This window comes from Meriones unguiculatus, chromosome 2 (assembly GCF_030254825.1).
Source record: "Meriones unguiculatus strain TT.TT164.6M chromosome 2, Bangor_MerUng_6.1, whole genome shotgun sequence".
Lineage (NCBI taxonomy): Eukaryota > Metazoa > Chordata > Mammalia > Rodentia > Muridae > Meriones > Meriones unguiculatus.
In genome coordinates, this window is record NC_083350.1 from 144,517,911 (window position 1) to 144,761,703 (window position 243,793).

General features: G+C 42.7%; 5 protein-coding genes across 10 annotated transcripts in view; 1 reads left to right on the plus strand and 4 right to left on the minus strand.

The window, feature by feature from the left end:
- Positions 1-5,703, minus strand: part of Smim43 (small integral membrane protein 43) — a 6,856-nt gene extending 1,153 nt beyond the window's left edge. The window contains exons 1-4 of the mRNA XM_060378229.1: positions 5,043-5,703; positions 4,239-4,354; positions 3,743-3,814; positions 1-319 (exon numbers count right to left, since the gene is read on the minus strand). The exon at positions 1-319 is cut by the window's left edge and continues 37 nt beyond it. Coding sequence (XP_060234212.1) covers positions 5,079-5,270 — 192 coding nt within the window. The 5' untranslated portion in view covers positions 5,271-5,703 and the 3' untranslated portion in view covers positions 1-319; positions 3,743-3,814; positions 4,239-4,354; positions 5,043-5,078. The remainder of the gene's footprint in view (positions 320-3,742; positions 3,815-4,238; positions 4,355-5,042) is intronic.
- Positions 5,704-38,234: 32,531 nt separating this feature from the next.
- Positions 38,235-48,761, plus strand: Exosc9 (exosome component 9). The gene is made up of 12 exons (XM_021655158.2): positions 38,235-38,371; positions 38,617-38,711; positions 39,326-39,445; positions 39,564-39,666; positions 40,153-40,290; positions 41,268-41,350; positions 43,019-43,151; positions 44,219-44,307; positions 45,392-45,538; positions 46,122-46,303; positions 48,242-48,320; positions 48,453-48,761. Exons 1-12 carry the CDS (start codon positions 38,306-38,308, stop codon positions 48,532-48,534), a joined length of 1,317 nt encoding a protein of 438 aa, XP_021510833.1. The 5' UTR covers positions 38,235-38,305; the 3' UTR covers positions 48,535-48,761.
- Ccna2 (cyclin A2) lies at positions 48,589-54,990 on the minus strand. Of its 2 annotated transcripts, none has more exons than XM_021655157.2 (8): positions 54,675-54,990; positions 53,795-54,038; positions 52,051-52,163; positions 51,664-51,887; positions 50,700-50,907; positions 49,938-50,051; positions 49,553-49,686; positions 48,589-49,268 (listed from the first exon to the last, which is right to left on the minus strand). In XM_021655157.2, exons 1-8 carry the CDS (start codon positions 54,858-54,860, stop codon positions 49,220-49,222), a joined length of 1,272 nt encoding a protein of 423 aa, XP_021510832.1. In that variant the 5' UTR covers positions 54,861-54,990; the 3' UTR covers positions 48,589-49,219. The 2 variants fall into 2 exon arrangements, with proteins under 2 accessions (XP_021510832.1, XP_021510831.1); XM_021655156.2 differs by having other exon boundaries at positions 52,051-52,214.
- Positions 54,991-56,238: 1,248 nt separating this feature from the next.
- Positions 56,239-95,484, minus strand: Bbs7 (Bardet-Biedl syndrome 7). Its single transcript, XM_021655154.2, has 20 exons — positions 95,301-95,484; positions 93,698-93,763; positions 90,119-90,181; positions 89,737-89,912; positions 87,143-87,329; positions 85,335-85,407; positions 84,502-84,618; positions 82,900-83,030; positions 79,995-80,079; positions 78,961-79,063; positions 76,621-76,813; positions 74,683-74,757; positions 72,488-72,553; positions 66,309-66,448; positions 62,361-62,525; positions 60,326-60,435; positions 60,117-60,220; positions 59,857-59,980; positions 57,342-57,487; positions 56,239-56,681 (listed from the first exon to the last, which is right to left on the minus strand). Exons 1-19 carry the CDS (start codon positions 95,334-95,336, stop codon positions 57,354-57,356), a joined length of 2,148 nt encoding a protein of 715 aa, XP_021510829.1. The 5' UTR covers positions 95,337-95,484; the 3' UTR covers positions 56,239-56,681; positions 57,342-57,353.
- Positions 95,485-104,597: 9,113 nt separating this feature from the next.
- Trpc3 (transient receptor potential cation channel subfamily C member 3) lies at positions 104,598-241,372 on the minus strand. Of its 5 annotated transcripts, XM_060378231.1 has the most exons (13): positions 241,271-241,372; positions 209,401-209,467; positions 150,176-150,947; positions 142,460-142,648; positions 133,307-133,471; positions 130,506-130,722; positions 129,083-129,316; positions 126,537-126,801; positions 122,912-123,107; positions 119,940-120,149; positions 116,714-116,797; positions 108,815-108,890; positions 104,717-105,514 (listed from the first exon to the last, which is right to left on the minus strand). In XM_060378231.1, exons 1-13 carry the CDS (start codon positions 241,353-241,355, stop codon positions 105,372-105,374), a joined length of 2,703 nt encoding a protein of 900 aa, XP_060234214.1. In that variant the 5' UTR covers positions 241,356-241,372; the 3' UTR covers positions 104,717-105,371. The 5 variants fall into 5 exon arrangements, with proteins under 5 accessions (XP_021510835.1, XP_060234215.1, XP_060234214.1 ...); XM_021655160.2 differs by lacking the exons at positions 209,401-209,467; positions 241,271-241,372 and adding an exon at positions 169,164-169,506 and having other exon boundaries at positions 104,598-105,514; XM_021655161.2 differs by lacking the exons at positions 209,401-209,467; positions 241,271-241,372 and adding an exon at positions 169,164-169,506 and having other exon boundaries at positions 108,815-108,887.
- Positions 241,373-243,793: the final 2,421 nt, after the last annotated feature.

A 243,793-nucleotide genomic window follows, 5' to 3' on the forward strand; every position in this document is an offset into this window, starting at 1 on the left:
GAGAGAGCCAATCCTGACAAACATTTCCTGAGAACTTGGGAGACATCTTCACTCTGATCAGCCACATTTGGGGCTGTGAGGGAACCACAAGCTGTGAGCGGGGGACCACAAGTTTCATCTTTCTTGAACACTCTGATTTCTGCACAGCTGTGCTTTGGAACCAGGGCATAGATTCCTGGTTGTACACCCAAGAGCCAGCACCATTGTCCTTCTCTAGAGAGCTCGGATTTTGGTTGAAGGCATCATCTACATTGCCATGCTCTGTTTTTCCTTCCGGCCTCCTTCTCCTTGTGGGGAGTCATAGAGACCATGTAAGAACCTGGAAAACAAACACCACCTCATATAAAGTGTGAGTCACATGGAAAATAACAAGATCCCTAATTTGTTCAATCCCGTTTAGTAATTTCCTACTTCGCTAAGATAACAATCGCTCTTGATTTTTCAGTGGGAGAGAAAGATTTCTTCCTGTAGTAAAACAATCTTGCCTGAACAACCTGGACCATATAATAAATTCAAGTAGCTCCATGGAGTTAATGCCAGCAGAAGAAAGCTTAAGTGTAGAGATTTTTAACTAGATCTTTGTGACAGGCTAAGAATGGCAGAGCTCATTACAAGAATGGAGGAGTCATTACAAAACGAATCCACTGTTGCAAAAAAACATTGCTGAGGTGGGGTTGATTAGCTTCATCCAGAAGGAGGTTTCATCATTTCTTTCCTAACATAGGCTGCCTTTCTCATTAGCCAGCTTCCCACTTGGTAAAATGCTTATTATTCAGACAACTAGATTAGCATTTAATCTGGGCCCGTATTTGTTTATGTAAACAAAATAACATGTGGATATTTGAAGAATTTGTGTAACCGATTCAAAAAAAAAAAAAAGCAGAGCTCACTCAATTCTTAACTTGCCCTGGTATGGAATTCAGGTACCTGACTGGTCTGTCATTCTTGGAATTTTAATTGTGGATTCAGCTGAAATAGCACAGACTCTCTGCTAAAGTTATTTTGACAGTACAGAGGTCTGCAGATACATCTACATTCTGCATTAGTATAACTAGAATTCTAAAAATCTCTAGATTGTATGATTTAGAGGGGGGGGAACCCATTTTTCACTATCCTTAAATGGCTTAACCATTCACAATGTTCAAAATCCTCATCGTTTATAATTGCATTCTAGTGCGCTTAGTCTGAAACTAGGCAAAATTGGGAACATAGAATGTCACATTAAAAATAGGGTGTTGCGTGTTTCTTGCATACCTTGTTCCAAGTTTCCACCTCTGCAATGAACCAAAAACAAATCCTTTCCTCCCCAGAGGCCTGTGTGGAGCACACTCTGGGCAAATCCCCCTGCCCCCCTCCTCGCCCCCTGCCCCCAAGCTGGGGCTGCACCAGGCCTGAAGCTACACCTTGGCCCTGTAATTGAGATGCAGGCACAGGAACCTACTTTATCAGACATTTGCAAATTTATCTGAGTTTGCAAATTTATAAATTCAACTTAGAATATGTTCTTCTCTAGTCAAAACTGTAGATTCATTGAAACTACAAGTTTGAAAACTAGTGAACAATCAAGATTGTCCTAACATGTGAAGTCATTTTAAACGACTAAAATTGATGCCTAATTGTTAAGTGGCAGCATTTGAAATAAAACACTAATGATGCATTTTGTCATTATGGCACATTGCCTTATAGTACAGGAAATCTGCCTTCTAATGTCTGTAAAGTCTTTTTGTTGAAAATGAAACAATATGAGGCTGGAGAGATGGCTCAGTGATTAAGAGCACTCTCTGCTCTTCCAAAGAACCCGGGTTCAATTTCCAGCACCCTCATGGCAGCTCACAGTATCTGCAATTCCAGTTCCAAGGAATCCAACACCTTCACACTAATGCGCATAAAATAAAATCAAATAAATTTTAAAAAAAGAAAATGAAACAATATTTATAAGAAAATTACATTTATAAATCGAGCAGTTATTTTAAATGTTACTGACTTACTAAATGCTTTAGTGCCTAAACATTCATATTTATCTCATCTTTCAAAATACGGCCAGGTGGGCTGGAGAGGTGACTCAGTGGTTGAGATCACTGGCTGCTCTTCCAGAGGTCCCAAGTTCTATTCCCAGCAACCACATGGTGGCTCACAACCATCTATCATGGGATCTAATAAACTCTTCTGCCAAGCAGACACATATGCCAATTGAGCACTCAGACACAAGATACATAAATATTTTAAAATATGGCCGGACATTGGTACATCCTCATCAGAAGGATGAAGCAGGCAGATGCTGAGGTGTAGGACAGCCTGGACTCCATAGTGAGATCAATCTTATTCATACCTATATTAGCATTGACGGTGCTATCAGGACCAGGGTGTGGTCAACAAATTGAGTGATCAATACGTGGAAGTGATGTTGTGGATGTCAGCTCATTAGATTTAGTTCAAATGAAAGTTTTTTTTGTTTGTTTGTTTGGTTGGTTGGTTGTTTTTTGTTGTTGTTTTTGTTTTGTTTGTTTGTCGTTTTGTTTTTCGAGATAGGTTTTTCTCTGTGTAGCCTTGGTTATCCTGGATTCAGATAGACTCATCTGTAGACCAGGCTGGCCTTGAACTCACAGCGATCCAACCTCCTCTGTCTCCCCAAGTGCCAGGATTACAGGTGTGTGCCCCTGTGCCCAGCTCAAACTTAAGTTTTTTGAGTCAAGCATAGTGGCACACTCATATAATACCAGAAACAGAATGACCACCTTAAGTCCAAGGTCATTCTTGCTCCCAAACAAATTCCAGGCTAGCTCAGACTACATAGCAAGACTCTGTCTCAGGAAAACAAGCGAACAAAAAGTATCTCTACTTTGGGGGATCAACCTTGTGCTGGGTCTTGGAAAATGGTGATTGGATAAAAGAATTAGAAAAGATATTTCTTCGACAGAGGTCAAACTTTCAAAGGCAGAATTTCTAACTGAAGGACAGGGCAGAAGACTCCAGCAACACATTCTGTGAGCAGATGTGGGGAATTCTAATTGCTGTGTTTTAGAAATAAATTCCAGGTAGAAGTCATATGAGAAGAATAAATATCCTTGGGTGGGGCTACATAAATGAAAACTTGGTAATTAACAAATTGGCTAGTATGGTGGTAACAGAATGGCCCTGAGCCCAAGGTGGCATGACAGCCACTCCTTTCTCCGCACCTTGTCTCTAAAACTGCAGAGAGATCATCCGCCTAGTCCTGAGATGTCCAAGTTTTCTCCTCTTTCCAGTCAGAGAAGAGTTAAGGCAGATTACATCCTGGACCCCAGGACCGAGGGACGGCCAAGAAGGTGAAAAGATTACAAAGTCAAGAAGCCAACCTGGTGGTTAAAATAATTTATATTCTGATTGTTTACAAGGCATAAAATGATTATTTTCTGTCCTTATAAACGACTGTAATTGCTCATTAATCACTCCCACGTTTATCCTCCATGCTCAGATAAATCATGTGGGCCTGAAACAAAACATCGCTGCAGAGATATCAGCTAATTAGAGGACCATTGTTCAAATCACAGTGCAGATTCGTGGCTGTTGAGTTTGGAATTCAGACTGGAATCAAAATCAAGCCTTACCATAGCTCTGATAAAGACATGATAAAATTTACTCAAGACATAGTAGCTAAAACAAACCATTGTCTTCATTTAGGATCAGCTTTATTGGATGAAGTAGAATTTGTGGGAAATCAACGTATTGTCTCAGGCCAAAATCATTTCTGATACTTACTCACCTAGATGGGCCTGTTTCTCCTTTTGTTTAAATTACCAGCAGTTCTCCTCTGCGCAGCTTCTGTATTCTCAGCCTACACAAAATTTAATGTTATATGAGTTTTAATGCTCCATAGTCCCCCTCCTTCTGTGTGTGTGTGTGTGTGTGTGTGTGTGTGTGTAAAATTAGTGTTTCCACATCATAGTCTGTCCTAGCCTGAGAAAATTAACCCTAAACCTTCTCTTCTGAAGACCAAGGATATTCGAACCTCTGAACTATTTCCAAAAAAGAAGGTGGATATTAAATTTGCAAGTGCTCGAAGCTTATCTTTCTAATCCTCGCAAACCCCAGTCTTATTGACTTTTGCAAAGGTTCAGAAATCACCCTGGCTTCTTGATTCCTCCTCAGAGCAGGAGGAAGCCTCACCTTCTTGGTACCTGTTTCTTGCATCCCGACCCCTCTCTTTGATGGGCCCTGGATCTTGAGACACTCAGCTCTAGTGAGAGGACCCAACATACCTTCTGCAAAATTTCCACCACCCCAGCTTTACTGGGTTCCCAGGCTGTGGTAGGAGTTTTGGTCCTGGGCTCCACCAGTGAAGGGCGTCAACCTGGGTCCAGATGATGTCGCAGACCTAGAAAAAGCGATCGGATATGATGGACGAAATGATGTCTCAAACCGTCACTGTCTGACCTTTGTACACAGGTGAGTTTTTCCCAAGAGATCAGCCTTCTCCAAGATCTGATATAGTAACCACGAACGGGCCTCTCCCATCACACTTTCTGCTCGTCCGACATTATGCAAAGCAGCCCTTTCACCTGCCCTCCGTGCCATCATCAAAAGGTCATTTTCCAGGGAGTCCTTCTCATATTCGCCCCCTGCTGTCCCAGAGTCTAAGCTCACCTTTGACAACCCACAGGCTAGACTTAGGAAGAGCGATCAAAAGTAGGAGGTAATCCCCCCCCGCAAGAGACCACCAAATCATTTCTCCCGGGCACCACCATTAAAACGCCCCTCAAAGCAAGGCTCACACTCTTTAATATTTAGGCAATTATGTTGGAAGTGGCCGAACTGAGTTGACCGAATGATAGAATTTTCCACTCTTAGATACAAATGAAGTTGGTCTGGGGAGAAGAGTTCGCAGGCGCGCACCCCGTTCTCGCCCCAAAAGCTGACCCCTTGTCCAGAATCAGGCTTGCTCTAGAAGAACTCGGTTCCGGGATAAGACTCCTGTCCCCGCGGTCCCCTGCTCTGGAGCGGGTCCGGAGCCCCGGGAGGAACAAAGAGTGCGTCCCCCTGCCTCCCGCCCTCGAGGGGAGTACCTGGACTCCGGCGGAGTCGAGAGCCTGCCAGCCCGGTCACACTGCGTGCTCGTTATTGAAACCCCAGGGCTCCCGGTGCAGCGACAGGCGCCCAGGCTGCAGCGTCCCGGCCGTATTGGCCACCGAGTTCTTCAGCTGCTTGATGACCACGAAGAGCAGGAGGAACAGGAGGAAGAGCAGGAAGAAGAAGAGCGCCAGATAGAGCAACAGATTCAGCTCCCACTCCATGCTGGGCGCCGCCCGGGCGGGGCGCGCTGCCTTCTGCCTGGAAAGGCTGGGCGCGCTCGCCCCCGGCTCCCCAGCTCCGCGCCGGTCCGCGCGGCCTCCGCGGCTCCCCGGGAGCGCCGGGAACCGGGACCAGATCTGCGAGCGCCGCGGATCTGCTTCTGGGTGGAGACGTCAGCTAGCTTCGGCGGAGCGAACTTCGGCGGGTGGAGACCAAGGGGAACGGCTCAGGGTCCCCCCCCAGAGCTGGCTTTCTGCAGGTGTCTTTAATAAAGACTCCCATTGGGGACAGGCGGTGGCACCTCTGTCCCCTCCCGTCGTAATTAATGTCCTAAGCAATTTGCCCCACGTGCACCTTTTCAGAAGAGACACACGAGAATGAAAGGTGGCTGAAGGTGCCGGTGCCCTCTGAAGGGTTGGGAGATGCTTCTTGGTGTGAGGTGGACTATGGATGAACCCATAGTTCCACCTTGCCTGTTAGAACTCTTTGCTCTGTGCTTAGGTCTCTACAGACCACTAACAGCTAAACGTCATGTTTTTACAACAGCGGTCTGTTGTTGGCTTCAAATTCAACTTTTTAAGACTCTTGTTTATTTGTTTGGTGAAAAACAAAACAAAAAAAAAAAAAACCCTAAGTCTTCAAGGTGCTTTGTGGGACCCCAACAGCTTCGTATTTGAAACTACCCATGCCTCGGAGATGGTAAAGCTCCGACAGGAATGATGGTCTTCGTCAGGGAGTGTGCCAGTCAGTTTTTCTTCCCATGTGACAAAATGCATAAGAGAAATCGGCTCTAAGGAGGACAGAGTTATTTCGGATCGTCATTTCAGGAGTTTGGGTCCTGGACAGCTGGGTCCATTGTTTTTAGGCCTGTGAAAAACGGAAGCACCATTCAAGAACCCTCGGTCTGATTGCTCTGTTCAGACAGCGGAAGTGTCCAGGGACAAAAAACACTCTTCAAAGCCACACCCCATCGGTTTAGTGCCTCCAACCAGGCCCCACTTCCAGAATTTAGCAATGGTTTCATTCATGCATAGATGAAGTCTATGTCCTTATGATTCAGTCACCTCTCAATTGCCGCGACCAGCTGGGGACCACTCCCTCGGCACATGAAACTCTTAAAAGACACCTTCTACCCAAATTAATGCTGTGTAACTAGTCATCCCAAACTTGGTGGCCACACACAGCAAGAAGGTGGGTGAATTCTCCAAGTATCTGTGAGTCAAGAATTTGATAGTACTTTTATTCATGTGTGGTGGCAACACCCTTATTCCCAGCATTTGGGAGCTGAGGCAGGAGGATCATGAGATTAAGTTTAGCTGGGACTGCAAAGCAAATTTTAGGGCAACTAGACTTATACAGTGAAATCCCCTCCTCCCACCCATCCCCGTGTGTGTGTGTGTGTGTGTGTGTGTGTGTGTGTGATACTTAATCTGGGTGATCCGAGCTTGGGGATTCTCAGATTCTTTTGAGGACTGAGCTGCAGCCCAGGTTCCCCAGCCATGATGGATGGATAACTCACAGCGTTGGGAAGCAAAGGTGGTTGTTGGTGGGAGGCCTCAGTCCCTTTAAAACGGGCTTCTCCACAGGTACCAGCATCCACCTCACCAGAACAGGTGAGGCAGCAGATCCGGGCAAGGCCCCAGCCCACTAGCTGCAGTTGTCACAAGCCATCACTCCTGCAAAGTCCTGGTGGTTAACCATCTCAGATTCCTGGGATCCAGGGACATGAATACCAGAGCAAAGCTTCCTGGAGGCCTTTATGTCTGGCTGTCACCAAAGTTTAGCCAGGCCATTTGCTGGACCTCCAACTTTATTTCATTCTTTGTAAGGATAAGGGAGCTCTCAAGACTGAGCTTGGGGGATGAGGCCTGACAAACACATCCCAGTTTATGTAATGGCCTGAGCACAGTATGTGGCTATTACCATGATGTCAAAAGTCATACAGACAGGATAGTATGAGCAAACTGAAGGCCTCGGGATTCACTTCTAGTCTCAGTTCTACCTGGCAATGGTTACAGTTTCCTAGTCCCTCTGTTCCTTTTGCTTACCTTTCCCTTGGATTTGCTGTGAGGGTCAAAATGACTGGGTTGTTAACAGTGTGTGTGTGTGTATATATATATATATGCACAATCAGGTATTAATACTCTGTTTTTGGGTCTCTGATATTACAGGCTACTGTCAGAATTTTACAAGTCTTTGCTTCAAGCATTTCACTGTGTACAAAATCTGTCAATAGATAGATAGATAATTGCAATCCACCACTCTCTCCTCTTCTCACTATCTCTCTGCCTCTGTTTCTCTCTCTCCACACGCACATATACACACATTATATATGTATGTACAATTATATATATACAACATATATACATGTATATATTGATCCACTTCATAGGCAGGGCTATGTTCGAGCTAGCTTCTAGGAATTAATGTTAAATGTTTCAAGAAAATTACTAAAGTACAGCTATTATTAGAAATTACACCGTGTAAATTAATAATGTTGACAGCAAATGACTATACGCTCAAGCCCCATCCTCCCATTGATTTTTGTAAGCATCTCCATTATTAATGAACTTGTGATGTATCTGCTGTACTGTCAGGTGGTTATGCTATGTGCTCCTGCTTCATTCTTCCCAACCACGCTTGCTCGGTGGAAGCATCATCTTAGTTAGGGTTTTTGTCGCTGTGATAAAACACCTTTACCAAAACCAACTTGGGGAACAGAAGGGTTTATTTGGCTGACACTTCCATATCACTCTTCATCACTGAAGGAAATCAGGACAGAAGCTCAAACAGGGCAGGAAGAGAGTTTGACCAAGAAAATGGGACAATGTCTACTGCTGGTGATATCTGACGAACCACTGTCCCAAGGCTACTGAGTAGAATCTGAATTCTCATCCACATTTAGGAGTTCTGACTTTCCAGAATCCCAGAGCCCTGCTGGAAGCACCACATGTTCCTCTGGGTATATTCTTCTGTTTTATGTAATCTTGGCAAGAGAAGAGATCTTCGAGCTAGGTTTCCGTTTCTTCATCCTGTTATGGAAACCCGGGCATCAGATATAGTTCCTACCCAGTTCTGAAACAGTGCAGAGAGAAGGGCATGAAGAGTCATTCCCGAAACATGACTAAATATCCTTTATGCCAGACTCACACTTGGGAAAGGACCGACTGGGGGTAGTGATGGGGGAGGCTCATTGTCTACACTGTGGTGGCCTGAGAGTGAAGACAGTCTTGGGGTCAGGACCTGGTTCTTGCTGGCCACCTCTATAGCAGCCTAGACTCCTGGCCCTTCCCAAGCTGGGACCTCTGCCTTGAAATAATAAAATAAATAACTTTGTAAGCTGCTTCTGGTACTCCAGGAAATCTCACTCCTGGAGCTAGGCAAGATGGCTAGAGACAGGAAAGTTTGCTGACTGACTAGGAAAGCATTGCTTACACACTTCACATGGATAAGCAACATAACCAACAAGGTGTTTGATAGAAAAATCTTCTGCCGGCTAGATAGAACGGCTTGAAGAATGGAAACTGAAACACAAAGAGCTTCTGTGACCTGGTTATCTACTCCCTGTGTTTCCCTGGATGTACTTAATCTCTTTAGGTTGAAGTTGACATTCTTTTTTTTTTTTTTTTCCAAGACAGGGTTTTTCTGTGTAGCCCTGGCTGTCCTGGACTTTGTAGACCAGACTGGCCTCGAACTCACAGATATATGCCTGACTCTGCCTCCCAAGTGCTGGGATTACAGGGGTACACCACCAGGCTCAGCTCTCAAGTTGACCTTCTAATACCTTCTGCATCTGTACTGCATCTGTAGATATATATTGCTTAAATTTTGTTTTATCATTGAATGTCTTATTTTCTTCATCTGTTATAACTGAATGTTTTGATGGGCATACTAGTCTGGGCTGGCATCTATAGTCTCTTAGAGTTTGTTGAACATCTGTCCAGGCCTTTCTGGCTTTTAGAGGCTCCACTGAGAAGTCAGATGTAATTCTAATAGGACTGTCTTTTAATGTTACTTGGTCTTTTCCCCTTGCAGCTTTTAATATTTGTTCTTTGTTCTGTATGTCTAGTATTTTGATCATTATGTGCCAAAAGAACTTTCTCTTTTAGTCCAATCTATTTGGTGCTCTATATGCATCCTGAACCTTTGTAGGCATCTCCTTTTTTAGGTTAGGGACATTTTCCTCCAGGATTTCATTAAAATATTTTCTGTGCCTTTGACCTGTGTTTTTCTTCTTCCTCTATTCCTATCATTCTTAGATTTGGTCTTTTCATAGTGTCCCAGATTCCCTGGACGTTTTATGCCTGGACTTCTTTAGATTTTACCTTTTTTTTTTTTAAGTGAGTTACTCATTTCTTCTACCTTGTCTTCAACATCTGAGATTTTTTTTCTCACCATGTCTTTTAATCTGTTGGTGAGGCTGACCTCTTTTTATTTCAAGTTTTATTTCAGTTTGAATTTTCCTTAGTGATTCTATTTCTACTTTTATGTCTTAAAATGATTTTATTATTTCATTCAATTGTTTGTGTTTTCATAGTCTTCATTAAAGCACTCATATCTTCTTTATTTTGACGCCCTTGTCTTGTGCTTCAGCTAAATTGCATGTCTCAAAACCTATTGTAAAGGGGTTACTGAGTTCTTAAGGAGGCATGTTGCCTTAGCTGTCCACATTTGTGTTTTTGTGCGGGATTTAGGCATCTGGGGTTATGGTGTTTAAGCGTTTCTTGGTGTAAATATCTGGTCTTGTGTTTGTTGAAACCCAGGCAAGCGTGGTGGCTGTGGGGTCCCTGGCAGAGAGTACTTGTTGGGATCAATTAATGAATGATGGGGCACACAGCAGATCTTACATGAAAGAGGTTTATTAGATGGAGATGAAGAAAGAGGAGAGAGGAAGACATGATAGGGGAAGGGGAAGGGAAGAGAGAGGGGAAAGGGAAAGAAGGCCAAGAGAGAGACAAAGTAGTGGGCTGATCCTTTTAAGGAGCAAAGTAACCATGCCTGCCAGGTGTGGCCACCTGGCTGGGGACACATGATGATATCATAGGTTGCTAGGCAACCCAGAAGCAGGTGCCTAAATACTAACAGTACTTATGTGGCTCAGCAAGTGACAAAATGGAATGGAGTTGGGCTAAGAGGAAAGGCTGAGAAGGACAGAAGGAAGGAGCTAGGAGGTATGGGGTTCTAGTAAGAGGCTGAGAGAGTGGAAGTCTAAGGGAGGATGAAGAATAATTCTGGAGAGACTAGAATGGAGGGCAGGAAGGACAGTGAAAGTCACTTACCTGCATTCCAACCCAACGTGGTCCCTGGGGGTCCCTGGTAGAAAGTACTTCTGCCAATCAGCAGTTGGCTCAAAGGAATGGAGGTGGGCTAGAAGGGAAGGCTGAAAGGGGTGTCAGGAACGTGCTAAGGGGACCCTGGGTCTGCATCAAAAGCTGGAGTCTTCAGGGAATAGAAGTAAGGTAGGAGGTGGTCCTGGAAGCAGGTTACAATAGAACAAATAAGAAGTCTGGCAAGACCAGGATGAAAGGGCAGGGTGCCCTCTCCTGGAAATCTTAAAGGTCGAGGTGGATGTGGTGGTGCACTTCTGTGAACCTAAAATTTGAGACGGGGCAGGAGATACAGGAACTCAAAGGCAGTCTAGGTTGCATGAGATCCTGCCTCAGGAAAAAAAAAAAAAAAAAAAAAAAAAAAAAACTTCAAGTCAACCAGTATCAGCCTGAAGAATGTTCTGGAAAGAGACTGAAGGATAAAAGTTTTATGTTGTCATGTTCAGATTCACTTTAACCTTCCTAAACATAACTTCTTAGATTATCCATTATCTCAGCAGCTAAAATGAATTTATAAATATTAATAAGTATCTTTATCCATTCTCTATAGAATTTGCATTTAAACTAACTTTGCTGCCGCAAGAACAGCATTTCATTTATCCCATGCTCCCAGTATATTTTAGCTGTGATAGAATTTTATACCATATAAGACCATCTGAATTTTGGGTTCCATGATACACATGGCTCAAAGGAACAAATCTTTCTCTTGCTTGCATATTAGTGGAAATCCACGGAAAGAAAGCTTGAGCTTTTTACAGGTAGAGAAGCTCACTGAAGATTAAAGCTGCTCACGTCCCTGGGCTAAGAAGAGCCCTTGTGAGGCTCAGGTAGGAATGCTGGGCTCCATGCCACCACCCACAAAGCGGATCATGCACACACTCCCACTTGTTTCCCACTCCATCAGGATTTGGGCATTTTCAAGTCTTTTTTCTCCTCCCCACAGGAATGCTGCTCCAGATTCCACAATTCTGGCCTAGGCATTTGTGGCACTTAGTTAAGAGCTATTTGAGTGCTTGGCTCTTCCCTACCCTCCCTTTGATATCCTTTGTCATAACAGACACCACACAGACATTTACCAAAAGATAAGTAAATAAATAAAATAAAAGGCTAAAAGTAGAGGCGCAAAAGCTTGCTTTCTAATTGTGCATCAGAACTAGAATGGCACCCAGAATAGAATGTGGTCATTTTTTTAGTCCTTGAGCTTAACTGTTGGGGTCCCTACAGGAGGGCGGCAGCTTTGTAGAGGGATAAAGTAGCTTTCAAAGCACTTGGTTGTGTTCTGGGGATGGGACCCATACTCTGACCTGTCCTCAGGCCCCAGGACACACTGTTGTAGGCAGTCATCCCCTAGCTTATCCCCAGTAGTTGTGGTGACTAATAACATCTTGGAAGAATTATAACCATGTTACTCACAGCATTATGGCAAGCGCATCTCCTTGCCTCTGCTTCGTTCACCAATACGGCACCATGCCCATTTCTAAGTGATTCAAACCACAGTCTCTTGAAGCTGTCCTCATTCACTCTCTTTATACACCAGGTTAGGAAAGCTGTGAGAGTATCTTTTGAGTCAGGCCGAAAGGCAGATCATCCTGCTTGAAGGTATTTGTGTAAAGTTTAACCAACAGAGTTGGTCTGGTGGTGCACACCTGTAGTCCCAGCACTCTGGGAGGCAGAGGCAGGAGGAGCTCTGTGATTTCGAGGCAGCCTGGTCTACAGAGTGAGTCCAGGACAGCCAAGGCTACACAGAGAAAAAAAAACCTGTCTCAAAACAAACAAAACCAGTTTAGATACAATTACAGTGTTTTAAAGACAACAAATGATACATTACTGAAGAAAAACATTAAGTGGCCGACTGCACTCATGGCCACGCAGTACTTCTCTAAACTGGAGTCTTTCTGCTAAGTTAGCCAGGAACATCAGAGTCAGTGTGACTGTGGTTTAACCTGAGACTTGGATCAATTCTATCATGGAACAGAAAGAAGAATTGTAGCATTATTGAGCAACAAATCTTTGCTCAACCCAGTTTTAGAAACAGTGGTGAGGCTGCTGATACTGGTAAGGTCTACGAACTTTATAGGAGCTGATAATGTCGGGGGCTCCGCGCATACGTTCACAAGGCCAAGTGCAGCACAGCTAAGAGGGGCTGCCCCAAGAGGGAAGGGAGCTGGAAGGAAAGGGCACTTTGTTTATTACCCCCACCACCACCTCCTTGGTGCATCCCCAGCGGGACAGATCTGGCTACTCTTACAGCTGCAGCCTGAGCCTTCACATCTGGTGCTCCAAGCTGTTGTTCGCACATCCACAGAGAACACTAAGACAGCCAGACTTGGATCCCAGCCCTGGCCCCCAACACTCTAATCTTTTTTTTCTATGCTACCCAGTGCTGTGAATTGCCCTGAGTATTTCAAGTGCTGTTAAATTGGGCATCTATTCCTGCCAGATGGGTGTCCTGGACACTTTTGGTTATCCACCAAGACCCAAAGCTCTCTTTCTTCCTTAATCAGAATTCTGATTTTATTCAGGAATCTCCCTCTTCCCTTATGGCACAGATGAAACTGTTTCAGAGAAGTGGGTCCTGAATGGTCTAAAACTGCACTGGGAGAAAGATGGATTCTTATTTTTGGTCCACAAGAGAGTCTGTGGCCTACATTGATTTAATCTAATGGAAATATATGAGTAAGCCTTCCCAGAAGCAGAGCAACGCTCCTGTAGGCATCAGTTGGCTACAAGGCTGTTGAGTGGGGAGAGATGTAATACAGTGAAGTCTAGATACTACAAAAGCACAGCCCGGCTGTAGGCAAAAAAAGACAGATCAGTACTTACAGAGCCAGCTGCTGTCACTGTGTTGAGAAGGCCACTGTGCCCAGCGCCAGAGGAGTTGACTCTCTCTGCAAGAGCCACGGGCCACGGTTAGAGGCCACTTCCCAAGGCAGCACTGGAAGCCAGGAGGCAGAGAGGGTTCCTCCAGAGTGGGCAGTCCAGGTGTTCTCTCAGAAGGGGAAAGAGAGAGGCCATAGGGAGGCCAAGGGAGTGTCTGCCCTGAAGGTTAATGTCTTCCTGTAATTCACACTTAAGGATTCTCTCCCTCCCTCCTTCTCCTCCCCATTCTCCTCTCTCTTTCCTCCTTCTCTCTGTTTCTCTCTCCTCTCCATCTCTCCCCTCCCTCCTTCTCTTTCTCCTCTCTTTTCTTCCTCCCTGTCCTTTTTGCTACCTCTCTCTTTCCCTCCTCTCTCTCATATATAAGTAAATCAGAACAGCATCCAAGTCTCTCCTGGCAGCCAGCCTGCATCTGCCAGAAACAGTCACAGGGCGATTTCACTTGATAAATCCATGGCAAAGCAAACAGAGCCTGTATCCCTGGTGGCATTGTTGGGCTAGCAATCCTGCCAGTTGTCAAGGTTTGTTTTGTTCTATTTTGAACCAAACCAAACCAAACAAAACAAAAACATTCTGTCACTTTTAAATTTGGTATTTCTGAGAGTGCTTTGCTGATACATTCAAAGCCATCACTTTTCTTATCTGTCAAATGAGGCTAAAATATTTTAAAGCCATCTAGTACTTGGATTGTAACTAAGTGGGATAGTGTGTGAAGTGAGCAAATACACAGACACACACATACACACACAGAGCCCTTTGGTTCTTCTGGAAATCTGGACAAGTATGTTTTTGATTGTCTGTATTTATACACACTTTGGCCATGTGTGCTGCCTTTAGCTTAATTAATATCAACACCTAAACAAGATGTCCAGCATCAGAGGTGTGGTGGACTTTAAACCATTTTCCACTTTCCTGATTTATAAATTCAGCGATGAAGAGACCACCCTATTGTTATCTTTATGGCCCACAAAACATGTAAAAAGAAAATGTTCAGGATACTGATAAACCTAATGGCACTCGACTACCAATCCTCCTTTGTGGGCGTTTCATCCCGTCTGAAATCTATTAGTTGGACTACACAAAACTGTTACAGCAATCACTCAGTAATGAAAAGGAAGTCCTGTGATTCCCAAAAGAAATGCATGATCCTCCTCCCATCTGTGATCTTTATAATCAGCCTCTCTGTGGGTTCGAGGGTTAAGCAGCCGCTCTGAACGTCACTGTACGTTGAGAATCACGTTTCTCCACCCATCCCAGCTGTACTGCAACCACCCCTCATAGCTCAGCACCTGGCACCTCCGTCTCTCACAGATCTCCCTCTATTCTCATGCACTTCTCACCAGGAAGCGTTCCTTGGCGAAGGAATCCAGCCAAATATCAGCTTTGTTGTTTTGCTGATGCCCTGTTTATTTACCCCGTGACTCTCCCTCTGCCCAGTTCCTTCGGAATTTTAGGTGTTATTAAAAAAAAAAAAGTGGATGGAAATTTAATGCTAGGAGCTGACTCTCCAACTTCTGCCTTCACTATTGATTTTTATTTTGCGTTAAATAATAAAGGAACTTTCCTTCTCCCTACTGTTCAGCTTTCAGACTTATTTTCAAAGTCTTGGTGTTTGTGTTTGTATTGCTTGGGTAAAATGAGATTTATGTTCCTACTGTGCAGACAGTTTTTCAAATCACTAGACCACAAGACCTGAGAACTAAGCAGACTTTGAGAACTTGAAAACAGAGGCGTTCAGAAAATGGTGGGCCACAATGATGTTAAAAACTTGTTACATTGGGTTTATGCTAAACACTACTCTTTAAAAACTTGTAACAATGTGTTTATGCTAAATACTCGATAAAGTTCCACTTCTATTAAGGCTGCTTGCAATGGTCACGAAAGACACAGTAAGATTCTCCCTGCTGCAGGTGGCACTCATTTGCTTACTTCTGATCTGGAAAAGTGCTGGTGGCCTGGCCGTTAATTAAAATTCCCGCCTTGCACATTTGTGGTTTGGATCTCAACTCTGACACAACACTTAAGAGGCCAGTGTTCCGGACAGTCTTTGCTGGCACAGGTCCTGAGCTCTGGGCACATTGGTAGCTTCTTCCTGTCTCTGCCCCCTAAATTAGGGGCATACACACAATCATCTCCACATCCTTCTAGTTCCAAGACGCAAATGGCTTACATTCTTTCTGCCAAAACCAGGGGGTGGTGGAAGAGGGAGATTATCCCAGTGAATTGCTCCCCAGCTGCTGTGATGACAGGCAAAGTTTGGAACCCAAAATGCCTTTTTTCCAAGAGCAATTTGCTCTTGGAAGGCCCTCGACCAACAACAGAGACTTCCACTGCCCTGCCCAGCTGGGACATTATTCCCTTTGCTTTTAAGTAGTTACTTATTCAGGGCAACAAGCAGGTTGGCTGTTTTTAACCAGGCACTTCATCGCTGCAAACCACGAAGCATGACTGAACACAACATGGCAGTTCCTGGGAGGAAATTATCAGGGCTTTCTCCTCCTTTAACTCTTTCTTCCCTTACGAAATCTGACCTTTCTTCTTTGCTTCCTTGTTTTGTAGAAAACCTGGGCACCTGCCTGAGCTAGCTGCACGTATATCACATTCTCTTTGAAATCAAATGGACTCTGCTCACAGGAAGTCTCCTAGCTGTTGACACTGACCTCTTCAAATTCCTTGATGGAGCCCACAGCATTTTCTTCTTGAAAGGGTTGTGAGGAAGACAGCAGAGATAATGAGATACTCCATCTGGCCGCTGCAAGCAGTGTTGTTTGCCTATGTTTAGTTGTTTGTTTTGTGGTTGTATGCTGTTTGGTCTTCTACCTTTTCTTTTTCTCCTTTTTTTATTGTTTCATAATTTTAGTCAGTTTCACTCCATCCACTCTCTCTCCCACCAAAACCCTTCTTCCTCCTCCTACTTTCCTGTGTTTTTGTTTTGTTTTGTTTTTTATGTGTGTAACCCACTGAGTTGTTTGTACAAGTGTGGTTATGAGGTTATCTACTGGAGAATAAGCAACTTATCAAAGCTTATATCATCAAAGAATGGCATCCCTTTTCCCAAGATCTATAACTTATAGTCCCTTTGGGGGACCCCTCCCTTGTAGTTGCAGACCTTGGACCTCCCAGCAATTTCTTTGCTATCATCATCAGATCATCTGTCCTTGCTCACAAGGAGTCCACCATCAGGCTTGTTGACCATTGACATTCCCTCAGAGAAAGAGGGGTTAGGAGAGATAGTGGCCCCTTAGCTGAGAGCCAAGCCTCCTCTCAGGCATTTATCTGCAATTCTTCCCTAATTGCACATGACCTCAGGGTCTTGGTAGGTGCTGGAGTACCTACACTAGGGGAGGTTTACAGTAGAGGAGTACCTGTGAGTCTGTGGGGAAGTCATCATCTGTGCTGATAAAGACTTCCCAGGGCAGCTACTTTGGGGACGCCTATGCTCTGGCAGGCAACTCTTTACCCATAATGTAGGTGAGTACACTCCACAAAACACTTGGTTAGCTGGGGCAAACTTTGGTGTAACTGTACTTTGGTTTGTCCTCAGGAACTTATGAAGAAGGAATAAACATAGTTATGTCTCCCCAGGGAAGGAATTCTTACCTCACTCGTCTACAATGAACTGTAGATGGGTATGTTCTTGTCCTGATCTTGTACAGATAACCACAGTTGCAGTGAGTTCACTGCCTGTGGGTTTTAGGCCACATATGAATGTATTGTCTAGGCTTAAGATGAGTGAATCCTGCATTTTTACACCGCAAGGAAAAGGCTTCTGTCAGTCTTTAGCTAATTTTGAGCATAAATTCATATCATTTCATATATTTCTTTAGAAATGGTGAATAATACTTGAAGAACATTTGTTACCAAGAAGTCAGCAATTTCTCATTTGTGTCTTCTTTTATGTCACTTAATAATAACTTCACAGAAGTATTAGAAAGCTGGTATATTTGAAAGTTTTTTCATAAACTTACATTTTTAATAAATTTTGCAAATCACTTTACCATGAAAAAGTAACCTCTGCACTCAGCTTAAACACAAACAGAATATTAATAAAAGAATGATTACTTTGCCTGCCATTCTGTAATACACTATTGATAAATATTTATAAAAATTAGCTCACTCACAATGACAGTATGTCTAAAACTGTCCTTCACATTGATTTTTTTTAATAATATGAAATTAAGTTGTGAGATAAGTTTTGCAATAATGTTGGTTATAATCTCCAGTTATAAAATTTATATGAAAAGCAAACTATTAAGTTTTTAGTGAATTATTAGTACAAATAATCTTTTCTAGAGGCTTTCTAATGGAAATTAAAAATTTGTTTAAACTTATCACTGTATATACAATTTTGGGAACTTAATATTTGTCACCTTAGAATATCAAGCATTTTCAGAAAGCAAATTGTTAAATATTATTATTAAATGTTATATTTAATAATGTAAATACTATTTATATTATTATAGTGTACATATAGTATCTTCGGTGGACAAGGGGAACCCCTGAGAAATTATGCCATGCAACAGATCTGGTATAAAAGAGGTTTATTGGGGGAGGGGACCTGGAGAAGGGATAGAGACAGGCAAGTGGACGTGTGGACAGTCAGACAGACAGGGAACAGAGAGAGAGTCACGAGGGGAGAGAGATGGGCAGAGAGGGGCTGAGCGCAGATAACAGAGAGAGCTGGGGAGGCTGGTCCTCCTTTTTATCCACAGCACATACCTGGCAGTAGCAGCTGATAATGGCAGCAGGCGATGATGTAAGCAGTTGCTAGGTCCCTGAGAGCAGGCCAGTGGAATTGCCTGTACACTAACACATATGTCATCAGGTTCTGCTTCCTATTAGAAAGTGATGTCTGTGTGTCTGAGCCCTGGAAGCCTTGGCTTAATCCCTAATAGGCAGGGGCTCCAACTCTCTTCGCTCACTTGCCCTGTCTGCAAAACAGGTAAGGCACACAACAATCTTTCCTTCTTTTAAGTCACTGGTATGTACCAGTGACAAAAAAAGAAACTTTTATTTTGGCTCATGGCTTTGTTGACAGCTCGCGGTTACTTGGCCCTATTTCTTTGAGGCCTATGGTGTAGCCGTGCAATGAAGTGAGGTGTGCACAATGGAACAGAGTTTTCATACCCCAGCTGGGGTGTAAAACAGAAGGAACCAGGATCCTCAAACCCCTAAACCTCCGCTGACACCTGCCTTCCAATAGTGCCAAGCTGGAGCCAGGGAAAAAGTGTGTTTTTCCCTGAATAATCAGGTGTCTAACAGTGCGCCAGCCCCCAACACTGTAATGATGCTCCCTGTTGATACCAGCCTCATAAGCACTGCCTGCCTCCCCTTTCTAGCACAGTTATCCACCTTCGGCAAGCATGACTGAGCTGCCATATTAAGAGGTCCTTCCTTTCTCAGATTTGCATAAGTAGGGTCATGAGGCTAAACACCCCTTCTGTGGGCTGAGCCTGAGTCCACCAACTGCTGGGCTCTGTAGGCTTAGATTTTTTTTCACCAAAACTACTTTAAAAATTTAGGGTTCTTAAAAGCTTTTACCTCCCTTCCACCCACTAACCAGACATAGGGGAGAAAGAGGTTATTAGGTAATGGGGGTTATAGAACTTTTTAGAAGTAGTTCCTAGGGATGAGTCTACTCTTCATTGTCCAGATATCAGCAGTTCAGTCTAAAGAACAACACCAAGCAGGAACACGAATCAGCACCATTCAGAAGATTAGGACAACCTGCAAGACCCAGCTGGATTTCCCTGAGAAGTTCTCTGGTGTCACCGGCCAGCAGTGACACCTGAATACCACCTGAGAGAGGGCTGGGAAGAGAGATACAGGGCGACACAGAGAAGGACACCAAGTCTACATGCTGATCCAGGTGTCGATTTAATGGACGTCAGGTTTACGCTTAAATAGGCAAAAAAGTACAAGCAGTTTCTCACACAGGCAGTTTTACTTATCCAAAACATATGAGGGCTCATTCAAGGTTACACTGAGCCTGCTGTCTGGTTACTATGGTTGCACAGAGTTTCTCAGGGTCAGAGCAGTCCACTGTAGAACCACCAAGGTCAGTCTATGAGAGACTGGACTTTGAAAATAGCCAAGAGGCCGAATTCCACTGCTCAGATGCCATTAACTCCAAATTTACCATTAACTCCAAAAAGGCTGCCACACTCTGGAACATTTCTCTCAAGTGTTGAAGCACGAAGATCAGCACAGGGATGTCGATCCAAAAAGTGGTATCTCACTGTCTGTGGGCTTCTATAGATCTCTTTTCCTCAGTGTTCGCTCATGGATGTTCTCAACTGGCTGAAGTCATGTCCCTCACGCCCACAGCAAAACATCACGTGCCCTCTCACAAGCCAGCCTCCAGCAAAAACATCACGTGACTCAACTGAGTCTTCAAAGAAACCAGAAACTTCCACTTCCGGGCTCCAGCGCTACCTCTTAGATCTGAGACTTCCTGGAAGGGTTGTATGATGCTTCCCATGTTACTCGCGCCATCTAGCAGTCATCACGGTTGTCCATCACGATTATAGTTTGTGCTGTTTTAATCAAGTGTGGGTCACTAGCGCTTTTCCTAGGAGGTCAGTACAACAGAAATTGTTTTGCAGCCGTGTCCACAGGATATGATCATCATGAACTATGATAAAATTAACTAAAGATGTTTTCAATGTAGGCATGTCACATTAGGATGAAACACTAAGGGAAAATGGGAAGAATAACGGTAGTTGGAACAGAAGAAGAAATAGAAGCTTATTATAGTTTTGAAGAAATAATTATGGGCTTCAAACAGTGTGATAGTGAAGTCTTCACTGAGAAGGGACAAAATCACCTTTTAAAATATACAACTGATTGCAGTGGTATTTTATAATATACCTATGTTATAACACACCTATAACATCAGCACTTGGGAGACTAAGGCAGGACGACTGCACATTTGAGGCTATATGGAAGACTGTCTCCACAGCCTACTCTATTCAGCGCTCTCCCCATCTCTCAGCCAGCATGGAGTCCTTGGCAGGATGAGAGTAAATTTGTCAGTGTGGCCTGCTCCTGTCTTCCTGCTCTGGTACACTGGCACTTAGTTAGCTGAGAATGGGGGGAGGGGTCCTCTAAACTTTTTCACCTTGATGACCACACCATTCCCACCTCCTCCAGGCAGTAGCCCAGAAGCTCTGGCCTAAGCAACTCTGTCTGGCTGAGGAAGCTCTTCAGAGCTACGTCAGCATCCTGGCATCTGCTGGCAGCGTTGTGTCCCGGAGTCCTGCTTTAAAGTCGAAGCTCTTCCTGTATTTGAGGAAGTTGTCCCACTAGTGTCAGGAGCAGATTGGCCATGCCCTTCCTTCCTCTCCCCAAAGGCCTGGAGTCAGAGAAAGCTCATCTTGGCTTCTTAGGGAGTTTATCACTGAGTGTTAGTCCTGAAGCCGTTCTCTGCCTCCCCTCTCTAAAGCTCACCCTCTGCAGATTGTGTCCTCCACCCAAAGCTGTCAACGATTGTGTCCTATCTCTGGAGCATCGTCTCTTTGTTTATTTCCCACTCATGTTCAAAGATGGACTAGCGGTGTTCTTTTTGCCTCTCTTCTCCCACCCACCCACACTTGTTCTTTCTTGGAAGCTTAGAAAAATCTTGGCACTCCTCACACAGAGACCAACAAACACTCCTTGCCAAAAGGGTTCTGACACTGAGTTTGCTGCCAATGGCCCTAACTCTCTCCAGCTGTTGCCTGTTTCTTCCTGAGTGGTATGACACCCACAGAGAGAGCGGGGTGAGCCTAACCCCAGGAAGCGGCCCTCTGTGTTTCTGAGCTCTCCAGAGGCTCTTCAGGAGCCAGCAGGCACCACCAAGTGTGAGCACAACCCTGTGCTTACGGGGCTTCAGAGTGGAAGCTGACCAACCGTCAGAGTTTGCTAAGTGCCTTGGGACAAAATCAAGTCTCGTTAGCCCACGCTGTAAGTACAGTCAGAACAGGTGTGGAGAGACTCGGAGACATCTCAGTGAGCAGAGTGCTCCTCTTCCAAGCAAAGGGACTGAGCTCAAGCTTCAGCACTCACTTGAAAAGCTGGCTGCGGTTGAATGATTGTAATTCCAGTGCGGGGCAGTGAAAACAGGCAGATCCTGGAGTCCACCTAGCCTAGTCAGCGAGCCCCAGGCCAGGAAGAGACCTCGCATCAAGGTAGACAGCTCATGAGGAACAATACCCCGGTTGGCCTCTGGTCTCCACACACAGGTGTCCTCATACAGGGACACACATGTGTCCTCCCTCCGCACAAAGAATGTGTGTGCCCAAAAGGAGCAAACACCAAGTAAAGTCACCCATCTGCAGTTCCCAGGGCTGTCGAGTCTCCTGGGATATGAGCCAAATGTCCTCTCCAAGCCTTGCTAGGAAGGTCTTTGCATTGTGTCTTCCTGATTTTTATCTACATTGCAGACAGTATCAAAACCAAACAAACCTCACCACTCTGGTGCATTCACTGGTTGGAATTTTATGTCTGACGTCTCAGTATTTACTGCTATGCATTTAGTTCACACAATGAGAATTCACCAGCATGTATATCTTTCAGGATAAAATCCAGGTCTTTCCATTTAGAACCATTTCAGCAACAAATGCACACTTATACCCTTCTTTGTGGAAAGCAGTTTTGAGTTGCTTTGTGGAAACCTGTTTATCAAAATGTTGGCTAGTATGTTGTGTCCAAGACAATTTGTTGTACAGAGGAGCTTGTGAAACACATTTTGGCTGGTTAGATAGCTATAGTTTGGATTGTGTGAAATTTCTCAGTTCTGAACAATTTTTTTTTTTATTGGTCTGAAGCCACCACTCTGGCTTTCAGTGGCTTAACGAGGAAAAGGGAGCGTGGTAAGGGAGGAACTGAGAATTAAATTATAAAAACTGGTGTCTGAGGATGTTGCCATTCACCGGAGGGGGAACAAAGAATGACATGTTTGTGGGGAAGATATCAAAGTTCATGTGGACAGAGTGACTTAGAAATGTGAATGGGACAGCTGGAAGCATCCAGGGTTCAGCTAAGAGGTCAAGTGTATTGCATGCCAATCACTCTGCAGAGAAGAAAATCCCCAAAGGAAGCAGAAAAGAAATGGCCGAAAAGTTAGGAAAGAAGCAAGAGAAAATACAAATCCCTAGAATCAAGGAGAGGAAGTATCTTCAAAAGCAAACGATACAAGAAAGAAATTAAATAAGCGGCCTGGCTTTCATTAACTTGATGCCAAGGATCAGCCCGAGCTCTAGAGACACTGCAGAGACAGCAGCATGGTGTGTAAGCATTGCCTGGCATTCCCGAGCTGTTCTCTGCATTTCCCCTGGTGCCTCCACCATTTGTAGCTGTTCTGTGACTCAGCTAAGACCTTTCCACACTCTGGAAGCAGAAGAGGGAAGAGAACATGGCGTGGGGTGCAACTCACAGCTCCGTAGCCACAGCTGTGCCCTCCCAGTGGTCCCTGGGTCTGGGTGTTGACTGGAAGCCTTTTAAGCTACAACATCATTTTTAAAACGTTGTCTCTCTGAACTGCTAGCGTGACCTAGCTGACATTATGGAATTTAACCCCTACCTCCTGACAACTGTTTCAGTTAGGAGGAAAAGTTGAGAAAGGACGCCTCCACATTTTAATAGTTTACAACCTTTAATACTAGCCTTCATGTCAGACCATACCATCTAAACACAAACAATAACAACAACAGTGCAATAAAAGGAAATCACAGGTGGCTTACTTCTTTGCTGGCTTTAAGTGATCCCAAATCACTTGTGAAGAAAGCACGTGCTGTTGCAAAGGCTTCCACAAGGATGCCAGCTGACTTATTCCCAAAGTCTGTTACCCTGAGGTGGTCAACTGTGTGAGAGGTCTAGAGGTCAATGGGTCAGGTATGTAACACTTTTATATAAAAAAAACAAAAACAAACAAACAAACAGAAAACAAAACCCTCTTTCCAAACATATGGTTTAGTTAAATAGGATTTACTTACAGTGCAGAAGAATGTCAATTATATGACTCATGTCCTACCTACATTTTCCTGTTGGAAGTTTTCTGCTAACAGATGAGTGATCTAATTTTATGCTGATGAGCCCCACACTTTGATGGAATTATAGTTTCAAATGGACATCAGTTTATTATTGTATATTTAAATGTCTTCAGGACTGTGCGATCATCTTGTTCCTATTAGAAAAAAGTTAGTTGTGAAGAAAATGTCTAGTGACCTCATTACGTATGCATACAAATCATATTTTATCTGAAGGCAAACAGAAGTCCCCAAATACCCAGAAGTGTCAAAACTGTAAACTAAAGGGAAAAAGAACTTTCATTGTTTTCAGAGAATACCCTAAAGCAGGTTCCCAAGAACATGTTCTGCCTGCTCTTAGAACTAGATGAGAATTCAGCATGGGTTCAGTCCAAACAAAATTTACCAGATAAGGTTGGAGGGATGGCTCAGAGGTTAAGAGCACTGACTGCTCTTCCAGAGGACCCAGCTTCAATTCCCAGCAACCACATGGCAGCTCACAACTGTCTGTAACTCCAAGATCTAACACACTTACACAGACATACATGCAGGCAAGACATCAAAGCACATAAAATAAATATAAATTATTTTTTTTAAATTGCCAGATAATCTAATGTCCAAGTAAAACCACATTATTTCACAAAATTAATTTGCAAAGCTGATAAAATACAGGGAATCTAAAAACAGTTATCATGAACAAATAGTTATTTAATAATAATGAAACATGCAGGTATTTTACTTCTTGAGGATATAATCTTGCAAAGTCAAACATTCAGCAAACATTTATTAAGCCCTCCTTTTGTGTCTTATGTTATACCCTGGGATCAGTGTCCTCTTTGTGATACATGCTCATCTGTGAAATAGAAACCCTTATTAGCAGGAGTCATAAGAGAGAGAGAGAGGGAGAAAGAGAGAGAAAAAGAGAGAGAGAGAGCTTCAGAACAGAGACACGAAGCTAGAGAGCATGCATTGAAATCCTGACTGTTACTTAAATAGCTGCCTTACCTTGGGAAAAGCCACTTTGTGTCTGCTCAGCTAACATCGAGAGAAGAGCATTGCCAGAAGGGTGAAGAAAGTTGTTTAAGATGAATAGATGATAGTAGGCCCTAAAAACTCAAAGGTACAAGTCTCAGGGACCCTATGAGAGGCCACAAGCCACTGATGTGCTGTCTCAGCATAATGCTGCTTTGCTTCCTGAGGGATGGTGCTCACATGATCCCACGATATGGCCTTGGCTACTAGCCCACTGACATTCCTGAAAAGTCAGCACTGTCTGATGGTGTCCCACTTCTGCTGAAGTTGCAGCTTCCAAACCCACATCTACTTCTCTCTTGGTAACTTTAGGAAGAAGTAAAATAAAGTCAGTGTTATATCATTAATTTGTATAGCCATTTGATGGATGACATAGGTTCAGCATCTCTATGGGTTAGAAGTAATGGAGTCACCAAGATTGTGTTAAGATCTTTTATAAGAGTCCATAAGCTTTTAAGATCACTCTTCCTGATTCTTATGAGGAAGGCTAATCTTCCTTACCTGTGCATTGGGCCATATTAAAACTTGTTCTGTTTGGCTAAGGCTGAGGATCTGGCTTGCTTCCATGTATGTGGACCTATCTGCATTGCCCACATGGCACGCTGGGGTTGGCTACCCAGAGGCTATTTAAGCTGTGGGCTGGCTTTCCCCAGGGTCAGATGATTGTTCAAGGTTCCTGAATAAACCGCATTGAAAAAAACAAAACAAACAAACAAACAAAAAAAAACCTTGTTATGTTTCTGCACTACTGAGCCCTACTTTTGTGAATTATGTGCCAGGCCAAAGAATTTGAGTTTGAATAACCTGATGATAGCAGGTGAGGTTTTCTGTATCTGCGAGATGGCACAGTAATCAAATGAAAGATGCTTAAATCTTTACAGTAAAAGATAGTGTCTTAGTTAGGGTCACTATTGCTGTAATACCATGTTAATATCGCTTCCTCCCTAACCAAAATTACATTAGGAAGAAAAGATTTATTTGTCTTACACTTTTACATTATAGTCCATCATCGAGAGAAGTCAGGACAGAAACTCCAACAGGACAAGAACCTACATGCAGGAGTTGACGCAGAGAATCCTTGCTCCTCATGGCTTGCTCAGCCTGTTCTCTTACAGAACACAGGATTGACGGCCTAGGGATGGAACCACCCTCAGTGGGCTGGGCTCTCCAATTAAGAAAATGCCCTGTAGGCTTGCCTCCAGCTGGATCTTCTCTAGGCATTCTCTCATTTGAGGCTCCTCTCTGTTGACACTAGCTCTCATCAGGTTGATATAAAACTAGGTGTAGATAACACAGTTGGCAGAAAATGAATTCCTGTTTTAAAGATGGAGCATGGGGTATAGCTATGGATGGAGCTGGCCACACAGGTGGCAACACGCTATATGGTTATGAATACTGGGTTTGCATTTACTAGCTTTTCAAGTGGGAAAATTATTCACACGTCTCTGTTCTGTAAAGCACATGCTTGTAAAATAGGTGACAAATGTTGGTTCGTTATAATCAGTACAGTACTGGAGGAGAGGCTGACCATGAGGAAAGCCTACCGGAGGGATGAAAGAGAATGTATGTTCCAGTTGAGACCTAAAATTCCTCTTAACATTAAGCATTTAAAAAAAAATCATGTAGAAGGATTTTAATCCAGCAACATGGCTACTTTGGCTTGAATACAGACACACCCTTGGCACATACCTTTAATCCCTCTGGTTGGAACACACACACACACACACACACACACACACACACACCATTAGCACACCCTTTATTTCAAAACAATGAAGGTTAAGTTAGTTTGTAGGAGGAAGCACCCATGTTTGAAAGTGAGGTCTAATTGAGGGGCAGACAAAGTGATAAATGAGAGAAAGATTTGACAGAATAGGCTATGCCCAATCCTCACAAAACCACAGCAGAAAGAGAGGCAACTTAAAAGCAGGGAGAAGGGGGGGGGGAAGAGGAGGCAGTTTTACCAGGACAGATATAGAGACAGGTTGCAGAGAGAGAACAAATTAGACACAGGTAAAGACAGACGAACAAGGGAATGAGAAGGAGCCAGAAGATTAGAACAGATTGCTAGAGTTAGTTTGAGGCCACCAGAGCAAAAAGTCAGACACTGAGAGAAGCCAGATTAAAGTCAGCTTGGAGCATTTGAGCCCGAACAGCTGAGTTGAACCAGCCAGCCAGAGTTCACAAAGAGCTAGGAAAGGGTGAGCTTATTCAACAGTAAATCTCTGAGGCTCAAATCATTCTAGGCCTAGATAAAAGTGTATAGAGGCTAGAAGCTTCCAGGACTAAGCCTAGGTTAGCAGTTGGAGGCAGAGAACCTCCAAGACGGAAATTACTCCAGTTGACTAAAAGTTACATTCAACAAAATCACAATGTTAAATATGCTTCAAAATTAAGTTGTTTAACTGAAGGTCACAAAATGTGAATAAAAAGTGAGCTGGAAACATTTTAAGGAATGCATATTTTTTAAAAATAATTACCCCCCCCATACAGAATAGAAACTTTATCTTGCTCTTTATAATTACCCCACATACCTCACAATAGGAATTTTATCCTGCTTTTCTGATTCCATCCAATTCTGGGAATCTGCAAATAGCTAACAGAGCCCACTAGAAAAAAAAGAAATGCTGACATCTTACATCATTTTGTCCAAAACAGACTGGGCACTGAGACCTGCATAAAATGTATCTTTTCTCCAAGAAATTTAGAATAATGGTTTTGATTTATCATAGAGAGGCTAGTTAGAATAAATAGAATAATTTAATAAATGTATTGCATTATCTAAATACTTTATATTATATATTATTTTATGTAATTATATAGTTCCTATAATAAATATTATTTATTATACATATATAACTATATAATGTTATCATATATTATGATAATAATTACCATGATAAATAAAATATCTATTTAGAGTAAATTGAAAATTTAGAATAAGGAAAATCGATTGCAGGGGCTAGGAGACTCAGACTCCTGAGTCCCACTCTCAGAACTTCCAATTCAGTTTTGTTGGAATGGGGCTTACATCTTTACATAGATCACTGCCTATCCTGATGCTGCCAAAGAGATGATAACAGTAGAAAGTGGCAGGAGTTTGTTTTTAAAGATGGATTCTGTTCAGCAGAATCCATAAATTTATAAATAGGAAGATCTTGGAATCAGAAAGCTGGCTAAAAGGAACAAAAATCTTTTCAACAGGTTGAGTATGTTTGAAAGGATTGAGGTGATGGGGATTATGTTAAGGGAGACAAATGAACCAGCAGCCAGTATTTTGTTTTGTTGTTATTTGGATCCTTTGGCTCCATTATGCATGGTGTGGGTACCACAGTCCCCACACATACGAATGACTAGCTTCACTTTTTCATAATCTGCCTGGGCTCCAGCCTTGTAATCTCTGCTCTAAGTATTTCAAACCTCACAAGCTTTAACATTATCAGACAATAGACAATTTCCCTTCTATCCCAAGGAATGAATTGCTGCTAACATATAAAAGATTTCTTCTCACTCAATATTTTCAGCTGTAAAACCTTACATGGCAATAAAAAAATTGTCAGGTAAAAGATTCCTCATAGACACTACAGCTCCCACAAGAATGAGAGTTAGGATGAATATAGTTATGTACTCTTATGAAAAAATTAAACAAAAAATAGTTATCACAATTAATTCAGAAATTAATCTATAAATTTATCATGCTAGTTCAGAGTTTCCAGAGTTAACAAAAAGTTCAGTTACATTTGAATTTCATATAGAGTAAAACATTTTAGCTAAGTGAGGAGGACCCTTCAAGTGGTCATGGCTGGCAGGAAAACAAGATGCAAAGAGGTGAGAGTGAAAACTGGGATGTCATGTGGTTTATCCCCCACAGTAAATCTTAAAAGTTTCCTCATGTGATATAATCCCTGGTGCACAAGGAAGCATAAAAACTCAATTCAGGGCCTATGTCATGTCTTCCAAGAAGAAGGGTTCTAGAGACAGGCCATCTGTACTAGCTTAAGAGCGTAAGACTCTGACCTGGTCTCTGTCATACAGATAGGGTAGACGCCATTTGTCTATCAGCCACTTCTGGTCCTGGCTGTGGGAGCTTGGAGGAGCTATGCAGATAATGTAAGGGCCATGTGGACTATTTGGTATATTTGGTCCTGGTTGGGAATCCCCTGGCTTTAAGGGTTATTTAGATGATTAGCCCTACCTTTGGTCCTGGTTATAGGAAATTAATATGGCCGGGCCCAACAGATACATATTGCAGATAACCAGGCTGTTAATCACCTCCAATTTTTAGCTTTTTGGATGGAAGAAGAGGTTTTACATACATTCCTTTTTGAGGACAATCCTGGTTGCTTCAACATCCTTGGTGTTCCCTGGAGATCTGTGAGCACAAAGACCTTTGTGCTATGCTCCCAAAAGCTAATTATATTCTGTATAATATCTGGGATCAATTGGACATGTATGCTAACAAAATAATGTGCTTCTCTGAAATTCCATTTTATGTACACATCTTTCATGACAACAACCTTTCTGTTTCTTGCTTGCATAGATGAACCATTTATATTAGAAGTTTCCTGCCAGGTTGAAATCCTAACCCCCAAGTAATGGTTTCAGAAAGTGGGTTTGGGAAGATAATTGGGACATGAGGGAAGAGGCTTCCTGAATGGGATTAGTATGCTTTAAGAGACTTTTGAACTCCTGTACCTTGTTACTGTGTGGGGCTGGCTTATAGTTTCAGAGGCTTACCTCATTATCTTCATGGTGGGGAGCATGAGCACCTTCTGCAAGTTGGGAAACAAGTCCTCAGTGGATACCAAGTTGACTTTGCAATGATTGTGAACCTCCCAATGTTGGAGGTTGGCCTAATGTTAATAATTGGCCTCCAAGATCTTGCCCCTGCTCCGAAGAGCACATTCTCATGTAAACCTATCCTTGCTGTGTAAACCTATCTTTGTTGTATAAACCTACTCTTGTTGTATAAACCTATCCTTGTTGTGTAAACCTATCCTTGTTGTATAAACCCATCCTTGCTGTGTAAACCTATCCTTGCTGTGTAAACCTGCCTACGTCATTATACATGATTGGTTGATTAAACGGCCTATACCTGGGCAGGGCAAAATGGGGGAAGCGTGGCTAAAGTTCCCTGGCTTCCTGGACAGGAGAATCACAAGAGAAAGATAGATGGGAAGAGAGGAGGAAGGAGGATGCCATGATTGGTTAGTGTGGAGAAAAAAAAAAACATGTAGGCTGAGAGGAAGGACTCCAATTATGGCGTGAAAAGGCCCAGAGGAAGAATACAAGCAAGTACCATGGGATTATGGATGAAAGGTTGTCCAACTGAGGAAGATTAAGGTGGATGGCACTGGATGGGGGCTGGGAGATGGATGGTGAGGATATTGAGACAGCATAGGTGAAATATCTGCCTGACCCAAGGTAATAAGGCAATTATAAATCTAACAGGTGTCTGTGTCTCCTTATTTGTGTTAGTGGGTTAAGTGATACTGCCACAATAATCTTAGGGCTAATAATAAACATTATATAGCCCAATACCTATTTTATATTTACTACAACATCCCCGCTTTTAAAACTGTGAGAAATAGATTTCTGTTGTTTATTGCCCATGGCATATTGTCATGGCAGTGTAAACTAAGATATCACTGTAACAAGTTACCAAAAACTCAAGGGTTCAAAGCATCATAACAGTTCAGAGTTCTGATGGTAAAAAATCTAAAAGGCATCCATAAGGTAACCTCCTGTTTGGAAGCCATTTTTCCAAAGCAGACAGTGCAGCTTTCTTTTCTGACCTCAGCCCCCATCACCACCATGTCCTTCCCCTAGTCTCTTTTCTTCACCTGCCTTTCTCCATTAATAAGGTCTCTTGTAATTACAAGAGTCATGCTCAGATAATCCAGGGTAGTTCACTCATGTTGAAATTCCAATTAATCACAGCTACAAAACATTTCCCTTATTAAGTGACATGCTCACCGTTTTCAGAGATTGGGGTATGATCTTTAAGAAAGGCCGTTAAATTGCCTACCTTGCAAGTCCCTTGACACTTAGGTGCATTAGTCAGCTAACCCCATGTCTTAGTCTCTGCTCTATTTTTGTCAAGAGACACCAAGGCCAAGGCAACTCTTGTAAAATCATGGATTTATGTGGGTCTTGCTATTAGTTTCAGAGGTTTAATTCTAATCATGATGGTGGGGAGCATGGCAGTATGGTAGCAGGAGGTGAGAGCTTTATAAGCTGATCTGTAGGGGGTGGCCAGACCTACAGCTGGCTTCTGAAACCTCAAAGTCCACCCCCGAGTGACACACACTTCCTCCAACAAGGCCTCATCTACCCAACAAGACCACACCTTCTTGTAATCCTTTCAAACACCTTCACTTGTAAGCCTTCAAAATCTTTCCACTCCCTCATGACTAAGCATTCAAATATATGAGCTTATTGGGGTCTTTTTAATTCAAACTACCACACACCACAATAAAAACTTAAAGGGTGATCATGTTTGTAGAAATTTAATGGTTGAGGACACTAAAGTTTAATAACAGCAACATTTAATAGAAATTATATTATCTTGGGATATCTTGGCTCATACCTACAATCCCAGTATATAGGAGACGGAGGCAGGAAGGTTATCATGAGTTTGTACCTATCCCGAGCTACTGATACTCTGGATGACTCAGATTAGCCTGAGCTGTGATGTGAAACTGTGTCTCAAGACAAAAGTTTATTCTCTTCCCACTACCAAGTCGCCCTGCAGGAAAGAATAGAAAAAGTCCATAAAAGTCCATTTTATTTCAGAAAGAAAGGAGACTCACACAGGCCAGGAAAGAAGTTCAGTGAGTAAAGCTCTTGCTGCAGAAGTGTTAAAGACCCAAGTTTGGATTCCCAGAACCCAAGTAAGGCTGGAAGTTATGGAGATACGGGAGGCAAAAATGAGAGACTGTCTGAACGTTTTGGGTCAGCTGGCCTGGGATATACAGGGACAAATAACAGATTCCATCAAACAAACTGGAAGGCAGGAATGACATGAGTGGTTGTCCTCTGACTTCCATACGTTCAGTGGTGCGCATTTTCCAGACACATATAAAGATTAAGAAAGAGATGGGGAGGGGCATAGGAGAAGAAGAGGGAGGGAGGGTGGGATTGAAAGGGGTTGGGGGAGGAGCTACAGCTGGGATACAAAGTGAATAAATTGTAATTAAGAAAAATTTAAAATGCAAAAAAGAGAGAGAGAGAGAAATTACTTGCTGTGAGAGGACAAATATTTAAATGGCTAGCTTACCCAACAGTGTGTGAAACTGTTCTACAAATGTGACTCTGTCATCAAAGTGCTCGAATGGTCTGTGTCCAGGCTAGCTAATGAACTATGTGGACACAATTCCTGTCCTCTTGGCATAGAAGCCCATCTTGCCTTAGTCTTTGCACAAGCTACTCTGTCTGACACACCTTGTAAAGTGACCACTTTCTAGAATCCTACTAAACAGTCATGTCCTCACACAGCACTGATAAGCGTGTGAAATTATTAATTTGTTTAGGGTTTTATGGTCTCTTGCAAAGAGGCTCTAAATTCTCTGAACTGAGGGATTTTGTTACCCCCTATTCTAGCACAGAATTGTTTTCTTCCCTTTCTCCTTTTTCTTTTTAGGACAGGGTCTCACCCTGTAGTGTTTGGTGGCCTGGAATTCAATACATAGACTAGACTGGCTTTGAAATCCGAAACATCTACTGGCCTCTGCCTTCCCAGCACTGGGGTTAAAGACTTGTTCCATCACACCTTGCTATACTCATTCCTAAGACACGAAAAACTCAATTATTTAGTAAGTAAATAAATTCCGGAAGTTTTTCAAATGGAGACTACAATGTATCACTGGTAGAAAAAAACAGGGAAAAGAAACCTAATGGGGTCAATGTGAGCACAGCCTCCAACTTCTAAAGCAAAAGGAAACATAGTAACATGCGAGCTTTTTCTTGGTGTTTCCGTCCCTACCAGGCATTGTCCTACACTTTCTATACATATAAACCCATCTTTATTCCTCATACATTGCAGCCCTAGGACAAAGCATAGAGTTAGGGTTTTATTGTTGCAATTAAACACCATGACCAAAAACCAGGTTGAGAAAGAAATGGATATTGCTGTTCATCATCAAAGGAATTCAAGGACAGGACCTCAAACAGGGCAGGAACCTGGAGGCAGGAGCTGATGCAGAGGCCATGGAGGGGTGCTGCTTATGGGCTTGCTCCTCATGGCTTGCTCAGCCTCTTTTCTTATAGAACCTAGGACCAATAGCCCAGGGGTGACTACAATAGCCCAGGCCCACAATAGGCTGGGCCTTCCCTCATTAGTAACTAATTAAGAAAATGCCCTATAGCAAGAAATTATAGGGCATTTTCTCAACTGAGGTTCCCTCTTTTGAGATAACTCTATGTTTGTGTGTCAAGTTGACATAGGACTAGGCAGCACAACTGACCCCTTGTCAGCTTGAAACACAAACACATCACTATTAAGCTACACCTTTCCTTTCTTAAAGTCACCATTTTCTAGAATTCTACTGAACAGACATGTCCTCAGACAGCACTGATCAATCAGTGTGTGAAATTATTAGTTTAGGATTTTATTCTCCCTTTCAAAGAGACTCCAAATTCTCAGAAATGAGGGATATTTTTCCACCACCAATTCTAGCACAGATTTTTTTTCCTTCTCTTTCTCCTTTTTCTTTTTAGACAGGGGCTCACAATGCAGTGTTTGGTGGCCTGGAATCTGCCATCGATTCCCCAAGATTGCATACTGAAAAATGTAAGTAGCTTTAAAAGTCCCACAGTCTTTACAAACTCAAACACATTAGAATTTCAGTCTCTTAAAAATATCCGATCTCTCTAGAATTCCAAACGCTCTTTTAAAAGCTTAAGGTCTTTCAGCTGTGGTCTCCTGTAAAAATCAAAATTAAATACCTTCTTCAAGAGGGACAAAGCCTCTGGCACAGTCACAGTCTGAACCAAGCAAAACCAAATTCTAACAATATAAACACTCAATGTTCAATTATCTGGGATTCCCTTGAGATCTTCTTGGCTCCTCTAAAGAGCTTGGGTCACTTATCCGGCTCTGTCCTCTGCAGTACACACAGCCAGCTCCAGCTGGCTCCACTCCACTGCTGCTGTTGTTCTTGGCGGTCATCCCATGGTACTGGCATCTCCAAAAGTGTTGGGGTCCCTTGCTGCAACTGGGCTGCACTTTCACCAACAACCCCTCATAGTCTTTCCTCCTGGTGCCAAGCCTCAATATCTTTGCATGACCCCTCAGTCCTGGTACCCTCTCCTGTCTTTTCACAGCGTCAAGCCTCAGCTGCTCTCCTTGACCCCTTCATGCCTTCAAAATTAGTACCACGTGGGTGACGCTTTCTTTTTTACCAAGTCCGGCTGCCAACATAAGGTACAGCTGTGGCCGCCTTTGGAACATAGCTTCTCTGCGCTCTAGGAAACACTTCCAGAGTTCAGCTCAGTGATGCTGTTCTCTTCTTAATCACTGTTAGTTTCTTAGCTGCAGCTAACCAGCATCAATTGTGCCAGCAACACAAAGGTTTCACTTAAATGGTGCTGACCTCTTGTTAATTGCAGCTGACTTCTCAGCCTTCGTTGACCAGGATAACAGAATGTTAATTTAAAATAGTGACAGCCCTGATAGAGCCTTTAAACTTTCCACGGAAATTTCACAAGCCAAGTCTCCATCCTCTGCACTGCTCTCCACATTCTTATCTTCCACATTACAAAAGAACATCTTACTGAGCTCTCAACACTCAATGACTTTTCTAGCCCAAGGTTCCAAAGTCCTACAATCCTCCAAAATCATGCTCAGGTCTGTCACAGCAATACCCGATGGTGCTAATACCAACTTGACTTAGTGAGGGTTTCTCTTGCTGCAACAAAACACGGTGACCAAAAGGCAGGTTGGGGAAGAAAGGGTTTATTCAGCTTACATTTCCATATAGCAATATCCTCACCAAAGGAAGTCAGAATAGGAACTCAAACAGGGCAGGAACCTGGAAGCAGGAGCTGAGGCAGAGGCCATAGAGAAGCAAGTAAAGAGAAGCAAGCCGCTCTTTACTGGATTGCTTCCTCCCCCCCTCCCCCCCCCCCCCGCCTCCACCGCTTGCTCAGTCTGTTTTCTTATAGAAGCCAGGACCAGCACCCCGGGAGTGGCAACATGCATAATGGGCTGGGCCCTCCCTCGTGAATCATGTAGTAAGAATATGCCTTACTGCTGGATTGTAGAGAAGCGTCTTTCTCAGTTGAGGTCCCCTCCTTTCGGATGACTCTCGTTTGTGTGTCAAGTTGATGTAACACTAGCCAGTACACCAAGTAACTTCTCCAGAATCACAGAAACAGTCAAGGGCAGAGGCTGATGTGAGCCCAGACAATTGAGGGTTCCTACTTTTAACTACTTCATATTGTAACTCCCTAAAAGCGAGTGTTCGAGCTTCACAGCATTACTAAAGTTTCTGCAAGATAGATAAGGGGGTGGGGGGTGCTGCTTCTTCCTGGGGTAGACAGGCGTTGAATTCTCTTAGCACTTCAGAACTCTGAAAGTCTCTGTTAGTGTTCTTATCGTAAGTATTCCTTCTGATTTATTTTTTCTAAGTCAGCAAAGCCAGTGGGGCTGGGCAGCATGGCTGGCTCCCTCTTCAGCAGCTGTTGGGCTCCCCCTGCTGCCTGAGCAAAGGAACTGTCAGTCAGTCAGCTGTGCACAGCAGCACTAGGCTTCTTGACTATCCACTGACACTCTGAGAACATGACACACTGATCCCAGCTGGTTGCCATTCTCCTGGACTCACCCTTGGCTGTTGGGAACAGCTCGAACCAGGTTTTCTGGTATTACAAGCCTTAGTGAACTCTGTATTACGACATCTTAAACTTTTTCGGCTCTTGCAGTCTTTTCACTGGAGAAACTTTCATGTAGCCCTAGGTGTGCGTGTAAAATAGGCATACAAATAAAACATACAACAGATTTTAAAGAAACTTATACTTATTTATTTATTGTCTAGGTTTTTTTGAGATAGGGTGTCTCTGTGTAGTTCTGGCTGTCCTGGACCAGGCTGTATAGACCAGGCTGGCCTCAAACTCACAGATATTTTCTTGCCTCTGCCTCCACAGTGCTGGGATTAAAGGAGTGAACCACCATTACCCAAATATTACTCTCATCTTTTAACTATAAGAAGCAAAAAAACCCCAAGAAATTTAAACAATAGTGGAGGTACTTTTGTATCCCTCTTTCCTTCTTTCTCTCCTATCTAGAGTTAAGGGGAAGATGGGGAAGGGGGAACAGATTTGAAAAAGGGGTTACATAGGGATGGCAGGGTAACAGGTGGATTCTTGTACCTCCTTTTAGACTAGAAAGCAGAAAGTCTCAAATGTTTTACATTGGTGTGGATTATTGTATTTTGATGGAAATTTAAGGTTATTTGGTCCAACTCTTGCTTAATGCATTGTACATATGCAACACATTTAAAATGTAATCAAAGTTCTAGTCTTTTGATAGTTGCTATTGCAAACTATTTAGGATAATTAGACATGCAAGTCAGTAGTTAGTCACCTATGAACAATCTTGCTTGCAGTTTTGTTAAGTACTAGTTCAGTTAATTACAAAATAAGCTTTATTTAGCCTTCTGTATATGCTTTCTAAGCTAAAGAGATAGTAAATAACTAAAAAGAAACAATGCTTGTCTACTACTAGATACATGGTATTAAAATACTTCAGAGATCTATAGAATATGGCAGCACCCCCAACCTGCTTCAAAGAAGATGGTGGGTATCAAAGATCCTACACTTGGGATTTGCTTTAAATGTGCCAAAGCTGGCCACTGAGCAAAAAAATAAAATAAAATAAATAAAAACCTGCCCCTACCTCAATTGCTGATAGCATACTGTCCAAACTGTGGATAAGCAGGACACTGGAAAGTTGACTGACTCACTCTGCAGAGACAAGGTAGGACAGTCCTTCAAAATTCCTGTTTAACAGATAAGTCTGCCAGATATTATGGGACTGTAGATTGGATGCTCCAATGATCCAGAGGAAATCTGTGTGACTTTCCAGGCAGCCATCAGCCTGTGTCATTTCCATAGTTTTAAGCTGTTTGCTCTGTACTTCCTGTTTACTTAGGTAATGTTTATCCTTCTCAAGTCTCTGATGGGGTTTAAGATTAGATAGTTATAGTCTTACAGTTTTCCTTCTAAGGACAAGAAACATGAAAGCTGGGGTTGGAGAGATGGCTTAGCAGTTAAGAGCACTGACTGCTCTTCCAGAGGACCTGGGTTCAATTTCCAGCACCTACATGGCAGCTCACAAGTATCTGTAATTCCTGTTCCAGGGAATCAGACAACCCCACACAGACACATGCACTCAAGACTCCAATGTACAGAAAATAAAAATAATTTTTAAAAGACACAAATGCTTAAGTTTTTGTGATCTAAAAAATGTTTTAGGCTCCAAAAAGATGTTTTTAGGTTGGTAAATGCAAGGAATGGTAAGAAAGTGATTTACGTACAGAACTTTGGACTCACGAGAATAGGACAGATATGGGAGCAATTTCTCCAAGGTTGTCAAATACATATGAACTGAACATTGTAAATAAAATTCTTACTTGATGGTTGTCATAATTGTTCTTACTATATATATTTTGTTAATGTTAGAGAAAAGGCCATTTTTAGACTAACAGAGAAAATGTAGTGAGAGAGACTTGTGATTTCCTAAAAAACAAACAAACAAACAACAACAACAACAACAAAAACGGTTATGTGAATATATTTTTGTTTTGATCCCAGGTGTGGGATATGGGGCTGCTTCAGATGACTCACAGCTCTTGTGCTCATGGAGGGGCATGGTTTTTGTCAGCTGCAGATAGTTTAATTCTGGGAACTCTGGAAAGAGTATAAACGAGAGCGCTGAGAGGGCCTGCGGCAGCTGTTGTCTCCCCACAGCTGTGCTGCGTTTCCCATCGCTCGTTTGCTGGACTGCCGGATATTCTGAAAAAGAAGATTGGACTTGCCCATAGAAACCCCATGTCACTAATAGGCAGGAAGCAGTCTAAAGAGATCCACGTCCCCCCCCCCCCGCCCTTCCCTCTAACCTTCTTTCTTGCCTGCCTAGTGTTGGAGAGTTGGATGTGTTAGGGTAGAGGATTGGAACGGTGGTAGATACAGGAGCCTAAAGAAAATAGCTAAAACAGTATGCCCACACTTAGGTATGAGTTCATGGCTCTGTGTGTTTATGAATATGTTCATGGTATCCTTGCAGGCCAGAAGAGTGAGTAGGACCCAGACGCTGGAGTGCGAGATGGTTGCACAGTGCCCCATGTGGGCACCGGGTTTGGTAACTCAGATCTTCTGGAAGACCAATTGTTAACTCTAAGCCATGTCTCCAGGCCTGGATGCAGGCTCAAGACCACTTAGTGAGATGCCTGGAAGACTCTATCCTGCGCTGTCTTCAGAGCATCTGAAAAAAGGGTTTTTTCTCAAGTGATATTTTCCTATCTTTCTATTTTACGAACTGAGGGGACGACCTGAAACGTCTCAAAAAAGAACGACTATGATCGTTCTGCAGACGATGATCTCTGCGATCCCACCGTGAACTTCTCGAAGACTAGCTCCACAGCTCCTCCGGCGGCGGCAGTTCCGGACCTCTAGCCCCGCCCACACCGCGCCCCCGAGCCTTTGGGCGGGCGCGGGTGACGTCAGTTCTCTGCGCCGGGAAGAAGCCGGCGTGCGAAGTTGTCTCGGTTGTGTTCTGCCTCGGCGTGGCCCAACACTATGAAGGAAACGCCGCTCTCCAACTGCGAGCGCCGCTTCCTGCTCCGCGCCATTGAGGAGAAGAAGGTGCGAGGCCCGCGGCGTGCGCTCGGTGGCTTTGTGTGTAGACTGGGGCTGCCCGCGGGGTGGACGCCGGTGGCCGGTGGATTCATTGTCAGTTCGGCCCGTGGCGTGGACTCGCGTGGTTCTGCCCATTCTCCCAGTCACGGGCCAGTATTTTACACCAGCATTCAGTGGCAGGGGCGTTGGGGCCCAGGATCAGGCAGACACAGTTGCTGCTTGTTAAAAGAATAAATGATGTTTGCTTGCAGCGGCTGGATGGCAGGCAGACCTATGATTACAGGAACATCAAGATCACGTTCGGAACGGATTATGGATGCTGTATTGTAGAACTGGGGAAAACAAGGTAACAGGATTCAAGGATTCAGATAATGCAACAGGAGGTGTGAAAATTACAACACGCTTACTCGGTTGTATACTGAGCAGCTCAAAAGTCCAAACGTGTCTTCTTTTATCTGAGGAGAAATATGTTTAATGATTTAGTGTTGTGGTCACACTGTCACTTTTAACCGTAAGTCCTTTCTGCCGAATGACTATCATTGTACTTCATGACTTATAAATCATGTAGGCACCTAGCATTGATCATACACAGTTTGTTAACTACATGTATCACATTCTAATATGAGTGTAGCTATCTTGTCATTACTGAGCCTGTTTCCCTTTTATTCTCAAGTGATGTATGAAATAAATTTCCTTTCTGTCATCCTTTTAGGTATACCAATATTTTTGTAGATTTCTGCATGAAATCTCCTTACAGTTAAAAAAAAATGTTTATTGTTATTGTGTATCTCCATGATTGTGTGTGTGGATGCAGTTTTGCTGGCCCCAGTCTACTACATTCTGTATGTAATTTCCGTCTCTTAAATCAGTGTGTTATTTAGGATTGATTTTTGTCTTTTTTAGATTTTGATTGAAAAGGAAGTATATTTAGTTGACTGCTTTGTACCTTTATTTTTACAGAGTTCTTGGGCAGGTTTCCTGTGAACTTGTGTCTCCAAAACTCAATAGGGCAACAGAAGGTATTCTGTTTTTTAACCTTGAGCTTTCTCAGATGGCTGCTCCAGCTTTCGAACCTGGCAGGTATCTATCTCACTCTTTTTAAAGCTGCTTTAGCCATAGAAGAACTTACCAACAGTGAACTGTTATTTTACCACTCATAGTTGTAGTTTATGACATTAGTTCATTCTTGTTTCCATAGGCAGTCAGATCTCTTGGTGAAGCTGAATCGACTCTTGGAAAGATGTCTGAGAAATTCAAAGTGTATAGACACCGAATCTCTCTGTGTTGTTGCTGGTGAAAAGGTGGGGAATATGCTGAGAATTTTTAACAGTGAATACCGTTGATTCAAATGTAATTAGGGAGACTGGAGAGATTGCAGAGAATCTGGGTTCACCGCCATCTGTAACTCTAGCTCCAGAGGATCTAACTCGTCTTCTGGGGCACCAAGACATGAGTATGGTGCATACATGCACAAATATGCATACATGTGAAATAAAAATAAACATTTTATAAAACATAGTTAGGTTTCAAATGTTGGAATGATTTCGTTTGTTTACATATTTTTATGTTCCCAAATGACTCACATAGCAAAGTTAACTATTAGTATTTCGGGTGTTTGTTTTTCTTAAAATTAAGTGCATTTTTTTTACTGCACTTAAGAATTAACTGGATGCTTTAACTAAACAAACAAAAAAACAAAACAAAACAAAAAACTTGTATCCAGTATTTATTTCCCTATAGCCACTGGTCATGATCAGGATTTATTTTAATCTTAAATTCACCTTCAGGTTTGGCAGATCCGTGTAGACCTACATTTATTAAATCATGATGGAAATATTATTGATGCTGCCAGCATCGCTGCAGTTGTAGCCTTGTGTCACTTCCGAAGACCTGATGTCTCTGTCCAGGGAGAGGAAGTAACAGTGGTAAGCTTCCAACGTTCAAACGGGAAGTCTCCCTATGAGCGAATGGGTATCCTAAATGAGCAGACAGATAGTTAGCAGTGGAGGCAAGTGGCAGATGCCATTTACATCTATTCTGTTATTTTGTTCATGAGACAAAAATTGCAAATGGTCAAAATTGCACCTGAAATCTCAAGTTCCCTTACAGAAATGTCTGTCAATAATAACATGACCCAGTTGGTTTACTGAAATAGAGCTGTGACTCTTTCTTTGGATTGACTAGTAGAGGAAATGGTTGGTTTCTGTTTAGGGTCATCATGAGAGGCCCGCTCACAGTACCTACACCAGATTTACATACTTCTTCAGCTCTTTGTTCATTAAGCAAAGCAGGTGATACAAGTTCATCAGAAACACCGGGAGGGCTTGTTACCAACATACAGCTAGGCTCTGCTTGTAGAGGAGGGTAGAGGTAGAACCTAAAAACTTATACGTCTAACTCGAAGAGAGTCCGGACAGTTCTGATGCTGATCCAGGGATCACTGTGAGAACCAGTGGTCCATCCTGTCCTCTTTTTTGCCAGGTAGGTCAGTTTTGATTTATATATATTACATGCTAGAATAATGAAAGTATACTGTTTGAGCTGCAAAGAGAACCATGATAATGTTCTTTTGAGGCACTTTGCTAAAGCAGAATATGAAGGCTTGGAGGCAAGAATGGTGCACAGTGCTACAGAGGAAGGAGGGCATAAGGAAGTTTTAGCCTTATCCTGAGAATTTCAAGGACTCCTATGTAACAGCAGTCTATACCTTACGAAGATTAGACCTAAGATTGGTGTTTCCTCATCATAAAAATTAAGTTGGAACACAGTTGTCAGAGTCATACAGGTAACCATGAAAGTCATTATTTATGTACTCACTATTAAACAGTGCATATCTTAGTGTTGGCTCTCAAGGTGATTTTGTTTCGTACTGTTCCTCACTTGGCCTTTTCTTCTGAAACAGTACACCCCTGAGGAGCGTGACCCTGTGCCTCTGAGCATCCACCACATGCCCATTTGTGTCAGCTTTGCTTTCTTCCAGCAAGGGTAAGTGTTAACGTCATGGGCTGAAATGTGAGCATCCCTGGAAACTGGATTCTATTTATTTGAAACAAGAGCTTGGACCTCAGGCCTCTCTGTAGCTGAGCTGACTTTGAACTTCTGATCCTCCAGCCCACAATTCCCAAGTGCTGGGGTTACAGGTGTGTGTTGCCGTGCCTGGTTTATATGGTGCTGGGGATGGACTCAGGGCTTTGTAACAATCTGCCAACTGAGCTGCATCAGCCCCAAGCAGGAACTTTATTGCTCTGTTCAGATACGCAGAGAGCGTCTACTAGTTTCTTTCTGTGTTTGTAAGGATTTATTTTTAATAGAAGTGACAAAATTCAGCTGTTATGAATATACTTCCCATTGTTTTTCTGCTTACAGCATACTTAGAAAGTAAGACTTTGCCAGGAGTGGTGGTGCACACCTTTAATCCTGGCACTTGGGAGGCAGAGGCAGGAGGCTCTCTGAGAGTTCAAATCCAGCCCAATATACAAATCAAGTCCAGGACAGCCAAGGGTACACAGGAAATCCCTGTCTCACAAAAACAAAAAGTAAGGCTTTAATGTGGCATGGTAGCATCTACCATCATTGAGCTAGACAAAGAGAAGGTGGGTTAACAGCTTCTGTTGATTAATAAACATTGGTATATGAAGCGTATTAGACAGATTAGTTCTAGGAGCACTTTCTAGGGAAAATGATGAAACTTGTTTCCTTCAGCTGTCTAGCCTTTTCCTTCACACTTCTTTGCTAAACTCTCACAGTATAAAATGGGGAGGCTTCTATATCCACAGAATGTGCTTCTAAGTGAAGCTTGATTCTTACCCATTCAGTAAAGAAGAGAATTTTGTGCATAAGAACTAGAGAAAAGATTTCAACTTATAGTTGTAGCTGATTGTATATAAGGAAAATGGATTAAATGTTATCTAGTAAAATAAGATGTATACTCCATAAATGTAACTTAAAAATTTCCAATAGTCAAATTAACAGGTGAAAGGAAAAAATAGCAAGTGTGACAATCAGGATGGAGAGGCTGAAACAGGAAGAGCTCAGTGGCTTTCAGGTTAACCTGGGCTCCATAGCAACCTCTATTCAAAACTCAGAAATATAATGGGTCCTGTCTGAAAACAAAATAAAAACAAACAACTTAAAAATTTTTATATTTCACTTTACAGATGTATTTTTTCATCTTATTATATACCAGTGTTTTAACAATTATTCAACAGTTTCCATTTTATTTATTTGCACTGAGTATCTTTACACCCTCAGTAACTCGGTACCCATGTGCCTGCCAGGCAGAGGACACTGCAGAGACGGGCAGCCCTTCTGTGCCATCAGCAGCCGACTCTAGAACTTGGAGGGCAGGGTCTCGGTGACACTTTAAAATGAACCAAATTCATGTTAGCTAAGTCTTTATTAATAAGCCAGAAGTCATTTAATCAAAGAGATGCTGTACGTATTTGGTTATGTGTTATTTCAGCTTCAGTCTGAACTTAACATGGCTTCATTGTAATGGCCAGAGAAACATACATTTCATATGTAAATGAAATTATTTAAAGTGACTCAGATCCTTCAGTGTTGACTTTGAATGTGAACTTACAGCAAAAGCCATTCTCCTAGAAACAGCACTCAGCTTCAGATATGTTCAGGACAATTTATCATTTGTTTCAGAACATATTTATTGGTGGACCCCAATGAGCGAGAAGAACGAGTGATGGATGGCTTGCTGGTGATTGCCATGAATAAGCATCGAGAACTTTGTACTATTCAGTCTAGTGGAGGGATAATGCTGCTCAAAGACCAGGTGAGTGCTCTGACAAGCTTCCCTGTGAGGTCTTTTTCCAGATGTTTTACTGCTATTTTGTTGTTTAAAATTACCTTTTAACCAAAAGCCACAAAGGTACTTTAGATGACTAAGTCTAGTTAGAATCGGGTTTCAGTGTAGTCATTACACTCTGACAGGTGGCCATGAGGTATATCCTTTCTTTGCCCCCACCCCATATCTGTCCTTCTAGGACAAGGGTTCTCAACTTCCCAATGCTTCGACCCTTTAACGCAGTTCCTCATGTTGTGGTGACCCCAACCACAATGAATAACACTATTTCATTGATACTCTAAATTTGCTGCTGTTATAGACTGTAATAAATAGATTTAATATGTAGGATATCTGTTATGTGACCCCTTTGAAAGGGTCATTTGACCCCCAAAGGGATTGTAACTCACAGGTTGAGAACTGCTGTTCTGCGACCTGACAATGAACCTGTGAAGAAAGATTCGTATTGCTTTTTTTTTAAGCATTAAATGTAGAAATTAAGAGAAAAATAAGTTTCACTTTTGGAATTTGGATACACTTGTCAGTGATGCGCACGGAGGCTGCCGCCTCTGTTGTAAGCATCAAGTGGTAGAGAGTGGTTTTAGTTCATTTGAAGCTGAGCTGTGTAGTCTTTGGGTGGATGACTCATCTCTAGGTCTCAGCACCTTCATCTGTACGTTGGAGAATGATTTTATTGCTGGCACTGTAGAAGGGATTGGAGGATAAATAAATAAAGGCAGATTATAGGCGTCTGGGATACAAAGTGCTCAGTGAACATTATCTCCATTATTTTCACCAGCACCATTGGTACTAGTGTTGCAACCACGATTAATTCCTTTTTCTGTGGATTACTGACATAGAAAGGAAGTTTGCATTTCTGAGCACATTTTACCTGGTGTCTCTAGTATTTTCATATTTTGTCTTAATTATATTTACTGTGCCTTGATTTCATATTTGAAAAAGAAGTGCTTAAATTGTAATGGTAGAAAATTCATGTCATGGTTTTGGGATCATTAGAAAAAGCTGTTTGTTGTCTAACAGCCCACATTTACACACAGGTTCTGAGATGCAGTAAAATAGCTGGTGTGAAAGTGGCAGAGATTACAGAGCTGATCCAGAGAGCTTTGGAAAACGACCAGAAGGCCAGGTGAGTTGAAGGTTTTAAAACTATGGGCTCTTTAAAGCCATGTTTTCTAGGAGTTTTCTCACACAAGGGTGGCCGTATGGTTTCGTATTTGAGCTTTAGTTAATCTCAGTTGGGTATGCTAGTATTTAGTTGACTAAAAAGTCACAGAAGTGCTTTCTTTATCGTTAACGTGCTCTTATGAAAGAAGAGTGCAATACCTTACATTAATAGAAAGAGCCAACATGCTGGTTCACGGCTCTACTTCTTGTCACCTTAAGCAACAACGGCCGGCACGTCATTGTCCTTTCTTGTCCTGTGGGAGGCTGGTGCCTTCTTCTACAGCTGACTTGAGGGCTAGAAAATGTCCTTCAAGTAGCCAGTACGCGTGCAGCAGGGCTTCAGAAAAGAATCGTGGTGACGCTGATAACTATGGTAGTGTTCTAGTGTGATTCATGCTGCCATGATAAACTGACCAGAGCAACTTAGGGGAGGAAAGGACTTACTTGGCTTACACTGCCAGATCAGTCTGCCAGTGAGGAATCTGGAGCAGGGCCTCCTTGCTAGTCCATGTAGTGTTACCTCCAACGAGGGAGCTCACTCAGCCAATGACGTAAGCAGACACCAGAGGAATGCTGAGTGCTGGCTCATGCTTAACTACAGTTCTTATACAGCCCAGGACCCACCTGCCCAGGGAATGGTGCCCTCTGAGCCCTCTTTCATAATTAACAGTCAAGATACTCCTCCACAGCTATGCCAGTCTGGTCTGATAGGGCCTCCCTTCTCAAGTGACTCTAGGCTGTGTTAAGTTCACAGTTAAAGCTTAGATCTAGTGAAGTTTTTTTCTTCTTTTTCCTTTTTTGATTTTTCAAAACAGGTTTTCTTTGTGTAGCCTTGATCTTCCTGGACTCACTTTGTAGACTAGGCTGGCCTCAAACTCACAGTGATCCGCCTGCCTTGCCCTCCCTAAGCACTGGGATTAAAGATATGTACCACCATGACCTAAGTCTATTTCTTATCTACCAAAGACAAAATAGTAAAATTTTTTCTCTCTTGTCTTTTCTTACTGGTTATCTCCAAAACAATCACTACCAAAACCTAACTACAGGAAAGAAGGTGGAAAGTTTGGCTTTGCAGAGTCTATAGCAAATCAAAGGATCACAGCATTTAAAATGGAGAAGGCCCCCATCGATACATCCAACATAGAAGAAAAAGCAGACGAAATTATTGCAGAAGCAGAACCTCCTACAGAAGTGTATCTTTATTGGATGGTTTTTACAGTAACAAGATGAATAGCATTTGTTTTTTTTTTGTTTTTGTTTTTTTTTTCTTTATTAAGGATATGTACGTATTGAAATTTGTTTTGGAGGAAATCTTACTATAAGAGAAAAATATGACATTAAGTTGATAATGTAACATCTAGCTTCAGTTGGTTATCTCTGAAAACCATACATTTTCCTATTTTAAGAACCAACTTAGAGCTGGGGGATGTAGCTCATTGGTTCCTGCAGTTTTCTAGCTATGTGGAAGGCCCTGGGTTCTGTTCTAACATTTCCATTCTAAGAAAATGCAAACAAAATTCCGGCATTCATTTCCCTTAAAGAAACGGTACTTCAATATTAATGATGTCACTAAGTTTCTTTATGCAATAATAATCTTGAAGTGATTCATTACCAGATTGCTGTAAAGGTGGTTATTGATGATGATCAGTTATGACACTCAGCAGTCCATAATGAAGTTTTATTTACACTTGGAAGCAGTCTTACAAGAGAACTTGACCAAAAGGTCAACTTTAGTAGTTATTAAATAGCAGGGTTAAGGTTTCTTAACTTGTGAAGTGTTTCCAAACCTGTGCTGTGGACTCCTGGAACTGCCCAGATTGGTGATGGAATAGAAAACTCCTGGGGTGACCTTGAAGAGTCCGAGAAGGAAGAGGAGGAGGAAGGTAGCATTGATGAAGCTGTCATTCTTGATGATACAAAGATGGACACCGAAGAAGTTTCTGATATTGGGAGCCAAGGTAGGTGATGATTTTAGCTTTGAATGTGTATTACAGAGACAGCTACAATTGAGATATCTAGAAACTTGTACGTATGTGAAGAGGTGTCTGTATAGAAATTGTAGATCATACATAGGGATGTTTCCTCCTTTGGAAAACTAAATATTTTGGGATTAAAATTAAATTTTAATTGATTGAGGCTAACAAATATTAATACCAGTTCTAAAAGAATCTTTATTTTTGTGAAGTGGTGGTATGCTTTGGCACGTAAATGATAGTGATACTCTCAAACAATTTTCTAAAAACTCATCGTGGGCCGGAGAGGTGGTTCAGCTGTGGAGACAATGCTCAATCATGATAACCGAAGTTTGGATCCCAGTGCTCCCACTGGTTTGTTCACAGTCCTCTGCAATTCCAGCTCCAAGGGAACTGACACTCTTCTGGACTCTGGGAACCAGCACACATATGTACTTACACAGATGCACACATAAGTTTAGAGCAAACTATGACACAGTACTGCTCAGTAGAATTTTCTGTGGTAAGAAATGTTATTTATGTACCAGGGTAACAGCTACTGCTGTTTATCTATTGTTTGAAACGTGGCTTGTCTTGAGACTGAATTTTAAATAAATATGGTCACATTCATTTTAGGGTACAGAATTGAACATGGGAAGCTTTAAAGGCTCCCAGAAAGGTCTTAACTGTTGTGTTCTAAAAGCTACAGAAAGATTTTTATCAACATTTTACATTTATTTAGTGTATATGTGCACATGTATACCAGAGCATGCATATGGAGGTCAGAGGAACTTGGAGTCCCAGGAGGCTGTGAGCAGCCCAAATGTAGGGGTCAGGAAATGCACCATGGTTCTTTTGAAGCAGTACATGCTCTTTATGTAAATTGAATATGTACTACATGAGTGCCCTTGAAGGCAAGAATCAGGCGTCGTACCTGGAGCTGCAGGTGATTGTGAGTTGCCCTGTGTGGGTGCTGGGACCTGAACACAAGATTCTTTACTAGAGCAATATGTGCTCTGGAAGAGAACAGGGGATGGTGATTCTTTTAAGAACTTTTCAGCCCCTAGTAAAGGGAACAGGGGCTTTCTCTGGCATGAACTCAGTGCCAGGCCACAGAGGAAGACCGTGCAACCAGTCCTGATAGGCTAGGGTCAAAAAGAAGAGGAGGTCCTCCCCTATCAGTGAACTAGGGGAGAAGAGGGAGGGAGATGAGGGAAGGGGCCAGTCGGGATACAAATTGAAATGAGAATAATTAAAAACCATGTACATTCTATCTGCCTTCGTAGAAGGGAATTGTTTCCCTTCTGTTGGTAGTTAATGTGTTTTGACATGGGAACAATATTGGTTTATGGGTAAATGGGTGCATTTTTTTCATATGGAATCCTTTACCATTCATTGTATCCAGTTGGTTTAATCATAAGTAATGAAAGTGGGCCTAAGAGAACTAGGATGGAGATGGTAACTATCTGACTGCATATGTGCCAGTAGGCCAGAAGAGGGCACCAGACCTCATGATGGATAGCTATGAACCACCATGTGGTTGCTGGGAATTGAACTCAGGACCTTTGGAAGAACAGCCATTGTTCTCAACCTCTGAGCCATCTCTCCAGCCCCGGTAGAGCCTTTCTAAATCAAGTGAACAAAGAACTTTGAGATAAAAATACACAACCAGCCAAATTGGCATGGGGTTAATTTGCACACTTTATTTACACACACACACATACACAAACATATATAATTAACGTTTAAGACAAAAATGGGCAAACAGAGCAGTTTTCTACATTTTTTTTTTCATGGTCAACCCTGGTAGTAATAACTAGATCATTCTGATCTACAGAGTCCTCTGGGAAAAAGCTTACAGAAAACATTGCCTCCAGGCAGTGTAGCTTGAACAGTCTTAGCTTGGAAATGAGAGCATTATACTTTTTTGGTATTTTCTTAAAGGTGCCCCTATAGTGCTATCAGATAGTGAAGAAGAAGAAATGATCATTTTGGAACCAGAGAAGAATCCAAAGAAAATAAGGTAATAGATTTCTGTTTCTTTTAAATATATATTAAAAACAGAACCTATAAAATGGGGTACATTTCAGAGTTCCAGTGATCCAGTCCAGGATTCAGTCGGGTACAGTAAGCTGTTATATTACTTATTTCACAGAGCTCAGACCACCAGTGCAAAAGAAAAGGCACCAACTAAAAGTCAAGTGAAGAGGAGGAAAAAGAAGAGAACTGCTAACTAAAATGGCATTTTGTATGTATGTATGTATATATATATATAAAACTTAACAAAAGGGTATTTATTCAATGCTATTTTATTTGAAAATCCATTATAAAAGCCGAACTTTTTGATAAATTGTTCTGTCTTTAACATTATGCTTTGAATAAATTTTCTGGGCAGCTTTTCTGTTACACAAAAGCGTCCCAGCCCATTTGTAAGAGTTGATAAATAAAATACTTCCATAAACTACTGCAACATATGCTTAATGAGCAAGGGGATCTCTGCTATACTGTAAATAGATTTGGTCTAGTTTTATTATTTTAGGACCAAGTCAGCAGTTTGGGTCAGTTGCTTAAAATATTAGAAAGCCTTCACTACCCCACCAAGTTAACTTTTTAAGTGACATTATCATTCTTACTTTTATCTCAAATTAACTTTGACTTGCAAAGATTTCCAAATCAATTTATTCTTATTATCCTGACAGCACCAATGTTAACAAACCAATTAAAATTAGCCAAATATCTAAGATAGATACATGTACAAAAAAATATACAAATTAAAACCATTTAAAAAGCAATGGATACCATAATTTGTTGTGGCTATACCATCTACATTGAGAAATGATTGTGAAATTAAAATCCAAAATAAAAACTGTACAGCGTGAACTGTGAGGACTCCCATTTTAAACAAAGGCAGTCTTTTCACTCTTACACATTTAGTGTCTCTGGCGGGTTGAGAAGAGAAACACCATGATATCTGTTAAGTAGAGATAAAAAAAAAAAAACTTTTTAGTGAACACAGAACAATTTATGTACCCCAAGACTGGAACAATGCTATTTCTATTTGATTAGACTGATGAATTTAGAATCATTTGACACTGAGAACATGTATATACGACCTATTTCCTTACCCAGGAATAATCAGAAAAATCAGGTACAGCAGCTTCCCAACACATGACTTATTATCTGCTATTTACTGAGGCAGCTGTGGTAGATTCCCAGACTCTTTAATAAAGAAAGAATAAAGAATGTGATTCTTACTTTGAATGTTTGTACTTTTCCCTTATTGATTGTTGGGCATGCTGTGGTGCTTTGAGGTAGGTCTGGTGAAGGTCCATGAGACAAGGCTTAAGACTTTCCAGGGTATATCCAGTCTTTTGTACCAATGACTCCGGCTACAAGAAGAGACAAGCAGAGTCTTAATAACAGCACAAGCCCTGACCAATGAGCTCACAGTTGATTTAATGTTGGCACTAAAATCTTTAACATGTTTTATCTCCATCTTTTATTTTGACTGCTTGACTCCTTCCCCTGCTAGCAGCAGGTGAATGGCCCAGATTCTTTAAGCAGAGCTTTCAAATGCAAGTTTATGGCTCAGCTTTCTGCCCAAACCAAACCGGCACCAATACTGTGAAGGCATACGTACCCAGCTTTGTCCTGTGACTGTATAGAGCGCTAAATGAAAGGCAGCGCCAGCAATAAGTGATGGCAAATACTTGAGGTATGGGTCAGCATCTATCAAACTCAATTCTCCCAAAAACTGAAATGAAAAACAAACAAAGCTTTTCTAAGACTCAAATTTAAACTCCCTACCTCCTGGCCTGTTTTTACCATCTTTGATTACTCACTGGTTCTGTATCAGCCCTGGTAAAATTATTCCAGTATTTTTGTTCCATTCTCATCTTCGATTTCTCCGCCCTCATAACTTAAAACACTAGTAGGTGCTCTGTAAACCGCTATTTAATGCTTCTCTGACATGGTCATCCCTGAGAATCCACAGGGAAACTCTCCTCTGGAGAGAGAACTCTGACCCTCCCATGGACACCAGATACTTAAGTCCTTCATGTATATAAGGTATGCCATTTTCATACAAACTAGTGCTATATACCTAGACTGTCACTACATTACTTGTAGTACCCAATAAATAGACACTACGTATATGGCTGCCTTTTATCAAGTACATAGGCAATTACTTCTAATGCCCATTGGTTGATTCCGTAAGCACAGAACCCACAGATACAGAGAGCCAATAGTGTATTACCTATCTTTGGCTAGTTATAGGTTTTCTGTGTATTAAACATTTAACTGTCCAAAAATACTTAATCTCTTAAGCAGTGCTGTCCAATGAAACCAGGGCTTGCCCCTAATTACAACCTTAAAAAAAAAAAATCCCATAAAATGAGCTTACCATTGCTAAGCTTTCAACTTTGCAGTTTGCAGGCTGCTGGTGCAGAAAGTATTGTGTAAGAAACTGATTTACTGTTGGCGCAGCTAAGTCAAAAGCAAGGACTTTCAATACTAGGTGCTCCATTCTCAGAACCTGCTTCTTGGAATAGGTATCGTCTGTAATATACACAAACTCTGCTACTTCTGGGGGGTATATTTCTTCAAACTTTCTATAACAAAAGAAGTAAGTTGTGAGTTTTTTTCAAAATGTTTTGTCTTAACCTAAACTTAGACTGCACAGACTCAAGACTCACTTTCATCAACCACATTTCCATTGACAGTTGAGATGAGCGAGTTATAAGGCCCAAATCAGTGAGGGGTTTCTGATTTGCCTCCTACATACAGCCAAAGGAAAGAACTGATGATGTGTAAGCTTTCCAAAATGGGAACAATAGAGCAGCTGAAAATTTAGATAACCTAAAGTCTCAAGAAAATAAATGTCTTACTTTTAAATGTCATTTTTATGTCCTGATGGAAAAAAGACAGTGTTTATACTCCAGAAAGTACTTTATTGCAGAAGAACACTTTTTGTGATCTAGTCTGCTGAAATGTGACTGGTCTATGTTCATTCAAGGCACATGAAATACAGACTAGAAAGCTTTATGTTCTAGATTAGAAAACAAGTTTCACCCTCTACTCTCAGAAGCAATCCTACAGTCCTTCCTAAAGTTGTGTTAAAATGTTAGAGTTGGGAATCACAATTATTCCCTTCACTATAATATATAATGTGGGTGTTGGAGAGATGACAATGGTTAGACAACTGGCTGGGACCCCGCTTCAATTCCTAGCACCCACATGGTGGCTCTTAAAACTTTTAACACCAAACTCAGGGGACCTGATGCCGTCTTCTGGCCTCAGCAGGCAAAACACCCAATAAAATATAAATGGGGAACAGGGTAATAAGTGATGACTTTAGCTGGACTTACGAAGCTAGCAGCATAGCAGCAGTGCCCACAAGCTGAAGCTTTCCTCTTAACACAGACATGGAGGAGAGGAACCGATCAATGTAGTTCACAGCCAAATGCAAGGTCTCATTCTGTAGTTTATATTCTTCTCCCACTTCAACTAGCCAGTCCACGAGGATGGCCCGCATACTGTTAGTGATGTCGGGCTGTTTCTTCATATAACCCACTTTAGGTTTACATTTAACCTGAAAAAAACTCAGTAGTGTTAAAACTATAACTGAATTACTTTACACAGATGCTATTAATATACACTATAAGAGTAGTATAAGAGTGACTCACTAATAATTAGCAGGCATCAACATTATCCTCTCAATTTCATTTAGCCATTTTTAATGAACAGAGCCTTACCTCCATTTCCCTAAGGTACGTGTGAATATCTTCATGATAGTCAGGTACTTCATTAACACTCACTGGCTTTTCGTCTTCTATGACAATAGACATATCCATAGCATGTGGTGATTCTGTGTATGATATTAAAGCCAAAGTATTTATCTCTTCCAACTCAAAAGATCCTAATGACAAAGCAACAAACAATATTTTATTCTGGTTTTAGTATTTCTGAAGTACCACATTCAGCTTGTGGGCACTTTTAGGATAATCTTATTCTAAGAAATACATATACGCGTGTAGCAATAGACTAAAAGGACTGATAATTGCCTTCAAATATCTTCCACACGAGGAGTAGGCGCCACAGTGGTTCTTATTAGGACAGAGTACTTAACATCAAAGTTTCAAAATAATCTTTTGTCTTAAGATATTGGAGAGCCCACAGGCTGAAAACCAGGGAGTAACTAGAATCAGGTAAATGGCATATTGTTAACAAATGTTAGTAAAGATACCCAGTTTGTTACACCATGTTCAAACAGACTAATTGTGATCTGTAAGTGACTTGGTGTTTGGTCTCATTCTATAGGCAAGGCTGGCCTGAAGTTCATTCTGTAGCCTAGGCTGGCAGTCTCGCCTCAGCCTCCTGAGTGCTATTATGGGCATGAACATCTTTTGAGATAAAGAAAACTTGAGATTAAAACAAAATTAAATGTTGTGCAGTAAGTTACTTCCATATCCTCCTTTCCCCGCATGTAGAACTAAAGGGGTGGGGAGATGGCCTAGTGCAGTGTCTGCTGCACAGGCATGAAGATATGGGTTGTATTCTCAGTACCACGCACAAGCTGCCTGTGGTGGCTGGCATATGTTTCCCTAAGACTAGGGAAGGCAATGAGGTCGAGCACAAGTAGACTGCTGGAACTTGATGGCCACTGAGCCAAATCAGCGAGCTCCAACGAGCGGCCTTTTATCAAGAAATGGAAAGGTGGTTGAAGATATCCCAAAGTCAAGTACACGTCTGGTCTCCACGTCACATGTACCAGCACATACCATAAAAAGAGTGACAGATGCCAACAGCAGAGATGTCTACAGCAGCTACTCTACTTTCTACCGGGGTCAGTGTCTGACCTGCAATCTGATGAGCAGCCCAGTTGATTTAAAGGACTGGCGGATAAAATGCTCAAGTAGCACTCAGGAGTCGTTCGCAGAACAGAAAGCTGTTCTTCAAGTCAAGCAGCTTATAGTCAGATTAAGACACACATTTAAGACCAAATTAAAACTGATTTAATTTTGCAGTTCCCTGCCTGCCTGTTAAGGATTTGAGTCCTTTTGTAGGTCAGGGCTTCTAAGTGTTAGCCATGAGATCTGATAAACTTTCTACCTTTTCTAACACTCTAACTCAGTGTTAGGATCAGGTAAGATAGACTTAAAACCCAATCAAGTAACTAATTTCTTAGTTTGCTAACTGTCCCAGTGTCACAGGCCTGTAATTGAGAATTTGGGAGGCTGAGGCAGGATGATGTGAGTTCAAGTTTAGCCTGAGCTTGAGATCCTCTCTTAAAAATAAAAAGCAAACGCTGAGTTGTGGTGGCATACCCCAGCACCACACACCAGGCAGAGGCAAGCAGATCTGAGTTAGAGGTCAGCCTGGTCTACAGAGTGAGTTCCAGGACAACCAATATACACAGAGAAACCCTGTTTAGGGAAAAAAAAAAAAAAAGAAAGAAAGAAAAAGAAAACATGGTAAAAATAAAAGCAAAAACCTTACCAAAACTACCATCCATTGGATAATCGAGAGGTACCAGTGGTTTTCTTGCTCCAGGTAAAGAGACAGCTGCATTAAAAGCCAGGACATCTTCACACTGTGTTCCTTTATGCTCAGCTGGCGGCTTCTCAGTCTCTTCTGCTTCATCCACATGAATGGTGAAGGCAGGCTGTTTACTGTTTGCTTTCCAGGAAGAAGCAGCAGTGACATGCTCATCGTTTATAGGAAGGTCCTTAAGAGGCGCAACCTAAAGAGGAATTTTTTAATAGAATTTTGCCTTCTTTATTCTATGGGAAAAATAAAGTTTATGAGGCAAAGTTGAAACAAGTAAGTTTGAGGAATCCAAGATAAAGAGTAAACTGATTTGTCACAGCCATTTCTACAAAGGCTATAAGTAAAACTGGAATTACAAACCAATCAAGACTTAAGTTTAGGGGGAAGAACTGATTGACAACTTTAATCCCAGGGTGGAGCAAAAACAGCAAGTCTGGCTAAAATGGCGGAATTTACCAAGCAGAATACTACTTTATACCCTTCCCCGAAGTTATCTGTGAGGCAGATGGTGAGGGGGAAGGGATCTGGATCCTATGGCAATGCCTGGCTTTAAAAGTGGAGGGAAAGGCACACAGCTGGCCGAAGTCGACACGCGGGTGGCATCGCTTGGTACGAACCCGGGCATTTTAGGAAGCCGCCGCCACTAGTGCTGAAGGGCAGCAGACTCGAGCGGGCAGGGCTGGTGGAGGTATTTGGTGCTAGAAACCCCGGGACCGCGCAGACTGCAGCCCCGCTCCCCTAGAAAGCGCAGCATGCTCTCCGGCCCCCTCGGCTGCTACCCCCGGCCCGCTCCCGCCCGGCCCTCGCACCGACCCTCGCGCCCTTTTACCCGCCGAGTCTTGAGTCTCTGCTGCGGCGCGGGGCCCCGCGCGTTCCCGGCCTTGAGCGCTGCCTGCGCCCGCGGCTGCTGGGCTGGCGCCACCTTGTCGGGCTTGACATTCTCCTGGTCTTCCTGCGGCAGCGAGAGCAGGGCCGAGCCCGCCTCGCGACCCGGCTGTCTCAAGCTGCCCGGCATCGCGGGTGCGGTCCGGATCCGGCGGCGGCCGAGCTTGCACTGCGCCCGCAGCTCCCGGGCTGCGCGGGACCGTAGCGGCCGACGCGCGAAGCAGGCGCTGCGGGCGGGAGGAGCGCCGAGCCCAGGTGCCGCGAGCAGCGCGCCGGCCGCCGGCTGTTCGCGCAGTTCAAGTAGCCCGCGACTATTGAAATGGGCCAATGAGGGCGCCCGGGGCCCGCGACGTCACCAGGCGCGCCGGGCGCCGCGAGCGGAGGCCCGACGGGAACCTGGCAGGGCGGGCGCCGGAGGACGCGCCTGCGCAGGGCAGGGCGGGCGGGCGGCAGCCGCCGGCGATTCTCCGCCGCTCCGCGGGTGTGTAACCCCCCCCGGCGCCCAGGATCCCGCCGGGCTAGCTGGGCGGACCCGACAGGCCCTCAAGGCCCCGACCTGTCAGCGTTCCGGTCCGCTAAGGGGACTGACGACCTCCCCAGCCGCGGGGTGGCGCTTGGGAGGGAGAGCGTACCGACTCGGCTCACCAGCTGATCACTTCCGAGGCAGCCCAGCCGAGCACTCCGCCCTCTCGGTGATGCTGCTCGTGCCACACAGGCAACTCTGGTGGGGGTGGTTAGTTTTGCTTCACCTCTGCAGTACACCTTTTTCGTTGTTTGTTTTTGAGGCAGGGTCTCATAAATCCGGATTGTCCTACACCTCACAGACATCCGCCTGCCTCACAGGACTGCTGGGATTGAAGGCTGTGTCACTATGTCTGACATTCCAGCAATCTTTTCCCCCTCTAATAAAGATGTGATCAGTTTAAAATGCCAGCTTGAGCTATTGATGAAAACACGTAACGAAGCAGTGTATTACAAGAAATTCAAATGTCCATTAATTTTGCTAATCCTTGGTCGTGACATCCAAATAGTACAATACGAAGTCCCACTGACCCAAATAGATATTACATTTAGAAATGAAGTGCATGGTGGTGCATGCCTTTAATCCCAGAGTTCCCACCTCCAAGTTCAAGGCACCTAAGATCACACAGCTAGTTTCAAGCCTGTTATGTATGGAGATGCTGTCTCAAAAAAAGGAAAAAAAAAAAAAGTGCTCATCAGAAAAACAGCCCGGCGGTGGTGGCCATGCCTTTAATCCCAGCAATTCGGGAGACAGAGGCAGGTGGATCTCTGTGAATTTGAGGCCACCCTTGTCAATAGAGCTAGTTCCAGGACAGCAAAGGCTACACAGAGAAATCCTGTGGTGAAAAACAAAACAAAACAAAAAAACAGGAAAGAAAAGAAAGCAAGAGAGAGAGAGAGAAGGAAAAACAGGACCTGGTTGTCCCAAGACAACCTACAGAAAATATCAGACAAAAAATAACCTTATTAAAATAAAGACCCAAGTATATGTGCCTTAAATGTTTACATTTAATATTTAAGAACTGCATATAAAATGTAACAAAATGTAATCATTTTCTGAAAAAGTCATAACTACCTTTTGACAACAGAAGACAGCTTATTTTCTATTATCTTTAGAGCATTTTAAAATGTTCAATACAATATTCCCCTGAAATGAATGACTAAAACTTCTGTTTAGTCATTGAAAGTCGTCTTTACCCAGCATATATAATAAAAAAGGGTTTCCTGGGTACTACAGTACAGGAAAATCTTAAGACGCCATCACTCTTCTGGTTACATATAGGGCATCTATCTGGGGTTCCTCTGCTCCAAGCAGGCGCTGCTTACTCCTCTGGCCATAGTCTATAGCACTTAGCCAAGTATTTCATAGATTGCAGGAGGATCATGTCACGAACTAAGAGAGAAACTGGGTGCGAATCCATTCCAAATCCTAATAAATAAATAAATAAATAAATAAATAAATAAATAAATAAATTGGTAGGGTACAGATACGAGCTAGCCCTAGCCTCATAAAATACCAATATGGTGTCTTGATAATACCAGCTTCACTTAAGTGGTTGATGAGCTTGCAGAACAGTGGGGGATCAAGTAATGTAAATATAAAGGTTAAGTTTATTATGGAGCATGAAGTCGGCACACTTTCGTGTATCTTATAAAAGGTTGAATATATTTTATTTTCCAGTTCTCAACTTAGAAATTAAAATACCACTTGCCAAAAGTCATTCCCAGCTCCTACAGTCATTCCACTTATGTTGGTTTGTTTGGACATTTGCTGTAGCCCAGGCTGGCTTGGACTTTACTATGTAGGATGGAAGGTCCTTGCTCTCATAGTAATCCCCCCCCCCTCAGTCTCCTGTGTGCCAAGAATTCAGGCATTGGCCATCACACCTAACTCTACTTGTGTTTTAAAAATAAAATTGTCTGCATTGCTCAACAATTCCAGCAAGTCAGAACACCACTTACAGTTATTGTACCACAGATATTTTATATATTTACCACAGATATTTTATATATTAAGAGTGTGGCTCTCCTTTACCCTTTTTCTTGTTGTTATTGTTAAACAGACTGCAACTGTTAGCTTAGCCCCTACCTTGTTTATCTTTCATGCTGCATCAAAGAAAGAAATCAATGTGTTCTGGTCGTAGCTGTCAAGAATCTCCAATAGAACAGGAACTTTGGTTTTTACGTTAGTGCCTTTGAACTTAAATTTATCTATGAAAAGATCAGTAATCATACCTATAACGAAAAATGATATTTCCTGTCATTGATTAGTTCTTTGAACAATGCAGTTAGTAATCTACCATCACCTGAAATTCCATCATTCAACATATATAAGCCTAGAAAAGACTTGCTTTAAAAAAGGAATGTGGGGACTGGAGAGACGGCTCAGCGGCTAAGAGCACTGGCTGGTCTTCCAGAGGACTAGAATTCAATTCCCAGCACCCATACGGCAGCTCACGATCGCTCCAGGGGATCCGACCCCCTCACACATGCCGGTAAAACACCAATGTACATTAAACAAACAAACAAATAAATAAATAAATGTGTGTGTAGGGAGGACTTGAAGCACTTTCAAGACAGAAATACTTAATAAGCTTCATAGCCACCGTTGCTAACTGCTGATTCTGCCACAGCACCGCCCGCCATTTTGACTTGCTGTTGGGTCACACTGTATCAGTGATTGCTTCCGCAGGGAGCTTCAACTGAACTAACACGCTCCACCTAAGGGTTTACTGGGTGCACAGGTCTGGGGAAAATTAGTTCACCTTTGAGTTTTCCACATGTGAAACAGGGACAATTCAAGTTGTCAATCAATCATACAAGACCCTTGAGAAAAGTGTATTTTAGCAATTAAAAAAAAAAAAAGAAAGAAAGGAAGGAAAATACCATGGGTATTTTTACGATGGGACTGAGTGGCAATATCGGATAACAAAATGGCAATACTTTTACAATAAAATGTACAGGTAAATATTTGCACTAAGTGGAATTAAAAAAAAAAGATTAGAAGTAGGTTGTGGCAGTGCACACAGCGGTGGGTGAGGCAGATCTCTATGAGTTCCAGACCAGCCTGGTCTACAAAGCGAGTCCAGGACAGCCAAGGCTACACAGAGAAACCCTGTCTCCGGGGGAAAGAAAAAACAAAAACAAAAACAAACACTCACTCCTAGCCAGGCATGGTAGCACACACCTTTAATCCCAGCACTCAGGGAGGTAGAAGCAGGTGGACCGATGTGAATTCGAGGCCAGCCCTCTACAAAGTGAATCCAGGACAGCCAAGGCTACACAGAGAAACCCTGTCTCCAGAAATATAAGAACCTCATGTCAATTTAAATCAGGTTTCATTATTAAGTCAATTAGATTAAGACACTGAGCTCGTAAATAATTTACAAAAGTAAAACTTTGGTTTTCAAAGCGGCTTTCTGGATTTTGGGATCACAGATGAGAGGTGGTGGATCTGCAACATCATCACTTGAGGGATATTGTGAAAGAGGTACTGTGCTCACCATGTACTGAGCACTAAGGTATTTGTTTTGTTCACTTGTGACAAAGCCTTAGGTGTATGATAAACTCTTTAGGCAGGTCCGTGGAGCAGTACGGACTGGGCATACCAAGTAATGATGGCACAGGGCAGAAGGCATACAGTTGAGGGACACAAGATCCTAACAATGGCTTTGCACTGACGAGTTATGTGAGGGCAAACTTTAAAGAGCTGTTGCAACAGTGGGCTATCTCAGGGAAGATGGTGTAGTGTGCTACACACAACAGGTCTTACAGAGACTGCTAAAAAACCTTTTTCCCCAATCTCTTCCTTTCTCCCTCCCTCCATCTCTGCCCTCACTTCCCTTGATCTTTTCTTTCTTTCAGTACAATCTGTAACATACCCAACTTCTTACCACCAATGTAAAACAAGTTTTAAACTGCAACCTTAAATGTCACACAAATATCCCAGTTAATTTTGCCTAAATAGATTAAATGCTGAATTTAATTTTTACAATGGCAACAGGACCTGAAAATCCACTGTGAAAAATTCAGTGTGGATGTCTAGTTTGTGTGGGTCTATATACATATGTTCACAGTATAATCCCATTTTCACACTTATTTGCATTTTTTTAAAGATTTTTGTAATTTATTTTGAATGTTCTATCTGTATGTACACCTGCACCTCAGAAGACAACAGTAGAAGGTATAGATGGTTGTGAGCCACCATGTGGTTGCTGGGAACCGAACTCAGAACCTCTGGAAGAGCAGTCAGAGCTCTTAACCACTGAGCCATCTCTCCAGCCCACTTACTTGCATTTTTAAAGTAAAAAAACAAAACAAAACAAAATAAAACAAAACAAAACAAAACAAAAAACAAACCAAAACCAAAACCTTAAGAGGTAAGGCTTTCTTGGCAAAATACAGAAATATTTTGTACAGTAAGATGATTGTCACGGGCTCATGACTGGTGTGATCTCTGCCAAGCTCCTTTCACAACTCTTTGGCAAAAGATTGAGAGAGAGAGAGAGAGAGAGAGAGAGAGGACACCCAAACCAAACAGCAATGACAACACCACCAACTGCTAAAAAGAAGCACCGTATGTTACTCCAGAAAGCCCCACTCACCGTAGAGTCTTTCCAGATGTGCAGGCTGCTTTTTGTATTCTTCTTGTAGGTGGTCTGCCTCTTCCAGAATACAGCGATATTCTGGAATCAGAAAGTTTGTATTTCCCTCATGGACCTGCAATTCCTTATTTAAAAAAAAAAAGAAGAAGAAGAACAAGAAGCACCTTAACAGTCAACTTTTAATCTAGTATTATAAAGTATAACTTTAGCAATGCCAGCGCTAACAGTAATGCTCATGACCCACTGATGCACAGCCTCACCTTTAGGGCATCAATTAACTGCACTTTCTTAGCCAGAAGCAACTGATACTCCAGCTTCGGGTGGATTAGCTTTAAAGTGTGCTTGACTGACACTTCATTTATCTCTAGAAGAAGTTGGTCAGGCACAGTTAGTTAAGGTGCTTTCGTGAAAAACATTGCTTTTATAACTGTAGAAAATTGAAATGAATGAATGTTTTTCCTTTTCTTACCGTATGATATGTTGAGATTAATTTTTCTTTTTGTAGCTTCTTTAGAAAGCACATCTTTTAGGATGGATATTGTAGAAATGTTGTCCGATTTAAAAACTCCTTCTCCTTTTCTACAAAATCAATATAGTTTTAAAGAAAAATTGTAGGAATGAGTGGCCCCATAAATACATAATTTTAGCTAGTGTTTAGTTTTCATTTGATTTTACATGATCTGCATATATCATGAAGGCAAAGCACATGTATTCTGTGCTATTACAGATATACCTCTTAAGATAAGAATTTTTAAGTACTTCATTTACAACCTTTTTCTTTGTGGACATTAATATTGCCAATATCTAACCTCACATATAAAATGTACTTATACTTGCTTATTTATACACACATGCACACTTAAGTATGTTTTTGTTTAATGTAATCACACGAATAAACTGTATTACTGTATGCTTTATTCTTAAAATAAATCTGGTATCCAAACTGAGAAATATTCATCATTTTTCAGGAACAGCATCTATTGCCACTACTTCTAGTCTCAGGACCCTTAATTTTCTTTAGGAATCCCTACTTCCCATGCTAGGAAAAATGAAGCACACTTGTAATCTCAGGAATTAGAACATCCCACCAAGGACAAGGCTATATTAATAAGGTTTAAGCTATATTTCAGATATTTGGGACACAATGCAAATTTCAAATCTGTGAATCATGAGAATTAATTATTTTTCAAAGACATAGAAAACAGTCTCTACAAACTCATAGCAGAAAACCTCCCTAAGTGAGACAAAGAAATGGCTACACAGATACAAAGGCAGTTAGAATGCCAAACAGACAAGGCCAGAAAGAACTTCTCCTTGTCATATCAGTTAAGCCACTAAATATTCAGAACAAAGAAAATTCACTGAAAGAGGCAAGAGACAAAGGCAGACTGATCGATAACTGAAGATTTCTCAAGGGAAACTTTAAAAAGCTAGAAAACTTAGAATTTTCCAGTTTTGAAAAAGAGTAAGTGCTAACCCAGACTATTATTTCCAGCAAAGCTATCAGTCAAAATTGAATGGGCAAGAATTTTTCCCATAATAAAAACAAGTCATGATCATTAAGTCAATTCACAGAAGATCCTGGAAGGATTTCTCCAAATGAAGAGAAAGATAAACACATACATACATGCGCCAGAGCGAAGAAGAAACCACTTCTGAGTAATGATAGTTAAGTAGAAGAGGAAAACACCAAAAATATTACAAAATCAACAAAAGGACAGGGCAGGCAATAATACACACTTTTCAGTTATAAATCTAAATTTCTCTCAACTTCCCATTCACCAGTCACAGACTAGCAGAGGGGACTTAAGTTCAGGAACTGTCTACTGATTGTCTCGAAAGTCCATATGCCACCATCAAAGGCAGAGGCCACCGTAGGGTGAAAGGAAGGTAAAACTTATCCTGAGCAAATGAGGCAATAGGGCAAGCCGATGTCACAGTTCTGAAATCTGGCAAAATAGACTTTAAACCCAAACTAGTCAGAACACATCAGAAAACTAACTTCATATTGATTAAAGGAAGAATCCGTCAAGAGGACAACATATATGAGCTGAATGAACATGGGTGTACTCTGTCTCAGCATACAAATACTAATAGAAGAACACTCACAGGTGGCCCCAACACAGGAAAACCGAAGACTGCAATACCCCATTCCATTGACAGATCATCAGGGCAGAAAAACAGACACATCTTAAATGGCATTATAGATTTAATGGCATAAACAGACATCTTTAGAACATTCCCTCGAAAAACTGTACACAATTATATTTATAATTCAGACATTACTACAGATTTTATATAGACATATTATTGAAAAATATTAATCTTTGCATACTCATTTTTCTAACAATACTTTTACACTCATTAAGTCTATTTGTTTAATAGCTTCTGTTGAACATTATAGATTTTCAGTTACATTATTTTGAAATTATTTCTGTCTTCAAACAAGTTAAAACTTAGGTGTTGTATCTACATTTTGTTAATAAGTAATTAATTTGATTTACCTGTATACACACTCTAGCTGTGTATCCAGAAAGGTGTTCTGGAAGTAAAATGTTGTGCATTCTCCTGCTGGAGGCTTTTCAGGAACTTCGGGCAGGCAGAACACCACCCAGGAGTGGACTTCAGCGAAGCTGAACTGGCCTATTAGAGTCAGCGTGTTCATGGGTCTGCAATCAAGAGGCCAGCATTGGGTGTGCATCCACGAAAATACTGCACACGTAGAGTAAGCAGAATCTCAAACACAGCTAAACACTTTATTCTTCTTACCTGAGTCTCCCAAGTGCTAGAATTACAGGCATGAGCTACCACTCTCGACTTTAATAAACACTTATTAAAAAGTTTTATGGAATTAACCTCACAATCCAACAAATGAACATTTTAGTTTTATAGATAGAAACTTGGATGCTTGTGTATACCTACACTTGCTTGTGCTATGTGTCTTGTAGTTGGGTGATGTACATAGCTTCTCTGTTCATTGGAACATGCTTTGTAGACTAAATTGAGGATACTCAGGTAGATTTGCTTATTTGAAAATTCATCTGGCATCTGTATTACATAGACTATAAAACACACATGAGACACCTCAACTGTAAAGCCTAGCACTGGGCTTAAGGGCGGGCAGGCACAGTTTGAGTCCTTATTTTACTCTTTACTAGCTGTGACCCAGTGACAAGTTAGCAAACAGTACCTTCTACCTTTCATGGATTTAGTGAAACAACTTCTATAAATTATTATAATAAGTCATACCTGGTGGCCACACCTGTAATTCCAGCTATTTGGAAGGCTACAACAGGAGGATTGTAAGTTAAAGACTAGCCCAGGCAACGTACTAAGACCCTGTCTCAAATATAAAAGATACAAAAAAGGCTCAGGAAACAGCTCAATAATAAAAAGATTGTCTGCCGTACAGCAGGCCGTAGGTTTCAAACAAAACAGAAAAAAATGGCCAAAAAAATGAATTCTCTTTAATGTTTCCCATAAATTTTCCTAAGAAAAATATCCTAAGAGAATTTCCCCCTTATATCTTATTCCAATCATACAACCTTTAACGTGCAAGCTGCATGAGAAAGACACAGGCTTTGGGGTCTAAGCACAGCTTGGGTACTTGGATCAAGAAGTGGGCTACTTTTCCAGGCCTCTACTTCCCATTTGCAAAACAGAGACTAGGCCATCTAGATCCTGTCACAGAACAAGGAGGTGCTGATGGGCCCCAACCCTCCCTGAGGATACACAGAAGGTTAACGTTTGATGAGTGAGGTGCCCATGCTCTGCAGACAACCCTCTTGAACTTAACTGGGTCATACACAAAGACATGGAAGTTGAAGGGGGACAGGAGGTGGAGCAACTGGGAAGAGGAGGGGAATTAGCAGGCGAAGGAGAATATGATTAAAATGCATTATGAATATGTATAAGAATTTCCTAATAAACCCATTATGTAAACATAGTATATGCTAATAAAATACTTTTAAAATAATAGAAAATATATAAAAGAACCCCACAAAACATTTGTCACAAAGTATTATGTTACTGTTTGTCTCTTTTCTTTTCTTTCTTTTTTTTTTTTTTTACTTAATCCCACGTTATCTTGTCCCCCAAAATGATCTGCATTAAGGTCCTTACATTAGAAGTATTAGGAGCTATCATAGTTGACTGCCTACCACTATTTTTGAGGTGCAACAGAAGGGAATCTGATCTTGAGGGTAATGCAATGCAGGCTCTTCATAGTGAACCACTGTGCATCCAAATGCTAACCACTATTTGCTCACAGGTACTTAAAGAAACTTCCTACTCAAGTGACCTCACAATGGCAACAGACGACAAAAAAGTATAATTAAACACAGCTTCCAAAATAAGACAAACAATCTTGTATTTATTAGAAATATTAAAGTCAGATCTAATTATTAACCATTTAAGTTATTTTTTAACTTTTAAATGTATATCAGGTATACAATGTAATACTATTCAGCTCTTAAGAAAAATGGAATTGTGAAATTTTGGGGTAAATTGATGGAGCCAGAAACCAATCACCCTGGGTGAGGTGCCCAGAACCAGAAAGACAAATATATGTTTTTTTTCATATGTGGATATTTGCTTTTATGCTTTTGATGTGTGTTTCTTTTAGAATACTCACAGAGGTTAGGTGGTTAGTAAGAAACCAGTGAAGGGGAGGGGAATTTCAAAGGAAGGGGAAATAAATACAGTGTTTTATAGGGATAAGGGGGGTCAGAACAGAAGGACAACATGGGGTGGGGAAGGATGGGTGGCCAGGAAACGTGGAGAGGAATTACACTAAAGTCCTTTTGAAAAAGCCATATGAAACCTCCTACTGTAGAAGCTTCCTAACACACAACCACACACACACACACACACACACACACACACACACCATACATGAGTTTAAATGGGGAAGTAATATTCTAATTGGACATAATAAAGCTACCAAATAAAATCTCCACTACCAGGAATGGCTTTCATCCTTTTGAGTTGTTCGCTTAATGGGATCCTATAGATCACACCCCAAACATAACAGAGTATTGCCAATGCTTTTGGTTATCTTCCAAACTTGATGGTAAGATTCCATTGTTAAAGAGATTACATGTTTATGTCACAAACAAGAAGAATTATAGCTGGCACTCAACTGGCAGCTTGGCCCCTAGTGGTTAGCACTTATAGTGCTAGAAGGTGTTAGATGCTGCTGGTAGAGAAAAAAAATAATCAGTCTCATCCAGCCACAAGCCCCATGTGAGCTATAATCATTACCTGCCTGCAACATACACCCTTTGGTGCAATAGTGGCACAGATATTATGGGAGTAGACAAGCACCTTTTTAAAAAAGGAATTATGGCCCACTCCATGAGGTGTAACCCATATCTGATACTATCAGTGAGGGTTAGAACCTTGGCTAGAATGGTTCATGGGCCCTAGAGGAACCTGCTGTAATTATTCTGCTAAAGAAACATAGCAACAAAACATATTTATTCCCACAGACCAGTGCATTGTTCACTCATCAGAGAAGCTTCTTCTTGCAGCAGATGGTAATTAACACAAAAAACCCACTACTGGTTACTGTGAAGAGAAGAGACTTTGGAATGCTCAGTCCTAAACAGGATATCTATGTCACACGCATCTCCTTAAGGCTCCTTGCTCTTTGTGGAGCAAGGAGCAGAAAGACTGAGAGCCAAAGGTGGTGATGGATAACTTCAAGGAAGCAGCTTTTCCACGCACAACAGGATGCACATATGCACACACAAAGATTGTGTCAGAATGCAGAAGACCTGCACAAGCTCAAGCCAGACAAAACCCTGGCTTAGAGGAGCGGAAGTAGGATGAAGTCTCACCCCTAGGCAAGAAGTTCCTTGAAAATGATAGCTGCCGTGACAGAGAAAAATCAGTCTTCAATGGAATGACCCGGGCAGATCAGCCACACCAGGGTAGGCCCATGCTAAGCCGCAGCCTGCCAAGACAAACCGCACTCCGTGTTCATTTGGCTTTTTGTTGTTTTCCTAAGAGAAAGTGAGTACGTAAAGTTGGGTGGATAGGAAGGTGGGGGAGGAGGAAAATGACCAAAATAGATTGTGTAAAATTCTCAAAGAATAAGTAAGACATCATGTAAAGAGGAAAAATGAAAACAATAAATTTTGTAAAAAGTCTTCCCATAAATAAATCAATAACAGCAGGCACCAGTTGGTGAGACTGCTCAGCAGGTGGAAACACTTTCTGCCAACCCTGCCAGCCTGAGTTTAGGCTCTAAGACTCAACCAATGCAGAGAGTACCAACCGCCTAAAGCTATCACCAGAGCTCCACGTTTGTGCCGTGGCACCTGCGTACCCACATACAGCATGTAGAGACACACATAGAGTTAATAAGATGTGGAAAAGGATAAAAATAAAGCAGGCTTGTCTCAATGACGTAATCTCTTAAGAACACACCATTCTGTCCCATGCCCTACCTGTCGTGGTCGATGAAGTGAGTTCTTTGGTGGAGAGACAGAGGTTTGATGTGGTACTGGCGGACCTGACAAGTTTTTGGTTGAATTCTTGGAGTCACATATGCCTGAAGTGTGCCATACTGGCCTTCAATTGAGCGAATCTCATAACATAGAAGAAAAAAGTAAAAGTCAGCAGAATAAATATATTTTCAAATGCTTACTTAGGTATCAAGTACTTATTTCCAGGCTTTACTGGACTATGCTGAAGGTTGCAAAACATCTATCAAATACTTTCTATCATGAGAAAATAGGAAAAATTTAAATAATTTTGGCAGTCTTTAACAAAATTAATCATCCTCCAAGTTATTGCCATCATATATTTTCAGTCAATTTGTCCCACATTCATCATTCATTCTAAGACAAGATATTCATCCTGAAATAGTGCCCCATGTATCCAAAAGATGAGTGCATGATACACACACACACACACACACACACACACACACACACACACACACACAAAGGTAAAAAAATATCTTGAAATAACTAAAACTAAATTAGAATACTTCATCTTTCTCAGAATTGGGGATTATACAGTGGTATTGTTACAAATCTGTTCACAGAAATAAATGTTTTCCAGGAAGTAAATTAGAGAAGCACATTATAAACCAATTACAGGTGGACTGGAATATTCTTCCAGGACATTTTGAATATGGCTGGTTGAATCTGGAGAGGGTTGAAAACACCAGGAAGGACTTACTAACTTGTACATGTTTAATTTCAGAATAATGTTTGAGGGGCACACCCTCTTTCACCTGAGCTCCGGCTTGCTCTCATACAAAAGTAACTTCTATAACTGAGATCTTAGTTCACACCTTTCCAGTAGATGAAGATTTTTTTTTACCTACATGTTAAATATAAGTCAATGTTTATAGCAAAATTCTTTGCAAATGTGGAAAGGAGAATGGTAAACTATTAACAAAGATACTGAATAAGAATACAGAAAGAGCCAGGCACCTGCCTTTGATCCCAGCACCTGGGAAGCAGAGGCAGGCAGATCTCTGTGAGTTCAAGGCCAGCCTGCTCTATATAGTAAGTTCCAGGATAGCCACGGTTATGTAGAGAGAGCCATCTCAAAATACAAAACAAAACAAAACAAAATTAATATAGAAAGAAAAATAGATATAAAAAATCTCCACCTGGGGTTTATTTTTAAAAGGTAAGCTGGCATTGGAAGCAGAAATCTATAATAAAAAAGCTTTAAAATAAATGCAAGATTCTTATAAAATCATTTTAATAATGGGTAGAGCAATTCACATTCATTATTTACAAAATAATACAACATGGAAACGCTAGTACAAAGGTGCAAGTCCCTTAAAATTCAACTACCCAGTCATCCTGATCACTGTTCATTTGTCTGGCTGTATTCATGTACAAAGTGAAACACCATGAACTCTGCGTGGATGAGTTTCAGTTTCAGCTATGCTAGACATCTTTGCTTCATTTCTAATATTCCACTTTCTCCTTTATCACTGCTCCTCCTATTGTGATTATCTTCTTCCCTTTCTTGATCCACTTATGGTCTCCCTCGTTGTATACTCTCTGGTAGAACCCGGGCATAGTTCTTCCCTTCCCTTTCTCCCTATCATTGTACAAATATGTGGATGTATGTATGTGTGTGTGTGTGTGTGTGTGTGTAAATTTTATGTTTTGCTTCAATCTCCTCCATGCCAAAAGCCACTTTAGTAATTTGAAGAAATGTCCCGTTTTAAAGGTTCTTGCAGGGGGGCCCTTCAGGAAGTGACTGCGGTAGTTTGAATAGAACTGGTCCCCACAGACTCAGGTGTTATGATGCTTGGCCCATAAGGAGTGGCGCTATTCGAAGGTGTGGCCTTGCTGAAACAGTGTGTCACTGTGGGAGGCAGGCTTTGATGTCTCCTATGCTCAGGCTATACCCAGTACAGCACACAGTGCCCTTCTCAAGCCTGAGGATCAAGCTGTAGAACTCTCAGCTCCTTCTCCAGCACCACGTCTGCCTGAGTGCGGCCGTGCAATGGACTGAAGCTCTGAAATTGTAAGCCAGGCCCAGTTAATGTTTTCCTTTAAGAGTTGCTGTTGTCACGGTGTCTCTTCACGGCAATAAAACCCTAACGAAGACAGAATGGACCCTGAGAACCCTGACTAACCAACAGAGTTGATCCCTGGATGGAGTTCTGATCTGACAGCATTGTGGCAAGTGGAGTAAACTTCTGCAGGTGCTGCCTCAGGACAGAAGGCGCCACACTAGGTGAGTGTTGGGGGAAAGCTGTCTCTGAGGCAGTTCTCTGTTGGTCACTGTGCTTCCTGGCCAGTGAGGAAAGCTGCTGGACTCCACCACGACATGCCTTCCTCGACAAGGAAGCCCCTGAAACTGTCAGGCAGAACACACCCTTCCTCTCTGAATTGCTTCTCTCAGATACCTGGTTGTACTAACCAGCAGAGACAGATCAACTAATCCGTTATAACAGCTGCTGACATCCACTGCAGTACCACATGAGTGCTCCCCTGGTGCTCTCTCTGGTTCTAACTTAATCCCTCCACAAACACTGCTTCAATTCACTATATACATCTCTGAGTATACACTACTGTGTCTTTATTGTTATTACATAGATACTCCTATATCCCCATTGCCTGTTTTCCAAAATGGCTGCAACAATTATTTTCCCACTGATTCTAGTCCCTCGATTCATTCTTGTTACCCACTGATACTGTTCCTTGATATTTTTGACAGACTGCTAGATAAATAGAAATTTCTCCTTAAAATTCCTTAATGAGAAAGAATTTTTTGTTAATTATTTTGATTCCTTCTTCTATTCGTGGCCTATATATACCTGTTATTCAGTGGTCTTCATAACAATTCAGAGATTGTCTTTATAGCTTATTAATATCTATTATCTGGAAGACAATTTTCTTATTTTTCAATAACTAGCTACATATTTATTTACTATATATGGTACAGAATAAATGTATACTAGGTCAGACCCAGTGGCTCAGGCCTGTAATCCCATTACTCAGAAATCAAAGCCTAGGCAGAAAGAGCTCAAGTTACAAGCCAGCCTACAGTTCAGAGTACACTCAAGGCTGGCTTGATCAACCTGGTCTCTAAGCAAAAACGGAAACATGGGCTGGAGAGCACTTCCTATACATGTACAAGACCCTGGATTCCATCCCCAGTATTAAAAAAAAAAAATCCATTTAATTGTTTTCTAGATGGAAACAGTTGTGCCAACATCAATTTTAACATGTTAAATCAAAAAATTAAGAAATTAATCAATGAAAGTTTGAAATGGGCTGTATTCTTAGAAACAATTCTGTTGTGCTACATTATTTATTATAGAAATGCACCCATTATTTACACCATGCTCATATATCTTTTACTATATCGAATGGCAAAGTCCTGTCTTCCTTTCTTCCTCTTTTCCTTTCTTCTCCTCCTTCCTTCCCTACATTTTATTTCTCCTTCTCCCTCCCCATTATTTGAGCCAGGATATCACTCTGTAAACCAAGCTGGCCTTGAACTCACCTGGCTTCTTCTTTTTTTTTTTTTTTTTTTTTTTCATAATTTTCCTGGGGCTGTTTTCAGGAATTGTTTTTTCCTTTTGAATTTAATATTATTATGTTCAACTTTTTAAGAGGAAGACTGCTTTTCAAAGTACTGATACAATCTTTTTTGGTGATATATGTTACTGCTTATTTGGGACACTTACAAAATAGGTCTAAATATACTCTTCCAGAAATAACAATCTATTTTTCACTTTTCCCTTCAGAATTTCTAAATGGGTACTTATGCAGACCCAAAGGAAATGTTCGGAGGGAAAAGAAATTCCAGGGAAGCAAGGGATAGGCACGGTGCACAGCGTCTTTGGTCGCATCACTCTGAGCTTCAAAACTGCAGTGCTGGGGGTCATTCAGATGCTAATCCTCACGATCTGGTTAAACCTACCCTTGTTGTGTAAACTTGCCTAACTCATTAGATCTGATTGGCTGATTAAACAGCCTGGGCAGGGTAAAATAGGGTAGGTGTGGCTAAGGTTCCTGGGCAACTAAGGACAAGACAGAGGGACAGGAAGAGGCAAGGAAGGATGATGCACGATGGGTTAGCATGGAGAAGAAACCACAGGGCTGGGAGGAAGGACTCCAATAAGGCCCAGATGAAGAAGACAAGCAAGTGCCATGGGATTTTGTATGGAAGGCAGACCAGATGAGGAGGATTAAGGTGGATAGCACTGGATGGGGGCTGGGAGATGGATGGTGAGGTTATTGAGACAGTATAGGTGAAATATCTGCCTGGCCCAAGGTAAATAATGCAATTATAAACTCTAACAACTGTCTGTGTCTTATTATTTGTGATAGCGGGTTAAATAATACCGCTGTTATAATCTTAGGGTTAATAATAAACATTATATAGCCCAACGCTCATTTTTTATTACTACAACATTTCAGGAATACCAGGGAAAGGATTTTATAGACCTTGATTCAAATCATAGGTAGTGTGACAAAAATTAAAAAAAAAAAAAGTAATTCTCACACTATAAAAAATAATCAAGTGTGTGCTGTCCTCAATATTTAATTGTTAAAATGATTATAACCATTATATTACTCAAGACAATTTAAATGGCTGGAAATATAGTTAGGAGGTGAAGTAGTTGCTTACCATGCACAAATCCCTGTGTTCTAGTCCCAGTACTACAAAACAAAGGCCAAAGCAAAACAAAATATTTAAAGTTTTCTTCAGAATAAAAGGTAGTTGTCACTTTTGTTTGTTTATTTTTGTTGTTTTGTTTTTTTTATACAGGTTCTTTTATGTGGCCCTGACTATTCTGGAACTCACTCTGCAGCATAGATCTCACAGAGACCCTCCTGCTTCTGCCTACCAAGCACTAGGATTAAAGGTGGGTCTCACTATGCCTGGATAAATATAATAATTAAATGACTAAAGTTCAATCAGCAAAATCTAAACAGTAGGAAAATAAAATGACTACACAAGTTCAAAATAAGTTTGTTATATTTAAAGCATGAATGGACAAATATGTAAAAACAAATCCAAAGAATTGAAACATTATATTTGTAATAATAATTATTGTCAAATTTTGACTGAAAATAGTATTATAGTTTCAGTTTTTATAAAGAGCACTCATCTAGCCAGGCAGTGGTGGCGCACACCTTTAATCCCAGCACTGAGGAGGCAAAGGCAGGTGGATTTCTGTTGAGTTCGAGGCCAGCCTAGTCTACAGAGTGAGTTCCAGGACAGCCAAGGCTACACAAAGAAATCCTGTCTCGAAAAACATAAAACAAAACAAATAAGAAAACCAAGAGCACTCATCTTTTAAATATGCTAAAATATTTACAAATAAAACAAATATGTTGTATTTGCCTCAGAATGATTTTAGGTAGCAAGTGCCATAAAACAAGGTTTCTATGGGTTGATCATCAATTTTTACACGTCTGGAATTTCTGTACTAGAAAATCAGCAAAGCCAGGCCTGGTGCCACACATTGGTAATCCCAGCACTTGGGAGACTAATTGCCAAAGTTCAAATTCAGCCTGGCCTACAAAGCGAGACCAAATCTCATCCCCACCACCTCTCTCCCTGCCAAAAGGAAAGAAAACTACAAAAGAAAAATTTCTGTTAGAGGAGCGTCAAGAGCAATAGCCAGAGGTTGGCGACTGAGCCCTGATAGCAGGTGCAGTGGCGGCATGAGCTACACCCCGCTGGTCGTTTGGAGGTGTTACTTCAAAATGATTCATTTCAGGGAATTTCAGTGCAGAGGAATGACATCACAGCTAAGACACAAAGGAAACGCAAGTTCAAGCATTCAGGTCCTGAGGCTGAAGAGGCGGCTGGTGGTAATGAGCGTGCACTGCTCTCCCTAAGGTCCTGGCTTCAGAGCCAGCACCCACATTAGGTGCCTCTGAGCGCTGCAGAACATCTATGATCTCTTCCAGCCTCCATAAGCACTGCATTCACATGTACACAAACATACACACACAAACACAACACACACACACACACACACACACACACACTCCAGTTAAAACCCAAAACTTGTAAAACTTGTTCTTGAGCATGAAGAAAGAAAGAAAGGAAGGAAGGAAGGAAGGAAGGAAGGAAGGAAGGAAGGAAGGAAGGAAGGAAGGAAGGAAACGTCTAACCACTTTACCTTGAGCTCCAGCCTGGTGGTATTTGCCTGGCACCGATAGGTGGCAAGAAGAAAGTTGTCATTGGACTGAAAGAAGGTAAAGTTGAGAAACAACAAAACACCATTAATAATACTATTTGCTATTTACTTGAATAACGATTACTTCTTAAAAAAAGGATTAGGATGGTGAGGAGGGAGCCGTATGTTGAAAGGGATAAATATGTGGTAAATTTGAAAGTGACAAATTTGTCTTTCTGCTTTTCAAATATTTTAAATTCCATAATAAGCATTATTTCTTGAGAAGCCACAGTCCAGGAAACAAGTTTTAAATTAGCATAAAAATAATCTTTTCAAATAATTCCACAGTGATGTAAACAAAACAGGCTAACAGGGTGCCTTGTATCCTCGGTTGGCTCAGCTACGTAACCAAGCATAAAGGAGAACTTCTGAGCCTCCTGTTTCCGGCAGAGTGATGGGGTCACAGGCATGCACAGCCGTGCGGGGATTAGGGAGTGTAGGGCATGGAACCCTCCTGAGGCTTTGTTCATGCTAAGCAAGCACTCTAGCAACTGAGCTATAGCCTAGACCACACATACGTTACCTATCAGAGCAAACTCGGAATAAAATATTTATTATACTTCTTGTGTCACTGGGGAGGGGTGAGACAGAGTGCCTGCCACACAGCCGAGGCTCACCGTGCACCCTGCCCCTTCAAGTGCTGGATTACGGGGTGAGCCACCAGGACCAGTTAATTGGCTTTGCTTTCACATGCGCAGGCTCTTTATGTTTCCTCCCAAACATGTGACAAACATTGTATCGACGACAGGAATGAGTTAAAGTTTTTTTCTCTTAACAAAAAGGAAATGTTTACTGTGAGATTCCATTTAAAATAAGCTCAGCTGCTGGGGTGTGGTAATGCACACCTTTAATCCTAGGACTTGGGGGAGAGACAGATGGACTATGAGTTTGAGACCAGTCAGGGCTACACAGAAGATTTCAGCCCAGCCAGCCTTTCCGTAAGATTCTGCCCCAACAGTAAACAGATAAACAAAATAAGCCCTTCATACCTCATGTAGCTTTCAACTTTTTCTTAGCCTATGTTTTAATTTTTTTTCCCTTGGTGGTTCTGGGGATCATATCCAGGACCTCACACTAATGACACTAAGCAAAAGCTGGGTGCGGTGCCACACACCTGTAAGGGAGGCAGTCGGGCGGATCTATGTGAGTTCGGGGCCAGCCTGGTCTACACAGAGGAACACTGTCTCCAAAAACAAAAATGAAACCAACCAAACCAAAGAATGCTAAGCAAGCATTCTACCACCAAGTTACACCTCTACCACTCCCTTTACACATGTGCACAGGGCTACCTACCCAACCCAGTCACCTGGTCCACCTTCTCCAGTGCATCTATGTTTTCTCCTGTCCCTAAGTTCTTTTCAGGAGTCATGCCTTGCTCTGACACTGCTTTCTGCCGGTATAAACAGGAAGGAGCAGGCTGCCCCAGGACTAGCATCCTCTAATTACAGGTACTTTATAAAGTCAGGGCTCAACAAAAGCCCGCTGACGGCATCTGTGAGCATCTGAAAAGCCTGGAGTGCACCCGAAAGAACAAGGGAAGGAACAGACGTGCTGATGCAGGGAGGCGCAGAACTACAGCATTGTGAGGGAAAGCCTGGAAGGACTTCTTTGGCAGAATGACTGTGCAAGAAAGGAGAGGCACTCCTGCTTAGGGCTAAGTCGGGAGATAGAATTAAGAGCTGAAATAGAGAGAGACTTCAAAACACAACAAACATCTAGACTCACGTCCAGCAGGAAACAGGAACCTTTAAAAGGTTTTGAGACATGACTCAGTAGCATTTGTACTTTACAGAGACCCCTCTGGTAGTGGCGGGCGGAGAGCAGTCTTGAGGTGAGTGGCAAGACTGGAGGCAGGAAGCTGAAGGCGTAAGTTGTGTAGCAGGACATGATAGGGCCTGGAGTGGGTTAGAGGGGAAGGAGGATGAGGGCAGGGATGAGAGCCTCCAGGGGTCTAGGGCAGGGCCTCAGGGTCAGGACATCTGAGGACAGGGAATGAACAGGAGCAGGTTCTAAGAGAAAAGCCAGTGTGGGAAGGATGGAGCGGCAGTTTCAAACCCTGACAGCACTTACAAACTTCACTCAAAACAGTACAACAAAATCCAAAACCTGAAGGTTTTTTGTTTGTTTTTTTAACTCACCTCTGTGTCACAGCTGCTAAAGCTCACAACAGCAGAATTCTTATCCACATCGAGCAGATCTATTGGAACGTCACTCTACAGCAAATATTTAAAAACAAAAAGGTTCAGACGGAAAACCTAAAAGTATGCATAAAATGTTTACTCTAAGGATTCTCTTTAATCCCAGTTTGTTTATGTCTTAAACTTGAGAGTGTAAATACTCTTAATTTGCTTATATTCCTCCTTCCCTGTTTGTTGTTGTTTGAGACAAGTTCTCTGCATGTACCCCCAGCTGATCTTGAACTCTGTATGTAGACCAAGCTTGAGTTCCCAGAGATTTGCCCACCTCTGCTCTCCATTTCTGGGGTTAAAGGCTTGCTTCACTCCAGTGAGCCTGGCCTTAACTGGGATCCTCCTTAGACTTCTGAGTGTTGGGATTATAGGTGTGAACCATCATGTCCAGCTAGTGGTTTATATTTCAAGAAAGTAAATTCAATAAAGAGTACATTTTATCTTATAATCATCCATTCTTTAATATTTAGGTTATCAGAACTCACAGAACACTCTCTTACCTCCTTAAAGAATAATCTTCCTGTTTTGTTTAAATCAGTGAGCTTATTGGGGCTTTAATCATGGGGTCATTCTGGGCAGTTATGTGTGTGGATATATGAATGTGTGTATGTGGACAGATGTGTAGGTGTCTTCCTCAGTCATTTCCTACCTTGATTTTTGTCTCTCACTAAACCAATTAGCTAGACCAGCTGAGCAGAGAGCTCCTGGGGTTTACCTGTCTCTGCCTAGTGTTGGGATTACAGATGCAGACACCTATGGCTCCAAATCCCAGAGTGTGCACGGCAAGCAGTTTAGCAACTGAGCACTCTCCCTAGCTGCGGGCTCATTTTTTAATCAAGCTGAATTTCATCTGTTACAGACTTAAGCATGTGACCTCCTCAGCAGGGCAGTTTCTAAGAGAAAGCTGCTGTCCTGAGGAATGTGAGACTGGAGCCGAGAAAGTGGTTTCGTGTGGCAGCCTGGGAACTAACACAGCTGAAGAAGGTTTCTTCCATCAATTAATAATCCGATCCTTTATTGCATCTTTTAGACAAATACATTTTCTGCTAATTTGATACCCTCCTATCTTTATGGGTTTCTCATCTAATTATTTTCTGTCTATCCTTTTCTTCCATAGCTATATTCCAACTTAAATAAATAAACCAAAAATAGTTGTGAGTTACCCATTATTATCCCTAAATTTCACCCTTTGAGATTATCTTTTTTGTCTACTAGAATCTCCTGGGTTAATAAGTAAGCTTCCATCTTAGTATATGGAGAGTCAGAAAACATTTTAACACAGGCATTGAACATTGGAGCCGTTCCTGCTTTGTTTGTTGGTTGGTTGGTTTGTTTGAGGCAAGGTCTTACTCTATAGTTCAGGGTGGCTCAAACTTCAGCAGCCCTTCTGCCTCATCTTTGTGAGTGCTGCAATCACAGGCTAAGCCATAGCACCTAACAGACACTGGGGTTTTCTAAGCCACATTGCGGCTAAGATTCTGCCAACCGTGGTGGTATATGCCTTTAATCCCAGCACTCTGGAGGCAGAGGCAGCCTAGTCTATAGAGTGAGTTCCAGGACAAAGTCACACAGAGAAACACTGTCTCAAAACAAAACAAAACCAAAGAAACAGAGGTTCTCCCAGAAGGCAGCCAAAGAAGGAAATCCTGTTGTCCTTTCTATTTCTCCTGGAAACAACTTCACACATCTTTTGGCTATAGAATAAATAAAATAACCTACAAGTAAACTGACTACCTAACCAAAGATGCACAAACATTTAAAATTACTAAGATTGAAAATGTTTATAAATAATAAGTGTATGTGACTGTTTTGGAAAACAACAACAACAACAACAACAAAAACAGAACAGATCTAGCCTAGAACTGAGAAAAGAGGCATTCAGCTTACCTGTATTAAGACATTATCTATTGCAGTCCGCACCTCTAAGACGAGGCTGTAGCTGGCGTCGTCTTTATTGAGCGTGAACTTGTCATTTATGCTGAATGAAGGTACTGTTGACTTGGCCTTGCTTGACTGCGAAGCCTGTTGGTAGTTTTCTCTCTCCTGCAGCACTTTAAGCTGCAGATGTTCTAGCTCACTCCTGCAGGGAAACACACACAGTCTTATCACCCACTGACATCTGAGATCCCTACAGGGTGCACAAAAAGAGTGAGAGATTTCCTTTTGAGAAACCGGGATTAGACGCTGAGTCAGAAGAACTTCACACCAACAGGAAAAAGTTTTGCTTCTATCACTGACCAAATGATTCCACATCATTTACCATTGATCCGATATCTGAAACATCTTTCAGCCCAGTAACAGTGTTACTAACAGGGCTCTCTCAAGGCAGGCTGCAAATGACCAGCTCCAACACACCACAGCAGCAGCTGCACACACCACTGAGCAGAAGAGAAAGTAACCCACGAGCTACACAGCAGACGAAATGACAGACACGAAAGCGTGAAGCCAGTAAACATACTCTTTTCTATGGGTCATTAAAGTAGACACACAATGGGGAGGAGGCTACCGAATACTAACATTTTCGAACTGGCAAGGGTGATGAACCAGTGGAACCACTGAAATTCCATCGAATGTGGGGCACCCTATGAGTGCTGACAAGGGTGTTTTGGTTGAAGCGAAAGGTTACACACAAATGAACTAACACTTGGGACAACACGAAGGTTAGCTATCCAAATTTAGGGGACAGGTCTGAGAAGGAGACTGAATGGGATGTATGCAATAAACAAAGAAAAATATTAACTAATCTAAGAAATAGTTACTAATCAATATTACATATTTACTCCAGTGTTCCATGCGCTGAGTGAACAAAAGAATATAATCTGTCACACAGCTTCTGTTCCGGTATGATCAAGATGGGGACGACTACATTTTTTAAAAAAGTTGTTGGGGGCTGGACAGACGGTTCAGCAGTTAAGATCATTGGATGCTCACGATCACTCCAGTTCCAAGAAACCTGACCCTCTGTTCTAGGCAATGTATTGAGGCCCTAACACAGCAGTTGGTCACTAAGTCTACTTGGTACTTTTAAAGTATGTGCGTACACATGTTCACATGCATGTCGGTTCACTGTGTATGGTCCACACGTATGTAAAGGCAAGAAATTGGTGTAGGGCCTTCTATTGAGGCAGGGCTTTTCACTGAACCTGGCTTGGTAAACTGCAGGCAGTCTTGCTAGCTGGCTAGCCAGCCCCAAGAATCACCCATCTCTGCCTCCTGAGTGTTGAGGTTACGGTAGGCTACCACACTTACCCAGCTCTTTGCCTGGGTTCTGGGGATCTGAACTCTAGACTTTATGGTTTCCTGGCAAGTGCTTTCTCTACTGAGCCAACTCCCTATTTCCTATTGCAGAAACTAGGGTACCGTACCTGAATGAATCTGGCACATTAGTTTGTATGATGGTTTCCTGGTGGTCTTTACAAACAAGAGCATGCTGCTAGTACTTGTGGCATCTGTTGCCTTAAAAGTCCTTGTAGCCCTCAACTACCACCAAAAAAGGTGAGCTCTCACTTCCTTAAGAATTTAGCAAAGGCTATAAGGATGCCCAGCCAATAAAAGTTTTAACAACTTCCATTTCCTTATTGTATGTGAGCATGGGGTCAACTTTTCACAGGACATATCAAATTGAGTAGGCTGTGAAAACAGCACAAAAAGTAGTCAGCATTATTCAGGTCCAGCAAGAGAACCTTAAAGCTCAGAAGGGTCGGATCTTACAGAACAATATAGTCAGCATTGGAGTTAATGAAGAACTCTGTTCATTCATTTGTCCTGCTCTGGGAAAACAGAAGCAAAACACTGTAAACCCCCCCCCCCCCCCACACACACACAGCTAAGCAAATAAACAAAATGCAATTCTGGAGCAGTAAGAGAGACTAAGGCACCAGGTGGGTGTGGTATGGCACACCTGGAATCCAGCACCTTGGAGGCAGGAACAAGGGGATCAGGAGTTCAAGGTTATCTCCAGCTACAGAAAGAGTTAGAGAACCGCCCGGGCTGTATAAGAACTTGTCCTCCGGAACAAAAAGAGTAATGTATAGGGAAGGTTGCATATGAACGCATATTTCACTCCAATATTAATCAGCACTTACTGCTAAGTTTCTTAAGTCTATAAGTTTTCATGAGATATACCATTCCTATTAATAAAACAGAGCAAGTGATCCTATGATTCACACAAAGCGGGGGACAAGTACAAACTTTGATGAGATGAAAACAGCAAAGAAAAGCCGTTACCGTAAAGAAGAAATTTTATTCTGCATTTCCTGGTTTAGTTTCAGTTCTTCACCTGGTCCACTTTCCTTATGAGTGGGCTCTGTAGTCAGCCCCGTCACCCAGCCTGGAAAGATGAGTTACAGTCACACATGACTTACTGCTGACGGTAAAAGCAGGACACAGGACTCCTAATTATGCTCCCCTTTGTCCACCACCATCAACCTAGCAGCCCTAAGACTTTTTAGAAAATAGAACAAAAAATTTAAGCTGAAAAACATTCATACCAGGAAGGAGGTACGTAAGCATTTCATGACACTCCTTTTTCCTTGAAGTGCTATAATCTTTCAGTTCTTAAAAACTTCAGTTTTCAAGTATGGTATAAATCAGTACATTCTAGCAAATTTAAAAGTAGCTGACAAATCAGAATTGGCTGTTACTAATAATTATCATGGAAATTTGTACTCATATGAGAATTTTTTTAAACTTTAAAATTAAGTTTTTGATATGCATTAGGCCAAAACATAGTCTTGGTTTTAGTAAATATTTCTCTTTAAACTGAAGAATAGCTTTATTGCAAAGGCACTAGAGATAGGCTAAGCTCTCTTCAAAATATCATTCAAATTTTAGATCTAACACGGGGCCCTACACATTTGAGGCAATGAAACCACTGGGCTATATCCCCAGCCATTTTTCCATTTTTTTAATATTACATTTATTTGTACAGGGAGCAGGAAGTAAGGGGCAAATATGCCAGGGCATACCTGTAAAAGAGCTCAGACAGCATGCAAGAACTGGCTCTCTCCCTCCCCAATATGGGATGTGGGCATGGAAGTTAGTTATCAAGCTTGGCGATCACGTGTATCATATACCGTATCCTCCCCCCTTACACAGACATGCACACATACTCACACACACACACACACACACACACACACAAACATGTGCGTGTGCACATACATGCATATACAAATGTAATAAAATCAGTCAAAAAACCTTTTGTAAACCTAGATTTTGTTTGTTTGAGATTCCTCAACTACCCACTCGCACTCCCTTACCTGAATATGTGGCCAGCACAATTTCATCATAACCATCTTTCCCCACACACCCACCCTGGATCGATGTGATGCTTTCAGACAACATCTAAAAGGAAGGTAAAATCCACTTCATTTCAGAGTCATGCTAAAAGAAGTCAGAAGACATGTCTTCATGACTCCAGCTACTCAACATATATTTTGTGCATATTCTTCATGTACAGACACTGAGATCAGGAGAGCAAAGTCTGAACAAATGATAGAGAATGTCAGCATTTTTAAATATCGGACAGAAGATTAAAAAAAAAAACTAGTGTATTTGTGACAAAAATATTTATATAAAGAAGAGAGGCTTGATAAATTATATAACCAATCAGCTAATTTAGTCTAGTCTGCAAATTTCTTCAGAGGATTGTTTTTTCCCTAATGAAAAAAAAAGCTATGCATTCATTGAATGTTAACTTCTAAAATTTTCATCATAACCTTATGGAAGTTGTAAATAATATTTTAAAATAAAACCATCATGACATTTAAAAATCCCAAATTATTAACTGCAAGCCAAAACTTCCTTTTGCAAGAATGAGGCTGACTTCAGCATAGTCTTTTCGTTTTTATTGACACAAATTTAGAGATCAGTCCCCTAATCATTAGACAAATAGAAGAAACAGCTCGGGAGATAGGACCATTTAGTGGCAGACATGAGTGAGCAAGCAAGCAAATACTATGTTAATTTCTGAGGTAAAAATCAGAAGGTGGAGACGGCTTGGGGTCTAACAGGAAACATTTCTCAGGGAGGGGTAAGAAAAGCGCACCATCGACTACTGTGATATGCTTGACTTCTGAACCATTCCTTGACTCCTGCTTATCAAGATGACTTTTTAGACCAACATGAACAAGTTTGAACATCTGCCAAATGGTCAACTACCTAACATTTAATTTCAGCGGTGTCCCATCTGTAACACGCTTTGTGAACATCGACAGTGTAGCCTCCACGAGGCAGCATGGGGAAGCCCGGGAAGGGAAGGAATCACAGCTCGTATCTGAATGCCCAGCCCAAACATGTAAACACCCTTGGGAACTTCATTTCCAAAGTCATGTGTTAATGGACTAATCCAACTAAGGGCCAAGGGGAGGGGCTTTTGAAAAAGGATTTGATAGACAAAGTCTTCAGGAGAGTCTCAGGACTGGGTCGTGGGGCATTTGTAAGAGAGAAAACACAAGCGCAATCAGACATCTCCGGTATCTGTGCTCTTCTGGGAATCTGACAGCAGGAACACCATGACCAGGTGAAGGCCTACTCCTTCCGCCTGAACCAAAGCCAACCTAACCTGCACCTCTCTAAAGCAGCCTGCCCTCTCGGATTTTAGTATGCTAATCAGAACCACTAGTACCAGCATCAGGGTATGAAACAGGATACTATATAGCCACAAAAGGAATGAAATCCTGTATGTTGAAGCAGTGCAGATGGAACTGGAAATCGCGTGAATTGAAATAAGCCAGACATAGCACACATGTTCTCATTTCTATGTGGAACATCAAGTGTGGACCTCATCTAAGGAGTTAAGGACAGGATGGTGGCATAGTAGCTGTTGAAGAGTAGGTGAAGGGAAGAATAAGGAAAAGTTGATTGATTAATGCGCATTAACGTATATATGCTGTGAAGTCCTGAGAGTGAATTATAATACAAAAAGGAAAAGAGCACTTGGCCCTGTATAGCGACTGTAGATAGCACTTGTGTGCCATGTATGTCAAAGGGCTACAAGACATGATTTTGAGTATTTGCACCAAAGAAATATGTTTAACACTATTTAAACATTATACTCAGGCACTGGCAAGATGGCTCAGTGGGTAAAGATGCTTGTTACCATGCCTGACAACCTGAGTTTGATCCCTGGGACCCACATGATAGAAAGAGAGAATCAACACCTGGAAGTTATCCTCTCACCTCCACATGTATGCACTGATACGTGCTCCACGCCATATACACGCACATACAAAAGCATACAAGAAATATCTTTCTACAGACATTAATACATAAATTCACAAATAAATGTAAGTTCTTTGTATATGTATCAAAACATCATATGATGCCATATGTAATTAATAAAAAATAAATAGAAAAAAAGATCCCATGTATGCCACAACACTTGTATACGCTGACTCTGTACTATTTAATTACGTTTCAATTCTTTGCACTAAAATTACTTTGCCTAGTATTTCTTCTTTGCTAAGAAAGCTGGTCCTTAAGTGTCTAGAGGCGAGATATTATTACTCCTCTGCTTTAAGGCAGTTCCTATGGAATCCTAACAATATGACATTCATGTCTATGCTCTTATTATCTTAAAACAACAACCTCATCAGTGAAAACCAAACATATGTTTCCCCTATACTGTGTTGTTATGATTTCTAGAAACTAGAATAAAATATTTAATACATAGGAAATTAAATATGATATTTAAGAGTGATAATGAAAAAGGAATTTATTGTCCAGATTAAGGGCAATACTCTGCCATTCAAACACAAGACTAGACTAGAGATTTTGATAAAGTATTTATTTATTGGTCCTGCAGGTTGGACAGGGCCTTGGGCACACTAGGAAAGTGTTTACCACTGAGCAATATCCTGGTCCATTTTGGGACAGAGTCTCACTGAAGATGCTTACTCTTCTTCAAGGCAGCCCTTGAATTTGTGATCTTCCTGCCTCCACCTCTTGAGTTGCTGGGATTTAGAGGCCTCACCACCAGATTGGGACAGAATAACATTTTGTTTAAAAATAATGTTGTATTACATTTTAATTTACTAAAATTCAAACTATCAACCATCTCTACAATAACCATTTTCTTTTGCATCTGTTTTATAGTATTAGGGATAGATTTATACACAGTTGGCTACAGCCCCAGGCCCCTCACAAACCTTTCTATTCACTTACTTGATCAAATCGTAGCACAGGTTCATTTGCATTCTCAAAGCTATACACTTCCACCATTCCATCATCTCTCCCAACAAGTAAATCTTTAACTCCGTCACCCATGATATCAAAACTGTCAATACACAAGATACCTATATGAAAGGGTGAGTTAAAATAACGAGAGTGGTGAGTTAGAAAACCAGTAGATGCAGCAGAATATATACATATATTTACATACTTTCATACCACATAGTTACGAAAACCTGATGTGGTAAATCAGAACAGGGTGAGGAAAAAGAACAGCTTCGGGAGTAACTGAGTGTCTTCCTCTTTGCCAAAGCTATGAAAAGCACACTTACACAGCAATGCACCCACGTTTACATCTCCCTTTCACTCTGACCCCTCACTAAGGCCCAGGCTCTTATGTCCAGTCTGGCACCGTCCTGTACACATGGACACCTCAAACTTTACATTCCCCAAGCCAACTCTTTAATACTTTGTACTCCATAGCATCAGTACTGTTCACTTTCCTCTTCCTCCATTTTCACTAAGTTACACCTCTCAGCTGCACAGACTAATCAATTCTAGGCTATATCTCTGGCGTCATTCTTTTCACTCTCTGTATCAAATCCACTGCTTCCACACACACACACTTAGTTTCTTTTCTTCCTGCTTCCATCATTCTAAGGATGAACCAGGATGCTGTAATAAACTACACCGACTTCAAAAGTGGTCCCTATGTTTTTAATGTGGACGTTTTTTCCCAAACCCATTCTCTATGCAAATCTATTTTGCTTCTTTTTAGTAATTTGATCACATCACACCTTCTGCAAACAATCCTCCCAGCACTACCCACTGCAAAGACTCTTCCAAGGCTAAAGGATCTGGAGTTTGGCTCTACTCCTCCAGTTCTCCTCGGGCCACATAACTGTGCTCAGCTTCCAATGAGTCAAGCTCATCTCTGTTTCAAGGACTTTGCAATGATTATTTTTTCCTCCTCTTTAATATTCTTTCCCAAAATATTCTCAGCTCAAATGCGCCTTTTCAAAAGCACTTTGTGTCTCTGATTACTAGGTCTAACAGGGGCTGCTTCTATCACCACCCTACCACACGCTAAGGCCCTATATTCTTCAGATGCCCAGCTGAAGGGATCAGGTAGTCATTCATTTGTTCTTTGTCTCCCCAGCAAGTATCTATTAAGGGATAAATGAACAAATATCCTGTACATATGAATAGCCATCTAACGAGCCACTAAGTTGGATATAAATTCCTGGAAATTTATCAGACTCTCTTTAAAAAAAATAGGAATAGTTTCTGACTCACTATTGCATTCTTTATATCCCAGATTCCAATTAATTCTCTATTCCAGTTAAAGTGGACTTTAACATGGAAAAATGGATATTAACCTAGATGTCTATCCCAAACTACAAGAAGCATTTCTTATTTTAAAAGTATATCGTAGTATAACAGATGCCAAAAACAAATAGCAGATAAGTCAGAGGTGGCCCTGTGAATCACTAAGCTTGCTAAATAATTTAACTAAATAACACAGAATAAGTTGCACGCTCTATTTTATTAAATAATTGTTGAAATTTCATAACGTGAACTATGTTGCAAACCTACCTCCCCGTTTTTTGTCATTTCGAATTTCCCATTTGTGTATTGGTTTGGATGTGGTTATCTGAATAAGTCCGAGTTTCCCATCTGATGTGCCAAACAGAAGGCCTTCTCCAGAGTCACCTAGTTCAAATTAAAGTGAAGATTACAAACACCCAAACAAAAACATACTAACATTTAAAAAAAAAAAAACATTTTAATGTAAAAATCTTATTTTTCAAATATGACATAAAGACAAGAAACTTAATTTGGGGAAATTTTTAAAAGGGAAAATGTTTAGCATATATGTTTCAAAACATATGATACCACCATTCATATATAGTTTTGTTTTTACATACCAAAAACAAATTGATAAAAAATAAATAGAAAAAAAAAGATTCCATGTATGCCAGGATGCTTGTCTATATTGACTCTATACCTTTTAATTACATTTACAATTTCTGAACTAAAATTACTTTATCTAGCATTTTTTCTTTTCTAAGAAAGCTGGTCCCTTAAGTGTCTAGAAGCAAGATAGCACTATTCCTCTGCTTTGAGGTAGTTCCTATGGAATCCTAACAATATGACATTCATGACTACATGCTTATTATCTTGAAACAACAATCTCATCAATGAAGATTAAACATGTATTTCCTCTATACTGTGTTGTCTTGATTATACAAACTAGTATCAAATAGTTACCATGTAGTCACATAGTAAAGTGTATAAGTTCAGTAATTCATAACTGAGCAGGAAGTACGAAGAAGAGAATACATGCGATTCTGATACATTGTGTAGGCAACCCCATTTTTCCTTAATCTTTTCACAAACAGCTCTCTGTGAATAGGAAATGTGATTACCGCCATCTCCATTATGGAGCGCTAAGACACTGGGTGGTCCAGGAACTTCAATTTCATATATCACATCAGATCCCTGAAGGAAAACAAGAATTTTAAAAACTGAAAAACCAAACCAAAAAAAAAAAAAACAATTCAAAAGATGGGAAATCAAGGGAAACACCAACATTTGAAAATTTAAAATAAATGTGCTTTAAGGAAGTAGGTCATAAATATATGTTCTCAATAACTTCACATATATTAACACTAAAAATGAAATACATATATAACAAAGAAATAACACATAATATATTCTCTACTTTCAATGGTTTTCATTTTTAACTTTGAACTTTCTTATTAAAAAAACATAATTAGCCAGATCCAAAGGCCAAACAATTCAATGAACTTCTAGACAGAGGAGTTTCACTTTTAATGTGTTGCTTATCTGAAGACCATATACTGATAAGCTCCTTTCAAAACTTTCTCGGAACAAGTGTGACTTCTTCTGTCTTCTCTAGTGTTAACTGGAAGGTTTAACATAGGATACTGCTACAAGTCTGAGCCCCTCCAAAGGGATGCTATCCGGCCTGGCCTTTTGATATTCCCAAACTCACTCCTGTTGAGGGGCAAAATCCATGCTACTTGGATTTAAAAAAAAAAAAACAAGCTGGGTTTTTTTCATTTATCTTTTTTTTTTCTTTCAGTTTTTCCACTTACATAATTCCATAGATAGAGCACTTGCAAGATTTTAATGTAGATTTGGAATATGGAAAAGAGCCATAAATTTATTCTTTATTAATCATTTAAAATGTATAGATATCAATGAGTGTAAAAGAACACCCACGAGCTGTCAAGAGGCAAGCTCAGGGCATGGAGAATTCTCAAATGCGTGAAAGCAGAAACGGCAAGGCTCAAGGAAAACATTCCGTTTTCTCCTTTCACAAATTCTTGCTGACTTATTTTTAACAATAAGAATACAGGCAGGCATAATAGCACACACCTTTGATCCCAGAACTTGGGAGGCAGAGACTTATGGATCTCCGTGAGTGTGAGGCTATCCTGGTCTACAAAGTTCTGGTCCATATAAGAACTACATAGTAATACCCTGTTTAGAAAAAAAAAAAAAAAATGAAATGATAAATAGGAATACAGATGGCCTCATATGAAACAAAGCAAAATCTAGAAATCAGCCAGGTAATTTCTCGCTGAATGCTAGCCCATTCCTGCTTTGTACTTTCTGAAACAGGATCTCATATCTCCTAGGCAGGTCTCAGACTCCCTACAAAGCTAGAGACGGTCTTGAATTTCTGAATCTGGCCACCTCCTGAGTGATGAGGCTTCAGGCCTGTACCACAACATCAGGTTTATGTAGTACTGGTTTGAACCACGTTAAGCAAACATTCTACCACTTATTTATGCAATTAATTATTTACTGAGTGCTTTATTCTACACACTGTGATTATGATTGATTAATTCAAATTATTTGTAACCTTCTCCTCTATCTAATTTCTCCTTCTAATCTGTGAGGACCAGAAAGTAGTTAAGGAACAATGGAGTGAAAGTGTTGACAATAGTGTTAAAGCACTCTATGCTGATGGCATGCATTCAGGACTGGGGGGATGGGGAAGCAGAAGGGAGCTCTGTCCCTCTTTATATACTTTCTAAAACGTTCTAAAGATCTCAACACATTTGCCTGAAGTAAGAAAGAAATTATCAAATGTAAAAAAAAAATATTTTCTTACATTTGACTTTACATAAAGTCACCTTACGCACGTGGCACCCATAATGACTTACTGAATAATGAAAAGTTATAAAAACCCAAAGGCAGTCACCTGTAAGACGCGGAGCACCCTGTCCTGGCAGGCCAGCACTGGTGTCATGCGAGATAACCTTTCCACGGGAAGGCAGATGACATCATTGATTTTGTCCCCAGAAAGGTAATAATGTTGATCTTTGCAATCACAGTAATGATTATAGATGTAACTCGCACTGAGAAAGAGGTCAGAGCCAGATATGTACCTGAGGACATTAAAACAGTAATTTAGGACATTCATATTTTAAAGCATAGGTAACTGATTTGTTTTTAGATATGAAAACAAATTTACTTAATATTTTATATAGATTTTTATTTCCCCCACTTAATTTCTATTCCTCCCCTCTTTTATTTTGTGTTTGTTTGTTTGTATACAGAGTTTTTCTGTGTAGCCTTGGCTTTCCTGGACTTGCTTTATAGACCAGGCTGGCTTCGAACTCACAGATATTTGCCTGCCTCTGCCTTCCTGAGTGCTGGGATTAGAGGCATGTGCCAGGCTCCCCTCTTCTCTTAAAGGCAGGCCCTTGAGTAGTTCTAGGCCGCCCTTGATCTCACTCTCATAGCTGAGGATGACCTTGGAATCATGATCTTCTGCCTCTACCTCCTAAGTGTGGGATTCTAGACACAAACTGTGTAGCTTTAATTTCTAGACATTTGATGCAGCACCTCTGACTCTGAAGGCTGAAAATGAGGATTGTAAGTTGGGCTCCTCAATAAAAAGCTCAGAAAAATAAAAACTAAAGAAAAGGTTTGTTAATTTGTCTATTAAAATTTTATAACAGTATCAAAAGAGAAATCTTTTAATGTGCACCATTTGCCAAGCACTGTTCTAACTGATATACTCAGATTAGCACACTAACACTCATAATCCTATACAGAATGTTATTATCACCTTTATAAACGAATAGTAAAATGTTACAGGCCTAATGGCTCATACTGTAAATGACAGACTACAGCTTGGGTAATTTCAGCTCCAGAGTTAGCTTCACATGAATGTGACTAGAAAAGTACACTTCCAACTACTTTAACGTAAATAATGAACAGTGGGAATGTTTTCCTTAAATGTTATCTTGAAAATAAGTTCATTTATAATTGTTTCGATACAGTTTAGCTAATAATCACAGCAAGTTTCTAATTTTTTATCTACAAGGGCATTTCAAACACACTATATATGGTTTAAAAACCATTTGAGAGTATTTTCACTTCTTGCTGTTGATTCCTGTTGTAAAAGTCCTCACGAGTCGAGAGAAGTACTGTGCTTGCGCAGAATGATACATAAGCGCCTGTCAGCCATGAAGAGAGATGGTGTGAACTAGTAGTTTCCAAACCAGGCCTCTGGCTGCATGTACAACTTGGCTGCATCACAGCAAAGGAAGAAAGTTGAAGGCCACTCCTAGTTACTCAGCCTACCAAGCATGAGCTAGGCTAGCCACTGCTAGGCTTCCCGAGAGCTCGAGTTAGCAGGGTTAGGAGACTGGATTACGTATACTTTAAGGCCTCTCTAGCCCGCATGGCTCAAAGATTAAAATTTCAGGGCTGACAAGATGGATGAGAAGGTGAAGAGCTTGCCATGTAAGCCTGATGACGTGAATCCTCTCCTCAGAACTCACATAAACATAGGAGGAAAGTCACTCTACAAACCTGTCTCTGTCCTCTACCCATAAACCATAGCAACGCATGCCTATCTCATTCTCCTTCCCTCTTTCCCGACCACTAAGTAGAAAAAAAAAAAAAAATCCAAATTTTTAAGTGTGAAATTTCACATGCCAGGAAGTCATTTATTTTTCACTTAGTTTTTATCCAATTCATCAGAAATTGCAAGCATTAGTGGTCATCAACTTTAATGGCCAGGCTTTTGGTTTTAAGACCAGGTCTCACTCTGCGGCCCATAGTGATACTGAATTCATTACACAACCCAGATTGGCCTCAGTTTCACACCAGGCCTCTGTCTGTCTCCCAGGTGTGGGAATTACAGGCCGGAGCCGCACATTCAGGTACTGGTCAGCCCTCTAATATAATATTGCTTCCTCGAAACCAGAGCTGCCAAAAACACTTGAGGGATAGGAACCTGTGTTTCTAAAGAGCTTTTTTGTTTTGTTTTTAACTTTTTACACATACCTTGATCATGATCATAATCATAACTGAACCAGAGAGTGAAAACTGAATGTACAGACTCTATGCTTCAAAATAATAAGTAAAGAGGTCTTAGAATGTTCCTAACGTAAGTTATGTCAGAGGTGAGAAATATGGTAATTACTCTGATCAGACATCATACACCATGTGCATGTATTGAATATATCACTTTGTGACTTACAAATGCACACAATTACTATGTAACTATGAAAAATACAAAACATATTTTTAGAAATGCCCCAGAACAAAAAGTGAATGTGAGTAAACACACACACACATACATAATGTGAAGTTAGAAACACTGAAAACATCAACAGCCAATCAACTCTGTATTGATCAGGTTCTGACTAATAAAGTACCTGTATCCAGTTTTATTTTCCAGAAAACCTACTAATGTAATACTAATTTAATCAGCTGTTTTACATCAACTCAGTGTGTTATAAATAGATACATATGTAAACATAAGAGAATAACACATACATAGCTTTAATGCTTTCAGTGAGGTTTGTTTCAAAAGAGAGAAACTGCTTTCCCCTCTTTGTGAAGCCTCTAATCTCGGACCCCGCAGCAATGAAGATTTTCTCCTGGGGTGTGTTAAGAGCCCCTCCCAGTTCCAGCCTTGAAATCTTCTGCCCCGGCAAAGTCTTGAACACTGTCTGCAAAAGCAATCAGGAAAAAAGTTAAGTGTTCAAGTTATTCTGCTGTAAACATTTTCCTTCACTACAAAAGCTATGATTTTAAACATAAAATGTTACAGCTTCTTGTCCACGCCTGTATTTTAGGAAGACTTTCATGGAGGAGTATCCAGCAAGGAGTATTTGAAAGCTTTTCCGAGCTGCTGCCCTAGGACAGCTCCACTCACCACCGCCTCGCCTTTCTTCACGCTGAAGCAGATCACTACCCCATCCTGATCTCCGGCAACCACCTGCAGCAGATGGATTCAGAGTCTAATTACTGTTATGGTAAAAAGTTCACCAGGGCCTTCAGATCACACACTACAGGGACATCCGAGAAACCGCATCAAATGTAAAGATGGCATCTAAAGTTATAGTTACCTGGAAAAGCAACTTAAATACCTTTCTCTATTTTCAACTACATATCCAGGTAAACTGATTTGATGAGGGTTTTTTCCCCATGTATTGCAATAAAAACAAAATACAACTGACTGAATGCAGAAAAAACAAAGGAAACCACCTACTTTTGCTTATGACACACATTTTTAAGAATTCACAAAAATGCTACATGATATCATATTATCTCTAAGTTATTCTATTTTGAAAATGTTTTAACAAAAGTAAAGTTTTCATGTAAACATGATGAGTTTGATTTTTAATACTTTAAATATTTCTTAGAGTTAATTTAATATAGTTAGTACTGATGTTACTTACATAAATACTTTCAGATCCTTAACAATTTAAATGATTAAAGAGTGCTGTTATATCTAGAATATAATTATATTCAGAAATCAGTTGACTCTCTTGAACTTCTGTTTAAAACATCAGATTTCTCTTATATTTAAAAACCTTATTTGTAAGAACTGTGCATATTCAAATCACTTAAAAAATGTAGCCAAAGGTCAAATAATGCCTTTAAGTAAGTTTATCAAAAAAAATCTCTTAATTCATCCCAATAAATGTTAACATATCAAGATAATATATTTAATTTGAAACTATTAAACTATCCTGCTATTCTATAAAATAAATGGTTTATGTCCATAAAAAGTTAATACAAAGTTCAACATTAAAAACAATAACTTGTCAAAAGCAACCCACAGATTCAATGCAATTGCCATCAAAATACCAACACAATTCTTTACAGACCTTGAAAGAACAATTCTCAACTTCATATGGAAAAACAAAAAAAATCCAGAATTGCCAAAACAATCCTATACAACAACAGATCATCTACAGATATTTCCATCCCTGATCTCAAGCTGTACTACAGAGCAATAGTGATAAAAACTGCATGGTACTGGCATAGAAACAGAAAGGAGGATCAAGGAATCGAATAGAAGACCCAGAAATAAGCCCACACACCTACGAGTACCTGATTTTTGACAAAGAAGCTGAAACCATTCAATGGAAAAAAGACAGCATCTTCAACAAATGGTGCTGGTCTAACTGGATGTCTACATGCAGAAAAATGCAAATAGATCCATATTTATCACCCTGCACAAAACTGAAGTCCAAGTGGATCACAGACCTCAACATAAAACCAGATACACTAAATCTGTTAGAAGAAAAAGTGGGGAAGAGCCTTGAATTCATTGGCACAGGAGACAACTTCTTGAACAGAACGCCAACAGCACAGGCTCTAAGAGCAACAATCAATAAATGGGACCTCATGAAACTGAAAAGCTTCTGTAAAGCAAAGGACACTGTCATCAGAACAAAATGACAGCCTACAGATTGGGAAAGGATCTTCACCAACCCCATATCTGACAGAGGGCTAATATCCAGAGTATATAAAGAACTCAAGAAGTTAAAAAGCAACAAATCAAGTAATTCAATTAAAAAATGGGGTACAGAGCTAAACAGAGAATTCTCAATAGAGGAATATCGAATGGCATTAAATTAAAGAAATGTTCAACATTCTCAGTCATCATGGAAATGCAAATCAAAACAACCCTGAGATTTCACCTTACACCCATAAGAATTGGCTCAGATTAAAAAACTCAAATGATAATACATGCTGGAGAGGATGTGGAGAAAGGGGAACGCTCCTCCATTGCTGGTGGGAATGTAAACTTGTACAACCACTTTGGAAATCAATCTGGTGCTTTCTCAGACAATTAGGAATAGTGCTTCCCCAAGATCCAGCCATACCACTCCTAGGCATATATCCAAAAGATGCTCAAGTATACAACAAGGACATTTGCTCAACCATGTTTGTAGCAGCTTTATTCATAATAGTTAGAACCTGGAAACAACCCAGATGTCCCTCAGCTGAGGAATGGATACAAAAATTGTGGTAAATTTACACAATGGAATACTACTCAGCAATTAAAAACAAGGAAATCGTGAAATTTGCAGGCAAACTGTGGGAACTAGAAAAGTTCATCCTGAGTGAGGTATCCCAGAAGCAGAAAGACACATGGTGTACACTCACTTATAAGTGGGTATTAGACATATAATATAGGACAAACATATTAAAATCTATACACCTAAAGGAGCTAAGCAAGAAGGGAGGACCCTGGGTAAGATCAATCCTCACTCAGAAAGGCAAATGGGATGGACATTGGAAGAGGGAGAAAACAGGGAACAGGACAGAAGTCTATCAAGAGGGCCACTGAAAGACTCTACCCAGCAGTGTATCAAAGCAGATGCTGAGGCTCATAGTCAAACTTTGGGCAGAGTGCAGGGAAACTTATGAAAAAAGGGGGAGATAGAAGGACCTGGAGGGGACAGGAGCTCTACAAGGAGAGCAACAGAAGTAAAATATCTGGGCACACGGTTCTTTTCCGAGACTGATACTCCAACCAAGGACCATGCATGGAGATAACAGAACCCCTGCACAGATGTAATCCATGGCAGCTCAGTATCTAAGTGGGTTCCCTAGTAAGGGGAACAGGGGCTGTCTTTGATGTGAACTCAGTGGCTGGCTCTTTGATCACCTCCCCCTGAGGGGGGAAAAGCCTTACCAGGCCACAGAGGAAGACAATGCAGCCAGTCCTGATGAGACCTGATAGGCTAGGGTCAGATGGAAGGGAAGGAGGACCTCCCCTATCAGTGGACTTGGAAAGGGGCATGGTTTGAGATGAGGGAGGATGAGATTGGGCTGGAATGAGGGAGGGGGGATACAGCTGGGATGCAAAGTGAATAAACTGTAATTAATATAAAAATTTTAAAAATTAAAAAATTCAGTAATTTAGTAAGAGAATATTTAAACCAGGCATGATTGCACATGCCTCTAATCTCTAAACTTCTGATCCTGAGTCAGGATGATCAGGAGTTCCAGGCCAGCCTTGGCTACATAAAAATCTGTCTCAAAAATAAAATAAGTAAAACTAAAACAACAACCCAGAACGCTTAAAAATTACTTTATCAATATTCCATACACACACACACACACACACACACAATCTGTTACACAGAGTGAATTTCCAAAAACAGAGTGTTTCACTTTGTTTCTGAAGTGCTGGGGACTGGTTTCAGGGACTGGTTTCAGGGTCCGGAACATGGTAAATAACTACACTGAACTACAACTGAAGTTCAAGATGTATGATTTTTATCAAACTTCCTTACACAGCTAATGGTATATGATATCAATGTCCAAGAACGTGGCTATTTGTAAATGTTTGTTCCTCTTCCAGCTTCTATCAAATTAAAGTTGCTCATTTCCATCTTTACATTAGCATTTTTTACACAATAAGTTACTAATAGGGATGGCGATACGAGCCTGTCCTGAGGGGCAGAGAAGGAGGAGTTGGCGGCTACGGCACCTTTTGTGTAGCTCTCTGTCTTGAGGCAGGAAGCAACTTCATAGTCTTCTGAGAGGTAACTCCCACCTAAGGAAACACACCAGCAGACTTATCACACCAGAAATTTAAACAGAACAACAGACCTGATCATGGTGAGTTTTAGGGTTGTTTGTCTGTTTTCACTGAAATGGATACTCTTATCAGTTAACTTATATTCTAATGAAATATGTCAGAGAAAGTCAGAACACAGGAAACAACCCCGAATGTATCATCCTAAGTAAAATATAATACACAACATCACTGGTGAGAAGTTTCAAAAAAAATATTTTCAGGAGCCCTTCCCTATTATGAGTGATCGAAAACGAGGACTTTTTCTGAAATAACCTACATGCTGACGTTATAAAATCCCAGTGTAACTGACAATGACTATTTTACAAAAGGTACGGGGGATGAAAGAACCATGACTTACTTCTTCAGCAGAGGTAACTGGCACGGAAGGTGCAACAGAACTTAGACAACCGACCGCGGAAAAACCGCAGGTGGTACAGGTGTGACTTTATTCTGAATTCTTGGGCAAAGAGTTAAAAGTTTTAAGCAGTCTGTTTAGCTTGACGTTTTCAAGCGATTCGAACCGTGGCTTGGGGGAAGCTGAACCTGTAGACTGTAGGTCCTATCAAGCCAAGCTAAAGGTGAGAACCCAAACTGGGTATCATCAAGGTGGTGAGTAATTGGATAGATCCAAGGCACGTTGACAGGATGTGACTATCAGCCAAAGTGAAGTATCCGACCTAACCCTCTGGGAAACCAGGCGAATGTTTGTACCACGGAGAAATCTTTTTTTTTTTAATTTAACTTTTATTAATTACACTATATTCCTTTTGTATCCCCCATAAGCCCCTCCTTTCTCCCTTCCCGATCTCGCCCTCTCTACCCTTTCTGCATGCATGCCCCTCCCCAAGTCCACTGATAGGGGAGGTCCTCCTCTCCTTCTTTCTGATCTTAGTCTATCAGTTCTCATCAGAAGTGGCTGCATTGTCATCTTCTGTGGCCTGGTAAGGCTGATCCCCCCTCAGGGGGAGGTGATCAAAGTGCAGGCCAATCAGATTATGTCAGAGGCAGTCCCTCTTCCCATTGCTATGGAACCCCCTTGGACACTGAACTGCCATGGGCTACATCTGTGCAGGGGTTCTAGGTTGTCTCCATGAATAGTCCTTGGTTGGAGTATGAGTCTCTGGGACCACGGAGAAATCTTAAGAGATGGTTCTAGGAAGAAGTCCGGCACCCAAGGGATACCTGCTCTGGAGTCTGACACCTTGATTCGAATAGTAACTACATGATTTGCAACTACAGGACAAATTATTTACCTTCTCTGGGCCCTGGACTCCGCATCTGCACTACGTAGTGGTAGATCTTTGTGATAATCTAGTAAACTCAATAGGGCTGTGATGGTTTACTGAAATATGGCCGGTGTAGTCAGCCGAGGGGAAGTGACAGGGCAGCTGAGGGCCCTGGGAGCGGCTGGGACACCCCCTTGGACCTGGCGGGACCGCTGCTTCGCGGGGCCTGCGGACGGCAGGGCAGCATCCCCGCGTCCACCCACGAGGGCGCCCGCAGACCGGTTTACCTGGAGATAATCTGCCCGGCTTAAAGTCAGTTCCATGGCGGCCGCACGGAGGGGTCGGGCTGCCCTCGGGTCTGGAAGCCCCTCAGAGATCCCACCGCTCAGCGGGCGGCCCGGCCTGCGTGCGGGCAGCAGCGCCCAGCAGCGCCCGGCGACGCCAGCTCCTCACGTGACCAGTCCCAGGCTCACGGTGAAGTCCCGCCCTCGGCTTCCCAGATTGCTGGGAGGAGGAGCGGTCCCCCGACCCGGGCCGGTTTCCAGGGCAACCAGGGCGCCGTCTCCGCCTCCGAGACTCTTAGCCTCCGCACCGAGCTCTTGAGGAGATGTTGCGCCTTTTTCCACACCCGGTTCTTCAGTTTAGGCTTTGGCATCCAAACTTTCTCCCCAAAGCTTTATTTTTACTTTGTGTGTTTATGAGTGTTGCTTGCATAGATTTACATACATTATAGCCTTGCTGCCTTCCAAGGAGGGCAGGGCCAGGAACGCCCATGTAATTGCTGAGGAACTGAGTCTAGGGCTCTGCAAGAGCCTCAAGTGTCCCTGACCACCGAGCCACCTCTTCAGCCCTCCACACAAACTTTAAGATAACAACAACAAAAACGCAAATTGTATTAATGTGTTTATTTGGTGTTTGTGTGGTGGGGGGGAGGGGTGGGGGCATGAATGTCGAAGTCAGAAGACAACGATCAGGTGGTTGGGTTCTCTCTTTTCATCCTGCCGGTCTGGCAATATTCAGGTAGTCAGGCTTGGTGGCAAGTGCTTTTAACTGCTGCGCCATCTTGCCAATTCCCTTCTTCCCGTCCCCCACCCACCCAGCCATCTACCCTTCCACAGAACCACAGTGCAAGACTCAGGGTCAAACAAATCAAATCAAAACAAAACATAACACGAATACCAAAGAGATGAGTTTGAAACAATGAAATAAAAGGAGAAAATAAACAGTAATGACACAGAAAATCGGAGTAAACCAATAGCAAGTAACGAAAAGTCACCTAAAGAGAGAAGCTCAGGACCAGAGGACTTCAAACAAACACACCAATTCTTCACAAACCGTCTTTTAAAATTGAAGATTTTTAAATTGAAAAGCATGGGGGGGGGGGGTGTGCCAAACTCTTCTAGGCCAGCATTTTCTTATACCAAAATAAGAATTGTCCTTATACCAGACAAGGACATAAGATATGCACACACACACACACACACACACACAGCTCTCGCCGCCCGTGATAGCTTGTGCTACCTTGAGAGTGCTAACAAAAGAACAAAAGACCATCACTGACTGCAATCCTTCCAACTTGCACCAGAACTGTGAGCAAAAGTAAACTTATCTTTTTTTAACTTAAAAATAGAAAGGAAAAAAGAAAGGAGAAGGAAAGAAAAAAAGGAAATGAAAGGAAAAGTCTAGACAGAGATCACTGATGAAACAAAAATGTAAAACTTCAAAAAGAAAAAGAAAAAACTAGCAATGATTCCAACAACACAACAACGATAACATTCCAGCCAGGTGTGCATGCCTGTAATTCCAGCTGAAAAAGCCCTGGGCAATGTGATGAAAACCTGTCTTAAAAAAAAAAACAGAAAATAAAATTTTAATATCCTTTAGTGACAGAAACTTTGAACAAATTTAACTGTAGAAAGAATGTGTGTTGGGGCTGGGGAGATGGTTCAGCGGTTAAGAGCATTGGCTCTTCTTCCAGAGGACCTATGTTCAATTCCCAGTACCTACATGGCAGCTAACAGCTGTCTGTAACTTCTGTTCCAGGGGATCTGACACTCTCACACAGACGTACATGCAGACACAACACAATGCACATAAAACGAATTTAAAAAACTAAAAACCCATGTGTCATCATAAAATCCAATATAACACAAGTACACAGCCAATGAATGCCAAAGTGAAGGGGGAAATCTGGCAGTATTTCTCCTAAGATCTGGAAAAAAAAAAATAGCATCTCCTTTAGCCACTCTTAGTATAGTACTGGACTATAATTAGGAAGAGAAAGAAATAAAAGTCTGTGAACATAAAAGGAAGTTAATTTGTCTCTGTTTGCAGATGATATGATCTATACATAGAAAGACCTAAGGACTCCACTAGACTGTTAGAACTAATAAATTAATTCAGAAAAATTGAAGCATCCAAAATTATCATTTTTGTGCACCAAACTTTCTAAGAAATAAATTTATTTTCTAAACAAACAAATAATTAAATAAATAAACAAATAGCCTAGGGGGTCTGGAGATGTGGCTCTGCTGGAAAAGTGCTTGCCTAGTGTTCACAAGGCCCTAGGTTTGATCATCAGCACTGTATAAATTAGGTGTGACAGCACAGGACTATTCATTGCTTAGGGATAAATTTTATTTAGAATGTCAAAGAGCAGGTGTGGTGACTCATGCCTTTAATCCCAACACTAAAGAGGCAGAGACAGGTAGAATTCCAGGACAGCCTGGTCTACATAAGTTCCAGGACAGCCGGAGCTTTATAGTGAGACCCTATCTAAAAAATAAACAAAAACAAACAAAAAAACTAATAAAAATAGTAAACACACTCAAGAAAAAGGAACCCCACCGTATATTATTGAATTGGAAGAATACTGTTAAAATGTTCATGCTAGTTGTAATGATACAAATATTAAATACAAGCGATATTCTGACACGTCTGTCCATCGCAATGACTGATCAGATGACCAAAAAGGTCCAGATAGGCACCTAAACTGAAACAGATTGGTACCACAGAAATCTGATTGAGAGGCTGCCTCGTGACAGCCATCTCTGACAAGAAACAGATTGATAAGACAGAAACAGACTAACCTGTTCCGAGCTCCACCTGCGAGTTCACTCTGATGAGGGTTGGGGAAGGGTTACACCCTTTCCCGGCCAAACGCACCAAAAATGTAAGACCTGGGGTCTCACAGCTCAGGAGTTCGAGATCTCGCCCTTCCCAGAAACTCTCACAGACCACAAAACTCATTGCAAAAGCAAGAGGTTTAATTTAACCATTGTGCAATGGGGTCACCCCTGCCGGTCAGCAAAGAGTGGCCCCGGGAGACAAAGGCCTTTAGGTTTTTAAAAGAAAAATTGTGGGAAATTTGAAGTTGCAGTTTTGGCAACTTAGGATTGGATGAGGAAGCTATAAAGTAAGATAACTGGTTATTCTTAGGTGCTCAAGCTTGGCCAGTCCTGCCAAGTGTGGATGCAGCTGCAATTTAAGGTGGGGTGGTTAGCTCATCCTTGAAGATTAGGGGCTTCGGACTTTTGGCTGGAGGTCAAAAGCTACTCAGAAGAAGTCTGGTTCGTTGCTAAGAAACAGTGTCTCAAAGACAAGGGTCTGGTCCTTCTTTTTGCTGAGTGAAGGTTATTGCTTGCTTGCCTTTTTTTCTATCTGTCCTCATAGATAGGGTCACATTTTTCCATTCTCTGGAAAGGTACTAAGAGGCTTTAACTTAACCTGAACCTAAAACTCAAAACTATAGGCTTTAGAAGACAGACAGGTTACAAAGTTATCTAACCCTTTCACTTCAAACAACTAGAAAAAAAAAATCCTAAAATGTATATGGAAATACAAAAAAACAAACAAACAAAAAAGAGAAAACAAATACCAAAGAGAACAGAGCTAGCAGCATTATAACACCCTATCTCAAGAGGCATCACAGCCTATAGTAACAGAGCCAGCTTAGTACTGATGTGAATACTGAAAACAAACAAAAGGAAAAGAATAAAAAGCTTAGAAATAGTCAAAAGCATTTATAGCCAATCAGTCCTCAACAAAAGTGCCTAAAGCAGCAACAGAGAAAAGTAAACTCTCCAACTGGGTATCCACACACACAAGAAGGGGAAGCCTGATTCTTATCTCCAACCCTATACAATAAACAACTAAAGACAGAGATAGGAATGCAGCACCCGAAACTATAAAACAACACAGAGAGGTGGGACATGGAGCCCTCACCCTTAATCCCAACACTCAGAGGCAGAAGCAGGCAAACCTGTGAGTTCAAGGCCGTCTGTCCTTGTCTACACAGAGAGTTCCAGGGCAGCCAGGCTTATGTGGAGAAATCCCATCTTAAAACAAACAAGTGGAAAACTATCGGGAAAAGATAAGGAGAATGTTGAGTCCTGCCCTTTTAACATAACTGTAGCCATTTTTGTTTCTGGCTCACCAGCTTTTTCATCTCAACTTGTTGCTGATATAGGGAAAGGGCTATGTAAGGTCAGGTTGACCATGAACTATGTTTATGTTTAATGGACTTGTTCTTGGAATATCCTATGGCCTTGCTTACTTCCTGGCCTTGCTGTTCTTGAAAATTCCCCAACCTTATGTGCAGCTGGCTCTAGCTGCTAGCCTCACTTTAAGGGTCATCTACAACTGCTTTGTCTAGTTAGCAAAAATAACTTGAGTCAGAACCAACCTCCCTTTTACACTATCTACACCCTGTGTGAGCTAATTGTGGGGTTTTTTTTTTTTTTTTTTTTTGGTTTTTGGGTTTCTTTTCCTGACTCTGAAGAACATTCAAGGTCATAATTACAGCTCCCAAGCTTGGACTTCATCCCTGATAGAAAGATCAGTCCTGGGATGTGTGCTCAATAAACCAACAATATCTGACTGAGATCGGTGTCTGAGTGGTTTGTGTGGCTTCCTCTGGACTCTAGCAAGAAATACATCAGGACTCTGATATAAGTGATGATGTTTTGGACAAAATCCAGGAGACACAGGAAATGTATACAAAATAGACAAATGGGTCTGAGAAGCTTTTGGCGGCAAAGGAAACAAACAAAGTAGTAGAGAAACAATAACCAGGTGATGGTGGCCCAGGTCTGTAATCCCAGCGCTCCAGAGGAAGAGGCAGCAGGATCGCTGTGAGTTCGAGGCCAGCCTGGTCTACAAAGAGAGTCCAGGACAACCAAGGCTACACAGAGAAACCCTGTCTTGGAAAAATAATTAAAAAAAAGTAAAGAACCCATTTACAGAATGGCAGGAGATGTCTGTAAACAATTAATCTGATAAAGGGTTAATATGCAGAACATATTGTGACCTGAACTTCTTAGAGAAATAAAAAGCCACACTCGTATGCTTATGAAGGAATTTTAATCCAGAAACATGGCTGCTGTGGCAAGGAATTACATCCGAAGACCTGAGTCGACATAATCTGGGTGAAAGGCAGATGTGCCACCCACCTTTAACCCCTCTGGCTGGAATACAGACATGCAGTTAGTACGCCCCTTTAATCCCAAACAATGAAGGTGAAGAGTTTAAGTTAGCTTGGGTGACTCCAGTTTGAAATGAGGAGCCATCTTGACCAGGAACTGAACTCAGTTACCAGGAAATATCCCAGAATGTGCACTTGGCAGAAAACAAAATTAACTCTCCTAGCAACAGCCTCCAGGAAATAACACAGAATAAATACTTCATAAAAAAATAGAGACAATCTCCCTGGCAGTAATCAATGAGAATCGGTTGGGAAAATTCTCCCCCAACATTCCAGATGTAGTTTAGAAGAATGGCAATTGTGATTATGTAAAAGGTCACCTCGCCCCTATGGTTTTTACCCAATCCTGTAAGGTCAAGTCATGAACTCCCCTGTTTGCTGTCATGAGAACCCCCTGCTTGCAGTCTTGCCCTTTAAAAACCCTGCTCACTCAGGGATCAGGGCCCAGGGCCCCACTTCTCTACTGCTGTGTCAGTGAGACTTGGGTCCCAAGCTCGATCGCTCTAGTAATAAAGCTCTCTTGCTCTTGCATCGAGTTGTCTCCTTGTGGTCTCTGAAGGGTCCTGTGACCCTGGCACGACAAAGGTAAAGTCAGTTTGTAGAAGGAAGCACCCCATGTTTTAAGAAGATGTCTAGTTAAGGGGAAGACAAAGTGATGACTCAGAGAAAGATTTGACAGATGAGCCAGAGATAGGAGACACCCAATTCTCACCAGAATAGACAGGAAAAGATTTAGGAGAACAGCACAGAGCGGGAGAGAGAGGAGGCAATTTTACCAGGACAGTTGTACAGAGACTGGTGGCAGAGAGAAAACAAACTAGAGAGGAGACAGAGGCAAAACAAGCAGATCTCTGAGTTCAAGGCCAGCCTGGTTCTAGAGCAAGTTTTAGGTAAAGAAAAGCTTAGGTCCAGGTGGGTGGCACACGCCTTTAATCCCAGCACTCAGGAGATAGAGGCATGCAGATGTTTGAGTTCTACTCGGTGTTGTTCAAGTAGTTTGGTTGAGAATGAGCTGAGAGGCAGTGCACTTGAGTTTGTGGCAGTTCTGTGGGTGGAATTCAGAGACAGTATTTACCAGGAGAGTTTTACAGAGACAGGTTGAAGAAAGAACAAACTAGACCCAGGTGAACACAGAACTAGCCAGAGAATGAGAAGGTGCCAGAAGATTAGAATAGATTGCTATAGTTAGTTTGAAGCCAAGCAGAGCAAAAAAGCCAGAAACTGAGAAAACCCAGATTGAATCAGTCAGCTTGGAAAAGAGTTTGAGCCAGAACAACTAAGCTGAACCAGCCAGTGAGAGTTGAGAAAGAACTAGAAAGGGTGAGCTTATTCAGCAGCAAGTCTCAGAGGCTGAAAATAATCTAGGCCTAGATTAGATTGTATGGAGGCTGGAAGCTTCCAGGACTAGGACTAGGTTACCTCCGAGACAGTTACCATTACATATGCCTCTGCAAGGATGACTGATTAGAACAACTATGGAGAATTGCAGGTCCATAGCCCAAATCACTTGGGGTCAAGTTTAGTTCCCTTAACAGCTGCTTCTCCCTATATCTGTATTTGACCTAATTTCTTTTCAACTATCCGTTAAATACTTTCAGATGTATTAACATAACAGCATTATTCCAACACCCCAAATTTAATGATGTCATCAGATAGTATCTAGAAACCACATACCTGATTCTCCACCATTTGGTAAATGCCTTGATTTATGGTATGACTTTCTTTAGTTCTGGACCCATAAAAGTTCATATAACCCCTTCCATGTTAGAACATTTCAGACCAAGTAACCTGAATCCATGTTCCTAGGTCATATTTTCCTTGAAGTGAGAGTATCAACAATATAAAGACCACACACACACACAACCACCACCACCATCAACACCACCACCACCAACAACAACGACAACAAAACCCTTTCAACAAACCTCCTGAATAATCTATTTTAAAATGGTCAATCTGAATAGAAAATTTTCAAAACAAAGTTTCTACAATGTTTCTTTACAAACTATCATATTTGTTAAATAAACTATTTAAAGCATAATCTATATGTTATATTTATATTGTTTTTGACTGAGAAAAGAACAAGGGACAGAAGAAAAGTAAAATAAGCAAGAGATGTCAGAAGAGAAGTCATGAGTCTGTGACAATCCTCCAACTTTAAGCATCTAAAGGTCATGTCTGGACAGGGTGTTTTGGGTCTTGTTAATATGTTCCCTTTCTGAACTTTGTCACCATCTCATTGAACCCTGCTTTCTAGAGGGCTCTGCCTGTACAACAGGTGGTAGGACAGGAGCTTGCTGACTCAAAGCCCTCACTAATCCCCAAAGAAATATGAATGCTGACAGTAATCCTTTAACTAAGCCTCACAGCGACCTGTGCCTTAGGCTTCAATTCCAGGAGCCAAACCTAACAAGACTTGGGTGCAGTGGGAATCTCCAAGGCAAAATGGAGTAAGAAAAGGCATGGAGGAAAGTTAAAGATTTCTCTGTTTGAGTCTGACTTCTGCTTCATCCCTTTGGGAGCTCCCCCAAGTCAGGGATTGTGCCAAAACGTTAGCCTTTCATTGATATGAGGGATCAGCCTTTGTGCCCACTGCCAGGCAGACATCAGCCACAGGGAAAGCTACCTCCTCTTGGCAGAGGACAGAGAGTGACTAGCTGGGAACTGCTCAGGAGCATCAGGGAGTTGGGTGTGCAGCCCAGCACAGGGAATCAGGGCAGGGTGAAAACAGAGTCCACCAAACCCAGTGTTATCTCTATTCTCTGCTAATTACTCAAAACTGTGAAGAAGGAAAAAGGCAATACTAAGACAACGTGCTGGGAGAAGGAAACAAAGGGAGCAGCGGGCATGGTGGAGGGCAGTGAGCAGAGCAAATTGAGAACAAAGCATAAGGACATAAATATGAAAATGCTGCAATTAAACCCATTGCTAAGCAAAGCAATAACAATAAGTGAGGTAAAGTAAAACAATAGGATGCCGGTTTTATAGAAGTGAGGTAAACAAATGGAAGACTTATGTCAAGAGCTCTATGGCTGCATGGGAGGGAGGACAAAAAGAAAAGAACAAATGCTTGTACGTAAATGGTAATGAAAGTCTCGGGCTTTATCTTCATACCTCTTCAACTTCCGGAAAACACATGGTGGCTCACAGCCATGTATAATGTGATGTGATGCCCTCTTTTGGCATGCAGGTGTACATGCAGGTATACTCATATATATATATATATATATATATATATATATATATATATATATACATATATATAATAAACTTTTTTATTAATTGTTAAGATATTTTAATATGTTTTATTTATTTATTATTATTTATTACAATTTATTCATTTTGTATTCCAGCTGTAGCCCCCCCTCATATCCTCCCAGTCACACTCACTCTCTCTCTTCTCCCCCATGCTCCTCCCCTAGTCCTCTGATAGGGGAGGACCTCCTCTCCTTCTATCTGACCCTAGCCTAGCAGGTTTCATCAGGATTGGCTGCATCATCTTCCTCTGTGGCCTGGCAAGGCTGCACCCCCCAGGAGGAGGCGATCAAAGAGCCAGCCACTGAGTTCATGTCAGAGACAACCCCTGTACTCCATACTAGAAAACCCACTTGGAAATTGAGCTGCTTACGGGCTTTACCTTTACCTGAGCAGGAGGTCTAGGTCCTCACCATGCATGGTCCTTGGTTGGAGTATTGATCTCTGTCCCCTGTCCAGAATTTTTCACTCTGTTGGTCTCCTTGTGGACCTGTCCTTTCCAGCTCTTTTTATCTCCCCCTTCTTCCATAAGATTCCCTGCATTCTGCCCAAAGTTTGGTTATGAGTCTCAGCATCTGCTTCCATACCCTGTTGGGTAGTCTTTCAGAAGCCTCCTAGAGAAGGCTTCTGTCCTGTTCCCTGTCTTCTCCTACTTCCGATATCTATCCTGTTTGCCCCCATGAATGAGGTTTCAGCCTCGTCCCTTATAAGTGAATGGTATCCATATAATATAGGATAAACATACTAAAATCTATAGTCCTAAAGAAGCTAAACAACAAGGAGATCCCTAAGGAAGAGGCTGAAATAAACTCTTAAAAAAAGATTACAACAAAATAATAGCTTACTATAACCCTAACTTCAAAAAAAAAAACCCCACACTTCTTTATTGACTATTCACACCATAAAACCACAAATACAATGAGAAAAGACACAAGCATATATTTAAAAAATCTTTAATGATTATTCTTGAACAATCCTATGAAACTTAAATATGTAGTGTAACTGTATTTTCAATTCGCTCATTTCACTGTTAAATTCTTCACTTGCATTTCAAAGGTCATGGAGTTGTCAGTGATGTCTAAAAGTCTAAGAAAATTCTCAACAAGTCATAGCTGGTTGTAAAACTTCCTCAGTTTCCATTTAAAAAAAAATGACTTCAGCCTTTGGAGGAGAAGGAATGCTACATAGTGATGGCCTTCTGTCTGTTCTCAGATGCTACTGGCTGTTCAGGTCAGTTGGTTTTGACATTTACCAAGCACCTACTATGTACCAGGCACTGCACTAAATGTTGGAGACATAAAGATGAGATTGATGTGGTCCCTGTTTCTCAAGGAGCTCTTGGAGGCCAACAGGTAATATAAAGACAAAAAAGACGAGAATGCCAGTGACATTAATACTGGGCTTCTAAATATACTAGCATGTCACTGCTTATAATATGAGGTCAATGGCTGAAGTCATTTTCATGTAATGGAAATCATTACCACCTAGCTTAATCGTAAGGTTTCGCATGATACAGGTAGTTAACACTAGAGCTTTATACCACGGGTTTTCAAGTATTTCGTACTTAGGAATTATTGCCCACATCTGTGCGACAGTCAAAGCTTGACTGCAAGTTGCTGCCTCATTCACATCTCAGCACACTGGGGTTCAGTTTCTCACTGAGTTTATGAATCAAGATGGCTAATTCCTCTGTTGCTTGGCTCTTGTCTTCCAAAAGTTCATAACGAAGGCTGGAGATATCCTGCTTGATTTCTTTCAATTCACCTGGAGTGTTTGTATTTAAAAAAAAAAAAAAAAGTGTAAATGGTGATTTTTCTCTTCATAGTTAGGCAAAAAATACAAAGTGAAATTCACTCAGTCTGAATATGTTCGCTTCACAAAGTCTCCAAGGTAGGTGTTTCAAACACCTTTAAGCTGTTTAAGAAAGCCAGCCTTTAAAGGCATACCGACCTTTGGAAAGGTTCTAAAGATATCCCAACTGCCTCTGTAATAGCTTCAAGCGCCTTTGGTTGTGCCAGATCAAAGCCACAACCCATGTAAGTCAGGCAAGTGCCCTGCCGCTGGGTTACAGCTCGGCCTCTCCTAGCGCAGGGTTTGCCTTCTACGACATTGCTCCTGATGTTAGAGCGACGGTTAAGATGCATTTCCAAATGAGGGAACAGTGAAATCACACTTTCGTAGTACATGGTGCCGCACGCCTTTAATTCCAGCACTTGGGAGGCAGAGGCAGAGGCAGAGGCAGAGGCAGAGAGGCAGAGGCAGAGAGGCAGAGGCAGAGGCAGAGAGGCAGAGGCAGAGAGGCAGAGGCAGAGGCAGAGAGGCAGAGGCAGAGAGGCAGAGGCAGAGAGGCAGAGGCAGAGAGGCAGAGGCAGAGAGGCAGAGGCAGAGAGGCAGAGGCAGAGAGGCAGAGGCAGAGAGGCAGAGGCAGAGGCAGAGGCAGAGGCAGAGGCAGAGGCAGAGGCAGAGGCAGAGGCAGAGGCAGAGGCAGAGGCAGAGGCAGAGGCAGGTGGATCTCTGTGAGTTTGAGACCAGCCCGGTCTACATAGCAAGTTCCAGGACAGCAAGGGCTACACAGAGAGACCCTATCTCCAGAACCCAAAACATATAACAACCCCCTCCCCCAAAACAATCACACTGTCCCCTTGCTGGACATAAAGAGTTCTTTTGTTCCCTTCTGTCAGAGGGTTGACACGCCCACGTGTTACCTCCATTGCTCTACTAAAAATGAACTGATTGAATGTGCAAATACACAGAAGTCAAGTTTAAGTCAACTTTGATGAGGAGAGAGGAAAGCTGTGAAGGGAGCTGCTCAGTAGACAGTGGTGTGGACACAGGGCTGGGTCTGTCTGGTGCAGAGGGCTGGGGTGGAGGAGGCAGGGCCACCCCTGCAGTGTGCAGACTCCTGTCTCTCCAGGAGGAGCAGCACAGAGAGGTGAAAACACAGCTGCTCCCCACACTCAGCTTGGCAGCACCCTGAGCACACACAGATTGCAACGGAAAACGGCTTTGTTCTAGGATCTGCTTAACCATGATGCAGAAAAGTATTGAGACTAAAATTAAATTTACAGGCAGAACATTACCTAGATTCTAAGAATAAATTCTGAAAATTAGCCGTCCTCTGCCTTCATATTTTTATAAAAATAATAGAATCTTTGAGGATATTTCCCTTTAATAATTATCTTTACAAATCGGCATATAGTAATTATATATACTTATGGGGTACGATGTAGGGTGACCTTTTATCATGATAGCTTTATGATGTTTTTAAAGCATAACTTGTATGATTTATAATTACAGTTATTAAGACAGGGTCTCATGTAACCCAGGCCTAAACATGAGGCTGCCCTTGAACTCCCTATACTTCAGTTTCCACCACCGGAGTGCTGGGATTACAGGCATGTGTTACCATGCTCCAAAATATATGTGCTTTTATTATATAAAAACCAGTTGAGCCAGGATGTAGCTCAGTGGTAGAGCCTGTGCTTAGCATGTAGAGAGCCATGGGTTCAATCCTTAACATCACACACACACACACACACACACACACACACACACACACACACAAAACAAAACTAAAGACACCATAAAAATATTTTCATTTTAAGAAAGCCTTAACACTTCAAGAATATACACTGGCCAGGTGTGGTGGCACACACCGTTGGTCCCAGCACTCAAGAGACAAAGGCAGGTGGAGCTCTGTGAGTTCAAGGCCAGCCTGATGTATATAGTGAGTTCCAAGATAGCCAGGGCTATTACACAGAGAAACCTTGTCTTGAAAAAGATATGTGTGTGTGTGTGTGTGTGTGTGTGTGTGTGTGTGTATGTGCTTCTTGTGGCATATGGGAAATAGAGGAATAAGGTGGTCTAGTTTGAAACAAGTCTAGCTTTGGTTTTAGGTTTGTTATTCTTTTTTGGTTTGGGGGGGGTGTTAAGCCTGGGGCCTGCTCAACATGCGTTCTACCATTAAGTTACTCCAGCCTGAGCTAGGGTTCTCCCACAGTGATCCCCTCATCTCCAGTCCTTCTTTCTTTGCTTCTGAATCCCAGCTATAGACAATGCATGATTCAACCTTGAACTTTGGCTTCCTGGATAAAAAAGAATTCTCTCATTTAATATGCTTATATGCTACGTAGTCAACTTTTATATTAAGAGCTTATTTCAAATGTGATTCTCACTAACTTCCCTCTTTGGGGCAAGGGTTCAAATGCTGATTATTTTTGGCACTATCGTGGCCACATGATTTCTCCCAAGTACATTAGCTAGCTCCGGGCTCCCAAGGAGGATGAAACAGCTGATAAGATTGCTGTTTCTACATTGTAACTCCATTCTAACACCATCTTCTTGAGCCTATTTATAGGCCAGCATAATAGATTTTTTTTTCCTGGTCCTTCATTAGATATTAATAGACTTTTTTTTCCCTATGAACATATACCACTGGGTCAACTAAGATCTGAAAGGGACTCATTGTGTTCATCAGGAAATGGCTTCAGAGCCCATTCAGCAGCAGCATTTGCTAAGTTAGCCTTTCTCTTATCAGGAGAGATAGTTCTGGAGGCAACTTATCTGTGCTGGAAAGGAGCCTCCATTTATTTTTAATTATGTTATGTCTCTTTCTCCATATGTGTGTGTGTGTGTGTGTGTGTGTGTGTGCATAAGTGTGTGTAGACCTGTAGAGGTCAGAGGCGTTGGATTCCCTGGAGCTGGAGTTACAGGCAGTTGTGAGCTATCCAACATGAATGATGGGAATCTGGGAATCAAACTCAGGTCCTCTGTAAGGGCAGCACTTGTTCTTAAGCAATGAGCTACCTCTCCAGCCCCAGGTTTATTTCTTTCTGACTCTAGATCTGTACGGTGCTGTTACCCTCCAGGCTCTACTTATTTGTATAGCTTGGTGCTTAAAAATCCTTTGCCTGAGACAGTGTTTTTGCTATGTAGTTCTGGTTGGTCTAGGACTCACTTTGCAGCCCACAGCAGCCTTGAGCTGGCAGCAGTAACCCTGCCCCAGCTCCCCATGCTCCTTAAGTTAGCTCTGAAGAAAGGTGATTCCCAACTGAAGATGCTTACCTTCATTCACTTCATCATTTTCTTTGTCTACTTGTGCTTTCAAAACATACCGCTTTATGAGTCTTTTCATTATCTGCTGTTGGGCAAAAAGAAGTAATTAAATCACCAATGATGTACGTGACTGCTCAGCCTGCTTTTCGCAGGGCCTTACATGCCTGTGACGCAGAGAGCACAGGGAACAGAGCCCGATATGACTACAAAGAATTAGCCAAGCTACACAATTTAGCTCTTTTACTTCCTGCTGGAACACAACTAACATACGTCTTCTTTTCTTTTTTAATCTCAAAAATGAAAAAACTTTTCTTAAAAGTTGGGGAAGATTACAATGGTTACCTTCAAACTGTTTTTTTTTTTTCTTTAAGGTGCTTTGAGCTACATTATCACCATAGACACATTATTTTTCTCTGTTTGAAAAAAAAAAAATAAGCCAGGGCACAGCATTTGGAAAAATAGAGAGACCAACAAAAGAATTAAACAAAATCATTGATAACCCCACCATCCAAAGATAATTACTGTTGTTATTTGGGTATAGACCATTCTAGTGTTTTTTCATTAAAATTTTGTGGATATACATACATACATATATATATATATATATATATATTTACTGCTTACGTTACATTGTTTTCTGGATTCAGTATGTCTTGTTGCAATACATGTTTGTCTCCATAGCAACTTTATTGTGACTAATTTTTTTCCAAGCCAAATAAATGTTCTTATAGAATAATTGTTTATCCATAAAAAAACTTAATTTGGATGCCAATCTCATACTATGAATAAAAAAAATTAATCCCAGTTGACCTTACATGTGAAAGATGAAGCTTTTTAATCCTTTAGTAGAATATAATTACTTCAGATTATATTTTTAAAAACAAGAAAAAAATTCTTATAATGATATAAAAATAAATTGACCTTCATTATGACTTAGGAACTTTTACTTATAAAGATAATATTTAAAAAATAGTAAAGTTATCAGTATTTTTAAATGGGAAAAGACACCCAGGTATTTTACAGAAATGGAATCATAAATGGTAAAAACTTATAGAACAACCTTAAAGTCTGTTTCTGAGGACACAGATATTATAATACACACATATAACAAAGACTAGGTGCAGGTTGACATTTAATAAAGAAAATGAACAAGACATAAATTTGATAATGACAGCTGCTGGAAAAAAATCCATGGCCCAATGGAGACTGTTATATTTTCCCAGGTAGAGCACAAATAAATAGATAAGACGCTTTGGAAACAATTTGATGTTATCAACACTGACAGAAATTTCACTCCTTACAGAGTGCAAAAACTCCACATGTAGCCAAGAGGCAGGACAACAGGGTTAGAAGAGCAATGTTGAGTTCCAGGGCTACATAGTGAGACCATGTTTCAAAACAAACCAACAAAACAAAAACAAAAACAAACAAACAGAAAAAGAAGCATGATGCTGAATAAAAATGTTCGGTTGCAAAGGACTTCACAAAATATAAAGCTATCTTCTAGAGCTAGGTCATATATATTCCTGGAATATTCATAGTATGATAAACCCACATCTGAAAAGAAAAGCAAGAAGATCAGGAACACTGCAGAGCAGCAATTGTCTCTTAGATGTTGGCAGAGACACCGTAAGGAAAAGTGCCAACCAGAGGCAATGAGCCAACAGTGCTGTCACTGATGTGGGTGTGGCTTTGTACATTCATGATTTGCTTCATAATTGCTGTGCATATTACTGTGTGTATATAAATATCACACTTAAAAGATAATTCAAGAAAGAGGTAGGGGGAAAGCCTGAGCTAAATGGTAGTCATGAGAATAGAAAAAACAAAACAAAACAAAAAAACCCCTCAATTTTAAGGTTGTAAAAAGTTTGAAGCTAAGTGATTTTTGTGAGATGTTTTAAACCAGTAGAAGGAGTTCCAGGGTAATCTGAAATGTCATTGTCAGAGAAAAACTACAGCAATGTGAGAATGGAGAGCCCCGTGCTATTAAAAACCCTCTTTTCTCAGTCATACTCGTACCCAAACCTGCAGGAATAAGCACCCGAAACTGCAGGGCGGGAGGACTGGGGATGAGAAAATACAGAAGACAGAGAGCTGGGACCAGGAAGTCATGTGTAATCTGAGGGTTGTCAGGCAAGTTTACTAAGAAGTAGAGCATCCAACCATGTTTGTAGCAGCCTTATTTGTAATAGCCAGAAGCTGGAAACAGCCCAGATGCCCCTCAGTGGAGGAATGGATGCACGAATTGTGGTACATCTACACAAAGGAATATTACTCAGCAATAAAAAACAAGGAAATCATGAAATTTGCAGGTAAATGGTGGGATCTGGAAAAGATCATCCTGAGTGAGCTATCCCAGAAGCAGAAAGATGCACATGGCATATACTCACTCATATAGACATATTATATAGGATAAACCTACTAAAATCTGTACACCTAAAGAAACTAATCAAGAGGGAGAACTCTGGTTAAAATGCTCAATTCCTATCCAGAAAAGCAAAGAGGCTGGACATCAGAAGAAGGAGAAAAGAGGAAACAAGTCAGGAGTCTGACACAGAGGACCTCTGAAAGGCTCTGCCCTGCAGACTGTCAATGCAGATGCTGAGACTTATGGACAACCTTTGGGCAGAATGCAGGGAATCTTATGAAAGAAGTGGGAAATAGTAAGACCTGCAGAGGACAGGAACTCCACAAGGAGAGCAACAGAACCAGAAAATCTGAGCACAAGGGGTCTTTTCTGAGACTGATACTCCAACCAAGGGCTATACATGGAGATAACCTAAGACCCCTGCACAGATGTAGCCCATGGCAGTTCAGTATCCAACCGGGTTTTATTGTAATAGGAACAGGGACTGTCTCTGACATGAACTGATTGCCTGCTCTTTAATTACCTCCCCCTGAGGGGGAAGCAGCATTACCAGGCCACAGAAGAAGACAATGCAGCCACTCCTGATGAGACCTAATTGACTAGGATCAGAAAGAAGGAAAAGAAGACCTCCCCTATCAGTGGACTTGGGGAGGAGCATGCATGCAGAGGGTGGAGGAAGGGAGGGATTGGGACGGGAGGAGGAAGGGAACCACAGGGGGGATACAAAGTAAATAAAATGTAATTAATAAAGAAAAAAAAAGAAGTAGAGCATCATATATACGATTTACAAGGGGAAAATGGAGAATGGGCCAAGGTCAGCAGAGAGCTAAGTGAATGTTGGTAAAGAGAACACATAGCTCAGACACAGCTGCCTTAAGACTAATGACCACAGCTTTCAGAGGGCAGAGCTGGGTTCCCAGAAGCCTAACTCCTTCAAGGTCCTGGCCGACTGTGACCCCAGGCAAGGACGTAGAACTAGAGTTCACTCTGTCCTGTCTTTGGAGCTTCTGAGAAAACCTTGGATCCACCTGGCTTTCGGCTCAAAGGAAACCAGACCAGATAAGACAGACCTTAAGCTTACTGACTCATTCAACGATCAAGCACCCATTCGGTGGCTCACGGCTGTCTATAGCACTACTTCCAGCATATCCGATGCATTTTCTGAACTCTACAGGCATCCAGGCATTCATATGGTGCACAGACATACTGCAGGCAAAATATCCATATATATCAGACACAACGATGATTAATAATGATAACAATGAATAAACAACAAATATTCCAAAAAGGTGGGTGAAAAGAGCATTACCAAGGAGTGCTGAGGCTCGGACTATCCTATGGGAAAGCCAAAACCTAGATCCTTGCCTTACACAATATTTACAAATGAGGCAAGTGGATTGAAGACAGAAATGTGTGGGTTAAAACTGGCTAGGAAAACGTTCTTTAAAAGATGCTCTAAAAGATATCGGTGAAATGTAGTCCTAGGTCAAATCAGACTCCTTCCCCTGCATTGTTCCCGGGTTAATGATAAGATCTAAACTGTTTACGAAGTACACCAGTTACCTACAGCCTAAGGACAGTCTTCACCAGCATCTGGGTCCATACCACTCCCTGAGGGCTCACTAAGATTCAAATCAGTTCCAAGTTTGCCTCCCACTCTCTACACACCCATAGGAAAAAGGCCCGAGGAACCAGAACTCCTGGGTCCTATAACTCCTTTATTCTCAAATTGTTCCTGTGATAGGGAAGGAGTGCTTCCTCTTTCCCTAGACTCTAGGGAAGGTAGGAATCTAAGGCTTGTTGAAACTGTGCTTGTCTCCGAGTAAGGGAACCCAGTGACCTATTCTCTACCAAATGTACAGTCCTGTAGACTTGCAGGTTTGCAGATGACTAAGCCAGAGAGGGGGAAAAAAAAGACCCAAGACACAGGCAGGAGCAAGTATGAGCAAGTATGTGCTCTCATTATAGGACAAGCATCTACTCTCACTGCGGCTATCAGCGTGGAAGGTCCTGGAGAAATTAGAAGAGAACTAACATACGATTCAGCGCTACCATTCTTAGTATGTATGTGAGCGCCCCCCAGTCAGCAGGGCAGAGAGACACCGAAACGCACATTCAAGCTTAATGCTGCAGTCTTCGCAATCGACAGGGAATAAACCCCGCCTAAATGTCCATTATGGATAAAGAAAATGTATACACACAGAATGGAATCTTGTTCTGCTCTAAAGAAGAACAAAATCATGACATTTGTAGGAAAAGGCATAGAACTGGCGATCGTTGTGATAATTGTGTCTCTCATGTGCAGAAGCCAGATTTAAGTTTATATAGAGACAATGTTGTTTTTGGATAGCATTCATCATTTATTTGTTTACTAATTAACAATATAGCAATGTAGAAAACTCCTGGCAGCAAAAAGAAACACCTGTAACAATTTTATTGTATTAGTCACATAGTTAGGAAATACACAAGCAAGGGGCTGGAGAGACAGCTCAACAGTTAAGAGTGTGTACTGCTCTTCCTGGGGAACCGAGTTCGATTCCCCAAACCCATGCTGAGCAGCTCCCAACCACCTGTAGCTCTAGCTCCAGGGGATCTGATAGCTTTTTCTAGTCTCCACAGGCACGGTACTCAAGGTACACATAGCTCCCCACACATAATTAAAAATAATAACACATCTTAGAAACCCATCCAAGCAGGCAAACTCCACCCCTCATCTGCACACACAAAGCTAATGTATAATGCTATGGGTATGTTTATGTATGTAAGTGGTTCATTGAGAGATGAGGGGGGAAAGTGACTCAGGAAGACACGTGACATTGACCTTTGGTCTCCACATTCACATACCTACACACCTGCACATACACATATGCTTGTAAACATATGGCACTCATACACAAATAAGAATTAAGGAGAGGCAGATGTGTTGTGAGTAAAAAAACGAAAATCTCTGAATTTGAATAAAGATCTTTATCAGATGAGCGATCCTAAAGCACTCATGAGTGTCTGTTTTTTCAACTCCATAATGGGCCACAAAACTCAGCCCGTAAATGATTGCTCAGATTAAATAATCAAATACATATAGACTTGTAGTTCCTGCTGAGATAAGGTTAGCTACTAATGAAGCCAGGAAACTAAAATGTTTTCACATCCTCTAATGAAACATTCCGCAAGATATTTACATGGCCTCTGTTTGTGTAATTTTATACTTGCTGCCCAAAGGGATAATGATGCAAAATAGATTGTTTTAAAAATTCATCTTGAGTTCAAATTTTCCTGGAAGCATTCTAAACAAAGTATCTCATCAACTAAACTTCATCAAAGGGAAAACAAACAAGCACATTTACCTCCTTTTATACTCAGGGAAAATTATGTATCCAGGCATAAAATTTTCCCCTTCAAAATCTGCTGTGTTCAAAGCAGATTGGTGTCACAATGCCCTTTGTCATGGCAACAGTGATAGAGAAGGCCTGATCCTCAGACATTCTCAGTCGCATTCCAGGAGGGCTGGGTAACTTGAACTTTAGAACATGAGAAAGAAATACAGTTCTATTTTCTTTTAGCCCTTCAGTAGTTGCTATTTGGCAGTTCTGGGAGACTTTTAACAAACTGAATAAAATAAGTGTGACTCCAGACACAAAGACCTGTACAAATCTGAGCAAGATGGCACATTCCTGCAAATCCCAGCATTTGAGAGGTATGGGCAGCAGGACCAGGAGATCAGGACCAGCTTCTACTATCAGCTAACTCAAACCAAACACCAGGAAAATTCATCCAACTATCCAACCAACCAACCAACCAACTAACCAATCAACCAACCAACCAACCAACCAACCAAAAAAAAAAAAAAAAGACATCAGAAAGAGGTCAAGTCTTGAAATATTAGCCCAATCTTCATGAAAACACCAGCCAGAATTTTTGTGAACTAGACAGGCCAACTAAAACTCCAAATTAAAAAAAAAAAATAGTCAGGCAGTTTTGCAAAATAAAAGTTCTGAAGTAAGGATGATATCAATTTGTGTATGATTTTTGTTGGACAGGTCTTTTAAAGTAGAACATAAATCCCAAGTTGGATGCAAAGCTGTAAGGTCAAGGTATTCAACATATTGATAAAAACTTTCTTAACCCTTAGCACAGATAAAAGTTGACAGTTTTAACTATTAAATTTCCTCTTAACTGGTAACAGAAAGTCATCAAGAAAGGCAAATGGGGAATTTTTATAGACCGTTAAACACAACATGGCCAAGTTCATTCATGGTGGACACACAGTAAATGCACTTGACTATTTCTGTTAGTTTGAAATAAAAATCCTTGATTTATTTGTGCCAGTGGAAGATGGGGAATGAAATAACCTACGCACCACCAGTGAGCAGACTGTGAAGTCATCAAACAGAGGAAGACAGCAACAGTCCGTGTGTGGGGGTCACGTTTGCCAAGTTTCCCTCTTCTAAGAAAACCGCATGCGGAGGGGATTTTATTCACTAATTAATACCAGGGACAGCATAAACGCCGCGATCCTCTCTACACCTCAGACAAAGATCTAGTGGTCAAAGGACCAGCCAGATGAAACAAAGAACCATAACTTTCTGTGCTAGAAATGTACGGAGTGTCCCAATCGGCATATAGCATCAGCATTCAAAAGATATTTTAAAGTTGTATTGACAAAACAAGAGACTCTAGAAATCGTTTGCAAGATAGAGTTCATAAAAATGAAACCTAGTGAAACGTATCGGGTCTCATACTGAGAGTATCACTTATCCTTAAATACTGTATCTTCCACTCCTTTCTCCAGACGAATATTTGTTCCTTGTAAATTAGAGCAATGGCTCAGTGGTTGCTCTTGCAGAAAATCAAGTTTCAGTTTCTAGCAACCTCACGGTGGGGTTCAATCATCGGTGACTCCAGTTCCAGGGGATTAATGCCCTCTTCTGACCTCGGTGGGCACTAAGCATTCATGAGGTGTACAGAAATACCCAGAGACAAAACCCTCTCTCATGAATTATGTAAGTCTAATTTAAGAATCACAGAAACACTTGTTTTTATCATTGTAAAAGCAATCTTTCTTCCCGAGCCTGGTGAGACCTTCCTGAGACCTGTACTCTCATCTCCTCGAGAGTCAGAGGTAGGGGGACTGAAAGTCCGTATCCTGCCTGGGTAACAGTGAGTAGGAAGCCAAGCCAGGAAACTTAGTGAGACTCTTATCTCAAAATATAAAATAAAATAAAATAAAATAAAATAAAATAAAATAAAATAAAATAAAATAAAATAAAATAAATCATGACTGTAGCACAGGCAAAGCCCTGGGCTCAAACTTCAATCTTAAGAAAATAAAAGAAAAAATAAATCTATAACAACAACAAAAGCCTCTTCTTTAGTTAAAAAAAAAAAGTGCAAAAGAACAAAGAGGTTGAACTCTGATTTTTGCAGCCCCCAACGCCTTACTCCCTCCTGCACACCTTCATAGTATATATATATAAAGAACACACTACTGCACACACACACCCGGATCACACACAATAGAATGGCCGGTGAGTGCTTACCTGGTAGCGTGTTGGCTGATTGAGAATGCTGTTAAAACTGTGTGATTCAAAAACTCTCGAGTTAGACTGAGTGAAGAGGGTTAACTAGGAAAAAATACAATTAACCTAGTAAATTAGAATACATTCACTTGGAATAAGAAACATAGCTTATTTGATTCTCTTGATGGCATTTCTGCAGTCAACACGTCTGAGGGACATTTTGTGGGAGTTGGCTTTAATGAGGGGGGTTCGATATTTCCGAAGGCAAACATTTGTGTGGGGAAGACATTCACCTTCATCAAAACACTGACAAGACTAGGTGTAACAGAGCTGTTCATTAAAAGTGTATTTTAGAAGTTGGGCCTTATCTAACCCAAGTTTTCCTGAGAACATGCACCATTTACCATCTAGAACTCCAAGTGTCTCTGACGTGGTTTGCTTGGCTGCTGAGTCCAAGTTCCTCTCTTAAATTGAACAGAGAGCCTTCCACAGGTGTAGGTAGCCTGATGCATATTTTGTAGTCCTACAATATCATCTAAAATAATACCTCTTCTCAAGCATCTTGTCTTACTACGAGCAAGGGTCAGACCTTTGTCCATTTATGCATAGATGCATGAGTCTATCTATTTATCTATCTATCTATCTATCTATCTATCTATCTATCTATCTATCTATCTATCTATCTATCTATCTATCTATCTATCTATGTGCCCACCTACCTACCTATCTATCTATCACCTCCCTCACCCGATTAAGTTCTGAGTAGACAGGAGCAGAAAGCTATCTAAGAGCTAGCCCCGCCCACGATTCACACAGACATGAACAGGAACTTCCCATCATTCAAGAGCAAGCTGCCATGTATATGATTCGAAAGTTCTCCCTATCCCCAAATTATATCCTTTCCGAGTCCTGAGCCTCACTATGACAACTCAGGAGGGTGGCAGGCCAGGGCAGAGATGATAAGACAGGACAGGCCTCCAGTTGACTGGTTTGTGCCAAGAACCTGCACTTTTTTCCTCTGCCACAGGGGGTCAGCATCAGCCTGCTGACTGAGCTCAGCTGCCTCAGCAGAAAAGGTTTCTTAAAGTTCTTCTAAAACAGAACAACAAAATTGGCATTGCTTCAACTTCTTGTTTAATTCATTTAATGAAGGAAGTCTGTGCTCATGAGTGAGATTGAAAACTTTTAGCTGGGTGTTGTGGTACATGCCTGAAACCCTAGATGCTTGGGAGAGTGAGGCAGAAGGACCACAAGTTCAAGGCTAGCCTTTGGCAGTTTAGGAGGATATGGAAAGAGAGAAGCCAAGGCAGGCCCTCTTAGCTAAGGAAAAGCTCCTTCCTCATCTCAATGGTGCCACAGGCTAGGAATGGGTGTCTTGTGGAGAGCTCGCCCCATGCCTTCAGAGAGTTCTAAACACCCAGGAGTGTGCTGCCCACCTGGCTGTTGGTAGCCCCCACCTATGCTATGATGGCTCAGGTCTAAGGTCCCTGAACTCTGTTGCCTCCAGAAAGAAAACTTCAAGCTATGCTCTTTGGTGCACAAAAAGCTGTTAGTGCCCACGCTTGTTGAGACACCTCTCTTTTTTGTTAAATAATAAAGACTTAGGTAGCTAAGCGTCCCTAGAAGGACAAAACATTTATCAGCACGCCGTCAATCTTAACAACTCCCAGGACATTAGGAGAAGCTATGCCCCAGTATCTGAAAAGGGCTGAGCCATGACTGCCAGAAACCCTTGATGCCACATATGCCCAGCACTGGCTGTGGATCGGTGACCTGGCATAGGAGACTTACTTGAATGGCTTGTCTCAGCTATAGGTAGGTAATGATATCCATGTCACACAAGTTCTAAACACACAGTGTGGAACCTGATAAGGAAGGGCCCTGATGTTTGACGAGATGGTACGGAGAACACCCCACATAATCCCCACAAAAGTGGGGGAAAGTGCCTTTCCTCTTCTGGGTAAGACAGTGTATCTGTGTGGCTTGCTAATAAGCTTTAAGAGCCAGCTCTGATTCGGGTCTAGCCGGGTGACGGACCCTTCCCTTCACCATGTATCTGTGAGATGTTATTTGAACAAGGCACGGACAGCCCATCACTGCTGTGGAGTTTAACAGCCATGAGAGAGTGTATCCACATCACCCAGAAACCCTTAAAAAGTCACTTCCTTTTACACTTATTTCTCTATGCTGGGGTTTGAACCGAGGGCTTCGTACATGCACAGGAGGCACCATGCCACTGAACCACACTCCCAGCACAAGGTCCCTTTCTGTAAAGGTGAGATTCTAGGGCTGGGAACACAGATCTACCTTTAAAAAGTAAGGAATTAAATTGGATCAGTCCTGTCCTTTCCCCAGCTTCAGTGGAGAAAAACCTTCTCCCTTTGCTCAAGAAAGCCCGTGTTTTAAGGTTTCCCTGGGCACGGTCATAAAAATTTTAAAGACAGAACCTTGCTTCGTAGTTCTACCTGGTCTCAAAATCACAACATAGCTCACCCCACGTCGGGCTCAGCACCTTCCTGCCTCAGTCTACCACGTGCTGGGATTCCGGGCATGTGACACCACGCCAGGCTCCACTTTCCCAATTTTAGACAGCAGCAGTATTTGAATCTCACAAGCCTGTTCCTGTCTGCTTCCTTCCCTGTTATTTTAAACACGCCTATAATGTTGTGTCTCCGACCCCAATTCTGTGTATGGAAGCCAAGTTCACACTGATGAAGTGCCACCGTGAAACTCACCTTCCTAACACTCTTCTTTATAAAGGGCATTTATTGCTATTTGGGAGTATGCTCAGGCTTGTATCTATGGCACGGTACTAAGGGAAAGATTATTCTGCCGTCTCTCCAAATACAGTGGTGGTGAACTATGCATGTGCCAAGGGAAAAGTCTGAGGTTAGTTATTTAACTTCACAGTGACCAGTTTGAAGCATGGGGCACATGGATTCAAAGCATCTTTTTTTTTTTTTTTTTTTTACAATAACTTTCTATTGTTTTTTCATTTAGTGAGCTTTTTATTTGCTTGTTTATATTTTGGTACTTCCCATGAAAAGCTGACCCCAAATAGGGCATAGACTAAGTGACTATTTGAAGCACTCTGCAGATAGTATTAGTCTATGAAAGACCATGGAGTAGACAGCCACATTCAATATCTTCTAAGTTCACATGTGCAAATTAGTGAACAAACATTAACAGACCAGGAGAAGGAGACAAAACATTTATTTCAGGATCTTGGTTTGTTTTCAATACCTACCCTGGACTTTGAGTTACCCATGCCCAATTCCAGGTCCTTCTGAAATCTTCTCCTCCTGCATTTGGAAAAGTTAGTGATCCTCATGATGAAGTACACGAATGATTTCGGACTAGGGACCAGACTGAAGGGTGGGGGCAATGTCTTCCCATCATCAAAGTAGGACAACCAAAGCTTTGAGCGAGCGAACTTCCACTCTACATCGCTGTCATCCTGTCACAAAATAAAACTCAGGGTTAGTTACTCCATTCTAACTGTATGTGTGCTTGTGGGTGTGTTCTCATGTGTGCTTGTGTGTGTGTACTTGTGTACGTGTGTGTGCTGGTGTGTCCTTGTGTGTATGTGCTTGTGTATGTGTGTGCTTATGTGTGCATATACCTGTGTTGGCTTGAAGAGAGGCTCGGATGCCTTGGAGCTGTAGTTGCCTGCCACCTGATGTGGGTGCTGGGAACTAAGCTCTGGTCCTTTTCAAGAACAATATTTACTCTTCATTTCTAAGACGTCTATCTCTCCAGTCCCACAGCTGCTCAATTTTATTTATTTATTTATTTAAATTATTTTTTTTACATTAATTACATTTTATTCAGTACCCTAGCTATAGTCCCCTTCCTCATTCCCTCCCAATCCCGCCCTCCCTCCCTCATCTCCTCCCATGCCCTTCCCACAGTCCACTGATAGGGGAGGTCCTCCTCCCCTTCCATCTGACCCTAGCTTATCAGGTCTCATCAGGACAGGCTGCAATGTCCTCCTCTGTGGCCTGGTAAGGCTGCTCTTCCCTCAGGGGGTGTGGTCAAAGAGCCAGCCACTGGGTTCATGTCAGAGACAGTCCCTGTTCCCCTTATTAGGGAACCGAGTTGGACACTGAGCTGCCATGGGCTACATCTGAACAAGGATTCTAGGTTATATCCATGAATGGACCTTGGTTGGAGTATCAGTCTCAGAAAAGATCCCTGTGCCCAGATATTTTGGTTCTGTTGCTCTCCTTGTAGAGTTCCTGTCTTCTCCAGGTCTTACTAACTCCCCCTTCTTTCATATAATTCCCTGCACTCTGTCCAAAGTTTGGCTATGAGTCTTAGCATCTGCTTTGATACACTGCCAGGTAGAGTCTTTCAGAGGCCCTCTGTGATAGGCTCCTGTGCTGTTCCCTGTTTTCTCCCTCTTCTGATGTCCATCCTGTTTGCCTCTCTGAGTGAGGATTGATAATCTTACCCAGGGTCCTCCTTCTTGCTTAGCTTCTTTAGATGTACAGATTTTAGTATGTTTATCCTATCTTATAGGTCTAGTATCCATTTATAAGTGCAGCTGCTAAATTTTAAACTAGACATTCTAGGCCTAATTTACAATCTTACAGCAATTATATTGTTTTAAATAATTAACTTATTCACATTTATCTGCATATAATCCCTACATGTCTACATAATATAAACTCACAAATCTGATACCCAAAGGCTTTCTCTTCCATATGCCTCTGTCTGTACCCACTGAGAATGAACCAGCATTTCCTGTTCCTCATTCCGAGGTAAAGCAAAAAGGTGAGAGAAATTCAGGGTCACAAAAGGATAAAACTATTAATCACTAGCTCCCTCTGTCACCACAGCCATCTTTTCACATCCATCATTGTTTCTCATTCTCTGCCATCCTCCTTGCTCTTCAGAGCCATCTATGCCACTTCGTAGATGCCATGAATTTTACTCTAAAGGCAAAGGTGAAGATGGCATTTAGATACGTTGATTTTACCTCATGCATCTTAATTCATTTTGAGGATTTCACACTAGCCCAGATTGGCCTGGAACTCACACTAGCCTAGGCTAGCCTCCCTGTCACTTCCTCCTCAGTGCTGGACAACAGTCTTAAGCCAACACACTTCACTGGATCAATTACATTTTGAAGTTTGTGTTTGTCCTACATGTCCCCAAATGTCACATAAATTCTCCTGAGGCCAGGACCTGTCTCCATCTTTTCCCCCTCCCAATGCTCCCACGGCAATTGGCACAACCATCCTCACTGACGGAAGGACGTGAAGCAGGGTCACAGGCACAGGAAGTGGTGGGCTCACTTTAGTCCTATTCACCTACACTGACGTCACCATACAAGCAGACACTCACAGTCTATACCTTTAGTCTCTATAGAATCTACTGTACTGGTTGACATTAATTGGCACCGTGACAGGATATAGGATCACCTAAGAGAAGACCCTGGGCATTCTTGTGAAGGAGTTTTTAGAGTGAGTTGGTTTAGGTGGGATGCCCTATCCTAAATGTGGGTGGCTGCGGTTCAGGACTGCATAGAGGAGAAAATGAGCTGAGGACCGCTGTTCATCTTCCTCTCTGTCCGGACCCAGAATGCAATGTGCCTCCAGCTCCTGCTGCCGTGACTCCCACCATGGCAGACTGTACCGTTGAACTGTCAGCCCCAGATAAACTCCTCCTTCCTTAATTTGCTTTGTCACAGCAACAAGTAAAATAACCAACGTGCCTCCCTTCTGCGCTGAGGACACTGTAACAGGAACCCGTTACGACAGTGCACATGGGAGCTAGGCTTGGTGCCGCCCACATGCCATCCCAGCACCTGGGAATGTAAAGTGGGTGGGCACCAGGAGTTTGAGGCCTGGGTCACATAGCGAGGTCCTGGGAAGCCTGCGTATAGAGTGACACCCTGTCTTCAAAAACCCAGGCAGGCATAGCTATTTGGTGGAGGTAGCACACAGCTAAGCAAAGATACTGAATTCCAAAGCAGAAGACATAAAAAAAGTATAAAACAATGAAGAAAGCTATAGAACCAACAAATCCAAAATCCAAAGCTGAGCGGTTTCCAGAGATTGAACATTTTGCTTAAAGTACACAGTCAACTCAACCACCATAGCTTCCACCAGGAGCAGTGTGAGTGGCCCAGGAGACAGTAATCTCCCTGCGGCCAACATTTCTAGACAACAGTCTCAAAACTTCTGAGAGATGCAGGGGACAAGAAACACTCACCTCAATTTCTTGGTATGAGCTATTAATCATAGCAATTAGCATGTTGAGTAAAACAACCACCATCGTTACATTGTATATTCCATAAAGGACATATCCAATATTCTCTATAAATTTGTGATCATACTTGAGGACAACAGAAGTCACTTCAGACAGTCCAAATATAGACCAAAACAAAGTCTTGAAACTTTCTTCGACGCTGTTAAAAAAAAAATAAAAACACGGCAATAAATACTTTCTGCTGTTAAAAAGCAAAAACAAGTTAGTATCTAATATTGCACTGGTGTAAAATATTACTATGAAATGCTATCATCACAAACTCCTAACAATTGCTTTTATAAAAATATTTATTTATGTGTGCTGATGTTTTGTTTGCATGTGTGTCTGTACACCACTGCATGCAGTGCCTGTGGAGGCCAGAAGGGGGCGATAGATGTCCTGGAACTGGAGTTACAGATGGTTGTCAAGCACATGGAGGCTGGGAATTGAATCCAGGTCTTCTGCATGAGCAACCAGAGCTCTTGATTACTGAGCTATCTCTCTAGCCCATAATAACTGCTTCTAATAAAAACTTTAGGAGTAGAATTGTACTGTTTTGATATATATCACATCTATGTATCTATGTATCTATGTATCTATCTATCTATCCATCCATCCATCCAGTATTTCACTATGTGGCCCAGGCTGTCATTGAATTGAAACCCTGCATACAGATTCTACGTGGTAGTATTTCAGGTGTATGCCACCATGTCCAGGTTGTTAGGCTGCTTTGCAGCAATTATCCCCTGGGATTTTCCGGAACTGGTGTCAATGCCTAGCTTTTCCGAAGTTACTGAGATTAAAGACTCACTCCGCAGGAGAAAGCAGGCATTGTGAAGTTATGTCAAAACAGCTATGCTTTTCTTCTGGAAGGATGGAAGTTTGGGAGACTAATTTTGTAGGTGGTTTGGAAATTTAAATCAAACTTCCTGGGTTTAAAATTAAACACCTACTTAAAAAAAAAAATGCACAATTCATCATGACTTGCAGTGGAGTAGTTTGTGCCCAGAAAAAAAACAAAACAAAACAAAACAAAACAAAACAAAAACCTCAATATCCAGGGAACAGGCCAAAGAATTTTGATGCATCCAGATGGTGGGATGCTGTGCAGCCACTGGGGATGAGGAGGCATATTTATCTTCATATATTTATAATATACATGATAGCAATAGTACACTAAGTGAAAAACAAAATGCAGCAAATGTGAAATGCCAAGTCATCTGAATACAAAAGAGGGGGTTCTCTGTATACTTACTTTTTTATTTTTGGTAAAAAAAATAATAAATCTCTGAAAGTGTTCCATGGCTTCCAGGAATGAAAGATGGAGGGCCAGGGTTTGAAGGAGAGGCTTTTCACTGTAAACAGCCTCTGTTTGAATTCTGGCCACAAGAATACACAGTCAGCTTTGCTATCTGTGGGGAATTAGTTCCTGAGATCCCCATGGGCACCCATATCTGAGGACGATCAAGGGAATCCCAGGTAAATGCTACTGTATTTTCAGGGCACCAGTGTTATCACTTCCTGTGTTACTTAAACCTTCTTTTGGTTACTTAAAATGTCAAACTGTAACGCAAAGCTATGCAGATAATTGCTACACTACAGTGTTTAGGGAATGGTGGCACTGCATGTTCAGTAAAGACACAATGTTCTAAAAGAATATCTTGATCCATGGTTGGTTGCATGTGAGGTACAGATTCTGAAAGCCAGCTGCACCTCCTCTATGAAAATAACTCTCAGTTGGAAGAGGAGACAACAGAACGAGAGTTCCAGTTCCTCGGCACATGTAGTGTGCAGGGCCTGGCCAGGCTAAGCACCAGGCTTCATCTCTCCTATGACTTCCATCCACTGGCACTCAGCTCATTTTGTCCTGTGTTCTTCAGATCTGTGAACTGAGTAAAGAACCCTTAAACAGTCGTCACGCAGGTCAGGCTCCCTACGAATCATAGGTGGAAAACAGTCTCCCCCCGCCAGAAAATGACTTATGAAAACAGCACTTTAAAATATTTTTAACAAATTCTAAATATTAATGATCAGCAAGCTTAAATAGTAGTTTACTTATTTATCTATTTAACCGTTCAGCTAGTATCACTGGAACATCTGATATGTTCTAGATATGTTGTTAGTTCCTGGGCACAGAGGGTGGAGAATAAAGGATTCTGTTGTGATAGAAAGAGTTTCCCTCTGTCACAACACCTTGGCACGTGGAGGCAGGAGACAGAGCACTCTAGCCCCCATTCCTGCATTTATTCATCCTATCACAGCACCGCCCTGCCTCTTCCTCTTGCTCCTTTGTTAATTCACCTGCCTCAGCCACAGCATCTGTGGGCCAGGTGTGTGTGGGGAGAAAGAGGGATGCTGGGAGGAAAGGACGCTGCGGTTCTGAGCCCCTACTGTGGGCAAGAGGCATTACGTAACTAGCCTTATGTAATTCTCACGACGACCTTATTTAAAATCTATCACGCTTATTTTAAAAATGAGGAAAGTGATGCTGGAAAAATGTTCAGTTTAACCAAAGGGTGCAGATAGAAAATAGCAGAACTGTGTTAAAATCCTGGCCTGTCGACTTTCCAGGCGACAGTCTTTCCACTAGGCTGTGTTGCCAGATCTCCCTACAAAAAAGTACTGTGCTTTACAGGCTATTGTGAGAAGGGAGAACAGGGCCCTGTACAGGGTCCTGATCATTCACAAAGAGAGTCACCGGATTTGGTTTTTGTTGTTGTTGTTGTTTTTTTTTTTTTTTTTGGCTTTGTTTTTTTTTTGTTTTGTTTTGTTTTGTTTGCTTGTTTGTTTTGTTTCTTGTTCATTTATTACAACAAATTGGTCCTCTGGCTTCCTTTACTTTTAAGACCTGCTCTACAATAACTATTTAAAAATTAATTTCAGAACAATTCACATGTCTCCAGGGACATGGTGCTATATTTTATCCACAGGGAACTGACCGAGTTGCTGGCTTACAGGTGGGGCAATACGGGGAGCAAAGGAAAGGCGGAGAAAGTTTGTGATATTCTTGCCTGCAAGGGCTGAAACTCATAGGGAGGGTTCCATCCCCATGACAAGCAAATGCCTATGGGTACCAGAGAGAGAATCTCACAGTTGGGGTAGCTCCATGCAGGGGGGACAGGGGGTAGGGGCTCTCCCATGATAGTGACTATGAAGTATAATCAAGAAAGGCTTCAGGGATGAGGTGAATCTTCAGGGCAAGGGGTGGAGGCAGCACTGCCCTCCCAGGGTCTGTTCTTGTACTTTATCCCCTGTTCTCAACTACTGATGAAAACGTTAACAGAGAAGCTGAAAGAGTAATACAGACTTCAAACTGATGAAGTTAAATTTAGCAGCCGCTATTAGGCATTCGCCACCCAATCTTCTTAAAATAGCCCTTTCGGGCCAGTATTTTTCCAGCTCCTGATCGAATTGGTGGTGAGATCTCACTAAACTCCAGGAGCGACCTGTGTGACCAGCTGCAGACACTGATTTTTATGGACTGTTTCGCTGCTCTCGAGAATGGCTTCATTATGACAGCTGACAGTCTTCATTTGCTGAGCCCTTTAGAATGTCATTTTAGACCATTTTAGTACGATGTCTTACTTACGTGGTAAAAGCGGGGTTGACTTTGGCCCCAAGGTAGTAAGAATACAGTATGAACATGCCAATCATGAAAGCCAAAAACACCATAATGAAGAGAACCATGAACTTGAAGATGTCCTTCACAGTCCTTCCAAGAGAGATCTGCAGGGGCCCAAAGCTCTCGTTTGCAGGGAGGATGTATGCAATCCGGGAGAAGCTAAGCACCACAGCTATGGCATAGAGGCCTTCGGAGATGATCTGAGGGTCAGAAGGGAGCCATTTATCTCTAGCTAGAAATGGGGAGAGAGAGATTAAAATGGTGTTTTAAAAAAATTTATTCCTAACTATGCAAAAACAAACACTGCAAACAGATCTATTATATAGAGAGGTGATTCTTGCTTCAGTTGAGTCTGCTGGCAGTTTAATTAATTGTCCAGAGTCTATTTTTTTAATGTTAAACTAGAAACAACATCCATATTTCAATGGACGAAACCCTATTATGAAGACAGTAAGATGGTCTCATATTGCAGAGAAACCAAATAAAATACTAGAGAGGGAGAGAGAGAGAGAGAGAGAGAGAGAGAGAGAGAGAGAGAGAGAGAGAGATTCATTTTTTTTTTTTATGGACATGACTATATCCAGGACAAGAGGCAACTGGTATTCACTTTCCCCTTAGGGGTCAGCTTTATTCCCTGGTTGTTCTGCCATCCTATAGGCAAAGCCTCAGTGAAACTTTTCTTGAAGGTCAAATCATATACGACAGGAGTATCACCAAATCATAGTGGTGCTGACTCATGAGACCTGAGCCATGGGGCAGACTCCCAGGAAGTGTAACTATGTTAGACCTGGAGCGAGGACCCCAATAGTCTACAGCAGATCCGGTTCCCTGGCGAGCCGATGAAATAATAAATGGTTAATTCTGGGCCAACTAAGTGATTTCCAAAAGAATGGCTGCACCGTAGAATTTGCACTCCAAGCCTGACATCTGTTGAATGTTCACCGAGTGTTAGACACTGCCTTCAGCGACCCAGGACCAGTCCTCTCTTTGTAAGAACAGAAAGACTTTCAGAGAGGTTTGAAAACATATGTAAAGGAAGTAGGGAAGCCCAAATTAGTAAATTCCCCTCCAGCCAACAGTTATTAAACACCCATGAAAAAATTTAAACCTGCAGGTTATAGAAACAATCAAAATCGCATGTCACATAAAACAGTCTTTCAATTCTTTAATCATAAATGGTGTCCGCTTGCCCCTTTGATCCAATGTCTTCAGTACATTAAAACTCATGCTTGTTGGTGACAATAGATAATGTGTTTAAATTGCATGCACTGCAATTTGTATGTTTTGGAGACTCCCTAAAAATGCTTAAGTTCTCCTCACAGCATTGAGTCTGAATCATGTGGATTCTTCTTTCCAACCACAATACTTCCAAAATCTGTATTTTAGGCTTTCTTATCCATAAAACGTGTGCCAGACAATAATTTATTCTATTTTAATTAATTTACTGTGGTGTTTGGGCTAAGCAAGCACTCCAGCAGTATGCAATCCCTCTATGCCTTTATTTGTTTAATTTATTGTTTTTCATTTATTTATATGCAGGATCTCACTAGGTTCCCCAGGCAGGCTTGGAGCCTGTGACCGTTCTGTCTCCCGTGTAGCTGGATTGCAGGCCTGACTGACGTACGCAGGAGACAGAAGGAATGACAAGTTGCCAGTGACAGCTCCTTAATACCGCTGCGGCAAAGCTGGCCTCAGTGTCCTTCCGCCCGCATGTCCTTGCCATGAGAAAGACACAACATCCTCCCCAGCGTCTAGAGTTCCCACAGCCAACCTTCTCCTGTGTGTGAAATGCAGCTCCTACATCCTGCCTCTGCTGAGTTCTCATTCATCCTATCCCATGCGACCGAGCATCTAGCTTCTCAGAGTCTGGGATTCATGCTCTCCTCACTGCCCACAAACACACATTTCTCACGTTAAACATGCAATGGTTGCCTATTGATCTCGGGTTCGGCAGCCTATAACTTCGGTGATGGACAATCAACCGTGGTCTGAAAACATCAAATAGCAAATCCTAGAAACAAACAGTGTGTACGCTTTAAACTGCCCAGCCTTCTAAGCACCAGAACTGTACAGTTCCCACTGGTTCCGTCCTTCACAGGGCACGAGTCACTCTCTGCCCAGCACATCCACAGTGGGTAGGCTGTCTGCCCCTTACTGCCTGAGTAGCAGTGTAGCTCATCAGACTGGCATGTCTGTAATTACTCACTGATAGCCCCAGAGCTCAAAAGCAGTGATGCCAAACGTTTTATTACAGTGTACTGTTCCAATTTTTGTGTTTTATTAGTTATTAATCAATTATGTCCTCTAATTTATAAATCAAGCTCCATCACAGGCATTTATTTACTTTTGAGAAAAAAAACATAGCATGTGTAGGGTTTTGTTCTACCGGCGGCTTCAGGCATCTGCGGGGAGTCTGAGTCCAGAACTCCGATAGGGGAGCATGTCTTGATGGACACTGCTTTCCAAAAATGCCCTTCCTGAAACACGAAAGGACCCCGCAGCCGACCACTCACCGTAGGTGAAATACTGAACCTCGGGTGGGAGTGTAACCTCGCTCAGGTCGCTCTCCTGCACGTGGCTGTCCACATACTGCTGCGCTTTGGTCGCCTGCAGGAAGGCGAGGAGCCTGGCCGTGAAGGCAGCGATGAAGATGGAGAGCATGCCGAAATCAAGCACGTTCCACAGCTGCACGATGTACTCCCGGGGCCCTTCCAGCCACAGCTCCTTGCACTCCGACCACATCATCCCTGCGCAGGAAGCCAGAGGCCGTGTGTTAGGTTTGCCAGCTGAGGCTGGGGAGCCAACAGTCGGTTCACATCCAGGAAAGGTGAGACGCCAGCACCAACCGACCGTGCCGGGGCCCTGGCAGAGCTGAGTGGAGAGGAAGCTTCCACTTAGGGGCTGATGGTCTCGTCCATGTCAGAATTTAAAGGAACGCGCAACACCCGGATCGCTGACAACACAGAAGGGGGCGGGAAAGGAGCAAGCTGAACTCTGCTAGTCCAAGGCTTATGGAGGACAGAAAAGGGAGCCTAGGAAATCAAAGAGGCTAATGAATCGGATCACAGAAACGTAGGGGCACAAGAAAGCCCCTGAGTGAGAAAGTCCCTGCTCCACTGCCTCCTCAGGAGGCCAGAAATATCATCCGAAAAAGATCCAGTTCTAGAGGAAAATGTCATTTGAGGAAAAAAAAGGATGAAACGCTCAGGTGAAAATTGCCCCGACTGTGATGTGCCCATGGACGCCCAGCCTTCAGTATTGTGACAGGATGTCATTTACAAGTGTGTTGGGCTACATCCATAGCCCAGTGTGTGGGATGCGTGCACCCGAGGGCCACAGCTGGACACGTTGTAACGTTTTTAAAAGAACTACAAAGCTCACAATAAAGTTTATAAAATAATGGCCTGCCCCTGGCTGAGGCCGTGAGGCGAATGAGTGGAGAACTAACCTACTCAGAACAGCAGGGAACACACAGGCGGTGGCAGAGCACAGAAAGACACGGGATAGGAAGGATAGGGATCAACCACAGAGCAGTTCTGCTTCCTGAGATGGAGCAGAATTTTTTTTCCCTCCTGCTGCTTCAAATTTTTCCTTTAACACAGCTGCTCAAAATGAGTAAACGAAGTTAAGTAACAGACATTTCTGAAAACGGAGGGAGGCACTCCTAAAATTCCTGAAACTCAAGCAGTATATAATGAAGGCTCCTTAGTTGCAAGTATTTCAATGAAATAGTTGGGCCCGTGTTAACAGTTTAGTGCCAGCATACCTTTCAGCATTATTTACTGTTAAATTCTTTAGTTATTTTCTTATTTAGCTAATGTTTTAATGGTGATGTCCTCATCGTATATGTTACAATAGTTTTAGTAGAAAATGGTAATCGTTTCGGTAACTATTTATGTATTTTTGGATCGAAATTAGGGAGCTTAAAAGGCTTACCAAGAACCCAGACCATAATAAGCATTTCCGTCCATGTGAACTGGGTGGTCTTCACCCTGAAGATCTGCTTGGGGTAGTCGATGACCGTGATGTTTGGCAGCGTGGTGATACCTTCAAACCTGTCTGAGGCGTTGAACACAAGCAGACCCAGAAAGATAATGAAGGAGGCAGCATGTGCCACAAACTTCATGAAAGGGCTCCGAAGAATTTTCCCCAGCTGCAGTGTGACAGAGAGAGGGAAGGGGAGAAGGGAGGGAGAGGGAGAAGGAAGGGAGAGAAGGAGATGTTCTAGAAAATTCTGCCTCTACTTGCAACACTCACTATACAGAATAAAAGTGAATAAATAAAGGGAGCCGGATGCCTTCTGCAGGACTGCCCAACCCTCTGGTCCACTCACTTCCCAGGATAGTTATGAATGTTGCTCATTGCACTTGGAAGACATCAAGTAACAACGCCAAAGGTTGGATGCCCTGACTGATCTGCACTGTGCAAACTACTCTTCTTTATTTTTAGGGAGATTTTTCCCTCTAAAAATAATGCCGAAAGTCTTGCAAATTCAGTTTCTAAATGTCTACTCTGCTGTAAATCAAGCTGCACCAGCTGATGCCCTTCTGAAAACCCCAGTGTGTGAGATGGCTCTTATTCTTATTTTTGCCTGAAAGATGGTTGCTAAGCCAAGGTTCTTAGGCCTGGAAAGAGAACTTGAGTTTGTTGACTCACTTAGGGCATTGAAGATTAAAAAATTACTACACTGTAAACAAATTTTAGTACTCATTTCCAATAATCCAGAATCATCATACCATGTGTCATATTTTAAAAGGAAGAAAACATTAGAATCAAGATAAATATCTTACCAGTTCCTATCTGCATATTTGAGAGAAATATAATAATTGGAACTTCTAAGTAAGGTGGCTTGATGAAAAATAATAATATCTGAGTTCTGAGAATGATACATATAATAAAGACATGTCTAAGGTCATCTTATAAGGTCATCTTATTTGAGGGTGGCACCTTAAAAATATCTTGTGATACACCGCCTGCAAAAGTCTCATGTTCTAATAGAAATGAGAAACAGTTTCTCTTGCCCCCAGCACAATCTAAGGATTAGGAACATTGGACATAATCTGTCAAATACATTCTCTAGTCTGCACACTCAGAGCCTGATTTTTAACTCAGTCTGTGACCTTAAAAAATGATCTGGTTCTCATTTAGAAGACTAACTTCAAACAAATGTCCGGAACCTTCATTTTCTATCGACAAATGAGTAGCGAATGTCAAGTATTTCTGCATTGGAGCATCATGCACACAGACGGTTGCTACCTTTCCGTACCGCACACAGAGACACAAGCAACAATACAATTGCACATCCTGGTGCTGGGGCAGCTGTGGAGGCTGTGTTTGGCATCACTGCCCAGGCACATGCTGTTTCCTGAGAACTGCCAAGTCCGTTTTTCTGATTGATCTTTAAAACTTTAAATAAGATAAAAATAAAACAGTATGCTCGTCTTTAAAATGGGATATATGTGGAGTCTGGCGCTTTTTTCCTTACAGCATCGGAGCCAGGGCTTCATGCACACCTGGCAAATGCTCTAACGCTGAGCTTTGTCCCCAGCGTAAGAATTCCTCACAGAGGCTGGAGATCAACATGGAGTGTCATGGTTCTGCGCGCCACCTTGGTTTTTGGACCGAGAGTTCTCCGGTTAGCTACGGTGGCTGGCTAGTCTTCCAGTCTCTAGCCCTCCAGCACTGAGATGGCGGGCACATGCCAGCATCCCTAGCTTTGTCTGTGGAGGCTAGGGATAGAACTTGGGACGTGGGTGCGAGGCAAGCACCTCATCAACTAAGGGACTCCTCAGCCTGAGAATTCTGAAGTTCCCTCTCTACCCTGTAATAAGCACAGCCATGCACAGGCTCCAGGAATGGCGACTTCTGAGCCGGGGGGCCACGTTAGACTTACGGGGTCATCTAGAAGTGACCTGGACTCATTTTGCCTGAGGCAGATTCTGACTTAAATAAAACCACACTTGAACCACGCTCGATAAACAGTTAACGGAGCCGAAGGCGGCTTCTTCTCAGGGAAGTGCCCTTCATTAGCGGGACGGGTTCTGTTAGCATGACTCATATTCGCTTCCACACCTTGCGCAGGGGATTTCTTAATCACAGATTAGCTTGACTTGGGCAGGTTGAGAGAAGAAAGGCACGAGAGTGATCAAAGCGAAGTTAAGCAGTGTAAAAAAAAGAAAGAAAGAAAGGAGAACTAAAGTACGCCACGCCAATTCTACACACGTTGGAGGTTTCTGGAAGAACAAAGGACTTGAGGAGCCACCACGGACATGACCGAAGGTGAAATAACACCACTGATATCCGTGTGCTTAATACTCGGCCCCAGGTGTTTCTAATGGCTTCAAACGAGAGCCCTGAAAACAGCTATTTTGTGGTCTCCCTGAGTGCAGCTGTCTCCTTCCCTCCCCTTCCTCTAGCCAGCACCAGCCATGCTCTCCCTACCATGCTGTCCGTGGTAACTGCACAACTTCCCTCTAGCCATTTCTTCCTTCCTGTCTACCATGAGGATTTTTACCTAAAAGCCTGTATACGTCACGCCTGCACACGCCTCTTGCTAGTACCAAACCATTTCCAGTTCTATCCTTGAGGTGGTCCTCTCACTAAAAAGCGGAACCTGTGTTCCGCAGCCACATGAAAGGCAGCACCAAAGAGGCGGGAGACCGAATTTTAGCTTTTGCACCTTCCCAACAAAGATACACATTACACCAACCACAGAGGGAAGGCGGAGAGGCCAGTACCCTGCTACAAGGTGCAATCCAATAGCCGATAGCAAGGAACGGAAGGCCCAAGGCCACGACCAACACGACCAGACACTTGATAGCGATGGTCTGCTCCCGAAGGCCAGAGAGGTTCTCGTACCAGATCGTCAGAAGCTGCTGCTGGCAGTTGGGGTGAGCCACAAACTGTGGGGAGCAGAGAGAGAGGTGTTAGCATTGCCCCGCGCACAGCTGGCATCGCAATACGTACCTTTCCGGGACACACCCTGCTCAAGCCTCCTCTGTCTTGCTTCCCTTTAGAACCAAGGTGGACAGCAGAGGAGAGAGTTGCTGTTGCCCTCACTCACAGTCCTCTCCCAACTGACTCCTCTCTGGCAGAGAGTGACCTTCCATTTCTTTTGGGAAAGCCTGTCCCCACCATGCCACCCGTCAGCTTCCTTGCACTCATTTCAAAACGGAAGGGGAAATCAGTTATCATGCTTACTGTTGACTAGAAGTAAGAGAGATGCTACTAAATTTCATGAGTTGCTCCTAAAATACAACACGTACGAAAAACAAATAAAGGATGGGGCGTTTGCACCGTGTGAGCTGTGCCTGAGTGTGAAGAGATGTGCACAGTGGAAGCCAGCGGGTGTTCTACAGGGCTGACGCCAGCACCACCCCTAACTGCTGACTTACCTCTCTAGCCGTTTTTGTTTTTTTAGAGCCTTGTACATTTAGTTTCTACATGCTTACATCTTGACTGTAAAACGTTTTTTGGTTTTCTGACACAGGGGCTCATACTTCAGCCCAGGCTGGCCTATTCATAACTTTCCTTGTTGGATGACTTAGTGTGAAAAACATTATTGCTTTTTGGTCCGATGTTGTGTGTCTCCTTCAAATTCACTTTTTGAACTCCTAACTCCCAATGCGCTTGCTGGCCTCAGGAGGCAAGGCTTCAGAGCATGCTTGGGGCCTAAGGATGGAGTCCATGAGATGACGACATTGGTGCCAGTGTGTAATAACACCCCTCCCCCCCCCCCGTTTTTCCCACATGTAGTACAAAGAGAAGTTAGTAGTTTGCAACTCAATGGGTGGCTTTGGCCAGGAACAGCTTTGCTGCCATCTTGAGCTCAAGCTTCCAGCCCCAGTGCTGTAAGAAATGAGTTTGTGTTGTCTCTAAATCACCCTAACTATGGTGCCTTGTCGTAGCACCCGAAGCTGATTATCCCACCATTGCTGATTGCCAACTTTCCTTTCTAAACCACTTACTTACTGTCTTCCCCTTTCCTCCTTTTTCTTTTAAGACAGGGTCTCGCTAACTACGAGCCCAGCTGGTTTGAGCCTGGGATCCTGCCTCAGACTCTTGTATACTGGGGGTAAAGATGTGAACCAGTACATCTTTACTGTAAGGCTCACAGTTGACACTGTCTGCCACACTAATGCAGTCATTAGGGGACCGCCTGGAAGATTCTGTAGATGCAATCTAGACTGAAGAATTCCCAGGTCCTCTGGTTCTATGAAGAGCCCCAAATCTCCACTTCCGCCCTGTGTTATATTTAGACCATTTCTTTTCTGCTTCACTCCTCCCTCTACAGCTTATAAATGTCTGTTTATTCATTCACTCTTCAGAATGCTTTATACACTTACTCTCAACCAGCTACTGCCCTGAGCATTTGGCAAAACTAGGAGAACTGGTACTACTCTAAGTTGTAAGCAGTCATTTCTTTAGAGCACACAGTAGGCTGTCAATAAATGGAATATAAAAGCCATTATAACAAAACTCTGAACTCTACATCCTTGCCAAGACAATAAAACACAATCATCTTATAAACATTAATGGAAATGTCTCTGTGGTAGTGAGAACCTTCACGAATCCTAGTGAAAGCTCTTTGAAGACAGCAGCCAGCCAAGCTGAGGACAAGGAGCTGGGCATACTAGGAGAGCCACAGGTTGAGTATAGAATGTCGTCGTATCAGGGCAGGCAGTGGTGGTGCAGGCCTTTAATGCCAGTACTCAGGAGGCAGAGGCAAGAAGATCTCTGTTAGTTCAAGGCCAGCCTGGTCTACAGGATGAGTTCTAGGATAGCCAAAAGTATACACAGAGAAACCCTGCCTCAACAAAACAAACAAGTATCAGATTACTGTTTGGGGAGTCAAGTATGTACTTTTTTTCAGGGAGGAGGCAACCCAAAGATTTCTAGAGAGCAGAGTATCCACATGACTAAGAGACAAATGCACACGTATGCCCAAAAGATGCTGTATCATACCATAAGGACACTTGCTCAGTTACGTTCACAGCAGCTTTATTCGTAATAGCTAGAAACTGGAAATACTCTAGATGTCCCTCAACCAAAGAATGGATAAAGAAAATGGGGTACATTTACACAATGAAGTTATTACTCAGCTATTAAAAACAAGGAAATCATAAACTCTGCAGGCAAATGGTTGGGACTAGAAAAGATCATCCTTAGTAAGGTATCCCAGACCTCAGAGAGACACACATGGTATATACTCACTTATAAGTGATATTAGTCATTAAGTACAAAACAAAACAAAACAAAAAACATACTATAAACCACAGACCCCAAAAAGCTAAGTAACAAAGAGGGCCCAAGGGGAGACCCTTGATTTTCATTGAGAAGGGGGTGGGTACATGAAGGGCGGGTAATGGGTAGATGAAAGGGTGGGTGTAGGGGCAGGAGGGCTCAGGTGTGGGGAGGACAGAGGGAGAGTGGGCTGGGAGAGACAACTGTATAGGGGAGGGGCCATATCTGGACCGAGCTAGAAACCTAAGACAATGAAACTCCTAGGAATCTATGGGGGTAACCTTAGCTAAGACTCCTCGCAATGGCGGATATGGTGCCATTCAGGTTGACAGCTATATCCTATAACTATGTGAGACTTCCAATGGAGGGATTGGGGATACCAACCCTGCCACAAAACCTTAGAACCACAATTTGTCTTGCCTACAAGAGGTTCAGGAGTAAAAGATAGAGCAGAATTTGAGGGAAAGGCCAACCAATGACTGTCTCGGCTTGGGATTCATGCCATGAGAGGGAGCCCCCCCCCCGACACTATTAATGATATTCTTCTATGCTTTCAGACAGGAGCCTAGTTGTCATCAGAGAAGCTTCACCCAGTAACTGACGGAAACTGATGCAGAGACCCACAGCCAAACATTAAGTAGAGCTTGAGGAATCCTGTGGAAGAGGGGAAGAAGGACTGAAGGAGCCAGAGGAGTCAAGGACACTAGGAGCAAACCTACAGCATCAAGCAACCTGTGCTCATAGGGGCTCACAGAGACTGCGCTGCCAACCAGAGAACATGCATGGGATGGACTTAGGCCCTCTGCACATATGTAACAGCTGTGCAGCTGGGTCTTCATGTGGGACTCCTACAGTGGGAGCAGGGACTGTCTCTGACTCCGTTGTCTGCCTTAGGATCCCCAACTGAGCTGCCTAGCCTAGCCACAATAGGAAAAGATGCACCTAGTCCTATTGCAACTTGATATGCCAAGGCTGGTTGATACTCACGGGAGGCCGCCCCTTTTCTGAGGAGAAGGGGAGGAGGGATGGTTGGGAGGAAGGGGCGGGGAGAGGGAAGGACTGGGAGGAAAGGGGGGAAGGGAAGCTGTGATCAAGATGTAAATTAACACCTTAACTAATGAGAGAGAGAGAAAAATAAAGAGAGATGCACTGTGTCCATTTGGATGGATGAACTCACTTCCCTTTGGAGTATTCTGCTTGCTATGGCTTGCAATAGCAAGCAATGTCTCCAAAGTTCAGGTATTGTCATGTGACATTCTGAAGAGGTGAGGGAGTAAAAGCCAGAAGAGGTGGTGCCAGCCAACATGCACCATCCATCTGTTGTCTCAGCTAGTGAGAAGGCTGTAGTTAGAGGGTCTCTTGCTTCTAAGAAGTTCAAAGCTGCCTGGGTAACTTAGCAAGACTCTGTGCTTAACAAAAAACCTAAAAACAAGGGCCCTGCTATAATCTTCTGGAGGATACAGCCAGAGGATACAGTGCTCTCACCTTGGGCTTTCTACCCCAGAGCTGTTAGAAGACACTTTGCTGTTCTGTAATTCACCCAGCCTCAGTTATTGTCATGGTGACACAAATGAACAAGACACTGCCTTTCTTGGGGTTTACACTTTACAGAAATATCATAATTGTTGTTGTTGCTATTGTGTGTGCATGTGTGTATGAGCAGGAGGGTGCCATGGAACTAAAGTGAAGGTTAGAAGACAACCTGTTAGTTCTTTTCCACCTCTGTGTAGAACAAAAAGCGTCTTAGGGTTTCTATTGCTGTGATAAAGACCGTAATCAAAAGGAACTTAACAACTCTCAGGTCACAGTCCATCACTGAGGGAACTCAGGGCAGCAGCTCCAGGCAGGAACCTGGAGGCAGGAGCTGAAGCAGAAGCCATGGAGGAGTGCTGCTTACTGGCTCATCCCTCCTGGCTTGCTTGGTCTTTTGAAGTATATATTAACTATTAAATATATATTTGAACAAAGGACCATCTGCCTCGGGGTGCCCCTGCTCGTAGTGAGCCTGGCTCTCCCACATCCCCGCAGACCTGCTACGGGCAATCTGATGGTACCAGTCTCTCGGCTGAGGTTCCTTTTCCCAGGTCAATCCAGCTTGCATCAAGTTGATAAACCAGCCAGGACACAGGGGATTGAATTTAGGTTGCCGAGCTTTCCCAGCAAGCACCTCTACTCACTGAGCCGTCCCACAAGCCTGGTTTTGTGTGTTTTGATTTTGAGACAGGGTCTGAACTCTATAGTCCAAGCTGGCTTAGAGCAGGAAGGAATCCTCCTGCCTCAGCCTCCCTCATGCTGGTATTATAGGTCTGAGCCACTCCCAATACATGAGGATGAAAATAATGCTTTGGTTTGGAACCTTTTCTCCCGACCCTCCTGACGGGGTCATCTTTCAATGTGAGGATGTGCGCTAGGGCAATGAATATCCTTTCTATACAGTGTATATGAGATGACCCACATCAACCCCTATGGCTTTCACCACACACTGCCAACACTTGGTATATGTTAAACCCTAGTATTTCACCTGTCATAAAATTCTAGCCAGCCTGTTTTCTATAAACAGGAACGTAACCTATGCTCGTCTTGAGATATATAATACCACATCTATTGAATCCATTTAAAATCCATACGAATGGATTTTCTCCAACAACTCAAAACCTCTCATACAAATACACGAGGCACATATTAACAAATAAAACCAATACAATATTAGCAAGTGAGAGGAAAATCCCTTAGGAGACTTTTCTTTTCAACAACTTCAAGATAGGGCAGTGACCTTTACTACTTAAATCACTCTATTTCCTGGAAAAATGTCCTATGATACCACACTGCCATAGCTGGCTGCGTCGGGTTTTTATGCTGTTTCCCAACTTCAGTGGACCAGAAAATTGAAGTCATTACAAAAATAATACCCTGATTTGAGGTTTTCTGATTCAAAGAGCAAATGCTTGACACATAATAACATTTCAATCTTCAATGGAACAAAAGTTTTAACAGCATTGCAGAACACACACACACACACACACACACACATACACACACACAAATGACTAATGGGATGTAAGCTGAACCACAAACCAGGGCAGGAGACGGAAAACAACTGAATAAACTTATACTTAAAAATGGTCATGTTATACCATCTTTTTGAACTATCCTCAAGTTGGTGTTCTCGGACAAAAGCCCTTGAGGGAGCTTCAGCTCCTGCCTTTAATGATTGCTAAGTTAGTCACATGTACACTCCTCCTTCTCCTTCTGCACTACTCAGATCTGGGGCATCTTACACCTTCTACAGAGAGGCACATCTGTGGTAACTGAGTGTGTCCCTGTTGCAGCAGGTCTAATTTTTAGATTACTTTTCTGTTAAGGACGAAATTGGAGCATGGGGGAGAACCCTGGGAATGATTTTTCTCTTGAGCCTAGTTTTACAGACTAAATAGCCTACCTTATCCCTTCAACAAATTTCCTACAATAAACATTGCTCACCATGAAGTAGGAAGACTGAGGTGTGCAGGGGATGGGGAACCAAGCTCTGCTTGCATATCACAGAGGTATGATGGGAATAAGAGCTCAAAGGAAGCAAATCGTCTCTACGGCAGAGTAGACACAATGTAGAATTCCTGATAGAATTGCTGAGTTCACCGGCATAACCAGGCACTGTAACTATTCTTTGGGAATAGATTTTTCATCCTAGCATTTGTTTATTTTGGGAGAGGGTTGAAACAGGTTTCAATATGGACCTCAGGCTAGCCTGGAGCTGCTGATCCTCCTACCTCAGCCTCTTCGGTGCTCTTTTAGATTTCTGTATCCTATGAGTGTGAGAGTTTTGCCTGCATGTGCATGGGCACCATGCACATGTCTACGGATGGCTGCAAGCCATCATGTAGGTGCTAAGAACTCTGCCAGAGCAGCAAACTGTCACAACTACTGAAGAATCTCCCCAGCCCCCTTTCCTTCAGTTTCTGTTGATGATTTTTCTACTGTGCAGAAGTCCCAAACTCTGTGTTGTCAAGTGATCTGTTATTTTATTTTAAGAATTATTTTTAAAACATTTTTTTTTCAAAAAATCATACGCACATAGGTGTTTTATCTGCATGTATGTATGTGCTCCACATGTGTACCCAGTGCCCACAGTGGCCAGAAGAGGGTATTGGTCTCCTGGAAGTGGAGTTATGAATGGTTATGAACCACCATGTCGATATTGGTAACCAAACCTAGGTTCCCTGCAAGGACAGCAGGTGCCCTTAACCTCTGAGTCATCAATCCAGTCCCTCAAGATTCCTAATATTATTATATATCAAAAGTCCTTTCCTAAAAAGCATTAAATCCATAGTCATAAATGTATTGCTAATGACACCACATACGTTACAACCTAAACATCAACTTGCTTAAATTAAATAAGTCATTCACTCTGCAAGGTGGGTTGGTTAACAGAAGCACCATTGCAGATGAGCTACTTCTGCTAATACAACACTTTCAATGAAATGATAAAAAGCCTGAGACAACTGAAATCAATTCTCTCCTCTCAGGTGCCAGAGGAAAGAGATTCATATTGCAAGATGCGTGACTCTGTCTGGACACTTTTCTAAAAATGGCTTGCCATCAATCTTGTTCAAAATCATCTTGCCCTCAACATAAGGAAAACCTCACAGGAAGAATGCTCCAAGGAGGCGTTTAATTATCTTAAAACTGATCTGCTCCCTGACAAGTTGTTTCATTTCAATTTCTGGTGAAAATCTTTCCATGTCATTAGTGACTGGCCCCAATCCCATGGATATTACACCTGAAAGTTCTATGTATTGTGATGGAAATGTGTGTGTGTGTGTGTGTGTGTGTATCTGCTCATACCTAGAAGGTGTGGGACAGAGATCTTTCCTCACCCTTGCTTTGTGTTAGAATGTAAACGCTGGCTTAGGTTCCACTGGCAAGAGTTAAATGACAGGTTTGATTTGCAAGAGGTCTGAGGACAGCTGGCCAAGGATTCAGAGTATCAGTGCCAGCACTGGCCACTCATAACAGAGCCAAAATTGGGCCCCCGATACTCCCTTATCAGGTAGTCCTGGGCTTGGATCTAGGCAAGATTTCTGGATGTTTGCTTTATGTAATCTTGTCCCTTTGCCTTTCCTTGGGATTCTGTGAGCTTCCAAGGATTGTTTGCTAAATTATTTTCTGAGAAATCAGTCAGCTGCTCGGGGCGGGACTTACAACAAGGAACGCAGAATTGTCTTTGGTACTTCAGCTTGCTTGATATAAATTCTTGTCACAGAAATGCTGTGAGGTAACATTTAGTGAACCATCACAAAGAAGAATTCCTTGTGATAATCACACGCATGGTATCTCACAGGATCTTCAAACAACTTCACTTCACTGAAGAGTAGCCCAGGACTTCGGTGCTGTCCACATCTAGTCAAGAACCTGCGGTGACACCAGAACTTGAGGCCTTACAGCTTGGATCTACTGCTTGTCCATGTAAGAATGAGAACACACTAGAGGAAAAATGGGAGAAGACATGGCTGTCCCCTGATGACAGGCTCATACTCTAGACACACCCCTCACATCAGCGGCTGCTTTTCCATTTTTCAGCTTCCTCCTTTTAAAAAAAATGATTTATCTTATTTTAAAATTATGTACGTGTGTGTGGGAGATGAGGGCTATTATCCAGCAATCCCCTAGGGCCGGAGTTACAAGCAGGCATGCTGTGCTCAACATGGTCGTTACGAACCACACTCAGGTCACCCGGAAGAGCGGTGCATGCTGATAACCACGGAGCCATTGTCCCAGCCCCTATCGGCTCCACTCAGTAGACCCCCCCTGTTACATAACTCACTTATATTGTCCAATTCCAGAAACTGCGATTTTTCACCATATGAAATATTTTAACTACAATTTTCAAGAATTATTTAACAGCTCAGTGTAAGTTAGTGAATGAAAGCACGTAAGAGTTTTTCCACAGTAACCATAATGCAAATAATTGTGTCTTTATATACAGCCCTGGCATGACTACCTCTGTATCCATGTTACACCATGAGACATGTCATTCAAGCTTGGTAACTCTCAGTTTCCTTCTTAGTATCTTAGCATCTGTCTTACCTGGTTTATAGGTAAAATGAATAACAGGCTTGCAGTAAGGATCAATAAGAGAACATATATTTTGGTATCTTACAATGCATAAAGCAGCAGTATTATCATTATTTTATTTATTTATTTTTGTTTTGTTTTATTTCTGACTTTATTTCTGGTTTGACTTGCTAGGTAGCTGAGGCTGCCTTTGAACTCCTGATTTCCCTGCCTCTACTTCCCAAGTGCTGGGATTAGAGATGTGTGCCACCACGCTGCTATCATTAACGGCATTGAAATTCAGTTTGCAGAGTGCTTGCTTTATCCTTATCCGCTTAAATCACACTGAACTCCAAGACACATAAAAAATAGAGTTCTCTTATGTAAGGAAATTGAAATGTAGAGAAGGCTTATCCTCGATGTCAAGGAGTCCCAGCTCCTCTAACGGGTAACACTTGAGAAGGATCAGAACCCAAGGGCATTTAACTCCACCTGGACGCTTCCCTCCAACTCTCCACCCCTCCTGGCTGTTTGCCAAGTGCCCCTTTGGCTTGCAGCACCACCACTTCCTGTCTGGGGATGAGCGGCTCACGTACCTTTTTGACTTCATACTTAATGGCGAGTTTGACGCGACTCAGGGAAGCTTTGTGCCCGTGTCTCTCCAGGGGCTCTGCTGATTCCAGATCCCCATTCAGAATGGCTTCCACCTCTTCTGAGTCCCGACACAGGTCCAGCACACCCACTACGAAGTCTTTGCACTGCATGGAGAGCTTCCTGTAGTCATTCTAAAACGAGAGGTTTGCTGTTTAATGTCAAGAATTTCTCTAATTCAGTGGCAAGTGTTTGGGATGTAAAGGTGTCTTCACCTCTGGACGGGAAGATGCAGCCCCATCCCAGATAACCAGGCTGGTTACGGCAGTTGCGGATTCTCTCATCCTCACTAAGTTAGATACAGTGGGATTTTCCTGTCCTCACTAAGTTTCCTTGTGCCCAGTGGTACGAAAGCTTGAAAATTATATGGACATCATCTCACCTTGTATGTGGAATCTTTCAAAGTCAAACTCACAGAAATGAAGAATGGAAAGGGTCTTAGCCAGAGGCCAGGAGGGAGAAAGAATCAGTTAAAGGCACAACACGCTAACTTGCTTGCTTGAACCATTGAGCTTCACATATATACTTTATCACTACACTATGTGCTATACCATAATATGTGCAATTATCATTGATCAGTTTCAAATTTAGCTGGGCTGCAGCTCAGTGGTGCAAGGCTTGTCTAGTATGCATTCGGCTCTGAGATTTTGTAGAGGAATTTTCTTTTTAGATAGGGCCTCACTGTAGTCTGGACTGGCCTGGAATTTACCATGTAGCCATACTGGCCTTAAATTAGAAATCTTCTAAGTTCTGCCTACCTAGGACTGTGAGATCACCTGTGTACCATCACACCAGCTTATAAGAACAAAAGTGCTCCAAAAAAGTCAGGCACGATGGCTCACAGGACAAGGACTACCGTGAGTTTGAGGCAAGCTTGGACTATGTAGCAACTCTGAGGTCAGCCTAGGCTACAGTGTAAGACCCTATCTCAAAACATAAAACAAACAAACAAAACAAACAAACAAACACACGAATATTAGCACCAACAAAAAAGTGGCATACACAAATCACTGGTTCATATTAAAAGACAGTGGCAGTATAACTGAACATTTAATGCCATAAATGCTCCTGTTTCCTGTGGCCTCTGTGGAAATGCCAGGGTCCCAGCCTAGAGGGCAGCGAGGGACAGTGGGGGTTTCTGTCAATGCACTGCAGGTTTGGAAGCTGATTTGGAACACTGGGATTTTGTCCTCTTTTGCATTTTATTTTTCTTTCCCCCTCTCTCTATTTTCCTCCTCTTTTGTTTAGGCAATTAACTAGACCCAGAAAGGACCCTTCTGTTACATAAAAGTTTGTTTTATGAAGAAAAAAAAGAAACACTGGCTAAGCACCAATGCTGAACACCAAAAGTCAAAACAAGTTTTATCTCTTTGTACACAAACATTTACTTTGAAGCTAAAGCAGGGCCACTTCTATAATGGAAACTTTCTGAAGCAGCAGGTTGATGCAGACAAGCCACCATATTTGAAAACCATTGTGCTCAGTTTCTTACCCTTGGCTTGCGGGAAACACTGCTTCTCAAATACAGATCTAATACCAACATTATCAGTGGCACCCAGAACCTGTCAGAAATGCAGTTCGTAGGCCCTGCCCTGAGGTAGAACCTAAGGAAAGCCAGCAATTCGATACAAGTCAGAGTTTGCAAACGACTGCTAACAACTGAAGGGGAGGGGTGTCCCAATAGGGAGACATCTTTTTGGGTTGGCTGAAGGGCATGCTATCTTTCCTTGCAGAAACGGAGGGAGAGAAATGGCTGATTATACGGCATTGGATTCTCCAGGTTACAGACCATCAATACCTGAGAGAAAAGTTTCCAGGCCACCGGAACTAACACTTGGCTAAAAATAATCTGTGACACTTTAACTTCATTTGCATATTTATTTGGTGTGATGGATGGTTGGCAGCCTCCCTGTTACCTTCTCAATGGAGTTCTATTTTTAGCCCATTGGATCCAGTTTAGGTACCACTGACCATCTCCTGGGGAAGGGCCTCACTTTTAGATACCCCATTTCTACCTTGATGACTTTGACTAAAATTTGAGCCTATAAAGTTAAACCAGACACTCTGTAATTCCAACATTTAAGAAGCTGAGGCAGGAAGACGGCAGGAAGCTAGTCTGGAAGCCAGACCCTGGCTGAAAACAATTTTAAAGTTAGCCACATAATAATTTAATTGATGGGCTTGAAGAGAATAAAATTCCTTATATTAAAGCGTTTTGAGACACTGTGTCTCAAAGTGACACTTCACACAGAAAAATTTCTAGGCTTCAAAAAACATCATACTTTAATGCAGTGGCTCCCAACCTCCGGGTAGCAACCCTTTGGAGGCTGCATATCAGATATTTATAATACAGTTCATAACAGTAGCAAAATTACAGTTATAAAGTAGCAACAAAATAATTTTATGGTTGGAGGAGGGGTCACCATGACATGAGAAACTGTATTAAAGGATCGCAGCATTAGGAAGGTTGAGAACCACTGCTTTAAAGGAAGATGTGAGGAATTTCAATTTTCTTCCCCTAAATACTTTGATAAGGTAGGCAAAAACCACACCACCAATTAAAATAAACAACGAGAAGAGAGAGAATGTTTAAAGGCTACACAGGCTGGAATAGTTTCCACTTCAGATATCAGTAACTTAGACAAAGGATGTAACAGTTAATCCTTATTCCCTCATAAGGGAACAGATGAAACAAATAAGACTCAGTCTCCATTCAAGCTGGTACCATGTACCTGATACTATTAATAAAACGTGCAGCCTCTGGTTTCTCTGCACTGTGTGTGTCAGTTAACATCCATCTGCCTTCCATTCCTGAAAGCTAATGCAATATTTTATTATAGCTTACAGAAGTATTAAATCCATGATGTTTCCATATAAAGCTCCCTTCTTAATACAGTGTTGTAGATGAAATTTCCTCATGTCATTTGTTTTTTATTTTTTTATTTTTTGGTTCAGAGCGTTCTGTGAAATTTGGTGTGACAGAGGCCGGCCATTTTTCTATCAATCAGAAGTCAGAGGAACTTCCCATGCTTTGAGACAAATCTATAGTGATACACCAGCAGTGTTTCATTAACTCTTAAAATTACAACCTGGAAGCTGCTCAGCTTTAAAGAAATCTGTGTGACTTTTCGAATGGCCCGACAGATCAGTCAGGAGAGGAACAAACAAAATACCGCAGTGATCATACTAGTAAGGATGATGGTCTGTTTGCACCATAGGTTAACCATTTACTGCTGGAAGGTGTCTGCTGCTCAAGCACAAAAAAAAAAAGCCACAGGAGTAGATTAACAGTGATTTTTTTTTTTTTAACACGGGGTGCTGCTCTGTTGGCCAGGGTGGCTCCTGGCTCGATGCTCAAGGGATCCTTTTGTCTCACTCTCCTTAGTAGCTGGAACTAAAGGCATGAGCCACTTCTCCTGGCCCATGGTGATTTCCTCCCTCCAGTCATGGCTTTTTTGATCTATCCGGAGTGCTCAAGGAAAGCTGGAGAACCCTGGCCAGTCACACCCTTCCGTCTCCTGCTAACGCCTGCATTGTGTGCCTGTGCACCCTGAGCCCCTCCCTGCCTCTCATGGCTTCACAACTCAGATCAAATAGACACCAAGCTGCCCTCGATCTAATTCTGTAGAATCGTCTTCATGGTACTTTCCCAGCTCAAGGGCCCTCTATTCAAAGTCAATAGGTGACCAGAGCAGAAATTCAAAACTCCAAGGACCTGTTAAACTGGAGGCAGAGCAATGAATTCCAGTTGCTCTGCAGCCTCTCCCACTCCTGCTAACATGTCTGGCTTAATCTCCAGTTCCCATCTTTTTTATGTGAAGGAGGAACACCGACATTCAACGCCAAGCAAACATGCAGCTGCCAGGCCTCTTTACCGACAGTCACAGGGCCCTGCCGTCCTGGGCTCAAGCAAGGCTTCTATCATATGCCAGCTGTGGAATCTTTTGAGATTTCCTCAACCTTCCTCCTAAGTGGAATCCTCCCTTCTTTTTGTCCTGAGAGGACTAAATGCTGAGCGCATGTTTAGTCCAAGTTAGGAAGCTTAGGAGTGCTTCTGTGTTGGAAGGTATGTTATTTTGGACATAAAGCCCATGGCTGGGGCTGAAGAGATGGCTCAGTGGCTTAGAGCACTGGCTCTTCCAGGGAGCCCGAGTCTGGTTCCCAGCACTTACATCGAAGCTTAGCATACCAGCGGACAAGCTGACACCTTCCTCCAGCCACCGAAGGCACCAGGTACACACATGGTGCACACACATGCACGCACAGGCAAAACACTCATACACATAAAGTAAACATAAATAATCCTTCAATAAAATGAAACCTGGGACGAGGATCCAAGATGCTCAGGTCTAGTTTAGTCACTGTGACATTGACCCTGTGACATTTCTCACTTGTGATATGAGAGGTCTGTATGACTGGATGATTCCCAGAGTCTCTTCCTGATGTAAAAGGCTGTCTAACCTTGGGTCATGGCCATTTTCTTTTTTTCCTTCTAGCTCTACTATGACAGACCAGAAACTGCTTTCTACTTTGAAAGAAAAACTGAGGCACAGGGGAGGCAGATAGCCTCTTGTTGTTTCATTTATTTATCTATCTATTTATTTAAACCAAACATGTGTACTACCAGCTCAATTAGAATCTGGAAATTTCAGTTTGTTTTCCTGTACCTTAGTAAACAATCGGTTTCCTTGCCATTGATGATTAAACCCAAGTCTTCACTTCTCTGAACAGCTGCAGACATCACTTGCGCATCCAAACTGTTTCTTTAATAACATGTCACTGGGCTGTCCTCTGTCAATTCATCTAAATCTACAACCTCAAGTGCTCAGTCTCCTGAGACAATGACCTTCACACGTTCTTTGTATTCTCCGAGGGACTGTGGGAAGTGCAGAGGGTGAGAGAGTGTACTCCAGGTCATCAATGAGAGGCTAGGAATAGGTGTCCGAGAGGGGAAGACATCCCCTGTGCTTCACCAGGGAGCAGTGCATTGCCTGTTTCTTCATTTTCAGGCCAGGGCTCTGAGCTGAAAAGCCCTCTGGGAAGGAACAGCACAGAACAGGGCAAATTAGGTTACCTGCTTTCCTCAGCAACTTGCTTTGGTTGTCCTGTCCTGTCAGAGTACAGGGGAGCTGGGTTAGCGCTCTGACTGTCTAAAGCCCTGACAGATAGATGAGAGGACAAAGGAGAGATAGGATAAGAAAGGACCAACAGAGATGGCGAAGGCTGGGACAGAAACGGCACGCGGTCAGGCGCAGTGACTCTGAGTTTCCAGAGACCGGCTCCCGGGCAGCACTCTGCCCTCTCCAGCTTGCTCTGGAAGCTGAACTGGAGAACATGGAGACACAGATGGCTTTCGCATATCCTCGGCCAGGCTGTCTAACCTTGGAGACTCAGGTGTGCTTTCTCCTCTCGCTTTTTTCACTTGCGGTATTTTCCCACCTTCAGAAGGTTCTCAGGGTAAAGCAGATTCTAATCTAGGCATTACTAATATGGATTTAGCTGGCTTCAGGGGGAAACTATGAATAACAAATTCCCTTCCATCACTCCGCCGAGGAGACTTCTCTGAGTGGAACTGCAAACATCACCATCTTTAGTAAATTATTAAAACATAATCCTAGAAAATATTCCCTTTTATGGAATTTCTCTTGCAGAGTTTCAACATATAATCGAACAAAGTACATAAAACAGGTTTCTGTGATGTTTGAAGTGTCAAATAAATTTAGAATTATGCTTGTATGACTATCTCAAAAATAGATGATGTTTGAAAGTATTTTTTTTCTACTCTTTCTGATAACTTCAAAGCTTTAAATTTGTCCTCCCTGTGCTCTGTCTAAAAGGTTTTCAGGCCTGGTGTGGTGGTGTATGTGTGAAAGCCAAGCACTTGAAGGTGGAAGAATCAGAAGCTCAAGGTTATCTTCAGCTACAGAGCAAGTCCAAGGCTATCTCAGGCTACACTGAGACACTGTCTTAAAAACTCAACAATGAAATAAAAACAAATTTCATCTTGGAAATAACTCTTTTCCAGTAATACATAATGGATGTCCTCATAGGGAGTATATATCAAGAGAGACTTATTTTATTCTTTGATTTTCCCACATTTCCCCATTTTTTTTTCACAATTAAATGGGCCGTTTTATACCAGAATGAAAGCATGAATAGGTTAACAAGATTGTTATACTGAGGCAAGAGCTCCACCAAGACACAGTGTGCGCTGACCAACACCGGGCGTGGGGGTGGGGGTTGTTGTGGATCAAAGCGCGCAAACTAATTTATACCGTTTTCTTGAAACCCCAGAGACAGCAGATTTTCCTTTGCTTGAATTATATTGCCAATTGCACTTGAAAAAAAAAAACCTCACTTACCCATGAAAACCTGTATTAAGATGTGAAGAAGAATAACGACTCATCCTGATGCTATCACCCTATGCTAAAAAGCTTTACTGAGCATCCTGTCTGGTGCCGAGGGACTAGAGCTTACAACCACCTCCTTATGTAGAAAACAGAAGAGTGGAAATCTGCTGAAGAGTGCTCACAGAGTTTTACCTAACAGCCAAGGACCCACTTTTCCCTGGAGTTAAGGGCTAGGACCACTTAAAACTCACAGGAGGGGATGGCAATGGAATAAAAATTTAAAACGGTCCATCACTAATACAGCATTTTCATAAAATAATAGTGATTGACATTAAAAAAACGTAACATTAAAAAAAAGCTATTAAAGCTGAAAATCCCTCTGACGAACAAACCACTTCGCTGTCTTTGTGTTTCTGGGTTGATCCAGAAGTCACAAGTCACCACTCTAAATGTCCATGGAACTCCAAGTGTCCCATTAATGATTCGACATTAACAACAACATAGCTCCAGTAGTATTCCGTATTTGCTTTTTGAATTTTGATTCTGGTATGGGTGTCCAGTTTTGGCTTTGCCGTGTGACACTGTCATACTGTCATCCACAAATGTGCTCAGTAGAAGTCATAGCTACCCTGGGACACACACAGCCTATGAAGCACACGCTGGACACGGCTACACCTAAAAATATAGAAACAGAACTTCAAAGAGACAACCACTCCATCCGGGAAGAGAAAGAGGAGCCCCACCTCACTGGGATGCCGGGCAGCCTTTTGAGACACACAGCTCAGGGTGGAAAGTAAACCTGTCAGTGCTGGGCAACACCAGGCAACAGAACAGAGAGAATCTAGAAAGGAGACAGACTCGTCCAATCCCCATTTTAGCAAAAGAGGACACAGACCCTGCGAGGTTTAATACTTAGCCTGACGACTGCTCTTTAATACTGTGTTATATGTCTCCAATGTGAGTCTAAGAGGAGAAAAAAAGAATTGCAGTGGCTCCTTTAATGCACAGCAAGGCAAGTCTTGACGGTACATATCTGTGACCTTAAGCACTAGAGAAGCTGAAGCAGGGGAATTGCTCTGAGTTCCTGCCTATGAAGGGATTTGAGGTTTGAGGGCACCCTAGGACCCAGTCTAAACCAGAGAGAAGCCGGACAGGGTTAGCATATATAAACCCAACATTTGGGAATTTTAGGCCAGCCTGAGCTGTGAAGCGAGGATCTATCTCAAACCAGACAAACAAAATCCCAACAGAGCATCAAACAGCGGGCAGAATTGACCCTGGCAAGCAGGTAGGGGCCTTCCACAGGCCTACCTTGAATTCCTTCTCTATGTTGGCCAGCTTGGCCAGCTCGTTGCTGAGTTCCAGGGCCGTGAGCACTGGGTCCTCGCTGGACAGCGATAAGTATGCTGGGCTGGCCAGTCCCTTGTAGGCGTTGATCCTAGACCTTGAGTGGCTGAAGGCGTCAAGCCGTTGCTTCTCGGCACATTCGGCGCAGCGACAGAAGTAGTCGTGCGGCCTCTCGATGCGCGCACCCTTGAGCAGGAGCAGGTGCACCACCTCGTACTTATGGCAGTGCGCCGCCAGGATGATGGGCGTGATGTCGGGCGAGAAGCGCGTGCCATCCTCGTCGTAAGCGTAGAAGTCATCATCCCGCAGTTCCTGCTCGCAAGGGCTGAGCGTCAGGCGCCGGCTGGCGGCAAAGCCTGGGTGTCCGAGGATGGCCTCCACGATGCGCACGTAGCCCTTGCTGATGGCCAGCAGCAGCGCGTCGCCGATACGCGCCAGGTTCTCCTTCTTCAGCAGCAGCTCAGTCACCTCCAGATGCTCATTGCCCACGGCCAGCTGCAGCGCGTTCTGGCCCATGTAGTCCACGCAGTTGACATTGAGCGTGCGTGACTCCTCCAGCATCTTGCGCACCACAGGGATGTTGCCGTACTCCGCGGCGTCCAGGAAGCGCTCCTCCTCCGCTGTGAGGCTGGGTCCACGAGCGCCGAACATGAAGGCTGGGCCGCGGACCGCCTGGCGCCGGCCCTTGTCACGCATCCCTGCTGTGCGCCACCTGGATGGGCTGCCCTCCGAGGACCTGGACAGTGGGGCGACAAGACAACGTGGGACTTGGAAGCCGACAGCTTTCTCCCCCAGCAGACCCAGCAGACAGAGTAACCATCTCAAGTGATTGCATATTCTAAACCAACACTACCCACTCTGCCCAGTGTTCAGGCTGAGGGCCACCTCGCAAGCATTAGCTTTGACTTCTTAAGAGGAAGCGTTCCCCCACCAATTGATAAACTAACAATAGGATTCATTTTTGCATCAATCCGGACAAGGTTTACCAAATATAAAACCCAAGCATCAATCTAGATATACTTCATTGAAAATAACTCTCGTTATAATAAGGGTTGTTTAATTACCGAAATCATACGTTTGCCTTTTGAACAAGAAGGATTTTTACCCAGGGATTAAAGAGCGCTAGTGTTACTTTGTGAACGCAGCTGCAGGTTTGCTCCTATCACCAGAACAACGCGGCCTGAAATCCTCCCCCAGCCACACCGACTGAGATCTAACTGCAGCGAAGCCGTGCCATGAACTGATGCGGGAAGCAACTTCAGTTCACGTCTTCATTTTTATGAGCCTGGGTTACAGCCCAGAGGGTGCTGGGCATGGCCAGGTAAATTGGTGAGACCAACCACCACAACTATCCCTCACCCAGCACTGGCTGCCAGGGAAGAGCCCTTGGCCCTCCCAATCGCAGGTCCAGTTCATTCTGCCTTCAGATAGAAAAATAACAAAATGAATTTCATGCACTTACCCCTCCCTGGTTAAACACACACACACACACACACACACACACACACACACACACACACACAAATAATGAATAATGCCAGGCTCATGGCACAGACCTACAGTCTCAGCTACTGGGGAACTCTAAAGCAGGAGGACTTTAAAGTTCCGGGCCAGTCAGGGAAAACTGATCTGTAACACGTTGTCTAGCAAGAGCGAGGCCCTAGTTTCAACCCCCAGTACTGCAAAAACAGTAAACAAAGTGAAAAGTTCCAGATTTTGAATGAGTTTATAAATAAAAGCTTTTGTAAGTGTTCTGAGTCTTTGAAAAGCATTGCAAAATAAATGATATAATTTTAACATTGTGGTTATCTGGAACAGCTCAGTGATTTATACAGTTTAGTGGTCAAATTTTGTACAAATATTATACAAATCTTTATCTTTACCTTTATCCAGTTCCAAGAGGTTTTTTCTTTTTCCAAATAACTTTCTTTAAAAAAATCTGTAGAATTTCTTTTGGTATGACCTATATCAAAAGGTATCGTTTAGGCTTTTTTCCATATTACTGACTTTTGAAGCAAATAAACCAAACTTAAAAGTGAATGACCAGGAAAGTACTTGCTTTAATTCTGTCAAATATATTTCAGAAACATCTACCACTGAAAAGTGTACTCACAGAGCCAGGGTTTGAAAATGCATGAGACAGAATAGCAGCCTCTCGGGGAGCCTGGCTAATTAGGGAGCTTCTCCAGCAGAGAGAGTGGGGGTGCCGACACCCAGATCTCAGCTCTGTAGGCTCCAGATGCAGAGAGGAAGACACAAGCCCCAGGCAGCTTCAAAGCGAAGAAGAGGCAGACTTTCCAGGGGTGAGGAAAACAGAGGTGCCCAGTAAAGGTGTTAATGTGCCCCAGTGCGGAGCAGACTTCTGGGACATTTCACTTCAACTACCTGTCTGGTGTAAGAAAGCAATAATTGCGCTTGAGAAAACAAGGCAAGATATTCCCAGCTGCGGTTTCCCTGCAGCTCTGGGAAGTGGGACCGAAGAACAGGGGAGGGGACTTCTACCTTGCACTTGAATCTTCATACACAGTTTGAAGAGTTGTATGCATAGTTTAAAACTGACAAGTATTTGTGTTTTAACCGTTATTGACAATTACCTTAAGATATGGGTCACCATCACATTATAGCCTGTTTGCAGCTGAGGAAGCAGAGTATAGGGGTGTGGTATGTAGGCTGGCGAGGGAGACAAAGGAAGGGCTCAAGGCTGGCAGAAGGTTTTTAGATGGGCACAAAGCAGAAAGCAGAGTTTATTCGCCGAAAAGTACAGAAGAGAAGTTCAAACTCTATAATAAAGACTTCAGGAAAATCTTATATTACTGAAGATGATTTATTGACATTAATGATATTCATTTCACTGGGGCAATATTCTTACAGTTAAGTTATAGGCTGAGGTTTGAATGGTTAGAATTTCCACGATGTTTAAAAGATCTTGTTTCTGTCATTGGTGATATGTTGATATTATCTAAGGCTAACAGAATATAGAACCAGAGTATGTCTACAGAACTCCAACTTATATTCACATGGGTTATATTTGGGAAATGAATTCTGTTGAACTATCACATCTTAATGAACAAGATTTTTAATTTAATGACTTGCCTACAAAGAATTATAAATTATAAATCATAAGGTTATAAAGAACCTCACATTTTTTTCTTTTTTTGCAAGAGATTGATTTGAGAATACTAGAAAATGACTATTTCATAAATTTTCTCTGATATTTCTTAGTATTTTTGTGCTCTTTTGCTCTCTTTATTTTTTTTTAAACAGTGTGTCTCTTAATCATGCTGCAGCTGAGGCTGTTCTAGAATTCACTATATAGTCCAAGTTGGCCCTGAATCCATGGTTGCCTGCCTTAGCCTCCCAAGTACAGGGATTGTAGGCATGAGCAACCACGCCTAGCTAATATTTAAAAATCTTTTAAATGCAAGTCATAGAATATGATGTTGAAGAATACACACATCATTACACAGTTGCTCACTATTCGTTGTTGTTCTGTTATTTGGTAAGAACAGCTAACATCTGCTCATCTGTCATGAATCTCATCTACTGTACAATTTTATTACCTAGAGTCCCTGTGCTACAAATTAAATATCTTGTATTTCTAAGTTTTTCCTAATCTTCCTTTTTCTCAGACTCTTTATCTCTACAATGCCTATTGAATGCCTCTGACTTTAGTACTACGGTAGTTTAATGACAATGACCCCCACAGGCTTAAATGTTTAAATGCTTGGTTAGTGGAACTGTTTGGGGAATGTTAGGAGGTAAAGCCTTGGTAGGGCAGGTGTGGGCTTGTTGGAGGAGGTGTGTCTTTGGGGGTTGCCTTCAAGATTTTAAAAGCCCACACTGCATTCACTTTTTAACTGCCACCTGTGGATAAAGACGCAAAGCTCTCTGCTAACGCTCCAAACATACCTACCTCTAAGATGCCATGTTCCCCACCACAACAGCCATGGACTAACCCTCTGAAAGCAAGGCCCCACTTACTTTGTTTAAACACTTTATTTTGCAAACATTGCCTTGGTCATGGTGTCTCTTCGTAGACTAGAATAGTAACTGGTATAAGTTCTGTACTGCAGAAGTTAACTGACTGAGCCCCACTCTTTCTTTAAAAGATCCCGAGAGCTACTTAAGTGTGAGGTCTGATCTCTCAGTCAAAGCAAACTCAAAACAAAGCATGCCTTACATCGTCACTTGAAAATAAAAGGGTGAGCGAACGCTGCACACTTCGTGTGCCTCACAGCAGGAGAATCCTTGAACTGTTCCTGTGGAGCAGAGACAGGCTTTCTTCATCAGGACTGACATAGAGGGCAAGCCTCAGTGGGTAAACAGTCCAATGTCAGACGTCCTTGACATGCGACTTCCGGCTCTTGAAATAGGAAAGGAAAATGCCAAACTCCGACAGAATATTTTCCTAAGTTCTCCCCTCCTCTTCAGACCCTCATGCTTTGGGTCTACCCCGTCAGCTCTTCGAAGGCACTCTGAAGGGACTTCCTTCCCACAAAAGCATTGGAGGCAGTACTGACTGAAAGTACAAATTCTGCAAGGCTGTGTTTGGGCTCCTTCACTGGTGCTAATGTGGGCAGCTGGGGCATCTGAATACTACAGACTGAGCTCTCTCCTTCTAGGTTCCACCACTGAACCCACAGGAGGTCATATGGGGAAAGCAGCTGTCTATTTGCAAGCCAGTAAGAGACCCCACAAGAACCTGACCATGTCAGCTCCCCAACCTCAGAATTCCAGGCTCCAATACAGTCAGAGATCTCTGTTGAAGATAGTCTCCAGGGCTTTACTGGCACAGCCCAAATTGAATAAGACACTTTACATTTGTTTAAAGCTTTTTTTTAATGCTTCTTGGAATCTTTGTATTTGTACAAACATTTAAGCCAATGAACAGTTCTTCTGGGAACTATTTTTGTACAGCCATTGGGAATCTGCTCCACTCTACTCAGAGGCAAACATGCAAGCAACACGCCCCAGTTGTCATAACTTTCCGTGGCGTCATCTGCACTCTCTAACAGTGTTTCTACAACTGTGACTGAGTTCCACCTGAAGCGTGTGCTAAAAGGCAGATTCCAGCCAGTCTTTTACTTTTTTTAAACAAAGGAACTGATTCTACATCTCCCAGGGGTGGGGCCATGCCTGGGAAATGTATTTTAATTGAACACCCTTGGCAATTAATATGTATACTAAAATATGGGCGCTTGCACCATAAACCAACAGAACTACTCCGTATTAATGACCCTGGGTTATGGGGCTTTTCAGCACTTGTCACACTGGCCCTGATTAAAAAAAAAAAGTCGAAATGATGTGTTTGAATAGCAAAGGCTAAGGGACATACATTAATTGAGGGTTTTTGTTGTTGTTGTTACTATTTGAAGTAACTGAAAGCAGCGCATTAGCAAACACCTCTTCAGTGCCTCTGCTGCACAGGTTCCCAAACAGCGAGGTCATTTCTTACTTGTCATTACTATTTAAAGTTTGATCTCTTCACAAGGCACTGCGGCGTGCTCCAGGGATAATGATAAGACACCCTGTAGCCTACAGAGTGCCTTTACCTGTGACCATTTAACGACACATCTCGCTTTGTCAGGAAGTGAAGCTTTTAAAAAGGGTTATTGAATTGAGAAGCTGAAGATACTGTCGGTCATGGCACTCATTATGCCTTTTATGAGGATTCAAGTGCTAAGGTCAAGTCACTCCTGTGTATCAAGAAGCCTCTTTCTAGACGAATTCTATCTTCTAACTTACACTCTGTGTATTTTAAAGATGACTAAACTTATTTAAACCTGAAAGCAGTGTATTAGCAAACACCTCTTCAGTGCCACGGTTGCACAGGTTCCCGAATAGCGAGGTCATTTCTTACTTATCATTATCCCTGGAGCACATCGCACATCTGAGGAGAAGTGTCTGGGCAATGAAGCTACCTGTCTCCCCATGGGACTTAAGGTTCCCAATACAACTAGCCATCCAGTTACTTGGGAATATCCAAGTCAAACCAGCATTCCTAACGCATATCTCCAAGTCCCATTTAAGCTGGGAAACTTGAGGGTCATCTATAGCAGGGATTTGATCCTACCAGTCACAAAGTCCTGACGCTTCCATTCAGGGATGTCTTCTTGCTGGATCTGTCTTTCCATCCTCGGCTGAGCCACCCTCCAGGGTTTCCTCAAATCACCACTGGGCTATCACAGCAGCTTTGCAGCAGAAGGTCGCGGAAGCAGGCCAGCCTCAGTGAGCACCTGAGCTGCCCGCTGTGCTTGCGGGTGGCACTATCAGATTTAATTCCCCTATCAATGCTATGAGGCAAACTTGTTTTCTCTGCCTCATGCATATGAAAATTGACCTAAAAAACCTTCCCAAGGTCACCATCCAGTAAAGTGCAAGTGTGGGAGAGGCTGGAAATGTATACTTTGGTGTTTCCTGGGGCTCCCAATCCTCTTTACGCCCACAGTCACTCCCATAATGCTGTCCTTCTCCGACACTGCTCTATCAAACCACATTTTTTTTCGCAGTCCCCTATTACATATTTCTGAGACAAGACCCCTCTAACTAACTTTAAGGAATGTCCACGGCTCCGTGCTCAGGCTATCCAACCTTGCTCTCAAATCCATCCTTCTCCATCCTGCAAACACAAAATCCCTCTTCCTTCTACTCTATCAAGGCTATTTTCTAAGGACGTGTTAAGATACTTTCTTATTTTGTGTCTCCAAAGGGTCCTGCCCTTGTTGGGTGAGTACCTTTCCTGTTTCCGGAAGACTGGGTGTGCAATGCAAGTGAAGATCAAGTGAATATTCTGGGTTTTACAAGAAAAAGTGGGGTTTTATGAGAAGAATCTGGGGAAAGAGAAGGTTTCCTTAGCTGTATCTGCTCAGTTCCTTCATTCTGAAGGACCCTCACCACAGAATGAGCTCATCATATGGACAGTTCTCTCACTTTCTACAGCAGGACATGATGCTCTCTGTCCCAGGAAAGACAAGAACAAAGTGAATAACAGGAATCACAAGTGACACGTGGAGTCAGGAGGGTCAGGATGGGTGGGTAGAGGTGCTACACAGCGGGAGCTTTTTCCCTTGCACTCCTGACTCCCGTGTGGGGTGCACTGAGAGCTGAGAGCCAGGGAGCCTGCATCAAAGCCAGGATGCTGCGCCAAGCATGGGCGGACCACTGGTGCTGAGATGGAGGATGCTCTGGACACTGGGGACAGCAGCTGTAATCCAACAGAGAGGGAACGCTTTTTCCTTACCAGGCAAAGCGGACAGGATTAAGTTGCTTACACTGCCAAGAGACACCCAAGTGCGTGTTGAACACATCTCGGAGACAAAAAAGTATCAAAGGTTCTCACCAATTCACAACAGCTTCTGGATATAGGACATCATAGCCCATTGCCACCATAAGAACCAAACCAGCACGAGAACAGACTTTATCTAATAAAGCAGAGGAAACATAGCTTTCATCTATCGAAAAATATCTGATCATGGTCCCCAGAGACACAAAAACCCACCCCTGGTGTTCACACAAGAGCAGGGGAAGGGATAGCTTCCTGGGAGTATTGAAAATCATCCAAAGAACATTTTCACTATAGCATCAAATGGCTAAATGAGGCCAGCTTTCCAGCATCTCGCCAAGCATGCTCAATGATGGGGCACAGAAGGGCCACGCAGGGTTGAACCTCTTTGGAGACTGGATGGAGAGTCTCCCGACCCAGGAAGTAAAATCCCTAATGTGCTGGCTCAGGGTACAGAAAGACACTGCCTTAGTTGGCCAGATCCCTGTGTATTTAGAGCAGATCTTTTCTCCCTGTCAGCTCATGTAACTGTTTAATTGCTTAATTAACTTAATTGCTTAATTTATTGATTGCTTAATTTACTTACTGAATAAGTATCTGTTTAGTAAGCAAACAAAACAAAACAAAACAAAACCCTTAAAACTAATTTATACCACATATTGGATATTGGATTATACCGTCTCTCGTATTTAGCCGGCTGAAGACTCAAAGCAAGGCTCCGCTCATCTTAGCTGCTGAGCTATCTCTTGACTCTGCGATGCTTGCTTCTGGAATGTTCCTCCTGTTGTCGTTTCCATGCCTGAATATCTTAATTCTGCCATTTGTCAATTCAGATCCCTTTTCCTGTCTCAGTCCAGCTCACCTCTGTCTTAAGATACAGAGCAAAGCTTCTGTGACCAACAAGACTCTTTCATTTGGGAATGTTGAGACTTCCTGCACTTTGACCCTTTCTGTGCTTGCCCTTGGTCACACGAGCCTGAGCATCTGTCCTATGGATAACCCCAAGGCTGAGATGACTTTTTTTCTCCATGATTTTTCACTCCTGTGTTAGGCTCTTGGGGGTGGGGGGGTTGGCACTTAAAGTTCTTAGGCCACCTCTACAAGGCCTAGAGCAGCCCAGACAATATTTAAGACACTTGCTAGTTGATACTACTGCTGCTGAATGCTAAGTAAGGTCCCAGAGGTCCCAGGGAGGTAGGGAGTTAGATCACGACTCAGAGGTCTTCTCTCAGATGCCCTGTATGTTACATGCCAGCAAGAAAAAAAAAATCAAATTGAAAAGCAAAATAGTATCATGAAATTATATGCTAACTTTATGTTAGAAAATTTTGACTCTATAGTGAACAGCTTTTTTTTTTTTTTTACATTTTTTTATTTTTATTTGTTTTATTTCCAAAGTGGAGTAAATCTTAGGAAATTCATCTTCACAAAACCCTTTTTTAAAAATTTTTAATTATACTTTATTTACTTTGTATCCCCCCCTCTAGTTGCAAACAGCTTTTAAAATGGCTCTCGGGCTTGGCTCCTAATCACCTTGAGACAATCATTTGGTGACAAACATTCTACATTAAAATGAGATAAAGGGTTAACCAACTACTCAGTCTGTGTAGTAAGCAAACCAACAAAGTGATACAATTGGTGATAGCCGTGGCAATGAGAATAGCATGGAAAATGTCTCGATGGGTCACTTTGCCGTGCCGAAGAAAGAAGCTGAACCAGCTGGCCAGAACCCACCACTCACGTTGTGAGGGGCAGACAGGCCACAGGTGCGAAATGAACCCCAGCTCTCACATTGGGACAAGAAGCAGCCGCTAAGCTATTTGTGGTACTACAGACAGTGGTGTGGGAAGCTGCAGGCTCTGACAAAGGACCTAAAAATTACCAATGGAATGTCAAGTAACAGACAATTTGTAGTCATCCTAGCAAGCAGCACCTGCCGCTGTAAGAATATGTACCATCTTTTCAGCATGCTTACACAACAGGTGACTACAAGGAAGAGAAGAATCCGTCAAACAGCTCAAGACTCGCAGCTCTTAACGTACGCGGTCATGGAAGAAAAGAAGGACACTGGAGCTACTCTGAACTTCTGCAGCTCCCAAGTGCATCAGCACTGCTGAGTCTACAAGTGCCTACACCCATTGGATGTCACAGCCCATCATCACCATAACAACCAAACCACAGTAGAAGATTCTTCATGTAACAGAGAAGAGGGTTTAGCCTTCATCTCCAAAGATTCCCACGCAGGGCTGGAGAGATGGCTTAGCAGATAAAGGTGCTGGCTGACAAGTTGACAAGTTTGAGTGTCTGGTCCCACGCAGTGGAAGAAGAGAACCACTGACTCCAGCAAGCTGTTTTCTGGCCTCCATAGGCCCCCACACCAATAAACACATGAATGTTACAAAAAAAGATTTCCATGTTACAAAATTAAGATGTAGAGATTTCCACACTTACCAGACCAGGGAAATAGTTGGGTCCCCAAGCTTCTCCTGGTCTGAATTAGATTAAAAAAAAATTTTTTTTTTGACATGGTCTCACTATATAACCCTGGCTGGCCTACAGCTTGATGTATAGACCAGGCTGGCCTTGCTCTCCCAAGTGCTGGCATTAAAGGTGTAAATACCACCATACCCGGCCCACATTCAGAATTAGTAATGTATAATAAGCCTGGTAGATGTGTAGTAACTAAAAGGGACAAGAAGCGGTTGGATATTAGAGGGAGAAAGCTCAGGTCTCCTACTATCGCTTTCCCTGCATCTTCTAAAAGCATGTTGCTGTTTATCCAGATTCTTACCAGCTAAAACCAGACAAAGCGAAAAGAACCTGAGCGGTCTGCTCTTCCCTCCAAAGTCCACTGGAAACGAACAGAAGGAGAAACTCCAGCCATTTCCTGCCTGACTCTTGGGGATACTTCTTAAATGTGTATGCTTGGGCTGGAGAAATGGCCCCGTGTTTAAAAGCTCTGTCTGCTCTTCAAGAGGTCCCGAGTTCAATTCCCGGCAACCACATGGTGGCTCACAGCCATGTATAATGTGCCCTGATGCCCTCTTCTAGCCTGCAAGTGCGCATGCAGATGGAGCACTCATATGTAAGATTAAATAAATCTTAAAAACCAAAAATGTGAATGCCCAAGAAAGCATCAGGCAAACAGCTTCTAGAATGGACAGATTTGTGCTTCCTGGAATGCATCCGTGCCTAACGCCATTAAACCAACTTTGGTAACACTGTGTGTTTGCCTATTTTCACACCCGTCTCAAGGATTCGGTAACTTTCCTCGGAGCAATGCTCATTGCTATGTCTGGGGACTCAAGGAGCAGACAATTTCCCCTCACATCAAACAATACCCTTAGTCACAGATGACAGTATGTACAAATAATGGTAACTTTTCAATATAAAGAACATAATGAATGCATTGATAAAAATCAATAATCACTCATTAAGGTAATAGAAGCATCCCCTCTTTCAATCACATTTTCCGTTACAGATTTTGCTCAGTTACATGTGATCCCTAGTTACACCCAGCCCAGAAGTATTTGCTAAATTAAATGCCTTTTGACTTTGATCTTATGTAGTTTGCTTACTAGAAAAATCTGAGAGCAAATAGGGGATACATCATAAGATTAACTAATAATTCGGACTTTCTTATAAAATAAACTAATTTTCATGACACCATTTGAGACTGATTTTTACCACTTCAGAAGACTAATAAAAAAGAAAAAAAATCATATGAATTCACTATATAATGGACTAGGAATAGAGAAAAAATGAACTCAAATGACAAAAATCTATTGACTCAAGAGAATCTCATATTTGGATTCTTAAATATTAGTCACTACCAATTAATTCTGCACGCCTAGCCCCTTCCTTTACTAGAAGCAGAGAGACCCGGTATTCTCTCATGAACATCCTTGTTCAAAGCCCGAAGCCCGGCCTTTTCAGATGTCTGCTCTACCTCGTCACCCTGCAACCTGTGTTTTTTCAGATAACTCAAATCACCATCTTTATTTGACAGAATATATCTAGAGATGCAAAACTGGAGGAAAAAGTCAGAGAGGTCTTTTCTTGACAGGTTGCACATCTGAGGGCATCTTAAAACCATTGAAAACCCTCTGGTACGAAATATACCTTAGGGCTTAACGTTCGAAGGCCGAGGCCAGGACAGGGGGCTCTCTAAAGCTTCTGTTTATGCGTTTGCTTGTTTTGTTTTTGAGACATGGTATTTCCCACACAACCTCGCTTCAAACTCATACTGATTCTCCTGCCTCAACCCCCTGAATGGTGGAATTACAAGTATAAATCACTATGCCAAGCTTAGTTTTTTTTTTTTCTTTTTAGATTTTTATTTTTTTTTCTTCACAATTTATTCGTTATATATCCCGATTGAAGCCCCCTCCTTCAAATCCCCCGGTCCCACCCTTCCTCCCTTTCCCCCCTGTCCTCTTCCCCTAGTCCACTGAAAGGAAGAGCTCTCCAGAATTGCCAATTGCCCATAGCTTATCAAGTCTCATCAGGACCACCTGGATCTTCTGCCTCCGTGGCCTGGTAAGGCTGCAGGGAGTCTTATGGAGGAAGAGAGGGGTGGAAACAGAGTGACATGGAGGGGACAGGAGCCCCAGAAAGAGCCCAACAAAACTAAAAGATCAGCCCTGCAGAGTTTGATGCACCAATGGAGGACCATGCATAGAGAGGACCTAAACCCCCTGCTCAGCTGTGGCCAATTGGCAGCTCAGTCTCCATGTAGTTTTTTTCTTAATAGGAGAGTTTCGAACTAGTCAACTGTAGTTAAATATCCCTGATCTCAATGCTAAATTGAAGACAGAGTGTCATAAGAGCCTAATTATTCATGTAATGTCACTGCTGCTTTCCTTCTGTCCAAATGTGCAGTTAGCCACCGCAGGCCACACCTCAGCCCTCCTGTGGAAGGCCAGCCTCCCTGGTGTTGCTCTGCTTGGGCACTAGTTGGACTTAGAGGACCACTGTCACGTGTGAAGGACCCTCTGAGGTAGGCCGAGAAGTCAGATGCAGGCCCCTCCCCCATGCAAGGTAAGTATGCTCCGGGAAGAGCCAGGATGGCCTGGCTTCTTCCTGCCAACTGTACAGGCATTCTGCCAACAATTTCTTCCCATCCCCCTCCACATTCCCCCTCAGTGTTTTATTGTCTAACTGTAAGCTGGGGTTATGGTTTATGGGATATCGTAGACAGGGAACGCTCAGTGGCTGAGGATAACTTTCATGTAGAGAGGAGAGAATGAAACACTTGATGTCCCATCACAGGAATGAAAAATCCCTAACATCCTTATCCTCAGTGGATGGGCAAAGTAGGATTGGGACCCACCCTACCTCTGCAATGCTGAGGCAAGGAATATCAGCAACTCATGGAAGGGTCACTTTTATTTAGAGAGGGCCTCTTCTCTCCTTTGCCCTGGCCATGATCCTACTTAATCTCACAAGCATTCTCAAGTTGATCTGCCACCAGCAGCTGAGATGCAATGACTTAATTGGATCTCGTAAATGAGCTACCACTAATTAATAGTTTCCTATATTGTTCTTCCCTGGAGTAAATTTATTTTAAAATATCTTGGAGGAAGAGAAAAATGTGTTAACTAAAGGAGGCCATGGCACAAACAGCACAGCCTGGATTATTTCAGATGACCCGGGGCTGCTGTGAGTTAGATATACAGTTGTAGCTCCCGTGTCTTACTTTGTGGAAAGAAAACAAGAGACAGGCCTTCCATCCCAAACACGAGATTACTCTTCAGAATACCCTTTGTCTGTTAAATGTGGAAGTGTAGTGCTAAGACAGTTTTGGGATGGGGGCTTAGGGGAGCCTTATACCACTGTGAAAACAATCATTTGCCTGCTTGCTTAAAATCATCAGTCATGACTGTAAGTGTTCTTCCTTCTTCACTCTCAGTTCTGCTATTAAAAGTACTGTCAGTATGTGAATAAATAAAACCCTACCATAGGGATGTTTGTTTTCAAGCAAAGGAATAAAGGACTTTCTTATCCCTGTCCTCTGTGGACAAGAGAACAAAGTATAAGAATGAAAAACCCATAAAAACAAGAGAAATTTGTAATCCCGAGCCAAGATATATGAAGATGGTAGCGAGAGAGGTCACAGAATAGTTCATTACTTAGAGGAAAAGCAGGTGTTCCAGACAGAGCACGGCAGGAAGCAAGCTGGCCATGCTGCCACCGGCAGAGGAGGTCTGGAAGTTAAGGAAGTTCTAGCGAGCATAGATCAGGCTGCATCTTAAAACGAGCAACTTGCTGGAGTCTAGATAAGGAGTGGGTAGAAGTACACCCCTAGACCCTGAACCCCAACTGACACAATCAAATGACAAGCCTTCCATTCTTCTGTAAAAGAGAACACGGCCTCTCTGCAGACACAGAAACAGACACTAGATGTGGGCATTCTAGAACAGGTATCAGCCAACAGAATTCCTGCCCACGCCTACAACAGTAACAGCAGTTTTGTAATTTTCCAGTCCCTCTACACTAAGAAATATAATTTTTAAAAATACACGCATGAAATTTAAAAAAAAATGCTAAAAAAAATGCTTACATACACCTAAGAAAAGAAAATAAAAAAAGAAAAGAGGTCTTAGAAATAAAAGTTGTAATGCCTAGCTAGGCCTTGGGGATGGAGCTTGGTGCAAAGGGAAGTCCTTTGCATTCAAAGGGCCCTTGTTTTAATGCCCAGACCTGGAACATGGGATTTCTCATAAAGAATAATATAAAAGTATGGACTGGGGGAGGGGCATGGGAGAAGAAGAGGGAGGGAGAGTAGGATTGGGAGGGGCAGAAGAGGGGGCTACAGCTGGGATACAAGGTGAATAAACTGTAATTAATGAAAATAAAATAAAAATATTATTTTGAAGAGGTATGGAGAAAAAAGTATGGAAAGATAGAAGCAAAGAGATAGAAAACTAGATCAATCTAGGAAATCTAATGTTAAAATAATAGGAATTCTCAAAAGAAAGCGAGAGGGGAGACTGAAAATGGTGATTAAGAAACATCTCAACAAAAAAGAAATATTTCAGGAAGAAATACAAGAAAATTTCCCAGAACAAAGGGACATGAACTACAGGTTTATGTGAAAACAGTCCCTCTGCCCCCAGGGCACAGCCTCAGAGGAGGATGGATAAAGAGGCTATTTTCCAAGCTTCCTTAACGAAAGAAAAGAAAATTAGAGGCCACATACGAAGCAAGACAGAGAAATCTAGAAGGGAAAACATCAGTTGGAGGCTGTAGCTAAAGAACCAAAAAAAAAAAAAAAAAAAAAAAACAAAAAACCAAAAACCAAAAAACCAAAAAACAAACAAAAAAAAAAAACACAAAAAAACTAAACAAAAATAAAAACAAAAACAAAGGTAACAGTTATTGAAGAAAAAAACGTAATTATACCATTTGTTAGCTATTAGTAATATGGTCACATGGTTAAATAATGAAGACCTTAAGATGATGGCCAGAATTTGTAATAACTATGTTGTGGAAGATGGAGGTGGGAGAATAAAAGGTATATGTGAGCAGAAATTCTCAAGATTTCTGATAGTATCTCAATATTATGTGTATCAAAATGTCAGCACATGACAGAATTGAAAGTTCAGTGAAATAGAGTGGACAAGAGAAGATGGAGGTTGAAGGGAACAGGTCGGGCTTGCCGTTTATAAAAGCTTTTTAGTGTTCTAACACCCAGGTCTATATTTATGTATTGCTTTGACATTGTATAAAAATAATTTGAAACAAACTAACAAAATGACAACTCTGTATGGCACATAATGAAATTGTGCCTCTGGGGCACAAAACTGATAGTATAATGAAAAGTGCCAAATTACTAAGGGTCTGAGTTTAGTGCCACTCTGTGCTTTACTTGAAAATTAAACAATCACTGCCTTTTCCTTTATAACACCAGTCAGCCTTCCCCCACCAGTCTAGAGAGATTCAGTAGTCACTTGAGAACCTAGTTCTGCTCCCGGGTAAGAAGGGGGTGTTACTTATCTAAACCACATGACAGGTTCTTCTTTCACAGCCAAATCAATCGACAGACACTAACATCCTACTAGATGGCTTGGGATATGAAGCCTTGTGTCCTCAGACCACCCTCGCAAACAGCTGAGCATCAACAGCTGCCATTGACTTGCTTAGTAACTCTTAGAAATTATGTTGCTGTGTGTGTAGGATTTCCTCATTTGTCAATGACAGTGACAGACTGGAGCTGCGACTCCAGCCAGAGTGTACATAAACACAAACTGTTGTTTTCGTTAGAGCTAACTTTGGGCACAGGGCTCTCTTTCCTAGACGTCTGCCTCCGTTAATGAAAGCACTCTGAGAATTGCAATAACTTTGCTGGTACTCACTCACACATACCAGGATTGATTCGGGTTTATAGTAGACTCATAAATATCTGTGGTTGAGTTTTTGCCACCATTCTGCCAATTTTTTTATTCTGCTGAGGTTTTCTAGGCAGTCCAGAGTCAGCACCGCCCTGCCCTTGCTCCTTTCCTCCTCCTTTCCATCAAAACAGGCTCCCCTCAAGACACTAGTTCAGACTCCCTGTTTCTCTCATACAGCCCGTTGAACAATCTAATCTGAGCATACAACTCCTGAACAAGTCAGACAGCGAGACTTTACCTTCCCCCGAGTTCCAGCCTGGAATTTCCAACTCTTGGTGGAAATTTCCAACACCATAGTGAAAATCATCCGAAAACTCAGAATCTTTTCACAGCCCTTTTCTTCTCAACAATGGCATCAACAGTCCTGGTTATCCAGGTCAGGGTACCCCAACTCTCTGGCTTCTTTTAAAAACTATTCATTCAGAGTACATTGGGAAAAAAAAAAGTCCCATAGCTTTCATTTGCATGCTCTCTCCCCCAGTCTCCTCCTCTCCCACTGGCACGACCTGCAACAGATCCCAAGCTCAGCCCTGACAGCTACAGCAGCCTTCTAATTTGTTCCTTCACAATCCGTCAACAGCCACTTTTGTGCATGCTAGACAGAATGACTGATCACGTCACTTCTGCTTTAAACGACCAAAGGCCCCCCGACTGCCATATCTTGACACATAAGAACCATTCACATTAATGTCCAGAATCAAAATGCCTCCAAATCTCACTGCTCTCCTCCACACGCTCTATGCTCCAACCAGATTCAACTAACATCTTCCTGAGATGTAGCTGGCATTTTTAGGGATGGGGCCTGAATTAATCACCCACTTTGTCTCATCCTAAGAATCCTTCAGGCCCATATTGCTTTCTTTAATTTCTTCACAAACAAAAACAGCTTCTCTCCCTTTGTTCTTGGCTCTCCACAGCTCTGTTTTCAAATTGTTTTGAGTGATACTCATTTTCTTCAGATTTACAGCATCATTGTCCATGCCCAAGCCTCTTTCTCACTCTCCCTCACAAAAGGAAGAAAGTGTCATTCCTTGTCTTTGTTGGGTTGCTGTGTCATGCCTGCACTTTGCACATGAGTCCCCCTGAGAACCATCTTCAAGCTGAAACTCATAAGAACACATTTCCAAATTTATCAGATATGCTTAATAATTGAAAACTTCGTGAGTGACGCACTCTCTGACGAGGCTGTCTGGTCCTAGTTTGCAAACAACTGAGTGGGACAGCTCTGTTTGAGTCAGTGGTTGAGTCAAGAGTCCTACCAAAGGACAATGACATCTCACTTGTGACATAACAGATGGCCGTCTTCCCTCTTCAGCCTATTCATATTTCCAAGTGGAAATCTGGAACGTGGTCCAAACAAATAAGCCACAGAATGTGTGTGTGTGTGTGTGTGTGTGTGTGTGTGAGAGAGAGAGAGAGAGAGAGAGAGAGAGAGAGAGACAGAGACAGAGACAGAGAGCCTCTCTGTGCCTATGCTAGAAGAGAGGTTATGAGTGGAGAGGAAGAAATCTTCAGAGAGGAGGAAAATATGGTAATGGGGTACATTCAATAAACAGAAGGGGATTTAGGGTTAGGAAGAGAAGCAGAGGAGGGGAACAGGGCACAGGAGAAAGCAGTGGGAGAGGAGAGGATGATGACGGTAAGATGCTATGAGGAAACCTATTACTTGTATGCTAAACTAAAACACTAATGAGAGCATAAAGACGTGAAAAGAAAGTGGGTCTTAGTCTTGGGATTCTGGGTATTAAGCTCAGCACCCCACTGCAGCTACCGAATGAGACCTGGCTCTCACTGGTTGCGGTCTATGCCACTCTGACCCCAAGGCTGTCCCAGTCACCTTTAAACGGAGATGCAGAGACATCGTGATTTTGCTTACTATACCCAGCACAATAGGAAGAACAGAACTATCTCTTGCTGCAGGTACCAAGCCAGCCTCTGCAGTCACCAAGCGTCAAGTAAAAGCCAAGAGGGTGATCTTTAAAGTGGCAGGTCCTCTTGACCTTAAAAAACCCGGGAACACACACCGGTTTCATTGTGTAAAGTCAGCAGATGTGGACTAGGCATGGCCACAGCGGTGAGCCTGAGATAGAACCCACTCCTAGCCTTTCTGTAACTAACCTCAGACTTCAGGAGGGAGAGCTGTAATGTCAAATCCGTCCTACTTCTGCGGATAAGAGTGTTAATGTGCCCCACTTGTTATTTAAGGTAATAGGAGAATTTTGTAAAAACCAAGAACCTATACGAGTTCATAAAACCCAATTTATGGGTTTCATGGAAACATAAAGAAAAAATGGACAACGTTCTGAAACTTTAGAGGGTGGAAGGAAGCTGACAGGGATCTAATCCCAAAGGATGCGCCTTCTCTCCATTTCCCCGGGGCCATTTCCACTGTTCGCTCTTTTCACCAGTCACTGAACGCCCGCCGGATGCTAGCTGGTTTTCAGTCAGGGTCCCTCCTGAATGATCTTCCAGCTACCGATTTCTGTGTATGTTCCCTAACACCCTGTTCAGTCCAGCCCGGCCCAGGTAAGCCTGAGTTCTGCACCTGCCCATCCGCAAGCCACGCAGCCGGCGGACAGACTTGGGGCAGCAGGCGGCGCTGCAGAGCCTGTGCCCGGACAGGAAAGCCACCTGCCCGCCGGCTGACAGAGCCACGACCGACGTGGGTCCCCAGGCCCGAGCCCCTCCTCCCGGGACACGCTTTTCCCGAAGTGGAGCAGCGCCCTCTGCACCTTTGCAGCTGGCCGGACGCTGTCCATGTGGGAACGGACAGGTCCGTCTCTCCCTCGTTGGGTTGCGAACTGCTACTTTGCAGAGAGGGAAAGAGAAGACGGCGGAGACGTGAAGAAGGAATAAAGTCAGGGTTGGAGGGGAGGGAGAAAAGTCCCCGGCCCTGAGCCTTCCGGAAACCACCACCCAAGTTGGCCTTCAGCGACTCTGAGAGTCGCCGCCCTCTGGGTTTGAGCGTGAGTGCACTGTCAGGAGAGCCCTCGTCCTACTCGGAGCGCTCCACAGTGCTGCTTGCCCCTCCGAGACCAGGGCAGCTGCGGGTCCCTGGGCACGCAGCGCGGTCCACGGCCTCCGGGCAGCTCGGGGTTCGAGTCCTGAGATCCTAGCCCGGGCGGCGTCGCTCTCTCTCCCCGAGCCCCGCCGTCGGGGAGTTGCGTCCGCGTGAGCCTGGCTGGGCCCGGCTCGGCAGGACCCGGGCTCGGCGCCGCGCTGAGCTGGTCCCGATCCCGGTCCCGCCCGCCCCGCTCGGCCGCGCTCCGGTACTCACGGGTCGGGCCCCGGGGACGGCGGCGCGCGCGGGCACGGCGGCTCCAGCCCGCCGTTGACGCCCCTCCAGCCCCGGCGGCGGCGCTGCGGCTCGGCTCCCTCGGTCTCGCCATCCTCCTCCTCCTCCTCCGGCGCGGGCAAGGTCACCCTCGCGGGCTCCCGGCACTTCCTGACCTTGGTGGACATAGCGGCTGAGCACGGGGCCGCCCGCAGTCAGCAGCCCCGCCGCCCCGCGACAAGCCCCGGGGCCGTGGCGCCGGGGACGCCCGGGCCGAGCGCGCGACCTGCAGCGGAGCTCGGGGCCCGCGGCGGCGATGCCGGCTGCGCGCGGTCTGCCGGCCCGACAGCATCGCGGCGAGACGGCGTGGTTTCCCCGCGAGGAGAGGGAGGAGGGAGGCGGGGGGAGGGAGGGAGGAGGGGGCGGAGGAGGGAGGACCAGTCCCTTGCAGACAGTGCTGCGCAGGAATCAGACAGACCAGCAGGTGGGGAGCTGAGAAACAGCGGAAACTTCCCCCCAACCCTCCTTTGTACCAGAGACCCAGAACCCCCTTGCATCTGTCCTAGGAAAGGAAAAGGAGTCATCCGCTTGTTAGTTTTCCAGCAGTCGCTTTTGGTTTGGTTTTGTTTTGTTTAGATGCTCGCTCCGTTCTCCAGATTTCCAAAGCATTGCTAGTTCCCTTTTGTCAGGCTTAGTAGAATCCATGTGGGTTTAAGTGCGGTTAAATCCATGGGTCCCAGTGCTTCACAGTTTCTATACGTGTGGGAAGCTAACTTGAGTTCTATACTTTTCAAGAAGCATTTTTTTTTATTTTATTTTATGGAAAATTATTCGGTGTTTTTTTTGGGGGGGGTTCTCTTCTCTCTTCTCTTCTCTTCTCTTCTCTTCTCTTCTCTTCTCTTCTCTTCTCTTCTCTTCTCTTCTCTTCTCTTCTCTTCTCTTCTCTTCTCTTCTCTTCTCTTCTCTCTTTTCTTTGAGACAAGGTCTCACTCTGTGGCCCAGGATCACGTAGAACACAGGCTGGCCTAGACCTCATAGCAATTCTTCGGCTTCAGCATCCCAAAATTACAGCGGCTAGGGTACATATGTATGTTGGTGTGTGTGAAGACCAGAGGTCAAACTCTGGTATCCTTCCTTAGGGTCATCCACCTTGGTTTTGAGACAGAACCTCACACTGGGACCTGGGGCTCCTGGATTAGGCTAGGCTTGCTGGCCCGCCATGGAGCCCACAGATCCGACTCTCTCCATCTGCAGCTTGTGCCATCACAGCAGGCTTTAAAGAGAAAGGAACTCGGGTCCTCCCCTAAACTATTTTTGAAACTTAAAGGAATGCCCTTTAAAACTCAAGGCCACTCAATTTTCTGGGATGAAGAAGAGTTTGATTGGTGAGCATTTTAGGGACCAGAGAGCCTAGGTATCTTGTTATTTTAATTACATTGTTTATGCTGTGGAATGGAACCCAGCACCACTGGCCTATTTATGTGCTGAGTTACACACCAGTGTGCATGCCTCTGACAGATAGGGATGGCATGACCTGGAGACTGAGTGAATTACCCCAGGTCAGCAGGTACCGCGAAAGGTCCCCTCAGACCCAGCGGGTGTTCCAGACTTCCTGTTACCTCAGACAGGCAGCTGCCCCCTACAGTGCATCTCAGAAGAACCACACATATACCAGAATATGGAAACTGTGGCTCCCTTTAACTTAGTTCCTCAAATGCACATAACGTAGCCTACATTCCTTGCACTGGCAGTGAGCAAGCGTATGGTTAAGGAAGCAATGGGATTTGTTTTAACCTCTGCTTCAGGGAAGATGGAAATGCCTGGAACTCTCTTTCAGCTGTCACTTCATAGGAGAGCGTTAATTTCCACAGGCGAGTTACCGGACCCGTTTGATCCCATCTTTGAAAGACTTGCAAAGCAGACTGCCTTGTGCACTTCAGTAGCCCTACCTCGGGCCAGGCTCCCAAGGTCCTCCCTGCTCATGTCAGCATACCACTTCCCCAAGATGGAGATCTTGGCAGAGCAAGTCCGGTCATGACTTCTCTCCATTTTAAAAAAAGAAAACCCTCGGGTGACTCCCCACACTTTCATCTCAAAAATTCAAATGTAGCACAAAAGCCTTTTGTGGTCTGACCCCAATTCTCCAGTCTCTCCTCACCCTACATCATGAGCATTCTGTCTGCAACTCCTGTTTAACACCCGGCATTGAGGTTGCTTTCCCATTTCCCCGTCATTCACCAACGCTGGGCTGTCCTTTTCATACCCCCCCTATACTCCCCTGAAGAGCCTGTGAGAGGTGGCCTCTAGCCTGGCAGGCTCTGGCATCCACCTCAAGTCCCCAGAGATTCTGGAGTGTCCCACGGTCTTACCACCTATCAGATCCAAGCACGTGGCTTTAACTCCTTCTGTGCTGGTCTCCTGTTTAAACTGTAACTTCCTTCCTGTTTTTGCTGTTTGGGAGCCCCTCTTCTGTCTTTGCCATTTATCCAAATCCATGGTGCACAGGATGAAGACGTAACATGTTGAATGAGCTGAGGAGTCCACGGGTTCCTTCAAATTACACAACACATTCAAAATCTGGCTTTCTAAAGCTCCGGGGGGTGCGGGAGTCCCCAGCATTTGTTTCTAAGGACGAACATAGCAACGTTTCAAAGATGGAGTGGCTTAAACAAAATTTATTGCCTCACAGTTCTGGGGGCTGGAAGTCTGAGTTCTGAGTGTGAGCAGAGTTATATCTTCTATGGCCTCTCCCCTTGGCTTGTGTGGGGGTGGGGTGGGGTGGGAGGTGCCTGTGCCCTGTGTCCTCCCATGTCCTTCCTTCTTGGCCTGTCTACTGTTCTCCTCTTCTTATAGGGACTTCATTCTCATTAGATTATGGATCAAAATAAATCACTCACCCCATTCTAGCGTCACTATGTCTTTGAAAACCCGTCTGTAACTACCGTCACATTCTGAGATCCGAGGGATCAGGACTTGCACATGTGAGTCTGGACAGATACAGTTTAGCCTGTGATACACGCTGACTCTCCTGGGCCAAGAGACCTATTCTATCAAGAGGCAAGGAATCCCGTTTTTTGACACAGGGTCTCATGTAGCCCAGCCTGGCCTCAAATTTGATATTGATTTTCTGGTCCTCCTGCTTCAGGTTCCGGAGTACTGTGATTATAAGTGAATGATTCCACATTCAGATTAGGAGGTAACTGGAACCAAACCCAGGGTTTGGTGTGTGTTAGGCAAGCATTCTCCTAACTGAGCTACATCCTCAGTCAGAGTCCAACATTTTTTATTCTTAAGAAACATGGCCCCTCGTCAGCAGGAAGAACCTTAAATGAAATAGGTGTTTCCTAGTGAGAGGAGCAGGGGCTGTCTCTGACATGAACTTGGTGGCCAGTTCTTTGATCACCTCCTCCCTGGGGAGGTATGCAGCCTTGCCAGCCACAGAGGAAGATGATGAGACCTGATAGGCTAGAGTCAGATAGAAGGGGAGGAGATTCTCTCTTATCAGGGGACTAAGGAAAAAGCAAAGGGGGAGAAGAGGGAGGGACTGGGAGGAGACGGGGGGGGGGGGGCTGCAGTGTGGATACAAAGTGAATAAATTGTAATAAATAAATAAATAAAAATTTAAAAATATTCTAATAAAATACATAGGTATTGAAGAAGAAGAGGAAGAAGAAGAGGAAGAGGAAGAAGAAGACCTTGGACTTAAAGAAAACCCAGAGGAGAGGAGTACTCAAAGAAAACAGTTCCTAGAAAAGAGGAAACACAATCCTTTCTTGGCATAAGTCATGTGTGTCCTATTCCTTTCATCCGTAGAAGAGGGTCTTCTTGCTGTGTACTTGTGCTGGCAACTGCCTATGCATTATAAAGTACGCATTGGCCAGAGGTACATTCAAAACCTAATACTTCTTGGGGAAGCAGAAATCAATATCCAAAGCCTTCACAGTTTTCAAGTAGAGACTTAGCCACCGAGGAATAAGTGAAATAGAACTTTAATGTTAATTTCAAATAAAATAGTGATAAAAAAAAAAAATCTGGTAGCCGATGATGGTTCCCAAGTTTGTTCCTTGATGATGTCTAAGAACATTTTGTACCTTCCCTCCCCCCTTTTATAAGTAGAGCAGACAGATTTATTGAGGAAAAGTGCAAAAGAACTGCTGAGAGTGAGAAGGGCTCCAATGGGAGAACACCCCACATCTTCTTGAAGATCGATGCTACAGGCAACTAATGACTGCTAGGAGAGGGAAAGGGAGAGAGAGAGAATTAGCCTCTCCCAAGGATGAGTTCCCTTAGTAGTTGTTTAATACAACCACTAGTCAGCCCTGAAACCGTATACACACAAACTACAGAAACTGACCCAGGAGTAGTGCTTACATATTTATGCATATATAAGTATGCATTCATATATATATATATATATATATATATATATACATATTAGCAATCATAAAGAAAAAGAGGCTGTCAGTTTGAGGGTGAGGTGACAGATGAGTTGGAGGAAAGAAAGGGAAGGGGAAAGTGATGTAATTCTATCTTAGTTAAAAGGTATTTTTAAAAAGTCTCTGTGGAAGTCTTCTATTCCCGCTCTTCAACCCAACTCTTTCTTTGCATGGTTGTTTATAACACCTCTGAGTAAAGACACTGTAACAGTTACTTCATGGTACCACATCATGCAGGGTAAACCTGGCAATACCCCCAAGTGACCAGGATTGGAGTTAGGGATAAGGTTTCAAACACACCTCTTTTTGTTGTTGTTGTGTTTTTATTTTGCTTTTTTGTTTGTTTAAAGACAGGGTTTCTCTGTGTAGCCTTGGCTGTCCTGCACTCGCCATGTAGACCAGGCTGGTTTCAAACCCACAGAGATCCGCCTGCCTCTGCCTCCTCAAGTGCTGGGATCACAGGTGTGCACCACTGTGCCCGGCCACACATGTCTTTCTACGTTCAGAAGAATAGAAGTATCTCACAAATTGAGCTTTTTTTTTTTTTAAGTAACTTTCAACCACTAATTTTTAAAGCAAGATGAACTATTGAACAAAGAAATGCTATATGTTAGAACAATTAGCCCCTAACACTAATCCCTGAACTTACTACATACTAAGTGTATTGGATAGTTTCATGTCAACTTGATACAAAGCTAAAGTCATCTGAGAGAATGGAAACTCAAATTAACAAATGCCTACACAAGATCAGGCTAGGTACAAGCCTGTATGGAATTTCCTTGATTAGTAATTAATGGAAGATGACTCAGCCTGTTGTGGATGGGGCCATCCCTTGGCTGGTGGTCCTGGGTTCTATACAAAAGCAAGCTGAGAGAGCTGTGATGAGCAAGACAGTAAGCAACATGCCTCCATGGCCTCTGCATCAGCTCCTGCCTTCAGGTTCCTGCCCAGCTTGAGTTCCTGTCCCGACTTCCTTCAATGATTAACAATGATGTTAATGTAATGTAAGCCAAATAAATCCTTTCCTCCCCTATTTGCTTTTTGTTCATGGTGTTTCATTTCAACAATAGAAATCCTACGACACTAATTAATGTCCTCCTGCCCTTTACACAGAATTTACAGTGTCTTGTAAACTGTATGTCACTAATGCTTACAGATCTTACATGCCAAGCAGGTGCTAGTTCCAAAATTAAACTGTGTTTCAAAAGTTTCTTCATGAGGCCAGGCAGTGGTGGCACACACCTTTAATCCCAGCACTGGGGAGGCAGAGGCAGGAGAATCTCTGTGAGGCTGAGGCCTGCCTGGTCTACAGAGTGAGTTTCAGGACAGCCCAAGCTATGCACAAAAAAACAAAAACAAAAAAACAAAAACCCTTGTTTTCTTGAAAAACAAAAATGAATAAACAAAAATTTCATAGAGTCAGAAGTCTGTAACTTAAAATCTCTTTATTATAGATGTAAATTATGAGTGATGCTTATACTTGAAGGACACTTAGCTTACTCCTTTTAGTATGAGGAAACTGTAGCAGAGCTTATAAGATAGGACAGAGATTTGGAATCAGATCGGACCTCCACTATTCCAAGGCTCAGTGGCTTTGGGAAAGATGCTGAACCTCCGTGAGCCTCTGTCACTGGGGTGGTTCTCACAGTACGCACAGTGAGAGTATTGTGTTGACTGTGCCCCCAACCCTGCCTGGCACACACTAGGGACTATGCAAGCCTTAGCTACTATCCACCTACTGCTGTGACCTGCGGAACAACTGTTTGGAAGTCTGGGCTCTAAAGCCAGGTCCCGCCCTGTCAAGTTTAAGTGCTGCACTTCGGTTTCTTTTGGAGTTTATGTTTGTAAACAGTGCCTCATGTCCCTCAGGTTGGTGTCACACACCCTGTGTGATCAAGCGTGATGTGGGACACCTGACACCTGCCAGATTATTTGTATGTGCTATCACGGATGGCTTTTAAACAACAACAACAATAGGCTGAGTGTGGTGGTGCCTGCCTTTCATCCCAGAATCTGAGAGGCAGAAGCAGGTGGATCTCTGTCAGTTTGAGGCCAGCTTGGTCTACAGAGCAAGTTCCAGGACAGCTAGGGCTGTGGTAAGATGTTGTCTCAAAAAACAAACAACCCTCCCCCCCCCCCCAAAAAAAAAATATTGATTTACTTGTTTTTTGCTGTGCTGGCTCAGTTGAGCTGAGAGCTAAACCGCGAATACATTGTTGGGCAAATGCTTTTTGACTGAGCGCCAGCTCCATCTTGGTGCGTCTCTGTCACCATCCACTTGTCTGTTGTCTGTACAAGGTTCTAAGTCCTTGCAGGCCAGGGAGACCCAGGGAGTCAGCACACATCCTCTTTAGCTTTATCATACTGGTGTAAGCATAAAGATGTCAGTAATAACTGTGACAGATAACAAGTGGGACAGTCGTACTTGGTAAACATGTATGAAACACAGAGATCTAGGGTGAGGAGCTGGGAGTGACTGTCCTTCCTGCCTGCGGGATGGCAGCATGGTGCCAACTACAAGCCGCATCTGAGAAGGGGCAAAATCTTTCACTCTTCCTCTTCCTCCACTCTCTTGGTACCCACTCTCCCTGATGTCACATTGTTTGTATCGTCCCCTCTCAGGTCAGCTCTGTCCCACCGTGCTTCACGCTTCTCAGTGGTCTCTGCAGCCCCATTCGTACAGGGCACTCTTAGCTGCTAAAGGGAGAACGCCTTACACACAAATGTGTAAATACCTAAAGGGTCTGTGGCTTTTCAAAAGTCTCAGTAAACCCCAGTAGGGTAGAAATCCTATCTCTGTGTTAGAAGGAAGCCAAAGATTATCCACTGGGTGTTCTGGGCTCCTGGCCTGTCACTGGCTAATGCTATTGCTGTGAAATTGTCCTTTGTCTCTGGCCTGCCAGCTTTGATCCTTGCACCACCATCTGAGAAATTCTGAGTGTCCTTTCATTAGCTTACAAGCAAGGAGGAATCCAGACTCTCCAGAACTCTGGAAGACTATTCAACTTTACAGCTGAAAAAGGCACCTCCACCGTGCAAGAATGAATGCACTTCACAGAGGGCTTTGTTACAACGTTCCCAGGCGGCTAGGCCCTTTATTAATCCATTTCTCTACACCCAAGGACTCTTCCACGTACTTAGCAATACATGCTTTAAAATGTGAAATCAGCGCTCAAGGGATTCCGTGCTTTCCACCTCATAAGATAGTCTTGACGACTATCACCCGTGTTTTGCTGATGATCTGAAGAGTCCAGAATGGAAAGCCACTCACTAAGCTAGGCTTTCTAAAGCTATTGTGTTTGGAGATGTGAGAAAAAGTGAGCAAAGCATTCATTTCTTGACCTTACTCAGTGTGAACATTCAGAAAGCAAACCTTGCCAGCCTTTATTTTTGGAAAGGTTAAAAACAACTCTACTTTATCCTAATCCCTGCAATCCCTGCTGACCTTCTCCCAAAAATCTATTTAAAGACATGTTCCTCAAAGTTATATTTGTCCTTCCTTGAGGGCGAGTGAGCCTTCCAGTCACTTACACAAGGGGAACTGGCAGAGCCAGATCCCGTAAGTCACCTGTTGGGAGGGGATGCTTCCAAGGGCTCAGTTTTTTCCAGTCCTGTGAAATAGTCATTTAGCGTACTCATCCTCCCCAAGCCCAACTCTCCTAATATTAGAAATTTCACTTAAAAACCTACATGTAATCTCTGTTTTTATTACCGATGCAGTCCTTTTGTGTTGTAGTCATTCTGTGTTTCACTGATGTCTCTTACAGCCCCCAAACAACACAATCTTGGTCTCAGCTCTGAACTGTTCCAGTGGGACTGTGGTCTCTATGTGGCCAGGTAAGTGATTAAACAGGTTCCCTTCCCGCACTTAAAGGCACAAATAGCCACTCACTTTGGACAGATGCAAGCACTGGCTTGGAGACGGCCAGTGTGAGCAGGGCAGAAGGGGAAGTGGACCCATCTTCCTTAGGATCTACACAAGACAGCATTTCCCAGCTACAATCTCTGATGCCCCTGGGCTACTCCTTTATCCTGTAACCCTTGCCTCGAGGGCAGAGTAAAGCAAAGGGACAAACAGGACCTAAACAAAGAATAGTTTCTACTTCTCCCTGTATTTACGTGGAATAAATTATCTTAAAGATGTATGAGCGGTCACACAGGATCTCAGTGGCTCCTTTAATGCCAATTTTGCTTAAAATTAAAGTCACAGGGGCTGGGGAGATGGTTGAGTGATTAAGAGCATACAGTGCTCTTGAATAAGACCTGAATTCAGTTCCCAGTGCCTTTGCTGGGCAGCTCACAGCCGCCTGAAGCTCCAAGTCAAGATCTGCTGTTCTCTTCTGACATCCAAGGGCACCTGAACGCATGTGCAGTAACCCTCCCCACATAGTTAAAAAATAATAATAAAGATTAAAGTCATATTCACACAACATACAGAGATGTAACTCAATCGTTAATACTTTTGCTATGAGATTATAATGTCTTTAAATGTTTTAAGGATTAAAGAATGAGAGAAGACTGTAGAATACAGAAAATTATGAACTATGTGAGGCTGAAATATTTTCAAGGACATTCAGTCTCATCACCTGGTAGTGTTTGAATCTCTGTGCTGATGCAGTTTAATTTCCACACATATACATCTTCAGTTATTAGTGTTTTTAAAATGAGACTTTGCTTGCCTCTACATATCTTTGAAAATGCACTGAGTTTGAGTCAGCAGATAGAAAAGCACCTGCCACCAGGCTCACCCTGAATTTAATCCCTGGAATCCACCTGTGGAAGGAGAGAACTAAAGTAGACCCCTGACCTCTGCCAGCATGTCACTATGTTGGCACACAGCAAATAAACAAATAAATAAATTTATTTTTTTTCAGCTATAAAATCCATTAAATACTTTCTTAGAAGAGGTTTAGATGTGACAGTGAAAATTCTCAGTGTGGCTTCCATTGTAATCCATGGGCTGTCTGTAACTGCCTTTAAAGAAGTGATGGGGTCTGTCCTTTATGAAATTAGTGATTAAGACAACTTTAAATGACATCTATTTAGGCTCATGGAAAGCTTGGACCTGCAGTACCGCCTGTGTGAGGCCTGGGGACATCCAACTAGAGAAATAGTAAACACTTGAATCCCCACTGAAACGTGTGCTCCTTAAACTCAAGCTCTGGCTGTAACTCCATCTGAGATTCTATTGTATTTATGAGTGTGGAGGGAGATGGGCACCATTAATAGTAAGAATATGTCACAGCAAACCAGAAAGGAGACAGATTATATATTTGACTTTGTCTACAACACAGGAGAGTAGACTAATCGGGAAGTAGAGGTTTTGAATCTTATCTCCGTGATTTATTTTGGGGGATTTATTTATTATTTATTTATTCTGGTGGATTCTGTTGATACTAGAAGACAGCATTTCTGCAGAGCCTAGGAACAATGAAAGCCTCAGAATCCAAAGCAATCGTTATGGACCAAACCATTCCTTACGAAAGCCACATCAGCCTTAGCTCTTAACAACAAGTCCATCATTTCAGTAGGGTGTTTCTGTTTGTTTTATGAAGATCCTCCCCCCATCTCTTTAGCCAGAAGCTTATAGTTCCAACATCCCAAAGGGGAGAGAATCTTCCTACACACACAACTGGAAGAAGGTGGCAGGCTCCCAAGCCATAAATGGCTCCAATTGTCATGCAAAGTCAGATTAGGGAATCACAGGTGGATTTAACCAAAAACCGCATTGAAGGGCCTCTGCCACCAATAATACCTCATTCAAAATAATCAGCTCATTCTTGGCGAGAAACATTGTGTGCATGCTGTGGCCAAATACATTAAAACCCAGACAGCCCTGGAGATAACTCAGCCACAAGCCAATATCTAGAAGTAAATTGACTCAGAAGAAACAATGAAAGTGGACTGTCAATAGAACAGTGTGCCAAGGATTTATGGACTGGGACAGTTGAAAGGAAGAATAAGGGAGATTAGTTCGAATAACTTCGTGGGAGAACTTATGAGAAGATTTTATTCATAAATTTAGATCTACATTCAGAACCCATTTTCTAGAAATGCAAATTACAAAACTGAGTTAAACACTGGGAGAAAAACGCTACCAGTACTATGGGAATTAAAAATCCCAAGGCAGTAAGTGTGGCCAAGAACGAAAGGCTCTGACTACAGGAAATCTGAGTCTAGTGAATCGCTGTAGGAAGACATGATCAGAGACTGTGTGTTCTGTGTCCCGGCATCTCCAGTCACTACTGTCATCATCTCGACCAGCCTCTGAAGCAGCAGCAGCGGAAGAAACGCTGTCACTACCCACCGCTGTCATCATTTCTAGCGTCATCTGTAATGGAAGAGTTGGTTTCTCTGTATGTTATGTAAAAATGCTTCTGTTTTAATCTGAATTGTGGGATTTTAGTTGGGCTATAGTTTGTCTACACCTGTTAGTTGTCACGTGTGGGGTATGACCTTTGCCAGCTCATAACGGCCTTCCATGTACCGCTCAGAGACGGCCACGGTCTAGGACTCTGAGAGTATAGATATGAGGCCGAGAAAGTGACCGTGTGCAGTTCTATTTGGTGTATGATGTGGAGCAGTTTGGAAAGATCAGAGACCAGAGACGGCGTGGTGGTTTGGAGCAGACAGATGGAGAGAAAAGCTTCGGGGTGCAGCGGTGTGGAAGAGTCTGCTAGCTGCGTCTGCATTTGACGGAGATTGGTACAGAACCCCTTGACCCTAACTAGCCGGGAGAAGTAACGGGGTCTGAGTCCCCTCTCCCCAGTAACCTTTTCTCTCTCCTACTTAAGGTTGGGGGGCTGATGGAAAGGAGGTAGAGGCCGAAACACAGCAAAGAAAGGAGAGTTTTAAGAAAGACTACTCCAGGTGGCATTCCGCTACAATCATCACCATCACCATCTCCATCCCTACCACCACCATCTCCATCACCACCATTACTGGTAGCAGAAAATGCTCTTCTACCATTGCTGTTGATCATGGATTAGGATGATGCCCTAGAAATCCAAAGTGAACCCAAACATACACAACAGTGTGATTGCCGCCATCCTCTTACCACCCACCACACCCAACAATACACACACCGTGGAGCCATCAAAAGATTAATTAGTTGTTCATCATACCAGTACCAGCACCCTCGTGGCCAAGTCGTCTCTGGAAATAAAATGCCATCATAAACAGACCCAAGAGTGTGTGTTATTTTACCTCTTAGGTACCTCCCAAGTTCACAGTGAGAGTTAACCATTTATCTGCCACCTCCCACAGGTTTACAAAGATCCTGGATCTCTGGAGTTGTTTTACCTGGAGCTCAACATTCATTATCAACAAATCTGCCTCATCTCCAGTTTCTTTCCTGAAAGTTTCCTATACCTTCTTGCTTCAGGCTCCCCCTCTTCTCTATATCTAGCTTTGATGTCAATGCCCACTGGCCTCACAAACTCACCTTTATTGCCATTATCATCTTCTCCAAGATGTTTCCACTTTCTCTCTGATGTCAGTCCCCGATTCTGTCATTCTCTTTGCTACATGTGCAGATTAATTCCTGATGTACACGAACACAGATGATCTCCCGTCCCCTCAACCCCTGTTTCCTGAATCCCTCCCCTCCAGCTCAGCCTACGCTGCACCTCATATCCTGGAATTTGTCATTACCGTACCTAAAACTCCTCCATTCTCTCCATTTCCAGCACCTCACTCTGACCTTACCACCCCCACGGCTGCAATCACTCCCCATAGTGGCACAATTCTAGCAACGGTTCAGTGTTCCCAGAACCTCCCACCTGCCACTCTGCCCTTCTGTTCCGCATGCCTCAAATCCACCCAGCTCAAATTCCAAATCATTCTAAATGGCCTCTAAATAATATGGTTCCTCTTGTGTCTCGCTTCTCTTCCTCATATTCACTTGACAAAACTAATTTCACCGGAGCACGCTTTCCGTGTGCAGCTGGGCTTAGAGGAAAACCCAGGCTGAAATCCCAGGTGCAATAGTAGAGTAGGACCGAGAATAGCAAGCGGCTTTACCTGACCTCTGTGACACAAATGACTAAGTGGAGGGTGATGGGGCAGTAAACAGGTTGGCTCTTTATGGTGACAGAAGCACATGCACAGATGAGAGTGTGTTCTTCCTAAGCAACCACTGTTGTCTTTACAGGTTAGCTTTCCTTTTAGGCATTGATTTTTCAGGATAAAAATAAAGCTGGCAATAGCACTCAAAAGTTATTTGAAATTTGAGGTTAAAATACTGCTGTATCGTAGGGGATGGGCTAGACCGGTAAACACTGCAGAGGAGTGGAGTTGGTGTCGACGTCACGGGCCATTGTGTTTCTCAGACACTTTCTACCTAGACATCACCCTTTTGGACAAATGGTCTTGATGGCCTTGTAAAGCAATAACTGGATGCATTTGTAGGGAGGCTGTATGAAAGTATTTTTTTAATTTTTATTTTACTTGTTTCTGTTTGAGACAGGCTCTGACTATGAAACCCCGGGTGGCCTGGAGCTTACTATGTAGGTCAGGCTGGCTTTGAACTCACAGAGATCCACCTCAAGGTGTTCACCCCAGGCCTGGTCTGGATTACAGTTTTAAATTCTGAGAATACGGTGATTTTCTCCAGAGCAGAAGTCTTAGATTCCTTGTCAGTCTCTCCACCCTTGGCCTAAATCCACCTTATTTCTTTGACCTTTTTCTTTATTATTCCTATTTGTTGGTCCACATGCTCATGAGATGCTGCTCTGGGACCTAGGGACCAGATTGGGTACGTGCACATAACGCTGTCAATCGCCCTCCAGCCTTTCTTTACTGACCATTTGATGTGTTACCACCTATAAAACATTTGGTGTTCCAAACATACATCACCAGCTACCAAAACGCCTCACCAGCAAAAAGGAGTAGACACAATTAGCCTATGATCCAATTCACTTGATGGCAGATTCTCTGCTAGTTCTGAGATTTTTCATCTTTCACTTTGGTGATGGAATTATTAGAAAGCGAATGCTGGCTCATGACAGATGGCCACAGCCTCGTACCTCACAATTAAGTATATAATCACGATCTGTATTGCTTGAGCTTGAAAAGCCACCTAGAGTTCTGCATGTGGCAGAGACGAGAGTGGATTGTGGACTGGAGATTGAGTGTGTATACAGTTTCTCTAGAATGCACTCACCTGCAAACTTTCTGAAGTCACCAAAGCTTCTTCCCATATTTCTTCCTAGTAACTCAGTGAGATATGCTAAATTATGTAGATAATAAATGCTAAGCTTCTTGTTTACTCCATTGTGAAGTGATTTAAGACTGTGATTTTCTACAACTGTGTTATATGCTCAGGAAATAAATCAGTCAGCTGACTAATGCATATAGTTGCTCCAATAAAATCTCGGGCTCTTATTTCTCAGTCATACTTCACAGCTAGCAGGTTAGTAATTTTTCCATGAGAAAATGTAGCATATACAATTCATGATGGTAAGACATACTAGTTCTACTTCTTGTTTTCTGTTACCAAATATCTTCTATTGTCAGAGAAAATATTTGATTAATTATTAAGTGTATTGGCTATGACAGGCATACTGGTGCATGCCTATAATCCCAGAACTAATGAGATGAAGGCAGGAGGATCAGAAGTGTAAGGTCATATGTAGCTATATGATGAGTTAGAGACCCTATTTAAGAGAAAGAACAAAAAAACAAAAGAAAGAAAGAAACAAAAGGAAGTTAAAACAAGAAAGGTGACAACAACACAATGGGCCAGAAGGAGAAGTTGCAAAGAACAGTCAGCAATACATTTAATGGATGGCCATCCTGGGGGATCACTTTTAATCTTATCCAGAAGGAACCTAATAGTCTCAGGCTTTTCCTTTCCTGTTTGTACGAAACCCTCCTGTTTCTCTACTGACCTCATCAGTTTTGAACAATGCCGTTCTTGGGCTCAGTGTCAGTATCTTAGGAAAGCACCATTTTTGGAGTCTCCTGGCTTTGATGGCAAGCCATTCAACGAACATGTAAGTGATTTTCATCATGCCTCCTCTCCTTAAACCCTGAGACTTTGATACAGACATAGTTTGTAACACAACTTTCTTTTCGTAATTCCCTATGGGGTTACATGATGGGAGAGGGCAACTGTTTAACCTGGGGCTCAGCTATGGAAGAGAGTAAATTTATTTTGCCAGCTATACAGTTAGGCACAAACATCAGAGTACAATAGCACATGCCAGCCTGCAGAATGGCAAAATAAAGAGTATTGCACACAAGGGGGAGGGGAGCCTCCCCTAAATTTAAATAAGGACAATCGTTGATTGATCTCCCCCTCAATTTCACAACCTTTGTCCACTGAGTCAACAACAATGAAAAAGCAGTGTCTATTACGTTTAGTATCAGAAAATGATGGCTTAATTTTCCTTAGGTATCATCTGTGGGTACGTAACAGAATAATTGTTGAACCATATTATCCCATTATGTTATATAGATTTTTACACATTTCCTTCAAAATGATTTCCAAAACCACATATGAAAATATGCATTTTCCCCCAGAGGTGACTTAAGCACAGGACAAATTTAAAAAGTGGTTCAATAAAAGTGGAAATAGGGTCTTTATGGCATTTCCTCAGGCTGGGTAAGTGAGAATGAGGTAGGGTAAATAGTTCCCCACATACCTATTTAATTCACAAGGGCTGTGGAGAAATGTAAAGTTTTGATGAAAATTCTTTCTATTGAATCACTCCTTTCTTGGTTTCCTTCAGTAAATTATATATCCACATTAGAAACTAGATTCCTACAAAGACGGCTGAAGTGTGTCTTTTCTCATTGATTTAATAAAAAAGTTACAAATCGTTATTTATGGGGACAAAACAAATGAGGTTGCTCAAAGAAAAATAGTAGCAGCTGCTCACTGAAACAGAAAAAATTATCTATTTTTAAGAAATAACTAAAAATGGGACTGGCGAGATGGCTTAGTGGGTGTCTTAGGGTTTCTATTTCTGGGATGAAACATCCTGACCCAAAAGAAAGTTGAGGAGGAAAGGGTTTATTTGGCTTGCATTTCTACATCATAGGTTATCATTGAAGGAAGCCAGGACAGGAACTCCAACAGGGCAGGAACTTGGAGGCAGGAGCTGTAGGATGAAAAATTCATTAAATACTTTCTTACTTCAAGAGGGAAGAACCAGGGCACAGTCAAAATCAAATCAAAGCAAAACAAAACTCCAAAAGTATAAATAACTCAATTCCAATGTGTGGGGTTTATTCACCATCTTCTGGGATTCCCCACGTGCCTTGGGTCACCTCTCCAGCTCTTCCCTCTGCAGAGCACTCAGCTTGTCTTCTAGGCTCTAGCTGGTGCCACTCCATTTCTGCTGCTGTTCTTGGCGGTTGTCCCATGGTACTGGCATCTCCAAAATGCTGGGGTCTCTTGCTGCAACTGGGCTGCACTTTCACCGATAGCCTCTCGTGGGCTCTTTAGGGATGCCAGCCCTGCCCTACAGTGCCAAGCCTCAGCTGCTCTCTGTGACCCCCTCATGCCTTCAAAACCAGTGTCAGTGTCACCTGGGTGATTCTTTTTTTTTTATTTTTTTATTTTTTATCAGTTACATTTTATTAACTCTGTATCCCAGCCGTGTCCCGATCCCTCATTCCCTCCCAGTCCCTTCCTCCCTTCCTCATCTCCACCGTGCCCCTTTCCAAGTCCACTGATAGGGGGGTACCTCCTCCCCATTCATCTGATCCTGTTTTATCAGGTATCTTCAGGACTGGCTGCAAAGCCCTCCTCTGTGGCCTAACAGGACTGCTCCTCCCTTCAGGGATGGGGAGACCAAAGAGCCAGTCATTGAGTTCCTGTTAGAAATAGTCCTTGTTCCCCTCACTTTGGGAAACCAATTGCTTACTGAGCTACCACAGGCTACATCTGAGTGGGGGTTCTTGGTTATATCCATACATGATCCTTGGTTGAATGTCAGTCTCAGAAAAGACCCTGTGCCCAGATATATTTGGTCCTTGTGGAGCTCCTATCCTTTCCCCATCAGACTAACTCCCCTTCTTTCTTATGATTCCCTGTACTCTGCCAAAGGTTTGGTCATGAGTCTTTGCTTTGAAAACACTGCTAGTTAGAGTCTTTCAGATGAGCTCAGTAGACTCCTGTCATACGTTCAATGCACATCCCATAAACGAGGATTGATCATCTTACCCCATGTCCGCTCAATTGGGAGTGGGGTACGAAGTGATTCTTAACACTAGCAAGTAAACCTGCCAATGGAGGTACAACCTTGCTGCCTCCAGGACACAGCTTCTGTGGGCTGACTCTGAGAAAAGATGTCCCAGAAGACTTCACCTCAGTGATGTGGGTCTCTTCTTAACCACAGCTGATCCTTGAGCTCCAAGTGAGCAGAACCACAGATTCCTGACTCAAATGGTAGAATCTTTACTAAACTTCCCTCTCCACACCTTCATCATCTGCACTTCTCTCAACATTCTTTTCTCCCAGGCTCCTTCAGAACAACCCACAGAGCTCTCAACACTCAATGGCCTTTTTAGCCCAAAGTTTCAAAGTCCTTCCACAATCCTCCCCAAAACACGTAAGGTCTGTCACACCAATACCCCATTATCCTGGTACCCACTTGTCTAAGTTAGGGTTTTCAAACACCAAGACTAAAAGTAGCTTGGGAAGGAAAGGGCTTATTTCATTCACGGTTCATTATAAGTCAATCACCAAAAGCAGTGAGGGCAGGAACTCAAGCAGAGCAGGGACCTAAAGGCCAGAACTGATACAGAGGCCATGGAAAGATGTTGCTTACTGACTTGCTCCTCATGGCTTGCTCAGCATGCTTTCTTATAGAACTCAGGACCAACAGCCCAGGGATGGCACCTCCTACAATGGGTTAGGCTCCCTCCCATTAGTCACCAGTTAAGAAAATGCCTTCCAGCCAAGCCTTATGAAGGAAATTTTCTCAATGAGGTTCCTTTCAGATAACGCTAGCTTGTGTCAAGTTGACATAAGACTAGACAGCACAGTAGGTAAAAGTCCTTACTGCACAAGCATTAGGATGGATCTCAGTACTCAGGGGGCCTGAGATGCGGCGTGAAGTGGAAGTTTCTGGTTTCTTTGAAGACTCAGTTTTGTCATGTGATGTTTTGCTGCAAACTGGGCATGTGATGTTTTGCCCAGGTTGGCTTGTGAGAGGGCACATGATGTTTTGCAGTGAGCTTTCATGTGCGAGGGGCATGACTTTGGCCAGTTGAGAACATTTGTGGGTGGACTCTGAGGAAAGGAGATATATAGAGGCCCACACACAATGAGACATTGTTTTTTGGTACTGATCTTTGAGCTTGACTTCTCAGAGAGAGACATTCCAGAGAACTTCTTGAGGCCATCCAACTGACTCTTGCAGCTTTTTCTGACTTGTCCCAATCTTCTGAATCCTGTTGCTGCCTGGTGTTGGCCTTCAGATTGGACTGCTGGTATTCTGATGACTGAGTCTGGTAATGTCCTAAAGACCCATTGACCCTAATCAGCAGGAAGTAGATAAAAGAGGTCTACAGCCCCTTTCCCTACTAATCTCCTACCTAAGGTTGCAGGAGTGGGGGTGGGGGTGGGGAAGGGTGGTTAAGACGCTTAACAACCCTAAATAAAATAGGTTTGGTGAAAAATCTAAACCTACAGCAGGAGCTGTGGAGATGAGGGTAGGCACAGGAGAACCACTGGAGTTTGCTCGCCCTAAGCCTACCTCCAGGTTCAGTGAGACAGAGTGATAGATCAGGATACCTGATGTTTTCCTCTGATCTCTCTATGCACACCCATTTACATACATGAGCATACAGCACATGCACAGCACGTTCACCACCAGCTCCCAATAAAGCATAAAATGATTTATATGAAAGCAGACATGGTGGTGCACACCTGTAATCTCAGCACTCATGAGTTTGATGATTGTGAGCTCAAAGCCAGTCTGTCTTCTATGAGAGATAGGTTAAGTCTCATATAGCCCAGGCTGGCCTCATGCTCTCTATGTAGCTGAGGATGACCTTGAACTCCTGGTTCTCCTAGCTACATCTACTGAGTGCTGGGATTACAGATGTGTACCACACACCTGGTTCTATGTGGTGCTAGAGATCAGACTTGGGGTTTTGTACTGTAATGCCAGGATCACGGGACCCTCAGGAACACTCGGAGATGACTCTATGCGATAGCAAGAGAGCTTTATTATGAGAGCAATTGAACTCAGGACCCAAGTCTCACTGACACAGCAGTAGGGAAGTGGGACCCTTGAGCTCTGAGTGAGCAGGATTTTTAAAGGGAAAGTCTGTAAGCAGGGGGTTTCCATGACGGCAAGCAGGGGGGGCACAAGCCTTGACTTTACAGGATTAGGTAGAAGTTAGAGGGGCGAGATGACCTTCTCTGAAGTCCATAATCACAATTGCCTAAGGCATATGATCACAATGGCTATTCTTCTAAACCACATCTGAAACATTGGGGAGAATTTTCCCAGCCAATTCCCAACCGATTCTCATTGATTATTGCCATGGAGAGTGTCTCTATTTTCTATGAAGCATTTATTCTGTTATATTTCCTGGAGGCTGTTGTTAGGAGAGTTTACTTTGTTTTCTGCCAAGTGTACATTCTGTGATATTTCCTGGTATCTGAATTCAGCTCCCAGTCAAGATCTTTATTTCAAAATGGAGTTGTACTCAGGCTAACTAAGGCAGGTAACGGACATGAGTTATGAAAGAGGAAATACAGCTAATTGTTTTTCCAGTTCTAATTCTGTCACAGATTGGCTTTCATAGTGGATAAGTGAATAAAATATATTCAACAACAAAACTATAAAACCTAACGTGAAAGCCCACAACTTCTCTTCAAATGCCTATTTTAACTGGATAGAAGTTCATTGGCTTGCACAGATTTTGGGTCTGGTTAATTTTGGTGTCTTGATATTCTTATTTTTATTTTTTGATATCCAAGTTTTTTAGTAATAAAGCTTATAAAGTTAAAATAAAAACATGCTCAAAGGTAGAAATTCTACTCCCCAATTTGTTGCTAGAATAAAGTATGTTTCAGTCCATGAATCACACTCCCTGTCTTGCTTTCATATTGTTCCTCTACACTGTTACACACTTACAGTCATGGCTCTGAAGTGAATTGAGGATTTTTTTTATTGGGATGGCAGCCGTTTGTTCTCTGCCAATTGTTGACCTACTGAATAGTCTTGATGTTTTTAAAGTTTGTTTTGTTTTGTTTTTTTAGATCTGAAAGAGTGTGAAGTCCTCACATTTTCATGAGATGGAAAGGAACATTCTATGACCTGGCCAAGGGTCCTTGCATCTCACACAGGTCAGAAAGCGGATGCTGGGAGTTTGGTGGAAATCCTCAGAGGCTTTGGAGTCACAGAGGGGCTGGTTTTGTGGGGTGGTCCTTATGCAACCCCTATTCCAGAGGAGGGAAAGGAGAAAGGCAAGAAAGAACGGAGGGACGTCTGGAAGCCAGTGGCTGCTGTACTCCCTCACCAATCCTTCACTCTGGGTTCTTCTACTTGCCTGAGTGAGAGAGCAGGTCGCCCTGACCCCTCCTCCCTTTTCAGCCACTCAGGCCCCTATCAGCTGTGGCTCTGAGCTGCCTCCCGGCTCCTGGCTGCTTTCCACTCCCACAGCCTCCTACAGACCCAGGCCTCGTTACTGCTGTGGTTCTGAATTGTCCTGATGCCCAGGCTGTAGGTTCTTTCCAACTGTTTTCTCACGGCATCTCGTGCTGCCAGTATCATCTTTTACACCCCTGTTACATGCTGTTACTGTCCCAAGAGCCCCTAAGGCATGCCTGTTGTCCCTTGGTAAAGCCCAAGTTATTCTTTCATTTTAAACATTTCAATTCCAGCTAGAATATGCTTCGATATATATTACATGCAGATGCAAAACAACATGAAGTTTCTTGTGTCCAAAAACTTAGAGCTTTATTAAGAAAAATATGCATATATGAAAATTGATAATGATCTTTACAACATTTGTAATGATCCTGGGTTGACTGGATCATTAGACTTTATCTGTTCTTCTGTATATACTCCACACTTGCAACAATTAAGGCCATGGATTTTTTTTTTTCTTTTGTAGTATGTATTAGAGACGGGGTCTCATGTAGCCCAGGTGGGTTGTTTCCAAATGAATCCAACAATGACCTTGAACTTCTGATCCTCCTGCTAGGATGACAGACCTGTGGGCCACCACCCTGGATTATGGGGCGCTGGGAATCAAATCTAGTAGTTTTGGTACGGTAAACTGGCACTCTGGTTATAAGCTATGTGCCAATACCCGTGTTGTATTCTGTATCAACACGGGTGGCACTGTGTGTGTGGACACGCCTGTAACATGGCGGCAGTAAGTTATTTAGGCAGTGTTTACGTATTTAGAAAACTTGAGTTATGCAGAGAAATTGATTTTCAAATTTGTTTTAAGGGACTGGTTCAATCTACTTATGACGTCTGAGAATCAGACTGAAGACAAGGAAATCTCTTGGAATAAGGCAGTTCAGGCTCAAAGCCGGAGAGTCAGATGAGCTGCTGGTGCAAGCCCTGGTCTGAGGGCTGCTATGCGGTGTCCTACCTCAAGTGGGGAGACAGGGAGCCCCCTTTCTCTTTTCTCTCCAGGCTGTTAGTGGATTGAATGATTACTAACAGCATGAGAAGGAGGGATGTTTTAAAAGAGTCACTAAGTCATACTCTCATTTTTTCCAGAAATACCCTCATCGACACACGAAAAAGTAAATTTTTCATCTGGGTACTCCTGTGGCCAGCCAAGCGGACCCACAGAGACAGACGACACAGTACTCATGTTCCACGCTGCTGAAGGCCACATGGAGCTCCTTATTTGAACTCCCACCTCAAAGCAGCCACTGCCCGCTCGGCTCATAAAGGGTGAACACACACATTTCCTCACAGTTTTATTTACTCTTAAGCTTTATTTATTGGTGTCAAATCTTCTGAACTTGCCTCTCCCCCACCACACTCGATACTGTGCTGTTAAGATCCATCCACATAAGAGACTTTCCATGCTCATGGATAAATAGGTAGAATTAATATTGTAGGAATAGCTGTATTATCAAACTCAGTCTACAGATTCAGTGTAATTCCCATAAAAATTTCGATGACATTCTTTACAGATCTAGAAAAATAATTCTAAATTCCCATGGAGACACAAAAGGCCTGGGATAGCTGAAAGAAATCCTCAGCAGAAAGAACAATGATGGAGATACAGCAACTCCCCAATCAGATGATATTACAGAATTCTAGTTCCTTGATCAGCATGATACTGTCTCATAAGACGTGTAGACCCTTGAATTGGGAGAAGAGAGGACTAAGAAATACACCCACAGAGTTAGAGCTACTTACTTGTTGACAAAGCTGTCTAAAAAGACAGCCTGGAGAAAAGACAGTCTCTAAGAAATGGTGCTGGGAAACTGGAGGTGCACATGCAGGAGATTAAACCAAATCCCCATCTCTCACCTTGCACAAAATTGGGTTCCAACTGCAAGGCCGGATGAAAGTCACCAGCCAGGATGATGTTAGAGCACCTTTTCTCTGTTCTTCCTGGACTTCAAATGACATGCTGTTTAGCCTCAGTCTGTCCTCAGTGTTTCTAAACAGCTTTCATGTTTCAGCTCTGTAGCAATCTGTGTTACTTTCTGTACCAAATTACTCATTTATTCCACACATTATTCAGGATTTCACTGGGTGGTCAGTGTTGTTTCGGGTATTCAGTTCTACCCTTCTGAGGGGGTGCTTCCCTTTAAAGAGACAAAATGGGGCAAGAGGCAATCAATTTGTACACGTGAAGATATATGTGTATGTATGGATACATAAGTACACATATATAATAAGTGAGAAGTGTGTATAGAGCTTGGAAGGTGAAAATAAAAGCAATTAAAAAGTTAAAAAGTAGGAGTCAGTGAAGGCAGTATATAACTTATTGTTCAATTTACAAATGATTTCAGCAAAAACCCTTTTTTCCTATTTAATCTCTGTGTGAAGGATTTGCACCCTAATTATAGCGTGGGATCTTGGAGGGAGCCAGATGGGACCTTGGCAGAATCCAGTGCAAATGCCTCACTCCCTAAGTGAGGAAAGTCAGACCCAGAGAGGTGGGACTTTTGAGATTCCTCAGGGAGGCAGAGGAAGAGCTGGAAGTCCGGGGACAATAGTTAGTTCCTGTCTGCTTTCTTTCAGCCAGGCCCAGCTGCCTTCAGTCTCTTCAAGGGGGCTGTTTCCAGTGTCTTGACACAGAGAAGCGCCTTGGCATGGGGCAGTCTGTGACTGTTCTTTTTCCTAGGATAAAACCCATCTCCTTCGCATAATCTAAACAAGATACAGCACGGAAGGGCTTAGAGAGAGATGCGGGAATTCCTTCAACACTCAGACCTAGGGACCTCCTCTTAGGTCTCTGACCCCACTGGATTTCCTTCCCCGAGCAAAGCCAGGCTGAATGGGCATAACACTCCACCTGGTTTTTTCTGTTTGGTGTCAGGGTCTCACTATGTGACCCAGGCTTAGCTCAAAACCACAGTCCTCCTGCTTCAGTCACCTGAGTGCTGGATTATGGGAGTGCACTACCATACCCCGCCCCACCTTTGGTTTGGTGCACCCTGGTGGCCTGGGCCGCCCAGGCGACATTGTACAGTAGTGGGTAATTAACCTAGCTGATAATAACTAAGCTGATAACTCCACTCAAGCTAAATGATCCTTCAATCAAAAATAGGGCTGCTTGTCATTTATCTTAGTAACGGGGCAGCCAGCACAATACGTCGTCCTGATTTTTCTCATTTCCAGCTTCTTAATCAAAGCAGGATGTATGTCCTTAATAGTGCGTGGACGACATGTCAATAATTCTGTGAGCTTTCTCAAGTGACACTTATGCAGTGAGTAGTGTGCATCAAGGAACAGAACATTATCCCAGAATCCCCATCTATGCCTTTCCAGTCCCGACTCCTCCTATTTTTAGTAGACTAGAGTGCTTTTGAACTCTATAGAAACGGAATCATGCAACACGTGTCTTCTTTTGTGTTGGCTGCTTTTGCTGGGTATTGTGTTTGTGAGCTTTGAAAGCTTTTCACAGAATGAGCACTGTCTGAGATTGTAATCAATGTATATGAGATGTTTCCATATCGTCAGCTCAGAGAGACAGCAGCTAGCGCAAGGCGCGGGTAAAATCCTTCTATGGTGGGTATGGTGACTGTCTCTCCCTCCCTCTCCCATAGCCCGTGACAGTTACTGAAGAGCAGGAGGATATGAAATTTGGGCCTTGAATGAGATTTGGACAGGGTAGCAAAGAAATGAGTGTCTGGACTGAAGAGCCGCCTGTTCCACTGGGCCCGCAGCAACCCAAGAGCAGGTTACAAGAAAGTGGGATTCGGGGTGAAGACTTTGGCTGGACCAATAAGCAAGAGGCTTGGCCGTTTGTTCCCCAGGGAAGAGAAGATCCAGAAACATGGTGGCCCTGAGCACTTCCTCGGAGGACGGGGATGGCACAGAACAGCAGCTGACTGGATTTCGATGGGGGGTACAGGGAATGGACAGGGACAGGGACAACAGGCCAGAAGCATTTGCTCAAAATAGAGTGCTAATGAGAATTATGAAATAACGAGAGGAAGGAGCCATGAGGTAGAGAGGGTACCTCTGGGTACATTCACTCTCCCCCTTGCTCTCCCCCTTCCTCCAGCCTTTCTTCCCCTCCCTCTTCCTGGAGATGAGTTTGCTTTGCCCATTGGCGTTGAGGAGGCACGCTTGGAGCACAGCAGTTGCCTCCATGAGAGCTCTCCTGGCAGAAAAGCCATTCTGCGTCATGCGAGTATCTGAAAGTATCTCAGGCAGCTTTGGAGGAAAAATCGCTCCCTGAGCGGCATATGAGGGGAGTGGAACAGAGCAGTTCATTTCGTAGGGAGACTCCAGAGAGCCTCACCTGAACTGACCCGTGCTAGAGGAAGATAGGGCTTACCGGATGTGAAGGGGAGGCTACTGACATTAAGTAGCTTTAAGTGCAGGGGCTGGAGGGCTGAGAAGGGCAAAGGACACTGAGAAAGGTGAGATCATTTTGGGACTCTGCCACACGGTGCTTGAGGGCCAGAGAGAAGAGTGAAGTTGGGATAGGTTGTATAGAGAGAGGTGAGGGTTGTGGGTGTCTGTTACCCTGTAGGACACAAAGAAAGGAAAGGATCTGAAGCATGCCAGTGAGGTGACTGAAGCTACCCCAAGATGGTTAAAATTAGCATCAGCTAGAACAGCGAAAGACTGGGGAGAGGGAGCCAGAGGCAAAGGCATAGAACAGAGGGAAACAGCGAGGATGGAACAGGGGCTGTACACAGCCTGGGGAGACAGAATTCCTGGGGCTGAGCCTGATGCAGACTTGATAACCAGGCTGGATGCCAGTCTGGTGTGATTAAAATCAATGTCACAAAATCCAGTCCCAGAGCTCCATAATTTTCACATCATGTTACATTTTCTAGACAATCATCCAGGTAGTGAAATGATTTCCAATTTGCAGGTTGTTTTGAGAATATATATGTTGCAAACATATGAAGCCTTTCTCTCTTAGTCAGGAGGCAAGCTGCACATCGTGGAGACGGTGATGCAAAGCAAGGCATGTATGGACCATAGTTTCCACCACCATCCTCCAGCTCATCAACAGAGCTTCCAGGACTGGGTTAGAGCCAAGCAGCTGGGGATAGTTTCCAGGATTGATTCGGCATATCAAGCAGAGGGCATTTATTTTCCAATCTAAGCAACAAAAGTGAGGTAGAATCTTCTCTCTGCCGAATAATTGTCTTTATTGTTCAAGAAAAAGGTGTTGTGAAGGTGTCCGTTATTCCAGATGCCCTTGATCTTCTTGATAATACAAGTAATTGTACTTTTAAAAGTAGTTCTGTTGTTTTTGAGGCAGTGTCTCCTGGGTAGCCATATGTAGCCCAGGCTGTCCCTGACTCAGAGTCCATCTACCTCTATCTACCTTTCCCTCCCACAGGAAGACCATATACTTTTTCTCATGTGTCTGGTGTCCTGACTATACAAGTTGCCCTAAAAGCATCTAGAAGACAAATATCAGGAAAATTTTTCTAACGAAAAGGCCCAAGATGGGAAAACTCTCAACTGACAGAATTCTAAGGCTGGTTTGCCAAGAAAACCCACTTTCCTCTCTGCAAATTGAAAAATCAATACATTTTTTTTTTCTGGAAAAAAAAACTAAGAAGAAAGATTTTCTAGTCCAGATAACTGGTTCACTCATTACAAGATTTGGGAGTAAAGTTGGAGGGAATCTCAGTTCCAGAGAGCGAAAGTGGGTTGACACTCTTTGTCTACTTCAGTGATGCTGTGTAAGGAGGCACTGGGTGTTCCAAGAAGCCCAAATTCACTCTGAAGAGAAGGTAGAGGTCACCCCAACTTTTTGACTGTGACATTAGTTATTCCTCAGACCATTTATTTTCCCAGATTGGAATTGCTTTGTATAAAGTAATCCAGGGATTCCTTTTTAGGGAAGATAATAATTAGAATAATGATTAATACTCAAAGCACAACCAAGAATGCATGACATAATTTTCTTTACAGAAAATTCTGTATAGCACCAAAAAGGATGGGGGTATGAGGTGAAAAGTCTTGGGCAGTAATGAGCTGCTGTGATCTGCCTCATCTGGGTGAAGAGCATCAGGTGGCTGGTGTGATCCACCTCTAGAAATTCAATGTCTCCACCATGACCCAAAGTGTAAGATATAACAAACATGTTGGCAAAACACACAAAAATGAACACAAAGCCCAAGTATTATTACCACAAATCTACATTTCAAGGTGTAAGGGGAAAAGACAAACTAGCTAACGTTTGTTTTTTTTTTGTTGTTGGTTTTTTTGTTGTTGTTTTGTTTTCTAGCTAAAATTCTTAAGCAGAAAAATTGTCTTTTACAGAATCAATGAACTTGTTTTTAAGATAGAGTATCATTATGTTGTCCAGGCCAGCCTGGAATTCCCGGGTTCAAGCCCAACCCCTGCGTCAGCCTTCTGAGTGGTGATACCACAGGTGCATACCACTGTACCTGGAGGAAAATTTGTCTTTTAAATGCATCTTTTAAAAGCATTCTTAAGAATAACTTCATAATGAGAAGAATAGCAACTTACCACTCAGATAAAATATCTTAACACGTGTAAAGTGAGCATTATTTGTCCTTTAGTTAACACTTAACTTAATGGTAGTAATATGTAACACTTGTATGTAATTTAACAGAGAATCAGAAGGAACCCAAATCAGGAGTTATCATTTGTAGAAATTGATTGAAGGGGCTTATGGATTTGCTGGCTCTCTCTATTCGCTACCACCGCATAACAAATGACCCCACAGCCTAATGGTTTGAAATAACCGTTTATTTAGCTGCTGACACGGCAAATGAGTTGGCAGATGAGGCTAGGCTGACCTGGACTCGGGGGTCTGCGCGCAGCTCTGTGGTTTCTGGGTAGCTCTGCTCGCAGGGCCTGGCTGCCTGTCAGCCAGGATTACTTGGCTCTCCTCCGTGTGTCTCATCACTCATCAGCAAGCTTTCCAGAGCTCGCTTATGGTGGAGGCAGGAGTCCAAGGCAGAAAAGGAAGCGTGTAGGGTGCTTGAGGGCCAGAATTAAAATTGGCACGAGGTTCACACCAGTTGCCTGCTGTTAGCCAAAGCAATCGGTCGAGCCAGCTCAGACTCAAGACCTTGAGAAACGGACCCTCCCTCTTGATTCTCTTGATTGCAGGGCACTTTAAGTCCTATATATAAAGAGGCTGTTACCTGGGACCTTAACTGGTCAGCTCTCACACCCCAGACTCCACTGCCACCAGAGAACAGTTATTAACACACATGTTCCCCGTTGCTCCTATTTAACTAAAATGTCGTATCTAGAAATAGGCAAGCATTGAATTTTATTGTCTTTTTTTTTCTTTTTGTCTGTGTGAAGTGGCAGCGAGCTTCACTTTCTCCTGCTCACATTGGACCTTCATGTGTGGCTGATAGTAATTTGCATCGGTGAATACTGTTCTGCACTGACTAATTTCTTGGCTGGTATTAAGATTTTAAAAATCATGTTATGGGTGGTTGGTAGTTCTTTCTGTGCTATATTTGTAGGATTTTGTTGTTAGAATTATAATATACATGATAGTGAAATTTCTAATAAAATAGATATATTCTCAAAGACCATTGTACTTCAGTTTGCTACTACCAGGCTGGGTTTAAAATTCTGTTTTACCACTCACTTAGACCCAGCCAGGTTCCTCTAATTTTTTCAACTTCCTTAGGATCCTAAGCACAGGTATTAAAATACCTATAGAGTGTCAAGAATCTTTTGACAAGATTCCCAAATGACCTCCTATACCCTTCTACTTACAACCTTGGACAATCCCCTCACCTGGAATGCGACTCTTAGCTGGTGGAGACACCTTATCTATAGGTATGGTAGAATTGTTTTCATCATGGCATCTAATATGAAGATATGACATTTCAGGCCATGGTGACACATGTCTTTAACCTTTGCACTGGGGATGGAGAGGCAGGTGAATTTCTAATAAGCTCAAGGCCAGCCAGAGATTCATGGTGAGACCCTGTCTCAAAAGAGAAAGGAAGGTTGTAGTATCATTCTCAGAAAAGACACCTGGGCCCAGATTTCTTGGTTCTGTTGCTCTCCTTGTAGAGCTCCTGTCCCCTCCAGGTCTTTCTATCTCCCCTTTCTTTCAAAGATTCCCTGCATTCTGCCCAAAGTTTGGCTGTGAGTCTCAGCATCTGCTTTGATACCCTGCTGGGTAGAGTATTTCAGAGGCCCTCTGTGGTAGGCTCCTGTCCTGTTCCCTGTTTTCTCCCTCTTCTGATGTCCATCCTGTTTGCCTTTCTGAATGAAGATTGAGCATCTTACTCAGGTCCTCCTTCTTGCTTAGCTTCTTTAGGTGTACAATTTTAGTATGATTATCCTATATTATATGTCTAATATCCACTTATGAGTGAGTATAGACCATGTGTGTCTTTCTCCTCCTGGAATACCTCACTCAGGATGATCTTTTTTAGATCCCACCATTTGCCTGCAAATTTCAATGATTTCCTTGTTTTTAATTGCTGAGTAGTATTTCATTGTGTAAATTTACCACAATTTCTGTATCCATTCCTCAATTGAGGAACATCTGGGTTATTTACAGATTCTGGCTATGACAAATAAAGCTGCTATGAACATGGTTGAGAAAATGTCCTTGTTGAATACTTGAACATATTTTGGATATATGCCTAGGAGTGGTATAGCTGGATCTTGAGGAAGCACTATTTCTAATTGTCTGAGAAAGGGCCAGATTGATTTCCAAAGTGGTTGTATAAGTTTACATTCCCACCAGCAATGGAGGAGGGTTCCCCTTTCTCCACATCCTCTCCAGCAAGTGCTGTCACTTCAGTTTTTGATCTTAGCCATTTTGATCGGTACGAGGTGAAATCTCAGGGTCATTCTGATTTGCATTTCCCTGATGACTAATGATGTTGAGCATTTCTTTAAGTGTTTCACTGTCACTCGATATTCCTCTATTGAGAATTCTCTGTTTAAGGGGGCAGCCTTACCAGGCCACAGAGGAAGACAATGCAGACAGCCCTGATGAGATCTGATAGGCTAGGGTCAGATGGAAGGGGAGGATAACCTCCCCTAACAGTGGACTGGGGAAGGGACATGGGAGGCGAAGAGGGAGGAAGGGAGGGCAGGAGGGCAGGATTGGGGCTACAGCTGGGATACAAAGTGAATAAATTGTAATAAATAAAAAACAAATTTTCAAAAAAAGAGAAAAGAAGGGAGAGAGGGAAGAAGAAAGCAAGGAAGGAAAGAAGGAAGAAAGGAAGGAAGGAAGGATAGGACTGACTTCCAACTTGTTTTTAACAGAATATGGCAAAATGAAAGAATATAATTTTTTGTGATTTAGAATGCATATTAGAGTGACTTCTGAGTTATTAACAGATTCTCCTTCTTACCACTGTAGATGAATGCAGTTGCCACATTGGAGAGACAGACATGACTCAGAAGCCAGAGTTGCTGAGGGTCAGTAGCCTCCAGCACCTGAGGCGCCAGAGAACTGGAATTCCATTTGAAGATATCCTCCTGCTCAGCCTTCAGATGACAGCCCTGCCCTAACTCTGTGTATTGTTCCAGGCTTCTGATCTAGGGGCAACTTCTTACTTGGTAATAGGTAACTAACATACTTCAAAGCAAAGACTATCAGGATAAGAAGAACCTAAAAATCCACAGTTTAACCTCACATTCTAATGTGACTTGTCTACCTTATGCTTGACTATCTCAGATGACAGAAAAGTCATTAATACAAAAAAGAGCCTTTGTCAGGTAAGTTAGACAGCAGTTCGCTTAAATAAGTTAAATATTTAACAATATTATACTATATATTATATTTTATAATTTTTGCAAGTCATTATTCTATCTAGATATAATACCTAAATACCTACTTCTTTCACATGATAAACTTGAAATTATTTGATGACAGTTATATTTATTAGGAATGAGAATGGAAACCATACACACACACACACACACACACACACACACACACACACAATTGTCTGTAGCATGCTGACCACTGTGACAGTCTGATATGAAAGAATGTTTAACAAATTTTGGTGAAATAAAACTGAGATGCCATTATTAGACCTTCCCAGTCCTCCCAAAATCCCTTATCCCATATGATTTTATGCTCTTCTCATTACTTTCGTTCCTATTTTCTTGTCAAGACACCTAGATATGGCATCAGCAAGATTTGGTTTAAGTGGTACAAACAACTATGTTCTGTTAGAGTAACTAGTGAGCACAAAGTTAAAATTAGTGTTTACTTAATTCTTTCTTGCTTTTTTATACACAGTAAGTCCTACCCTTCCCATGTTAAACTTATCCTACTCAATTTCAAACTGTTATTCTATGCTTCCTCCACCAAGAAGCTGAAGCCTTTTGGGGTGCTAGTTTTTATCACCTTAAGTCATGTCTCTTCTCCCAACTGCGCATTATGTATAGATTTGAGAAGATTTTTAAATGATTTTAATCTTATTATTTTGTGTGCATAGATGTTTTGCCTGCAGGTATATCTGTGCATTATGTGCATGCCTGGTGCCCATCGAGGCCAGAAGAGAGCTTTGGATTCTCTGGAACTAGAATTACAGCCACGTGAGTGCTGGGACTTGAACCTGGATCCCTTGGAACAGCAGCCAGTACTTTTAAGTGCTGAGCTATCTAACTGGGGACCTGATAAGATTGTTTTATGATGTACTTGCATCTTGGATACTCTTATTAGTTACTTTTATTGTTGTGACCAACTACCTGATGGCAACAAATTAAAAGTTTTCCTTTGATTCATAGTTTCAGCCCACCACGTTATGGGAAGGCATGACAGACAGTACAATTCACACCATAGCAGCCAGGAAAGAAAGAGAGGAACAGGAAGGGGACCCAAGTAAGGGTTGCTCTCAGTGGTCCACTTCCTCCCACTGAACCTTAAGAACCTTACAGAACTGTGCCACCACCAAGAGATCAAGCATTCAAACTAGGAGCCCAATGAGGACGGTTTCCAGCTGAACCACAAGAATAATGACATGAAGATCTAAGAATTTCATACAACAAATTACTCAGCTAAGTGGTCATAATATTAAACTGCACCCTAAATGAAAGAAGTTTGTTTTTGCGGTAGTCGGCAGTGGATTCAGAGACTCGCAACTCATCAAAGTGCAGAGAATAAGGGGCTGTGGCTTGGCCTGGCCCTGAGTTGAACATGTGTGTCATGTCCCCTCATTTAAGGTGTCAGGGACCACTGTGGAAACGGGGTGGGGAGGGATATTGTCAGAGCCAGAAGTAGATGAGGACTCTGTTCCAGTTATGACAGAGATGCTGAATACATGAACTCACAATGGTTGTGACTGCACGTACAAGACCCAAATAAGATCAAGCCAGCTGAAACCCCAGCAAGGACAGTGGTGGAATCCACAAAGTCTTACTCCGAGCTGAGAAGCTATTGGCATTTGTGGGTGCTACAGGAGGGAGAGTCAGTTTCCTTCTAGTGAGGTCCCTGAGCTGCTCCCCAAATTCTAGCCAATGTCCACGCTCAGCACACACAGATAGCACTCAGTAGACTCAATTTTTCTTCAAGTATGTGAAATTGAGAGGGAAAAGTAGTCACAGGGTAGGAAGAGTTGAAGGGAGGAGTGGGATAGAGTTAATAAAAATACGTTATATGAATGTATGAGACTGTCAATAAAAGTTTTCTGTAGCACTGGAAACAAGCTGACCAAGACAAACCCTTCTTCAGGCTACTGTCCATTCATATACTAATATACTTTAAGTATCCTCCTTTATGTAAACCATGGAAATGGCCTTTTAATTACTGTCTCTTGTTTTCCTTTCCAATTGCTCCTTTACAAAGCAGCCAGAGTTATTCAAGTGTACTTAAATCAGATTCTGCCATCCCTCTGCTCACAATTCTTAAATGGCTTTGATTCATTAGAATGAAAATTTCTTATTGCCATTTACAAGGCTGCACATTCCTCTCTGCACCCGAGATCCAGCTGCTCACTAATTGCTATGAGGTCAGGTAAAAGGGGGCTATTTCTTTTCAGGTAATTTAGCTTTTCTCCCAGGGTGGGCTTTTAAGGATTTCTCTTCTTTCTTGCTCCCCTTTAGAGAAAGATTGTTACTGTGTAGCTGAGGCTGGCCTTGAACTCATAATCCTGTTGCCTCCAATTCCCAAGAACTGGAATTATCCTCTAATTTCTCCCATCATTAATTCATCATTAATTCACCTTTCAGCCTAATCTAGTATCAGATTCATGCACTGATTTTTGTTCAGTTGTATCTTTGCTTTAAGTTTTGGAAGTTGCATTTTAAAAATCAGCTTTGTCAAGCTTCATGGTTTGATGCTTCCTGCAGATCTCTTCAAGCTTATGTTTTACTCAGTGTATAACAAAATCAGCACAGCTTTTTGCTAGTTTGTTTCCTTGTTGTTTAAGACCAGAACTTTGCCCTTTGCCTGGCTGGCCTTGTGCCAGGCTGGAGAGACTTCTGCCTCCTCTTTCTCATACTTGGTACCAGGAGCGTCAGTCACTGTATCTGGCTCAGTGTTTCTCTTGTTGCTTCGACATCTTTTGGGGTCGGATAGCTTGTTTCTGCCAGAAGTGAGTCTTACTTAAGTCTGTTTTTCCAGCTCCTGGTTCTCTTTGTGTCTGGGATGTGTATTTGAAAATTTGTTTGGGAAAACAATTTGAGGTACACAGATGAAAGCCCACTAATTTTTGTTTGCTTCTGCTGAATTTCCACCTTAAACCAAGCTTAAGTCTTGAGCCAGCAATTAAATCCAGGATTTAATTTTCTTTGGTCTTCTGGTCATACTGTCCTGGGCATGCTCCTCATGTTTGGAGGGGAATGTCTTCACAATTCTTCATGTGGGGGCATTTCCTTGTGCTTCAAGGCCACCAGAGGCATGAATTGAATGTACCCAGGCTAGAAAACTCCTTCAAGGCAAAAACAGTTCCCTTGCCCACCTTCCTCTGGAAACTATTCACCTTTCAGAGTACTCATTTTCCCATCACCGTTGGCCTTTTAGGAAACTATCTTATTGGCTGTTTGATGATTTGGAGAGATGCCTCATTTATATCTTTCACTCTTTTCAGCAAAGGCATTGATTCCAATACAGAGGAAGCAGCTGCACTTTGAATTCACATTCTGCTAATGTGTGGCTACGCAGCTTTGGACAGGTTGTCTTCAGTTTCCCCTCCATAAAATGAGGGTAATGATAGGACCTACATGGCCTTGGGAGGTGGCTCACCCTGGAAGCTCAGTGGCCATGTAGCCTAGTCTACCTGGTGAAGCTCCAAGCCAATGAGAGACCCTGTCTCAAACAAAAGTTAGGAGCCGGAGGACTGACACCTGAAGTTGTTCTGTGAGCTTTGTATATGAGCATCTGCATACATGAACCACCCCCAAAACACACACATGCGCTCACACATGTGAGTACACACACACATGATAATGTCTACCTTATAGGATGACATGTAACAGACAGTGCCAACCTGTGGCAGGACCAGCTAAGTACCAGTTATAGATTCCAGAATTGTCATTGTGGCACAATTATTTCCTGCCTGTCGCCAATTTCAAAAATCATTTTGCTTTTCATTGTCTTTTGCTTTTCTCATAGAACATAAGCTCAACATTTTTTGTTTTCCATTATAAATTAATCTACCATTTTAGATGAGTCAATTAACATATTCAGATTTGCATTATAAAAACATCAATCCCAGAAATTCACAAATTGAGCACAGGCAGACAAGGTTATGTGAAGAAATAAGCAATCTGAAGTCTATTCAGTAGCACTTTGTCCTTTAAAAGAGTGCATTTCAAAATCATCTTGATCCAAGAAGAGTGAAGGAATAATTGCCAAAATCGTTTGGATATAGGCAGTGAAAGGAGCAAACTGCAAACATGGCTGTCTGTGAATGTCTCCTGGCAGAGGCTGATTCCACAGGCCTGTCATTTGGAGTCTGAGAGCCCATCTGCCACCTGTCTTCCCTCGATTCAGAAGCTCAGGTGAATGTGGCTCCTGTTCCTTGTGGCACTGGGCTTGTCTTCAGAAAGGCTCTGCATGCTGATGCTGACATGGCATCTCTGCCCTCTTCCCAGAGCAAATTCCCTTGCAAAGTTGGTGAAACTCACCCCAAGCCCTCTTACGTTGCTTCCCAACACACAAGCACTTGCCACCTTTAGCAAAGGTTTCAGTGACTATACTTGCTTCAGAGCAACATAAAAATCCTATATTTTTTTCTGTTCACAAAACCTACAGACCTTTGAAAATAGAAAATTTGGGTTCTGTGATGTGGGCACAATGACATCATTTATGAATAAAGTCTCTCTTCCATTCATTGTGAGAACACAGTCTTTACCTCGCTGGTGACAGCTTTTTGTGTCTGTTGTGATGTTACTTATTCTTATGGGGAGAGGCCAGTTTAAGTGTAGGGCTTGCACAGGCCCAGGTTGGAAGTACAAGTCTTCTAACTTATTGAGATCTTATTTTTGTAACTGATTAAAATTCTCTATGTCTCTTTATCTTCTCCACTGATTGAGGTAATTTCTGCCATGTCTGCAGCTAATGATTTTGAGTGGATGTATATTTATATTAAGAGTTAGATATGTTTATAAATTGTTCCTACTATATTAGGATCACCAAATCCCCAGATCTCAGCACTTCAAATGTTCAACCTAAATTCAGGAAACAAATCTTCCTTATGCATGCCACATCTTAGGAAAGCGGATTGTGGTATTATTTTCACCACACTGTCTCCACAAATTTTGCTACCTTGAAAAAGGCAAATGACAAAAAATAGAAATAAAAAAAAAGGAAAAGGAAAATGGTCCCATCCATCCCCCACCCCCACCCCACCCCTGCCTTGACCTCTGATAACCAGGATCCACTCAGTTCTTATGGGTTGGATCCACTGGCTATGGTTAATCCTGGCCAGTCGGAGGGCACTGTCCCAAGGGCAGGTTGTACTCATTATTCTCTACTTTTCTAACTACGAAACAAAAATAACTGTGAGCAAGTGAAAGGTTTGTTCGGTAGCTGTGATACCAACTGCATTTGGTGGGCCACTTCCTCCTGTGGAGGACAATCTCCTCTGGTGATGAGGCTGCTAAAGACAAAGGTTGCCTTGTTCTGCCTCTTCCCAGGGAACACCTTTCCTTTTCCCATTCCTACTCTCTGTGTTCCACTTCCTACTCTCTTCCACTGCTCACACTGGTGTGGGGAGTGTCTTTGCTGTTTCTGCCTTCTCTTAGTTTCTTTTGCTTCATGTCTGCAAAGCCAAATCTTATCTCAGGTTTCTCCAAAGACACATGGAAAAGGGGGAGATGAAAATGACACTCCTCCAATGCTCTGGTGGAGTTAACGGACACATTGCTTATATGTGTTGTTCACAATCCATTTTCATGACAGTGGAGCAAGGGGCCAGGCTCTGCACAGCTTCAAAAGACAATAAGCCTAACTCTGACCAAGGTTCTTGTCCACCTTTCTCATTGGCCTCCTCCACCTTCCTTCATCCACACTGACCTTTTAGCAGAGGCCGGCAGTTTCTCCAAGCTAGAGAAGACAGCTGAAGCTGATAGAGCACCCATTCTTGCCTGCTTTTGGACAGACGGCAAACAGGATTGGATTTTGTCAGTGATGAAAAGAGACACAAGGAGAAACACCTCTATTTCCCTGGATGCTGTTATCTGTGAGATGATGCCTGGACTTGCTCCAACCACATAAATAAAAATGCTTTCTTAAAAGACAGTACAGGAAAAAAAAATCCATCCATTAGTTCTTGAATTGGTTAGCCACGTAGTCCTCCTGCTTAGGATGTTTGGTATGTGAAAATTGTTTCGATTTGTTAAGATTTTTCACTTACAGCTCAAAGCAGGTCGATTAATATATCTCAGCAGTCAAAGAAATTCTTACGTAAGAATATTTTCTCACATAAAAACAAAAGAAAACAAAACCGTACAGAAAGGACATTGGTACAATATACAGAGCAACAGGAGGTAGGAGAATCTTCCGGAATTCATTCCTCTCCCCAACCTAAGGAAGCCTGGCTCTGACTGTTCCTCTCCCTCTTAGGAAATGTTAAGGCAGACATGTGGAGTTTTATAGATAGGAAGCCAAGTATCAGACACAGTAAGTAAAATGAAAACATGATTCCTCAAAATAGTTCTCAGTACTAGAAAAGTGGCCTAAAAGTGAGGTCCCCTGACCGTCACAGATAAGTGCTCCCTGCAAACCCAGAAAGCAGGGGACCTTGAATGTGCTTTAGAGCTTTGAAAGGACAACGAATGACTTACATTCAGTTTCAATAATCTAGTAGCAAAATGAAAAATAAGGTAAAGGGAAATCACCAAATAAATATCCCCCGAGTATTTGCGATGGTCAGGACTTGCCTACAAAAACAATTCACTCTGGCTGAAGCTTACGTTATTAGATGCTCCAAAGCAAACTGCATTCTGGGACAGCTAGAGACAGGCTCCAAATAGTTAGCCCCCTTTCTCTTCCCTCTCTTGGATCTCTCCATTTCTGAGAAGTATACACCTTTGGTTCAGAGGCAGGTCTCCCCCAGTGCTCAGCCTAGTCCTGAGGACATGCTCACCTACCCCAGCCACTTGGCTGAAACTGAAGAAGGTACAGTTTCTCGAGGAGAATATGGGTTTTGTCTTAGAAAGAACAAAACCATTCTGGGAAGACACAAATAAGAAATGACAGCATCATCACAATCATTGCATGAATTAGAGCAGACATTTTAGCTTATTGGCGTCAGCTGTTACAGGGAAAGGCAAATGCTATTCAGAAGTCAGAGAATTTTGAATCCAATGTGAGCTAATTTTGATTTTTGTAATAGCATAACAGTTAAGTTTGAGAACTGGGTTAAGACTTTAGTCTTCTATCTAGTCATTTTCAAAGATGAATTTTGTTTCTAAATGGAAGAGGATTTGTGGAGTCATACATGCCTAAACCTCAAATTTAAATTGAAAAGGAGATAAAATTGAAACTAGAGATACTGTGCACATTTCCTGATCAAAAAGATGACAGATGTGTGATAACAAAGCAGGACTCCCGGGTGAAAACATCTATTACACCCATCAAAGCAGCAATTAAGGAGCCCTGGTAGTCTCGGCAGTGACTGGGTTCACACCAGCCTTTGATTGCCTTCAGAAAAGGCAATTTAGTTAGCAAGTTGACATCACACATTAGAGAAGAGTATAGGTCCCATCCTTTCTCTTAAGCAGCTTGTCTCAAAACCTTCCAGTCTCAAGACACTGAACTTGCAGCATTATGGGCAAAACTACCAAAAGGAGTTTCCACTAAGTATGAGGCATATTTCTAATTTCCAAAAGAATTTTCACTTAATGTGTATTTAGGGATTTGCCTTTTAAAGAACTAGACCTCTGCATGAGTTAGAGGATGGCTCATCCTCACTGGCTCAAAGACAAAGACATTAGTTTCTTGTCCCAAAATAACAAGACATTCTTTCAAATAGAAGTACCTTGAAAACACCGAGGTAATTTATAGATATCGTGTAATTGTGAGACACCATGTTATTCCAAAGGCTGAAGAAAAATTAGCTATTTAAGAGGTGGTTTATCTGAGTCAAAACTATGGCATGAAAAAAAAAAAAAAAAACAAAAAACTATGGCATGGCTTTGCGAGGAGTTTTCTTGTATCTCATGCAAACCGAATTCCTTTTTAAGTCATCACCTGATGATCCATGCAGTGTTGCAGACAGTGTACGGAGCTAGGCCTGGGATGGGAGTGAAGGTCTTGACCAAACGATGATACATAAGAACAAAACAAAAAAACCCTCCTCTAAGTCATTCAGTATCATCTTTTTTACCTCTAATTAATGAGCCAACGTCCGTCATCACAGTGTACCGTAATATATTACTCAGAGGAAAAAAAAAAAACAACCAAGTATATGAAACTGAAATTGACCACAGATATTTTTCCCTTGTAAGGAAGAAGTGTCATCATTTCATTGCAGTGGAGAAGTAAATCTCAACGCTGCTTCTTTTGTGGGAAGGATGGAGTGAGACCTCGATTAGAAGCCTGTAGTTCAGAGAGTCCTTGGTGATCCTAAGAAGTTGTGCGTGATGGCATACACTTAAAAAAGCACTCGGGAGGCTGAAGAAGGAAGATCCCAAGCTACATGGCAAGTTCAAAGCTAGCCCAGGCACACAGTATAACCTTTTCTCATAATTTTTTTGTTTTGTTTTGTTTTTAAGAAGGGCTTGATCTCAACTTGGGAGATAATGATTGGGCAGAGGGAGTGTATTCTGTGCTGTCAACACTGGGAAGAATTGTTAATGCTAGGTTTTGTGGCAGCAAAAGGAGGCAGAGGGAGTGTGAGTAACAGCAGGGAGCCACAGTGATGCAGCAGTCAGGACTCTTCAGGAGCAGCTCAGAAAACACAGTAGTCTTCTGTTCTCTGAGCGGATCAGGTCCCAAGACCCATAGCCGGTGCACCAGACCACGGAAGGGACCAAATCCCAAGTAAAGGCTGAGATACCATGGCCGTGAGGATGATGAGCTAAATGGCCATCTGATGACTGCTAAGCAGGGAGATCACTAAGTGTCAGGTGGACAGAGGATGATGGAGACTCTTGTCACACAGAGTGTGCCGTTTGACATGTATGGATTGTTCATTTGCATGATTAACCAGGGATAACAGAAACCACAGGGAGTAAAACCACAGATAAGGAGGGGCTGATGTATTTAAATATTCTGCTTCAGAAGTGTGTAATGTTACCTTCTTGCCATTCATTGTAGTAACATTTTACTACACATGTATTCTCTTACCATCGCTCAAGATAATTCCCTTGGCTCACCAAACTCCCTTTTGAGATGGAGAGGGTGATGCACAGAGACCAAATAACCTGTCAGAACTGGAGTTAAATGGTGAACAGGGAACTGCCGGACACAGAAGCCCATTTCTTAACCATTAGTTTGTATAGTGCCTGTGGGAGATTGGTACCAGTATCCTCCCAGATGCCCAAAGCCCGGAAGTGATCCATTCTCTGTTCATATACTCCTGTGTACTCAGCTCATCTGTTGATCTCTACTTTATAATACTTACTGAAACGTAAAAGCTGTGCAATATCCTTTAAAGAGAGTCCTGCTATGTAACGCATGTTGGCCTTGACTTCACAATCCTCCTGTCTCAGCCTCCTGAGTGGGTGAGACTACAGGTGTCTGACACCACATCTAAGGCCAATGCTGTATAGATCATTGTTATACTAGATTATTTATGGATGACTACAAAAGTATGCACATAGTTAGTCCAGATAAAATATTAAATAGCATGCTTGACTCCACAGATGGTCAGCCCACAGATGCGGGGGGCTGCCCATCCTACCCTTCCATGGCCCCATCAGTTTCCTAATTTCAGTCAACACTTTGCACATGCCCTCTCCCTTTAGTATAAAAAGGGTTGACTTTAAAAAAGCATCCCAAATGCTTAGGCCTCTCTTCAGTTTTGAAGGAAATCATTCTCATTGGTAACTGTTGCTGGTTTGCCAGTTGGTGTGTATGGGAGGTAAAGGAGGTTTCAACGTCACGTCTCTAGCCTTGTGAGAATTATTGCCACACTGAGCAAATATAAGAAACATTAAAATAGAACTAATGGAAATGTGTGGACTTCTGAGCTGAAGCTTGAGGCTCAGGGAGCACACTGTAAAGCTCCAGAGTGAAAAAGAGAGGAGATTCTTGCTTCCTGGGACAGTGAGGGAGCTATTGATCTCTCCGTCACACTGTCGCATTGTGTTTTATTTGGTGTAGCCTTGCTCCTTGCTGTGAACCTAAGCAAGATGATAAAAGGAAAATTGTATTGTAAATTTCCAAGAGCTGTATAAACTCTGGTTATTTGTTCTGGAATTCTACTGTAAGCATCACTGTCTCCCTGACATTCACAGACAGCCCGTGTCTAAGATTAAGTCTAAGAAGTCAAGGCTACAATAAGCATGTTCAAGCAAAGCATCTATGTTTAGAAATACCACTTTAAAAAAAAAGAGGGCCTCCTGTAACCAAGGCTGGCCTCCAACTCACTATAGCCAGGATGACCTTGAACTTCTGATACCCTTGCTTCCAGTTCCCAAATACTAAGAAGACAGGCTTGTGTCACCATGCCCAGCTCTGTACCTTGCTGGGATCAAGGTATTCTCAATGGTTCTGTGCAAGCCAGGGCCAGCAATCTGCTAACAAGCCACATTTCAGCCCAGGGAATGCCACTTTTAAATCATCTTACTTACCCTCTCATGTTGGGAGAATTGCTGACAGGAGAGTGGGCAGCAAGCGTGACAAGAAGGATGGGTGTCACTGAGGAAAGAAAAGGGAAAACATGGTCAGCTCAGATTCTTCCCTCCTGCTGGCTAGAACCCATCCCCTCTGTACCCAGGTGCACTGAAGCAAATCCTTGTTCCTACTCTATTTTCACTACCTACGCCAGGCCCTCATTACCTCTTGATTGGGCACCTCATCAGCTTTCAGAATAAACCCATTTTCTACATCCCAGTCAGGGTTACTTTCTAAAACACAAATGTGACTGTATCGCTGGTCAGTGTCAAGTCATAGAGCATCTTTCCGCTCTGCACAGGGGTCAATGTTCAAATACAACAGAATCCTTCCTAACCAGCCTTTGCTTCTCTGCCAGTCCCTAGCTGTATTTCACAGTCCAGCTTGACGCTCATGCAACTCTAGTCTAGGCCATGATCAATGGCACTGTTATACCATGGTGGTACGGTATGGTCATTTTATAGAAAACTCTTTCCCATTTACTCCTATGCCATACTCCAAGTTAAGTTAGAGGCTCCTCCCCACCCCAGCCACCTTGTCCAAGTTCCTCTAACAGCATGTCTCACAGGCAGTAATAATTATTTAGTTCCCAACCATTCCCACTAGATTGTAACCTCCTGAGGGTAGGGACTTCCTCAAATCTACATCCTTAGCATCCAGTACATATGTCTTCTCAATAAACATCGAAAGACTGGATGTACCTACACCAACTGCAATGTTCCCCAGATCTCTGCAGCTCTGAAAATGACTGCATTAGCAACACATCACAGAAAAACAGCCGGCTGTAATTTGCTGTCTTATGCACTCAGCATGAAAATTCTTTCAATCAGGAGACCTGAAGTTGTAATCATTTAAAAGAGGTGTCACCCACTGAATGAACCCTTGTGCTTAGGAAAATGGCAGAGTGCTGTGATTGACAGAAAAATTCCACCTAGATGTTTTTCTTTCCTCCTCTCAATGTCAGGCTCCTCTCTCTTGGAACCTGCAGGAAAGCTGCAACTCTCTCAGTCACAGGCATTACCGCCCAATGTCATTCACAGTAGGACAACAAAAACATGTGTCAGTGAAACCGCAGGAAAAAGGGGAAAAGAAAAATGAAGTGTTTCTGTCAGAGAAGGTTTCTAAAGGAAGAGATCCAGTACCCAGGTAAAAACATTCGCCTGACCATGGGCAAAAGCCAAAGCACTGTATTTTTAGTGGGTAGCGTGGAAGAGGTCAGTGAGGGGCATGACTATTTAAACTGATTTTTTTTTTCCTCTGTAGAGGCAAATAAATACCACAGGGTTGCCCAGAAAGGTTGAATGAAATATACTAGCCAGGACTCAACTCCTGGGAAACTACAGTGTACACCAAAGTAAGGAAACTGAGTGCCTCACAGCCAATTTGAGTTGGTTGGCTTTCCTTATCAATGGGCTTCATTTTCTGAATATTTCCCTCCTGTCTCCTATCTTACTTTTCTCTTCAGAGGCATGTATTATTAAAAATCTATGCAAAAACTGCACCGCCAACCCCCCAAGTCTGGGGGAGTGCCTCATTTGAAAGGACTTGCTAATAGGTCAACAGCATAGTCTTTTTCTCTTTGTCCCAGCTCTCATTATTTTCCTTCCTTTATGTTTGAAACAGGGTCTCATATAGTCCAGGCTGGCCTTGAACTCAGTAGCTGAGGACGAATTTGGATTCCTGATTCTCCAGGTTCCACCTCCTGGGTGCTGGGGTTACAGGTGTGTTCCACCACACCTGGGCGTTGAACCTGGGTCCTTGTGTATGCTGGGCAAGCACTCTACCCAATGAGCCACACCCTCAGCCCCACTTCAGCTTTTTGCAGTGCATTCGTCTGTCTGCTCAGCATTCCATGATTGGCTCATACCAACTGTCCCTTAGTTCCTGACATCTCTCACACCCATTACCTCCAGCTTTAGCTGGGTCACTCGTTCTTCACACGGTCACCTTGCGACATGGGGTACACCAAGTTACTTGGTGTAGGTCCAGCTATAAGTTTGCTCTCAGATTTACTCAATGCTTTCTCTGGGGCTTCCCAGTTGCCAGTGCTCCATGTGGGGTCCTGGGGGCCTGCTGGGCCTTTGGTTTGCAGCCTGTGTATAATCACAGGACCAGGCCACTAAACTGTACCTCTCTCCCATACTACCGGAGGCTCGTTTAACGTGGCCTGAAGACAGTGCCTCTGGCACCAACTCTGGCTACCCACAGTGGTGACCAGCTGATAACACACCATGGTCTTGGCTTCCCTCCTGCTCTGTGTTTCATCTACCAGGCTTACCACTGTTATTGCTACCACTGATGCTCAAAATGAAGGACCTGAGTGCAAACTCTCTGGGGACATCAGGCCAAGCCAGTCTCCTAAGTTTCTGCAATAGACACACATTTTTCATAACTGAATGTAGTGATTGGGAATGTAGTGTCTTTTCTAAATATTTCACGTATTGTTTACCATATTAAAGCTCAAGTTTTCCGCTTCTACTTTGCCATGAGTAGTTCATTTTGAAAGGTGATCTCAAGCAATGAACACTCTCGGTGTCAGATCCAGTTGGGCAACACTGTTGCTTGAAGCCAGTGGCAACATCCAAAGACCATGGGGGTTGAGCCTCAGATCCCTGCATTCGACACATGCAAGAGAGGAGCTTTCTGGTGCCCCGTGCTGACTTATTCTTTTCACGGACACATTTCTCTGCCACTTAAACGTGCTGTTATGAATGTTCCATTCTTATTTTTCTCCATGTCTCCCTGGAAGCCATTCAAGTTCTCAGACACTTAAGTATCATGCTAGCATGTTTTCCCCTAGGCAGCACTTGCCTTCCTTCTCTGTAGGACAATAATCAAGAATTCCATGGTCTATTAATAGTAAGCAGTCATGGGGGTACACTTAAAATATCAGAGAAGTATTCCTTCTCGGCTTTCTCCTCTCTTTCCAATCTTCATCTTATTGACTGATCCCACTTTAGCACGTCACTTAATGTCCTACAAACAGCAACAACCAACAATGTCTTCTAACTCAATGCCCGTGAAAGCTACTCTAAACCTTTGGATCTAGCTGTCTTTAAAGGTAGCAACAATATTGCCTGCAGAAAAAAAGAAAAACACATAGGATAAAAGACAAAGGTGAGGTTAGGGGATTTGAGTCCTAGCAGAGTGACAGCAACAGCCGTGAGTCTGACACTGTGGCATCCTCTTACCGTGTCCCTCATATGATTACATCAACAAAAACAACTCTGAGTCCAGCGGTAAGTTTGCTTTCAGATACATCATTCCCCAGTTCCCTTGCAGTTAGGCGGGGGCCACCAGACTGTGTTCTGGACAGTGAATGAAGTGATTCACACCACTATGAAGCTGGGCTGCTGGGGAGTGCCCATGTCCAAGCCACTCACTTCCTTCTCCGGTAACCTGGGAAGCCACCTACACATAATGAACACATCAGCAAAGGGCATGAGTGAGCCCCGAACAACCAAAAAGAGATGAATCCCTCTTCTCCCATCATTATCACAGCACACTGGACCAGAGTGAAGGATAAAGCCTTCCTGTTTTTTTCTTTTTGAGGGGGAGGGGCTGTTGGAGGGGAAAGGGCTTTATCTTATTATTATTATTATTTTATAATTTATTTTCTTTATATCCCAATTGTAGCTCTCTCCCTCATCTCCTCCTTGTCTCACATTCCACTGATAGGAGAGACCCTTTTCTCCTACCATCTGACTCTAGCCTATCAAGTCTCATCAGGACTGCCTGGATCCTCTTCCTCTGTGGCCTGGCAAGATCGCCCCACCAGGGAGAAGTGATCAAGGAGCAGGCAACCAGAGTTCATGTCAGAGATAGCCCCTGCTCCCCTTACTAGGGCACCCACTTGGAGACTGAGCTGCCTATGGGCTACATCTGAGCAGGAGGTCTAGGTCCTCTCCATGCATGGTCCTTGGTTGATGCATCAGTCTTTTCAGGCCCCCCGAGCCCAGATTGTTTAGCTTTGTTGGTCTCCTTGTGGAGATCCTGTCTCCTCCAAGTCCTTCTATCCCCAAGCCTTCCTGTTTTAATCCTCTGATGTGGAGGTTGTTATGGCAACTCCCAATTCACCCTTCACGCTGTGTCTGGAAGTATTCTTCCCCTAAAATGAATGCTCTCTTTCCTATGATTTTGGTCATCAAAATCCTACCTGTGTTTAAGGATCCAGCTGAAATATTTGATCCACAGGCTTTTCACTGATCATAACATCTGATTATGGTCTTCCTCTCCTCACATTTCCAGAGGTACATGCTCCACAGCCTATCCATACTTTAAATGTTCACTGCACTGCTTTGCTTTTGATTTTTAATATGTATGTGTTTGCTTGTCTAACTAGATTATAAATTCCCCACAGGGAAAAATTATTATTATTATGTCCCTAAAGCAATTATCGCCAACCTGTGTAGGTGTCACACCAGGAACGGAAAGTCAGAAGCCAAGCTTCTAAATGTCCTAAAAATATCATAGTATGACTTTAATGTGGACTAAATATAAGAAGTTGACCCCCGTAATTCTGGCTCACAGGTACATCAAGGAATTCTCTGAGGATGAAGTTAATTTCTATATATAAATGAGTTGCTCAGAAACACATTCAATTCACTTTATTTCCTCAAGGGCTAATTAATGTTTCCATTTCTTCCACATCTCCCAGAAATGCACGATGAACAAAATCTCAAATTTGAAAGGAAGAATTAGAGGGTGAGATCTTTTTGAAAGTCCATTATATTACAGATGATTTCTCATTAACGTTTAGTTTTCTGTGGCACCTGAAAGTTTAGTACAATTTGTTTTTGCCTCTGCTTCTTAGATAACAAAAAAAAGACTACACGTGTCATTATAGTCCTGAGTCTGTTCTTTTTGACCCTTTATGTTAGTCAGCGATGTTCATCTTCCTTTCCCATCCTCTTGTGATGGAAGACCACCTTGCTGAGTTTTCTCTTTCAGTCTCTAGATAACTGTCACTTAATTAGTAAGTAAGCAAACTGGGTTTGACTGAACTACTTTTATTTAAAGATGAAGAACCACCAGATCTCAACACAGAATCTAATATTTTTATATGTTACTCTTCAAAGATACTGGGAATCGTGTGAAGCATTCACTGTAAATGCTGGGAAAAGGCGTTCACTGTAACTTTTGATGCTGCTGTAGCAAGCCGGCTTCATCGGCGCCAGCATCACTGAATGCCCGGTTCATTTAGAAGGCCTCTGTGCAGACAGTATGCTTCTCTGTCTGTCAATGCACTTTCATTTTGAGCGGAGAAAAAATACTTCGTAGAGTTCATGCCCCCCAATTTGCAGTTTCATCGCCATTGAAGCCATTTGTATGGGGATCCGTTCCCACTGATTTTAACAGTGGCTTTAACGACCTAAAAGTATTCAGCCTTGTACCTTTCAAGTTCCTGGTACAATGGACTAATGATGAAGAGTAAATTTTCCAGCCTTCTAAGAACAACTTGAAGTGATATCACAACAAGTATCTGAGAAGCAAGGAGCCATTTCAGGGACTGCCTGTCTTTCTTCTATCTTGGGCACTAAGCTATAACTTAACTTCTGGTTGACAAGAATAGAGGACAGAACAGGACATAAATATTCTGCTTCATGTATTTCCACCCCTGAAAAGTCTATTTTGAGAATTACCTTTTGATATGTGGTTGGAGTTTATTAAAAATAGCCACCTCATGAGGGCTTTCAGCAAAGGTTTTCAAGCTGTGTTTCTCAAAGTCACACATGTTGTGTGGTTAAGTATGTCAGAGCTGCCAAATGTGTACCAGAAGGAAGGGCTTAATCCCCACCCCTTCCAACACAGTAGCTGTTGTTTTTTTTTTTTTCATCTTTTAAAAATGTCTACAGAAAATTTATAGCTGAAACAATGGATTTTATTGATAGAGAAAAGGAAGGAAAAAGGAAATGTAGAAAATAGAAAGGAAGGGGAGAGGAAAGGAAGAAATGAAGGAGGATGGAGGAGAGAGGAGGGACAGAAGAGCACAGGAGGAGAAAGAGATCTCTAAAGGATAGGACCACTCTACACAGACTTCATTTTACTCCATCAATACAATTGACACAACTCACTGTTTTCCTGCATCAGAATTACCAACATGCCACATGTGGCGGTGGTGGTGGGGGCTTGTTCTGGTGCCTGCCTATAGTCATCTTTATTCTAGCAGGACTGATTTCTTTTGGGAGAACTGTCTCACACCAAGAGTGATGCCAGCAGTAGCAGGGATGTCCTTGCATGATGAAAATGATAGCCTTGTCCTCTTCAAGCCCAGAAGCAGACAGTCAGCTGGGCTTTATCTTCTTAGGGGTAGGTGCATAATGAACAGAACCTGGAGCTTTGTAACCTCCATCAGTGGTCCCCAGGCCTGTCAGCGGACTTTTCCTGAATGGCCATCTGCCTCCCCACTGAGAAGGCTGGTCCTCAATCCCCCTTACAGTCCAGAGAGCACTATCAGCCTCCCACTTGCACATGCTTTCTGGCTTTACTCTCCTTTCTGGAATAATCACTAAACCGTCTTGTGGCAACTGTGTAGCATCCTTTGAGATACACATCTCTCTTTTTCTAAAGGCTTTCTGTGGCTTACCCTTTCCCTTTCCAAGCTTCGGTCTCCCTCTTTTATATGTCTGCTGATTTCCAAAAGGCTCCTGACTCTCCACATCACGTCACTTCAGTAATGGTGTGAAAGCAAGGAGAGCTCAGAACACATGTCAGAAAAGTGAATGCAGAGAGAGGGGGAGAAAGAGAGAGGAGGGACAGCAGGGAGAGGCACAGATCCAGACACACAGACATTTAGGTCAAGGTGACAGTAAGCTGAGAAAATTATTCCGAGACGAGAAGTAGAACAGAGACAACTGTGAGTGAGTGTACCCACAGCACACCTAAATCAAATGCTGTGGATGTGGCCAGGCCTTTACAAAACATTTCATTGCTTTATGAACTCAATAAGGACAGCTCAGCCTTCTCAATGAGTTTTGCTAATAACACCTTTTGTTTGTCTAGTACTTACTGTGCACCAGGCTCTTTGGTAAAGTGCTTTAAATGTAAGGACAACTGAGACCAAGCAAGGTTCAATATCTGCCTGAGCTTGCTTACCAAGTAAATGGGGAAGCTGAGATTTGAAGTTGTGTTTGTTAGCTCATGCCATTATATCAGAAGTGCTCTGGGACACACACAACACTAGTCCCATCCCGACGGTCTTAGTTAGGTTGATCCTGCTGTGATGAAACACCATGGCCAGCCCCAACATAAGGAGGAAAAGGTTTATTATAGTTTATTAACTCTCAGATCACACCCTAGCCCTGAAGGAAGTTGGGGCAGGAATCCACAGCAGGAACCTGGAAGCAGGACTAAATCAGAAGCCACGGGGGAGTGCTGCTTACTGGTTTGCTCCTCATGTCTTGCTTAGTCTGCTTTTTCAGACAACTCAATACCACCTGCCCAAGTTTGGCTGTGCCCTCTCATATTGATGATGATGATGATGATGATGATGATGATGATGGTGATGATGGCCACAGCGGAGAGTACCCTTTCTTAAGTGACTCTAGTTTGTGTCAAGTTGATAAAAACACTAACCAAGATAATTGATCCCTTTGCAGCTTGGCACACAAACATGTCACTATTAAGCCATAACCTTTCCTCTCTTGTTTGTCCCCAAGATCTTGCATTAGTAATAACATTATACCTCAATATAAAACACATTCCAACTTTTACAGATTTCTCAGTCTTTAAAATTTCAACACTTTATTCAGTCTCTTTAAAATATCCAAAGTCTCTTTTAAAGTTCAAAGCCTCTCTAAAATACCTAAAGTCTCTCCAAAATACCTAAGTCTCATAAATTGCTTTTATTCTTATACGACGAGTTATATACTTTCTCACTCCAAGATGAAAGATTCGGGGCACAGTGATAATAAAACCAAACACAATCAAAATTCAACAGTGTGAAAAATTTAGTGTTTTATGTTCGGGAACCACTTAAGATCCTCACATCTCCAAAGGGCTGGCAGCTCCATTTCTCCTGCTCTGGCACCTGAAGGACACACAGCTTGTCTCCAAGGCTCAGGCTTATTCCCCTTCACAGATGCTGCTGTCCTCAGCGGTCATCCCACGGTACTGCATCCCCAGAATGCTGGGGTCTCCATTGTGAATGGGCTGCACCTTCATCAGTAGCCTCTGCTGGCCACTCTTTAGGGATTATGACCCTGCCACATGGTGCCAAGCCTCAGCTTTTCTTCGTGGCTCTTTCAATCCTGAGGCTTAAATTGCAACTCAATTGGTAAATTGTTGGTAAATTGCACCTTCACCAACAGCCTTTCTCACTGCAAACTCTCAGCCGGGCTGCCTAGGGAATACTGAAGCATTTCCAAGTTCGGCTGCCAGCAAAAAGTAAATCTTTAGGACTCTCTGGAACGCAGCTTCTGTGTCAAGGCAGAAACTCAAGCAGCTCATCACATTGCATCCACAGTGAAGAGAAAAGAGAGAGTAAATGCATCCTTGCTTGCTTGCTTGCTTATGCCAAGCTAGTTCTCTTCCTTCTTACACTTGCCTAGGGAATGGTGCTCCCCACAGGGGCTGGGTCTTCCTGCATCAGGACAATCCCCTATGGGCATGTCCACAGGCCAACCTGACCGATGTAATTCTGCATTAAGACTCTCTTCCCAGGTGACTCTGGGTTTCATAAAGTTACCAGTTAAAACCAACCTGCACACCCTGTTAAGAGCTGTTTGGAAGAGGTTTGGGCCTAGCTGGGTAAAGCAAAGGAAGATCTTCCCCTCTGATGATGGTAGTCAGGAATCTAGATTGGCTCCCTCTGGTGGGCAGATGTGAGATGTATTTCTTTTTTAAAATTTAATTTTATTTATATATTTATTTATTACAGTGTATTCACTTTGTATTCCCGCTGCAGCCCCCTCCCTCGTCTCCTCCCAGTCCCACCCAACCTCCCTCTTTTCTTCCTATGCCCTTTCCCTAGTTCCCTGACAGGGGAGGACCTCCTCCCCTTCTATCTGACTCTAGCTTATCAGGTCTCATCAAGGCTGGCTGCATCATCTTCCCCTGTAGCCTGGTAAGGCTGCACTCTTTAGGGGGAGGTGATCAAAGAGCCAGCCACTGAGTTCATGTCAGAGACAGCCCCTGTACCCCTTACTAAGGAACACACTTGGAAACTGAGCAGCCAATGGGCTTCCTCTGAGCAGGGGGTCTAGATCCTCTCCATACATGGTCCTTAGTTGGAGTATTGGTCTCTGGAGGACCCCCTGGGCCTAGGTATTTGGGCTCTATTGTTCTCCTTGTGAAGTTCCTGTCCCCTCTAGGTCTTTCTGTGTCCCTCTTCTTCCATAAGGATTCTGGCACTTTGCCCAAAGTTTGGCAATGAATCTCAGTATCTCCCTTAATACCCTGGTGGGTAGAGTCTTTCAGAGGTCCTCTGTGGAAGGCTCCTGTCCTGTTCCTTGTCTTTTCCTACTTCCATTGTCTATCCTGTTTGCCCTTCTGAATAAGGATTAAGCATATTCCTTAGGGTCCTCCTTGTTGTTTAGCTTCTTTAGGGCTATAGATTTTAGTATGTTTATTCTATAATATATGGCTAATTTCTACTTATAAGTGAGCATATATCATATATGTCTTTCTGATTCTGGGAATGTAATCTTGTACAGCCACTTTGAAAATCAATCTTGCACTTCCTCAGAAAATTAGGAATATTGTTACCTCATGATCCAGCTATACCACTCCTAGGCATATCCCCAAAAGATGCCCCACTACTCAGTAAGGACATTTGTTCAACCATGTTTGTAGCAGCTCTATTCATAACAGCCAGAACCTGGAAACAACCCAGATGTCCCTCAACGGAGGAATGGATACAGTAAGTGGATACACAATGGAATACTACTGAGCAATTAAAAACAAGGAAATCATGAAATTTGCAGGCAAATGGTGGGAACTAGAAAAGATCATCCTGAGTGAGGTAACGTAGAAGCAAGATGTATTTCTTAACGGGGACTAGTGGTCCTGCTTCCATGAGCAGATGGTCTGAGCTGCATATAGAAACCAAGACATAGAGAGACAGACTCAGAGCACAGACTGAGAAAAAGCAAGAGTGGGAACCAATGTATTCTCAAGGCTCTGCTCTTCTCTTGCTCTTGATTCACCTACCCAATTCCAGCTAGGTTAATCATTTCAGATCCAAATAGTTCTATCCATGACAGTGGGTTTATAAATATCCCAACACTCTGAGTCCGTATTTCTCCTGAGTTATTGTTTTATGAGATGGCGCCTTATGTAATTCAAGCTATCCTACTCATTATATATTAGAAGGAGATCTTGGGTCTCCTGATCCTCTTGCCTCAACTTACAAAGTACTCACATAAGAGGTAGGCACCAATATGCCTCAGGTATCACTGTGCAGCCTCAAACCCATCACTCTCTTGCCTTAACCTCCCCAGGGTTGGGATAACAAGAATGATGGGTGTGTGCCACTATGCCCAGCCTGCATGTCTCTATCTGCAAGCACAGACTCAGCAGTCCCGGAAGGGAAAGTAATGTTAAGGAGTGATATATCAGAGAGAAAAAAACATTTTACACGTTCCATTTACCAACTGCAAAGACTGCTATACTACACCAAGACTCTCCTAATTATTAGATATCTATAAGAAAGTTTTCCATGCTACCACATATTTCAATGGAACAGCTAATCCTAAAATTTTTGTTCTGAAGAACTTTGGGTTACAGATGAAGGTTCTTTGTCAATTATGGATGGAAGAAGCAACTGAATTTAATTTGATTCATTATAAATTATCCTATGATAGTTACTACAATATTGCTTTTAATGACTGGCTTATGGGGCAGATCAGGACATAATTCTGCACCTTACGAAAATATACCATGGAATCATTGCAGCTATTCAATGTCAGTGTAAAGCACTGAGCTGGCAGTCTACAGAACCTGCCTGGACAAAAACTCAAAGTTACGGAGAGACCACACACGTCTAGTCTGCGCATAGTGGAAACATGTTTATGACATGAAGCAAGGTTACTAAGCACAGGTGTGCAGTGCATACCCTACCCAGTGACATCTGGGATGGGGCTCAAGTGAAGCCCTAAGCCAGCCTCGGTCACATTCCTTCGCCCACATAAAGCACCACGCAGCTTAGGTGACTACACTATAAGCAAAGCAGATCTGCCAGAGACCCCAAAGTCATGGGAGACAAAGCTTTCTTTTGGAATAGAAGAATAACAGAAGTAACATTTTCCCCCAAATTAAACATTTCTTACCAGTTCTCCATTCCTTCATATCTCTCCTGCAACTGCCTTGAACTACCTTACTACACCCATGGATGATGACATGACCCAGGGTACAAAGCTGCTTCTGCAGCATTGCTGCTTTTGGTTTATCTACACTGGCAAAACTTCCTCCGTAGGCTTCGCTGTGGTTTGCTTTCTTGTCATGCCACAGAAAGGTCATGGACATGCATACGATGCTTTCTATAAATAGCATCCACACGTTACAGCTCTAGAGTGAGCACGTTCTCCTAAGTGTAGACTGTGGGCAAATGACCCTTTTTTCGTTCCTACACATCATGGGTGCTGATCCAAGAAGGGTATAGCCCTATGCCACTGCAATTTGACCTTGGTGGTTTGGGTCTTGTTAAAAAGGTCTCCATGTTGTTTCAAGTGAACCATGGCTGATGCTCAGGCCAGTGTGGCCTTCAGTATGGCCTGTACAACCAAAGGTGAAATCTTCCTAGGCAGAGGACCAAGCTGCGGCTAAATTGTCCACCAACCAAGAGCCACGAGTATTTGAAAGCTAAAGTCTGCATATCACTGACCTAGAAATTACCTGTGCTCAAGCACTTACGGAAGTGACCAATACCAAGGCTTAGAGTGGGATTGTTCAACCCTCAGCCATCCCAGACCACCTACCAATGACCTCTGTCTTGTAAGACTTGACATGTCACCTCTTCTCTTGCTGTCTGCTTATTCACTTTTGTTTTCATATTATTTTTCAAACAGTGATATAAATTCTGTCTTTCAGGTGACATTAATGCCAGTATGTTTCATTTAGCACCAGAAATATGAACTGTAAGTTTATCGAAGGATGCTCTTGATTTCTCTATTTCTTGAAGGCATCTGTCTTTTCCTATCATCTCCCACTTTAGCTCTGAACTGTCAACAGGCCTCTTGGTCACATCAGATCCATCACTTTAGTGTAACCACAACTTCTCGGCAATTTTCAGTTTATAACATATGACATCACGTCTTCTTCCCGAAGGGTCCCTTGGGCAACCCTGTGGGGAGAAATTGTTCTCCCATCACACTGATTGTTTGAAGGTTCCCAAGAGGAACGGCAGAGCTCAGACTCCAGGTTCCTGCTTGCTCTTCCCTTTTTAATCAGAAGGTCTTTTGTCTTTAGAACTGTCCGAAAGGATGATGGATGGTAGGGAGCCCCAAGTTGCTCGTTACTGCAGAGGAGTGGCAGAGTTTGCTTAAGTCTCTGCACCTCAGTTTTCCTTTCTGTAAAAGGAAATCCTCTGAGCCCTCATGTACTGCCCTACTCAGGGTCTCCACTCCCGTGATAGAACGCCATGACCAAACGCTACCCAGGGAGGGAAGGGTTAAACAGGCTAACCTGGTGGAGACATTTTCTTACTTGGGGTTCTCGCTTCCAAAATGACTCTAGAGTGTGTCAGGTTAACGTAAAACCAGGCAGAACACACACTGTAAAGGGTTATGAGTCTTTTTTCCTTTGTCCCAACTGCATTTTTCATGCAGAAGGGAAAAACAGAAAATCTGGACAAAAATGCTCTCTTTCCCTCCGTTCTCTTTTCTTTCCTCATTTCCTTCCCCCATCATTCCTTCAATCTGATACCCTTGGTGAATTATTCACTGCTGTTCAAGTCTGTGCTTTCATGAGTAGCTAAGCAAGGAAAGCTGTGCTGTTCTTTCAGAGCAGCCTGTGTCTGCAAATCTTAGACCAGCGTGGCCAGGTCTCACACAGGCCCTATGCTAACACAACTGACATCTTTTGCTTTAAGTTTACATCCTTTGGTTTTTGTTCAGGGTGAAAATAGAGATGCTGATCTTCTTTTCAATTCTGAATCCCACCTCTATCCTCAAGGGTATGAACCTGCTACTAGGTGACAGCTTGGTTGGTGAGAAAGAGAGCTCTCTTGGAGACCTGGGGCTCTCAATGACAGCGCTGTGCCAGCCACCTGGCTACCTATGCTGAAGACACCATTTATCAGGCCTCCTTCAAGACCTGCTCACTCACAAGCTCTGTGGAAGCACCAGAAATGTGTGTATTAACAAGAGTTCTCAGGCATCTCTGAATCACATTAGAGTTTCCGAACCAACAACTTCAATTCTTACCTTGTTAGCCCGTCCCCCCGCCACTGTCTTAAGCTTCTTCGGATGGCTCAGTGGGAGGTGGACCACTGAAACTACCTGTGACCAGAGAGAAAGATGCTTTCTGAGGGGACAGGGAAGCAACTCTGTAAGCAGAGAGTAAAGATAATCTATACTGTAACACTCCATTGCCTTTCCAGTGCTCTTACTGCTGCCTTGGATAGCTGTTTTAAAGATGTACCCACCAATTTACAATGTTTGTATAATAATGAAATTAACAAACATCAATCTGGAAATGCATGTGGCCATCAAATAAAGTTCGAGTTTAGTTCAGGCTGGTCCTGTGTCTGGAAATGTCCCAGGGTACTATTTATTCCACAGAAAATCCAATTTTGTCTTAGGCCTTAACTGATCCTAGGCCTATGGGTTCATCACATTAACTATTTCTCCACATGGCCAACTTCTCTTATGTGTGGTGTTGCAAGAGGCTAAGCCTGATTACTCTGAAGAACAGGTACCCCCACCCAAACCCAGGAGCTAGATCTGGCTTTATTGTGGTCAGGTAAACATGTGGATTTACAGGCTTCTGATATGTGGAGGGCAAGATTCAACCCACTGCAGCACATACCATACAGAGATACTGAGATGGCAAGAATTTGGCTTGGGCTACTGAATGCCTAGGTGTCTTCAAAAAACCCACTCGTTCCACAAAAGCCTGTGTCTTCATCTACAGAACAGTGATGCTATTTGCTATTTCTGTAATTGAACTCTAGCCAGAATCAAGAACCTGACTAGAAACCGCATTTGTTTCTTAAGGCAGATTAGCTCTTCTCAAATTGATTGACCTTTGAAGGGAGAGCTCTCCCTCATCGTTTGATAAGAGGGGGAAAAATGCCACTTTGAGCTGTGACAGATTTGGGTGTGAATCCTAAATGTCAACAGTTTTTTTTTATGTGTCACTTTTTATAATTTAGGATCTCTAAGACTTAGCTCCCTTGTCTGGAAAATAGGGGTAATCATAATGCTTGTAGAGTTGAAGATATAAACGTGAAATGCTCCCCAGCCACACAATATTGTTGTTAAACGACGGTCGCCTGTCTCAAGCTTGGCTGTCCTACTTCTGGGTCAGAATAATTTTGATTTTTGAAACACAGCCAATACTACTACTATTAATAATATAATAATAATGCTGATATACACCCTATATTTTACCACAAAAAAAGAAAAATATACATATTGGAACCAGAAATTCTTACTTCTTTTGTTGGAGACTCTCCTTTGACGATTCTCACAAAGGTATTTTGGAAACGGCAATGTATGAGTGAATGTGTTAAGAAGACCCGGTTTTCCTTTTCATGTCAGGGGGCTCAGGGATGGGGGGGTCGAGGGAGTTTAATGGAAGAACTGGCTATCAGAGCACAAACTGAGCAAAGTGCCTGAGGGAGCCTTCCCTCTTGCCTGAGAGACAAGAAAGGGCAGTGGTTCAAGAACAGGGATGTAGAGTTAGGGGCCTGGGCATGCGGCATCTGAGACTGTTCTTTCTCCATGCTCTGGCTGTGATGCCTCCTGCTGTCTCTCACTGACACTGAAGCATCTGTAAAGGCTGGCTGCCCCAACAAAGTACAATTGACTTGGTCATTTGAAACAACAGAAATTTATTCTACTATAATTCTGGAAGTGAGACATACAGACTGGAGTTGTCTGCAGGGCTGTGTTACACCTTTTAAATGGCAAGGAAGGTCTGGATGCTGGTCCTTGGCTCTGGCTGTTTGCTGGGAATCTCTGTCATCCCCTGGAGGGTTGACTCTGTCTCTTCATCTTCACACAGGTTCCTAGTGCCTATGTCTTTATACCAGCCAGATAGGTTTGGGGTTAGCTAGAGACTTGTCTACAACAATCCTGCCTCCAAGTAATGTTCCATTCAGATGTCCTAGATATTAGAACACTTACATTTATTTTATGAAGGCACAAAGTAGACCTAACTTCCAGCAACCAACTTTTAGCACCCACACAGGAGAAGAACAGAGAATGGCCTTTCTTCCTGTCCTCTTGGCCGGCACTCTACACTGACTAACCTGTGACCATCATCTGAAGCTTTGTTTCACTTTGTATTGAAGTAGAAGGTTCACAGAGAAGTCGTTGGACAGTTAGTAGAGAGTTGAGGCAGCTCTGAGTTGGCATGCCCCATAACAGCTTTTGTATCTGGACATAACATAAACAATACCTCCCAAACCCTCTAGACCCCTCCCTCCAATCACCTCCACACCCAGCCCAGGAAAACCCCTCTGCTTGCACAATGAGCTCATGTTACCAGTTTGTCAACTTTATTCACAAGTGAAGTCACAACTTTAGTCACAAATGTTTTCTTTGAGTATTTCTAAGAGTAATCTGAGTTCTGTGTATTTGCGGTCTGTTAAATCCTATTTTGTCGTTCAGTGGGACTCCAGGATCTTAGTTACTGCTTCCTGTTTTCAATCTTCCCCCCTAGTCAGCTGTTTCAATTCCTTCAATACTTCCTGTTTATGTCTTTCTCACTTCTTCTACAGTTACCACAGTAACAATGTCCTACTATTCAAATATTGCCTGAGCTGGCCCTTCTCTTCAATTTCAATTTGTTTTTTACATACGGAATAGTTTGTGTCGCCTGTTCATGAAATGAGAGAGACTTCCAACTGCCAATCAGATCAGCTCATTCCTACTACTCATATTTCTCCTTGCTTAGTATCATACCGTATCTATCTTTCTACATTGGTCTTTATCCACCTCTCCAGCTGTCTTTACAGTGTATCTCTATTGACAGGAACCCTGAATTTCAGCAATAAACAGGGTAGATTATGAACTGGCTTTCCAGTGTTGAGGTAGAGACAATATCAAAACACAAGACAAAACGGATATGTGGAATAGCATTTGTTATTTTGATAGGACCTTATTTTACAAAATTGCTAACACTTGGGATTCAGATGTTGACTTTTATAGCCCTGAACAGCGTGTCCTAACAATATAATATCTGCTTCCTGTGTAGGCATATTTCCACATTTAGAACAGGAGTAATTGTATCAATCATTTATGAATCAGATAGGCTGCAGTGTGACAAAGGTCCTTTATTACTAAGTGAGGGAAGTGAGGAATTAAGTATAGACACTGTCCAAGCAGATGATCATTGGGCCACAGACTCACAACCGGATTAACACATTGCAAAATAAGACAACATTTGTATGTTTGTAAAATGACATCAGCAATAAAAATCAAAGGCTAGAGCTCAGAGCCTTCTTTTGTCACAATATAGTTCAATTTTTTTTTTCAAAAGAAACAAGAGATTGATTTTATTTTACTATTTTTGGCAGCAAATTATCTCTTCGTCAAAAGAGATTTCATGTAACCTATTTTTTGGGGGAAAAAGAAGTTACGATGCTATTTTTGTTTTCCGTGTCTAGAGAGCTTGCTCTTTCACTTTAGATCTCAGTTGTAAGTTATGACCTTCTCTGTATGGCTCAACTGAAAGGGACTTTCTGTTCTTCAGAATAGTCATCTCCACTGATCACCAGGGTGAGTATAACTCACGATTGGTTAATGGCTGTGTTGTTTCTAGCAATAGACTAGAATGGAGCCTCATTGGGACAAGTTGGTCTGGCATCTCAAGTCAACACCCTAGATGAACACTACACAGAAAATTCTGTCTGTGTGCCATGCTTCCTCTTAGCTTTGTAGCCAACAGTACTTTGGAGTTTCTTCTTTCATCAGGGAAGGTGCTAGTGCTTTGATTTTTCATGGGCACTGTCAGTTTGAGTTCTCATGAGTCAGGGTGTCATTCACACGCCCATCACTGCCTTAGTCTTAGCTAAGTACCTCCACATTGAATTTGCTGCCCCATGCCTCAGGAGAGAGTACAGCACTGTGGCAGCTGACCCGTGGTGAAAACACAGTACTCAAATGATCCTAGTATCTATGAAGTGTTGAAAGCTTGGTTTCAAGCCAAATTAACATGTAGATGTGGTGACAGTTTGTTGAGAAATTTGGTATGAAGATCATGCAAAGCACTGGGGGTGGGGGGCTAGCATAGGTCATGTGATGAGAGTGATCAATGAGCTAGAGTTGATGGGTAAGTCATGTGACATCACACATTAGTATTGGATGTTTGGAAAGAGCTGAAGGGTAATATGCCATCTGGGAAAATGTAAACTGTAATAAATGCAATTCCCAGTTATTGATTTTTCCCCACATGGAAGAATTTTTCTCCTTTGAAATTTATCAAGTAATTGATTTGGGAGGTATGTGTACGCATGTGTTGCAAGAGCACATGAGTGTGCATTTATGTGAAGGCCAGAGGTCAATATGGGGCATCTCTCTCCATCACTCTCTACCTTAGCTTTTGAGACAGGGTTTTTCATGGAACCTGGAGTTCATCAGTTCAGCTGTCAGTCCAGTGAACCCCAGGAATCCTCCTGTCTCCACCTCCCAGAACTGCGATTACAGGCACACGCCAGCACATCCTGCTTTTCATCTGGGTGCTGCTCTGACCTTAGTTCCTCGTGCTTGCTGCACCATCTCAGACCAGATCCTGCTCTATGTCAAAACTGCACAGATGCTTTCCTGCACATCACAGAAGAGTTGGTTCAGCACTCAACACGTATCCTCCAGCATCTATGCTGCTAGTTGCTAAATTCAACAACCAATTCCATGATTCACCAATCATGAAATTGGTGCCTAAGTCCCAGTGTGCCTTTGTCTTTATAGTGGTGGCTGACCTAAACCTCAGTTGTCAATAATGACTTCTTGACACTAACAGTAATTTCCATAGGCCTGAGTGACTTCACCACATCAGCTATCAACTTCCTTCACAGCTGTCAGTAGTAGTGGCTATTGTACGTCAGGCATGATGCTTAATTTCTATTGTCATCTTAACTAGATTTGGAATCTCTAAGGAAGCACCCTTCTGGGCATGTCTGTGTGAGTGTGTCCAGAGAAGTTTAACTAGGGAGGGAAGACTCACCATAAACGTGAGTGCCGAGCCTCCTCACACTCCCATTGCTGCCATACCTTCCTGTGTGACAGACCTATCCTCTCTTAAGCCCTGAGCCAAAATAAATCCTTATTACTTATATTTCATCTGCCAGGTATTTTATCATAGCACTGAGGGAAGTAAATGATATGTCAATGGCAGAACTATTCCAACAGTGACCTGGAAGTACAAGCCACCTATCTTTGTTCAGAGCAAACTGAGCTTCTCCTGGCACAATGCCATTGTTCCAGAGAGCAACAAAGATTGATGTTGCTAAGCAACTAGAACAAACTCCAAGTCTGGGGGCCTGAGACACGAATGGCATCTTTGGGACATGGGCTTGGGGATATTTTCAGGACAGAGCAGTGGGATGAGCTGAGTACTTTTGAAGTTTCCATCTGACACAAAGGCCTCAGAATTTGTTAAACACTGAACACAACTATATAGAGATTATTTTAAAGCCCAGAATCTTACAAGGACACTTTTCTCTTTTGCTCTTTTTGCTTTCTTGCTTTTCTCTCTTGGTCATTTGTTTTGCCAAGAATTATGACATAGGAACAAATGAGGTTTCATAGGGCCAGATTAAGTATAAGTAAAATTGCTTGCTTTTTTGAGACAGGTTTTACTTCATAGCCTAGGCTGTGCTTGAATTCAAGATCCTCCTGTCTCAGCCTTCTGAGCATAAGGATTACAGCACCACCACACTGAGCCTATATCTATTATGTGGTTTCTTGCATAGTTGCTGTATTCTAGAATCTTCAGCAGCAGATACTTGTTTAAATAACACCAAGGACATGGAATGCCAAGCTGTTTAAGAGACATTCCCTAGATTTTCTTTCCAGCACTGAGTAAAAACCAGTCCTGTGCACACTAGGTAAGTGTCATATCACAGGGCTACATACCCAGCTCACTCCCCTTTTTATTTTTTATTCTGAGATATAGTCTGTCATGTTACCCAGCTTGGCATTTAACTAAGCACTGACATGAATGTTGATTGGGTTTTGTTACTGGATCTGGCTTATCTTGCAAGTTGTTCTTCTCCCTCAGTGGGAGTTTTCTTGAAAGACCCATGTCATTCTCTGAGCCATTTACCTGGCTTCGGTTGCCCCTCATCCATCAAACACATCAGCTCTCATCTGTCAAGCACATCTGTACTCATCCCAAGCACAGCTGCACTCATTCATCAAGCACACCTGCACTCATGCATCAAGCACATCTGTACTCATCCAAGCACATCTACACTCATTCCAAACACAACTGCACTCATCTCAAGCACATCTGAACTCATTCCAAGCACAGCTGCACTCATCCTAAGCACATCAGCACTCATCCCAAGCACTTCTGAACTCAAGCAAGAAAGATATCAGCTTTTGTTTTCTGATCTGGCTCTCATCAACCTTTATGTAAAACAAATGGTTTGAATGTGTGGTATGGGGTATTCAGTATAATCCCAGTGCTATGGAGGCAGAAGGATGAGCTTCAAGGCCAGTCTGGTCTACATAGGTGTCTTAAACACCTAAGGGCTTGGGGTATAGCTCAGTGGTAGAGTGCTTGCCTAGCATACTCAATGAACTGTCTTCTGATCCTCAGCAAAGCAGAGAAAACTGTAAAAAGAATACTGCTGGTTTTTCTCCATTTTAGTTCAACCAAGAAGACTCATTACAGGTGGATCAATGGGTTGGGGCACAATTCAGTTACTCTGTACTGAAGAAACACTTAAACTCTACAAAGGACTGTGGTTACTGTCATGGTTTGAATGAAAATGACCCCCGTAGGCTCACAGGGAGTGGCATTATTTGAAAGAATTTGGACATGTGGCCTTCTTGGAATAGGTGTGGCCTTGTTGGAGAAAGTGTGTCACTTGGGGTGAGCTTTGAGGTTTCAGAAGCTCAAGCCAGAACCAATGGTTTATTCTCTCTTCCTGATGACTGCCAATCCAGACGTGGAATTCTCAGCTTCTTCTCTAATACCATGTCTGCCTGCATGCTGCCATGCTTCCCACCATGATCATGGACTAAACCTCTGAACTATAAGCCAGTCCCAATTAAATGTTTTTCTTTATAAGAGTTGCTGTGGTTATGGTGCCTCTTCATAGCAATAGAAACCCAAGACAGTTACCATGCCTCAGGGAACCAGCATGAATTTAGGTTCAAGAAATTCAGGTGTGGGTGATCTATAGTCACAGAAGTTGGGTCTGAAAAAAAAAAAGTGATGAAACCCTCAAGAGTGCCCACTAGGGTGGTATGGTGGATTGGCTTCTTTACTGTCATTAGCACAGTGAGAAACATGATACCTTCGCAATGCCTTTGAGAATGAGAATTTGAAGCCACTGGATAAACAAATTGGGGTAAATTTTATGGCTCTCCCACCCCAGAAAAAAAATTTTAAACAGGCAGTGGGAAGGGCAGAGGGCAGTGGATGGACTCAAAGGAACTTTTCAGATTGAAAGCAAGCCAAGTGGTTTGAGTTTGGGGAATTCTGGTCAGGCAGAAACAGGAAATGTATGTTTTGCTTCTTAATGGTCAGTAGACAGGCATATCAGGAAAGACCCTGGTTTTTCTCCATCCTCAAATATGACTGACAGAAAAGATGGCCAATGAGTAACTTTAAATATCCCAGGATAGAGAGAAAGGCATAGTTTACTTTCTGTTCTTATTTTAAAAAATTAAAAATAGACATAGCTATTGGGCATTAGAGTAGGTTGTTAAAATAAAATATCCAAGCAGGGGAGAATAAATTATATAGTTTTGTTTCTCTCTCCTATACCTTATTTATCCCCTTCTTCCCCTCCCTACTCTGTTTATTTATTTTTTTATCTCGAAACAGGGGCTTGCTCTATACTTTACCCTGGATCATACTTAAATCCTCCTGCCTTTGCCTCCCAAGTGCTGGGGTGAGATGCTCAGCTCCTGCAGCCTGTTAAGGGATGCTCCAGGCGGGATCTATTAACATCCAAGACCCAGTCCAGATCTAAGAATGTCTGTCAAGTGTATCTGAATTCAAATGAGGACGGTTCAACTTCTGTTTTGCAATTAGTGTCTCCTCAACCTTTGTATAAACCAGATGGTTCACAAACACGGTATGCTGGTGCTTGTCTATAAATAATCCCGCCGGTAGAAACGTGGGGATGGACTCTAAGGCCCACTTGGACTACATAAAGCAGCCCTCTCTCAAACTGGGGCTGGGGTGTAGTTTAATGGTGGCGCACTTGCCTGTCATACACAGTATTGGGTTTGATCCTCAGTACCTTGAAAAAGAAGGAGGAGAAGGGAAGGGAGGAGGAGGAAGTAGAGGAGGAGAAGGAAAAGGAAAGTTTGTTTTGTGTTAAGCTAAAAACTTGTAAGAAGAGTGGCCATGGTCTGCACATAGGAGGACTGCAGAGATGAAGACATGAAAAGGTTACATGTTCAGGACTGTTACTGTCCATGTCTGAGTCTGTTGCACTCTGATGAACTGAGAGACCAAAAGATTAAAAATCAGCAGCTATTATTAATATTTAAGGCCTGAACTAGGTGGGTGGAGAAGTCCAGGAATGCCCTGAGGGGAAGAACCACCTTATTGCATTCTTTCCCCACCCACTAGAGATACAGTTGCTAGGAAACTGGCCCATCCCCCTAAGGAGGGACACCAAGATCATTAATGATCTGTGGACCTTCCTATAGCCAATCGATTCAAAATGCAGCACTTTGCCAAGCAGGAAACGCCCCTGCCTTGGGCATGCTGGGAGGGACCAGAATCTTTAAAACACCCAACTAACTTGAGCACAGGGCTCTAGGCTCTCACCACTTAGGCGGTGGGGGGTGTGGGCCCAAGCTGCAGCTTGTAATGATTTATAATAAAAGGAACCTCATGTATTTACAGCGGAGTCTATTTATTCCTGGTCTTTTGGGGTTCGTGAACCGGGCAGAACATGGACCTTTGCCAGTCCAGGAGCACCTTCCTCACACCTCCCTTCCCCAATCTTCTCAGCAACAGAATCAGGCACAGTGGTACATGTGTAATGTGTACTGTGAAGACACAGTAATTCCAGCACCGGGAGATACAGGCAGGAAGACCAGATGTTCCTGTCTGCGTAAGATCTTCTGGGGGTTAGGCTGGGCTATGGGAAACCCTGTTTCAAAGTAACATAAAGTTTTTTGTTTTTTTTTTTTTATCCCAGTGATAAAAATCATCAAGCTAAACTTCTAAAAGAGACCCACAGGTGGGGCAGCAGGAGCTGGTGCTTTTTGCCAGAGAGCTCAGCAATGCCAAGGAGCCAAGGGGCCATCTTTTACTGGATGGGTCTCTGCAGGCAGAAAGTACTTAGTATTTGAATGCTTATAAAATTACTTCCTACCGAGAGGGAGAGAAATTACTCATCAGAGCAATTTCTAATAGTATTTTTTAAATGCAAGATACAAATTACAGAAGGCAAAGTGGAATGTGGTTAAGGAATTACTGAGGCAAGAAGGCAGATCAACACACCCCTTGGAAGTGGGAGGGAAGGACTGATGGAATGCCCACAGTACGCAACACTCTGGAGATTTAAAAAGCTACTTCACTTTGCAGCTCAGGAGGCTGAGGCAGGAGGACTGAAAGTCTGAGTTACGTAAGGAGATCCAGTTTCAAAAGGAGAACAAAGGAAACAAAAACCTTGAAAACTGTCATTCCACCCCCAATATTGACTCCACACCTCACATTCCAAACCGGTCTATGAAAGCACCTTAGGGACAGACAATGGATGTCCATCCGTGTTCATGTGCCGTGCTTCCCTGTCAGCACACATATCCTAAAGAACAAAAGCTAATGAAGACACAAAGCCTGATTTGCAGCATTGGCCAGTTTCCATGGTGCATATCCTCACTCACACCGTGTCTGCCACTGGCTACAGAGGTGAAGGAGCCTGTCTAGCTGGGAAGCAGCAAAGCTGGCTTCAGCAAACGGGCACCAGGGAGGAGGAAGAAAAGCCAGCTGGTCTGATTCCTGATGGGAGGCCTTCACGGAGCGTGAAAAAGGGGGTGAACAGTTAAAATTATTTTTTGTTAAATGTTTTCATACAGTACATTTTGAAAATATTTTTCCTCTCCCAACTCCTACCAGGACTGTCCCATGTCCTTACCCACCTGACTTCATGTTCTGTGTGTGTGTGTGTGTGTCTATCTCTCTCTCAAAAAAAGAAAGAAAAAAGAAAAGAACGAAAACCAAAACAAACTAAAAGTCAACTAATAAGAAAAAAGTGCACAAAAAATACAGAGTCCTTCTGCGTTAGCCAACTAGTTCTGGGTATGTGGTTTACATGCCCACTGATACTAATTGGAGAAAACTGGTTTCTCTTTCCCAGCAAGCATCAATTGCAAATAGATTCTTGTTTAAAGGTGAGAATTTGTGCCCACTTCCCCTTCACAGTACTGGGATTTTTGTCTAGTTTGAGGTCTTGTGTGTGCTCTCCCAGTCTCTGAAAGTTCATATGTGTATCAGTCCTGTGTCTGGAAGACACTGTTTCCTTGGAGGTATCTACCCCTTCTGACCTTCCTTCCTTTTGAGTGTCTGTATCCTGAAGCCAGCTTTGCTGATGCACAGATGGGCAATTTCCTTCCACTCGTAGCCAGTGACAGGATTGTAAAGTCCCCTCTTATGGCCTTTCTCTGCCTTCTCTTCCACATAGATTCTTAAACCCTGAGGTGATGAGTTTGATGAAGGTATCCCATTGAGGACTGGGTGCTCCAAAGTTTCTTATTGTCTGCATATTGTCCGGTTGTGGGTCTTTGTGTTAATTACCATCTACCACAAAAAGAAGCTTCTCCGATGAGAGTTGAGCAAGGCACTTATACCCGGGAACAGCAGCACATCGTTAGGAGTCATTTTATCCCCATGTTCCCTTAGCAGAATGATAGTCAGCTTTCCCTAAGGCCCATAGTCAGCTTTCCCTGAGCTAGTCTCAGGTCCTTGGCCATTTTGCAGTGTCAGGTATGAGTTACAGCTCTTGGACTGAGCCTTACACCCAATAAAAATGTGGCTGGCTACTTCCATGACATTTGTGCCACCATTGCACCAGTCTGTCTTACAGGTAGGTCACTACTGCATGTCACAGGGTTTGTAGAGGAGTGATGATGATTACTCTTCTCCTCTAGAAGCATGCGAAGTACCTTCTAGAACATGAAGATAAGCCTACTTGGGTTATTCTTCCCCTCCTCACATCTTACTTAGTACAGCCTGTGGGTAGAATCCAAACCTTTGCAGTCACTAGTTATTTCATTTTCTGCTTTCTTCTATATACCGGATGAGTCATAAAATTCATATAAATTTTTAAAAAATCTTTTATGTGAACAGAAACACAGAAATAAGAACAAGTGCAGTTTGATAGTCTCAATCCGATTTGATATGGCGGAAGTGAACGAGGCAGGGAACATGAACCATATCGTTGGATGGAAGGGTACCATGCACCGGTCCTTCAGTTAATGGTCCTCGGCCATTAACTGCCACCATCACACTGTTTCTAAGTGGTGCCAAAGAACTCGGTGTGTTCTTTCTTCTTAGAACTGTAAGTCATTTGTTAAACTTGGAATGTTGGTATTTGTGGAAAAATATTACCAACATGAACCAAAGTGTGAATTAGGTAGCAGAGAGAAACATTTCATCTCATTTCATAGGGAAATAAACAGCTTAAATGGAAACACTAGCCGCTGTGGAATGAAATCAATGGCTTCAAGTTGTTTATTATGCTGCTGTGTTCCAGGTCCCTCTCCCTGCTCTAAAGACTGCATAGTTTGCTGCACCAAAACCAGTGTGCACCTGGACAAATGTATAGAGCGTCACAGGGCTCCCGAATTACAGACCGGTGTTCTAATCACTGAGTTCAAAAGGAATAAATGTCACATCAATTGCCCATGTTGGAAGCCTGTAGCTGGTAAAAGGGAAGTGAACAAAACGTGGCAATCACGGCAAGCTGGTGCTGGAGGAGAGGGAGGGAATAGAGAGAAGTGTGCCCATGCTGCTTGGTGTATTTCACACCACTCCATCAGCATCTTGTGGGATTAAATAGCACCCCAGTGAATAATGCTAGGCACAAAACCTCGCAGAAAGCATTCATTGTACCTTCGCTGCTCTCTGCATAATGCACTCCGCACCCTACAGACATCCATCAAACTGAAGAGATGGGGAAACAATAACAAATGGTTGCCTAACACACAGAGTTTCTGGAATAGAGGATTCCAGAGGGGGTCTACTTTATCGGGACCTTCTTAAGCCAAGTTTCCCTAGTTCACTTCATTCAAACCCAGGTTAAAAAACAGGGGCCTCACTGGTGGCATCTACTGACACATCTGTTATCAGAGGTCATCTTCAAGCCTGACCTGGAAAGACGCATCTGTAATTGCAGCTATTTAGGATGTTGAGGCTGAGGGTGGAAAATTCAAGGCCAAATCCCAGCACTACAGAGTGTCTTAGTTTAGGCTAGCAGTGCTGTGACGAAATACCATGTCCAAAGGAAAGGTTTATTTGGCTTACACTTCCACATCACTGTTCATCATCAAAGGAGGTCAGGACAGAAACTCAAACGGGACAGAAACCTGGAGGCAGGAACTGATGCAGAAGCCCTGAAGGGGTACTGCTTACTAGCTTGCTCCTCATGACTTACACAGTCTGCTTTCTCACAGAACCCAGACCCACCATCCCACGGACGGTACCACCCACAAAGCGCTGGTCCCTGCCCCATCAATCACTAATCAAGAAAATTCCCTTTAGGCTTGCATTCAGCCCAATCTTTTACAGGCATTTTTCTCAATCAAGGTTCCCTCCTCTCAAATGACTTCGGTTGTGTCAAATTGACAAACGACAACCCAACACATAGAAAAATCCAGTTTAAAGGCTGCAGTTCGCGATAGCGTGATTACCTAGCATATGTGAGCCTTAAGTTTGGTCCCCAACACTGAAAAAGAAAGCTGAACTGAGAAATAGTGTATCAAATGACACACTTGGGACATACTGGATCACTATGCATTCTTCTAAGTACCACAGAGCAGCTATGAACCCCACTGAATATTCTCTCCCGTCCTTTTGGTATCCCCATTCCCCTCTTCCAGATTTTCTGTTTGCCTCTATGAGTAACTTAAAGTATCTCAAAGAATAATCAGTTGTTAGGAGATTTCCCCTTTCCCATGGCTCTCCTCCTACCACAGATTAAATGCTATTATAAAATTTAACCTGGGCTTGGTTGTATGCCTATAATCTCCTCCTACCCCAAATTAAATGCTATAAGAAATTTTAGCCTGGGCTTGGTTGTATGCCTATAATCTCCTCCTACCCCAAATTAAATGCTATAAGAAATTTTAGCCTGGGCTTGGTTGCATGCCTATAATCTCAGGACTCAGGAGGCAGAGAAAGGAAAATCTCAAGTTCAAGGTCCTTCTGGGCTACAAAGCTACACTCTGTCTCAAAGGTGGGGTAAGCATATAAACCAGAAGTAAAGTGCTTTCCACACAAGCCTAGTGATATGAATTCAACCCTAGTAACATGCAAAGGCAGAAGGAGAAGTACCAGATGTACAAAGTTGTCCTCCAATCTCCTTGTATGTGACATGATGTGTGTGTCACCTTCCCCCAATACATAGACATTGCATACACACACAAATGACAGAAGTAAATTGATAGATAGATATAGACAGATAGATAGATAGATAGATAGATAGATAGATAGATAGATAGATAGATAGACAGACAGACAATGAAGCTAGTGCCAGAACCCAAAGAGGAATGTGATAGCACTATTTTAAAAAATTAAAAGAGTAGTCTTTAATAAGCTGAGTAGATATTTCTCAAAGGAGACATGCAAGTACCGAGAAAATACTTGAGAAAACTGTTTAACATGCCTAGCCACCAAATCTAACTCACTGCAAATTAAAACTGCTTTGAAATTCTGTCTCTCTGAAGTCAAAGAAGCTACAATCAAGAAAACGTGCTAGCAAGAATGTGTGGAAAGAGAAACCCTTTAAAAATATCTATTTATTTTTAAGATTGAGTATCTCATCTAGCCCAGGCTAGCCCTGAACTTGGTAAGCAGCTGAAGGTGGCCTTGAAATTCTATTCCTCCTGCTTTTAGTTCCTGTGTGCTAGATTGTAGATCTATATCTATCTCTATAACCTTATCTATGCCATCTCGCCACCCCCATCTCCCTCTGTCTATCTATATCACCATGCCTGGCTTCTCTGTTCCTTGAGAGAAAATCTAGGTCATTGTCCATGCTAGGAAAACACTTTACCAACTGAGCTGTATCTCCAGCCTCAGGAGGAACATACATATTCAGTGCTAGTGGGAATGTAACTGATACAGCCATTATGGAAATTAGTGTGGAGGGTCCTTAGAAAATGAAAAACAGGACTACTGTGTGATCTGGTTGGGCTACTGGAGCAAGCACCTGAAGGATGCTGAATCAGCATGGCACAGACATTATCTGTGCATGTAAGACATTATCTTACATCCTTGCTCATTATTGCTCTATTCATAGCAGCGAGGAAATGAAACAAACACACAACTGAGCTTTATATGGCCATTAAAGCAAAGTGAAACCATGCAGAAAAATGGAGAGAGTTGCATATCATGCAAGCAAAAACAAACAAACAAAAAACCCCCAATTCAGAAATACCACACAATTTATCTTACGTATAGAACTTAGCTCTAAAATTGTGTGTGTCTAAATGTGACAAAAAGAAGGAGGAGGAAGAAATCTTTGGGCGAAGAAAGGGTATTGGGCTACACCTGACATGAAGATGGGAGGAAAGGAGCCAGCCAGGGGACAGTTCAGAGAAAGAAGACAGCAGTGGGGAAGAGACACCAATGAAAATGGGCGTAACGGCATTGTGTATAAAGGACCACAATGAAACCCACAACTGTGCAGTGACTTGAAATTCAGTTTTAAAATTACATTAAAAATGATCTTTTCTTCTTACTTGGTTCAGTCTTGACCACCAGGTTCTGACATCTTCTTTGGCTTTTTAGCCTTCAGAGAGATGTGAATGCTCCTCCAGCTCTTCTCAGTTTGATAAAATTAGTTCCTTTTGTCTCATCAAATATTTTGATCTGATAACTTTAAATCACTCCCATGTTTTTATGTCTTGTTATTTTTTTTTCTTTCTCAGCTTTTTTGCCCATTCTTTTAGTATTATAATGACAAAGTAACCCACCCTATTTTTGAAAACAACTTTAAACTGCCTGTTTAAATGTAGCTTCCTGGGAATGCCAGGGAGTTAAGCACAGAGTTCCAGATGTGGCCTGACAGGTCATGTCACATGACACTAAGTTTTCCTGATTGCTGAACCAGATGCTGGTTCTCCAGCAGCAGGCTACCAGCAGTCCCTTCTCTCTCCTTCAGTCAGGCTGCTTTAAACAAGCTCTATGGCTGTACGCTCTTGTTTAAAGCGATGGTCCCTTTATCAGAATTCTGGGGCCTGCTCTTTGCTTATTCCTGTATTCTCTTCATCTCTTGTATTGGGTACTTAACTGCCACCTTTTCTTAAGAGCTTATTTGCTAAGATTTCATTAGCTGTTTTATAAATCTTGGGCTGGCTACAATTCAGGTTTTGGTACTTTCTTAGAGACCTAGTAGTAGGATGAAATTCAGGAAAAAAGAACTCTTTAACTAAAAATAGATTCAGATTAAGATTTAGAATTTTGGATTTCGTACATGGCCATGTTTCCCATGCTGTCCCTGAGTCTTTGTTTCTTCATGTACCTGTCTTCTAGCAAAGGGTGACATTTGGGTTTCTAGAGTTAGAGTGTAGACAGAGTTGAGCACAGTCCTCTCAAACACTGAGAAAACCTGTAAGTTCAGTTCAGGCTCACAGCAGCTGGCATCCTTCATGTCCATGCTTCCGGTGTGTTTCATGTTACTGGGTGTGGAATAACTACATTGTTACAAAGTAGCTAGGAGCTGTCTATTAGTCCATCTAACTCAAGTGAATAAGAACACGCTGAAAATTTTTGTTTAAGAAGAGCTTGAGATATTGCATTTTTATATTAAGTAATACAAATCCACTTTTAAATGGCCATATAAAATGACATCCTAGTGGCACAATTTAATCATCGTTCTTATACTAGAGTAATATGACATAATTAGAAAAATTACATCAGCAAAGATGCTCCTTCATCTAGACCTGTCCCAACTCAATATTCACTGTTGTTCCTTAATTTGCACATCCAGCCACGCCTGTCCTCTAGCGTCATGTGTATTTGACAGCATCACTTGCATGCCTCAAAGAAACCATGCTCTTCATGTTCAAAGCCGAGTTCACGGTTATCTTCCTTAGATCTGCCCCTCCTCCAGTGCTCTCCATGTCAGGGGACAGCCCTGACCACCCCTGCCCCTGATCACCACTAATTTCTGCTGTGTTATCACATTGAAGTTTGTTATCATTGAAAACATCTCCAGTATAACTTTCTTGGTAAAATTTCAGTGTGTTCTTAAAAAGCCATAGCACATCCTTAATAAAGAGAACCATTCTATGACTACCTCAATCAAACCTGTTTATAAGACTTTTTGATTATACTAAATCTGGGTATTCTCTTGAATACATTACAGCTAATAGCTGCAAAATATTTCATTGTGAATCTATGTTGTAGTTGCCCAGTCTCAGAAAGGCAGGTCTTTAATTGTGTGTATGTGGGCATGTAGGTGCCCACCCATGCCCTCAGAGGCCCGTTGTGGAACTTCACATTCCTCGATTGTTTTCCATGTTATTCCAGTGAGACGGGAACTCCCACTAATCTAGAGGGAGTGGAGCTAGGGAGGCTGGCTAGCAAGCCCTCAGGATTCACCCACCGCCCGAGTGCTGGCTTTACAGGCAGCCATGCTGGAGATTTGAACCTGGATCCTCAAAGCAAGCACCCTCACCCACTGATCCATCTCTCCAGGACCTAGCTCCTTTTATTTTATAAACGTGGAAGCTATTAGAATAATGAAAAAGGAAGATATTTGGAACAAAGGATGTTATCTCAAACCCTTTGGACTGAGGTGCTCTACTTAAACTATGAAACAGAACAAAAATCATCTCCGCTATACACAGTAGCTACTGTTCCCAAATTGCTGTTAATATACTTAATGTGGAAAAATAAATTCATCTGCTGTTGGAGAAGGTGAAATATGTCTTTGTTGAATTGATGCTGTCAGTAAATTACCCAAGATTACCAGCCTTCATTCCGAAATAGCTTAGCCACTGCAGGTAAACATAAACATCCACTTTCTCTCAGGAAAACAACAAAAAATAACATATGACTGCTTCCTTCCTTTTTTCTTTTTCATTTTTTAAGCTACCAGAAATCGAAAGCCAAATCGAAGCCCTCAGTTCGGGCCTCTCCTGCTGCCCAGGATCACTCCTCCTCCTGCGTTATTTCTGTTTTCTTTTGTTTCATCCCTTGTTAAAAATCTATCTCTTTAATTCCTAGACACAATAAATGTTATTAAAGAACTAATGTGTCTTGACTCAGCAAAACTTTTAAATTGATAATGCAATATGCTTCCATATATTTGCAAATCATCAGCGAGCTGAGCTTTTAAAATCATGGGCAGGCAACATCAGCTTTGCTCACTCTCGCTCTTGTGATTTATGCAAACACACACATACACAAGAGGCAGAGAGACATACAGGGAGAGGTAGAGACAGACCGAGAGAGAAGAAAGACACTCAGAGAGAAACAGAGTGAGGGCACACGGAACAGGTACACCCCATGAGCACGGCAGGAGGGGCCCAGCAGATGTTAGCCAAGAAGCGTGAACTAATCCCGGGGAAATTCCAAGCAGCCCTCACACCTCTGACTTCTACTTGGAACCCAAACAAGCCATCATCGCCTGGGCTGTGCTCTTGCTTTGAATCAGCCATCAAATCCAGGTGGAAAATTTTAAAACGAGATGGTAATTGACCTCAACAGAAGGAAAACAAAAAACAAACAGAAAAGATTTCAGAACTTTAAATTTCAAATGAACTGCTCGACTGTAATTGGCTCTGCAATGAGTGCCCTACAAGGGCCTGCTGCTGTCAAGACTTTATGTCTTTTGATACCTACAGTCCTATTGCTAAACCTCAAAACCCTTCAGCCATGATGGGTAATCAGTAGTTCCCTGATTTTTATTCAGTGTACTCTTGGAAGTACTTTCGATATGACTTATAAGTAATCACGAGTATCTAAGACAGAAGATTGATTGGCTTGTTCTTGAAATGCTGTGGTTGGCCCGGTGAGTAGATTGTGACTCCACTGGTAGGGTCCATCACGGCGAAAGCCTTCCTTGTTTTGACTGGCTGTTGTCAGTAACTGCCTTGCCTGACTAGTTACTTTCCTAGCTGTAGATGTTAGTTAAGGCACACACTTAGGTCACTTGTCGGCCGTGCTTCCGCTTGGCACCCTCCGCATCCTCCCGTCTGACCTAGAACCAAGGCTTGTCCTTTTGTTCCAGTATACATAGAGAATAACCCATTCCTGGCAGAGCACTGGCCTCGGAGCCTGCTCTTTAACCTGGGTACTCACATGCTGTCCACTCCTGTGGGTTCACCGCCGAAGCCAGGCATGGATTAGGGGAGAGCAAGAGCCTGCCTTCCCATGTTTCAAACATTTCTGGGGAGAGATGAATTTTTTGGATTCCAAATTTATATGACAGTGAAGGCAGGGTGACGACTCTCCCTTTCTCTCCTTCTGGGTGTTAATTATTCATTGAAAAGCTTTTTAAAGACACAGTTCAATATTTCTTTACTGTCGTGCTGTTAATAAGATTGCAGGTAGTGATTGGAGTCCTTGACTCATTTTGATGTTTTATTTCTAAATTGCTCTGAAGCGGTTTCTGGAAGCATGAACATGAACTGTTTGTACATTAAGGACCATCACTACTCAGTATCATCAGGACCCACCTAAGTCCTCCATCCTGTGGTTGATCCTGTTACCCATTTCCTCACCTCAGCTTCTGCCGAGGTCTGAATAGGGAGAGTGCGTAGGAATCATACAGGAAGCAGGAACATTAGCCCAAAATTTGTAGATGAAATTCGACCTTTACTCCCAGGTTTTTCCCCTATACTGAGCTAGTCTCCCTGAGAGAAGCTGTGTAGAAGATGCCCAAGTTTGATGACACAGGTGTCCTCACATATGGCAAGTCTAAGATTTCATTAGTGTTGTTTGGGATGCGGCTAATGTCGTTACTGTAATGCAAACATCAAAGGAAATCAGATCACAGACTCTGGGAAATCACTCCCTGCTGGAAATCCTATTAGCTGACTTCAATTATGCAGCTCCTCATTCAAAGGGCCAGCCTCATCATGTCCCCTCACAGCCCTGCCTAATGCAAGTGCACACATTTGAAATTCATCAAATTAAGTAAAATAAAGTTTTAATCTTGTGCTTGTTTGGGTTTACATCTTAGCAATAACAAGATGATTTTGGTTGCTTCAGGTTTGTCTGTGGTTAGAAAATGACATGTAGAACTGAATTGTAATTGTAAACAGATCTCTTTCTCTCCCTTGGCCTCTTTCTGTCCTTCTCACTCTCAGACAGGATCTTGCGTTGCTGCCCGCACTGGTCTCTCCACGCCCTGACAGCTGGGAATACAAGAATGCAACACAACTCCTGGTGAAAAAGCCTTTCTGATTGATAAGCTTTATAGCTCATGAGACACAGTTGCTGTTTGTTTAAAGAACAACATGTGTTTTTAAACATACAATTCATGATGTGTTCTATCCCCTCCATCTTGTTTCCTGAAAGAAAAGCATACACACATAGACAAAAGATACAGATTTTTTTTATGGGGGGCTTCTTTTTATTCTGAAACATTTGAACACATAGACAATAGAGGGCCTAGAATAAGAAACACTTGCTACCACCTGTAACAAATAGCTCTTACCAGGTGGGGCATGGCGGTGCATACCTTACACTCATGAGACACTTTGCTAAGTTTGAAGCTTTGGCTACTTAGTGAGTTCAGCCAGGGCTACACAGTGAGACCCTGTCCCCCAAACCAAACAGAACATAGAGAGATTAGTCTTTCTATTGCAGTATCGTTGTACCACAAATATCAAATGTTTAAAAACTAATTTGGGGACTAAAGCTATGGCTCAGTCAGTAAAGTGCCTGCCGAGCAAGCGTGAGGACTTGGGTTTTGATTCCTAGAATCCAAATAAAAAGCCAGGCACGACAGCTGGTCCCTGGAGAGCTAGGCTTATGACTAGGGGCAAAGGCAGGCAAAAACTCATTGGCCAGACAGCCTAGCTGAGCTGATAAGCCTCAGGTCCAGTGAGATCCTGTCTCAAAAATAATGGTTGGAAGTATCTGAAAAAGAGCCCACACTTTTATTGTCATACCTGGAAGGCAATAATATCCCTTCTTAGCATTTAATTTCCAGATAATGTTTTGTTTCTCTAATTCTCCTAAAGAAGTCCTTTGGAGCCAGTTTATTCAAACCAGGAAATGCACTGATTATGGAGTATCAAGGGCCCATGGGTAGGGGGACTCATATGCACATATACCCCTCCAAAACATCATTAAAAATAAAATAAAAATTTTAAACAAATAAAAGAATGCCAAGGGCAAAACATTTGGAAAGTTAAAATATAACCTTTTCCTATGACACTCTAATAAACACACAGTGCTCTGAAATGATGGCCTTCAACTTCATTGATTTGGAAAGGCTTCGTGTGTCCTACTGGCTTCACTGGCAAATGGGAAGGAGCTATTTAGCTAGGTACGGTGGAACACGCTGTAATCCCGGAACCGTGGAGGCTGAGGCAGAAAGACTCCTGAAAGCCTGAGGGCAGCCTGGCATTCAGCATGAGTCCAGGGCCAGTCCTGGCTACATAGCAGGACCCCGCCTAAAAGAAATACAAGCAAAAAAAAGGAAGGTGAGAAGAAAGGAAGGAGGGGTGGAGCTACCCATACCTCACTCAGATGCTGTCCTGTGCTTCAGAGTACTTATCTGGGAAGTCCAACCACTGGGGCAAGCCTCAGATCCCAGGGGTTTCCTAAGGTCCACCGTACAATTCCATTTACTGTTTTGCCAGTTAGGTTGGA

Excerpts from the sequence above, each read along its gene's own strand:
- Exosc9 (XM_021655158.2), top strand. The coding sequence starts at position 38,306 with ATGAAGGAAACGCCGCTCTCCAACTGCGAGCGCCGCTTCCTGCTCCGC. Across the intron at positions 38,712-39,325 it reads GTAGAACTGGGGAAAACAAG|AGTTCTTGGGCAGGTTTCCT; the intron begins GTAACAGGATTC and ends TTATTTTTACAG. Across the intron at positions 48,321-48,452 it reads AAGAATCCAAAGAAAATAAG|AGCTCAGACCACCAGTGCAA; the intron begins GTAATAGATTTC and ends CTTATTTCACAG.
- Ccna2 (XM_021655156.2), bottom strand. The coding sequence starts at position 54,860 with ATGCCGGGCAGCTTGAGACAGCCGGGTCGCGAGGCGGGCTCGGCCCTG. Across the intron at positions 54,039-54,674 it reads AGAGACTCAAGACTCGGCGG|GTTGCGCCTCTTAAGGACCT; the intron begins GTAAAAGGGCGC and ends ATTCCTCTTTAG. Across the intron at positions 52,215-53,794 it reads TCCAATGGATGGTAGTTTTG|GATCTTTTGAGTTGGAAGAG; the intron begins GTAAGGTTTTTG and ends CTTTGTCATTAG.
- Bbs7 (XM_021655154.2), bottom strand. The coding sequence starts at position 95,336 with ATGGAACTGACTTTAAGCCGGGCAGATTATCTCCAG. Across the intron at positions 90,182-93,697 it reads GACAGAGAGCTACACAAAAG|GTGGTTGCCGGAGATCAGGA; the intron begins GTGCCGTAGCCG and ends CATCTGCTGCAG. Across the intron at positions 74,758-76,620 it reads TAGATAATGTCTTAATACAG|AGTGACGTTCCAATAGATCT; the intron begins GTAAGCTGAATG and ends TATTTGCTGTAG.
- Trpc3 (XM_021655160.2), bottom strand. The coding sequence starts at position 169,348 with ATGTCCACCAAGGTCAGGAAGTGCCGGGAGCCCGCGAGGGTGACCTTG. Across the intron at positions 142,649-150,175 it reads ACATAGAGAAGGAATTCAAG|AATGACTACAGGAAGCTCTC; the intron begins GTAGGCCTGTGG and ends CTCTCGTTTTAG. Across the intron at positions 130,723-133,306 it reads GGATTGCACCTTGTAGCAGG|CTGGGGAAAATTCTTCGGAG; the intron begins GTACTGGCCTCT and ends GTCACACTGCAG.